Source organism: Diceros bicornis, chromosome 31, assembly GCF_020826845.1.
Source record: "Diceros bicornis minor isolate mBicDic1 chromosome 31, mDicBic1.mat.cur, whole genome shotgun sequence".
Classification (NCBI taxonomy): domain Eukaryota; kingdom Metazoa; phylum Chordata; class Mammalia; order Perissodactyla; family Rhinocerotidae; genus Diceros; species Diceros bicornis.
This window is the reverse complement of record NC_080770.1, coordinates 9,127,777-9,416,134: the sequence shown is the minus strand read 5'-3', so window position 1 is coordinate 9,416,134 and position 288,358 is coordinate 9,127,777. Positions and strand designations below refer to the sequence as shown.

Below are 288,358 nucleotides of genomic sequence, written 5' to 3'. Positions count from 1 at the left end.
GTAAAAATCAACAACCTGAAAGGAGCCTGCAGTCCCTGTACATCAGGTTCTTGTTACCTCTCGGCTATCAACTCCTATGACCTGCTCCCTGGCTCCAGATACCCTGGCAGACATATGCAGCCTCAGGGCCTTTGCAATGGCTGCTTCCCTGCCTTAGACAGTCTTTTCTCCATCTACGTGAAGGGCTCACTCCCCACCTTCTTGTGTTAATTACTCAAAAGTCACCTGCTCAGTGAGGCCATCCCCAGCCACACTATCTGAAATCGCACCTCCCCATCGCTACCACCCCCATTCCCTTCTCCATTTTTTCAGACTGTGGCCATCTCACACAATATCTATCTTACTAAATTTTTGTTGGTCTACTCAGCAAGGAGGTAAGATCCACTATGGCACCGTTTCTTATCAGTCTTGTTCACCAATGGATCTCCGACTGCCTATGACAGTGCTTGACACACAGTAGGCACTCACTCTATACCTGTTGATTAAAGGTCCAAGGTGAGGTCCCAGCATATGTTGGGTATTGCACGAGGTAGTCATCTCAGAGTTAGACCCCCGACAGCCCCTGTCACTTGCTCACCTAGGGAGCAGTGCAACCTTGATGATGGGCACTACCTCTTCCCTCAGATGCCTTGTCCTTCCTGCTCTTCTGGTTGACATGGGAGGATGTGTTCTGATGTGTTACTGGCTAGCATGAGGGAAGACCCTAGAAATGTCCGTGGGCAAAGATGTGGAATAAATCCCAGAGCTAGCTGCACATTTTGCAGGGTGGATCAATGTCATAAATTGCTCAGGAGCTGATCAACCCTGACAGCAGAGCAGCTGAGGAGGAAAGAAGGCAGGAAGGGCGTGGCAAGTGTCACATCCCAGACATGGAAGCAGGAGAGGAGCGCCTGAAGGGAGAGGCACAGACCTCAGCTGCAGAATGCACCTCACAGCTTTAACCTGAAGACAGGCCTCAGTAACTGAAGTCCAGTGACAGAGGTGGCTCCAGCTGGGCCAACGATGACCAGAGCCACCACCCTTCTGTAGCTCCAGGTCCACAGGTCCAAGTCCAGACTCACAGCCTCTTGGCTGACAAAGATGGAGCCCTCACTCTTAAAGAGGAGGTAACTGAGATGAGGAGAGGGCAGGCAACTGCCCAAAGTGACACTACTTGAAAGAGACAAGGCCTGGCAGCTGACTTTTTTTTGCTTTTTCCATTTTGAACATGACCTTAATGCCGGGAGGTAAACAGCCAGTGACTCTCATGGTCCTTTTACAAATAAAGGTCACTTGGAAACAGAATGGGTGGTACCAGGCCTGAGGCCAAGGCCAGAGGAGCCAATGGACATTGGACCACTGTGTCTGGAGCTCTGTCTGGTAAAGGTAACCTGGGGCCAGGGGCTCACGTTGGGAGAGTCTGTGCCCTTCCTGAGTCCTCGGGGGCATGAGCTCGTTCTGATGGGGGCTCTGCCCACATCCGAAAGTGTGCTGCTTTGTCTTCGTATCTCCAGTGAGTCAATCACTCCCATTTTTCCTGCTAGGTCATATAGAGATGCAGTCTGAGTGTTTGAGAACTGGTTTCAGCCTCTTTGTTGCCTTATAATAAAGCTGTTTGTTATGGTGGATGGGAAGTAGGTGAGTGCATCTTATGTGCTGGTTTCCTAGTTAACAACCGTCTCTCTCCCCCACCCCATACACACACCACTGTCACTCAGCTTCTCCCAGGCTCACAGAGCCCTGCTGTTCACTGGGCAGTAGGAGCCCCTCCACAGATCCAGTTGACGCACTGTGAGTGGTCTGAGCCTGCCAGGAAGCCCCTTCCCCTTTGCCCACAATTGGTTTGGGAGTAGAAATGTGACCCAAATTTGGACAGTGAAAGATGGGAGTGAGACAGCCAGGGGACTATGGAAAAGACTTTACCCCCAGAAAAAAAGAGACAAAGGGTGAGAAACACCTTCCTTTACTGCTTTTGGACATTGCCAGGTGAAAATGTGCCACTTGAGGCTGCTGCAGCCATAGTTGACCACGCAGGATGTCACTGCAGACACAGGACCAGCATGATGGAAAAGCCTGGGTCTTCAGTGGTCTTGTGAGCTGCTGAACTGAAGCAGAGTCACCCACCTCCTGGCTTCCTGTTCCAGAGACAGTGAACGTCCAGGCTGTTGTAACCCTCTTCTGCTTCTCGCAGCCAAACGCATCCTATGGGGGCAATGATCTCCTGGGCCCCACCTGGTCCAAGGCACCCACCATCTGAATGCTTTTCCCCTGGAATACATCACCCTGTATGACCTGCCCCATGGCTTCTGACCCAATATTTCCTAGAGTCGTTACAAGACAATGGCCTATGGGGTGCACTGGGGGTTGACACCTCTGTGCCTCTAAATGCTGCCCCTTCTCAGAGTAAGAACACTTGCCCAGGGCTTTTTTTGGAAGAGACCTGGGGTTTCTCAAGCAGGAGCAGTTTATCAACCTTCCCTCCTACCCTGACTGCTTCCGGGTGGCTGTAAAGCACCAATGATTCCATGTTTTGAGGTAAGTAACCATTGGCCTTTCTGTTTAGTGAAAATATTTAGTCTCTCTTTTAAAAATGTTTAGTATTGAGTAGTTTTCAAACAGTGTCAGAAGGAAAGTGAAAGTGAAATTCTAAACTTTGATATAAAAGCTGGTCCGTGAACAGTAGAACCCCAGTACACCATGGCTCAGGTAAGTCTCCTGGAAATTTCTATCAGTGGTTCTAGCACAGGGCGGGGGGGCCACTCTGCTCCTATAAAGACCTCAGTCTGGGTTCCTGGACTTGGGCACAGTTAACTCTCGAGCATGCAAAGGCTTTAGAAGACTTTTATGGAACATTGTATTTGTTGTTTAAAGGTCCCTTTTCCTGCAGAACTATGAGGTCGTCAGTCTTCAGGCAGAGTGAGCCTCCTCTCTGTGTCTGGCACAGTGGGTTGGGGCATGCAGGGACCCCTCTGTGGGAAGAGCTGTGGGTGTCTGGGAGCTGTGGCTGCCCGAGTTGCAGGAAGAAGCTGGAGTGTGGCCAGGGTGGGACTCCAAGAATGGAAGTGAGTGAGCCTCCCCTTGTCTGCTTCAGCTGTTGGCTGGAGTTCCGTGCCTCCTCAGCTCCGGCCTTTTCTCTCTCCTCTTTCCTCCATGGCATTTGTCCTGCCTTATTAAGTGCATTTGAATTTCAGCGTTCTGAGTCTGAATCTCCTCTCTCATCAGCCCTGACGTCCAGATTCACACAGTTTCCAGGGAGGGGCAGGCGGAGCTCAGTGGTGTGTAGCTGAAAAGGAACAAGCTGACTTGGGCTATTATTGGAAACGGGGCAATTCTGGAAAGACACACATCACACTTTAGAGGGTCGTCCACCCTGTGTATCACTCAGTTCTGGGGAGGAACTTTATTGCTGCCAAAACCAAATCAGGGCTCTATTGCCTGGGCAACCATCTCCTTATCTGGGCAGAGCCCAAGCTCACATTTCATCTGCCCCAGCTGCTGTGTGCAGAGCCCAGGCCTTGCCTTAGTTAGTTACTTTCAGAGTGAAAAATTCCTTTGTGATTCCAAAGTGGGGATGGTCTCTGGGCTGCCCTGCCCTGGCTGAGTTGGAGGAGGAGCTGGACGGGCCCTGCTTATCCTCCAACCCTCTTCCATGTATATTTCCTTGGCCCCCAAGCCAGGCCCTTTGCCAAATCCTGGAGATGCAGGGTGGGAAGGATGAGTATACAGGATCCTGCCTGAACAGAGCTCAAAGCCCAGAGGGGGTGCAGACAGGCCCATGACCCATGCAGGGAGAGGTGGAGGTCCCGGGGGCCTGGGGACCCAGACAGTGGCAGCTGAGCCGGGCTGAGGCCTTCAGAGCAGTTTCTCAGGGGAGTGATGTCTGATGGGGGGAAAGAGGAAGAGAGGGTGTGGGAAGGTGTTTGGGGACAGAAATACCTGATGTCCAGAGCATCAGAGACAAGCACAGGCTCTGTGCTGAGAGAAAGGAAGTGATTCAGTCAGCCTGGCGGGGAGAGCAGAGGGAGTGTGAGGAGGGGTGAGGAAGGACGGGTCCTGAGCGCCTGGGAGCTGCCCGAAGGGCGTGCCCTGTGCCCTGAGGCCCGAGGAAGGTCATGGCCAGATGTGCCCGTTGGGAAGGCGACAGTGGGTCTTGGGCAGACGTGATGTGGAGTGGCAGGGACAGGAGGAGGGGGCCGGTCGGGAGGCTGTGGGGGAGTTCCTAGAATTCCCAGAGTTCCCAGTTTCCAGAATCTGGGCAACTCCCAGAATTGCCCCAGAAGCAGGGACAGGCCTGCCCCGAACCTAGTCAGTGGGCGGGAGGTGGACGAGAAGGGAATTCAGGAGAAACTTGCAGGGTCAGCATTGGTTGTTGGCTTGGCATGAGAAAGTAGACAAAGGTAAGCTGACCCCTGGTCTAAGACTGGACGGCTGAGGGATGGAGGAGGTTTGTCATTGGCTGAGATCAGGCACAGGGAGGGAGAAAAACTGAAGAATTCTCAAATCATGAAGCTGTGGTGCCCTGGGCCAGGACATTGAGGAGCAGGAAGGAGGTGTGGAAGGGGAGGAAGGCAGGGGAGAGTCAGGACCAGGGAGAGAAGTGGCAGAGAAGACCCAGCTCAGCCGCTTCCCAGCTGACTGTTCTCAGACAAATCCTGTCATCTCTCTGGTCCTCAACTTCCCACCTGAGCAATGGAGTGAGGCTTCCTTCCCTGGGGTGGTGTGAGGGTTGCAGTTATTGTAGAAAAAGGCCAGCAGAGGCCGGCTGTGTGAGTGCAGCAGCCCCCTCAGTGCTGTAAGCGGGGTGGCCCCACAAGGGTCCCCTCAAAGGCTCAGGTCCTATTAGGATGCTGTCAGTTGCTGTCTCTCAGGTGGGCATCTCCAAGGACGGTTGTCCCAATGCTGAAGGGGACAGAGTCTGAGGAGGAGGAGCCTGGTGCGGTCATGCACAACCAGGGGCAGGAGACGTGATGAGGACTTGAAAGTCTGTCTGGGAACGACAGGGAAGCTCAAGACTCACCTGCCCGACTTTGCTGGGGTTGGGCCTGGGACTGCCACATGCAGGCTGTCATGTTAACACGCTCCGGAGCACCTGCACAATGCACCTGCATATACATGTCTGCATCCTCAGTATGCACACATGCACACAAAACACACATACGCCATAACACACATACACAACACACACATACACAGTACACACACAGAACATGCACACATACACACAACACACACATGACACACATCCTCATACACAACACACAAACACATAACACACCTACATATAGGCATAACATGCACATATATACATGTGCATACACACCACACAACACACACGTGCACACACACACATGCATAATAGACACACACTGGACAGATCCCCACTCTCCCATTCCACAAGGTCATTTTTTCGAGGCTTCCAGCCTCCGGTTGTGGAGGAACCTCTAAAAGTGACAGCAGGCCCAGGACCCCATAGGGGCCCAAATCTCTTCTGTCCAGTCAGGCTCTCACCAGGTGATAAATAACAGCAAGGGGTCCCCCATCCGAGCCACAGCTCCCCAGCCAGGGTCTCTGCTGTTGCCTAGAAGTCTGTCTACACCATCTTGGATTTTTCCATTGCAGTTTTCTGTGGAACCGGAGCCTGGAGACCTGATTGAGATTTTCCGCGTTGGCTATGAGCACTGGGCCATCTATGTGGGAGGTGGTAATGTGATCCATCTGGCTCCTCCAAGTAAGGATTATTGAAAATATAATTTTCAATATGTTTGTTAACATAATCAGAACAATGAAAGAAAGAGGTGAGCAAGGGAAACCTGAGTTGGATTTTCCCTGAAGAGCACTTGAGCAGACCGTATATCCATGTCCCATTGAGTAATCACACGGGGTCCCCTAGGTCCTGATAGAAGCAGAGAAAGAGGTTCGTGGGCTCATCAAGTGAAGCTGGGCTGCTTCAGCATTCAGATCTGTCCAGCTGAGCAGTTTACACTGATATGCAGACTCTGATATGACTTAAACCAGTCAAGTTTCTGAAGGTCTGTGCTTAAAGAAAGAAGCATGTTTCTCAGTGCTGTGTTCTTTGTACTTGTACAATTTAGATGAGGTGTCTGAGAGTATTTACTTAATAGTCCTTAACAGAAGCAGCTCTCATAGGTTTACACATCAAAAAAAAAAAAATTCTCATACAAGTACACAGTGAGTACATGTGAACAATTTATTTAACTCATCGATAACAGAAGCAGCAGGATGACAAAGCCAGTTAAAAGGAGAATGCAGACAACAGATGTATGTAAAGTCGATGAAAGAAAAAAAAACGCTGGAATAAGCCTGCCCAATTAGATTCCCATGGTTCATGTCCTACAGAGCAATGGTACCATAAAGTTTGACGTTCTCTTCTCCACCAAGCGTCTGCATCTTCACTGGACAAAAATCATTGTCGTCCCTATCAGAATAATATATTTGCACCTTATCAGTTTTCTACAAGCTATCATCTACATTGACAGAGCTGTAAAAATATCTGAATGGATAGTAAATGGTAAAACAAGCCCACTTCATCCAGATGACACTGAGGGGGGCTTGTCAGAGAAAGCATGACGGTGAGGACATTTGGTCCTTTCTGTGCCTAACTTCCAGGGTGTGGATAGTTTTTTTTAAGGAGATGGATTCTAAGTGCAAACATCAGCCTTTAGATTCGAAACATAAAATAAGCATGCTTAATTAACGTGCTCATTAGTGACTCTCCCTCTTAAAAAATAAAACCTGGACTCACTACAAGATGGAATTTGGATTCCTTCAGCAGATAGCTCTTCTGTGGACCTCTCCATGTGCCCAAAGAGGTGCCCAGTCCTAGGAGAGAAGACACTTATGTGGAGGATTCCTTAAGTCTCAGCTCAGTGCCATGGAAGGAGCCTGCCCTTTGGAGCTTGAGACAGGCACTTTCACATTCAGGTTCTAGGACTTTCCACAGCACAGAGAAGTCTGAAAATGTCTCTGGGTCCAATATTGGTTGTAAAATGGAGATGATAATATTTACCTTGAAAATTAAAAAGGAGATTAAATTAGGTAATACATGAAAAGTTTCCCAGCATAGTGTCTGAAACACAGTGGGTACTAAAACAAATTTGATCTCTTTCTGAAATACACAAGAGTACACAAAGATAAATAAATAACAAATATGATTTACTATCACTGTTTATAATGGGTAAATTTGGGAACACCCTAAATGCTCAAAAACAGGAGATTGGTCATATGGATGATGTACATTCATATCATGGAATGCAATGTCAGCCATTGACAATCCTGACGGTCATTGACTTGAAAAATATTCACAGCTTGTTAAGTCAAAAGAGAAAAATCTGTGACTCCTCCAATCACATTTGTGAAAGGACAAACACCAAAAGCTCAATGGTGGATTCCTTTCATCCTTGTTTCTCGTCCTGCCCCTTCTCTCTCCCTACCTTGCCTTGCCCCGCATCTCTGTGGACAATGTTTCTGATTCCAGGTGAGTACCCTGGGGCTGGCTCTTCCAGCATCTTCTCCGTTCTGAGCAGCAGGGCGGTGGTGAAACAGGAGCGCCTGCAGGACGTAGTGGGTGGCTGCCGCTATCGGGTCAACAACTACTTGGACCACCAGTACAGACCACGGCCTGTGGACGAGATCATCAGTTCTGCAAAGGAGGAGATTGGTGAGGAGGTGGAGTACAGTCTTGTGAGCAAGAACTGTGAGCACTTTGTCACCTGTCTGAGATACGGCAAGGCCTGCTGCAGGCAGGTAAGGCCCTCTCCCTCCTGGAGGCCTGCTTGGGGTGGAGGTCAGCGGGCTGTGCAGCCAGAGGGGAGATCACTGTGCATGACGCAAACACGGGCTCTCGGGGACCTGCTGGCTGTGAGTCAGGATGTCTGAGCTCAAATCTTGGATCTGCTTCTAAGCCACTGGGTGTTTTTGGACAGGTTGCTTCCTCTCTAAGACTCAGTTTCCCCATGTGCAGAAGGAGGAGTTAGGCTGGAGGGCCCCTGCCAGCCAGGGCAGTTCTGACCTTCTGCGAACCTTCGCCTCTAAGATCCACCTGAAGGCAGCTCCTGAAGCCCCCCCGGATTGTTAGGGAGAGTCTGGTCCAACCCGGGACCATGGCAGTTCTCCTAAGGCCCCAAAAAGCACTCAGGCAAGGGATGCTCCAGGACAATAGGCCTATCTAAGAGCTCAGGAACATATTTATGTAAGATCTGGGGCAGAGCTTCTACCCCCAACCCCTCACAGTCTTCCAAATTTGTTGGCCAAAAGCACACAGCTAATAAATGGCAGAAGCAGGATTCAAATCCGCTGTCCCTCTCTAGAGTGTCTGCTCATTCCTGCCACACTACAACACCTCCAGGGCTCCCGGCCCACGTGATTGGGTGGTGGGGGCCCTGCAAGGGCGGAAGGAGGAGGTTTGGGGAGAGAAATCAAGAGTCTGGACATGGTGATGAGATGTTTAGGCGGCCGAGGTTGACGCAAATAATCTGTAGTCAATCTGTCAATCAAAATTGGGATGAGTTTATTATATGAGCCAGTTTTGTGGACTATATAGCCTTGGAGAATATGACCTTCACCAAGGAAGGAAGAATGCCAAAGAAATGGGGTGTACAGAGTGGTTTTATGCCATCTTGGAACAAGGAACATACATCAAATAGGACAGGAATATCCCTTTTACTTCAATCACGAGATGCTTTGCTACCACAGCAGGTCCATGGTCATGAGATGAGCAGAGTAGGTCAGTAATTAATCCTTAGCTTTGGGGAAGAAGTGCTTATCTATAAGGAAATGCTGATATGGGGGAGGCAACATTCCTATCTTTAAGGTCATCATTCTTGGCTTTGGGATATTATAACTAAAGAAGACATACAATGGATGCTCCACAGGCCATGCCAGGGCTTTCTAGAAAAACAAGCTTGGGGCCGCCCCATGGCTTAGCGGTTAAGAGCGCATGCTCCGCTACTGGCGGCCCAGGTTTGGATCCCGGGCGCGCACCAACACACCACTTCTCCGGCCATGCTGAGGGGGCGTCCCACATACAGCAACTAGAAGGATGTGCAGCTATGACATACAACTATCTACTGGGGCTTTGGGGAAAAAAGGAGGAGGATTGGCAATAGATGTTAGCTCAGAGCCGGTCTTCCTCAGCAAAAAGAGGAGGATTGGCATGGATGTTAGCTCAGGGCTGATCTTCCTCACAAAAAAAAAAAAAAGAAAGAAAAACAAGTTCAGGTCAAATTAGTTTTAAACCAAAAGGCTTCCCCATATATTCCAGTATATCTTATTGCTCTTCATTTATTCATCACCGGTTAGACTTCTAGGTGCAGATATTGAGTAGCAGTTGGACATACGAGGCTGGAGTTCAGGGCTGAGGTGGGGCTGGAGATAGAAATTTCCAGGCTGCACTTGCGAACAGTACAGAGTGCACAGTGAACAGAAAGTGCACTGCCCGTGGCCATGGTTTCCCGAAATCTCCTCTCAGCTTCTGCCACAGTCCCTCACTCCGCAGGGGAACAGCCCAGGGAGAACCCAGACCACAAAGCAGGCCCCAGTCTCACCCCTGGAGTGCTGGCCCCAGGAAACCAGGCACAAACCCTCCTCCCTACCCACCCTAAGTCAGGAACAAATGTCCACACCCAGAAAGCTCACACGAAAGAATTCCGTCAGCCCATCCTGCCAGTGGTCAGGACAAGCCCAGACAAGCCCACCACTAGGAAGTGGTCACAAATTCCCGTTTCCCAGGAAATGGGGCCTCTGGGACACAGCCAGCATCCTCCCTGGGAGAGGACTCCGGGCTGGCCAGCTCAGAGCGAAGCTGAGAGGCCAGGCCCCAGAAAGGGCAGGAGAAGGTGCGTAGCCTCCAGGCCCTTAGGAGGGAGAGAGAACTGCCTGAACTTGCTGTGGACTCTGAACATGGGCTGCTCATTTCCAGGTGGAACACGCCATGATTGCAGGAGAGGTGACCCTGGTACTCGGAATTCTGGGTTTCACGGGATACTCTCTTTTGAAGAAACGATCCCAAAACCAGTGACAGCCTGAGGAGCCACCGATTCTTGCGTTAGAAGCAGCTGTGGAGGCCAGAGGAGAAGGCCTCCCACAGTCCTCTGTCTGCCTGATGCTCACACTTGGGCAACACGTATTTCCTTCTCTCGCTTTTCCTCTCTCACTGGCTGAAGGATGGGCTAATTGTACCCCCACTGAGGAATCAATAAATCTATCTATCTGTCTCTTCAGAAAGGACTTTCACTGTGGTTTTGTAGACTTCTGAACCAGAAAGGAAGAAAGTAACATTAACTCAGCACCTGTGGGTACTCCCAGCAATTTCTACTGTGTGACCTTGGGAGAAGTTCTTGACTCTCAGAGCCTCAGTTCCTTCTTCTCTGAGATGGGGGACATGAGCCACTTCACAGTGATGTCGCGAGGATCAAATAAGATGATGTGTAGAAACCCCTGCACGATGTCCAGTACGTGGCAGGTAGTCAGTGGATTGTCTACATCATTCCATGTAGATTGACTATTGTTGTAATTAGACATCATTCATTTCACTCTCAGGGTGGAAAACAAAAAAAAAAAGAAGACAGAAACTTATTTACCTCCCAGTCTAGTCCCATCATCCGGTGCCTGAACCCCCTGACAACACAGAAACATCTCCCAGCATCTTTTCAATGACCTCCATCTGTCAGCCCTCCCTTTTAGAAAGCATTTTTCTTTTTTAACTCAAAAGTGTAATCCTCACCCATCTGTGTCTCCCAGATGGAATTATACTATCTTGCCATGACCACATTGCCATGGCTTAAGCTGCTGCTGGGTTGAATGCTGAAAATCAGCCACCTTAGTTTAGGGCAGTGAAACTACTCTATTTGATACAAAGTGAGGGATACACGTCATTATACATCTGTCCAAACCCATAGAATGACCAACACCCAGAGTGAACCCTAATGTCAACTATGGACTTTGGGTGATTATGATGTGTCACTGTCGGTTCATCGATTGCAATAAAAATGCATCCTGGTGAGGGATGTTGGCAATGGGGGAGGCTATGCATGGGGGGAGGTAGGAGGTTTATGGGACATCTCTGTACCTTTCTCTTAATTTTTCTGTGAATCCAAAACTGCTCTAAAAAAAGTAAAGTCTTATAAAAAAGTTTGCCACCTCAGAATATCCCTCTGCTACTTCCCAGCATGCCTTGGGTGTGGTCTCAGCCGTGTCGGGTTCCCGTGTTCTTGTGCATCCTCTCCCAGCCTCTGCCACTAGTGACCCTACTGAATGGCCACTCCCTCTGGCCATCCTCCATGGTGGTGACCACAGCCCCTATCACTCTGGCTTGAGGATTAAGGATGCCACCCTCCCCTGGGCTGTACCTTCCCAAACATGCAAAGCTGATGGGTTCCTAATGCCCACAGCACAGTAAAGACCAGGCTGGAACTATTCAATGCCTGCCTTATTGTGGTGCTCAATAAAAAGTTGTTTGCTTAATTAACAAGTTCACTAACTAATACACCTATTCTTCTTTGCAATTGTGAGAAAAACTTTTCTATGAAAAAAAAAGTTGTCTCCATCACTGTAAAGATTAACGCCCACCAGAAGCGTGTTGCTGGGAAGTGTAAAAATACACCGGACCAGTTGCAGGCTCCTGCCCTCTGGACTGACCTCTGTGAACTGGATTCCACTACAATGTGAAAAATATATAGAGTTAATAAAAGCATACTTTGTTTTTTGTGATACGCTCGTAAAATTGTTGTGCTACTTCTGGACAATCCTTGGTCTCAACAAAACTTTTTTTTAGGACTGTCACTTGCCTTAGAGAGCATGCATATATAATTCCACAGACTGTGTTTCAGATCAAGAAAAGTTTAAGAAAACTGTGACTGGTGCTGGAGAAACAAGAATCCTGAGGCCTGTGCAGGATGACTCGGGTTCCTTGTTTCTATTTTTGTTGCTGAGGAAGATTCTCCCCGAGCTAACATCCGTGCCCATCTTTCTGCACTTTATATGTGGGTCGCTGCCACAGTATGAGCGAGTGGTTCAGGTCTGTGCAACCTGCGGACCCAGGCCGCCCTTCCCCCCCTTGGAGGACACAAAGACTGGACCCATGTGGTAGGAAAAAAAGAACAGGACAATGGGCCCCACTTGTCACCAGCCCACTGTGACCTTCCACAAGGAACTTCCCAGCCATGGGCCTCAGTTTCGCCATGTGTAACAGGGGTTGTTTCTGATTCTCAACCCCGGCTGCACATTGGAGTCTTTAGAGGGGCTTTTGATTAATCAAATCTGGGTTTCTAGGTGTGGGATCAGTGGGGCCAGCATTAAGGTTTGAGAGCCAAAGCATGGATGTGCCCTCCCACAGTGGGCTCTGTCATCTGCCCCTGGCACGCACTCCTTAGTCTCCTGGATAGGAACGCATCTGTGCACTCCACCCCTGAGGGATGAGGCCACTAGGCTCTGACTAACCTCGAAGAATGGCTGGGGGTAGAAGAGGAAGGGGGCCAAGATCAGCTCCTTCCGTCCCCAGGATGAAATCCAGGGCAGAGTTTTGTCTCCAAAGGAAGCCCTGAGCATCACTGAAACATGGGCAGCCTCCTCCCACAGGCTCAGTGAGAAACTGCAGAGGGGCCGAGAAGGGTCTCAGCATCCGTAGCGCCCAGGCCATGGCTCCCTGACTCCTCTGGGCTGTGGCTGCTGGACCTTGAGAGGAGGATGGAGGTGGGAGAGCAGCTGGAAGATTTGGCAGATTCCCCGCCAGAAACAAGCACTTGGACACCTACCAGCTCGGAGAGGTGGAAACCCCTGATGGAGTCTTAGGCACACCTGAGAGGACCTGAGACTGAATCCCCACGTTGCCACCTGCTGGCTGGAGGACCACGGGGGAGCAAATTGCCTTGCCTGACCCTCAGTTTCCCCTCCTCAAAATGTGAATAATTACAATAGTAATAGCTAACATGTGTTGAGTGCTCACTTCGTGCCAGGTATTGTCTTAAGTGTTTCACAAAGCATAGGGGTTAGAGTGAGGCTGCCTGGGTTCAACTCTGCTCTGCTACTTTCTAGTTCTGTGACCTTGGGCAAGTCACTTACTGTCTCTGTGCCTTGGTTTCCTCATCTGTAATGTGGGGATAACAAGAGTACTGTGCATACCTTGTGGGTTGTTGTGGGAATTATATTTGTTAACACAAGGGCTTAGAACAGCACCTGGGGTATAATAAGCACTCAAATCACGCCTATTTTTTAAAATATATTATCATATAATATGCTATTGTAGAAATTTATAAAATAAATCTTAATTAAATTGGACTCAGGAAGGCCTGTAGGGGGAGCTCACAGCCCTATCACACATGGTCAATTACACCAAACAGGAAGAGAGGGAGGCTTCCATCTTGGACATGAAGTAAAACTACTTTACTGCTGAAGGAAGACTTCTCTCCCAACCCAGCAACAGTCCAGCCAATGAGAAATGCTGCAGCTCAGCCAATCAGAAGCCGTTTGCTGCCCTGAACTGTTATTTTCCCCCAATGGACTTTGGTTTAGAACAGCCCCTCCCTACTCCCCCCTTTTCTCTATAAAAGCAGCTCCCCTCCTTTGTTTGCTGGATTTGCCTATGGTTTTCCACAGCATGCACATCCCGGATTCCAATTCTTTTGGCTATCCCCAAATAAACTCATTTTGAAGTAAAATAACAGGCAAACTTGCTTCTTAGGTTCATACTACCTACCTCATTGGGTCATTCAGAGGAACAAAGGAGATAACGTATGTGAAATCTAGCAAGAACCTGGCACACAGTAGGTGTTTTACTATGCTAGTCTTTGTTTTTCTGGAATCCTCACAGAAATCCTGTGTCATGAGGACAAGAAGTTAAACGACTTCCTCCATAACTAGTAATAGCTGTGGGGCTTTGGGCTGGGATGTGAACCAGAATTCAGGACTCCAGGTTTGGGTGGGTCTTTCTGCTGCCTGGCACCTGCCTCTCAAATAGGGCAGCCAGATTCTGTTTCATGTCTTGGGAGCTTCTGACGTCATCTTCTTTGAAACAACAGCCCCGAAGCTGTTGTTGACTGACTCCTCGGCAGGAAGTGGTTGAGAGTTGAGAGGAGACACAGGATGCAGATGGTGGGGCAAAGTGCAGAAAGGGCCTGACCTGGGTGGGCCTCTCAGGGACTTCTGGTGGATCTGCCCCAGGAGGACACTCTGTACATTTCCATCTTTTGGAAGGAGATGGCAGGAACTCAACATTGGGAAGAAGCTTGAAAGGCAGGGACCCTGGAGAGTGGACTTATAGAGCCTCCAGCCCCAAACTCCTTCCCCTTCCCTGGAAAGGCTTTGTCTTCCCATTGGCCTGAGAACTCTTGGAGGCCTCAGCATCCCCCCCACCTCAGCCCCATCTGCACAGTGCTCAGCTGGGAAATGGACTCCCTCCAGTTGCCCAGTGAAGCTCTTCAAGGCTGCAGCCATATCCCCATATCCTCAGTACTTGAGGCGGAGAGGATAGAGAGGGAATGACAAATTTTTAATGCAAGTGAACCCCGTACTCTCCAACTCTCACTCGCTCTGTCCTGCTCAAGCCACTCTTGCTCTCAGAAACAACAGTAATCACAGCAGCAGCAGCATTTATCTCAGGCTTGCTAAGTGCCAGGCACTGTGCTGTCTTGATGTTGGTGGCCCATGGCTGAATGTGCCTGTAGAAAGGTTCTGGCTGGTCCATAGTGTTCCTCAACTTTAAGTCACCATGTTAAAAAATTGAGAGTTATATAAACAATGGTTTCAGCTTCTCTAAATTAATCATAATATCTGGCATTTGTGGGTCTATGGAAATATTCTTTCCATTTCACCACCTTCCCAGCCTGGTGCCTCACTATTTACATAACCTGTCAGGCCTCTGAGGGCACGTGAATTCATGGCCCTCGGGATGAGCAGTTAAACAACTTTCTGTGAGTGGCAGGTGGCACCTGTGACAGGAGCCACAATAGAACCTGAGAGCCAGCCCCCAGTGGCAGCACCCCTGACACTGGCTCTATCAGCAGTGAGGGCTGCATACAAGAACCTGGGCCCCTGACAGCAATGGTGACACCTGTGAACCCAGGGCCCCTGGCAGCGATGCTGCCAATACCCCCAGATAACCCAGGAGCAGCAGTGCAGGTGGTTCATGGGGCGGCAGCACCCAAGCCAGTGGAGAGAAAATAGGGGAACAAGAGATCTAGGTGATCCCGGAAGCAGCAGAAGTACTCACAGCTTGGTGGCCCTGGCAGCAACACCTGAGACTGCAGGGACATTGAAAGCAGCAAGGCACCAGCAATCTGAGAGGCATGAGCAGCAAAAGGAGGATACTGACAACATCTCTTGCAGAGGCAGTGGAGGGTGGAAAGTGCAGGCTCTCATATACAACCAGAAGCAGCTCAGAACCAAAGTAGCCAAAGCCTTACCCAAATAAGAAAGGTGGTTACTACCATAAATGGGCCAGCAGAGGATCAATTATTTAACCACCATGAAGAACTACAGTATCATGGCAAAACAGAAGGGGAATGATAGCTCTCTAGAAACCAAACTTGAAGTCACAGAAGATTACAATCTGACTGACAGAGAATTCAAAATAACTGTCACAAAGAAACTCAGTGAGTTACAAAGATACTCAGAAAGACAGTTCAATGAGCTCAGAGAAAAAATTAATGAAATGAAAGAATACTTCACCAAAGAGATTGAAGCTCTAAAAAAAAAAAAACAGAAATTCTGGAGATGAAGAATACAATTAATGAGATAAAAAATAATACAGAGGGGCCGGCCTGGTGGCACAAGCAGTTAAGTGCACGCGCTCCACTGCAGCGGCCCGTGGTTCGCCGGTTCGGATCCAGGGCGCGCACCGACGCACCACTTGGCAAGTCATGTTGTGGCGGCATCCCATATAAAGTAGAGGAAGATGGGCATGGATGTTAGCCAAGGGCCAGTCTTCCTAAGCAAAAAAAAAAGAGGAGGATTGGCATTGGATGTTAGCTGAGGGCTGGTCTTCCTCACAAATAATAATAATAATAATAATAATACAGAAAGCATAAAAAATAGAGCAGAACTTATGGAGGAGAGAATCAGTGAGCTCAAAGATAGAAACATGTAAATGATTCAAGTGGAAGAGGAGAGAGAACTAAGATTTTAAAAATACCGAATAAATTCTTTGAGAAATATCTGACTCAATTAGGAAAGGTAACATAAGGATTATGGGTATCCAAGAGAGAGAAGAGAAGGAGAAAGGAGCAGAGAGCTCATTCAAAGAAATAATAGCTGAGAACTTCCCAAACCTGGGGAAGGAAGTGGACATGTAACTACATGAAGCTAATAGAACTCCTAGTTATCTCAATACAAAAACACCTTCTCCAAGGCATATAATATTAAAACTGTCAAAAGTCAACAACAAAGAAAAAATATTAAGGGCAGCAAGACAGAAGAAAGTAACCTTCAAAAGAATGCCCATCAGGCTTTCAGTGGATTTCTCAGCAGAAACTTTACAGGCTATGGGAGAGTGGAATGATATATTCAAAATACTGAAGGACAAAAAGTATCAGCCAACAATACACTATCCAGTAAAATTTTCCTTCAGATATGACTGAGAAATAAAAGCTTTCCCAGACAAGCAAAAGCTGAAGGAATTCATGGCCACTAGACCTGTCTTACAAGAAATGATGTAGGGAGCCCTCCTACCTGAAACAGAAAGGCAAAGGCTTACAACACTCTGAGCAAGGAGATAAATAGAAAAAATCAGAAAATTGCAGCTCTATATCAGAATATGTTAGCAGACAATTAATTGAAAAGTAAAGGATAAGGGTAAAGAAAGCATCAAAAATAACTATAAACACTTAAATTTGGTCACAAATTCATAACACAAAAAAGAATAATTTGTGACAACAAAAACATAGAAGAGGAAGCAGAAAGGGATGGAACCTGCATAAACTAATGGAGATAAAAAGCTATCAGAAAATAGACTATCTCATCTATGAGATCTTTGATACAAAACTTATGGTAACCACAATAGAAAAAATCAGAGCAGAAACACAAATCATAAATAAAGAGAAAATCATCACAGAAAACCATCAAACTGAAATGGCAGACAGAAATACAAGGGACATGAAAAAATAGAAATATAGAACAACCAGAAAACAAAAGATAAAATGACAGTATTAAGCCCTCACATATAAATAATGATTCTAAATGTAAATGGACTGAATTCACCAATCAAAAGACACAGAGTGGATGTATGGATTAAAAAACAAGACCTAACAATATGCTGCCTCCAGGAAACACATCTCAGCTCTAAAGACAAATATAGGCTCAGAGTGAAGGGATGGAAGATGATATTCAAGGCAAATGGCAAGCAAAAGAAAGCAGGTGCAGCCATATTTATATCAGAAAAAGGAGACTTCAAGATAAAAAAGATAACGAGAGATAAAGATGTCCATTATATAATGATAATAGGGACATTCCATCAAGAAGACATAAGACTTATTAATATATACGCACCTAACACAGGAGCACTAAAGTATATAAAGCAACTATTAACAGACCTAAAAGGAAAAATTAACAGCAACACACTAATAGCAAGGAAACTTAACACCCCACTTACATCAATAGGTAGATCATCCAGACAGAAAGTCAACAAGGAAACTGCCCTTCAATGAAATACTACACCATATGGATTTAATAGATATATATAGAACATTCCATCCCAAAACAGCAGAATACACATTCTTCTCAAGTGCACGTGGAACATTCTCAAGGATAGACCATATGCTGGGAAACAAAGCAAGCCTCAATAAATTTAAGATTGAAATCATATCAAACATCTTCCCAACACAATGCTATGAAACTAGAAATCAACCACAATAAAAAAGCTGGGAAAGTCACAAATATGTGGAGACTAAGCAACATGCTACTGAACAACTATTGGATGAATGAAATCAATGGAGAAATCAAAAAATACCTAGAGACAAATGAAAATGAAAACACAACACACCAAAACTTATGGGATGCAGCAAAAGCAGTACTAAGAGGGAAATTTATAGCAATACAGGCCCACCTCAACAAACAAGAAAAATCTCAAATAAACAAGCTTACACTATGCTTAAAGGAACTAGAAGAAGAAGAACAAACAAAGCCCAGAGTCAGTAGAAGGAATAAAATAATAAATATCAGAGTAGAAATAAATGAAATGGAGACTTAAAAAACAATAAAAAAGATCAATGAAACTAAGAGCTGGTTCTTTGAGAAGATAAACAAAATGAACAAGCCCTTAGTGAGACTCACTAAGAAAAAAAGAGAGAAAATTCCAATAAATAAATCAGCAATGAAAGAGGAGAAATTACAACGGCCACCACAGAAATACAAAGGATTGTAAGAGAATACTATGAAAAACTATTCACCAACAAACTGGACAATCTAGAAGAAATGGATAAATTCTTAGACTCATACAACCTCCCAAAACTGAATCAAGAAGAAACAGAGAATCTGAAAAGACCAGCCACAAGCAAAGAGATTGAAACAGTAATCAAAAACCTCCCTCAAAACAAAAGTGCAGGATCAGATGGCTTCCCTAGTGAATTCTACCAAATATTCAAAGAAGAGTTAATACCCAGCCTTCTCAAACTATTCCAAAAAATTGAAGAGGATGAGATGCTTCCTAGCTCATTCTATGAGGCCAGCATCACCCTGATACCAAAACCAGACAAGGACAACACAAAAAAGGAATATTACAGGCCAATACCACCGACGAACATAGATGAAAAATCCTCCACAAAGTATTAGCAAATCAAATACAAGAGTACCTTAAAAGGATCATACACCATGATCAAGTGGGATTCATTCCAGGGATGCAGGGAAGGTTCAACATCCACAAATCGATCAATGTGATACACCACATTAACAAAATGAAGAATAAAAATCACAAGGTCATCTCAATAGATGCAGAGAAAGCATTTGACAAGATCCAACGTCTATTTATGATAAAGACTCTAAATAGAAAGTGTATAGAAGGAAAGTGCCTCAACATAATAAAGACCACATATGAAAAACCCAGAGCCAACATCATACTCAATGGGGAAAAACTGAAAGACATCCCTCTGAGAACAGGAACAGGACAAAGATGCCCACTATTGCCACTCCTATTCAACATAGATCTGGAAGTTTTAGCCAGAGCAATTAGTCAAGAAAAAGAAATAAAATGGATCCAAATTGGAAAGGAAGAAGTGAAACTCTCAATATTTGCATACGACATGATTCCATAGAGAAACCTTAGAGAATCTACAAAAAAAAAAAAAAAACTAGTAGAAATAATCAGCAAATACAGTAAAGTTGCAGGGTACAAAACCAACATAAAATCAGTTGTGTTTCTATACACTAATAATGAACTAGCAGAAAGAGAAGTCAAGAATACAATCTTATTTACAATTGCAACGAAAGGAATAAAATAACTAGGAATAAATTTAACCAAGAAGGTGAAAGACCTATACTGTGAAAACGAGAAAACATTATTTAAAGAAATCAAAGAAGACAAAGAAATGGAAAAATATTCCATGCTCATGGATTGGAAGAATAAACATAGATAAATGTCCACATTACCTAAAGCAATTTACAGATTCCATGCAATCCCAACCAGAATCACAATGACATTCTTCATGGAAATAGGATAAAGAATCCTAAAATTTATATGGAACAACAAAAGACCCCAAATAGCAAAAACAATCCTGAGAGAAAAAACAAAGCTGGAGGTATGACAGTCCCTGAATTCAAATTATACTACAAAGCTATAGTAATCAAACCAGCATGGTACTAGCAGAAAAACACACACATAGATCAATGGAACAGACTTGAGAGCCCAGAAATAAAACCACACATCTATGGACAGCTAGTTTTTTACAAAGGAGCCAAGAACATACAATGGAGAAAGGAAAATATCTTCAATAAATGATGTTGGGAAAACTGGACAGCCACATGCAAAAGAATGAAAGTAGACCATTATCTTACACCACAGACAAAAATTAACTCAAAATGGATTAGAGACTTGAATATAAGACTTGAAACCATAAAACTCTTAGAAGAAAATATGGGCAGTACATTCTTGGACATCAGTCTTAGCAGTATCTTTTTGACACCATGTCTACTCAGGCAAGGGAAACAAAAGAAAAAATAAACAAATAGGACAACATCAGATTGACAGCTTATGCAAGGCAAAAGAAACCCTCAACAGAATGAAAAGACAACTCACCAACTGGAAGAAAATATTTGCAAATCATATATCTGACAATGAGTTATTCTCAAAAATATGTTTAAAAAGTCTCATACAACTCAACGACAAAAACATGAACAACCTGATCAAAAAATGGGCAGATGACCTGAACAGACATTTCTTATACAGATGACCGACAGGCACATGAAAAGATGTTCAACATCACTATTAGGGAAATGTAAATCAAAACTACAATGAGATATCACCTCATGCCCATCAGAATGGCTATAATTAACAAGACAAGAATTAACAAGTGTTGGAGAGGATGTGGAGAAAAGGGAACCCTCATACTCTGCTGGTGGAAATGCAAACTTGTGCACCCACTATGGAAAACAGTATGGAGATTTCTCAGAAACCTAAAAATAGAAATATTATATGATCCAGCTATTCCACTTCTGGGTATTTATCCAAAGAACGTAAAATCAAAAATACAAAAGATTTATGCACCTCTATGTTCATTGCAGCATTGTTCACAGTAGCCAGCATGTGGAAGCCACCCAAGTGCCCACCAACAAATGAATGGATAAAGAAGATGTGGTGTAAAAATGGAATAACACTCAGCCATAAAAAGAAGACAGAACTGTGACATTTGCGACAACATGGATAGACCTTGACAGTATTATGCTAAGTGAAATAGGTCAGATAGAGAAAGTCAAATACTGTATGATTTTACTCATATGCAGAAGATAAAGAAACAAACACAGAGATAAGGAGAACAGAGTAGTGGGTACCAGAGGAAAAGGGGGTAAGCGGAGGACAAAAATGGTAAAGGGGTACATGTCTATGGTGATAGATAAATACCAGACTATTGGCGGCGAACACGATGCAGTCTATACAGAAAATCAAATATAATAATGTACACCTGAAATTACACAATGTTAAAAGCCAAATGACCTCAATAAAATTTAAAAAAATTACTTGCTGTGTCACTAATAATAATCATGTGACTTTGAACTAAGATATAAACCTAGTCTCAGGTCTCCAAGTTTGGGAGGGAGAGGTGTTCTTTTTATCACCTGGAACTTTTTCATTTTCCCTATAAAGTTGGGATTATCTCTCTCCTTTTTTTCTGATGGGGAGACTCAGGACTCCAGACTCAAAGAGGTGTAGGGACTTGCCCACGACACACAGTTTATCAGAGGGAGAATCAGGAATCCACTCCAGTGTGCCTGGCTTTGGAGGCCATGCTGTCCTGGGTTGGGAGGCAGCCTGCCCAGAGTTCACAGGCCTGATCAGGAGCATGCGGGGCCAGGGTTTAGTGAGGGCAGTGACTTCAGAAACAAAAACAAAACAAAAGGGGATCCGGCGGGGAGTGCACAGGATGCCCCCCTACCCCTTGCCCCTCCATCGAGAGAATTTGGTGCCACCACGTTTGTGGAGCACTTGCTGTGCGCCTGGCACAATTCTAAGCCTTTACACCACCCCTGAAGCCCCACTATTATCACCCCTTTTACAGACAGGGAAACTGAGGCACAGAAAGGAAAGTAACTGCCATGAAGGTGTCCTCAGCAGAAGTCAGACCCAGGCAATCTGGCCCAGAAATCCAAAGCATTTCCAGAAGGATGAAAGGAAAGGAAGGAAAGAAAGAAAGAGAGAAAGACAAAAAGAAAGAAAAAAAAAAAGAAAAAGACCCTCCTCTAACTGGCTTGGCGCTCCCAGGTTTGGGAAAAGGAACGGGAGCGCCCCCTGGTGGAGATGTTAGTTATTGCGTCCCTCCGAGTCCCCACTTCCCTGCACCTCCTCCCTGGGGGCCCCTGGCTGTGTTTCCTCAACCGGGCATTGTGTCACCGAGGCAGGTCGCATCCTCTCACTGGGTCTCAGCCTGTGCCTGCAAAGGGCCTTTCCTGAGGCCCCAGCAGGGACCTGCGACCAGAGGCAGGCTGGCCTGACCAGATGAACAGGCAGGGAAGACACTCCCACAAATGGGGCTGCCGGGGTCAGAGAGGCAGCCTGAGCCCTGATCCCAATCCCAGCCCGACTGTCAGGGGCTCTGTGACCCTGGGTACCTTACCTCTCCTCTGTCCTCATCTATAGGATGGGGGTTAAGTGGTGGTGTTGGAGATAAGGAGGAAATGCTTATACGGCTAGGGCCCGGCACAGAGAGGCTTCTCCCTCCCGCCATCTGCATACTTACTCCTCTGGCTCTGGCAAGACCAGCCCCCGCACTATGATGACCTGTGCGGGCCAGAGACCCGGGGAAGGGCACGCGAGCAGGGCACCTCCTGAAGGAACAGGGAGATGACTGAGAAGGCACTCACAGAGGGGCTGGGGGCTGGGGGGGCTCCCATCCCCAGGAGTGGCTTCCAGGGCTGCCCTTGGGGGCCGGGAGCCCTGGAGCAGGTGAGTCTCTGCCTCTAGGCCTGCAGCCAGGAGGAGACTCTGCTCTGCTCATTTATTAAACACCTACTGCAGGCCTGGCCTCCTGTACTCCGCTCTCCCTGGCCTCTCCAGGCTGAGCTCCGGGCCCCTCCGTGCTGTGAGCACCACGTATGTCCCCCATCGCTGCAGCCCAATGGAAATGTACTGGCTGGTTCATTGGTCTGCCTCCCCACCAGCCTGTGAGCAACTGGAGGGCTGGGACTGGCTCAGCCCTCTATCCTAGAGCCCAGCCCTGGGCCTGGCACGGTATCAGTTAATTGTGTGCAGAATAAATGGACAAAAGGTACAATGAAGCTGCCAGCCCACCCGCAGCCTGCAGTTTTGTACAAAGGTAGGAAGAACCCTGAGGGCATTTCCACCAGGTGGTGGTGCCCTCCCACCCCGGGGAGCAGGGGAGGGACTACACCTCCCAGCGAGGTCACTCACCAGCTGGGGGCTCTTCAGCAGGAAAGGCTGCCAAGGAAAGAAAGAGGAGACATGGAGGCCACGTGGTGATTGCTCAGTGAGGGAACCTCTTGTTATTATTATTAAAAATTGGGGGTGTTTGGTGTTTGTCTCTCTCAAACACAATGCAAGTGAGTCACTGGAGCCCCAGTGGGGTCCTCTTGAATTCAGAGGGACACCGGCTCTGGAATAATGGAGAAGACCTGGATGGAGGGTCTGTGTGGCCTTGGAGAAGTACATGGGCCTCATCTCCCCTTCTGCCCTGCAGGCCGACCCCAGCTACCTCGAAGGCTTGCTCTGGGAATTGAAAGCTCCAACCTAAAGGGATCTTCTGATAGAAATACTGGGGCCCTGCCCATTCCCCACAGCCAACTCGTGCCCATCCATCTTCTCAAGCTCCACTGGGAGAGGCCAATCCAGGATCTTCAGGGACTGAGGTGGAGCAGGCTGTATCCACGGCAACTGCACAGGGAGGAAAAGCGGCTGGGCCTTTGCCATGTGAGCAGCAGCCCAGGGAAGGGCAAGTCGTGCTGGGGAGGAGGGAGAACCAGCAGCTCAGCTAGTGTGGCTGGGACCACAAGGGCCAACCTTGCTCCCAAGAGACTCACATGTCCAACTGAATACTCGCTGCTGCCCTCCACAAATGGCTGTTCAGAAAGAGAAAAAGCAATCAGCAGGATTCAGGACCGCTGCAAGCCCCAAGAGCTATTTATTTGGCCCCTGCCTACCCTGCCTGTGCCTGGAAGGGGGGCAGAGGCTGGCTTTGGCCTTGCTGGCTCCCTCATTCTCCCCATAGGCCTTGTCAGTGGTTCTGACACCAAGCATTTTGAACATGCTGATTCCTAGACCCCACCTCAGACATACTGGTCCTAGAAATCTGCATTTTTAATAAACTCCTAGGGAGGAAGTGATATAGCCAGCTGCTAAGTTTGGGCCCCACCCCTCCAAGTCTCCAAGTCATTCACCTCCTGGCCATTGCTCCTCCGCGTTAACCAGACCCCACACCCAGTACAGACTTCAGCCAGTGGCTCCGGGGTCCCCCTTCTGTGGTCATCTTCTCTTCCCCTCACCCCACACCTATCTGACACCTCGATGGATCCCCTCTTAGGGCTCTCGTCGTCTGCACCTGTTTGTGTTTCTAAGTTACAGGTTTCTCTTGAACACAGTCTAGAGTATACGAGACAAAAAGATAGTAAGCGAACTCACCACTATGTCATTCCTCAAATCCCTGGTTCCTTAGCTTGTCTACTTTCTTCTCTCCACCTTTAAAGTCTTTAAGAGTTTACTTTTGGTTGTTTTATTTGTAATATCCAAGGTCTTTAGCTGTATTTAGCTCAAGAAATAGGTAGAAATGCATCTATGCCATAGTATCCAGATCCAGACGTTTTCTGATTATTGGATGTTTGTTCACCAAAGAACATAATGCAAAAGTAAATGGGAGATATTTTGGGGTAAAACAAACAAGGAACTGATGTCCTGAATATTTATTGAATTCTTCCAAATGAACAAGAATAGGACAGAATACTCAAATGAAAAAAAAAAATCTAAAAGTATAAAGAGACAATTTATATAAGGCATCATGATTCTGGGTCTCCTAGAGGACAGCAGTTTCCTTATTCCCAGGCTTGTCATCACGTTTCAGCTTCCTGCTGTAGCAGAAGAGGCAGCTTCCTTGGTGGGCCATTTCTGTGGCATGATTCTGGGAACCATTTTTGGTATCTCATCATATAGTCTGCTCCTCTAGCTCTCACAAATATTTTGGAAGCATTTACTACCCTGGGTTAGAGTGTTAAACGTTAGGAGGGTGGATAATGCCAGGTGCTGCTGGGGACTTGAGGAATAGGGAGCACAATACGTTGCCCTTAGGAGTTCAGCCTGGTGCAAACATTCTGGAGATCAGTTTGGCCATTTTTCAAAGTAAGAGCATGCATACCCTATGACCTATCAATTCCTTTTCTTTTTGTTTTTTAATTGATGTTTTAATAGTTTATAACATTGTGAAATTTGGGGTTGTACATTTTTGTTTGTCCATCACCATATATATGTCTCCCTTCACCCCTTGTGCCCACCTCCCACCCCCATTGCCCCCGGTAACCACAATACAGTTTTCTCTGTCCATGTGTTGGTTTATCTTCCACATATGAGTGAGATCGTACAGTGTTTGTCTTTCTCTTTCTGGCTTATTTCACTTAACATATACCCTCCAGGCCCATCCATGTTGTTGCAAATTGGACAAGAGAACAAACAAACCGATCAAAAAATGGACAGAGGAAATGAGCAGACACTTCTCCAAAGAAGATATACAGATGGCCAATAGGCACATGAAAAGATGTTCAACATCACTAATCATCAGGGAAATGCAAATCAAAACCACATTAAGATATCACCTCACGCCCATTAGAATGGCTATAATCACTAAGACAAAAAACAACAAATGTTGGAGAGGATATGGAGAAACAGGAACCCTCATACACTGCTGGTGGGAATGAAAACTGGCGCAGCCCCTATGGAAAACGGTATGGAGATTCCTCAAAGAATTAAAAATAGAAATATCCTATGATCCAGCTATCCCACTACTGGGAATCTATCCAACAAACCTGAAATCAACAATCCAAAGAGGCTTATGCACCCCTATGTTCATTGCAGCGTTATTCACTATAGCCAAGACATGGAAGCAACCTAAATGTCCCTCGACTGATGAGTGGATCAAGAAGATGTGGTATATATATACAATGGAATACTACTCAGCCATAAAAAATGATAATTCCTTTTCTTTTTAACGTTACAGTAATATTCTCCTGCGGGTCATAAGCAGACAGGTATGAGGATGTTATTTGCGATGGCAGCTAGTTGGAAGTTACTGGAGTCTCCAACAATGGAAGAGCAAATGACTAAAACATAGTGGATGGGTTTCATAGAGTTCTCAGCATCAGGCAAAAGCAATGGATTAGATGTACATATGGCTCAAAAATAGTCATAAATTAAAAATGTGGAAATCAGGTTGGGATATAGGACCCAGTAACATTAGGCAAATACCAAATAACAATACACATGTAGCAAGAAAACTTAAAATAATTAAGATGCATGTTACACATACTAGAGAGATTGCTAATGGGTGACAAGTGGAGTGGTATTTGATGATTTAAAAAAATTAAGAAATAAACAAGAGAGGCAACATGCATGGAATACTATTCAATAATAAAAAGTAACAAGCTATTGATACCCAGACAACTAGGATGGATCTCAAGGGCATCATGCTGAGTGAAAAAAGCTAAAACTTTGCATAGGATATGATTCAATTGTATAATATCCTCTAAATTACAAAATTGTAGAAATGGAGAATATATAAGGAGTTGTCAGGGGTTAAGAACCAGAGAAAAGAGAGAGTAGGAGGGAAAAATGTGTAATCATAAAGGGAGACCATGATAGATATTTGTGATGATGGAACAGTGTATCTTGACTTTGGTGGTGGCTACATAAATCTATACATGTGACACAGTGGCACAGAAATACAAACGTACCTTCAAATAAGTACCAATAAAACTAGTGAAATAGGAATAAGATCTGGGGATTATACCCATGTCAATTGACTGGTCTAAAATTGTAGTATGGTTATGCCTGATGTTACCATTGGGGGAAACAGGGCAAGATAATATGTGCTATTTTATCAACTTCCTGTGAATCTATAAGTATTTTCACATAAAAAATAAGAAAAAGAGAAAAATGGCCATAATGAAAGACACAAAATATCTTGAATAGTGAATTATTTGGACAATATTTTGTCAATATATTTGAAAATGTAAATGAAACAAATAATTTTCTAGAAAAAAATAACATAACAAAATTGACCCCAAGCAAACAAAAAAGCTGATTAAAGCAATAACCATTAAGAAAAACTGAATTAGTAATCAACAGTTTCTCTCTAGTAAAAGACAACAGGCCCAGAATATTTTCTAGGAAAGCTAATCCATATCTGATATAAACTGTCTTAGGGAACAGAAAAAGTGGGAAAGCTATCCAAATCACTTTATGAGGATAATATGAAATAAAGACCAAAGCTTGATAAGAATTGTACAAAAATTGTGTATTAATCCCATTGATGAACATAGACTCAACCTTCTGTATAGAATCCAAGGAAATAAATGAAAAGTTTATAAAAATACCCCTGTTCGATCATGTGAGATTTATCCTAGGAATGAACAAATGAATGTGTCCAATAAGGGTTCAGTAAGTGAATCCAGACCAGGAGATATCTAGAACAAGAGCTTAATAATAGCAAGTAGATCTTCTGCAATTGTGGTCCTAGTCTGAAAGTCCGTGAAAGATTGCTGCTTTTGTGGCTGGTGTTGGACCTGGAGTAACTTTACTTCTGCCTTGCAGTACTCACACAAGGTTCCTTTATGGCCAATCCAACCTGGGTCAACACAGAGAAGGGAATTCTGGGAAACATCATTCCAGCTTACCTAAACTGTCATGGTACAAAGCTGCCACAGTTCACTCCTTGTCAACTTGGCATCCATGCCCCTCTTAACCAGACTTAAATTCCAGTTGAAGTCCACAGTAAAATCGTGCCTCCACTACCATGCTGTATAAGTATCTTTCATACAATCAAAACATTTACCATCTTCCCGAAAGAGGACACAGGAGTCCCTGTATCCATCTTAACTGTAACTTAACTACTGAGCTGTAAGGTTCACTCCTATTAATACATCTTATGTTAGATGGTGAGAGAATGAGAGAGAGGAAGAAAAGAATGGCTAATAAACATATTCATAACCAAATAAAAAAGAAATAGTCGTAACTATTTGTATTAGTCGGTTTGGGCTACCAAAACAAAATACCACGGGCTGGGTGCCTTAAGCAACAGAAATTTATTTCTCAGTTCTGGAGGCCAGAAGTCCAAGATCAAAATTCCAGCAGGGTTGGTTTCTGGTAAGAGCTCTCTTCCTGGTTTGCAGATGGCTGCCTTCTTGCTAAGTCCTCACATAGTTTTTCCTCAGTGTGTGTATGAGAACAGAGAGATGGAGTGCCTCATCTTATAAGGACACCAATCCTATGGAATAAGGGCCCACCCTTATGACCTCATTTAACCTATTCACTTCTGTAAAGGCCCTACCTGCAAATATAGTCCCACTAGAAGTTATGGCTTCACATATGAATTTGGGGGGGGACAAAAATATTCAGCCATAACACTGTTACTGTCTTTGCTTCTGTGACTGGTCACATGGTCTAGCTGGTATTCATACCTACCTCATTCCACTGTCCACTCCATATTACCTTTGCCCTTAAATAGGGGAAGAAGGGCTGCTTCTATGGGCCAAGGAGACAGCAGAATTTGGAAGTTCAAGGTCTCCAGCTTCGTTGGAATCTACCCACGTGTCCCCATTCCAATTTTCAGAGTCCCTCTGCTTCTCAATCAATGGCTAATTTCAGCATAAAAGACACATTAAGGATGAGAATTCAGTTTGCCTTGATCAGTCGCCTGCAGGATTCGCCTTTAGGTTTGGTTTTGAGAAATCTGAGTTCTGTGGTTAAATGGTAGAGCAGTGCTTAAGGCTTTTTGGTTCCTTACATCGATCTTACCTTACCTTGTGAACTTAAGGCTCTGAGCTCATAATTTTCTTTACTCAAGTTCTCTTCCATCCATTTAGAAGCAACCAGCCATGCTAATTTTACTCTTTATTACCAGAATGTTCTGTGACAGTAGCTACTTGCCTTTCCATCCATGGCATTTTATTAAAGGTGTTGACTGGTGATAATTTAAGTAACTTTTGTCGCCACAGGCCGTGGACCACCATTGTCCCCTTTGCCACTGGCAATGGTGTCATTAAAGCCTTTAAATCTATTCGGTGCAGAGAAGCAATTCCAGATAACCCAGAACCAATTCAGAAACTCATCCCTCAGATTTTGTTCATCTGGATGCACTTCTGGAAATGATATTTGTATCAGTCAGGGATTAGACAGCAAAGCAGAATCACTGTGATACGACTAAGTGAATTTATTATAGGAATTAGACTTCACGTAATTGTAGGAGCTGGTTAAGAAGACAAGGGAAGACTACAGCATTTGCATCAGGTGCTGAGTTTAAAGTCACTATGGGCCAGCCAGACCCCCGGGGTCAGCAGTTGGAAAGAAAAACAAGATGTGAAGAGGGAGAGAGGAAAGACAAATTGGAACCGATGAAAAGGAAATGAAACCCGTGAGTCTAAACTGAAATTCGAGTCTGTCTCTCCACTTCAAACCTCAGTGTGCAAGTAACCTGCTAGAGGAGCTGGCGCCCTTCCCCCAGAGCTGTACACCCCTTGAGCAGAACTCAGAGAAGCAGAAGGAGGAGACGCAGTAGGCGCTGGTGGAGCTGCAGGCTCTGGAACTGCCCCAGCAGACCAGGTGAACCAGCAGACCAGCGAGAACATGTGTGAATTGGCTCCCTAAACTGACATTCAGAGCACAAAGCTTCCACTTTCTAATTCTTATGCAAATTTCATGTATAGCCAACCCTACCTGGGAACCCAACGCTGAGGTAAATTCTTGGACAGAGATAGTTCCAGCTTAGCTAAGTGTACACAGCCAACAAAAAATTAATATCAGGGATTCTATAGGCCACATGAACAGATGTAAAAAGAAAGATGGCATGATCATCTCAGTAGAAGTAGAAAATACATTCAATATCATTCAACAATCATTCATGACTTAAAAATTGATCATAGCATACTGACAGTAGAAAAGATCCTCCTTATACTTATAAACGGACCGTTCAAAAACTTAGAGCAAATATACATAATAGTAAAATTTAGAAAGTACCACCATAAAAATGAAGCTGTTTTTAATCCATGAGATATGCATAATAACTATTAGGTCGAATTTTAGAGTTCAGTGAGATGGCTGTACACAAGATCAACTTTTATAAATTAATAACATTCATGATGTAAATGAAAAATATAATAGAAAATTGGATCAATTTCAAATAAAAAATATATAGTGACTCAGAATAAATCCACTACAATCTGTATAGAGGAAACTGTTAAAAGCTGTGGGAAGATGTAAAATGAATAAATAAGAAATATTCTCTAAGGATTTGTCAGTTAATCACAAACTTGTAAACACAATGCAACTCCAATAAAAATTTCAACAACTTTTTATTAAACTTGCCAAATAGAAGAGAAAGTAGCAAGAATTATCGTGACAACTTTGAAGCAAAGGAAGGTGGAGGGTGACTTATATATGTCTCATATGTATGAAGGTCCTATATACCAAATTTATAAGACAGTGTGGTAATGGTGCAGAGACAGGCAATAGATGAAATGAAAAGAGAGCCTGGAAACAAACCTGTGGGTATTTGGAAATGGTACATGACAGAGGTGGCTTTACTAATCACTAAAGAAATAATGGTTAAAGATGTATGGCACTTTAAGTTTCCAATGTGATGGAGTATCAGGGGCCGGATTTACCCTTCTGGTTTAAACAACTGAAAAATTGAACAAAATACATTAAACAGTGGTTTTTAGTTATTGGATAACAGGCAGCATAGGACAGTGATCTCTGATAAATGGAAGCAAACAAGGTGAGTTCTACTATTACCCCAGCTCATAGCCTAGGGAGAGTTTCCTGGCTTCAGTGCAAGGAGATAGCACCCATCAGAGTCCTGTGTTCTCCTCAAGTGGAGGAGACAGAGTTGAGAATTTGGGCAGGTCCTGGTGCCTAGAATTTGCAGACCAGAGTCAGGGAGGGGAGAATACTACACAGAGGGAAAGCTCCAGTGGTCTTTGGAAAGCTCCCGTTGGTTCTTCAGCTAAATAGGAAGCAATGAATATGTGTCAGAAAATGAGTGTAAGGACAGGAAGAAAAAAAAAACACCAGAAAGGAGAGGGAGGAACAATTTCTGAGGGCCACAAAGGACTAGAAATAATAAATGGGAATGCAAATCGGGTATTCAGAAGAGTATTACTTTAGTAATGGCCTTAAAATGTTTAAAATCCAATCTTGAAGGGATCAAACTATTTCAAAGTAGCTGAACTGTGTTCCAGAACAAAGCTCAAAATCATTTAAGGAAAACGAAAGATTTCAGCAACTAAAAACAAAAACTTTTGCAGTAAATTTTATCCACCCAAAAATATCAGGAATGAAAAGAAGCATAACAAGACCCATATTGAGGAGTAAAGTCAATCAGAAAAGACAGACCCAGAACTGATATAAGAATTAATGGGCAAGGACATTAAAGCAATTCTTATAAGTATAATCTGTGTTTAAGAAGGATGAGGACAGCATGAGCCCCTTACAGAGAGACATAAAGGGAGATATACAAAAGACCTAATTGAACTTTAAGAAATGAAAAATATGATATTTGAGATAAAATGAACCCTAGTTGGAATTAACAGCAGATTAGACTCTCTTGAAGAAAACATCAGTAAATTTCAAGACCAAAAAGAAAAATTTGTCCAAAATAAGCACAGAGAGAAGTAAAGAGTTCTTCAGTGACTTGTGGAACAACTTTAAGTAACTTAATATGCGCATAATTCAAGTCCCGTGTAATTGAAGCAGGGTGGGACAAAAAAATTTTGAATAAATATTGACCAAAAAATTTTCTAATTTGACTAAAATTATTAACCCACAGATAAAGAAGCTCAATGAACCTCAAGTACAAGAAACAAGAAGTAAACTACATCAAAGAATATCTTAATCAAATTGCTTAAGCTTAGCAATAAGAGGAAACTTCAAAGCAGTAAGAGAAATGATATATTATTTACAAGGAACAAAGATAAGAATGATAGGAACTTCTCCCAAGAGCCAATGGAAGACTGAGACTGTGCAGCTAAAGTAGCAAAAAGAAAAGAAACACAAAACTTTGAACCCGGAATTCTATATCCATTGGAAATATCTTTTGAAAATTAAGGCAAAAAAAGACTTTTTAAACACACAAAAGCTGAAAGAATTCATCAATAGGAGGCTTGCAACACAAGATTTATAAATGAACTCTTTTAGGCTAACCAGAAATGATAGCAAATGGAAAACGAAATTTTCAAAAAGGAAAGAAAAGCACCAGAAACAGAAAATATATACATAAATATAAAAGACTTTATTTTCATTAAATTTTTATGTTGAAATATTTAAAAAATCACAAGACGTTCCCGAAACAGTAGGTACCATTCCTGTGTGTTCTTCCTCTGGCTTCTTCTGGTTGACACCTTACATAACCACAGTATATTATCAAAACCAGGAAACTGACAGTACAATACTCTTAAGTAAACCTCAGAACTTATTCAAAATCAATCAGATTTTACATACGCTCATTTTTTTGGTGGGGTGTATATTCTAGATTTGTGTAAGCATGACCACAATCAGGATTCAGAATTATTCCCTCACCACAAACGGTAACCGAGGAAGGGTTCCTCCTGCTTGCCGCAACCTGACGCCAACCAATTGCAAGAAAGTTCAGTGGTCGAGAAAGGGATTTATTCAATTACCTAGCAAAATCAGAAGATGGTGGACTCATGTCCCAAAGACCATCTTCAGCAAGCACAAAATTTTGAGGCAGTTATACAGGGAGGATGGAAAAATAGGGAGGGCGTCAGGCTATTTCTGGCATCCATTATCCAGATTTCTCCTTCTGTTCTGCCCACAGGGTCCAATGTTATTTCTTTCCTTAACAGTGGGTTTCAGTCTTGAGTGGCCTCCTCACACCTTTTCAGTTCCTGAAAAATAACTCATGCCAGTGTCAGCAAAGTTTCACGTCAGATTTCAGAACTTGCTGAAACATGTTAAAACACGTCCCTGTGGCCTTTGTACAATAGGCTGGTTACATTATAGGTTAATGATCAGCAATGCGTGACTAGCAGTTACAAAACTTATTCTTAAAATCTCTTTAAAAGATAATTGAACATTTGAAGGAAAAATAAAATAAAATTTACCGTGTGGGTATGTATCACGTGTAGAGTAAAATGTATGATAATTGCACAGAGATTAGGAAGGAGGAAATGAAAGTATATTGTTTCAAGCTTCTTACACTATACACCAAGTGGTTTAAAAATATTACTTGAAGGTAGACTGTGATAAGGGAAAGATATTACTATCAACCCTAAAGTAGTGGTTTTCAGCCAGAGGCTATCTTGCTCCCCAGGAGATATTTAACAATGTCTAGAAACAATTTTGGTTTTCATAACTAGAGGGGTGCTGCTGGCATCTAGTGGGTAGAGGTCAGGGATGTTGCTAAACATCCTATAATGCACAGAACAGCCCCCATAGCAAAGACTTATCCCGCTCAAAATGTCAATAGTGGTGAGGTTGAGAATCTCTGAACTTAAGCAATCATTAAAAATACAACAAAGGAGGCAAATCTAATAAGTCAATAAATGGGGTAAAATGGAAACAAGAAATACTCACTTAAGAAAAAAAGGCATAAGTAGAGGAAAGGGGAACAGAGAACTCATGGGACAAATAAAAAACAGATAGCAATAATAAAAACATATATATATATACAAGAAGATTACATGTAAATGGTCTAAGTTCCCCAAAGAAAAGATAGTCAGTGTCAGATTGGGTTAAAAAAGCAAAACCCAAATATCTACTGTCTATAATACTCTGTTTAAATATAAAGACACAGATACTTCCTTTTGTTCTTAATCTTAAAGGCAAAGGAAGGAGATACATATTCTATGCCAACACTAGTTGAAAGAAAAATAAAGTGGCTATATTGATAACAGATAGATTTACCAGACTTCAGAGGGAAGAAGAATCTCAGGGATAAAGCTAGTCGTTTCTAAGTGATAAAGGGATCAATTCATCAAAACTCCATAAACCTAAATATTTATGCACCTAATAATAGAACTTCAAAGAAAATGAAGGAAAAACTGATAGAACTGAATGGAGAAATAGACAAATCTATAATCAAGGTCAGAATCATACACATCACTCTCTCAATAATTGGTAGAAAAAATAGACTTAGAATTACTAAATATAGACTTGAGCAACATCAACCACAAACTGGACATAATTGACATTAAAGATCACTCACCCCATCAATGGCAGAATATACTTTTTTTCAGGTGCAGTAGAAACGTTTACCAAGACAGACTATATTCTGGGGAATAAAAAAAATCTTAATAAATTTTAAGTGAGTCAAATAATAGAGACAAAATTCTCTAACAACAATGGAATATAATGAGAATATAATTACAGAAATATGTCTGGAAATTTTTCAAATATTTGTAAACTAAATAACAGTCTTACAAACGACCAATTGTTCAAATGAAAAACTAAAAGGAAAATTTGAAAGTATTTTGAACTGAGTGGAAATAAAAACAGAAAGTAACAATTTGTGAGATGCAACAAAAACAGTACTTAGGAGGAAATTTAAAGTACTAAATACATATATTAGAAATGAAAAAAAAGTCTTGAAACAAAAACTTCAGGTTTCTCCTTAAGAAAATACAAAAATAAGGGCAAATTAAACCCAAAGTAAAAAGAAGAAAGGAAATAATAAAAACCAGAGGAGAGACTAATTCACTACAAAACAGGAAAACAATAAAAAAAAATAATGAGCCCAAAGTTGGTATTTTGAGATGAATAACATTGATACTCCTTTAACTACACAAATTACCAATATCAGGTGTGAGAGTTCACCTACTGTCCACTCGCAGCGACATCAGTAGATTCTACATTACTACAGTGATAAAGATGGAATATTTTGGATAACTTGATGCCAAGAAATTAGATTTAGAGGAAATGAACAAATACCTTGGAGGAGACACACCACCAAAGATCAGTCAAGAAGAAACAGATGACCTAAATGGCCCTGTACTATCACAGAAATTGAATTTGTAGTTATGACCTCCAGGCCTAGGTGGCTTCACTGGTGAATTTTAGCAAAGATTTAAGGAGGAAATAATACCCATTCTAGACAAACTCTGGTAAAATTGTAGAGGATGGAATACTTTCCACTAACTTTGTAAGTCCAGAATTACTCTTATATGAAAACCAGGAAATATATTAAGAAAAGAAAACTACACCTCATGAACATAGATGCAAAAATGCTTATCAAAATTTTGGCAAATCAAATAAAAAATATTTTAGAAAGACAATACTGTATCATGATCTAGTATGGTTTATCTCAGAAATACAACATTGGTGTAACATTCAAAATTAATCAGTGTGATTGACGACATTAACAGATTAATAAAGAAAAAATATATGATCATCTCAGTAGACCCAGAAAATGCATTTGGAAAAATTCCAACCGGTGTATGTGATGAAAACTCAGAAAAACAGGAACAGAAGGATTTTTCTCCTGATAAAGTACACGAGAAAAACTACTGCTACTTTTACACATGAGTGCTAACATGTGGGGTGACATTTGTATCTATTATTTAGACATGAGGTAGGACCCTAGAAATACATGTGGGGCCAAGATGTGGGGTAAATGACAAAACTAGATGAGCATTTTTCAGAGCTAATCGGCACCAGGAACTTTTAAAATGCTAAAGAAAATTTGACAGGATATTGAGGAGGAAAGAAGACAGAGTCACCTCCCGGAAGCTGAGGCACGAGAAGAAGAGCTGAGAGGGGAAGCACAGACCTCAAGACGAAGAATCCACCTGACAACGGAAGACAGACCGCAGAACCTGAAGGTGAGTGACAGGGACCCAGGCTGGACCAGCAAAGGCCACAGTCCCTGCCCATTGTGTACCTCCAGGTCCGCAGACTCACGGCCTCTCAGAGCAGAAAAATGTGAAGCCCTCAATCTTAAGAGGAGATAACTGAGGCAAGGAGAGAGGAGGCGACTGCCCAAAATGACACTGTGTGCAAGGGGTGAGACCTTACAGACTACTTTTTTCTTCGCTGCTTTTTCCATTTTGAAATTCCCACCCTCATTTGCTGGGAAGTGATTAGTCCTCTATCGTTATATCGCTTTTACAAACAGGAAAAGGGAAGTGCCACTGAAATTTAAGAGTCAACGTCGGTTGGGGGAGGAAGTCAAGATGGCGGCATAGGCAGACTCTGAACTCACCTCCTCCCACGGACACAGCCAGTTTACAACTACTAGTGGAAAAATTACCCCTGAGACAGAACTGAAAACTGGATAAGAGGATCTCCTGCAACAACGGACAATCCTAACTGAGGTGGAAGAGGCAGAAACTCCCTTCTGGAGAGGAAAAACGCCGCCTTCACAAGCCACAGCGCCTCACGGCCGCCCGGGAGCAGCCCACAGGTACGCAGCCTCCCTGAAGGAGCGGGACCCTGAGCTGGGAGCTTCCCCGCTGGGGGCATTTTGTGGACCCAGCACAATCGAGACGAGTGGCATAATATCTGACTTTGCCTGCTACTAAAACATTGGGGAGTACCCCCAGAAAACCTGGTTCACCAAGAAATTAAAACCGGCTCTTAAAGGGCCCACATGCAAATTCACCCATTTCAGAAACCTAAAATCACCAGAAAGAAAGGTGCATAGTGCTTTGGTGAAAAGAGACCCACCTCATAAGCCCTGTGTGCATCTCGGTGAGAGGTGAGAGCTCTCCAGGGACTGGGACATTGGCGGCAGCCATTGTTGTGGTCTGCGGTGGGCGTGCTGACACAGACGCCATTGGAGTTCTCCCTGGGGTCTGCTAGCCCAGGTCTGCCCCACCCACTAGAGCACCGATTTAATCCAGCTCAGCCACGTCAGGCAGCCCACCCTAGAGACTGGCCCCACCCAACAACAAGCCCTCAGGCAACTTGTGGGCCTGCAGAGATTGGTGACTGCGTTCTCTGCAGCCTGGCAACTGAGCCAATGTCAGTGGGGCAGGGCATGCACAAGGAGTGGGTGGAGAGTGTGGGGCGGTGGTGGAGTGTGTGGGGCTCCCGCCGAAGAGAGACTAGGTCTGCTTCGGGAGGTCGGGGCGCGCACACGAGGCAGGACTGTGTTGACTGTGTGTGTGGACCTGTGGGCGGCAGGGCTTGTCAGCTGCAGAAGACTTGTGCTTCTCAAAGACCCACATAGGGGGTTTGCCCCACCTTCCAAAGCCTGAAACAATTGGGTGCTCCTGTGCCTGAGGCCAGCCCCACCCAGCTACAATCCTCAGAGAGCTGACAAGAGACCTAAAGGCTGGAGGCTTACAGCAATTGGAAGGCCCTGAGCCTAACAACCTGCCACACTGGGGGCCTAATCACTTAAAAGACATACTGCAACACAAATGTGGTATTAGAACTTGCAGCCAACTGTGCTGGGGCTCCCCACACCTGATAAAGAGACTGAAGGGCCCACAACAACTACAAGCAGCTGAGCATTATAACAGCTTGCCAGGAGCATAACTCGGCCTCCCTGGGCACCTAAAGGGAGAGCAAACAGGCCACAACAGAAGGACACACGTAGCCCACATAGGGGTCACTCCTGGAACATTGAGAACTGAGGGAACCACAACGCAGGCCTCCTAAGGCATCACTTACATAAGGTCAACTATCCAAGAGCAGGAGGCGTAGCTGACCTACCTAATACATAGACACAGGCACAGGGAAAGAGGCAAAATGAGGAGGCAAAGGAATACATTCCAAGTAAGGGAACAGGACAAAACCCCAGAAAAGGAACTAAGTGAAACAGAAATGAGCAACCTACCCGACAGAGAGTTCAAACTAAGAGTGTTAAGGATGCTCACTGATCTGGGGAGAAGAATAGATGAACTCAGTGAGAATGTCGACAAAGAAATGCAAGATATAAAAAAGAACCAATCAGAAATGAAGAATACAATACTGGAAATGAAAAATTCATTAGAGGGACTCAAAAGCAGAGTAGAGGATACAGAAGAACGGATCTGTGAGCTGGACGAAAGATTAGAAGAAATTACCCAAGCTGAACAAGTAAAAGAGAAAAGAATTAAAAAGAGTGAGGACAGTCTAAGGGACCTCTGGGACAACATCAAGCACAGTAACATCCATGTTATAGGTGTCCCAGAAGGAGAAGAGCGAGACAAAGGGGCAGAGAATCTATTTCAAGAAATAATAGATGAAAACTTCCCTAACCTAAGGAAGGAAACAGACATCCAGGTACAGGAATCACAGAGAGCCCCAAACAAGATAAACCCAAAGAGGCCCACACCAAGACACATCATAATCAAAATGTCCAGAATTAAAGATAAAGAGAGAATCCTAAAAGCTACAAGAGAAAGTCAAGTTACATACAAAGGAAACCCCATAAGGCTATCAGCTGACTTCTCAGCAGAAACCTTACAGGCTAGAAGAGAATGGCATTATATATTTAAAGTGCTAAAAGGAAAAAACTTACAGCCAAGAATACTCTACCCAGCAAGGTTATCATTCAAAATGGAAGGAGAGATCAAAAATTTCCCAGACAAGCAAAAATTAAAGGAGTTTGTCACCAGAAACCAGTGCTACGAGAAATGTTAAAGGGACTGATTTAAGGGGAAAAGAGAAGACCACAAATAGGAAAAATTATCTATTTCCATGATAAGAGGGTAATAGATACAAATGCACAAAAAAGAGGTTAGATATGATATCAAAAACATAAAAGGAGGGAGGAGGGGAGTTAAAGAGTAGAGCTTTCAGACAGAGGTCAAGCTAAAGAGACCATCAATTCTGTATAGAAGAAGAAAAGAACAGAGAAGGACTACTAAAACATTGAGAAAAAAAAAGTTAAGAAATGGCAGTAAGTACACACTTATCAATACCTACTTTAAACATCAATGGACTAAATGCTCCAATTAAAAGGCATAGGGTGGCTGATTGGATAACAAAACAAGACCCATATATATGCTGCATACAAGAGACACACTTCAGACCTAAAGACACACACAAACTGAAAGTGAAGGGATGGAAAAAGATACTCCATGCAAATGGCAATGAAAAGAAAGCTGGGGTAGCAGTACTCATATCAGACAAAATAGACTTTAAAACAAAAACTGTAAAAAGAGACAAAGAAGGGCATTACATAACGATCAAGGGAACATTCCAAGAAGAGGATATAACACTTGTAAATATCTATGCACCCAATGTAGGTGCACCTAAATATATAAAGCAATTATTAACAGACATAAAAACAGAAATAGACAGTAACACAATAATAGCAGGGGACTTGAACACTCCTCTTACACCAATGGATAGATCATCCAAACAGAAGATTAATAAGGAAACATTGGCCCTAAATGATACACTAGAACAGATGGACCTAGTAGATATATACAGAGCATTCCATCCAAAAACTGAAGAATACACGTTCTATTCAAATGCACTTGGAACATTCTCCAGGATTGATCACATATTAGGCCACAAAACAAGTCTCCATAAATTTAAGAAGATTGAAATAATACCAAGCATCTTTTCTGACCAGAACGGTATGAAACTAGAAATCAACTATAGGAAGAAAATCAGAAAAGGCACAAATACGTGGAGATTAAACAAAATGCTACTGAACAACGACTGGGTCAAGGAAGAAATCAAAGAAGAAATCAAAAAATACCTGGAGACAAATGAAAATGAAAATACGACATGCCAGAATTTATGGGATACAGCAAAAGAGGTTCTAAGAGGGAAGTTTATAGCGATACAGGCCTATCTCAACAAACAAGAAAAATGTCAAATAAACAATCTAACAATGCACCTAAAGGAACTGGAAAAAGAAGAACAAACAAAGCCCAAAATCAGTAGAAGAAGGGAAATAGTAAAAATCAGAGCAGAAATAAATGAAATTGAGACCAAAAAAACAATAGAAAAAATTAATAAAACCAAGAGCTGGTTCTTTGAAAAGATAAACAAAATTGACAAACCTTTAGCTAGACTCACCAAGAAAAAAAAGAGAGAAGGCACAAATAAGTAAAATCAGAAATGAAAGAGGAAAATTTACAACAGCCACCTCAGAAATACAAAAGATTGTAAGAGAATACTATGAAAAGATATATGCCAACCAATTCGACAATCTGGAAGAAATGGATAAATTCTTAGAATCATATAACCTTCCAAAACTGGATCAAGAAGAAGTAGAGAATTTGAATAGACTAATCACCAGTAAGGAGATCGAAACAGTAATGAAAAACCTCTCCAAAAACAAAAGTCCAGGACCAGACGGCTTCCCTGGGGAATTCTACCAAACATTCAAAGAAGACTTAATACCTATCCTTCTCAATCTCTTCCAAAAAGTTGAGGAGGGAGGGAAGCTCCCTAACTCATTCTATGAAGCTGACATTACCCTGATACCAAAACCAGACAAGCACAACACAAAAAAAAGAAAATTACAGGCCAATATCACTGATGAACATCGATGCAAAAATCCTCAACAAAATACTAGCAAATCGCATACAACAATACTTTAAAAAGATTATACACCATGATCAAGTGGGGTTTATTCCAGGTATGCAGGGATGGTTTAACATTCACAAATCAATTAACGTGATACACCACATTAATAAAATGAAGAATAAAAATCACATGATCATCTCAACAGATGCAGAGAAAGCATTTGACAAGATACAGCATCCATTTATGATAAAAACTGTGAATAAAATGGGTATAGAAGGAAAGTACCTCAACATAATAAAGACCATATATGAGAAACCCACAGCTAATATCATCCTCAATGGTGAAAAACTGAAAGCTATCCCTCCAAGAACAGGAACCAGACAAGGATGCCCACTGTCACCACTCCTATTTAACACAGTACTGGAAGTCCTAGCCAGAGCAATCAGGCAAGAGAAGGAAATAAAAGGGATCCAAATTGGAAAGGAAGAAGTGAAACTGTCACTATTTGCAGATGACATGATTTTATATTTAGAAAACCCTACTGAATTCCACCAGAAAACTTTTAGAAGTAATAAACAAATATGGTAAAGATGCAGGATACAAAATCAACATACAAAAATCGGTTGCATTCCTATACACTAACAGCGAAGTAGCAGAAAGAGAAATTAAGAATACCATCCCATTTAAAATTGCAACAAAAAGAATAAAATACCTAGGAATAAACTTAACCAAAGAGGTGAAAGAGCTGTACACGGAAAACAATAAAACATTGCTAAAAGAAATTGAAGAAGACACAAAGGAATGGAAAGATATTCCGAGCTCTTGGATTGGAAGAATTAACATAGTTAACATGTCCATACTTCCTAAAGCCATCTTTAGATTCAATGCAATCCCTGTCAAAGTTCCAACATTTTTCACAGAAATAGAACAAAGAATCCTAAAATTTATGTGGAACAACAAAAGACCCAGAATAGATATAGGAATCCTGAGAAAAAAGAACAAAGCTGGAGGTATCACACTCTCTGATTTCAAAATATACTACAAAGCTATAGTAACCAAAACAGCATGGTACTGGCACAAAAACAGACACACAGATCAATGGAATAGAATCGAAAGCCCAGAAATAAACCCACACATCTATGGACAGCTAATGTTTGACAAAGGAGCCAAGAACATACAATGGAGAAAAAAAAAGTCTCTTCAACAAATGGTGTTGGGAAACCTGGAGAGCCACATGCAAAAAAATGAAAGTAGACCCTTACCTTACACCATACACAAAAATTAACTCCAAATGAATTAAAGACTTGAATGTAAGACCTGAAACTATGAAACTTCTAGAAGAAAACATAGGCAGTACGCTCTTCGACATCGGTCTTAGCAACATATTTTCAAGCACCATGTCTGACCAGGCAAGAGAAACAATAGAAAAACAAATGGGACTACATCAAACTAAAAAGCTTCTGCACAGCAAAGGAAACCATCAACAAACGAAAAGACAATCTAACCATTGGGAGAAGATATTTGCAAACCATACATCTGATAAGGGCTTAATCTCCAAAATATATAAAGAACACATGCATCTCAACAACAAAAAAAACCACCAACCCAATTAAAAAATGGGCAAAAGACCTGAACAGACATTTCTCCAAAGAAGGTATACAGATAGCCAACAGACACATGAAAAGATGTTTAAAATCATTAACTATCAGGGAAATGCAAATCAAAACTACAATGAGATATCACCTCACGCCCATCAGAATGGCTATAATTAACAAGACAGGAAACAGCATGTGTTGGAGAGGATGTGGAGAGAAGGGAACTCTCATACACTGCTGGTGGGAGTGCAAACTGGTGCAGCCACTATGGAAAACAATATGGAGATTCCTCAAAAAGTCAAGGATAGATCTACCATATGATCCAGCTATTCCACTGCTGGGTATTTATCCAAAGAACTTGAAAACACCAATGCATAAAGATACATGCACCCCTGTGTTCATTGCAGCGTTATTCACAATAGCCAAGACTTGGAAGCAACCTAAGTGCCCATCAAGGGACGAATGGATAAAGAAGATGTGGTATATATACACAATGGAATACTACTCAGCCATAAGAAATGATGAAATCCAGCCGTTTGTGACAACATGGATGGACATTGAGGGTATTATGCAAAGTGAAATAAGTCAGAGGGAGAAGGTCAAATACCGTATGATTTCCTCCATTGAGTAGTAGATAATAACAACAATAAACAAACACATAGAGATAGAGATTGGATTGGTGGTTACCAGAGGCAAGGGGGGAGGGAGGAGGGTGAAAGGGATAATTCAGCACATGTGTGTGGTGATGGGTTGTAATTAGTATTTGGGTGGTGAACATGATGTAATCTATGCAGAAATAGAAGTAAAATGATGTACACCTGAAATTTATACAATGTTATAAACCAATGTTACTGCAATAAACAAAAAATTAAAAAAAAAAAAAGAGTCAATGTCACTTTGAAACAGAATAGGTTGTGCCAGGCCTGGAGGAGCCAATGGATCTTGGACCACCAGGTCTGGGGCTGTGTCTGGTGGAGTAGACTTGGGGCCAGGAGGGACTGTTGGGAGGGGCGGTGTCCTTCCAGAATGTCCTGGGCACGAGCTCTCTCTGATGGGGTCTTGCCATCTCCACAGGCCTGCTGCTTTCTCTTCCAGCCCCTGCTAAGCCAACTGCCTCCGTTTCTCCTAAACCTTCAGGGAATCAGCCTGATTGTTTGTGAAGTAGTTCCAGTCTCATTGTAGTCCTGTTACGGACAGAATTTTTGTGTCTGCCAAAAATTCATATGTTGAAGCTTTAATCCCCAATGTGATGGTATCTGGACATGGGGCCTTTGGGAGGGAATTAGGGTTAAATGAGACAATGAGAATGGGGCCCTGGTCTGATGGGATTTGTGGCCTTATAGGAAAAGATGCCAGAGAGCTTGCTCTCTCTCTTCATGTGCATACAGAGAAGAGGACATGTGAGAGCTTAGTGAGAAGGAGACTGTCTGCAAGCCATAAAGGGAGTCTTAGCAGAAACTGACTATGCTGGCACCTTGAACTCAGACTTCCGGCCTCCAGAACTGTGAGAAAATAAATTTCTTTTGTTTAAGCCACCTACTCTGTGGATTTTATGGCAGCCCAAGTAGACTATAAAGAACCTATATTTGTGACAGTCGATTAGGAGATCGATGAGTACGATAGACATATTGGTTGCCTAACCAATCTCTCCCCCAACACCAACAATCTCCTTCTCCAAGAATAACCAAGTTCCTGATGTTATTAGGGCAAAAAGAGCCTCTCCTGCAGATCCAGGTGACTCACAGAGAGGTCTAGTTCTTCCCTACAGGTGGCGCTTGGGGCTGCTGCTCCAATGGTATTGGACCATGCTGGGCATCATGCCAGATACAGGACCAGCATGACAGAAAGATGAAAGAGCCTGGGTCCTCGGTTGGCCTCGTGAGCTGCTGAACTGAACCTGAGTCACCAGCCTCCTGTCCTCCTGTTGCAGGGACAATGAACGTCCAGAGAGTTGAAGCCCCTTTTAGCTAAGACCGGCCTTTTGCAGACAAATGCAACCTAACAGGGCAATGAGCTCCTAGGCCCATCTTGTTCTAAGGCATCCACCATCTGGAGGTCTTCTCCTGCAGGATGCAGGAGCCCCTCTGGTCGGCCCACACATCTGGGCCCAGTATTTCTGGAGCTTGTTATAAGACAATGTCATATGGGGTGGATTGGGATCGACATCTCTGCGCCTTGAAACTCCCCTTCTTCTTCAGACAAAAGCAGTTGCCCGGGGTTCTCGTTGGAAGAGATCTTTGATTTCTCAAGCAGGGGCAGAGATGCAGGGCTCCCTTCTACTTGGGATGCTTCCATGGTGGCTTTCAAACACCAATGATTCCATGTTGTTAGATGTAGACAACCCTTAGCCTTTCAACATAGAACAATATCCTATTTTTAAATTCTGGTCTTCATGAGTAATGTCAGAAGGAAACTGAAAGTGAAATTCTCAAGTTTGGTATAAAACCTGGTCCATAAGCAGCAGAACACCAGACACCACTTGGCTTCAAGATGGTTTTGGTAAGGCCCCTGGAACTTTCCACTATTGATTCTATAGTGGACGGCAGCTCCCCTCCTATAAAGGCCTCAGTCCGGGTTCCTGGCCTCAGGTACAGTGAACTCCAGAGCTTGGAAAGGTTTTAGAAGGCTTTCATGGAAAACTGAATTTGTGGTTTAAAAGTTGCTTTTCCAGCAGGACCGTGAGGTCTTTGGGAAAGTGATCCTCCTCTCTATGTCTGGCACAGTGTAGGGGGACTGGGGAACCCTGTGTGGAAGGAACTGTGGGTGTCTGGGAGCTGTGCCTGCCTGAGTTGGGGAAGAAGTTGGGGTGTAGGTCATGGGGGGACCTCAGGACTGGGAAGTGAGTGAACCCCCCTTGTCTGCCTCAGCTGCCAGCTGGAGTTCGGTGCCTTCTCAGCTCCAGCCTTTTCTCTCTCCTCTTTCCTCCATGGCATTTGTCCTGCCTTATTAAGTGCATCCGAATTTCAGCGTTCTGAATCTGAAATCTCCCTTCCAAGTTGCCCAATTTTTCTGAATTAGAGAAGTTCCAGTCAGGGGCAGGCTCATAAGTTGGACTCCTGACATCATTGAAAATCAAACATTCCTGCAAGATGCACCTCATATTCCACATGAAGGGAGGACATCTGGCCTTCATCTGCAAGGGTGCTGCTCTGTCCCCAGTGCCTACATCCTGCCCCATTTCCTTATCCAAACAGGGACTCAAGCTGACATTTTGGCTTTTCACTGGTTGCTGTTGACAGCGGCCTGGCTGTGCTCTTAGACATTTGAGGATAAAGTGAATAGCCCCTATATGTTCTCCAAATGGAGACCATCTCTGGACCCTGCCCTGTCCTAGCTGATGGGGCCACTTTGGGCTGAGACACAGGAGGAGCTAGGGAGATGTCCTGGCCCTGCTGATCCTCCAGCCCTCTTCCATGTATGTTTCCTTGGCCCCCATTCCACACGAGGCCCTTCACTGGATCCTGGATATGCAGGGAAGGAGGGATGAGCATATGGGTTCCTGCCTGAATGGAGCTCAAAGCCCACAGAGGGTGTAGACAGGCACAGAGAATTGCAGCACATGACCCATGCAGGGAGAGGTGGAGGTCCTGGGGGCCTGGGGACCCAGAGAGTGGCCGCTGAGCCAGGCTGGGGCCTTCAGGGCAGCTTCTCAGAGTACGGATGTCTGATGAAGGGGGAAGAGGAAGAGTGGGTATGAGGAAGGTGGTTGATGAAAGAGATACATGATGTGCAGAGCAACAGAGAAAAGAGCAAGCTCTGTGGGGAGGGTGGACTCAGGGGGCAGAGGGCAGGGAGGGTGAGGAGGGGTGAGGAAGGGCCTGGAGCTGACCAAAAGGCATGTCCTGTGCCCTGAGGGCAGAGAAAGGTCTTGGCCAGATGTACCCTTTAGGAAGGCCACAGTGGGTCTTGGGGTGACTGGATGTGGAGTGGCAGGGACAGGAGGAAGGGGGCTGGTCAGGAGGCCATGGGCGTCACAGAGGCAGAGATGGGGCTGCCCTGAGCCAAGTGAGTGGGTGGGAGATGGGAGATGAAGGGAATTTGGGAGAAACTTCCAGGGTCAGCATTGCTTGTTGGTATTGGCATGAGGAAGAGGACAAAGGTAAGCTAACCCCTGGCCTCAGATTGGACAGCCTGGGATGAGGGTTGGAGGAGGTTTGTCATTCTGTGATTAGGCACAGAGAAGAAGAACCTGACAAATTCTCAAATCACAAAGCTGTGGTGCCCTGGGCCAGGACATTGAGGAGGGAGAAGGAGGTGTGGAAGGGGAGGAAGGCAAGGATGAATCCAGAGAAGATGCAGCTCGGCCACGTCCCAGTTGACTGTTCTTAAGCAAGTTCCCTTGTTATTATGCAAGGTAACAAAGGAACTTTATTGGGAGGTACACTGGCAAGGAGACAGAAGGCAAGGCTCTCAAATCTGTCTATCTGATCCAAGGTTGGGGTGAAATTTAAGGAGTTAGGGGCTACTAAGCTGCAGCTGGGCCCCTGTAAACGGCCTGACCAGTCTGGAATCAGTCCAGAGATGATTCCAGTCCAGAAGCTGGTTTTTTCCTTATTGAAGGACTTCTTGCTTTGCAAAGGGCCCCCGTGGCAAAATTTCTGGAGATTCTTGGTTCCGGGGTCATCCTGGGGCTCTGGGTACGCACCTGGCACATGTGTAGCGCCATCTCTGTTATTGTGCAAGGCTTCATCAAAATAACCTGTTTTAAGGAAGCAAAGCTAGTCTAAGCTGCTCAATGTTTTGTGTGCTAGTTCACCTTCCTCTCTGATCCACAGCTTCCCACCTGACGATTCTTCCTTCCTGGGGGCGATGTGAGGATTACAGTTTTTGTAGGAAAAGGGCCATCAGATACCAGCTGTGTGAGTGCAGCGGCCCCTCAGTGTTGGAAGCTGGGCGGCCCCACAAGAGTCTCCTCAAGGCTCCGGTCCCCTTAGGAGGCTGTCAGTCTCTGTCTCTCGGGTGGGCATCTCCAAGGACGGGTGTCCTGAGGCTGGAAGGGACAGAGTCTAAGGAGAAGGAGGTGCCTGGTGCAGCCATGCACAAGCAGGGCAGGAGGCATGATGAGGACTTGAGGGTCCACCTGGGAAGGGCAGAGAACGTCAAGACTCATCGGCTCGACTTTGCTGGGGATGGGCTCTAGTCTGCCAGCTGCAGGCTGTTGTGTCGACGTGCTCAGGAGCACACGTACAACACACCTGCATATACAAGTCTACATCCTCAGTATGTCCACATGCACACACAACACACATGCACAGACAACATACACATATGCAACACATACACAGTACACACAAACAGACACACATACATAAAACACACACATACACACACAACACACAGGTACACAGCACACATACTACAACACATATGCTCACACAGATACACACAACACACATGAACAGACATACTACAACACATATGCACACACAGATACACACAACACACTCATGAACACACATACTCACATGCAAAAAAACGGATCTCCACTCTCCCATTCCACAAGGTCATTTTTTCCAGGCTTCCAGAACATGCTTCTGGGGAACCTCTAAAAGTGACAGCAGGCTGAGGACCCCACAGGGGCCGGGAGCTCTTCCCCCACCCCAGGCTCTCACCAGGTGATGAACATCAGCAAGGGCGTCCCCAGGCCAATCTGACGCTCCCCAGCCAGAGTCTCCACTGTTGCCTAAAAGTCTGTCTACACCATCTCTGGTTTTGGCTTGCAGCTTTATGAAAAACCCAAACCTGGAGACCTGATTCAGGTTTTCCAAGTTGGCTATGAGCACTGGGCCATCTATGTGGGAGGTGGTGATGTGATCCATCTGGCTCCGAAACGTAAGGACTGTTGAAAATATAATTTTCAAAATGTTTGTTAACATAATGAGAACAATTGAAAGAGAGAGCTAAGCAAGGGAAACCTGACCTGGATTTTCTCTGAACCACACTTGAGCAGACCATACATCCATGTCCTTTTGAGTAATCACAGGGGGTCCCCTACCTCCTCAAAGAAGCAGGGAAGGAGGTTCATGGGATTGTCCAGTGAAGCTGGGCGACCTCAGCCATCAGATCTGTCCAGCTGTCCCGTTTACGCTGGTCTGCAAATTCTGATATGACTTAAACCAACCAAGTTTCTGAAGGTCTACGGTCTTAAAGAAAGTTTCTCTTAAAGTAACTTCAAGATTTATTGTCTTAAAAAAAGAAGCATGTTTCACAGTGCAATGTCATTTGTACTCATGTGATTTCACAGACAAGATGTCTTGAGATTATTTACTTAATACTCTTTAATGGAAGCAGCTCTCACAGGTTTACACATCAAAAACAATTCTCATACAAGTGCACAGTGAGTATATGTGAACAATTTATTTAACTCATTGATAACAGAAGCAACAGGATGGCAAAGCCAGTTAAAAGGAGAATGCAGGAAATAGATGTCTGTATAGTCAATGAAACAAAAGAAATGCTGGAATAAGCCTGCCCACTTAGATGCAAATGGTTCATATCCCACACAGCAATGGTACCATAACCTTTGATGTTCTCCTCTCCACCAAGCATCTGCATTGTCACCAAACAAAAATCATTGTCATCAAGATCAAATAATATAGTGGCATCTTATCACTTTTCTACAAGTGATCATCTATCCTGACAGACTTGTAAAAATATCTGAATTGATGGTATATGAAGCCCACTTAATTAGATGACCCTGAGGAGGGGCCTGTAAGAGAAAGCATGACAGTGAGGACATATGGGGTTTTTGTGCCTGACTTCCAAGGTGAGGGTAGTTTTTTATTGCACTTCTTATGAAAGTGCAATAAATGAAACATCATTTAAATGAAATGAAATGAAAACATCAGCCTTTAGATTAGAAACATAAAATAAGCATGCTTAATTAGCGTGCTCATTACTGACTCTCCTTCTTTAAAAATGAAGCCTGGACTCACTATAGGATGGAATTTGGAGTCCATCTGCTGATAACGGCTCACTGGACCTCTCCATGGTCCTGGGAGAGATGACACTTATGTGAAGGATTCCCTAAGGCTCAGCTCAGTGCCGTGGAAGGAACCTGCCCTTTGGAGCTTGAGAGAGGCACTTTCACATTCAGGTTCTAGGACTTTCCACAGCACAGAAAAGTCTGAAAATGTGTCTCTGGGTCCAATATTGGTTGTAAAATGGAGATGATAATATTTACCTTGAAAGTTAATAAGGAGATTAAATTAGCTAATGTATGAAAGCTGCACAGCATAGTGTCTGAAACACACTGGGTACTAAAACAAATTTAAACGCTTTCTAAAATACACAAGTGCACAAAGGTAAATAAATGACAAATATGATTTACTATCATTGTGTGTAATGGCTAAATTTGTGTAAAACCTAAATGCTCAATAATGGGAGACTGGTTAAATAGATGATGTACATTCGTATAATGGAATGCAAAATGCAAACCCAGCCTTTCACAATCCCAACATTCATTGACCTGAAAAATACTCACAGCTTGTTAAGAAAGAAAAATCTGTGACTCCTCCAATCACATTTGTGAAAAGACAAACACTCAAAGCTCAACAATGGATTCTCTTCATCCTTCTTTCTTTTCCTTCCCCTCTCTCCCTATATCTCCTTCCCCTGCAGAAACAGTGTCTCTGATTCCATGTGTGTACCCTAGGGCTGGCTCCTCCAGCACCTTCTTCATTCGGAGCACCAGGGCGGTGGTGAAACAGGAGCGCCTTCAGGACGTAGTGGCGGGCTGTCACTATCGCGTCAACAACTACTTGGACCATGCTTACACACCACAGCCTGTGAAGAAGGTCATCAGATCTGTGAAGGAGAAGATTGGTGAGGAGGTGGTGTACTGTGTTCGGCACAAGGACTGCAAGCACTTTTTCACCTATGTGAGATATGGCACAGTCTGCGGCAGGCAGGTAAGGCCCTATTTGCAGTGATTCCATTCCCCTCTAGAGGTCTGCTTGGAGTTGATGTGACCGGGCTGTGCAAGCAGTGGGGATAATCCCCATGAATGATGCGAACATGGGCTCTTGGGATGTCTGATAAGAAGAGAGAGGAAAAGTGGGTGTGGAGAAGGTGGTTGGGGACAGAGGTATCTGACATGCAGTGCAGCAGAGACAAGAGCAAGCTCTGTGGTGAGGGAGGCCTGGGGAGCAGAGGGCTGGGAGGGTGAGGAGGGGTGGCAAAGAGCCAGGCATGAAGGGTCTATGAGCTGCCCAAGGGGCGTGCCATGTGCCCTGAGGCTCGAGGAAGGCCATCGTCAAATGAGCCCCTTGGGAAGGCCACAGTGGGTCTTGGGGAGACTGGATGTGGAATGGCAGGGACAGGAGGAGGAGGTTGGCCAGAATCCCCTGGGGGTGACAGAGGCAGGGACAGGGCTGCCTTGAACCAAGTCAGTGGATGGAAAGTGGGCAAGGAAGTGAATTCAGGAGAAACTTCCAGGGTCAGCATTGGTTGTTGGTTGGCATGAGAACAAGGACAAAGATAAGTTGACCCCTGTGTCAGATTGGACAGCCTGGGATAAGGGATAGAGGAGTTTGTCATTCACAGAGATCAGGCACAAAGGAGAAGAAAACTGAAAAATTTTCATATCATGAAGCTGCGGTGTCCTGAGCTAGGACATTGAGGAGAAGAAAGGAAGTGTGGAAGGGGAGGAAGGCAGGGACAAGTCAGGACCAGGGGGAGAAGTGGCAGAGAAGACACAGCTCAGCCACTTCCCAGCTGACTGTTCTTAGGCAAGTTCGTCTGTTACCGAGCAAAGGCTCGCTGCCTGACACACATGGAAGCCAATACTATGGGGCCGCCTTTTGAGAAAAGAACTTTACAGGGAGGTTGACTGGCAAGGAGACAGGAGGCATGGCTCTCAAATCTGTCTATCTGATCCAAGGTTCAGGGTGAAATTTAAGGAGTTAGGGGCTCCTAAGCTGCAGCTGGACCCATGTAAGCTACTTGGCTAGTCTCAAATCAGTCCATTATGGTAATCAACCTACTAGGGCTGCTGGAAGCCAAATATTTCATATTGAAGGACTTCTCGCTTCATTAAGGGTCCTGGTGGCATCATTTCTGAAGATTCTTAGTTCTGGGGTCAGCCTGGGGCTATGGGTTCCCACCTGGCACATGTGCAGAGTCATCTGTATTATTGAGCAAGACTTCATCAAACCAAGCTGTTTTAAGAAAGCAAGACTAGTTTAAGCTGGTCAACATTTTATGTGCTGTTTCACTTTCATCTCTCTGATCCTCAGCGTCCCACCTGAGCAATGGAGTGAAGCTTCCTTCCCCAGGGGCAGTGTGGGTGTTGCAGTTATTGTAGGAAAAGGGCCAGCAGAGGCCGGCTGTGTGAGCGCAGCAGCCCCCACAGTGTGGGAAGCTGGGAAGCCCCACAAGTTTCCGATCAAAGGCACAGGTCCTGTTAGGACACCCAAGAATAGGTGTCCTGAGGCTAGGAGGGATAGAGTCTAAGGAGGAGGAGGTACCTGGTGTGGCCATGCACAACCAGGGACAGGTGGCATGATGAGGATTTCAAGGTCCGTCTGGGAAGGACAGAGAAGCTCAAGACTGACCTGCAAACTTTGCTGGGGATGGGGCTGGGTCTCCCACAGGCAGGCTGTCATGTCAACACACTTAGGAGCACTTGTACAATGCAACTGCATATACGTGTCTGCATCCTCAGTATGCGCACATGCACACACAACACACATACAAAACACATGCACACACAGAACACACACACATGCACACAAAACATACACTTAACACACACATATGCACATACACACTTATGCACACCATACAACAAAAACGTGGGCACACACACACGCATAATATACACACACTGGACAAATCTCCACCCTCCCATTCCACAAGGTCACTGTTTCCAGGCTTCTAGCTCCTGGTTGTGGAGGAACCTCTAAAAGAGATAGAAGGCTGAGGATTCCACAAGTGTTAGGAGCTTTTCCCCTCAATCCAGGTTCTCACCAAGTGATGAACATCAGCAAGGGGGTCCCTAGGTCGAGCCACAGCTCCCCAGCCAGAGTCTCAGGTGTTGCCTAGAAGTCTGTCTACACCATCTTGGGTTTTTCTCTTGCAGCTTGGTGAAGTACCTGAACCTGGAGACCTGATTAATATTTCCCACATTGGCTATGAGCACTGGGCCATCTATGTTGGAGATGGTGATGTGATCCATCTGACTCCAATACGTAAGGACTATTGAAAATATAATTTTCAAAATATTTATTAACATAATGAGAACAATGGAAAGAAGGAGGTGAGCAAGGAAAACCTGAGCTGGTTTTCCCTGAACAGCACTTGAGCAGACCATACATCTATGTCCCATTGAGTAACCACAGGGGGTCCCATAGATTCTCATAGAAGCAGGGACAGAGGTTCGAGGGCTCATCCAGTGAAGCTGGGTGGCTTCAGCATTCAGATCTGCCCAGCTCTCCAGTTTACCCTGACGTGCGGACTCTGATATGACTTAAACCAGCAAAGTTCCTGAAGATCTACAGTCTTCAAGTTTCTCTAAAGAAACTCAGTCTATACTCTGAGTCTATGTTGTTAAAGAAAAAAGCATGTTTCTCTGTGCTATGCCCTTTGTTCCCACACAATTTCATAGAAAACATCTTCAGAGTATTTACCTGAATGTGAAACTGCCTCTCTCAAGCTCCAAAGGGCTCTTGTCTATGCTACTCTGCATAGACATATGTACTCATGTGATTTCGCAGACAAGGTGTCTTGAGAGTATTTACTTAATACTCTTTAATGGAAGCAGCTCTCACAGGTTTACACATCAAAAAAATTGGCATATCAGTGCATAGTGAGTACATGTGAACGACTTATTTAACTCATCGATAACAGAAGCAGCAGGATGACAAAGCCAGTTAAAATGAGAATACACAGAACAGATGTATGAATAGTCAATGAAAGAAAAAAAAAGCTGGAATAAGCCTGCGAAATTAGATGCACATGGTTCATGTCCTACAAAGCAATGGTACCACAACTTTTGATGTTCTCTTTTCCACCAAGCATCTGTATTCTCACTGGACAAAAATCACTGTCATCACAACCAGAATAATTTATTTGCATCTTATCGGTTTTCTACGGGCCATCATCTACCTTGACAGAGTTTTAGAAATATCTAAATTGATGGTAAATGGTAAATCAAACCCACTTAATCCAGATGACCCTGAGGAGGGGCCTATAAGAGAAAGCATGACAGTGAGGACTGTGGTTTTATTTGTGCCTGACTTTCAGGGTATGGGTAATTGTTTTTAAGGACATGGATTCTAAGAGCGAACAACAGCCTTTAGAATGGAAATATAAAATAGGCATGCTTAATCATGATCTTAGTGACTCTCCGTCTTAAAATATAAAACTGAGGGGCCGGCCGGGTGGCGCAAGCTGTTAAGTGCGCGCGCTCCGCTGTGGCAGCCCAGGGTTTGCCGGTTGGGATCCTGGGCGCGCACCAACGCACTGCTTGTTGACCCAGGCTGTGGCGGCGTCCCATATAAAGTAGAGGAAGATGGGCATGGATGTTAGCTCAGGGCCAGTCTTCTTCAGAAAAAAGAGGAGGATTGGCATCAGATGTTATCTCAGGGCTGATCTTCCTCACAAAAAAATAAAAAATAAAATATAAAACTGAGACTCACTTTAGAACGGAATTTGGAATTCCATCAGCAGATAGCTCTTCTGTGGACCTCTCCATGTGCCCAGAATGGTGCCTCGTCCTAGGAGAGAAGACACTTGCATGAAGGATTCCCTCAGGCTCAGCTCGGTGCCGGAGAAGAAGCCTGCCCTTTGGAGCTTGAGAGGGGAAGTTTCACATTCTGGCTCAAGGACTTTCCACAGCACAGAAAAGTTGGAAAATGTTTCTCTGGGTACAATATTGGTTGTAAAATGGACATAATAATATTTACCTTGACAGTTAAAAAGGAGATTAAATTAGGTAGTATATGAAAAGTTGCCAGCATAGTGTCTGAAACAGTGGGTACTAAAACAAATTTGATCTCTTTCTGAAATACACAAACACACAAATACAAACAAATAATAAACATGATTTACTATCATTGTGTATAATGGCTAAATTCGTGAATAACCTAAACGCTCAATAATTGGGGATTGGCCAAATAGATGGTGGACATTCATATCATGGAATGCAATGGCAGCCATTGACAATCCCAACATTCACTGACTTGAAAAATATTCACAGCTTTTTAAGTAAAGGAGAAAAATCTGTGACTCCTCCAATCCCTAAGGACAAACACCAAAAGCTCAAGAGTGGGTTCCCTTCGTCCTTGTTTCTTGTCCTGCCCCTTCTCTCTCCCACCTTGCCTTCTCCTGCAGCTCCAGGTGACAATGTCTCTGATTCCAGGTGAGGACTCTGGGGCAGGCTCCTCCAGTACCTCCTCCATTCTGAGCAGCAGGGCAGTGGTGAAACAGGAGCAGCTGAAGGATGTAGCGGGGGGCTGCTTCTATCAGATCAACAACTACTTGGGTTATAAGCACAGACCACGGCCTGCCAACAAGATCATCAGATGTGCAAAGGAGAAGATTGGTAAGGAGGTGGAGTACTGTGTTCTGCGCAGGAACTCTGAGCACCTGGTCACCCATCTGAGATACGGCACAGCCTACAGCAGGGAGGTAGGTCCCCTTGGGGTGGTCCTTCTCCCTCCCGGAGGTCAGCTTGGGGTTGGGGTGACTGGGTTGTGCAACCGGTGGGGAGAATCCCCATGAATGATACAAACGTGGGCTCTTGGAGTGTCACATGGAGGGAGAGAGGAAGAGTGACTGTGGAGAAGGTGGTTGGGGACAGAGATACCTGATGTTCGCAGCAGCAGAGACAAGAGCAAGCTCTATGGTGAGGGAGGTCTGGGGGGCAGAGTGCAGGGAGTGTGAGGAGGGGTGAGGAAGGACCAGCTACGAAGGGCCTGGAGCTACCCAAAGGGGGTGCACTCTGCCCTGAGGCCAGAGGAAGGCCATGGACATATGTGCCCTTTGGGAAGGCCACAGTGGATCTTGGAGAGACTGGATATGGAGTGGCAGCGACAGGAGGAGAAGAACCAGTCAGGAGCCCACACGGGTCACAGAGGCAGGGACAGGGCTGCCCGAACCAAGTCAGTTGGTGGGAGGTGGGAGATGAAGTGATTTCATGAGAAATTTCCAGGGTCAGCATCGGGTGTCGGTATTGGCATGAGAAATGGGACAAAGGTAAGCTGACCCTTGGTCTCAGATTGGACAGCCTGGGATGAGGGATGGAGGAGGTTTGTCATTGTCTGTGATCAGGCACAGAGAAGGAGAAAAACTGAAAAATTCTCAAATCATGAAGCTGCAGTGGCATGGGCCAGGACACTAAGGAGGGAGAAGGAGATGTGGAAGAGCAGGAAGGCAGGGACGACTCAGGACCAGGGGGAGAAGTGGCAGAGAAGACCCAGCTCGGCCACTTCCCAGCTGACTCTTCTCAGGCAAGTTTCTTTGTTACTGAGCAAGGGCTCGCTGGCTGATGCACATAGAAGCTGATACTATGGTGCTGCCTTTTGAGAAAAGAACAACTTTGCTTGTAGGTTGCCGGCAAGGAGACAGGAGGCAAGGCTCTCGAATCTGTCTATCTGATCCAAGGTTCAGGGTGAAATTTAAGGAGTTAGGGGCTACTAAGCTGCACTTGGCCCATGTAGGCTGATTGGCTAGTCTTGAATAACTCCATGTATGGTAATCAAGCTACTTGGGCTGCTGGAAGACAGATTTTCCTTATTGAAGGACTTCTCACTTCATAAAGGACCTTGGTGGCAACATTTCTGAAGATTCTCGGTTCCGGGATCATCCTGGGGCTCTGGGTATGCACCTGGCATGTGAAAAGTGCTGTCTCTGTTATTGTGCAAGCCTTCATCAAAATAATCTGCTTAAGGAACAAAACTAGTTTAAGTCGGTTAATGTTTTACATGCTGTTTCAGCTTCATCTCTCTGATCCTCAGAGTCCCACCTGAGCAGTGGAGTGATGCTGCCTTCCCCAGGGCGGTGTGAGGGTTGCGGTTATTGTAGGAATAGGGCCAGGAGAGGCTGGCAGTGTGAGTGCAGCAGCCCCCTCAGTACTGGAAGCTGGGCGCCCCATAAGAGTGCCCTCAAAGACTCAGGTGATGTTATGATGTTGTCAGTTTGTGTCTCTCAGGTGGGCATCTCCAAGGGCAGGTGTCCTGAGGCTAGAAGGGACAGAGTCTGAGGAGGAGGAGGTTTCTGGTGCAGCCATGCACATCCAGGGGCAGGAGGCGTGATGAAGACATGAGGATCCGTCTGGAGGGCACAGAAGCAAAACACTCACCTGCTCAGCTTTGCTGGGGAAGGGGCTGCCACGTGCAGGCTGTCAAGTCAACATGCTCAGGAGCACGAGTATAATGCACCTGCATGTACACGTCTGTATCCTCAGTATGCGCACATGCACACACGACATGCATAAACACACAACATACACAACACATACACAGTACTCACATGCACACATATGCACATACAAAACACACACAACACATATACATATGCATAACATTCACATATATTCGCTTGAGTACATGAACACGCATATTGACATTGCACTGCACACACACACACATGCATTATATACACACTCTGGACAGATCTCCACTCTCCCATTCCACAAGATCATTGTTTCCAGGCTTCCAGCCCCCAGTTGTGGGGGAACCTCTAAAGTGACAGCAGGCTGAGGACCCCACAGGGTCCAGGAGTGCTTCCCCCACCCCAGGCTCTGACCAGGTGATGAACATCAACAAGGGGTCCCCCAGCTGAGCTGCAGCTCCCCAGCCGGGGTCTCTGCTGTTGCCTAGAAGTCTGTTTACACCTTCTTGGGTTTCTCTCTTGCAGTTTTATGAAGTACTGGAGCCTGGAGACTGGATTAATATTTCCCACGTTGGCTATGAGCACTGGGCCATATATGCGGGAGGTGGTAATGTGATCCATCTGGCTCCAAAAAGTAAGGACTGTTCAAAATATAATTTTCAAAATATTTGTTAATATATAGAAAACAATGGAAAGAAAGACTGAGCAAGAAAAATCTGGGTTGGTTTTTCCCTGAACAGCACCTGAGCAGACCGTACATCCATGTCCCATTGAGTAAACACATTGGGTCCCACAGGTTCTGACAAAGGCAGGGAAAGAGGTTTGTGGGCTCATCCAGTGAAGCTGGGGGACTTCAGCACTCAGATCTGTCCAGCTGACCAGTTTACCGGGGTGTGCAGACTCTGACATGACTTAAACCAGCAAAGTTTCTAAAGGACTATGGTCTTAAAGAAAGTTTCTCTTGAAGAAACTTTGAGGTCTATGGTCTAAGGTCTATGGTCTTAAAGAAAGAAGCGTGTTTCTCAGTGCTGTGTCCTTTGTATTCATACAATTTCACAGACAGAGTCTTGCGAGTATTTACTTAATACTCCTTAACAGAAGCAGCTCTCACAGGTTTACACATCAAAAAAAATTCTCATACAAGTGCATAGTGAGTACATGTGAACGATTTATTTATTATTTAACTCATGGATAACGCAAGCAGCAGGATGACAATGCCGATTAAAAGTAGAATGCAGGAAATAGATGTATGAATAGTTCATGAAGAAAATGTTGGAATAAGCCTGCCAAATTAGATGCAAACGGTTCATGTCATACAGAGCAATGATATCATAATTGTTAATAGTCCCTTCTTCCCTGAGTGTCTGCATTCTCACTGGACAAAATTCATTGTCATCACAATCAGAATAATTTATTTACATCTGATCAGTTTCCTACAAGCTATCATCTACCTTGACTGAGTTGTAAAAATATCTGAATGGATGTTAAACGGTAAAACAAGCCCACTTAATCCAGACAACCCTGAGGAGGGACCTATAAGAGAAAGCATGACAGTGAGGACATTTGGTCTTTTTGTGCCTAACTTCCAGAGTGTGGATAGTTTTTTAAAGAGATGGATTCTAAGTGCAAACATCAGCCTTTAGATTAGAAACATAAAACAAGCATGCTTAATTAGCGTGCTCATTAGTGACTCTCCCTCTTAAAAAATAAAAAACATGGGGGCCGGCCCAGTGGCATGGTGGTTAAGTTCACACACTCCGTTTCAGTGGCCCAGGGTTTGAGGGTTCGGATGCTAGGCACGGATCAACATACTGCTCATGAAGCTGTGCTGTGGCGGCATCCCATGTACAAAATAGAGGAAGATTGCCACAGATGTTAGCTCAGGGCGAATCGTCCTCACCAAAAAAATAAATAAATGGAAATAAAACCTGAACTCACAATAGAATGGAATTCGGATTCCATCAGCAGATAGCTCTTCTGTGGACCTCTCCATCTGCCAAGAATGGTGCCCAGTCCTAGGAGAGAAGACACTTACGTGAAGGATTTCCTAAGGCTCAGCTCAGTACCATGGAAGGAGCCTGGCCTTTGGAGCTTGAGAGGGGCAGTTTCACATTCAGGTTCTAAGACTTTCCACAGCACAGAAAAGTCTGAAAATGTCTCTCTCGGTCCAATATTAGTTGTAAAACGGAGATGATGATATTTACCTTGAAAGTTAGAAAGGAAATTAAATTAGGTAATATATAAAAGTTGCCCAGCATAGTGTCTGAAACACAGTGGGTACTAAAACAAATTTGGGGGACCAGCCCCCTGGTGTAGCAGCTAAGTGGATGCGCTCTGCTGCTGGTGGCCCAGGTTCGGAACCCCAGGCACGCACTGATGCACCGCTTGTCAGGCCATGCTGTGGCAGCGTCCCATGTAGAGTAGAGGAAGATGGGCATGGATGTTAGCTCAGGGCCAGTCTTCCCCAGCAAAAAAAAAAAAAAGAGGAGGATTGGCAACAGATGTTAGCTCAGGCCTGATCTTCCTCACCAAAAAAAAAAATTAAAAAAAAATAAAACAAATTTGATCTCTTTCTGAAATACACAAGTACACAAAGACAAACAAATAACAAATATGATTTACTATCATTGTGTGCAATGGGTAAATTTGTGAACAACCTAAATGCTCAATAATAGGGAATTGGTCAAATGGATAATGTAGATTCATATCATGCAATGCCATGGCAGCCATTGACAATAACAACATTCATTGACTTGAAAAATATTCACAGCTTGTTAAGTAAAGGAGAAAAATCTGTGACTCCTCCTGTCACATTTGTGAAAGGACAAACACCAAAAACTCAAGAGTGGATTCCCTTCATCTTTCTTCTCCTGCCACTTCTCTCTCCCACCTTGCCTTCCCCTGCAGCTCCAGATGAAAGTGTCTCTGATTCCAGGTAAAGAGTCCTGGGCTGGCTCCTCCAGGACCGTCTCCATTTGGAGAGGCAGGGCATTGGTGAAAAAGCAGCTGAAGGATGTGGTGGGGAGCTGCTTCTATCAGGTCAACAACATCTTGGATCACTAGCACAGACCACGGCCTGTGAACAGGATCATCAGTTCTGCAAAGGAGAAGATTGGTGAGCAGGTGGAGTACTGTGATCTTCCCTGGAACTCTGAACACTTTGTCACCCATCTGAGATACGGAACGGCCTACAGCAGGCAGGTAAGGTCCTCTTTGGAGTGATCTCTCCCCCTCCTCGAGGTCTGCTTGGAGTGGGGGTGACCCAGCTATGCAGCCAGAAAGGAGAATCACCAGGAATGATGCAAATACTGGCTCTTGGGAGGTCTGATGAGGGAGAAAGGAAGAGTGGGCATGGAGAAGGTGGCTGGGGACAGAGATACCTAATGTGCAGAGCAGCAGAGACAAGACCAAGCTCTGCGTTGAGGGAGGCCTGGGGGTTAGAGTGCAGGGTGGGTAATGAGGGGAGAGGAAGGGCCAGTCATGAAGGGACTGTGAGCTGCCCCAAGGGGGTGCCCTGTGTGCCCTAGGGCCAGAGGAAGATCATGGCCAGATGTGCCCTTTGGGAAGGCCATAGTGGAAATGGGGAGATTCGACGTGTAGTGGCAGAGACAGGAGGCAGGGACAGGGCTGCCTCAAACCAAGTCAGTGGGTGAGAGGTGGACAAGAGGTGAATTCAGGGGAAACTTCCAGGGTCATCATTGGTTGTTTGTATTGGCACGAGAATGAGGACAAAGGTGAGCTGACCCCTGATTTCTGATTGGACAGCCTGGGATGAGGGATGGAGGAGGTTTGTCATTTGCTGACATCAGGCACAGAGAGGGAAATTTCTCAAATCACAAAGCTGTGATGCCCTGGGCCAGGCCTTTAAAGAGCGGAAAGGAGGTGTGGAAGGGGAGGAAGGCAGGGACAAATCAGGACGAGAGGGAAGAATGGCAGAGAAGACTCAGCCTTGCAGCTTCCCAGCTGACTGTTCTCAGACAAGTTCCTTTGTTACTGAGCAAGGGCTCACTGCCCAACACGCATGAAAGCTGATACTATGGTACCGGCTTTGAGGAAACAAAGAACTTTATTGGGAGTTTGACCAGTGAGGAGACAGGAGGTAAGGCTCTCAAATCTGTCTATCTGATCCAAGGTTCAGTGTGAAATTTAAGGAGTTAGGGGTTCCTAAGCTGCAGCTGGGCCTGTGTAAGCTGATTGGCTAGTCTCAAATCAGTCTATATATGGTAATCAAGCTACTTGGGCTCCTGGAAGCCAGATTTTTTTTACTGAAGTACTTCTGGCTTCACAAAGGGCCCTGGTGGCACCATTTGTGAAGATTCTTGGTTCCAGGGTAATCCCGGGGCTATGGATTCCCGCTGGCACATGTGCAGTGCCATCTTTGTTATTGAGCAGCCTTGAGTGAAATAACCCATTTTAAGGATGCAAAACTAGTTTAAGCTGGTCAATATTTTATGTGCTGTTTCACCTTCATCTCTCTGATCCTCAGCAATAGAGTGATGATTCCTTCCCCAGGGGCGGTGTAAGGGTTGCAGTTATTTTAGGAAAGGAACCAGCAGAGGCTGGCTGTGTGAGTGCAGCAGCCCCTCAGTGCCAGAAGCTGGGCAGCGCCACAAGAGTGCCTTCAAAGGCTCAGGTCCCCTTACGATGCTGTCAGTTTGTGTCTCTCAGGTGGGCATCTCCACAGGTGGGTGTCCCAAGGCTGGAGAGGACAAAATCTGAGAAAGAGGAGGTGCCGGGGTGGCCATGCACAACCATGGGCAGAAGGCATGATGAAAACTTGAGGGTCTGTCTGGGAAGGACATAGAAGCTCAAGACTCATCTGCCCGCATTGCTGGGGATGGGGCTGGCTGTCATGCAGGCTGTCATGTCAACACACTCAGGAGGTCATGTACAGTGCACCCACGTACACATGTGTGCACCTCAGTATGTGCACACGCACACACAACACAGGTACTCACACAACACACACACAGTACACACATATACTTATGCATAACATGCATATATATACACGTGCATGTGTGCACATGCACACCATACAACACACATGCGTGCATGCACACACGCATAATTAAAACACATTGGACAAATCTCCACTCTGCCATTCCACAAGGTCATTTTCTCCAAGCATCCAGCCCCCAGTTGTGGGGAGCTTCTAAAAGTGACAGCACGCCGAGGACCCCACAGGGTCCAGGAGCTCTTCTGCCACCAGAGGCTGTCACCAGGTGATGAACATCAGCAAGGGCATCCCCAGGACAAGCTGAAGTTCCCCAGCCAGGGTTTCTGCTGTGGCCTCGAAGTCTATCAACACCATCTTGGGTTTTTCTGTTGCAGTTTTGTAAAGAACCCGAGCCTGGAGACTTGATTGAGATTTTCCACATTGGCTTTGAGCACTGGGCCATCTATGTGGGAGGTGGTGATGTGATCCATCTGGCTCCTATAAGTAAGGACTGTCCAAAATATAATTTTCAAAATATTTGTTAACACACGAGTACAGTTGAAAGAAAGAGCTGAGCAAGGGAAACCTGGGTTGGATTTTCCCGGAACAGCACTTGAGCAGACCGTACATCCATGTCCCATTGAGTAAACACAGGGAGTCCCCTACATCCTCACAGAAGCAGGGAAAGAGGTTTGTGGGCTCGTCCAGTGAAGCTGGTTGGCTTCAGCCTTCAAATCTGTCCAGCTGTCCAGTTTACCCTGGTATGCAGACTCTAATATGACTTAAACCAGCAAACTTTCTGAAGGTCTCCGGTCTTAAAGGAAGTTTCTCTTATAGAAACTCTAAGATATATGGTCTAAGGTCTATGGTCTTAAAGAAAGAAGCATGTTTCTCAGTGCCGTGTTCTTTGTGCTCATACAATTTCAGAGACAAGGTGTCTTGAAAGTATTTACTTAATACTCCTTAACAGAAGCAGCTCTCACAGGTTTACACATCAAAACAATTCTCATACAAGGGCATAGTGAGTACACATGAACGACTTATTTAACTCATTGATAACAGAAGCAGCAGGATGAAAAAGCCAGTTAAAAGGAGAATGCAGGGAATAGAAGTATGTATAGTTAATGAAAGAAAAAAAAATGCTGGAATAAGCCTGCCAAATGAGATGCACATTATTCCTCTCCTACAGAGCAATAATACCCTAACCTCTATCTTCTCTTCTTCACTGGCTTCTGCATTTTCACCAGACAAAAATCATTATCGTCAAGATCAGAATAATATATTTGCATCTTATCAGTTTTCTGCAACCTATCATCTACCTTGACAGAGTTGTAAAAATATCTGAATTGATGGTAAATCAAGCCATTTGATCCATAAAACCCTGAGGAGGGGCCTGTAAGAGAAAGCATGAGAGTGAGGGCATGTGATCTTTTTGTGCCTAACTTTCAGGGTGTGGGTAGTTTTTTTTAAGGAGATGGCTTCTAAGTACAAAAGTCAGCCTTTAGATTAGAAACATAAAATAAGCATGCTTAATTAGCGTGCTCATTACTGACTCTCCCTCTTAAAAATAAAACATGGACTCGCTATAGAATGAAAGTTGGATTCCATCTGCTGATAGCTCCTCGGTGGACCTCTCCATGGTCCTAGGAGAGAAGGCACTTACGTGAAGGATTCCCTAAGGCTGAGCTCAGTGCCATGGAAGGAGCCTGCCCTTTGGAGCTTGAGGGAGGCAGTTTCACATTCAGGTTTTAGGACTTTCCACAGCGCAGAAAAGTCTGAAAATGTGTCTCTGAGTCCAATATTGGTTGTAAAATGGAGACGATAATATTTACCTTGAAAGTTAAAAAGGAGATTAAATTAGCTAATATATAAAAAGCTGCACAGCATAGTGTCTGAAATACAGTGGGTGCTAAAACAAATTTGATCTCTTTCTGAAATACACAAGTACACAAAGATAAACAAATAACAAATATGATTTACTATCACTGTATATAATGGCTAATTCTGTGAACAACCTAAATGCTCAATAATAGGGGTTTGGTCATATGGATGATGTACATTCATATAATGGAATGCAATGGCAGCCATTGACAATCCCAACATTCATTGACTTGAAAATTATTCACAGCTTGTTAAGTAAAGAAGAAAAATCTGTGACTCCTCCAATCACATTTGCGAAAGGACAAACACCGAATGCTCAAGAGTGGATTCTCTTCGTCCTTCTTTCTTGTCCTGCCCCTTCTCTCTCCCTACATCTCCTTGCCCTGCCGCTCCGGCTGAAAGTTCCTCTGATTCCAGGTGAGTGCCACAGATCTGGCTCCTCCAGTAGGAGCACTAAGACTGTGGTGAAACAGGAGCGCCTGCAGGACGTAGTGGGGGGTGACCGCTATCAGGTCAACAATTACTTGGACCACCAGTACAGACCATAGCCTGTGAACAAGATCATCATATCTGCAAAGGAGAAGATTGGTGAGGAGGTGGAGTACTGTTTTCTGAGCAAGAACTGTGGGCGCTTTGTCACCCATCTAAGAAACGGCAGGGCCTGCAGCAGGCAGGTAAGACCCTCTTTGGGGTGATCCCTCTCCCTCCTGGAGGTCTGCTTGGAGTGGGGGTCAGCGGGCTATGCAGCCAGTGGGGAGAATCACTATGAATAACGCAAACATGGGCTCTCAGAGACCTGCTGGTTGGGAGTCAGGACCTCTGAGCTCAAATCTCAGATCTGTTTCTAAGCCACTGAGTGTCACTAGGTAGGTCACTTCCTCTCTAGGACTCAGTGCCCATGTGCAGAAGGAGGAGTTAGATGCAGGAGCTCTGAAGGCCTGGCCCACTCTGACCTTCTGGGATCCTTTGCCTCTAAGATCCACCCTGAAGGCAGCTCCTGAAGCCCCCCCTGGGTTGTCAGGGAGATTTTGGGCCAACCCAGGCCCCTAGGCCTAAGAAGCCCCAAGAAGCACTCAGGCAAGGGATGCTCCAGGTCAATGGGCCTATGTAAGAGCTCAGGAACATATTTATATAAGATCTGGGGCAGAGCCTCCACCCCCGACCCCTCTCAGTCTTCCAAATTTATTGTCCCAAAGCACACAGCTAACAAGTGGCAGAAGCAGGATTGAAACCCCAGCTGTCCCTTTGCAGAGTCTCCGCTCATTCCTGCCACACCACAGCACCTCCAGGGCTCCCAGCCCACGTGATTGGGTGGGGGGGGCCCTGTAAATGATGAGGATGAGGGCGGGAGGAGGAGGTTTGGGGAGAGAAATCAAGAGTTTGGACTTGGTGGTGGGATGTTTGAGGTGGCCAGTGTTGACACAAATAATCCATAACTAATCAAAATTGGGGTGAGTTTATTATATGAGGGAGTTTGAGAAAACAACCTTCACCAAGGAAGGAAGCGCTCCGTAGAAGTAGGGTGTACAGAATGGTTATATACCATCTTGGAACAAGGAACATATATCAATTATGACAGGAATATCCCTTTTACTACCATCACGAGATGCTTTGCTAGCACAGCAGGTCAGAGGTCAGCAGGTGCGTGGTCATGAGACGAGCACAGTAGGTGAGTAATTAATCTTTAGTTTCTGGGAAGAAATGCTTATCTATAAAGAAATGCTGATGGGGGGGAAGGCAACATCCCTATCTTTAAGAGCATCATTCTTGGCTTTGGGGCATAGTAAATATTTAAAACAGATGTACAATGCGTGCTCGACAGGCCACGTCAGGCCTTTCTGGAAAAACAAAGTCAGGCCAAATTAGTTTTAAACCAAGTGGCTTCCCCATATATTCCAATATATCTTATTGCTCTTCATTTATTTATCACCAGTTAGACATCTGGGTGCAGATATTGAGCAGCAGTTGGACATACGAGTCTGGAGTTCAGGGCTGAGGTGGGGCTGGAGATAGAAGTTTCCAGGCTGCACTTGTGAACAGTACACAGTGCACAGTGAAAAGAAAGTGCACTGCCCGTGGCCATGGTTTCCTGAAATCTCCCCTCAGCTTCTGCCACAGCCCCTCACTCTGCAGGGGAACAGCCCAGGCAGAACCCAGACCACAAAGCAGGCCCCAGTCTCACCCCTGGAGTACTGGCCCCAGGAAACCAGGCACAAACCCTCCCTGATTCAGGAACAAATATCCTCACCCAGAAAGCTCACACGAAAGGATTCCATCAGCCCATCCTGCCAGTGGTCAGGACAAGCCCAGACAAGCCCACCACTAAGAAATGGTCACAACTTCCCATTGCCCAGGAAATGGGCCCTCTGGGACACAGCCAGCATCCTCCCCGGGGGAGGACTCTGGTTGGCCAGCTCAGAGGCAAGCTGAGAGGCCAGGCCCCAGGGAGAGCAGGAGAATGACTGTAGCCTCCAGGTCCTTAGGAGGGAGAGAGAACCTGCCTGGACTTGGTGTGGACTCTGAACATGGGCTGCTCACTTCCAGGTGGAAAAATGCACTTTTAGAGAACAGATGTCCTGCATTCTCGAGATACTGTTTCCCGAAATCTTTCTTTTGAAGAATCTCCTCAAACTCTACAACCCCCTCCTCCTTTGACAGCCTGAAGGAGCCACAGAATCCTATGTTAGGAGCAGCTGTGGAGGCCAGAGGAGAAGGCCTCCCACAGCTCCTCTGTCTGCCTGACGCTCACACTTGGGCAACATGTATTTCCCTCTCTCGCTTTTCCTCTCTCACTGGCTGAAGGATGGGCTAACTGTACCAACAATGGAGAATCAATAAATGTATCTATCTGTCCCTTCAGAAAAGACTTTCACTGTGCTTTTGTAGACTTCTGAACCAGAAAGGAAGAAAGTAACATTAACTCAGCACCTGTGGGTACTCCCAGCAATTTCTACTGTGCGACCTTGGGAGAAGTTCTTGACTCTCAGAGCCTCAGTTCCTTCTTCTTTGAGATGAGGGACATGAGCCACTTCACAGTGACATCGTGAGGATCAAATAAGACGATGTGTAGAAACCCCTGCACGATGTCCAGTATGTGGCAGGTAGTCAGTGGATTGTCTACATCATTCCGTGTAGACTGACCGTTGTTGTAATTAGACATCATTCATTTCACTCTCAGGGTGGAAAACAAAAGAAGAAGAAGAAGAAGACAGAAACTTATTTACCTCCCAGTCTAGTCCCACCATCCGGTGCTTGAACCCCCTGACAACACAGAAACATCTCCCAGCATCTTTTCAATGACCTCCTTCTGTCAGCTCTCCCTTTTAGAAAGTATTTTCTTTTTTGACTCAAAAGTGTAGTCCTCACTCATCTGTGTCTCCCAGATGGAATTATATTACCTTTCCATGACCACATTGCCCCTGGGTTGAATGCTGAAAATCAGCCACCTTAGTTTAGGGCAGTGAAACTACTCTGTATGATACAAAGTGGTGGATACAGGTCATTATACATCTGCCCAAACCCATAGAATGACCAACACCCAGAGTGAACCCTAAGGTCAACTATGGACTTTTGGTGACTATGGTGTGTCAACGTTGGTTCACTAATTATAACAAAAATGCATCTACTGGTGAAGGATGTTGATAATGGGGGAGGCTATGCATATAGAGGGCATACAGCATGTATGGGAAATCTCTGTACCTTTCTCTCAATTTTGCTGTGAATCCAAAACTGCTCTAAAAAAATAAAGTCTTTAAAAAAATTGAGCCACCTCAGAATATCCCTCTGCTACTTCCCAGAATAAGCACTGATGTGGTCTCTGAAGTGTCAGGCCCCCATGTTCTTCTGCATCCTTACCCAGCCGCTGCCACCAGTGACCCTACTGAATGGCCACCCCCTCTGGCCAGCCTCCACGTTGGTCAACACAGCCCCTACCACTTTGCCTTGAGGATTAGAGATGTCACCCTCCCCTGGGCTTTACCTTCCCAAACATGAAAAGCTGGAGGGTCCATAATGCCGCAGCACAGTAGAGTCCAGGCTGGAACTATTCACAAGACTCCCTTGGAAGTTCAGGACTATCAGAAGGTTGAAGATCAAAGACAATAACTCACAATTGCTACTACCAAAGCGGGCCTTGCTCAGATTCCCAGGCTGACATGTCAACCTCCATTTGGGGGTTCCAGAAGGGTCCATGCCTGCCTTGCTCCAGGGCGACCTTTGGGTCAGAGGGCTCTGCTTCTCTGTGCAGAGTCCAGGCCCAGTAACCAGAAGGCTGAGAAAAAGGCTTTCTCACTTCCTGCTGTCTAAGGCTTGCCTCCTCAGGCCTCACGTCCTGTCCAGGATCAATCGCTCCAGCATGATGGACAGTGGAAGTGTCCAGGCCCTGCCAGAGTGAGCTTGGCCTACAGGACCAGGTCGTATGACCCTTAGGAGTCTCAGGTGTCCGTGTATCTGCCCTGCGTGGCGATTCTCACAGCTGCAACTGAACACTGATCCATGTGGTTCTTTTGAAAATACCCCTCCCGGGCCGACCCCGTGGCTTAGCGGTTAAGTGCGCGCGCTCCACTGCTGGTGGCCCGGGTTCGGATCCCGGGCGTGCACTGACGCACCACTTCTCCGGCCATGCTGAGGCCGCGTCCCACATACAGCAACTAGAAGGAAGTGCAGCTATGACATACAACTATCTACTGGGGCTTTGGGGGAAAAAATAAATAAAATTAAAAAAAAAAAAAAAAAGAAAATACCCCTCTCCCCACTAGACCTACAGGAACCCCAAGAGATAGGACTGTCAGACTCTGTTACATTGGGAGCCCCATTATTCACAATTCCTGACTTACTGTGGTGCTCAATAAAAATTTGTTCACTTAATTAACAAATTCATTAACTAATACATAGAAAATACACCTATTCTTCTCTGTGATTGTGAGAAAAAGTTTTATATGAAAAAAAGTTGTCACCATCACTGTAAAGGTTAACGCCTGCCAGAAGTGTGTTGCTGAGAAGTTTAAAAATACACAGGACCAGTTGCAGACTCCTGCCCTCTGGACTGACTTCTGTGAACTGGATTTCACTAAAATGTGAAATATATATATAATTAATAAAAGCATACTTTATTTTCTCATGAAAAGCTCATAGAATGGTTGTGCTACCTCTCTGGACAATCCTTGGTCTCAGCAAAACTCCTTTTGAGGACTATAACTTGCTTTAGAGAACATGCATATATTCCACAGCTGTGTTTCAGCTCAAGAAAAGTGTAAGAAAACTATGGCTGCTGTGGGAGAAACAGGAACCCTGAGGCCTGTGCAGTGTGACTCTGGTTCCTCTTTCAACATCATTCTGTTACTTTTGTAAGACAGCATCTCTTTCCCCATCTCCTGCCAGCTGTGGGACAGCTGGCAGGACACAGGGAAGTTGCTAGTGCTGCCCTCCTGCCTCATGGATGGCTAGGCGTTTTCCTCTGTGTGCATCCACCAGAATCACCAGAATGTTCTGAAGGAGGTTGGGATCTTGGAAGACTGGGACATGAAGGAAACAAGTGAACTCTCAGGGCTCCCAGCCTGCTGGATGCACCACGGAGCCGTCCTCCAGGGGATAGACTCTGTGCTACCCTGGGTGGAGGGACAGGTGCTCAGGGGAGCCACTTGCCAGGATGACAGCAGTGCTGAGAGCACCTGGAGACCCTCAGTACTCCCTCCCGCTGCAGAGAAAGGGCCATTGTCCCAGCTCCTCACGGTTCAGTCACCTGGAGAGCTGCCAGGGTCACCGGCCACTCCCATCAGTCTCTCTGCAGGTGTTGGGGGGAAGGCATCCTAACCCCAGTCCGTTTCTATCTGCCCACCCCCGTGCCTGAAATTTGCCATATTGAATTCAGGTTTTAGCATTTGCCTTCCCAGATGACATTTGGGTTCAATCTCTTTTTGAGCCACTGGAATTTTAGTAAAAATTATTCCTGTCGTGGCTTTCAGCTGTCTGGTAGGGCATGGAAGAAATGGGACTTAGGACGGGTAAGTCTTGGTGTGAGTGTGTTTGTGAGGGTGTGTATAGCCTGGAACCAGGGTTGTAGGGGGTGGGTGTGGCTGCAGTGGGTGGGTTCTTTGAAATAAGTGGTCAGGGTGGGAATGGGGGTGTCTTGACATGAGTACAGCCATGTTTGGCCGCTCCGTTGACCTACAGCCACCAGCACAGAAAAGAAATATAAAAGCTGCTTTCTGCGTGGTGGGAACTGGCCCTTCTCTCACGGAGGGAGTTGCAAGTTGTAACATTTCAAGGCTCTTGGAGCGTCGTAGCACGGGATGGACTGGCCATCTGTGCCGGGCTGGGACGATAACCAAAGAGAACAATGCACGTACACAACTACTGGGCTGGGACGTTAGCCAGGGGGCTCAGTGCACGTACGCCACTGATAACCATTTTGTGCAAGGGAACACTAAATGCTTGCTCTACAAACTCTGTAATTGCTTACTCTGAAAATTACTGATGGTATAAAAACTGCTGGAAACTGAGACCCAGTTGAGAGTTCCACCTGTGGAAGGGACACCTTGCCCAGGACGTGTGATCCTTGCCCAGCCGCGTCGATTGACAGAGCTCTCCCGGCAGTGGGGCGTGGATGTTGTAAGTAATTGATTTGATATGAAGTAATTGATTTGATATGAAGTAATTGATTTGATGTGTTCTCTTTTCGGTTAACCTGGTGTTTCTCCTTCTGGTTGATTTGTGTCATTTCTCTTCAGCCGATGTGGGTGTTTTCCCTTTCCAGACGGGCTGATGTTTTTTCCCTCTTAATATTTGACCTATTTGGATCTGTTTGCAGACTGTCACCTTTACTATCCTCTATATAATAAAATATACCTTCAGTCCATTTGTTTGGAGTGGAAAGTGTCTTTTACGTCTCCGATCGAATCCCCGAACCTCTCATAACATAATTGGCGCTGTGAGCAGGATTCGATTAAGGAGATGCCTTTCCTATTCAAACGAAAGGTAACTGAAGCCAAGGTGGAAGAAATTCCAGGATGGGAGGACCCTCCCTTTTGCACTCTGGCTGGGGAGTGGGCTCGTAGGTCAGGGCTATGTGAAGCTTGGGATGCTCGTCTGCGACGATTTGAACCGTTGGATGTGACCAAAGCTTTGCAGACGGTGGGAAAAAAAAAGAAAGATGATGTTTCTTTTTTGGCACGGCGAGGTTGGTGTTTGCTGACTGCTTATCGTCGGGCTATAGAAGATAGGGATAAGATACAGAAAGAGAAGGCACTCTTAGAAAAAGAAAATTCAGATTTGCAGTCTCGCTTGGCTATGATTCAATGTCAAAATCATGCACTGGGAGATCAGGCTCGTAACTACCAAGTTATAGCAGAAAAGGCTGCTGTAAGAGTTGCCAAATATAAATATAGAAAGAGAAGAGGAAAGGTAAACGAACGAAAAGTTCATATGGCCATAGCATCGGCCGGTCCTAAGTGGGACCCGGACACATGGGATGGTGATATCTGGGATGATGATTCTGAAACTGATTATGAGGAAGAGGAAAAACCGCCCAAACGCACAGAGGCACGTCCTCTTCGCCGTCGGCGGATGGAAATGGATGGTAATCACCCTGTAAGAAAAGATGTGATTGAGGATTTTAACCAACAAGAAATTTCTGATATTTTAGCCCGGGCTACACAAAAGCCTAGAGAAGCCATTATAACCTGGCTTGTTGGCCTATATGATATGGGTGCTACAGGAATTAATCTGGATGCAGGAGATGCTTTTAAATTTGTAATTTTGTCCAATGACCCAGTAATACGGGGAGCTTTCAGAGATTGGAGCATGAATGCTCACCCCCCAAATGATCGTGGACAAGACACTGATGGTACAACTTTATTGGCTCTTGCAATAAAAGGAGCTCAAGATAAATACCCCACGGATGATATGTGGCCAGACACTAATAGACCATGGTATACTTTAAAAGATTGTGTCCAAAAGATGAGAGAAGAAACCATGAAACGGGCTGTGTTTCTGGGGTGTGGTGAAGCTTTAAATGAAATGACTTTAAGTGTCCAGGTGCGAAACAAGTTGATAAAAACTACACCTCCAGCATACAAACAAATAATTACAACCCTTCTCATGAATGAAACTAAAAACCCTATATCAACACTTGCAGATAAGATTATGCAGCTAGCAGACTTGGGAGACTGGCAGACAACTGAAAATTCTCCAAGAAGAGAAAAAAGAGAAACATTCTTTAAAAAGGATAAAATAACTCGAGGTGATATGTTTTTGGCCCTACTCCAGGCAGGAGTACCTAAAGACCAGATTGATGGAGTTGACACTAGAAAATTATGGAAACTATATAAAGAAAAAGGGCTAAATGTAAAACAAGTGAACAGAGGGGACAGTATAAAGAATGCTTCCAACCCAGTGCCTGCTGCACCTAGTGCACCACCTCCTCCCTTGGATCCTCTTCTTGCTGACTTATGTGATTGAGGGGAAGGCCAAACCTCTGTATCGATTGGTGCCACTATAAGAAAAGATATTAGACCACATGTACCAATTAAAATATTTTAGAAGAATGGATCTACAATTAGTGTGAAGGCACTTGTAGATACAGGGGCGGAGGCCACCCTTATCTATGGGAATCCAACTAAGTTTCAAGGTACATCAATTTTGATAACTGGATTGGGAGGAAAAGAAATCCAGGCAGTTACCACTAATCTTTCTATGCAAATTGGGCAACTACCCCGGCGCACATATCTAGTTATGACTGTGCCAATACCAGAATATATAATTGGGATTGATATTCTAAAAGGATTGACATTAAATTTGGCTGATGGACAATACCAATTTGCTATTAGAGCTTTGTCTTTTCATATTAATGCTGTAATTGTGGGATGTTTGCATCATGAAGTAGAAATTCCACCTGCCACACAAGTGATCAATCAAAGACAGTATTGCATCCCTGGAGGACAACAAAAAATATCTGAGACCATAAAAGATTATTTGGCTGTAAAAGTCCTTCGCAGAGTAACTACAGCCTGGAATAATCCTATCTGGCCTGTTAAAAAAGGTGATGGGACATGGAGAATGACTGTAGATTACAGAGAGCTAAACAAAGTGACTCCGGCTATTTAAGCGGCCGTCCCTGATTTGATTACTCTTATAGAAAAAGTGCAATGTTATCCAGGCACTTGGTATGCAGTCATAGACTTGGCTAATGCCTTTTTCACCATACCTATACCTAAAAGTGTCCAAGAACAGTTTGCTTTCACGTGGCTGGGACAACAATATACCTTTACTAGACTTCCTCAGGGATATGTGCATAGTCCCACTATCTGCCATCGACAGGTTGCTGAAACCTTGGCAAAGGTACCTGCTTCTGATGATGTCCAAATAGTACATTATATAGATGATATTATGATCCAAAAAAATGAAGAAGAAAAAGTACAACAACAGTTAAAAAAAATAATGGACATACTTGAGGAGGATGGATGGAAAACTAATCCAGCTAAAATTCAGGGCCCGAGTTCAAATGTTAAATTTTTGGGAGTACTTTGGAATAATGAAAAACAAGAAATTTTACCTAAAGCTAGACAAAAGATATTAGATTTTGCAGCACCCCGTAACAAAATGGAAGCACAAAAATTTATTGGATTATTCGGATTTTGGAGGGCACATATTCCACATTTAAGTCGGCTCCTTGCACCTTTATATAAAGTTACCAGGAAAAAATATGAATTTAAATGGAGAATACAACAAAAAAAAAGCTTTTGAAGCAGCCAAGCATGCTATTCAGACTGCTTTAGATCTATGGCCAATTAAACCTGGACCCATTGAGTTACAGGTAGATGTCATTGATCAGTATGCCAGCTGGAGTTTATGGCAAAAACAAGGTGCCCGACGTTATCCTCTGGGATTTTAGAGTCGCAAGCTTCCCTGTTCCAGTGAAAGATATAGTCCTTTTGAAAAACAGTTGTTAGCCTGCTATTGGGCTCTAATAGACTCAGAAAGCCTTACCCTGGGACATGAGGTAATTATGCGACCTCAAATACCCATCATGCAATGGACTCATAGCACGCCTGTTACTCATAAAATTGGACATGCACAAAAATTTAACATCATCAAATAAAAATGGTATATTCAAGACCAGGCCAAACCTGGCCCAAAGGGGTTGTCTCTATTGCATGAACAAGTGTCTCAATATAGCAGTGAGCCAACTGTGTCATCCAAGACTGATATAACAAAATCTCCTGTTAAATGGGGTGTCTCATATGATCAATTGACTGAAGAACAACAAAAACATACCTGGTTTACGGATGGTTCTGCCAAAATGATATCGAGCGCACAGAAATGGAAAGCAGTTGCCTATAACCCATCCACCCAACAAACAATTGTCACCACTGGAGATAATATGAGTAGCCAATATGCTAAACTTTATGTGGTATATCAGGCACTTCAACAAGAACAGGGGCAGCAATGTCATATATATACTGATTCATGGGCAGTGGCACAGGGTTTGGCAACGTGGATGCCACAATGGAAAAAACATGATTAAAAAATTAATAATAAAAAAATATGGAAAAAGAAATTATGAGAAGACATATGGTTATGGTGTCAAAACACAATTGTTACTGTATTTCATGTTGATGCTCACAGTTCTTTAATTTCTGCAGAACGAAAGCATAATTCTCATGCTAATCAGCTGGTGCAGATTCGTGCAACGCACAACCCAGGCTTAGCACAATGGGTCCACGAAAAGAGTGGACACTTGGGAGAACAAGCTTCATACAGGTGGGCACAACAAAGGGGAATCCTTGTTTGTCCTTCCAGAACAACAAATACGTAGGAGTTTGGACCTATGAAGGGTTGCTTTTCAACCCAACGCTTCCCAAGTGGGTTGGCTGGAAATAAACCCCACTCTCTAATGGGATAAAGGTCAACAGTCTCTCCACGAACTTACTGCTTAGGAAGAATAGCAATTTATACACCTGGTGGGGAAGTGCATAATTCATCCACCAAATGGTTATTGAGTGCCTACTATGCCAGGCACTGAAGTGAGAACAAGCATATAATTGTGTCACTGTTCACACTCTCCACCTCAACCCTTGTGCTTACGCGGAGAACCCATCCTTACCTGAGAGACCCAGGTGGGCCACATAGCCGTTTCCCACATAGACGGCCCAGTGCTCATAGCCAAAGCGAGAAATCTCAATCAGGTCTCCAAGCCTTGGTCTCGGTTTGGCCTGCGAAAGAAAAACCAGAGACAGGCAGAGGTGAGTCCTTGCAGGGAACATTCTAGAACCTGACCTGCAAAGAGCCGCAGCCCAGCCTGCAGACTCCCTCGGTTCATCACCTGTAGGACACAGGGAGGAGCGAGCCCTCCTCGCACAGGTGGGAAGCCCCTCCTTTACTGGGGCTACAGGGCTGGGAATGAGCTCTTCAGGGGACGAAGAAGAGATGGAGAGGGTGTCCATGAGGGATGGTGTGGGTGGGTGTGTAGCACAGGAGTCCACGTGGTGCAGTGGTGTGCACAAGCTGGGTGTGAGTGCATGTTATGCATGGTGCATGTTTGTATCAGCGAGTATGTGATTCCCAGGAGCACTAAAATGCCCCATAGAGGGTGACCCACCTTGTACCAGGGCCTGAGTGATTCCTGTGAGTTACAGAGTTCCAACCCACAAAGCCCAACGTGCCAGACATGGTGCTCAACACTCGACCCACGTTCTGCACCACTCCTTTGAATAAGAACAACATTACCCTACTTGACAGGAGAGAAGACTGAGTCTCATGACGGTTAGGTAACTTGCCAAAGATCCTTACCCAAGGAGTAGAAGAGCAAGATGGAAACCAAGTCTGAATGTTTCCTACATTATGCCCTTAACAATCCCGGAATGTCCCAGTCAAGCCTGCGGCAGCTAAAGTCTGGGCTCCAGGCCAAGACGCAGGCTGAGGATGGAGATGGTGGAGGGGCTGTGCCCTCTGGTGTTTGCATGAGCAGGAGGTTTGTTGCCCTGGTCACGTTCAGAATGCAAGATACGCCCTTGCCAAGGGAGTTCTATTTCAGGAATGCTCTGAGGCCAGCCAGCACCCACCCTCCCCTGACCCAGCTGAGCAGGGCCACACAGGGCTGGACCACCCTGACGGGGGATTGAGCTGCTGCTGGGAGCGGAGGATGCCAGCCGACTAGAAGTCTGGTGGGGAGACATGGCTGAGATTAAAGCCTTTAACTACAGGAGCCAAGAGTCAACTTGACCAAAAATGGGACAATCTGAGCATCAAAAAGAATAATAACTGCACATAGATTGAAACACATCAAATATATTAAAATCTGTGTGTTCATAATGATATTTTAAAAATTCATTAGTCACCTTGGAGGTTGCAAAAGAATCACCATATTACTCCAAAAACTGGTAAATAAAGGCAAACATTCAAGCATTTCCTAAATGAACTGTACTCAGGGAACCAAATTAAAAACTACAGCAAAACCCAAAACCACAGAAGGACACTTATAAGGTAACTATATCTATGTATGCAAATCGTAGAAAAGTCTGGAAGGACACACACCAAGCTGTACAGAGGAAGAACTATCTACAGTGGGGAGGATGGTGGAAGCAGACTTCAGCCTTAAGGCTAATAGTTTCGATTTGGGTTTTTTTTTTTTAACAAGGAAAAAGTATTCACATATTTATTTTGGAATTTAAAAAATTAGTTAAAAAAAAAATAAAGGCTGTGGAGTCAGACCCACTTAGGTTCGAATGTCCTCTCTGCCTCTTGGGTAATAAGTTGGGGGTAATTATTCCTACTTCACAGGTTGTTGAGAAGATGAAATAAAAGCCTTTTGCATGGTGTCAGGATGCAGAGGGCACTCAGGAATGTGGCTTCTGTTGAGTCAGGAGGAAGAAGGAATAAAGAGGTGGAGGGAAAAGGATGCTGGTGCTGTTGGGAGATGAGGGTGGACGAGAATGCCTTTCCGACAGCCCTCCACCACCGCCCCACACCGCCGTGAGCCATTTTCCTGCCCTTCCCTCCCCAGCTCATTCCACCTACTGAAGACAGTGTGACTGAAGAGAGGGGCCTGGGCAGTGGGGCAGGGGTGCCCTCCCTGAGTCCACCATTCCTGCCCCCTCAGGACGGCACAGAGCAGCTCACCCCCTTCCGCACCTCCCATCCCCAGGTAGCCAGACCCTCAGGCCTCAGCATGTACCTGTGCTCCTCTGTGCCAGAGCTGCAGACCAACAAGGAAACCCCCCATATCACCACTAACAGAGTTACTGTTTTTAAAATAAAAGCTCACTGGGAACTCACCGAAGCCATCCTTCCGTCAAGATTCTGTCTGTGTGTTGCTCCTTGTATGTCCAGCCTTTTATTCCCTTTAAGTTTCGTTTTCCCTCTGTTCCTGCCCAGGCATACAAATATTTAAAACACGAATCATCATTATGCAATTAAATCATCATTTAACTGCAATTAAATAGATAAAATGAAAGTTTCCATAAAAACTGCTCTATCTTAAAGCAGGGCCAGGGTACATGTCCAGCAGACAAGTAGGCCTGGAAATCAGTGAGAGGAAAGAGAAATCAGAGTCTGAGATGTAGATGCAGAAGACGTGGTGATGGCTGAGGTCAGGGGCATGGTCAAAAATCAAGTCTCAGGGCAGAGGGGAGAGGAGGAGAGCGGAACGAGCAAAGTCGGGTGGGTGCGGGGACGAGGCCGGACGGGGAGAGGAAGGACGAAGTGAAGAAATTCGAAAAGAAGAGAGGAGCTCCAAGGAGACCCGAAAACTGGGACTGATAGTGACCAGAACATACAAACACTTCCACCAACCTCAAAGCCGATGAACTGGACAAAGCATGTCATCAGAGACACATTCCCCGACACAGGAAACAGCGAGCCTGCTCTGCGGGAAGTATGGGGAGAGACCACTCCCCTTTCTCCCTCTCGCCCACAGTTGAGAAACACGCGTTCTGGATCAAATGGAAACCCAAGATTCACTACTGCCTCGGTGTAGAGGGGCTGCTTTTTTAGGCACCAGCGTGCTACCCCACGCAAAGCCCTAAATAAGTATCTGACATCTATCTATGGGCTGTAACATCCTGGATGAACTGGACAGGTAGGGGTGCGTGGGGGTGGGGAGGGCGCTTAGCATCCTCACTGTGGGGCATGCGGGTGGGGAAGTGAGGACCAGTAACTTACATTCTTCATGCTCTTAGCAAAAAAAGAGCTTTATTGTCAGGATACAAGTGGACCGAAACTGAGACCGGACAACTATTGAGGATTTAAAGCATCTCTGTAGACCAGCCGCTCTCACAGCAATACGGTCTTGCCATCGTGGAGACTCAGCCTGTCTCAGCATCTCCACTCCGTTCTCCTCTCGTCTCAGTGGGACAAACCGGGCAGTACTCCCCCTCCTTGATTCTGCAGGGAGATATGGGGCTGGCTTAGCTAACGACCTCCTCCCCGTTGGCCAGTGCCCTTTGGGCTGGCCCCCACTTGATGCTGGCCTTGAGTCAGGTGATCTCATTTGGTCCAGACAGCACCATCCCCTTGAGACAACATCACAGCCCTGTTTCCCTGAGCGGGAAGACTTGGCTGGGCGCTATCAGTGGAAGAGACCTAGGGCGGGGCTGGCACAGTGACTCACCAAGCTGTGCAGGGTGCAGACAGAAGAAACGTCACGGTCCCCATTCTGGGGCTTGTAGCTTTTCGCCTAATCCAATCTGTTCAGGGTGTCAAAAATGTGGCCCAAGAGCCACATGAAAGGGGAGTCAAAGCAAAGGCTGGTGGGCTGGAGATTCTGCTGTCCCACTGCTTACCGTCATGCAGCTGCTGCCCAGAGTGCTCCCAACTGGGCAGAGTGGGCAGGGGCAGGCCACAAAAGCTAGGACCACAGCCGGAATAGATATCTTTGGTCTTAAGTGTGTGTACATATGTATATATACATATTTTTTTAAATTGTATAAAAGGCCATAAAGGGAAAAATCAGCCTCTGTATTCCTCACCCCCAGCCCCAGCCACCCAGTACCCCTCCTTAGAGGCAAACTTACCAATTTCTTGGTATCCTTCCAGAAATATCTTAGACTACATATACTTTTTAATGAGCTTTATTAAATCTTATATCTATATAGAAGAATACTCATAAGGGTAAGATGTAAGAAATAACAATGAAATACCCATACAGCAACAACCTAGTTGAAGAAATAGAAAATAACCAATATCTTAAATAAGCCCCATGATACAAAAGAATCTGTACACAAATGTTCAAAGCAGTATTATTTATGATTATCCAAAGGTGGACACAGCCCAATCATTCATCAGCTTATGAATGGATAAACAAAATGGAGTATGATGATATAATGGAATATTATGTGGCCATAAAAAGGAAGGAAATACAGATCCATTCCACAATATGGAGGAACCTTGAAAGCATGCTAGTGAAAGAAACTGGTCACAAAAGCCACATATTATTAGACTCTATTTATATGTAACGTCCAGAATGGGCAAATATATAGAGACAGAAAAGTAAATTGGTGATTGCTTAGGGCTGAGGGGGTTGGGGAGGCTGGGGGATGGTAGCTAAGGGGTATGGAGTTTCTTCTTAAGGTGATGAAATGTTCTAAAATTTATTGTGGTGATGGTTTCACAACTCTGTGAATATACTAAAACTGAATTGTACACTTTAAATGGGTGAACTGTATGGTATGTGAATTATTTCTAAACAAAGCTGTCATAAAAAAATTAGCCCCGTGTTCCTCTCCCTCCTAGTACAGTTGTAGCCACTATCCTGAATTTTGTGTCCACTATTGTCTTGCTTTTTGAAAATACTTTACACATATAAACATATCCCTTAACAATATATATTAGGTTGCATTTTCTGAATTTGGTAAAAACAGAATCAAACATCGTGCATTCTACACCTTGAGTGTTTTTGCTCAAGATTAGGTTCCATGTTGATGGACTGTAGCCACTATTCATTCATGTTCACGGTGTTCCTATTGTAGAATGCAGCACAGTTTAATTATCCTGTGTCCTGTCAGTGGACATTGGGGGTGCTCCCAGCATGTCGCTGTTACTGACAAAACTGCCATGAGCATCCTCACACAAACCTCCTGGTGCACTTGGAGGCTCTTCTTTAAGCAGAGGCTTTCACTCCTTTTTGACCAAGACCCGCAATGAGAAATACATTTTATAATGCGTCAAGATATATAGAGAGTCGAAGTATGTAATTAAAAGTCTTACCAAAAAATTTACCAAAAAACTAGATGAGATGCTCTCTGATAAATTCTATTCTCTATCATTCTGTTTCATTTAATATTTCTAAAAACATTGACTGTTACCCTCTAAATTGACATTATCATTCACTAAAGGACCCCAAACCAGAGTTGCTGGGTTGTAGGGTATGACCTCCTTCAGCTTCTTTAGAGAAAGAAGGCAAAATGAACCTTCCCACCAGCAGTATCCCAGAACTGCAATTGCTCAACATCTTTTTAAATATTTGTCAGCATGGTAGCTATAGCACAGGATCTTTTCATTCAAATTCCTATAATTACTTACGAAGTGCCCCACTTTGTCACAAGTTTATTGAATGTTTGTATTTACTCCTCAGTGAAGGGCTCTTTAATATATTTGTCCACTTTTCTGCTGGATTGTTTGTCTATTTCCTTATTCATTTGTATGAGTTCTTTATGTACTAGGTATACTAATCCTTTGTCAGTTTTTGTGTTACAAACATCTTTTCCCAGTGTTAGCCTGCTTTTTCGTTTACCATATGGTGTGTTTTGATAAACAGATGTTCTTATTTGACAAAATCAAATTTATCTTTTTGTGCTTTACTTCTTTTATCCTTTGTGTGTGTGTGTACTTATGAACTACAGCAAGATTATAACGATGTTCTCCTGTGTTTCCTTCTAAAAATTTTATATTTTTGTCTGTGATGATTAATTTTATGAGTCAATTTGACTGGGCTAAAGGGTGTCCAAACAGTTGGTAAAACATTATTTTTGGGTGTGTCTGTGAGGGTGTTTCTGGAAGAGATTAAATATTTGAATTACTAGGCTGAGTATAGAAGATTGCCCTCACCAATGTGGGTAGGCATCATCCAATCTATTCAGGGCGGGGAACAGAACAAGGAAGGTGGAGGAAGGACAAACTCTCTCTTCTTGAGCTTGGATTTCCGTCTTCTCCTGCTCTCAGACATCGGAGCTCCTGGTTCTCCAGCCTTTGGACTCTGGGACTTAAACCATCAGCTCTCCTGATTCTTGGGCCTTTTGGCTCAGACTGAATTACACCACCAGCTCTCTTGGTTCTCTGCTTGCAGATGGCAGATCATGGGACTTCTCAGCCTCCATGCTGCATGACCCAATTCCTATAACAAATCTCCATGTATATATATATATCTCCTATTGGTTCTGTTTCTTTGGAGAACCCTAATACATTGCCTTTCACATATAAGTCTGAAATCCTCCCTAAACTGACTTTTTCTGTACAGCACAAAATCCATATGATTATCCAGTTGCTTGAGAACTATTTATTGGTTGAGGATTGGCAAACTATGGCCCACAGACCAAATCCAGCCTTCCACCTGTTTTCACACAGCCTGGTAGCTAAGAATGGTTTTTGCATTATTAGATGTTTGAAAAAAAATCCAAAGAAGACTAATAGTTTTTCATGACCCATGAAAAGTACATGAAATTTAAATCTTGGTGTACACAAATGAAGTTATGTTTTTGGCTTTTTTATAAATAAAGTTTTATTGGATACACAGCCATGTATTACAATACATAGAGGCATATTGTCTTTGGCTGCTTTCATGCTACAATGGCAGAGTGGAATAGTTGCATTAGACACCTTGAGGCCCATAAAGCCTAAGACATTTACTACCCGGCCCTTTACAAAAATAGTTTGCCAATCCCTGAATAGTTCTCCTTCCCCACGGATCTGCGGTGCCACCTCTGTTGCAAATTAAGGGTTCATATATTTGCGGGTCTGTTTTGGAGGTTCTACTCTCTTCCATTGCTCAGCTTAACTATTCCTGCACCACAAATGCACTATCTGATCACAATAATAATTAATAATAAATCTTGATATTTCAGAGCACACGTCTCCCTGCCTGGTGTTCCTTCTTGGTAAGGAAAAAAGCTAACCCTACCTCTTTACTTTTTCCATATCCATTTTAGATTCTGGTTGCAAATTCCAGGAAAGACCCTGTTGGGATTTGGTTTGGAATTACATTGAATCTACAGATGAATTTGGGAAGAAACAAACATATTTATGATACTGAGGTATCCTATCCATGAATAATGTATCTCTCACCATTTATTAGATTTTCTTCAAAGCCCTTCAATATTTTCTCCATAGAGATCTCATTCATGGGTTGCTTGAATGTTTGGTAAAACTCACCTATAAAACCATCCAGGCACACCATCTCTTTGTGGGAAAAATATTAACTACTAATTTAATTCCTTTAATGGTAATAGAACTGCTTAGATTTTTTACTTATTCTTGGTTCAATTTTGATAACATACTTTTCTTGGAATGTATCAATTCCATCCAAATTTTCCAGTTTATTGTCATAAAGTTATTTACTGATATTTCTTATTGTTTGCCTGATCTCCTTAGCATCTGGAGTTGTGTCGCCTTTTTATTCCTAAAACTTTGACTTATATATTCTCTCTTTTATATGCTTTTTGCTTCATTTGTTTTTGTTCATATCTTCTTACTTTCTTCCTTCTATATCTTTGTATCTTTTTTTGTATTCCTAAATTGGATGATTAACTCATTAATTTGCAACTTTTTCTTTCTTAATGTAAGGATTTATGCTATAAATTTCTTTCTAAGTATCTCTTTAGACACATGGCCCTAATATTGATGTCTAATATTTTGTTATCATTTCATTCTAAATATTATCTAATTTCCATTATATTTTTCTCTTTGACTCATATTTTATCTAACAATGTGTTCTAAAATTTCTGAAAGTGTAGGGTTTTTCTAGCTATCTCCTTGTTATTGGTTTCTGACTTAATCACATTATGGTTAGAGAAGATGATCTCAATGTTACTGATCCCTTGAAACTTGTTGAGACTTGCTTTAAGGCCCAAGATGTGGTCAGTTTTCATAAATGTTCCTTTGTGTGTGGTTGAAAAGAATCTACATTCCACAATTGTACCATATATGTCCATCAAATCAGCTTGTTGGTAAGTTTTTCAAATTTTCTGTATCTTTACTGACTTTTGTGTCTCCTTGATTCATCAGTTCTTGAGAGAGGTATATTTAAATCTCCCACTATGATGGTGAATTTGTCAATTTCTCCTTGCAATTGACCAAAATTTCCATTATCTATTTTGAGACTTTTATTAGATGCAAACAAATTTAGAATTATTGTATCTTCCCAGTGGGTTGAAACTTATATCAGAAACTTTTTGGAATGTTTTCCAACACCAACAACCAATTCTCTGATTCTCTGGACACCAGCTGGGTGTTCAACAATTCAATTCAATTCTGACACTAAGTATTCAGAGTTAGCGAAGACCCCACAGCTTAAGGGCTCAGCTGCACAAGACTGCCCCCCTCCACCTTCAGACACCATTCACAAGCCCCAGACCACCCGTACTTATGTCAATGGGGTATAAATTGGGAGTTCCCATGACCCTTCCTAAGGTTCAATAATTTGCTAGAACAGCTCACAGAACTCAGAAAAGCAATTTACTTACATTTACCAGTTTATTATAATGCATACAACTCAGGAACAACCAAATGGAAGAGATGCATAGGGAAAGGCATGAGGGGGATGGTGCATGGAGCTCCCATGCCCTCTCCAGGCTTGTCACTCTCCCAGTACCTTGATGTGTCCACCAACCAGAAGCTCATCAAGTCTTCTTGTTGAAGAGTTTTTATAGAGCTTAATCTCCAGCCCCTCTCCAATTCCCAGAGATCAGTAAGTGGGGCTGAAAGTACAAATTCTTTAATCACTTGGTCTTTCTGGTGACCAGCCCCATCCTAAGGCTACCTAGAGCCCCACCCTAAGTCATCTCATTAGCATAAACTCAGGTATTATCAAAAAGACTCTCATTATGAATGACAAAGGACACTCATCACTCAGGAAATTTCTAGGGTTTTAGGAAATCTGTGCAAGCAACTGAGGAAAAAGACCAAATATATTGCTGTCTGGCCACACACCCAGTTGGGTGAGCAGTGTGGGATAGGTTGTGGAGAGACCAAAGAAAAGACCTGGAGATGAGATGTATAGGTTTATTGGGAGTTACTTACAGGGAGGTCCAGTGGCAGCCAGCTGTACATGCACCCGCAACAGTGGGCGGAGAGGGGGTTGCTTATATAGGCAGGGGACACAAAGCCTATATGCTTGCCAAGGGGCTGTCCATGGTACAACCAGTGTTCCCAGGAACCATAGTTCACATGGAGGGGCTCTGTGTTACTTTAAGATGTGATGTTCTTTAAGTGAGATAAGGTAAGATCCAGGCTGGCCAGGCCCTAGATTGTTATAAATCCCAGCAGCTGGGCATCCTGCCCAGAAGGGAGCCAGAAGGTTGCAATGGGTTTGTGGGCTCTTGCTGAGAAAGCAAGGCCCAGGCCCTACAATTGCATATTATATCACATATTTTATCCTCTTTCAGTCTAGAAATAATTTTCACCTTATAATTGCTGATATCAATATAGTTATACCAGCTTTTAGTTAGTAAGTACATTACCGCACAAAATTGGGGTTCTCTTGCCCAATACAGGTAAAAAAAAAAAAAACAATTAATTGCAGCATCAGCTTTTGGGGGAGAAATCAGCTTTATTCCACAAGATCAATCTGCAGGGAGACAGAGGGTGTGTGCCCTCAGATCTGTCTCCCCGATTCAGGATTTGGGGTGAAATTTAAGAGGTTAGGGAGAACATGCTGGCATGTAGAAATGCTGGGGGGTCAGGTTTTGATTGGTGGGCTTCAAATACTTATGGTAAGGTTTAAACATTTATGACAAGGTTCTAAATATTTATGATGAGGTTATAAACTTTTATGATAGAGTTTTAAACATTAATGATGAGGTGGGGAGGGAATTTTAACACCAGATCTTCCTGAATGAGGGACACCTTGCTTCTGGTAAGAGTCCAACTTTTAAGTTCCAGTCATGTCCCTGTCCTTGGTTTCCATGGGGAAGAGAATCTTTGGTTCTGAGGTCACTTCAGGTCAAGATTTCTTCTTCTGTGTATGCTCTGACTACGTGACTTTGCAAATTTTCTGAAAAGCAATTCTTAGTCACTCTGTTGATAAGAGATGGGGTCAGTTGAACTTGTCTTGGAGGGTCTGTGGTTACAAATCCTCCCTTTTTGTTGTTCATTCCTCAACCTTGAGGGACATAGGGCAACGACTGTTCTAGCTTCTTCCTGCTGATAAAGGGTGTAGGCTCTTCCATTTCATTGAACGGGTCTCTTAGTAAGACAGTGATGCAGGTGGGCTCCCAAAGTTAGGCCTATATTGCATAAGTAAGTAACCAGGTATTTAATTTAAAAAAACATTTTTAGAGAAACAAAAAATAAAAACAAGATTAATGGTTGGAGCAAATTATAAACCAGCTCCTGAGCCCAGGGGGCAGCCAGTCAAGAAGATTTCTAGGGTTGAAGCATTTCAGGGTTGAAGCATCTTTTGCAGCTTGAAATGTCTTTGATGATGTCATTGGGTGTTCAGGTATCCTTCTGAGTGGCTTACACAGCAACAGACATGAATCTGCCTTAAGTTTATATGAAGTTGTCCAGCTTCAGTTTGCAGGGCTTCAGGAAAAAGGGCGAATTCAGTTCTCAATGATTCCAAATAAAATGATGGAAGAAATTGAAAACATTAATTTAGAGTTTTGTAGCCAGATATTTTAGAAGACTAGAAGAATTCAGGATCCAGTCCAGCTTACAGATAGAAAGCAAAAACCTTAAAAGATAATTAACAAAACTAGAATCTAATATCCATGAATGTTTACTATAGTTTTTATTGAAACATAATTTTTCTCTCTAAAATCACCCTCATTTTTACCAAAGATAGCCAAATTAAGACACATTGGTTGGCAAAAAAAAGTCTAGTTTCAATAAACTTCATCCAATTATTTACATAAGTACAAGAAAAATAGCAATTGGTCATATAGGCTCTTTTAAATCTGCTTTGCTGGAACTTTTCATAAACAATCTCAGATTGAAATTTAAAGGGCTCTCAAGGCCAGGAAAACCAAGCCAAGGACTTGTCATCAGACTCCACTTGCAATACCTATAGATAAGGGTGAATTCCTCTCTTCTCTTGAGGTTCCCCCAAAATATCCTGAAGTTCTTTGCACCTGCCAGGGAAGTGACTTTATTTACTCACCTGGTAAGGTTGCTGGGAACCTGTAAGCAAGGTACCAGTCCAATATTTCCAAGTGGCTTTTATTCTATGAAGTCAATCTTTGTCCCTTAGCTGTCTTGTCATATCTAAATCTCCACGTTTCTCTAAAATATGACATTCCAGTCAAAGCTTTGGTAATATGACCAAAGTTTCCAATTGTATCATGTTATAAGGAGAATAGATTCTTATTGCACTTATGCAAATAACAGTATTGCTGTGAAAACAATACTCACTAAGAGTTTCCTAATTCTGGAGGGATGAGATAGGGAGAAAAAGACAAATGTTTCAATTCTGCTTACAAAGGTATAATTTACCAAATTGCTATAAGTTATAGTCATCTTAAGAGAAAAGAGAAAAAAGTTTCCTTAAAAATCAGCAATATCTCAAATGAAAAGTCATAAAATTTATAATCATTCTTATCAGTTCATTCAGTCCTGTGTAATTAATTTCTTTATCTTAATCTTCCATTAGTAGTTTTATGAGGCCGTGTTTCTCCATTAGAATTGTGTAATTTCTTACCCAGTTCAGTTTTATAACCTGAAAGTTTATCAGAAACCAGTTTTCCAGAGTAAATGTCAGAGTTCTTTCCATAAATCTCTCTGAAGATGAAACACATCTGCAAAAACATCAGAGTAAAACAACTATCTGCAAATGACAAAAGACTCAAAAAGGGCAATTGACAAAGAAACTTGGCTATTTCTGTGACATACAATACTTCAAGATAATGACTAGAATTATGGCTTATAACCAGGACAGATCAGAATTTTAGGAATGTTATATAATTTTTAAAACACTTATATCAATAACATTTACCCACATAATATCACAGGTCCCCATGAGACAATGCTTAGTTATCCATTTAACCATGATGACAATTAAAGATTTTTTGGCAAATGCAGGGAATTAAATAGCTGTAAGAAAAACCTTAGTGCCTGTGATTAAAGACCTCATAAAAACTATACAGGTAATTTATTTTGATACAACATAAAATCCTTATTCTTCTGGTAGACTACTCAAAGGAAAAAAAAAACCTTTCATAATCTCTTTATCAAGAACAGACTAAAAGTTTAAGAAAATTATTCTTTTAAGAGAGAGAAAACCAAATTTTAATTTTTACAACAGCTTACTTTTTATATTAAAACTCATTTATCTAATTGAATTCATTTTGATCTTAGCCAACTTGACCATGCACAAAATTCTTTCTCCAGGGTTCCTCTTCCACAAACCTTCTATAACTTTCTTTTTACATTCAGAATTTATCCCATGCTTTCTTTCTTCCCTCCTAGTACTTCAGGACAAATTTATCTTTCTTAACACAGCAAACAAAAATATTTGCATTCTTTATAGCTTCTTTACTGAAAACATACATCTTACTTTCCTTGAATACAAAGATGTTTCCCTTATTAATTTTTAGTAGCTTTAATCACATATATTAATTAGAATTTTTAACCCTTAAAGACCTTAATTTTTAGTGAAAACTAAGAAGTAAGCACTTATGAACCGTCTTTTACATTAGCATTCTGTGGCTTTGCAAGTTTATAAACACTTCATAATTTCTAAAAACATGCTACTTCATGGTACAATTTTTAATAAAATACAAGACATGTTTACTAATAGACCTAAACATCTTTTAGTTTCTCCATAATAAGCCAAAAGTAGATAAACTTACCATGTTTAGCAATAATGTTTCAGTATTTTTATTTGAAAATGACCCAGATATTCAATGAATTTTTTTATCATTTAATTTCACCTAGCGAAATTTCAAAGTTTCAAGTTACCAAAGAGATTTTGGAAGTTATTTTAAAAATACATGCCATAACACATGATTATTGTTATAAAGCTCACCCAACACTTTTATATTTTTCACATCCATTTAGTTTATTTGTTCCCAATAATTATTTAGATTGCCTACAAAACTTCATGAGACATTAGACAAAATTAGCTATCATTTTAAATTATTATTTTTGCTAACCAGTTTTGTAATAGAGATAACATCAGCATATTTGACCAAAAATGTAGAATAAAGGCTGCATGTCTACATCATATCCAATGCTGATAACTCTGAGAATATGTCCATTTTAATCAAACCAACAATCTTAAATAAGCTTTCAGTTACCAAAGATTAATTTATATCATGTTAACTTGAAAGACATTTAGGTTAGTTGCTATTACATTTAGAAATAACCTATATAAGCACTTACTTTAAGCCAATTGAATAGAGCTCTTTAGAAGTTATACCATCCAGAGGTAAGATATCACACACACACACACACACACACACACACACAACACACACACACACACACACACATATATGTAGACACACATACACAGAGACTCCCCAACTATTATTTTAAAATTACTGCCATGAATCAGGTACAGTAATTCAAGGATCCATAGTTATGAATCCAAATTTTGTTTTCAGCTTTTTACTAATATTTGTGGAGAAGACACTCAAGATGCTAGATTTTTGGCGAGGGTGCTCTTATGGCCGTTTTTCTTTCTTTTTTTCCTTCTTTTTTTCTTTTCTTCAGTCTTAGGAATTGGTGATGGCTAGATAGTTCCCAGAGAGTTTGCAAGCTCTTTGAGATAAGGGAAATGGGTAGCCTCTAGAGCTACATTTCCAGTCTTGCAAGGATTTTTTTAAGGACAGTTGCTCTTAATTCCTCAGAACTTGGGTTGTAACTTAAATGACATTATAGGTTGATCTACCTGTCCAACTACATCATAAAGGCACAAAGAAAGTATTCAAGTTTTCTCCAAGATGGAGTTTCTGGGGCATATTTGCTGTACAAGTTTCTAACATCCCAATATTTATGAGCATTTTAAGAGGAACAAGGGAGCCTTCAGGATTGGAAAAAGGCCAAGTGAATTTTGAACTGCCTTCTAGAGGCATACCTCTGGCCCTTCAGTGATTTGCAGGACAAAGATGGTTGTTTCCAGCTCCCTAAAGAACTGGATTATAGTCTGAATGATAAGAGACTGACCCACCCTTTCAGCTACATTTTTCCAATTGCTTCTTTATATTAGAGAGATTTTTAACTTAAGAGGTGAATCGAAAGATTTTTATGTTCTAAAACTTCAGGACAATGTATCACATCTTTAAAAAGTTTGCAGAAACTGTTTAATAAAGGCCCTCTTTCCAAGCGCACAATTCAACTCTAGACCAATTTACCCTGGGGGGTGGAGCAAGTGAAGTGCTCATTAGCATCTCTGAGACCATGAGAGGAAGCTGAGACTCCAAATTTAAGTTCTTAAGACTAGTCATTACCAGAGCTCTCTAAAGATTTTTCCAATTTAGAAGTTTTTCCAGTTTAAGGATCTATCCTCTAGCCATTGACCAGTAGGATCTTAATAGCAACTCAAACCAATAAGCCTTTTATGGCTTAACTATGGACACTAGCGACATCCCCAAAAGAGAGTGTAAAAGAAGCAACCCTCACAAGATCTAGAAAGTTCACTCCCAAAAATAGCCCAAGAAAGCAAAGGACTCCACTGCACAGGCAGAGTGCCCTAACAAGCAACAAAGGTTGAGATGACAAAAGGCCCCCAGTGGACTGGGACCCCTCATGACAAACTCTCCTGAGAGCTGATAGAGCTGAACAAAGAGAGTGCATCTCCAAACCCCAGTCTACTCAACTGGCCACCAAGATGCATGCCAGTACATGCATCCTCTGGATAGTGGAGACCGAAGAGGTCACAAAGCCAAGCTCTCAAGACACAGAACAAGACAAAAGGAAAAATCTCATCTTATATGCACATTAACAGCTTTAGCTAAGCCTTGGGTCTCTTGAAGCCAAACTAATACCTAGGAGGGAGGTGCCACGTGGTTGGGGACTGTTGTTTTACAGAGTACCTGATTGCATGGAAATTTTCTTGAGGTTGGCTGGGAACCTGTGTCATTTTATCCCATTCTATGACCAACTTATACTATCATGGGAGTCTTCTCAAGGTGATGATTGCCCTAATGGCTCTTAACTGCTTGACTCATGCCCACCAATTTTGAGGCCTCTTTGGCTTCCAAGACGCCCTTAGCAACAGCTTTCACCTCATGTACATATTAACTCACAGCAAAATTCACTGCAGGACGAGCCCAGACAATAGGCTTACAGAGATGCCTGCGTCTTGCCCTATGGTTTTTCCTTTTTATGACAAATGACACAAAAGACAGAGACAAGGAAAATAATGACCATCTCTGGAAGGAGAAGGATCAATAAACCAATGAGTACTCAAACCAAATTTCTCAGAGTTGCTGAATAATATAGTGTCTGGCCATTTTCTCTGGAGTCTAAAGAGTATTTGTGGCCATGCAGTGTTGTAAAAGAATATCACCTTTTCCTGTTTCATAGGCTTGCAGCTAAAAGTCATCCAATTTGGGAGAATGCAGCCTAGGGGGCTACAGTGGGGATCAAATTAGCATCTCCCATTGTTTAAGAATTTAGACATGGCCAGTCAAAAGTATATTTATTCTGCAGCTAAAACCAGATCTGCAAAATATTGGGCATCTCCAAAACCAAGGCCCTCACAGTGAAGGCCAAACCAAGGCTTCCTTCTAATGGCCAATGTAATTTCCCTGAGGCTGACAGCAGTTTGGTTAGACCCTTACCCACAAAAGGGAGTGCAACCCACATTTCTGTCTGACCATCTCTGACCGCAAAATGGGGTGCAAGTATATTTTTGTCCATCCATATTCTTTGGGACCACCGCAACCTGATGATTATCAAGCCAAGCCCTTAAGACACAAAAGAAGCTTGGTAAGATTCTGCAGTTCTCTGGAAACTTTCACAGCTTCTGAAAACTTTAGGTCAAACGGTGGAGCCCTTGACTCTTTAAAGATAAAAATTTTCCTCGTTCCTTGGTTTGGAGGCTCCAGAAGAGCCCAAAATGGCCATTTTAATTTTAAATTACCCCAGGTTATCCTGCCAGCTGTTTATAGTTATCTCCATTTTATGTGGCTTTTCCCAAGGTGGCTGCAACAAATAAGTTAATTTCTAAAGAGAGTTTGTTACAGTCTTCAAGAAACTCAGTCCCCAAAACAGCCAATTCAATTCAAACAAACATTAACACACAATACAATTCTACATATAACACAGACCAGAATACTAGCTAGTTTTCCAGGAGTAGTTCAGAACCAGTGCCAGGAACTATCCAAAACCAGATTGCCAGGGGCAACTTGGACTTGGTCAGATCCAGAAGCAACTTCACAAATGACTCTTTTTTCCTGCCTCTAATTGCCTTGTATGGTGCAGGCCCAAAGTTCAGGACTCAGCCCACCAGCAGTCCCCAGAATATAAGTCAAACTTATATTTCTAGGAAATCAGACCAGAGAGATGAGGTAAGGGGCAGTCACCTTCTTAAAGTTACTCACCCAGAGCCCAGAGACATCTTCATCCAGAAGCTGTTTCTCTTCCCAAAAGAAAACAATGCCTTGGGGCTTGGAGCATCGCAGTGGGGAAACAGGAATCTGATCAGTCAAGTCCCTAGACAAAATTGTCTAGGCAGCTGCTTAGGGTTGATGAAAAGACCCCACACCCCGCCGGAGGTTCCAGAGCCTCGGGCAGGCAGTCACAGGACCTTTTCCCTTCATGGTCACCAAATTGTTACCCAACAAAATTGGTATTCTCTTACCCAATGTGCATTAAAAAAAACAATTAATTATGGCATTATCTTTTGGGGGAGAAATCAGCTTTATTCTGCAAGATTGATCTGCAAGAAGCAGGGGGCATGTGCCCTCAGATCTGTCTCCCTGATTCAGGATTTGGGGTGAAATTTAAGAGGTTAGGGAGAACAGGCTGGCACATGGAAATGCTGGTGAGACAGGTTTTGATTGGTGAGTTTCAATCATTTATGGTAAAGTTTTAAACATTTACGACAGGGTTCTAAACATTTATGATGAGATGGGGAAGGAATTTTAACACCAGATCTTCCCGAATGAGGGACCCCTCCTTCTGATAAAAGTCCAACTTTTAAGTTCTGGTCATGTCCTGGTCCTTTGGTTCTGTGGGAAGGAGGAGCTTTGGTTCTGAGGTCAATTCATGTCAAGATTTCTTCTTCCATGCATGCTCTGGCTATGTGACTTTGCAAATTTCCTGAAAGGCAATTCTTAATCATTCTATTGATAAGAGATGAGGTCAGTTGAACTGGTCCTGGAGGGCCCGTAGTTATAAGTATACCAGTTTTTAGTTAGTCTTTACCTACCATATATTTTTGTCCTTTTAATTTTTAAAAATTATTATATAATTTATTGAAGTAGATTCAAAAGTCTTATTTAAACTTTCAAGTTCAAATTTCAGATATTTTTAAGATGTTTGCTATTTAGATTTTTTAACACACAGAAAGTACTAGAAAGACTAGTACAATGACCACCCACATACCCACCGCCTACAAACATTATTGTTTTACCATATTTGCTTTATATGCATCTTTTTTTTAAAATTAGGTAGAGCTTACATAAGCCTAATACCATTATCAAACTTAATAAAATTAATAATTCCTTAATACCCAGTTCCATACTCAAATTCCTCCAATTACCCCAAATTGCTTTTACAGTTATTTTTCACATATAGTTGGTTTGTCTCCAACATGTCTTTCCATCTAAGACAGCTCTCACACACCCTCAATTTTTCTCCTTGATCACATCAACTTCTTTAAGACATCAGCCTAGTTCTCAGGTGAAAATTTCATCTTTTTAATTTCAATCACTGTGTCCTTATATTTTAAGTGTCTCTCCTGTGAACTGTACTCCCTGCATTAGTTTTCTAATCCAGTGTAATGTTTGTCTTTTACTTGGCAAGTTTAGTCCATTTACATGTATGGTGATTAACAATATATCTGGAATTAGTTCTTCCACATTATTTATTTATTTCTACACATCCCACTTTTATATGTAATTTTTCTTTACTTTTTTTAATTGAAGTGGGTGTTCATGTTTTGCCTTCTTGTGTTTATTTTTCCTCATTCCCTTTTTCTCCATAATTAGTTTGGAGGTTTATACTCCATGTGTCCTGGTCACTTCATGCCACATGAGAGAGGGGGCTTCAAGAGACCCACCCTTTGGGCTTGGCCTGTGTACCTTGGGTTTGGGGAGCCTGACAACTGGCACGAGATGTTCCATCAACAGCTGAGGCAAAAAGAAAGGAAACGGCACTAGGAGAAAACTATTCTTATATCAACACTGGGGCACGGACTGGGCACATGTTTATCCTGGACCAGATGCGGGCCAAGCAGGAGGGAGCTGGCATGGAGCCATTTGTAAATCCTGTCCAGGATTCCAGTGGACAGTTGGTCCCCAGACAACCAGGGCTGACAAAGAAAACATTTGCAACCAGATGGAGGATAAGCCTTGCCCTGTGGAGGGAAGGTCAGTTGGCCCCAACACAGTATTTCTGAAGAACCCACAAAAGCCCCTTTCAGAGAAACAGTCACTGTGAACATCTGCCAAGCCCAGCAAGCAGTAACAGTAGACCCCAGGGGCCCAGCCACGGAGGGTCAGAGGGTGGTAACTTCTCCAAAGCCCCTCCTGGGAGGGGTCCACCCCAGGGAGGTCAGTCACGGGGCCAGCTACACCCCACCTGGTAAGCACTGAGGCAACTTTGTACCATGTGACCCCGCCCCATCGAGTAGAGCTGATTGGCCTAGTAGAGTCACCTGACCCAACGGCAGCCAATGGGTAAGCTGAGCTAGGATGTGGTGAGCTCAGCCAATCAGATTCTCTCTTGGGAACTTGAACTGGGAGCATCCAGTGGCAGCGGGGAGAGATGGAGCTGAACTGAATCGGGGAGGGAAGCCACAGGAGGGGGTGTGGGATCAGAGACTTGAGGTCCGGGGTCAAGCCCAAGTGGTGAGGAAGCAGAAGCATTGGGGGGTGGAAGTGACAATGCAGAAAAAAGATGTGGAGAGCAGAGGGAGATAAGGAGGTTTTAACAAAATTGGCAAGAGCATATACTGAGTTTCCTTATGGCAGAGGTTTGGTTTGGTTTGGTTTGAACTCCACTGAACATCTACAGACTCCAGCTGCTGAGTCCTAGAAGCCATCCCGGGTCTAGTTCCAGGCCAAGAGTCCTGGCTGACCGGTGGTTCCTGTTCTTTATATCAATTAGGTCTGTCCGTCCCCCTTGCTGCCCACGTGTATCCTTATAACCAGAAATGCACATTACTTGAGATAACCGGAGTTGGACTCTGTTTCCTGCAAGGTAAAGAACGCAGCCCGCAAAGAGAAAGTGAGGAAATCACTAACGAGCCAGGGTGCAACCTGGCATCGCCAGGAACAGAGCCCAGCCCTCAACAGAATTCACACCAGGCAGTTCTTGCTGCATTTCCCCCAATAAAATCTTCCCTTATTGGGCTTTATTTTATTCTGTGAAAATAAGCCTTATTATAAAACAGAATGAAATCCATAAACCAAACCTCAAACCTTCTAACCAAACAGGACCCCCTTAAAGTATAAAGTCATTGCTGACAGCACAGTCCCTTCAACTCATTGCTTTTGTCGCTTGTTTCTTGAGAACATGACTCCAATGAGGCCCACAGCTGCCAGGCCCACTCCTGCGATGCCAACTGCCATGATGGCATCTCTGACCTGCAAGAAAGAGGAGGGTAGGTCAGACTCTATGTCAGGAATCTGAGTACAGGCCATACTTTCAACAAGAACATTCAGGTCAGGGAGCCTCACGTGCCCCTTGACACACTCAGGAGTCAACAAATGTTGGCAGGGAAATGGGGAGAAAAGGGCAGATGGGGAAAGAATTGGCAGATGGAGCCAGCTGGCCAGGAGTGTACAAAGGCCTGAAGAGAGAAATCTGATTCACTCTGTGGGTATTTACAGCACATAAATCCTCAGAGAGTGGCTGTGGAAAGGACAAGGCGATGAAGCCTGGATAGTTGAGATCCTGGCTGGCCACTGGGGAGCACTTGAAGCAAGTGTGAAGTCAAGGAGGACTTGCTGTTGAATACTTAGTAAACTATGACCTCCGTGAGAGCAAAGACCTCACTCTCTTACTCATCACTGTATCCCCAGCACCCAGACCTGCCAGGCTCAGAGGTGCTCTTTACATACTCTTTTTTTTTTTTTTTATAGTTTTATTTATTAATTTATTTTTCCCCAAAGCCCCAGTAGATAGTTGTATGTCATAGTTGCACATCCTTCTAGTTGCTGTATGTGGGATGCGGCCTCAGCATGGCCAGAGAAGTGGTGCGTCGGTGCATGCCCAGGATCTGAACCTGGGCCGCCAGCAGCAGAGCGCGTGCACTTAACCACTAAGCCATGGGGCCGGCCCTACATACTCTTAAATAAATGACTCAACTATGAATAGTGGTGATGTTATACTTTAAATTACTAGGATAGCTGACTTGTGTTGCTTGTACTAAAAAAAAAAAAAAAAAAAGTGTTGCAAAAATTAAAGTAAGTTTCAAGGTAAATATCGAACATGTCCAATTTCACTCCTTCTTAGAACCCAACGAAAAGTTAAGTAACCCATTTATTTTAGGGCATAATTCCACAAGGACCCAGAGAACACTAAATTCTAAGGCAGCAGTGGAAAAAGCTGAGGATCGATCCCAATTGTACAACAGAATCCTTGAAAAAGATCACCTATTGGCACCTCTGGAAGTAGGAGAGAAAGAGAGAGAGCTTTAGCTAGGGCCCTGGCCCCCCTCCCTAACCACAACAGAAGTCTCGAAAGTTTATTCTCAGGAGAAGGTAAGACAGAAGATTTGGGGGCCTAGAAATCTAGAAGCACATGTGAGGGTGTACCATCACAAACAAGGGGCTGAGAGACCATAAACACGCTAAATGTGAGACTCTTGGCCCTCCTACCCCGCCCTGCTCCCAGAACTTTACCCTCCACACAAGAGCCAGGAAAGCTTTTCTGGGGAATCTGACCGGCCCACGTGGAAACAACAAAAGCTACCAATACTCCGGATCCCCAAACAAAGAGCCCGCCCAGCTCCCCTGGAAGTGAACCTCCAAGTCAACAAGCCACCGCCCCCTCCCAGCTCACGCAGAGCTTCCATTCGGAAGCAAGCCCTTACTCATGAGCACACACCCACGGTACCAGGCGTCTGAGGAAGATCTCCGAAATAGAAGACAGGAAGCAAAGCAAGCAGAAAAAAGGCAACCTGGAGAAACAGAATCCGTATCTAGAAAAGAAAACGTCTTTTTAAAAACTATATCATTATAGAAGAAAATATAGGCAGTACACTCTTTGACATTGGTCTTAGCAGCATCTTTTTGAATACCATGTCTACTGAGGCATGGGAAATGAAAGAAAAAATAAACAAATGGGACTACATCAGACTAAAGAGCTTCTGCAAGGCAAAGGAAACCAGGAACAAAACGAAAAGACAGCCCACCAACTGGGAGGAAAATTTGCAAATCATATATCCAACACACGGTTAATCTCCAAAATATATAAAGAACTCATACAACTCAACAACAACAAAAAAAACAACTCAGCCAAGAAACAGGCAGAGGATATGAACTGACATTTTTCTAAAGAAGATAAACAGAAGGCCAACAGGCACATGAAAAGATGTTCAACATCACTAATTATTAGGGAAATGCAAATCAAAACTTCAATGAGATACCACCTCACACTCATCACAATGGCTATAATTAACAAGAAAAGAAACAACAAGTGTTGGAGAGGATGTGGAGAAAAGGGAACCCTCATACACTGCTGGTGGGAATGCAAACTGGTGCAGCCACTGTGGAAAACAGTATGGAGATTTCTCAAAAAATTAAAAATAGAAATACCGTAGGATCCAGCTATTCCACTACTGGGTATTTATCCAAGATAATGAAATCAACAATTCAAAAAGATTTATGATATGGAAGCAACCCAAGTGCCCATCGAGACATGAATGGATAAAGAAGATGTATATATATACAATGGAATACTACTCTGACTTTGGTTTAGAACAGCCCCTCCCTACTCCCCCTTTTCTTCTCTTTTTATAAAAGCAGCTCCCCTCCTTTCTTTTCTGGATTTGCCTATGGTTTGCCATAGCATGCACATCCAGAATTGCAATTCTTTGGGCTATTCTGAGATAAAATAATAGGCAAATTTGCTTCTTAAGTTGACAGCATGATGACAAAAGCCTGGATGAAGCTACTGACCTGAGGTTTGACTACTGGTCAGTCTTTAAACCTTCCTCTCAAAGGTAATTAGGCATGGCTGTGTGACAGCCGTGGTTCTGTTGGGCTAGCTTGCTAGGGAACCTGCATAAAACCAGTTGTATCCAGTGTTTTCCTTGCTGAACTATGTGTCATGGTGGGAGAAATGGTTCACAGATAATGGAGGAGGAACAATATGCCCCTAGTTCTTTACAGAACCTCATAGTGCGAGAACAAATGCAGATGCAACTGTTTCATACAAAAGATACTTTGTCAAGCAAAACAACAATAACCTCATTGTTTATGGTCATGCTTTGTACACAAAGAGTATAATTAAACACAAGAAAGTGGTATCTAGTTAGTCCCGACGGTGCAAATTTTATAGGGAAAACGATCTGCCTAGGAATCAGTGCTATCTTTAGACGCCACTGATGATTTTTTTTTGTTAAAAGTCTGATGGGTCCAGCCCAGCCACTGGCTGAAATTACTGGAGTTCTGATCATGAAAATGGGCTACATGGTGTGCATCACTGGTCCTAAATCAGAATATTATGAAAGAGAAAAATGGTCCCTCATTAACAATGCTAAGAAATCTGTCATTTTTTAAAGTGGGCAAACTGAAATTCTCTCAGACTGCAGACAATTAGATGTCTATGCCACACAAATCTGAATTAAGCCCCGATGTAGTGAAGTGTGAATTGTTTCTGGCGAAAAAAATTCTAATGTATGTTCTTCACTTTCAGCGATGTTCTAAGAGGACAAAAGAGAAAATGAGAAGAATAGTGTTATTCCGAAGGCAACTGAATTTAGCCTATGAGAGGTTACAAAATAAAAATGGTTATAAAATATTTGTATAGCAATTTGGCTTCATTTACAGTAATTTAAAAGTAATACTCTACAATTTATCCAGATTTATGTAATATACATATTGCCATTGGCCACATCTTTGATTTCTGTTTATCTAAATATTTTATCTGACACAGAATAGACTTAGGTATGAATGTGGCTCCTAGTTGCTTTTTTTTAAGTACTATTAAGCATGAAAGCTTATTTACAAAAGCTTACTAAATATAACTTTTTGAAGCCTGAGTATTTTTAAGTAGATGGAAAGCAGAAGAATCTTTTTTAGAATACTCTTACGCACGTAAAGCACAAACTACATTTTAGTTTAAATCCATTGTTTCCCTTTCTCACCAGGAAGTTAGATGAGTCACAAACATTCTGTTGAAGGAAAACTTAGCCTGCTTCAAAGAGCCCAGCACAAATATACATAATGATGGACGAGATTCTTAAAGACAAAAATGTCCTCATGAGTTAAATGAAAAGGAGAGTTGCTGCTTTGACAGCACTTACAAAGAAAAACACTGCTGGACATTGTCCAGTATCTACTAAATCCACCACCTCTGGTGAGATGGGACATGTGTGGAAGTGACATTTTAATGTGGCCACAACCCTGTATTATAATCATTGCTCACCGAGGCTAGTAGTTCTCAACTGGGGACAGTTTTGCTCTCTGGGGGAAATTTGACAATATCTACAGACATTTTTGGTTCTTACACCTGGGGGTCGGGGAGTGCTGCCGGCATCTAGATGCTGCTAAACACCCTGCGGTGCACAGGACAAGTCATGACAAGGAGGAATTATCTTCACTATCAATGGCCCAAAATGTCAACAGTGCCGAAGTTGAGACACCCTCATCCTAGGCCAAGAAATGAGAGAGGAAATCTTTGGAAGATGGCACTTCTTTTCATTGTGTAGTCCATTCTGGTTTCATTTTCTGTGATGGGGTCCAGAAGAATTGTTTAGGCTGTTTTATTGTCATTGTGTTGCCATCACTCTTCCTCTTTCAGGTGGTTGGGTAGGGTGCGAAGGTCTAACGCCACAGGAAGGAAAATGTGATGTGTCCAACTGGTATTGTTTCATTTTGCAATCAGAGTTGAATTATTATTTATAAAAAAAGTAAATGAAAAAAATATTTCTTAGTTATTTCATGATCTCAAGATTTGGAATTGAATTTCATGACTCTAAATATTATTCATGCCTAGTGGCATATGTATTTTACCAAATTATGCAACAGTTTTGTACTGACACATAATGCTCTACTTACACAAACTTGTGAATCTGTTCTTTAGGCTATTAATAATCACTAAAGAATAACTAAAAATGATCTGATTAGGAGATATTTTATAAATCTATGAAATCTTCCTAATGTAGCACCCTGAATTTCATAGAGTATTTTATTATTTCCTGTATTTGCATAGTAATCTTTATTTGGAGTTTCTGCTGCATAGGAGTATGGAAATTTACCTAAAGTAGAAGCCATGCATGAGTAAGGACCTCGACTGTTACGCGACACCACCAATGATGAAATCAGATTTATTTAGCGTAAGTTTCTCTTTTTTATGCTGATATTGTCACTGCTACTTTTTTTAACTATTATACCTGTCTATCCATAAATGTTAGTTTTCTAATTTAAAAAAGATAAATAAATAGTAAACAGGGGAGAGAAGATAAGAAAATCAGAGGAGCAGGCTAGGGGTCCAAATCCAAATAATAGGAGAGAATGAGAGAAGAGAAAATGAAGAATTTCCCAGAACTGAAGGAATGGGGCTTCCAGACGGAAAGAAGTCATCAAGTGCCCAGCACAACACAAGAAAATAGATCCACACAAGGTCTATCATAGTGAAATTTCAGAACACTGAGGATAAAGAGAAGATTCGATAAGCTTCTGGAGAGAAAAAACAAGTCATATACACAAGGATCAAAACTCAGAACACTTTCACACTTCTCAACAATAATAACATAAGCTAGAAGACAATGGAGCAACGCCTTCAAAATTCTGAAAAAAAGTTATTTTCTGCCTAGAATTCTATACTTAGCCCAACTATCAAACAAATATGAGGGTACAATGAAGACATTTTTCAGGCAGGCAAGCTCTTTTTAAAATGCACCCTTTCTCAGTAAACTATTAGGTATGCCACCAAAACAAGGGAATAAATCAAGAAAGAGAAAGATGAGAGCTACAGAGGATAAAAGCATTAGTACAGGAAAGAACTGAAGGGGATCTCAAGGATGCTGGTAAAGAGATATAGCAAGATGACAGCTGTGCATCATCAAGTGTGACCCAAGACAAATGTTTTGAAGGCCATTATCCCCAACAGATAGATGTGCTGAGTGCCATCATCCTCCAGATTCCTTCTTTTGTTGCATCGCCTTTTAACCTGACAATATTCAGGTACTAATAAGGTTCTTTTCACCGCCCTGCCCACTGACTTCCCCAAAGGAGGCTCTTATAAACTCTCAGGGAAGCTGAAGCCAGACTGACCCTGAGACTCTGGGAGTCTTCACCAAATGTTGGCAGTATTGCCCTTTCCTTACCTAGCTAGATGTGTACTCGCTACTCCTCAACTTTTATATTAATCACCTTTCACATTCATATATATACATAGAGAGAACAATAATAACACAATTGAGATAATAACACAATAAGAGAATTCCCATTGGAAGATATCTCATATCTCATCACAGAGATGACTACCTAACCAACATGGGGGTCGGTGTAGCAAACAGCTGGTTATCAGCAGTAGGAGGAAAGCTGGGAGTGATCCTTGGAGGTGGTGCTGGTGAATGCATCTCCATCAAGTCACTGTGGCCCAGAGAGGCCAGTGGACAAGGCACTGGGTGAACCAACAAAAAGAATGAAGATGAAGACAATTATGACCACTTCCACTGCTACAGTTTATTAAGTGTGTTTTCTGAGTCGGCACTGTGCTCAGCATAAAGATGCTCTTGTTAATTCACACAGTAACCGTGAATTAGGCCAGTATTATCATTTGTACTTTACCAAGGTTTTGGGAACTTGAATAAATCTCCCAAGTTCATAAAGCTGGCAAACTCAGCTCAGATCCAGCCCAGGTCTGCCTGAACCAGGATCCCATGCCCTTGACCACCACACTGACCAGGGAAGAAGAGACCCGATCCTAAAAAATTAAAAAGTAATAAAAATAAACAACCTGAGAGATCTTAACCTCATCGTTCACTGAAAAAAAAAATCATGCTCTTCTGCATCAACAAGCATCTAAGAACTTTTCCAAACAACGTTCTCACCAAAAAAACAGAAATTGGTGTTGAAGGTGTAGAAAGGGAGAGGAGGAGGTGGAGAGAATGGGAAGGAAGTTAGTCACCCAGGAGAAAAAGAGATTCAAAAACCAGAGGGGGCGTGGCCAAAATCAAACTAAGTAAATGAACAAAACTGCCTCCTTTGGGGCCTCCTGGACTGACCCCCCAGTCTCAGCAGGGCTGAGGACAGTGTTTTTTATAAAGTTGTGTCAAACAGACCTGGGCTTCAAATCCTGCCTCTGCTACTTATCAGCACAGTTGCAGACAACTTCTGGGAAAAGACAAGCCGAAGGCCTGGAGACTCAACACACATTTGTTTGATGTAATGAATGGTCATTGACAAGCTACTTAAGTGCACTCCGTGAGCCTCAGTTTCCCCATCTGTGAAGTGGGCAAATCAAACCTGCCTCTGGCACTGTGATAAGGGTCCATCTCAGGGCCTGGCGGCCAGGGAGGGCTCGGCAACCAGGCTGACCATCACGGCTATGACTAATGTCCTAGTCATCGCCCCCTCACCACACGGGTCTGCAGTGCCAACTCGCTGGTCTCCCCACCCTCATCCCCACCCCGACTGTGACGTCCTCAAGGGCAGGGATTCTGTCTCTGCTGTTTTGTCCTGTTCATGCTTCTGTTTCCAGCCCAGCCCAGAACACACGGATGCCCAGCCACTGTCGGCCGAGGAAACGGTCTGGTTCCAGGGGACCAGACACAGGCTGAGGACGCACCTGGTCGCTGCGGGGAACTCCGTAGCGCAGCTCGTTCACGAAGTGCTCGCAGTTCTCGCTGGTCAGTTTGTAGAGCACCTCCTGCCCCACCAGCTCCTCCGCCCGCTGGATGATTTTGCTCGGAGGCAGAGGTGTGTACCTGCCATCGTGTTTGTTATTGACCTGGTACCTGTCCCTACCGGCCACGTCATACAGCAGTTCCTTCTTCACTATGGCCTTGTCAGCCAGGGTGGACATGATGCTGGCAGCACCAGCTCCCGCAATTTCACCTGTGGATTCACAAAGAGGAAACAGATTGGTCCTGGGAAGGCCCACAGGGGCTCAGAGCAGGCCCCCCGCCAAGCATCCACCCTTGCCACTACCCACAAGGGGATGAGCAGGTGTGGGAGGGTCTAGGGGGAAGGATCAAACACGTGCTGTGTGGCTTTGGAGAAGGCGTTTGCTGTCTCTGGGCCCTGGTTTCCTCATCTGAAATGAGGATTAGTAAAATTCCATGATTTATTGTGATTTTTTTTAACCTAGAGAAGCTGGCCTTCCACACCCTGTGACATCTCAGTGGCCCTCTTGGTTATGCAAATATGAGCCCTGAGCACACCCATCTCCCTGGGGGAATAGAATGTGAACCTTTTATGATTCCATCAAGGCTACACTTCCTTGACATATTCAAGGCTGATCACTGCAGAAAAGGTGGATGGATTTGCAGAAGTAGTTCCTACTCTTCTGGGAGCAAAGGGACCAAAACTCCACAGCTGCTCCCCGAGATGTGATACCAGGAAGGTCCAGGGGGTATCCCTGTACAGCCCTGGCTGAGTCTCCAGGGCTGGAAGGGGCAACAAAGCTCCAGAAATGAAACCGCCTTAACGAAAGAAGGTCTAGGGTCAATACAAAGACCAGGGCAGTGGGGAGGGAGAGCTGATGCCAGCACAGAGACTGAGCATCCCTCCGAGCCAGCCAAGCTGCAGGGTGCAGGGAGGGGCATGCTTTGTGTATGATGGTTAAAAAAGTGGGTGTGCACTACAGAGGTGGACCCCGGGAGCCCAGAGAACATCACAAGAGGAACATCACTCTCCTTCAAAGAACCACAAAGAGGATCAGGACCCCCAGGGCTCTTCTCAGCAGGGGAGGCATCCTGTTACACTGGGCAGGACAGGTCTTCCACTGTGACACCATGTGACAGCAACAAGCAATGGCAGGAGGGGTTGATCAGATTCCAGGTCCTGCTCTGCTTGTCTTTCCAAAGAGGACTAAACCCCTTTGCCCTGAGTACAATACTGAGATTTTAGAAAATCAGAGGAATTCAGGGCCGGCCCCGTGGCTTAGCGGTTAAGTGCGCGCGCTCCGCTGCTGGTGGCCCGGGTTCAGATCCGGGGCGTGCGCTGACGCACGGCTTCTCCGGCCACGCTGAGGCCACGTCCCACACACAGCAACTAGAAGGATGTGCAACTGTGACGTACAACTATCTACTGGGGCTTTGGGGGAAAACTAAATAAATAAAATTAAAAAAATAATAATCAGAGGAATTCAGACTTGCTACTAATAGGGGAGGTGTGCTTGAAGGAGCCATTGAAGTAAAGGAAAGAGATGATGCTGTGTCTGAGCCCTGTCTTTGTGGGGAGGGTCAGCGTGGGAACCGAACAGGTGAGCTTCAGTCCCCAGGGGCAGGACTGGGATGGGGGTGAGGCAAGCAAGGTGTCTAGAGCACAAAGCATCAGGAGGTACCAGCTCTCAGGGAGTGCAAGTACAGAGTCAGCCCCTAAGAATCAGAGCTCCCTTAAACTTTGCACTCTGGGCGGCACCCTTGGAGGTGGTATAATAGTGCACGGCTGACAGTCAGAAGCTTTGGTTTCCACTTCTGCCTCCATCACCGGGTAGTCTTCACATGTCACTCAACCTTGCTGAGCCCACACTGGGGGAATCCCCAAATACACACTAAAATTGATCCACAAACACACATGAATACAGTAATTTAAAGTCCTTTTAAAAGAATTATTTCAGTTTTTAAAAGTTATCTTTTCAAAGAAAATATTAAATAAACTACCGTAGAAAGGGCACGTGGATAAGGCAAACAGTCAATGACTGAATTTGGGGGACTGTCAGACTGGGCAGGATGCATCGTGGTTAAAGGCACAGAATAGAGAGTCGACAGCCAGGGTTTGAGTCCCACCTCCACCTCTTGCCTGCTGTGTGAACTTGGGCAAGTTGCTTAACTTCTCTGAGCCCCCATTCCTGGTAGAATATGGACCATAACGGTCCCTACCTGTTCCTACAGTACAGTACAGGGAGCTGTGGATTAAAGAACCAGCCAAGCAAGGTGCCTTCACCAGGGCCTGGCACAGGGTGAGTGGCCGGCAACTGGTGGCTGTCATTATTATTGGGGTTATTCTCTAAGCTACCTTCCAACTCTCATTGCTACCATTTTCTCAGTAGCGTGAGGTCAGTCCTCCTTGCCTCCCCTATTTCCCAAGATTCCTGTAGAGCTCAAGTGAGAAGACGCAGGTAGAGCATCTTTTCCCTTTAAGGAGGATCACTCACCCAATGATCAGTGGCATCCGTCCACCTGGATCCCTGTCATGCCTTCCTCTGCCTCCCAGCCACCAGTTAGACCCACTCAGTGCAGTCAGTCAATCAATACTGGGGCCCTACCAAGTGCCAGGCCTTGTCCAAGGTGCTGAGATAGTGGCGTGAACTAGACAGCGCACCTGCCCTCAAGTAGCTCATGTTCTAGGGAGAGGACACTGACAATGAACAAACAGAGAAAATAAGGTACTTTCAGGTGCTGAAAATGCTATGGAGAAGAAGACAACATATGCGGCAACTATGGAGAGGCAACATATGAGAGGATGCCGCATGTTCCTATGCGGCAACATAGGAGAGGATGACGAGGGGAGGCTGCTCTGGCTCGGGTTGGGGAGGGCCACCCTGGAAATGGGCATTTGAGTTGAGACTTGAATGATGACAAGGAGGCAGGTGTGCTGAGATCCAGGGAGAGCACCACAAGAAGAAGGAAGAGCAAGGGCAAAGACCTCGGGGAAGAAAGAGCATGGCATGCTCCAGAGGCTGCAAGGAAGCCAATGTGGCTGAAGTCTAGAGACCCAGGAGGAGAGAAGAGAAAGGTGAGGGTCAGAGAAGCAGGCAGAAGCCAGACCATGCCAGGCCCCACAGGCCACAGAACAGACTGAACCTTATTCTATGTGTGATGGAAATGCCAATCCAGAATTTTAAGGAGAGGAGTGACATAATCAGATTTATAATTTAGAATGATCACGCTGCCTTCCCAGTGAAGGAGGGACTGACCATAAGTGGGCAAGAGGCAGAGAAACCAGCTGGAAGCTATAGTAGCTTCCAGATGACAGAAGGTGGTAGCTTATACCAGGACACAGCAGTGGAGATGGCGAGAAGTGATTGGGTCTGGGGTCTGTTTTGGAGATAAAGCCAATAAGATTCCCTGATGGATTAGATACGGGATGAAAAGGATTGAGGATGAGCCTGAGCTAGATTCTTGGCCTGAACAGCTGGATGGTGTCATCCACTGGAGCCTTCCATTTGGGGCATGTCAAGTTCAACATGCCAGTTAGACACCAGGTGGAGAAGCCAAGTAGTCAAGAGGGTATACAAGCCTGAGGCTGAGCGGGAAGGCCTCAGCTGAGGGTCAGGCTTAGGAGATATGGACAAATGGAAGGTATTGGAACCCAGGGGACCCAATGAAGTCACCTGGGGAGAGTGAGGATTGGGGATATGGGAGAGGAGGAGGAGCCCACAGGAGACCAAGAAGGAAGGGCCCAGTGGGAGAGGAAGAAGGACAGATGGCAGGCGAAGAGCAGAAAGGTCACTTGTGTCAAAGACTGCAGAGAAGCCACGTAAGCTGTGACCAGAAAATTGACCTTTGGCTTTGTCAAGACATGGAGGGTCTTTTAGCAGCCTGATAAGAGCTGCTCCAGGAGGGGGGTAAAAAAGAGAGCCTGCTGGAGGCAACCGAATTGAGAATGAGAAGTGAGGAATCAACAATGGCCACGGTAGACAAGAGATCTGCTCTATGGGGAGTTACCTAGAGAGGATGTGAGGTCGAGGGGGTGTTTGTTTTATCAACAGGAGATATTACAGTGGTCTCTATGCCAATAGGAATAATCTAGTAGAGAGGGAAGCAATGATACTACAAAAGGAGGAGGGGAATTTGAGAAGCAATGTGCTTACGAAAGTAAGAGGAGGGGTCCAGGACCGACATATACGGGCTGGCTTTCTAAATAAGGGCAAGGGCACTGTGCATTTTAACAGAACAAAAGGCAGATTATGTGGGTGCAGATCTTGGTGGTTTGGTTAATCAGGGGTGGGGAAGATGACATCTACTCTGGTTACTTCTGATTTCTCCATAAGGACAAGGGGAGGCCATTAAAGGGACAGGCAAGAGACATGTCCAAGAATGTCCATAGCAGCTGTGTTCATAGCGGCCGAAAACTGGAACCAATCCAATGTCCATCAGCAGCAGAATGGATAACAAACTGAGGTGTATTCATATAACAGAAAATATACAGCAATGAAAAGATAAGAACTACCGCTACTCACAACACAGATGGCTCACGGCCCAATGAAAGAAGCAGACACAGACTGTGTGATTCCTCTCACATGAAGTTCTCAAACAAACAAAACTAATCTATGGCAAGAGAAGCTAAAATAGTGGTTGCCTCCAGGGAGGGGAGAGGATATTGAGGAGGCACGCAGGAACCTTTTAGGACAGGGGAATGTTCTAGATCTTGATCTGGGTCATTGTCACATGCATGGATATATTTTTTTTTTAAATTCACCAACTAAACACTTTACTACATTTGTGCACTTTACTATATTTATGTTATACCTCAGTTTGAGTAAAATATTTAAGAAAGGGGGTGGGGAATTCTCACAATAATTCTCCAAGTCAAGTATTCTTAGCCTCAGTGTACAGATAAAGAAACTGAGGCTGGAGAGTAGAAACTGGATTCACAGGCAGGCCTGCTGCCCAAAAACACATGATCTCCCAGGGAGTTTTACACTTAAGAGTTGAGCATGGTTTATATAAAGCCATAGCATATGAAAATGTAAAAGCAGAGCGCCCCCAGCTCAGCCCCTCTATAGAAGCCCTAGGGTTCCATGGAGCAGAGTTTGAAAACCACGGCCCCACACCAAACCGCCTTCTTATGCCTTCAGGAACCAACTGCCAGTCGGGAAGCAAAGAGAATGTTGGGGTCACCTGTTACCCACAGCTCCCCCATCTCCCTCTCCTCCCAGCCCCAGCACAGTGGAGGCTGTGGCCATCCTTACTTGGGGGGGCCAGGTGGATCACATATCCATCGCCAACGTAGATGGCCCAGTGTCGGTAGAAAGGCCGGAAAATCTCAATCAGGTCTCCAGGCTTGGGCTCTGGCTGCAAAACCAAGAAGAGGACTGTTAGAGGTGACACGAGTGAGACTTTGGAACTAGCTGGCAAAGGCTGGGGTCCCTGTCAGAGGCTGTCAAACTGGGAGGGTGTCCCACAGACACTCCCCAACCTGGCCGAGGGCCTGACCAAGAATTGGTGTCAGTCTCTGGCAGTAATGTCCTCCTGGCTGCTCATGCTGATGATAAGAGAGTGTGTGTGTGTGTGTGTGTGTGTGTGTGTGTCTGTGTGTGTGTGTGTGTGTGAGTGTGAGTGTATGAGTAAAGGAAAACACTTTCTCCTCTACACTCACACCAACACTTCTGACACCAGATGTGTGAATTTTCCACACCAAGCAATTCAGTCCTCAGTGGACATGGACTGGGTGTCCTACAATTTACCTCAATTTTGACACTAACCACCCAGAGTTAAGACAGACTCCACCAGTTAAGGGCTCAGTCCCACAAGAGTGCCCCCCACCCAGTTCAGCTGCTAATCATAAGTCCAGTTGTCACCTGCACTTCTGACCAACCAGCTATAAATCGGGGCTCCCATAACCCCTTCTCAGGTTCAATAATTTGCTAGAATGGCTCACAGAACTCAGGAAAACAGTTTTATTACTAGATTACCAGTTCATTATAAAGGATACAACTCAGAAACAGCCAGATGGAAGAGACACATAGGGCCTGGTACATGGGAAGGGGCACAGAGCTCCCACACCCTCTCCAGGCTGCCACTCTCCCAGCACCTCCACGTGTTCACCAACCCAGAAGCTCTCGGAATCCCTTGGGTTAGGGTTGTTTATGAAGGCTACATTATATAGGCGTGATTTTTTTCTTTTTTTGTGAGGAAGATCAGCCCTGAGCTAACATCCACGCCAATCCTCCTCTTTTTGCTGAGGAAGACCGGCCCTAAGCTAACATCTATTGCCAATCCTCCTCCTTTTTTTTCCCTTTTCCCCCCAAAGCCCCAGTAGATAGTTGTATGGCATAATTGCACATCCTTCTAGTTGCTGTATGTGGGACGTGGCCTCAGCATGGCCGGAGAAGCGATGCCTCGGTGTGAGCCCGGGATCCGAACCAGGGCCTCAGTCTCGGAGCATGCACACTCAACCGCTAAGCCACAGGCCGGCCCCTACATAGCCATGATTGATTAAATCATTGACCATTAGAGATTAACTCACCTCCAACCCCTCCCAGCTCCCAGGAGGCTAGAGGGGTGAGGCTGAAAGTTCCAGCTCTCTAATCCCACCATTGGGTCCTCCGCGCTGAGCCCTCATCACCTCATTAGCATAAACTCAAGTAAGGTTGAAAGGGGCTTGTTATGAACAACAAAAGACTCTCCTCTCAACCCTATCACTCAGGAAATTACAAGAGTTTTAGCTCTGTGCCAGCAACTGGGACAAAGACCAAAAATATATTTCTTATTATATCACAACTAATGTGTGTGGTAGTGAGCATGCATGTGCTTGTGCAGGCGGGGGCAGGAAGAACGCTGAAATGCTGCTCAGAGCCCCGTCCCCTTAGGGGGCATGGGGCGGGGCTTGAGAAAACTTCGAGGAGGTTCAAGATCACTTTCATTCAATGTTACTGAGGTGCCAAAAACAGACGCTGTGCTGAGTGCTGGGGGCAGGGGGCTTCCGACTTGGACCAGCATCAGGGGTGACAGCTTCTCTGGTCCAAGTCAATCTTAAATCTCTTTAATGAGTGAGGAAACCATCCCTTTAAAACACCAAGAGGCAGATCTCTCCTCTGCCCTTTGCAGTTACAGCCTCGCGCTCTTCAGCACAGTGAAGGGGGGGAGTTGTGGGGGCGAGGGGGGGGGGTGGGTAGGTGGGGGCTGGCTCGCTTGTTCTTAGCGGGCAGCTTCACAGGGGTTACCACTGCCAAGCCCTGTGTGCCTGACTGAGTGATTCCCTCAAGGATGCAGAGGGGAGAAGGACTCGCCTTTGCACGGCTTCCCTTGGGATAAAAACAATGGCCGGTGGGAATAGCCAATCACAACTTTGAAGGCTGTGAAGCAGGGTCAGTGGGAGTTCATTTCTATTTATAGAAACATTAAAACTGCAAACAAGCATCACATATGGCAGGAAAAAATTCTTTTCACGAGAATTTGCCCGATTAATCATGTTCTCTTGTGCAGTACTTATAATTTATCTTCCCAAAAGAAGGCACCCAGACCTTACTGAGAACCTGTTTCAGAACAATGGACAATGGCTGCAGTTTAGGAATCCCATTTGTTTTCCAGAATAAAAGAAAAAAATATTAATTGTTTGGTGAGAGTTAGAGGGTCTTCAAGGATCCCCCAGGGGAATTTAACTGGGGGCCTCCATGAATAAGCAAAGAGGTAAAGACAAGACAGGGATCCAGCCCTGAAGGAGGCTACAGATTGGAAAAGGAGAGTGTGCACATAAGTAATATGGTGCCAAGCAATAGTCAGCCAGCGGGTGCACAGACCCAAGGAGCTCACTGTGCTCCAGACAAACATCAATGAAAGGAGACCTACACATAGAAATATGCCCGGAAAAAAATTCTTATTACGATGACAAAAATATCTACAAAGAAACTCAGAATGTATAACACTAAACACTAAAAGATGACAGAGGGGCAAATGCATGATGCTAAGTAAAAGAAGCCATATACAAAAAGGTACGTCATGTATGAGTCCATTTATATATACTTCCAGAAGAGGCATCACTAGAGGCAGGAGAGTGATCAGTGATTGCCAGGGGCCGGGAGTGAGGAGAGGGGTTGACAAGAGAGGAGCGTGAGGGAATTTGGGGGCAATGCAACTGATGATTATGCAATTGTATGTGTTTAACAAAACTCAAAGAACTGAACTTAAAAGGAGTAAATTAGACCTTAATTTTTTTTAAACATACACTTTTTTTTAAATAAAAGTGAAAAATATTTTTTTAATGGATATCTACAGTTTGAAAGGAAAAAGTTGTGATGTTTAAATACCCAAGCAAATTGCCTGTCCCTTGTAAGGGCAAAAGACACATATTTTCAAATATACATAAGCTCAAATAATACCACTCAAGGAAGCTTCTTTTTAAAAATGAAGTGAAAGCTTGTGGACTCACCCTGGGCACTAGTTCAAAGCAAGGACTCGACGTTCACATGGCAACACGGATAATCTTTTAGACATAGTGCTAAGTGGAAAATGAGAATGAGCTCTGCAACCTAATACCATTTATATAAATTAAAGATGCCCACACAAAAATCAATAATATACACCCTATAAGAACCAGACCTGAAAAAATAATTTTAAAAAAGCAATAACAACCAGAAAAAAATCATACAAACTAAAGAACATACATTAAATATATTATGGCCACTGGGAAGATGGAGTAAGGGATGATGATAAATGGGAACCAAAAAAAACCACAAGAGAGGGGGTCTTACAGTGACCAGTGAGGGCAGGGTACCACGAACTAAGGACATGAATAATTCTCTATCACGATCACTAAAATCTAACTAGAGAAACAATGACTTAATGATACACACAAGCCAATTCAGCTGAATCAAAATTAAGAACTCAAGAAATCGTGTTATAAAATTAGACGTATGAGAACTACATTCCACGGGCCAAATTTCTGCCTCTGCTCATTTTTGGATGCAAGCTAAGAATGGTTTTTACATTTTTTTAAATGATTGGGGAAGAAGTCAAAAGAAGAAGACTATTTTGTGACACATGAAATTATATGAAATTCCAGCTTCAGTGTCCCTAAAGTTTTATGGGCACACAGCCACCCCCATTTATTTACATATTGTCCATGGCTGCTTTGTCTCTACAACAGTGGAATTGAGTAGTTGCAACCAAGACCATACGGCTTGCAGAACCTAAAATCTTCACTATCTGGCCCTGTCCAGAAAAAGCTTGCAGACTCCTGGTATAAAAGGATCAACAGTGATAGCTCCCTCATTCAGCTTGATCCCTAGTCCAGGAATTGGGTTGTATCCCGTTGCCAGGTGGTTCTTCCCCCAGGAACAAGGTGGCCCAGCAGGAAGCACTAGAAAGAGAGCCGCCTCTCCAGGGCAGGACTGGGCAGGATCCCCAGCCAGCACAGTAACCAGGGCTCTCCTACGCAACACCGGCGATAACAATGGCAAAGCTGAGACTCTGCACCCACGAGATTCCAGAACAAAAAGTCTTTATTCTCCCCACAAAAGCAGAGTTACAAAGAGCTGTGTAATAGCCATTTTCCTTAGCAAGCAAATTGAGGAGCAATTTCTGGCCTCCAAAATTCATACTGGAAAAACAACATAAACAACCATTAATAAGGACCAATTAAATAAATTATCTTACATCCATATGTACATAGAGCTGATACCGGCTCAACACAAGGTTGACATAAGGGAAGCCATATTGTAGAAAAGAAACCCTATTGTAACTTTGAATGACCTCTGATTAACTAGCCCAGACATGCTCTGTGGATTTTATGGCCCCTCCCAGCTGCTATAAGTTGATAACTTTGTTCTCTTGAGTTCCTTAGGAATCTGATGACACCTGAACAGAAAGTCTATGCTGAAGCCATCATCAAGGACAACTAAAAGATCAGGGTCATGAGTCGGCCATCTTCCCTCTTGCTAGCAAGCTGTAATAAAGTCCTTTCTCTCCTGTTTCCTTGCCTCTTGACTATTGGCATATCTTGCAGCGGGCAGACGAACCCCGTTTATGGGTGGTAACACAGCCATTAGAGAGAACAAGGTGGATTTATAAGAGCAGATATGGAAATAATTGGAAAAAGTAAGTTGAAAAACATTTTTATCCCATTTTGGCTTAAAATACATTTCATAGATTTATAAGCAAAATATATTATACACTATGTATGATCTGAGGAAAATACACCAAACTGTTGCATACTATATACAGTGGGGGGTTGGGATTCAGAGAGTTACATTTTATATCATATATTTTATTGTTTTTTTACCAATATGAATTACTTATATAATAAAATTGTGTGTGTGTGTGTGTGTGTGTGTGTGTGTGTGTGTGAGGGAGACTGGCCATGAGCTAACATCTGCGCCCATCTTCCTTTATTTTATATGTGGACACCACCACAGCATGGCTTCGTAGGCGGTGCGTAGGTCCACATCCGGGATCTGAACCTGAGAACCCTGGGCCACTGAAGCAGAGCGCACGAACCTAATCACTACACCACTGGGCCGGCCCCAAAATTTTTTTAAAGATTTTTAGGTGGGAAAAAAAATCCCTCATGTTGATGAAGTTGCATTTTTTTAATTGGAAAAGGTGGACATTATCTGTCACCAAAACCTCTTGCAACCATCTCCCACCTGGAACCTGTAAATATGACCATGTTAATGACGCTTAAAAATCAGTAACACTTAAATGTAACAAATAAAATCATAAAATAAATTTTAAAATAATATAGATGGATATGTATCAGATCTTAGAATAGAGGAAGACAGTCTAAGGATAAAGGCCAAAGAAAAAGGCATAAAGTAAAAGACTAAAAGTTTTTATAATTTAAAAAATGTTAAAGCTCTTATTATTAAAAGTTTCTATCATTGCCTGTTATGTTCCTACTCCCTTTTAAGGGAAACTGATCACCCACGATCCCCACTGCCCAGCAGCCATGTTTTATACCATGTGACCACCGCATCCCAGCCTCAGCCAGTTGAACTAGAAGAAGGCACCGGCCCCAAGCAGGCTGGCATCTTGGGATCCACCATGATAAGTGGAGCTGGGCCAATCAAATCCTCTCTCTCTCTCTCAAAAATCTGAACGAAGAAATAGAAAAAAAAAAAAAATAGGTTTTTGGCAGTAGGGGTTAAACTGAAAAGTCACAACGCGGAAGAGGCAAGGGAGACCCCAATGGACCATGGGCCAAACCAAGGATGGGAGGAGAGAACGCCAACTCTGACCAAACAGAAGATCCCTGTTGATAGCGGGAGAGAGGGAAGCAGGCCTATCAAGATCAGCTAGCTGAGCCACACCAGTACTGGAGCACCAGCATGGAGATGCACAAACACCAGCTGCTGAGGAGCCTGGAACCACCTTGGTCCTGAACTGCCTCCCAGCTCTAGGCCCTGAGAGGCCCTGTTATTATAGCTCCCATTCGTAGATTTTCATGAGAATCTCCTTACCTCTCTACATGTGTCCTTAAACTGAACCTTCTTTACTTGAGCTCGCTTAAGTGGGCTGCTTGTGATTTATAGCCAAAAGAGCCAGACCAGAACATTCTATGCATTGGAAAACACCAAAAACAAGCTACCGTAACCAACTGGAAGAAAATGACTGGGCCGGCCCCGTGGCTTAGCGGTAAGTGCGCGTGCTCCGCTGCTGGCGGCCCGGGTTCGGATCCCAGGCGCACACTGACGCACGGCTTCTCCAGCCATGCTGAGGCCGCATCCCACATATAGCAACTAGAAGGATATGCAACTATGACATACAACTATCTACTGGGGCTTTGGGGAAAAAAAGGAGGAGGATTGGCAATAGATGTTAGCTCAGGGCTGGTCTTCCTCAGCAAAAAGAGGAGGATTAGCATGGATGTTAGCTCAGGGCTGATCTTCCTCGCAAAAAAAATAAAAACAAAATAAAAATTAAAAAAAAAAAGAAGAAAATGACCAAAAAAACAGTTAATATCTTTCATATATAAAGAGTTTTTATGAATGAATAAAAAAGATTTGAACACCAAAATAGAAAAAATGGACAAAGGGCATAATAAATAATTTAAAAAGAGAAATACATATTACCCTTAATACAAGAAAACATATTCTACCTCATTAGTAATCAAATAAATGCAAATTAAAAACTGGTTTGGGGGAAATTAAAATACTAATACTAAATATAGAAAAACGTGCAGGTAAACAGGCACTCTCATTGCTGATGGGAATATAAATCAGTACAACTTTTTTGAAGGGCAATTTGGCAATTTGTATCACTAACCTTAAAAATATTCATTCCTTTTGACTTAATTTCTATTTATAAACCAGATCTTGAAGAAATAATCTGAAATGCCCACAAGAGATGTCCATCACCAAGTCACATCTAATGGCAAAACACTGGATACCGAAATACCCTACACAAAGAGATGAGTTAAATCTTGCCGTATTTATATACCAGGATACTGTACAGTTATGTTTTAAAAGTATTATTTTAAAAGAATACTTAATAACAAGAAGTGTCCATAACATAATGGCTAATGAAAAAGCTTTATACAAAATAGTATATTTTTTAAACTTTGTTTAGAAAAGAAAATTTAAACATACAAAAGAAAAAATGGGGAAAATACACCAAAACATAAACAGTGTTTATTACTAGGTAGTAGATTTTGGGGTATTAATTTTCTTTTTAATTCTTTTCTAGTTTTCCAAAATGTTTAAATACACATTTATCTGTTTTAAAATCAGAGAAAAACTTAAGACTTGACAAACATCAGTGTGTTCAGTTTGGGGAAATCCATACAATTATTACTATGTAACAAAGTAAATACACACAGCACGAAGACTGGAACAATTTATACCAACACCCCAGCAGAGATTCCCTCTGGGTGTTGGGACTAAGGGTACTTATTGTGATTGTCTCACTTCCTTCTATTTTTCTGTATTTTCCGCTTTCCTGCAATGAGCATTTTTAAGTTCATAGCATGCTTCCCAACATTTTATTATGAAAATTTTTTGAACATACAGTTTGAATTTTCAGAATTGAAGGCATTTTTTAGCGAACATCTGTATACCCACCACCTAGATTCTCCTGTTACTGTATTTCCTTTATCACAAATACGCCCACCGATGCATTCCACCTGTAGAGTATCTTAAACTCTTCTTTTAAATTTAAGTGATCCGGGCGACCCCGTGGCTTAGCGTTTAAGTGTGCGCGCTCTGCTACTAAGGGCCCTGGTTCGGATCCCCAGGGGCACCCAGACGCGCTGCTTCTCCAGCCATGCTGAGGCCGCGTCCCACATACAGCAACTAGAAGGATGTGCAGCTATGACATACAACTATCTACTGGGGCTCTTTGGGAGGAAAAAAAAAAGGGAGGAGGATTGGCAATAGGTGTTAGCTCAGAGCCGGTCTTCCTCAGCAAAAAGAGGAGGATTAGCACGGATGTTAGCTCAGGGCTGATCTTCCTCACAAAAAAAAAAAAAAATTTAAGTGATCAGTGTTTTGAGAGAGGCAGAGGGGAAGCGCTGAGGGAGCCCAGGACAATGACAACAGTAATAAAACAAGCACGTGGTGGTTCTAACTCTGGGATCTGGAACTCACTGGTTTCCTGCCGCCAAGCCTGCAGCCTTTACCCGCAGCTGCGGTTCTCAGACTTGAGCCTGCGCACAAATTACAGGAGAGGGGGTTGCTGGCATGCATGCAGAATCACAGTGTGTTTTTAACAAATACCCTCCCCCGCCCCAGGGAAACGATGTAAGTGGCTGAGGACACCCCTTGAGAATCCCCTTACCTTGCCAATGCCCACCTCTGCCCGGGAGGGTCAAGGAACTCATTCATTTGCTCATTCACTCGACAGATGCTCACAGAGAGAGGCGCCAGGCACCACCCTGGGCACCTGGGCTCTGTCTAGGGACAAAGCAAAGATCCCTGCCTTCCTTCGTGAAGCTTTTGTTCAGTCTCAGGGAGAAAGACAGAACTTTAAAAAAATTTTTTTAAAAACCTTAGTAAATAAGTAAATCATTTAGAATCTTAGAAGAGATACCAAATAAAAACAAAAAGAAAGAAAAGGCAGAGCAGAGTGGAGGGGGCTGGAGTGCAGGGGGAATGGGGCAGGGGGTGCAATACTGAATAGGGGGTCAGGGGGGCCAAGAGTGGGCCCTGAAATGTCTAGAACACCCAGGCAGAGGGAACAGCCTGAGCAAACGCCCCAGGGCAAGAGCGTGTTTGAGGATGGCCCAGAGGCCAGCATGGCTGGAGTGGAGGGGACAAGGCGGGGAAAGTGGGACAATGGAGGACGGAGACAGTAGATGATGGCTCAGACAAGATGGGGCAGCGCGGGATGAGAGGTGATGGATTCTGGATTGCTTTGAAGGGAGAGCCAAGAGGATTTGCTGACGGAATGAGGTGGGGCGTGAAGGGAAGAGGAGTCAAAGATGACCCCAAGGTTTCCGGCCAAAGCAACTGGGAAGGTGAATGGCAGGCCGCAGACAGAGCAGGCTGAGGGAGGATCGGGCGCTCCTGCTGGGTGTGCTGGGCAGAAATGTCCACCAGGTGGCCAAATGGAGAGGCTAGGGAGGCAGCTGAGTCCATCAGCCTGGAGGTCAGGGAATGGTCTGGAATGAGGGTCACCGGTGACCTATCTAAGAACAGCTCCTGTTGGAAGTTGGAGACAAACGCCTGGCTGAAATGGGTGTGAGAGAGAATGGGAGGAGAGGAGCTGGAGATGACGCTGGAAAAGGCAGCACCTGAGATTTTTGTTGAAGTCTTGAAAGATGAGGGGGTACGCGTACATGGTAGAGACAGAATTCAAACCCAAATCCTACACTCTTAACCCTCACACTCTCTTGCCATCAGAGACTGCGGTGGGGAGGGAGTGGCTGCAAAGGGGATACAGAGAGGTAAGCAGAGATGTAGGGGAGACAGGCGCAAGAGCATAGTGGTGGGGGCATCTCAGGGTGTTCTTGGGGTTGGGCCAGAAGCAGGATCCCTGGGGTGAGGCCCAGGCCTGGCATTTTTTTGATGCTTCCTTGTGATTCTACTATGCAGGCCAGAGTGAGAACCCCAGGAGAGGGTGTCTGAAGGGGAGGGAGTGAGAAGACTGGAGCGTTAGGCTGACATGGGCAGTCATACCTCATTTTGCAGGTGGGGAAACTGAGGCTAAGGGAGATAAGATCAGTCACCCAGGGTCAGCCTGAAAGTGGCAAAGCAGGAACTTGAACCCCAGCCTCTTCCCTCCCCACGAGCAGAAAGGAGACAGCTCAGCCCTCTAGTGGATCCCACCATCTCCTGTCACGGTCCTCCCATACTAACCCACATTCACCCCTGCAACCGTGATCCAGGGCGAGACTCTCCACTTCCGGCACTAGACAGGACCAGAGGGGGAAGTGAGGACACTTTTAGAAGAACTTTCACCCCAAGGGTCAAAACGAGACCAAAAGAATGTTTTTCTGTAACTCAGAGACCAAAAGAATGTTTTTCTGTAACTCAAAGCCACTACGGAAGAATTCCTATCCACCCACACTCAGCCTTGGCAGGGGTTTGCAAGTTTGTTTTTTTAATGAAATATTTCAGGCGTTCAAAAGATACAGAAAGTAGGAGAATGAGCATGACTGCTCTGTGTTTAAATCAAGATGGATTTATTTTTCAGAAACAGCAGACTGATTACAGCCTTGGGGCTCTGGAACCAGACAGCTTGGGTTCAAATCTGGGCTCTGTGACTTACTAACTGGACAACCTTGGCAAGTCACCCGACTTCTCCCAGCCTCAGTTTCCTGAGCTGTAAAATGGGGGTGATGATGGCACCTGATTCATGGAGTTGTCCTGAAGATCAAACAAGATAACACCTATAAATCACTCAGCAAATACCACCTGGCACATGGGAAGTGTTCTGTAAATGGCAGTTTTTGCTGCCACTGTTCTTGGGGGTGTTTTTATGATTTTTAATTTGACAAGGTCTCAGACAGCTGCGGGGCCAGCTGGAGGCACAGTAGAGGTTGTGAAATCCAGCCTGAGAGCTAGTTCTCCTGTGCGCTCCCAGCACCACAACCTGTGGTAAGTGTGGAAATCCCTAACCTCATCCTCTGCATTTCTGACGCTCTGCGGAAACGTCTAGAAGCTTGTGATAAAAAGAAAGACTGAAGTCCAGGGTGGGTGCTGAGAAGGCACCTCCCAGCAGAAAGCTGGGAATTTCAGAGCCAAAGTCTTAGGAAGAGAAGGAACATGTGAGGAGCTGGGTGCCGATCCCGTCTCTCTCAGGCTGCGTTTTCAGAAGCAGAGCCCAGTCCTGAAACTGGGCTCCTCTCTGCTCTATTGCTGTGTGACCTTCAGGAATCACTTAACCTCTCTGAGCTTCTCCAGTAAAACAGAGCCGTTAAGACCCACCCAGCAGGGTTTATGTGAGGAATAAATGATATGGGAGCATAAGCTGTAAAACCAGTTATGCCCATGAGAGGGTTGAGACCTTGTGCCCCCAGCTGGGTGGGTGCAGGGAGCATGAAGGGGAGGCCTCACTGCCCAGGCTCCTCATCTCAGGCCCAGAGAGAAGGTGGAGGAGGGGTTGGGTGACACAACCCCTCATGCCCTGCCAGCTGCTGGGAGAGGGACAGTGGCAGCTCCAGTGGGCACCAGGCCCAGCCCGAGCAGCCCAAATGTCAAGATGTCCCGGAAAAAGGAGGCAAAACTCATCTGCCCTCCCAGGCTCCTGACCTCCAGGCCTGTTCTAGTGTCCAACCTCACCCCCCGTGAATCAGGACTGCCCCCCAACTCATCTGGGGACCACCACCTCCTGCTGCCAGGCACTACTCAGGGTTTTCACAAGTCACCTGGAATCCGTACAGCAGCCCCATTTTACAGACCAGGAAACGGCTCAGAGATGGGAAGTAACTGGCCCAAGCTCTCAGAGCTCCCCAAGAAGCACAGCCAGGATTCCACTGCAGGTCTCCCAATGGAAGCCAAAGGCCAACTTCTTTCCACTACACCAAGTAATTCACACGAAGATGCTGACGGTGATAACCATCCCCGTGGCGAGCTTTGCCTCTCCATCACCTTACTCTAGGCCTGAAATGCCCTTGGCTGTTCACTGGCAAACTCCTACTCACGCCTCAAGACAGGCTCAAAGTCCCCGCCTCCTCAGTGCCTCCTCTGCTGCCCGGCAGAGTGTCACAGCTGCCCCCACGGCCACAGCCCTGTTTATCAGATGACTATAATTGTTGAGCGGAGCCCGTGGGAAGGAGTGATCAGTTTCCACGCCCAGCCCACCAGCTAGACTAAGCAGCCAGCCTGGGATATACAACGTTCTCAGTAGGGGTTCGTGGCCTAGAGGGACACATCGCTTCCTCCTCAAGCCCCTCCCAGCCTGCAGCCCCTCCCGAGTGGGGAAGACCCCCCTGCAGGGCCCAAAGCCCCATTGCTGTTTGAGAAGGGTCCTCTTCCCCAACTCCCTTATGCAACTTAATGAGCTCCACAGACATCTGCCAGAACATCAGGCAAACTGAGAGGGTCACAAAGAAGCCCATAAGTTTAGAGTCAGAAATCAGAGCAGGCCCACCCATTTCCTCACATTCTGGAGCCTCGGTTTCACTTTGGATTTTCACTTCTCCAGTGGCAAGTTTTTAACAAGCCACAGATTTAAGGGTGCAGTGTTGCTGGAGGAGGGAAGGCAAAGGCTCCCGGCCCACTCATTCTAAGCAAATCTGGAACACGGAGAGCAGAGAAACGGTCAGTGCTGGCACTGACCAGGAGGCCTCCCAGGGAGGTCCAGGGAGCAGATTTAACCAGGAACACTGGTCAAGCCCTAAGAGCCAGGCAGTGGCACACCCAGTGCCGGGAGGTGGAAGCCGTATTCCCCGGGTGCAGACAAATAGAAATGGGTTGTCCGCAGAGAATTTTAAAACAATACGACACAACAAAAGTCAGTCTGCTGTGTATTACCACCATCTGCCAACAATTTTAAATAATAGTGATAAAATACTACTCCCCCTAAAGCTATTGTATTGTTTTAAGTTCTCCTTGTGGCAATTACTGCTGAGATTTAATAATATATATGTGAGCCTCAAATTAGCACATTTTTATTTCTTATTCTTTAAAAAACTTTGTCTTCTCCATGGCAGTTCAATCAGAGAACACCCAGTTATGCAGTCAGCTGCTGACACATAGGCTCAGCTACACATGTCTGTTCCCACAGCGAGTTCCGAATCGCTCAGAATGGTTTGAACTTTCTGCACAGTTTGTGTCACCAACCCCTGTGGTTCTACATTTTCCTGTGTTTAAACAGAAGACAAAGAGCCTGCTCTCTCTAAACCATTCGTAGACCACCTGCTTCTGGGTTGGAATTTCATGGGTAGCAGAGCAGCTCCCTTGCTGCGATCTATTGCAAGTCAGCCTCAACACAAGGGTTTTTAATTTAAAAATTTTAAAAAGAGGGAAAAAAGAGTCTGCTCTCCCAGTGCCAGAAGAAACTAAAAAGAAGTGTTTGAAAGCCTGAATCATTTTCACCAAGAGCCAGACTCTCATTCTAAAGCAATGGTTTAAATAAATGTCAATGTTTACCGTTGTTCAGCCGTTTTCTCTGACTTTTGCAGAAGAAGAAAATCTCGGGAGAATTTTGCCAAAGATAAAAATTTATGATGAATTTTCTGGGGAAGATGTTTTAGTGAAAATGTTTCAAATGTGGAGATATTTAGAAGCCACTAGAATTGATTTAGGAAAAAAAAAAGACAGGCATTATTGCAATGTCTGAAATTTATTATGAAATGGGATTTTTACGAATCTCTGACAAACTTATCCTAATGTTTAAGGCTTTTCCTATTTGGATATGTGTTGGTTCATATGAAGAGAAGCTTTTGAAATTAAAATTAATAAAAAGGGTTCTTCAATCAACTGTGAGCAAAGATGAATTGACAAATCTAGCTTCACTGAATATTGAACATGAACATGCAAAGAAGATCAGTTTTGACAAAGTCATGGTCAACTTTTCAGAAGTTAAAGTTCCAAAACAGAAACTGTAATGTTATTATCATTCATTACTGTGATCACCCTATATGTAAGAATAAGTTGTTTTCAAAAATACGTGAATGCAATTAAAAACCATTAATCCATTACTTTTTTCTATTTTTCTCTCTAACTTTATTGATTTTTCATTTTTTATTTTTTCACTGACATGACTTCATATACAAAGCTCAATAAAAGGAAATTTTCACTAGGTTTCTTTTCTGGGCATTATTACTATTTATTTCATGATTGTGACTGGAAATAATGTCAGATGAAAGAGAGAGAGATTTAAAAACGACAGCTCCAGGCATCAAATAAACCAGGTACACTCTGATGCCAGGTGCGGTGTGAAGCTCTTTACCAGGATTGAAATAATAATAATAATAGTGAATTACAGTTGAGCACTCAATAAGTGTGTGAAGCACTGTTCTGAGCACTTCGTAAGTATTCAGTCATATAATCTTCACTCCCCGGAACAGAGGGGTTTTGAAACTTGATCCAAGAGACGCAGCTAAGTGCTCAGCGGGAACACAATCCCCGGGGGTCTACCTCACAAGCTGGCGCTCTGAACCTCTCTGCCGCCTGCCAAGGCCCTTTATGATTTCCGAACCACATCACAGGTTAGAAAACGAAAACGTGAGAGCTTGGAAATTGCTGGCAGGGCTGGTCATGAGGTGCGGTCAGCTCAGACCAGAAAAGGCCCCTGCGGTCAGACCCAGGCGAGGCCTGGGGTAGCAGCTCCTGCCCCACTCAGCCCCAGCGGCCAGTCCAGGCGTTCTGGCCGGACTCAGGACGGCAGCACAGGGCCTTTGCGGAGCAAGTCGTCCCTTCTGCCTCCCTCTCCATGTAGGTCCCGCAGGGCCTGCCTTCCCGGAGGCCGGTTTCAGCAGGGCGGCCTCCACACCTGCCCTCGCAAGTTCAGGCACCGAGACGACTCCAACAGGTGCCCGCTGACCCACACCCACTCCTGCTGCCCAGCGGCTGCGGAGGTGTGGCCCCACCTCCTCAAGCATCGTCTCCCTGAAGTGACAACTCAGGCCCGGGACAGCGAGTCCCCACTAAAACACGACCCCCAGCCCCAGCCCACGCCCGCCCCACACTTACGATGGGCGCGCGCATCTTCTTTCGTGACGTGGACTCTCAGTTTCAGGCTGGAGTTCGCTTTCTCAGCAGTGTAAGTGCCTGAGGCAGGGAGAGCAGGAGATTCTCTACGTCGTAAACAGGAAACAGCGTCCCCGAGACCCCAGGGGACGGGGGTTTCTGGTGGGGAGACCGTGCGCTGTGCGTCTGCCACCGGATTCAGGCACAACCGCCTACTCCCTCGGAGTTCCCCGCCCGCCGCCTCCCTGCCCTGCACTTGGCCCAGAACCCACGCATCCCCTGAAGGGGGCAGGGGAGGGTCACCCGATACTGAGAGGCTTGGCGGCCCAGCTGCAGGGAGCGCGATCGGTGTCGCCTGCCCAGGGCGCCGCGCCCCAAAAAGTCGGCCAGGGCGCCGCGCCCGGCCCTCCCTCCCCGGTCCGCGGTGCCAGGAGGCGGCAGCTGCTTGCAGGCTGCTCCCCAACTTGTTTACTCCCGCCTCACCCAACTTCTCCCTCTCCCACACAGCCCTTGGGACCCGGAGAGCCGCCCCAAGCATCCCACCCTTTCTTAAGTCCCAGGAAGAACCTGTCCACCCACCTCTCGGACTTGGAGGCAGCGCGGCCGCCACTGCAAAGAGAACGAGTTTAATGGCCGCAGAGGCCAGACCGGCGTGAGGTCACCGGGCCCCTCCCTGTGTGACTGGCTAATGAGAGCCACGCAGAGCTCCCTGCCCCCGGCACAGGGACAGCGGGCTCCGGCCTCTGGGCTGGACAAGCCAGGATGCCTCCCTCTCACCCCGACCGCCTCTCCCCACGTCCTCCTCTGCCCCCCTCTCCCCGACACACTGGATCCAGCTCCAGGGCCACCTCCTCACCTCTTCTACACGCGCTCTGCGGGCCCCCCAATATTTAAGAACGTGTAGTATTATACTGTTCTCTGTACACACATCACACTGGAGTGCAATCAATTTACTTATCTCCTCCACTCGAGTGGGCTTATAGTTCAAAACTATAATAAATTTTAAAGCCATTTGAAGGCAAGGGTCTAGCAGAGAGTATTTTTACCTATTGGGTCTTAAGCCATCAGATATCCTTCAAACCTCGCATACAGTAGGCATTCCATGAATGAATGAATGACCAAACACAGGGCCTTCCTCTGCACTGGTTGTGGCTCCACAAGAGGAGAACCAGCTCCGGTTCATCTCTATATTCCCGCCACTCCCAGCCAGCACTGAGCCTTGGGATCAGGATGCTTGCGCCAAATCCTGGCCCTGTCACTTGCCAGCTATGGGGTCCAGGGCATCCTTCCCTCTCTGAGCCTCAGTCTGTTCATCTGTAAAATGGAGTGATGATGATCTTGTACAATGTATAAGATAATATATAAAAGTACATTCCTCAAAGGGAGAGCAACAAATGAAATGATGCTTATAAAAATGCTGAGCTTGATGTCCGGCACATGGTAAATCCGCAGGACACATTGGCTATTATTTACACGAGGAAAGGTACACGATCGTCAACATCACACATTATTCACCAGCTTCCCGACAAGGAGAGTCAGAGGCAATTTAGATAAATACCAGAACGCTCTGTGCATTACCACTCACCCAAGAAATTGTCATATGTATTGAGCAAGCAACTCTCTGTAAAGTGGTCCAAATCCAGGATGGAGAAGTTCGGTTTTGAGGAAACCAGACTGACTTCTGCTTCTCCTTACTCTCTGCTTCCAGAATGGCCCAGATGTCACCTCCTTTACTTGTTTTTCCTATTGCTGTGCCAGGAAAAACAAAAAACATCCTGAGGGGCGGGGATATCAAGAAAGTGATTTTTACCTTTCACACAGCTCTCAAAAGAGGAGCTCTGTACGAAAGGCCCCAGGACTGAGAAGCTGCCAGCAGATGATGCCGGCACCATCGTCAGCAAGATCACCCCTAAGCCCCATTCCAAGTCCATCACACGGGACAGGGGGACAGCCCTGCCAGGATCAAACCAATACCTGCCTCCAAAGCCTCTGGTCTTTTCTGCAATCACAGTCACGGAGCCCCGTTCTTCTTCTTCTTGTGATAGGGGAGAAACATTTATTTTTAATTATTTTAAGTCTTCCATTCTCTGCCTTCTGAGGAGGATGAATTCTCCTCCAGGAGAATCCACTGTTTTGCTGTCTCTGAGGAAGGGGTAACTGAGAAGGTGCGAGGAAATGGCACAAGGCTAAATGCTGTGAAGTGGGAGACCCTGTGGGGGTTCTGAGCGGGTGGGGTGGGAGGAGAAGGCCAGGGCAGGAGGAGAGGGGAGAGGGGAGGAGAGAGAGAGGACAGGCAAACCGCATTTAAGGAGCAGAATCCGTAGCAGCATTCCGTGATAACATGAGGGTTTCTGTTGCTTAACAGCAACTCTAAAAACAGGAAGAGTAGGGGCCAGCCTGGTGGTGTAGTGGTTAAGTTCACGTGCTCCACTTCAGTGGCCAATGGTTCACAGGTTTGGGTCCTGGGCATGGACCTATGCACTGCTTATCAAACCATGCTGTGGCGGGCATCCCACATATATTTATTTTTCATTTATTTTTTTAATTTATTTATTTTTTGTGAGGACGATCAGCCCTGAGCTAACATCTGATGCCAACCTCCTCTTTTTGCTGAGGAAGATTGGCCCTGGGCTAACATCTATGCCCATCTTCCTCTATTTTATATGGGACGCTGCCACAGCATGGCTTGACGAGCGGTGCATTGGTGCGTGCCCAGGATTTGAACCTGCAAATCCCAGGCCACCGAAGCAGAGCACGTGCACTTAACCACTTCAACACTGGGCCGGCCCAGGCATCCCACGTATAAAGTAGAGGAAGATGGCACAGATGTTGGCCCAGGGCCAATCTTCCTCAGCAAGAAGAGGAGGGTTAGCATCAGATGTTAGCTCAGGGCTAATCTTTCTCACCAAAAAAAAAAAAGCAAAAGACAGGAGTAGTCCTCAGGAGAAAGGTCCTGAGGCTCCATTAGCCAAGTGAATACAGGCCTTTTACATGTGTCCCAGCTACTCTGGTGAGGCTTTGTGATTGCGCCAATTTTGACAGTTTGCTCTGACCAGAAAAATCAGGCTTTTATGAAAGAAAAGGAAGGGGAAGTACAACTTCTTCCTGAATCCCCTATCTGTGAAACTCCTCAAGTCCTACAGAAGCTGAGAACAAATCCCTGTTGCGAGGCCCTGAAAAGTTCCTGATACTGGCCCTGATATGGGTCCACTACATTAAACCCAGCATATATGGGGTTAAAATCAAAAGCACTCACTCCCTTTGCTTGCTTCTCTAAGTTATAGTCCTATGTAAATATTGGTTTTTTAAACCTTTCTATCCCTGAACTTCCCAAGGCAAATAGAAGTTACAGATTGTTAGAGCCCAGGTGGCCTCATGCTAACATCTTGGCTAGTTACGGGTCCTTGGAAGTTTTATTACAGGGAAACTGATATCCAGAGAATATCAGGAAGCTGAAGCTTCCCAGACCCCAACTCCTCAGCTTACTGGTGCCAGAATCCACCCTCCACCACAGAGGCAGGCAACCAAAGACACCCACCTGCGATTCTCTTATCTCACCACCCCCTCCCTGCAAGCAGCCTCATAAGGCCAAACACAGGCTGGTGGGAAAGCACCAACCAGCAAGGCCACAGGCTCCCCCTCCCTACAAGCAGCCACATTCCTCACAACCTTTGAAACCCCTTTCCTCCCATCTTTCAGGGAGATGAGATAAATTTGAGGGCTGACTCTCATCTCCTGGCTAATGTCACCTGAAATAAAAACCCTTTGCTTGCCATAAGCCTGGTGTTCCAATTTTTATTTGGCCCCTCTTGTGTGGCAGATAAAGAACCTGTGTTTGTGTCCAGTAACAATTTGGCAAGCCAGCCAGGGGGCTCTTGGCCCGTGGCTCCGTGGCCCTGGCCAACTGGGATTTCCTGGGAAGCAGTCTATCAGCTGCCTAGGTGATTTGCCCTAGGGACTGTCCCCCGTAGTTTCCTTCTGACCCAGAACTGCTGGCCCTACACACATTTTCTTGTAGCAAAGAAACAGGCTCTAGATTTGTTTGTGTTTGCTTCTGGTGAGTCCACAGACTCAATCTGGAATAGGGTAAGTTGCCTCAGGGATGCCTGTGAACTCTTTTCCCCTCCATCTGGGGTCTTTCCATTTAAGGCAGGGCCATCTGGGGCCACTTCCATTTGTGGAGGGGCTATCTGGGCACGCATTTGGAGTGGGAACAGTTGTACCCTAAATCTGGGAGCTGGTTCACTGGTGTCTGGTTTTTCTGTGTCTGGATCTGTATGTCTGTCCATCTCTGTGTAACAGAATGGGGAACATGCTGTCTGTCCCCAAGTGGAGCCCATTGGGGCTGATTCTGAGTAGATGGTCTGATCATAGTTATGAGCCAATGTCTAAAAAGGGATGATTTTCTTTTGTAACACCACATGGCCACAATATTCTTTAACCTCCAGAGAGTAAATGGCCAAACAATGGATCCTTAAGTTGGAAAAATTTTTAGAGAGCTCTCATCATAAACAACTGTTTTATTGGTGCCTATGAAAAGACCAAATTAAAAGGAAAATACAATGGGGGCCAGCCCAATGGCATACTGGTTAAGTTCACCTGTTCTGCTTCAGCAGCCCAGGGTTTGCAGGTTCGGATCCTGGGCACGGACCTATGCACCGCTCATCAAACCATGCTGTGGCAATGTCCCACGTACAAAATAGAGGAGGATGGGCACGGATGTTAGCTTAGGGCCAATGTTCCTCAGCAAAAAGGGGACGACTGGCAATAGACATTAGCTCAGAGCCAATCTTCCTCATCAGAAAAAAAAGAAAGGAAAATACAATGACTGGTCTTAAGAACTTAATCAAACTTAGGGTCTCAGCTTCTTCTCATGGTCTTACAGATGCTGATGAAAACAATAAGTTAACAAAAGAATAAAAGGAAGCTGAGGAAAAATAAAGGGACTCTTTTCAACAAGGTGGAAATTTTTAAAGGAGTTTTTAAAAAGAAGAAGAAGAAGAAGAAGGTAAATAAGACAGTGGATTAGATAAGACAAATATTAAAGGAAAATAAAATAAAGAGAAATCAAAAAAGGAAGAGTCACAGGACTCATCCCAGCAGAATGGAAATCTTTAATTAGTTATTAAAAAGGAAAATTGGATGAATAGAGCAGACATGAATAAAGTTAAAACAAAGGTTTTCTTTTTTTTTAAAGATTTTATTTATTTATTTTCTTTCCCCCCAAAGCCCCAGTAGATAGTTGTGTGTCATAGCTGCACATCCTTCTAGTTGCCGTACGTGAGACGCGGCCTCAGCATGGCCGGAGAAGCAGTGCGTCAGTGTGCGCCCGGGATCCGAACCCGGGCCGCCAGCAGCGGAGCGCGCGCACTTAACCACTAAGCCACGGGGCTGGCCCCAGTTAAAACAAAGGTTTTAATAAAACACTGCCTAAGATTGGATGGCCTAAAGGGACCCCCGATTGGCCGCCCAACATTAAAGGACATCAGACAGGCCTGTTCTATTCACCTCAGTTTGAAAAAAAAAATTAAAAAGCCAGAAGGCAGAGATCACAATGAGAAACCTGAACAACAATTGTTTGGGGCAACAGGTAGGCTGCTAAGGTCGATAAGACTATAAAGATTAAAGTGTTCAAGCTAATATTACATAAAGAGATTATGTCAACTTTGCCTGGATGTTTTTTTTGGAAACAAATGTCTTGCTGGGAATGCTTCCTCTACACAGATTATAATACTGAAATTTGTTAATGAAATCCTAATATAAGTTGTAATTAGAGGTATGAGTTGATAAAATTAAGATAAAGTTTTATAAAAGTTGGTATATTTAAATGGGCTTTATATAAAATGATTACATCTCTTTTTTTCTGATTGTATTGTGGGGATAACTCTGCCTTTCAGACAATGTTAATTAAACATACTAAAGGGGGCTGGCCCTGTGGCTTAGCGGTTAAGTGGGTGTGCTCCGCTGCTGGCGGCCTGGGTTCGGATCCCAGGCATGCACCGACACACCGCTTCTCCGGCCATGCTGAGGCCGCGTCCCACATACAGCAACTAGAAGGATGTGCAGCTATGACATACAACTATCTACTAGGGCTTTGGGGGAAAAAATAAATAAATAAATAAAATTATTTAAAAAAATTATAAACATACTAAAGGGAAGACAATAAGGTTGCCTGAGCCCACACCGTATGAAATAAAACTAGAGGCTAGTATCAGGTCCTAAAAGGATACTAAAGGCTCCCTTCCAAGGTAAATTGGTCTAAGGTTAAATCATACACTTAGAAAGAGGGCCTTTGTTAAATGCTTTGTGCAGACTTTTAAAGGTATGATACATCGTCCTAAAGTTTTAAAACAATTACTGTGATGTCTTTGTGTATATGTGTGTCCATATATATGTTATATATATATATATATAGGATATTTTACCTCCAGATGGTATGGCCAAAATTAAGAGCTCTATTTAGTTGGCTTAAAGTAAGCACTTACATAAATTATTTCTAAATGTAATAAAAACTAACCCAAATGTCTTTCAAGTTACCATGATATGAAATAATCTTTAATAAATATAGACTTATTTAAGTTTGCTGGTTTGATTTAAAATAGGCACACCCTCAGAGTTATCAGCATTGGATATGATGCAGACATGCAGCCTGGTTCACTGGTCAAATGAGCTCCTGTTATCCCTGTTACAGAATTTGTCAGCAAGAGTAATAACTTAGAATAACAGCTGATTTTGTTTGATGTCTCATGACGTTTTTGTAGACAATCTAAATATAATTATTGAGGACAGGTAAACTAAATAGATGTAAAAAAGATAAAAGTCCTTGGAGGAACTTTTTAACAATAATTATGTTTTATGGTATATATGCTTGAAAAATAACTTCCAAAATCTTTTTCGTAACTTAAAACTTTAGAGTTTTGCTAAAGTAAATGATAAAACTTGTTGAGTATCTAGGTCATTTCCACATAAGATAAAATATTAAAAATTGATTACTAAGCATAGTTTTACCTGCCTTTGGTTTCTTATCTCAAAGAAACTGAAAGAGGCTTGAGTTTGTTGATAAACATGTTTTGTGCATGCTGAGGAATTTTCTATGGGAAAGCACATATTTCTAGAAAGTCTGTATACCAGGAAACTACAATATATGTTTTCAGTAAAAGAGGTACAAAAAATAAAGATATTTTTATTTATTTTGTTAAAGAAAGATAAATTTGTCCTAAAATACTAGGAGGGAAAAAAGAAGACAAGGGACAAATTCTAAATATAAAAAAGAAAGTTATAAAAGGTTTGTGGAGGAAGAATCCTGAGGAAAGAGTTTTATACATGGTCAAGTTGGCTAAGATTGAAGTAAATCTAATTAAGTAAATAAGTTTCAATATCAAAAGTAAGCTGGTACAAAATTAGAATTTGGCTTTCTCTTAAAAGGAAAATTTTCTTGAACTTTTTGTCTGCTCTTGATAAAAAGAATATGAAAGGTTTGGGGGGCTTGGCTGTTTTCACTCTGCCTTTCACTGTTCCTGTTGTCACTTTGTTTTTTTTTTAAATAATAATTTTATTTATTTATTTTTCCCCCAAAGCCCCGGTAGATAGTTGTATGTCATAGCTGCACATCCTTCTAGTTGCTACATGTGGGACGCGGCCTCAGCATGGCCAGAGAAGCAGTGCGTCAGTGCGCGCCCGGGATCCGAACCCGGGCCGCCAGCAGCAGAGCTTGCGCACCTAACCGCTAAGCCACGGGGCCAGCCCATTGTTTTTTTTTTTAAATAATTTTATTGACCTGTTGTTACTTTGACTGAATGGATAACTAAGCATTGTTTCCTATTTGACCACATGTTTTAAAACTTTTTGATATTTTTGACAAACTTCCTCCAAAATTAGTCTTCTTTTGACTTAAAAAGAAAACTTTAAGAATTTCCAATTAGCCCTGAAACTTCTCAAAAAATTTGTCTCTCTCTCTATAAAGAGGGAGATATTAAACTAACTAAACTTATTTGTCATGTTAAATTACATGGGAAACATTATCAAATAAATGATAATAAGCCTGTCTAGGTTATATCGTGTGGGTAAATGTTATTGATATAAGTGTTTTAAAAATTATATAACATTCCTAAAATTCTGATCTGTCCTGATTATCAGCCATAATTCTGGTTATTATCTTAAAGTGTTGTATGTCACAGAAATAGCCAAGTTCTCTTTGTCAATTTCTATTTTTAAGTCTTTCATCATTTACAGACAGCTGATTTACTCTGATGTTTTTGCAAATATGTTTCATCTTCAGAAAGATTCACGGAAAGGACTCTGACACTTGCTCTAGAATACAGGTTTCTAATAAACTTCCAGATTATGAAACTGAGCTGAGTAAGAAATTACAGAACTGTAACTGAAAAACTGATGGCCTCATAAAACTGCTAACAGAAGATCAAGGGTAGATTACATGAAACTAAATGAACTGATAAGGATGATTATAATTTTTATGACTTTTTATTTGAAATATTGCTCATTTTTTAATGTTTTGTTTTTTCAGATTTAAGGAAAACTTTTTCTCTTTTCTCTTAAGCTAACTATGACTTATAACAATTTGACAAATTATACTTTTGTAAACAAAATTAAAACATTTATCTTTTTCTCCCTACCTGATCCCTCCAGAATTTATAAACTCTTAGTGGATAAGTATTATTTTCATGGCAATATGGTTGTTTGCATAAGTTCAATAAGAATCTGTTCTCCTTATATCAGAACACAACTGGAAACACTGGTTATATTACCAAAGCTTTGACTGGAATGTCATATTTGAGAAAAATATATATAGACTCAGATATGACCAGACAGCCTTTGAGGAAGGAAGATTGACTTTATAGAATAAAGCTACTTGGAAATATTGGCCTGACACCTTGCTTACAGGGTGTCCAGCAACCTTACCAGGTAAGTAAATAGGGTAACTTTTCTGGCAGGTGCAAGAAACTTCAAAATATTATGGGGAACCTCAAAAAAAAGAAGAATTCACCCAAATATGTAGGTATTACAGGCAGAGTCTGATAAGTCCTTGGTCTGTCTTTTCTGGCCTCAAGAGGCTTTATTTTTTTTTATTTTTTATTTTTTATTTATTTATTTATTTTTTTCCCCCAAAGCCCCAGTAGATAGTTGTACATCATAGCTGCATGCACATCCTTCTAGTTGCTGTATGTGGGATGCGGCCTCAGCATGGCCGGAGACGCGGTGCGTCGGTGCGCGCCCGGGGTTCCAAACCTGGGCCGCCAGCAGCGGAGCGTGCACGCTTAACCGCTAAGCCACGGGGCCGGCCCTCGAGAGGCTTTAAAGTTCAGTCTGAGATTCCTTATAAAAAGTTCCAGCAAAGCAGATTTAAAAGAGCCTATATGATCAATTGCTATTCTTGCTGTACTTTTATAAATAATTGGGCCAAATTTATTGAAACTAGTCGTATTTTACAAACCAATGACTTAATTTGGCTATCTTTGGTAAAAATGAGGGTGATTATAGAGAGAGAAATTGTTTCAATAGAAACTATAATACACATTTTTGGATATTAGATTTTGGTTCTGTCAATTGTCTTTGAGGTTTTGTTTTCTATCTGTAAACTGGACTGGATCCTGAGTTCTTCTAATCTCCTGAAATATCTGGTACCATCTCCAAACTAACGTTTTCCATTTTTTCCATCATTTTCATTTGGAATCATTGAGAACTGAAACTGACCTTTTTCAGATTCCTGCAGATTCAAACAGATTCATGCCTGTTGCTGTGTAAGCCACTCAGAAAGATACCTGAACACCCAATGACACTATCAGAGGCCCTTCAAACTGCAAAAGATGCTTTGCCTCTGACTTCTAGAAATCTTCTTGATTGGCTGCAGGAACTGGCTTATAATGTGCTCCAACCATTAACCTTGCTTTTTCTTTTTGTTTACCTAGAAATACTTTTTTTGTGTGTGTGAGGAAGATCGGCCCTGAGCTAACATCTGCCAATCCTCCTCTTTTTGCTGAGGAAGACTGGCTCTGGGCTAACATCCATGCCCATCTTCCTCCACTTTATATGGGATGCCACCACAGCATGGCCTGACAAGTGGTGTGTCAGTGCGGGCCCGGGATCCGAACCGGCAAACCCTGGGCCACTGCAAAGGAGTGCACGCACTTAACCGCTTGCGCCACCAGGCCAGCCCCTAGAAATACTTCTTATTAAATACGTGGTTACTTGCTTACACAATATAGGCCTAACTTTGGGAGCCCACCTGCATCACCACCTTACTAAGAGACTGGTTCAACGAGATGGATCAACCTATGCCCCTTATCAGCAGGTATCCCCAGAGATACTGGGTCCAGACTGGTTTTCAGGACTGTTTTCTTGGATTTTCCAAAGGACTAAGTCTATTTTTCAGGGACTGTTAAAATTTGAGTTGTCTATATGTCTTATCCTTCTGGTCAGATACTTAATGTGCCTTTAGCTGTTGTTCCAAAGCCATTGAACAAGGTACAAAAATTCTAATAATACAAAATGTCAAGCCAGGAACAAGAAAATATTTCCAAATAAGTGCTAAGCAGTCTCATTCCTCTAACCCAGACCTATGCCCCAATTCAGCCGGAAGTAGCTAGATCAGTTGTCACCCCAAATCTCTCAAGATTGAGGAACAAACATAAAATAGGGGGAAATTGATACCGGCCCTGATATGGGTCCCCTACATTAAACCCAGCATATGGGGTTAAAACCAAAAGCACTCATTCCCTTTCTCTGCTTCTCTAAGTTATATTCCTATGTAAATATTGGTTTTTTAACTTTGTATCCCTGAATGTCACAAGGCAAATAGAAGTTACAGGTTGTTAGAGCCCACGTGGCCTCATGAAGACATCTTGGCTTGTTGCAGGTCCTTTGAAGTTTTATTACAGGGAAACTGACATCCAGAGAATATCAAGACACTGAAGCTTCCCAGACTCTAACTCCTCAGCTTCTTGGTGCCAGAATCCACCACCCGTCACGGAGGCAGACAACCAAGGACACCCACCTGCGGATTCCTTTATCTCACCACCCCCTCCCTGCAAGCAGCCTCACAAGGCTCCCAAGCAGCCTCCCAACGCAGGCTGATGGGAAAGCGCCAACCAGCAAGACCACAGGCTCCCCCTCCCTACAAGCAGCTACATTCCTCACAACCTTTAAAATCCCTTGCCTCCCATCTTTCGGGAAGACAGACAAATTTGAGGGCTCTCATCTCCCGGCTGATGTCGCCTGAAATAAAAACGCTTTCCTTGCCATAAGCCTAGAGTTCCAGTTTTTATTTGGCCCCTATTGTGCAGCAGGTAAAGAATCTGTGTTTGTATCCGGTAACATTCCCAGTGAGTAAATGTGCAGCATAACCACCTCTACTTCCCCTTAAAAGAACATTCCTGAAATGTTCCAGGCTCTCTCATTCCACTATGTTAAATGGCCAGCCTGGCAAACTGGTCACTGTAATGGACGTTCGTTTTTGCCTGTCTGGCACTTTTGTTTGGTGACTCTGTGGTTCTGGTGGGGCTGCAATCACAGTGCCCCATCGCCCTGACTAGAGACACATGTGACCTAGGTCTGGCTGGTTATCACCCCGCCCCCAGGCTACAGTGATTGACCCTAGAAGGAGCATCTGACCCAAGCCAGACCAATCAGAAGCTTCTTTAGGATGGATGTGTGTATATATATATATATACATATATACACACACACACACACACACATTTTTTAATAGGCAGTGGTTAAAAAAAAAAATCCTCTTTCCTCTGGGGACATTAAAGTGGGGTGATATAAGCCTGGAAACATTTGTGCCTGCCATCCCCTGCAGCTCTGAAGAAATCCATCTACAAGAGCAGATAACACAGCCAGTATGCATTTGAGATGATAGCAGTGTTGACATTTGAGCTCCTCCAGTGCTTGAGGTCAGTTTTACCCCTAGACATCCAGTTACATCCAGTAACATCCAGTTTCTTTTGATTAAGCTAATTAGAGCTGGACTCATCTTTGGCAAACTCATATATGGTAATTAAAGGCAAGAATGCCAATGCACCAAAGACAAGCCAGTTTGCCTGACTTCTCCCCAACCACACATGGGCACACCCCCCCACCTTTCCTTCTCCCCAGCTTGTGCTGATGGGGCACCAACCCTCTGATGGTAGCCCCCAGGTTTTCAGGGTACCCCTCGTATCATATCAACTTGTGAGTTTGCCCCTTCCCTACTAAACTTTGATGATCTTGAGTGCAACACCTGGCATGGTGCCTGACATATGATCACCAGGCTACCGACCCCACCCAGTGTGTTTCAAATTAGTAAGAAATCTTTTTATTGTAGGGCTAAATGGGGCTTGTCGGGTGATTAGCCAGTATTTGAGAAGTTCAGCGCAAACTCCCACTGCCTCCACGGTTGCCAACTGAAAGGGAAAGCTTTCAACAGAGCTTTTTCTCACCCCACCCCAAAGAGGAACCATTTAACCAGCCGGCTCCAGATGGGGCAACCGAACAAAGTGCCACAAATCCAAGGGTCTTCACAAGTACGTGTTAATATAAATACAATTGGTGTTTCAGTTTGAAGCAACACCACGCCTGCACAGCCTTCTGCAGTATGCCTGCAAGATCCTAGTCCAGGACTGTTCTGTGGGACAGGGAGCTGACTCAGTCAAACCACATTACTATGACTACCTTGACACCAAGTTATCCCTCCCCTTAGATATCCTATTTGCTTTCCCAGGCCCAAATCTGTTTCATTAACCTTCCCACATTAAAGAACGGAGAAAGAAAAAAAACACAGGTAACGTGGTACTGTGATCTTTATTCCATTAAATGACCTTACAACTAAGAAACAGAAACATGCTTTTAATATACGTAAAGCATAATCTCATCCCATTGCACTTTTTAAGAAGTATATTAAATTTTAAAGCCATTCGAAAAGGGTTTAGGACAAAGTACTTTCAACAATTATTTTTAAAGAAAAGAAAAATAAATTTAAGAGGAAAATTTATATATGTTCAAGATGAATATTAACTCCTTTGAGGCTTAAGTTCACGATAGCATTTATCACCTAAATTGGAGCTTTGGGAACCAAATGCAATCTTCCCTTGGTCATAAGTACACTACATGAACATTTTACTCCTCGCACGTGAAATTCTTTCCCAAGGAAGAAAAATTTCTTTTAAAATCTTTCTGCCTCTACATCTAATTTGAAAAGTTCCTGATCTGGGTACTTTTTATCCCCAATTTTCAAAATTATGATCCTCTCCTTCTTTTCTGTTCATTCTTTTTATTTATGGCTTAAGGTATTCTGTGTGTCAAAGACTTAGGGGTTCAAGTCACAGTGCTGAATTTTGCTTTTTAAAAGAAAAACAACTTTCAAAATTTTTTTTTTATCCTAATTACACCTGTTAGTAACTAGGATACTTGTACATTCATTTTTCAGAGAAGGCACTATGACACTCTCATTTAGAAAAACGGGGTTAAGGAGCTTAGATAAGCTGTACACTAAAGGCATCCTTATCACTATGGATACCGTGAACCCCCAGTGACTATCTGCAGTGGACATCTATTCTGAACCTCAGGTAAAAGCCATCCACTTGCCTCCAGACGCTACTGAACTCCACTTTCTCACCCACGGAGAAGTCTCTCTCCCTGTGGTCTCTGAACCATCTGCGATGCTGTTTATAAAAGTGATGAGTTCAGGGCCACAGCCCAGATCAAATGAGGCAATTCAGGGGTATAAAGGTGAGAGTTGGAATTTTTTTGAAGAAGCCTCCCAGGTAAGTCTTCTGTACCCCAAGACAGATGAGAACCACAACCCAAAACACAGCTGAAATAGGACAACCTAAGGAAAACCATTTACTTGCAGATGGTCTTTTACAATGGGCTTCATAATGTCAATTACAAAAATCACTTACACAAATAGTTTGCACTTTCATAACTGAAACCTGTCTTCATTATGCCGTTATCCCTTGACTAAAATTTTGTTGGATCTAAATGTAAGGAGGAATGATGTAGCCCATGTTGGCTACCTTAGATGGTGGCCATCCTAAATTAGATTTCAATAGTTCCATGGGGGAAATAAAAGTTCTATGAAGATTTCCATGTAAGTTACACTATTTAAAAAAATAAAAACTCTAGGGAAAAAGTAAAACTATGTTTTTTATTGCTTTTGCCTGGACTTAAATCAACCTGCTTAATTTCTCTGTAACTCATCCATACATACACACATATTCATCCCAACTCGCCCTATTCAGACTTCACTGTGATAAGGCAGGTGGAACACTGGGTACAACCTGCTAAAGAAACATATTGCCAGGACAAGGCACTTCATCTGTTTGTTTGTTTGTTGGCCTAAAGCATTTTACTTCAGGTGAGTAAGAGAAAAGAGAAAGAAGAGGTAATGCAAAAACAATGTTCACAGGCAACGTTACCAAGTATAAAGTAGGTGTTAACATATAAACCTCCACGGAACCAACAGGTTTCTTGGTACACTGCTAAATAAGGTATGGTCTGAAGGTGTTCCATCATCATACATGCTAGTTTGTCCTCATTTTGTCTACAAACCAATCTAGAGAGATTTCTCAGTGAAAGAATCACAATTTTGATTCTACTGTTTTTACTATAAGAAGCTAGCTGGAAGTATTAAAAAAACAAAAAACCTAACATTTAACTTCCCCTGAAATGAATTCTTTTCATAGAAAGTTTTGGAAACCTCCTTTTATATGTTAATAGGAGCATACCCCATATACTGTTAGGAATGTGCAAATTAAGAATGCCCGGGTGGAAAGGCCGGCCGGGAGCAGCAGAGCAACTAACACCAGCCAACACTTAGTCTGGGCTCCTAGGCAATGTCCCTGAACCACAGATTAAAGGCTGCGGGAAGTTACAAGGTAAAAGACATTCTTTGCAACCTGGTTATAAATCTCCCCCAGACTACTTATAGTCAGCAATGGGAATGCATCTTCTACTGAAAAAGCTGATATAAAACCATCAATTTACTGTTAAAGGAGAAAAGAGCCAAATAAAACTCATAAGAATCCTCACTCAGAAAACTTTATAAACACTTTCCAGAGGCAGAATAAGTTACCTAATAAAGACAAAAAAATAAGGCTTCCCCAGGGTAATTAAACCAAGTTATTCCTTTAAGATCAAAACAGAAATGGTGAATTGAAACAGTAACTAAATCCTAAGATTTCATTAAATTATACATTATCACATTTTTAAATTTAAAAAAAATCAAATACTTTAGTATTAAAATGTTTTAGACACATCATCATTGTCTCACCATTAAAAGTAGGATCACTTTAGACAATTATTCTGAAATCTATAAATGTGCTTTAAAAATGCATTAAAAGCTAAGAATCTCAACATCTATAAGGCCTTTAGCTACTAAGTATGAACCTTCAGGAAGATGAGAGGCCAACTGAAAATGCACCAAAATCTCAAAACAAAGCTTTCAATTTAACAGTCAAAGCTAAGCATCAGATATGCAAGTAAACAGTTTTTAGAACAAGCTGGAATTTTTCTAATATTTAACGGCAATTAAATAGAAAAGCAAGAACTTCAAGGCAAGATGGTACGTAAATATGAAAAAAATATAAAATGCTTGCAATTAATTCAGGACTTATAAAAATACTTGCATGGTAAAGTGTTAAAGTAGTCAAAAGAAAATTCTTTGATAAAGATTACATGCTAGCAGAGACTTTCTTCCTTCCACCTTCCATTCATACTTCACGTATGTAGAATTTACGCTCAGATTTGGCCTAAGCCTTCCCACCTCCCTCCCACAACAGAAATTATCTTAAGAATTAAGGCTCACATACCTGGATGTTTATATACACGTTTGCAGGCAAGTTTTATGAAGTTTTAAAATCCACAATAATTCCCCATTATAAATCAAACAAAACGGCAACTAATAGATAAAAATTTTTTATCACACAATCAAGGTAAATAAAAAAGAATTCTTAGATACTTCTAGGTATTGTCCATAGTTGGGTGGGACTTTGGTCCTCACTAAGCCAAATCTATTTTAAAGCTACCAGACTAGTCAAGTAAAGTTAAAGAAAGAAAGATTCGATAAATAAAATCGACAGTTTTAGCTTTATTATTAAAAATACTAAACAGTGCATAGGAGAATGTAAATAAATGTTTTGGATAAAGACCTGATTTACTGCTAAGCCACATGAAACAGGACACCAATGAAAGGCAGTAATGTTTGGTAATGTCTTTCCTCTAATCCTTAATAAAGTTCTGTTCTTATGCAGAACTCTCAAAAACAAACCCTCTCAAATGACAACCGTGTGAGTGAGGAAGAAAACACACACGTACATAAACCAACGAACAGTGAATCTGACCAAGGCACAAGTTCAAGTGACTTATCAGAGGTCACACGGTTCACTTAAGATTCAAGCTTTTTTCTTAAATATCAAGTTATTTCTTTTATTATGACCTGCTCTGGCTTCTCAAGGCATCTTTGCCTCTTTTCTAGAAAGAAGCTACAGGACTGAAGGCAAAAAAAAGAATGTGTTCCAATAAAACTGCCAGTCTGTTAGGTAAAAGACCTTAAATTTCAGTGTATGGTAGATTTAAATATAGTATGATTTTTCCACATTATGTGGCAACAGGATTCTCTAATATTATAAGGTTTTAAAAGTATGATGGCATTATTTTCAGTCTTTAGTTCTGAAGCTTTTGCAAGTTTTGTAAACTTTTAAAAAAGGAATCCTTCTCAAAAGAGTAAGGTATAAAGGAACTGACAAGTTTCACCCCAAAACCACATCTTTCATGGGGTTAACCTCAATCCCCTCCCTACCATGTCTTCAAAAGCACGAATTCAATCTTAAAAGGCACTAAGTGGCACATAAAGGACTTAAAACCACATTTCCGTTTTTTTCTTTAGCTTGCCCCCCATAAAGTGCACAAAGCAGAGAGTATTAAGAAAATAGACACAAGCTTAGATCTACATCAGCAAAGAAAAGAAATGCTCCCAATAGAAATGGAAGTGTGTTTAAGAATTTGAAACCACGGGACAGGTCTGTTTGTTTATTAGTGCCATGTTTCAGCTCTTCCCAGATGGTCCCAGATCTGCATCCCTCTGGACCTGAGCCTGTGGCCGCGGCAGAAACCCAGTAATCAGCAGGGACTAGTCGGGTTCTCGCTGGATTCTCTTGTTAAGATGCTATTGAGCTTTTTTATCCACGGGTGGTCTCCCAACAACTGCATCCCTCACAGCAGCCTGAGTGGAATTACCAATATGAGAAGTAGCCTGCAAAAGTCCATTTATTCAACATATAAGTTAATAAAATTCAGCACAGCATCAAGAGAGTAAAAGTACCTGGAGACAAACTTTTGAAAATCTCTGTCTCCATCATGGGTACGTTACAGATAATAAGCGAATGCAAAAGTAGGGTGCAAAGAGTCAGCTGAGCCTTTGCTCTGTTACTGGGGTGGGGTATGCAGCTCTCCTGGCTTCACCACAACCTTCTAACTTAAGTGATCTGTTCAAGCTACTCAGAAAAAGAAACCAATCAAAGTCTCAAGTACCTGTAAACCTGGAGATCATGTCCAAGTCAAAAGCCATTGGCTTTTTGTAAGATTTTTTAAAGAGTTGCCATCCATTAATAGGACTCAAAACAAAATTTTGTTAAGTTCATATTTTTCTTACTTTTTTTTTTTTTTAACAGTTTTATTTTATTTTTTTTGTGAGGAAGATCAGCCCTGAGCTAACATCCATGCTAACTCTCCTCTTTTTGCTGAGGAAGACCGGCTCTGAGCTAACATCTATTGCCAATCCTCCTCCTATTTTTTTTTTCCCCAAAGCCCCAGTAGATAGTTGTATGTCATAGCCACACATCCTTCTAGTTGCTGTATGTGGGACGCGGCCTCAGCATGGCCGGAGAAGCGGTGTGTCGGTGCGCTCCCGGGATCCGAACCCAGGCCGCCAGTAGCGGAGCGCACGCACTTAACCGCTAAGCCACGGGGCCGGCCCTAGTTCATATTTTTCAAAGCTCTTGATTTTCAGTGAAGCAAATTAGCCTTGGATGGGAGAGAGAATCACACAGGAATTGTGTCTGAAGAACATGTAGTTAGAAGTTTCCCATGAGAAATACAGTATGTCTAAGTTGGAACATTTTTGTATTAAAAGGCAGTTTTCAGGCATGGAAACAAAATATTAGGAATAAACATTAATATCTTAAAGAAGGATAATAAAAGATAATGCCTGTCAGGAAAAAAAACAGCCAAGGGAAGTCTCTCATGCCTTCTTTCACTATGAAACTCTTCTTCTTTTTTTTTTTTTTTAATTTTATTTATTTATTTTTCCCCCAAAGCCCCAGTAGATAGTTGTATGTCATAGCTGCACATCCTTCTAGTTGCTGTATGTGGGACGTGGCCTTAGCATGGCCGGAGAAGCGGTGCAGCAGTGCGCGCCCGGGATCCGAACCCGGGCTGCCAGCAGCGGAGCGCGCGCACCTAACCGCTAAGCCACAGGGTCGACCCCGAAAGTCTTCTAAATAGAGATATTTTACAATAGAAGCACAAATATCCGTCCATTACCAACCCTCAGCCTCCTCAGCGGGCACCACTTACCTGCTCTAATACATATGCTGCACCAGAATCGATAGCTCCGCCCAGCTCACGGTATTGACCAGAATACCTGATGTACCCCCAGGTGAGAAGTGCTATTAACAGCAGTCCAACCATACAGTTGAACAGCTGGGCCACAACCTCAAGACCAACAAAGCCAGTGAGGCCCGAGGCTATGTACAAAGCCACGATGCCCGTGAAGAGCACTGCAGGGGTTCGGAAGGTGCTGAAGACATTCTTGCTACCATTGTGCTTGCAGAAGTTCTCGTAGAGTTCCTTGATTTCCTCCTCCAGCTCCTGCTGGTAACGAAGGCTAAAATCCTTCCCACCCATCTTCTTGATCTTCTTAAAATGCTCTAGAGCAAGCTGTTTGAATTCACAGTGCTTCTCCTCTAGGATGTCTGGAGACAAATAAGGTTTCTCTCCCCCACAAACCTAAAAAGAAGAAAGACCCATTGTATTCAAGATCCCTTCAAAAACAAGTGCCAAATAAACAAGTGAAAACACTGAAAAGGTTAGAATATTTTAAGATACTAGAAATTAACTTTAAAACGATGACCAAGACCAATAAAGTCTGGTTCACTTCCTCTGGAAAGCATACTTTAATAACCAGGGTGACACTGATCAGTGACACAGTAAGAAAGCTTTGTTAGAAATGGGGTAATAGTTAGAAGGCCCAACGACCAGGATGAGCTGAATACAGCATTGTTGCCTCATCATCTTAACACACATTAAACAGGATCAAGTTTGGGCTTCTGAAGTCAGCAACGATTCCCAGGTTGCAGATATTTCAGAATAGGACACAGGCCCCACGTACCTCCTCCATGTTGTTATAATAAACGTCCTTGGCAGAGGCTGCAGCTGCTAAATTGTTGGCTTCAGCAGTGGCCTTTCAAAGAGGAAAGCATAAACTATAAATCCTCTCTTTTAACATTCTTCCACAAATAACCAAGTAAAAATTTTCTCTCACCCTATTCCCCATTTTTCCTTTTTTTATTATCCTTCTGCTATTTTTCAGGTTTCCATACAGCCCCATTTGTGAACTAAATATACCTTTTCTGCCAAAAAATGTTCTTATACATAAGAATCTTCATCAGAAATTAAACCTCCAAAAACATCATTTCCTTTGCTTCAATTTTAAATGTTAAAAAATAGATGTAAGTGAAAAAAGAATGGAAAAAGTTCATCTTTATGACGTCAATCCCAAACTCAAGGCTTCCTTTGTGAAAATGTTTTGCTACTAAAGAAATAAACATTTGGCAATAAATGGCCTTGTGTTCAGCACATGAAAGTCAGAAAGTATATGTTTTAACAAAATGACATCTTGAAAATATCAAAACGTTGAAAATAAAACTAGTTGAAAATAAAAAACCTGATTAGTAAATAGATACGTCAGGACATGTTCTACTAAAGTAGACAACAGATAACAGGAAAATGATTTGTCTAACTAAACTGGGTATGTTGCACCTGGGTATATAAAACAGCGTTTTCTATAGTACGTCTCGTGGGAAGACCAGGCCCCAGGAGAGGCCGTTCTGCTTCAACTGCACCACCACAAATACAGACAGGAAACCAGAAGGCAGTGACACTACTGGAAAATGTGCTCAAGTTATCAGACCTAAGCACAACGGGAAAGGAGAGTGACAGTATTCTCTTCTCAAAGGACTCTGTTTGCTGTACACAGGTCAACCCAAGAATCAAAGGACATCATGTAGGATGTCAAAGAATTGCTTACCTGAAGCATGGATTTGGGGTGAGGCAGATCTTCTCCTTGGTAAATTTTAATATATGCCTTAGAATATAAACATAAAAATGATTATGAAAAATGACATTCTGTCATATCTAATCAAACTTTAATTTTTAGAAACAGTGACCGTACAACTGCATTTTCCTAAAGACCTAGATCAACACCCAGGAATTAGCAAAAACACAACACACCCTGGAGTGCATGTTAGCATTTTTAGTTAGCTGAAGATGTTCTCAAGCAGCACGAGCCTACCAGGGACAGGATTCCCACCAGACTCCCCATGCACACTGGCCTCACCACTACCTGTGGGCAGAGTGACCATCCACCTTGAGGTAGTCGTGTCACATCTAGGTGCAGTCTCCTACTCACAGCAACCTCCTAACCACCTCCTGTCCACACCATCTTCCTTGAGGAACAATCTTCCTTTAGCCACAGTAATTACTCCTCTAAGAGAGTGCAAAGAACATCCATTTGGTTCTTGGACCGATGCTGCCACCCCGTGGCCCACTCCTGGAAGGACACTAAAGTCTCTGAAAATGCCTCCCACCATCTCCTCCACGAAACTTTCCCCTACGCTTTAAAATACCAACATTCAAGTTATTTTACGGGCCAGATCGGTTTTGCCAAAAGTCAATATTTTAATAATTAAAACCTGTATTTACCTTAAAATACTCCAGTAGCCCCCGACAGGTGACTTTTGAGCCGTTGATCTCCTTTTCCATTAAGTTAGCAGGGTTTAATACAAACGGTATCAATGTCTGTAACTGCTCTTTGAATTCACTGGCAATATCTGTCCACAGGACCATGAAGGAGGAAACAGTAAACCAAACAGACTTAATCAACCAAGGCGAGCATGAAACGCAGTCTTCGCAGTCTATCTAGCTGTTTTAACATTTGCTGGTTGAAAGCGAGGGGAGCGTCCCAGACTGACACTTTCTGGCTATGACCAGGTTGCTGATGGCTCTCTGTCCTTATGGACTTTCTTGTCTCCTTCCTCTCTGCAGTCCTCTCTAGTCCAGAACAGAATATGCAGAAGATCCGTACCCTGGTTTTCACTCTGGGAGTTTCAGTCTCCTCCCTATCCTTTCAAGAAATTTCATTTTTTAAAGAATTTCATTAACAAGGTCTTCAAAAGATCAGCTGTCAATCCCTCAAGTTCTCTCAGGCCAGGCCCTTGCCACATCCTCACACTCCCCCTTAAATCCATTAGAAATCACTATTTATCCATGTGCTGTATTTTTGTTCATCTTTTAATGTTAAAAGAAGCAGATGCACCTGTACTTCATGATATTTATTTTCTAGTATCTCCTCAGAGAGGTCCCCTGAGCCACCCCAAAGGGAGAAGACTATTGTCTCAGGAAGGTGACAGCTATTTTGCAGCTTCTACAAAGTTGCCACAGAGGGCTCAGGAGAGCCATTAAATAGAGCTCTTTCCTCAAAGTGAGAACAAGCTGGTCCACCAATGAAGGAATTAAAATACAAGGAATCTGGGGCCGACCAGGTGGCGCAAGAGGTTAAGTGCGCGTGCTCTGCCATGGCGGCCCGGGGTTCGCCGGTTCGGATCCCAGGCGTGCACCAATGCACCGCTTGTCAAGCCATGCTGTGGCGGCGTCCCATATAAAGTGGAGGAAGATGGGCACGGATATTAGCCCAGGGCCAGTCTTCCTCAGCAAAAAGAGGAAGGATTGGCAGATGCTAGCTCAGGGCTGATCTTCCTCACACAAAAAAATAAAATAAAATACAAGGAATCTGATTTCTATAATCTAACATCTTCCCAGGTTCCCAACTAATTCAAACCAGTGGGTGGATTTGAAAAGAAAGTGGGTGGGAACCCACACCAAGGTAGGAACTCTTCAACACTCCATAACCCTAATTTATAAAACTGAGACATTCTTATATCATTTATTCATTGAACAATTTTCAAGCACCTTTTTGTGGCAGGCATTGTTGTAAGAGTTGGGGACAGAGCAGTGAAGAAAACATACATAGTTTCTAAATCTTTCCAATTACAAATATCGCCATAAAAATTTCTGCAGAAAAAACTTCAGGTTACTTTTATTTCCTTAGATTATATGGTCCTCTGAGACGAATTAAGAGATTTTATAATGACAATGTAGACTCCTAGAAAACATTCAAAAACTTCTAGAAGAAAACATAGGCAGTACGCTCTTCGATACCGGTCATAGCAACATATTTTCAAGCACCATGTCTGACCGGGCAAGAGAAACAATAGAAAAAATAAACAAATGGGACTACATCAAACTAAAAAGCTCTGCACAGCAAAGGAAACCATCAACAAAACGAAAAGACAACCTAACAATTGGGAGAAGATATTTGCAAACCATACTTCTGATAAGGGCTTAATCTCCAAAATATATAAAGAACTCATGCATCTCAACAACAAAAAAACTACCAACCCAATTAAAAAATGGGCAAAAGACCTGAACAGACATTTCTCCAAAGAAGATATACAGATACCAACAGACACATGAAAAGCATGTTCAAAATCATTAACTATCAGGGAAATGCAAATCAAAACTACAATGAGATATCACCTCACGCCCGTCAGAATGGCTATAATTAACAAGACAGGAAACAGCATGTGTTGGAGAGGATGTGGAGAGAAGGGAACTCTCGTACACTGCTGGTAGGAGTGCTAACTGGTGCAGCCACTATGGAAAACAGTATGGCGATTCCTCAAAAAATTAAGGATAGAACTACCATATGATCCAGCTATTCCACTGCTGGGTATTTATCCAAAGAACTTGAAAACACCAGTGCATAAAGATACATGCACCCCTGTGTTCATTGCAGCGTTATTCACAATAGCCAAGACTTGGAAGCAACCTAAGTGCCCATCAAGGGACGAATGGATAAAGAAGATGTGGTATATATACACAATGGAATACTACTCAGCCATAAGAAACGATGAAATCCAGCCATTTGTGACAACATGGATGGACATTGAGGGTATTATGCAAAGTGAAATAAGTCAGAGGGAGAAGGTCAAATACCGTATGATTTCCTTCACTAAGTAGTAGATAATAACAATAAACAAACACATAGAGTCAGAGATTGGATTGGTGGTTACCAGAGGGGAAGAGGGGAGGGAGGAGGGCGAAAGGGATAATTTGGCACATGCGTGTGGTGATGGGTTGTAATTAGTATTTGGGTGGTGAACATGTTGTAATTTATGCAGAAATAGAAGTATAATGATGTACACCTGAAATTTATACAATGTTATAAACCAATGTTACTGCAATAAACAAAAAATTAAAAAAAAAAGAGATTTTATAATGACAATGTAGACTCCTAGAAAACATTCAAAACTATAAAAAAAAAAAAAACCATGCATAAAGCCCACTATCAGATAATCACATTAACATTTAAAATACTCCCTTTCCTTTTTAAGGCTTTTCTATATTGCTAAATTGTTTCTGTAGAAGATTGAACCAATTTACACCCCCACCACCAATGTCTGAGCAGGCTTGTTTACTACTTTCAACACACTAGAGATTTTTATTGTTTTCAAAATCTTTATTGCCTCGATTGGTGAAAAATAGTATCTTGGGACTTCTGCTTCTGACAGTACAGACTGGAGAATCTGAAGGGACCTTCTTCCTAACAAGATCCTGCATAAGATATATTCCATTACGTTACTGGACTTGGAAATAAAACGGAGCTGCAAGGGGCTGACCAGGTGACCAGGGCAGTGAGCCAAGTACACGGGAAGCTGTGGCTCATTTGAGGCCACTCACTGCGACGGGGTGACTAAACTCTGGGCAAAATTAACTCCTAGATTAAGTTGGATCCTGGAAGGGGGCTGGAATGGTCCCAGGTTAGTAAGCCCCCAGCTCCCTGACAGAACAAACACATATCTTCTCTGGAGGAAAAGAGATCCGAATAACATACCCAAAGAGCAGCACAGAGAGATCTGATGATGGGAAATAAGGGGAAAAAATTAACACACGGAAGTTAGAATGAGATTTAATACATGTCTAAGTGGAGTCCTAGGAGATAAAGGGGTGGATTAGAGGCAATAACAGAAGGCATAACGGCTGAGAATTCTCTAGAAGATGAAATACATGAATAATGGCCGAGAATTCTCTAGAACTGATAAAATACATGAATCTACTGCTTCAGACCACAGCATATAACAAGTAGGTTAAACAGAAAGAAATACATATTTAACAATAAAACTGTAGCACAGCAAAGACCTTCTGGAAGAAGGAAAATGTTTCCAGAAGGACAGCCTGCAATACAAGAAGGAAAGGTGAGGGCTGGACCGGTGGCATAGTGGTTAAGTTAGTGTGTTCTGCTTTGGCAGCCCAGAGTTCGTCAGTTTGGATCCTGGGCACGGACCTACTCACCACTCATCAAGCCATGCTGAGGTGGCATCTCACATAGAAAAACTAGAAGGACCTACAACTAGGATATACAACTATGTACTGGGGCTTTGGGGAGAAAAAAGAAAAAGTAAGATTGGCAACAGATGTTAGCTCAGGGCCAATCTTCCTCAAAAAAAAACAAGGAAAGGTGAGCAAAGAAATAAAAAAACATGTAGGGAAAGCTAAACAAATATCATCTTATATTATAATAACAACAGTTAACCGGTGAGGTTAAAAAGAACACAGAACTAAAACACTAGTTAAGCAAAAGGTAATCAGAATTAAACTGTCCTAATGCTCTGCTATTATTCAGGAAGGAGATTAAGCTATTTATTTACATTTTAAATAAGTATGTGTGGTAAAATTTCAAGGATAACAACTAAAAGAATTTATTTTTATCGAGTGTATAACTTCCATATTAGTGAGGAGTGGGACTAGAATAAGAAAACAAACTCAATTTAAAAGAAAAAGACAAGCAGGAGGGGAAAAAAGCATAGAAAGAGTAAAACTAATATAAAGCAAAAAGCAAGATGATAGCTCTAAAAGCAAATATATCAGGAATCAGAAAATGGACTAAATGCACCAATTAAAAAAATAGAGATTGTCAAATTGGATTTTTTTTAAATCCACATATATGCTGTTTACAAGAGATACACCTAAAACATATAGTCACAGAAAGGTTAAACATGACAGACAGAAAAAGAGACACAAACAAATACTTAGGACAACAAAGCTGGGATAGCCATGTTAATAAAAATAAAACAAGCTTAAACAACAATAAAAAATTATTAGGCATAGAGAGGGTTACTATCTATTGCCTCAATTCACCGGAAAGATATAACAATTCTAAACTTGAATACATTTATTTAAAATGGCCTCAAAATATATGATAAAATAACAGGGAGACACTGACAAATCCATCAAAACAGACGAAGATCAATGCACATCTATTACTGATACTCAAGGAGCCAAAAATTAGTGAAGATAATGAAAATGACACAAATAACAAGTATGATTTAGAGAGACAAACAAACCTCATACTAAAAAATTAAACAAAAGACCCAAGCCAGCCCTGATGGCCTAGTGGTTAAAAGTCGGCACGCTCCGCTTCAGCGGCCCAGGTTCAGTTTCCATGTGCAGAACCACGCCATTCATCTGTCAGTAGCCATGCTATGGTGGCGGCTCACACAGAAAAACTAGAAGGATTTACAATTAGAATATACAACTACATATTGGGGATTTGGGGAGAGGAGAAAAAAACTAGCCATTGTGTTCAGCACATATGGAACATGTATAAAAAGTCTAAGACAAGAAATACGTAACAGCAAAGTTTTAAGAATCAGTATCATAACACTCAAACATTATCAACATACTTGATAAAACGCGTCAATAAACATATCATCAAAAGTTTAGGGCTTACATAAAAAAAGACAAAATCGTCCCATTTGCAACAACATGGATGGGCCTGGAGCGTATTATGTTAAGTGAAATAAGCCAGAAAGAGAAAGACAAACACTGTATGATCTCACTCATATGTGGAATATAAACCAACACATGGACAGAGAAAACTGGACTGTGGTTACCCGGGCAGTGGGGGTGGGGGGTGGGCACAAGGGGTGAAGGCAGTCATATATGGGGTGATGGACAAACAAAAATGTACAACCCAAAATTTCACAATGTTAGAAACCATTAAAACATCAATAAAAAAAATAAATAAAAAATAAAAATAAAAAAAGAGAGAAAAAAAAAAAAAAAAGTTTAGGGCTTAGCCGTGGCTTAGCGGTTAAATGCGTGTGCTCTGCTGCTGGCAGCCCGCGTTCAGATCCCAGGCGCGCACCGATGCACCGCTTGTCCAGCCATGCTGAGGCCATGTCCCACATAGAGCAACTAGAGGGATGTGCAACTATGACATACAACTATCTACTGGGGCTTTGGGGAGAAAAAGGGAAAAAAAAAAAAGGAGGAGGATTGGCTATAGATGTTAGCTCAGGGCTGGTCTTCCTCAGCAAAAAGAGGAGGATTGGCACGGATGTTAGCTCAGGGCTGATCTTCCTCACAAAAAAAAAAAAAAAAGAAAGAAAAACTAGATGTTCATTTCAGTTGATGCAGAAGAAACATTTGACAAAATACAATACCAATATATAATTTTTAAAATATTTTTGACAAAATAGGAATGGAAGGGAACTTCCTTAATCTGAAAAAGGATATATACCAAAAATCTATTGCAAACATTAATAATAATAAAATGTTGGAAGCATTCCCTTTAAAATCAGGGCTAAGATAAAATGTCTGTTATCGTTGCTTCTATCTAACATTATACTGGAGTCCAAGTCTTCCTATAAGTCAAGAACAAAATTTAAAAACTTAAAATTTGATGTGGAAAAAAGCAAAAACTCCATTCTTCATAAGTGACATAGACAATATCTAATAATTATAGATAAATTACTAGAAATAATGAGAGTTTAGCAATATAGCTGTATATACAAAAGAATCAAATGTATTTCAATACACCAGCACAAATAATTATGAAAAATAATTTTTAAGACTTCTAAGTTCTAAGGAAACTAGAAATAAATCTAATAAAACATGTATAAGACCTTAATCAAGTTTTTACATTCTTCATAAAAAGAAATTAAAGACCTAAATAAAGGGAGAGATTACCTTACTCAGGATAAGAATACCTATTATCATAAATATATGCCAATTCCCCTCAGACCAAGTTATCGATTCAATATCATTCGAATCAAAAATAAAACAGGGACATTAATAAACTTGATAAACTGATTCCAAAAGTTACATAGAAGAGCAAAGACTGAAGCATAATTAAGAAAGTCCTGAAGACGACTAAGGGTGAAAAAGGGAGGGAATTGTTCTACCAGATATCAACTCTTATCATAAAATAATAATTATGATAATGTAGTAATGGCACATGACCAGACAAAATGACCAATGGAACAAAATAAAGAGCCTAGAATCATACCCATGCATATATGAAAGGCTTTTTTTTAAACATAACAGAGAGAAAAGTAAGAAAACCATCATAGGGAACTACCAACTGAATTGGTAGTCCGACATACAGAGGAGGAGAAACAAGGGAAATGCAGAACAACCAAAAGACGAGCGATAAAATGGCAGCATTAAGCCCTCATATATCAATAATCACTCTAAATATAAATGGATTAAATTCTCCAATCACAAGACACAGAGTGGCAGGATGGATTAAAAAACAAGACCCAACAATATGCTGCCCTCCAGGAAACACATCTCAGCTCTAAAGACAAACAGAGGCTCAGAGTGAAGGGATGGAAGACGATACTCCAGGCTAATGGCAAATAAAAGAAAGCAGGTGAAGGGGGCCGGCCTGGTGGCATAGCAGTTAAGTTTGCATGCTCCGCTGTGGCGGCCCAGGGTTCGAAGGTTCGGATCCTGGGCGCAAGACTAAGGCAACACTTGTCAAGCCATGCTGTGGTGGCGTCCCATATAAAGTAGAGGAAGATGGGCATGGATGTTAGCCCAGGGCCAATCTTCCTCACAAAAAAAAGAAAGAAAGAAAGCAGGTGTTGCCATACTTAGACAAAGTAGACTTCAAGACAAAACAGGTAATGAGAGACAAAGAGGGGCAGTATATAATGATAAAAGGGACACTCCACTAAGAAGACCTAACACTTATAAATATATATGCACCCAACACAGGAGCACCAAAGTACATAAGCCAACTATTAACAAACCTAAGAGGAGATATTAACAACAACACAATAATCGTAGGGGACGTTAACACCCCACTCACATCAATGGATAGATCATCCAGACAGAACGTCAACAAGGAAACAGTGGATTTAAGCAATAAACATAACAGAAATTGCAAATAACAGGAAAATGGAGTATTCAATAAATAATGTCACAAGTATTGGTATCTATGTAGAAAAATAGAAGGATCTCTACCTCACATACACACAAAAATTAATTCCCAGTGGATTAAACATAAATATGAAAGACAAAGCTTGAGACAGAAAGAGAGAGAGAGAGAGAGTGTGTGTGTTTAGAAAAAGGAAAGGATTTTCTAAAACAAGACTTAAAAAGTGCTACATAAAATCAAAGGTGAATGAACGCACCCACATTAAAACTAAGGCATATTAAAAAAAAGACAAGACACAAGATGGGAGAAGATGTCTGCAACAAGTAACCAACAAAGGCTCATATCTTCAAATAGACATATAGGATCTTTACATTGCAGAGAAAGACAAACAATCCAATCAAAAACTGAATAGGCAGTAACAGGAATTTCACAGGAAAGGAAACATGAATGGAAATAAATAGACGAAAAGATATTCAATCCCATTAGTAACCAGGGAAACATGATTTAACACCACATTGACATACCATTTTATATCACTAATTTGGCAAAACTAAGATGTCTGATAACACCAGGTATTGCCAAGAATATAGATCATAGGGAATTTTTACGTACACTGATGAAGGCAGTATAAACTGGAACAACCACTTTGCAAAACCACTTGGTATTATCTAGTAAAGGTGAAATACACATACTCTAACATCCAGCAACTCCAGTCTTAAGCACATGCCTTTGGGAAACTCCCACATATCCATATAAATACAAGAATTTTCACTGCAGCACTGTTCTTAATAGCAAAAAACTGGAAAAGATCAAATTTCCATTGAGAATAAACTGCTATATTCACAGAAGGCACTGTTGTACTGCAATGAAAGAGAATGAACGACAACCACATGCAATAATACAGATAATCTTAGAAATGAAAAAGTGAAAATGCAAGTTGGCCACATACTATATATATACATACACATATTTTTTTCCCCAAAGCCCCAGTAGATAGTTGTACGTCATAGTTGCACATCCTTCTAGTTGCTTATGTGGGACGCGGCCTCAGCATGGCCAGAAAAGCGGTGCATCGGTGCGTACCCGGGATCCGAACCCAGGTCGCCAGTAGCGGAGCGCGCGCACTTAACCACTAAGCCACGGGGCCAGCCCAACATATACTATATTTTTATAAAGTTCAAAATTAAAGAAACTTAGCAATAGAGTATTAAGTGAATCAAACACAAGTAATAATTTTTTTTAAGAAATTCAAGCTGGCCCCGTGTCCTAGTAGTTAAGTTTGGCGCTCTCCACTTTGGCAGCCTGGGTTCAGTTCCCAGGTGAGGACCTACACCACTCATCGGCAGCCATGCTGTGGCAGCGACTCATATACAAAATAGAGGAAGACCGGCACAGATCTTAGCTCAGGGCAAATCTTCCTCACACAAAAAGAGGGAGATTGGCAATGGATGTTAGCTCAGGGTGACTCTTCCTCAGGGAAAAAAAAATAAAAATAAAAAATTCAAGGACAGGGCCGGCCCCGTGGCTTAGCGGTTAAGTGCACGTGCTCCACTGCTGGCAGCCTGGGTTCAGATCCCGGGCACGCACCGACGCACCACTTCTCCAGCCATGCTGAGGCCGCATCCCACATACAGCAACTAGAAGGATGTGCAGCTATGACATACAACTATCTACTGGGGTTTTGAGGGAAAAAAATAAATTAAAAAAAAAAATTAAAAAATTCAAGGACTCGACGTCAGCATCATGGCGGAGTGAGCTTTCCCGTGAATTCTTCCCCCACAAGATACAACAAAAGCAACAGCCACAGACCAACAACGGAATCCCAGACAGTGAAAAGCTAGAGCGGAGGGATCCACACTGCCGCACATCTGAGAGCGGAACGTGCTGGGCCCCCGGAGGAAGTGGGGAGAGGTAAGGAGAACTCCGCTCCCTCCCCATCAGATCAGCGATCCGGTCCGCGCGGCTCCCAGAGAGGGGGGAGGGGCGGCCCTCGGCGGGAAACTGTAGCTCTTCGGGCTCTCTCAGCCAGTGGGAAACTCCCACACAGAGGGCTCAGAGGGCTCAGAGGAGCCACAGGGCTACCATCAACATCTGAGCAACCCAGAGAGCGGATAAAGAGGGGCAAACGAGAAGCCTCCCACGTCAGGGACCCAGAGGGCAAAAGAGAGAGCTCCCCCCTCCCCGCAACCCGGAGTCTGCAGCTCGACCAGATCTAGCGGTCCGAGGCAGACCTGAATAAACTGGACTGGACCCATGGATCGCAGTGGGGAAAAAAAACAAAACAAAACAAAACAAAACTGCGGATCACAACAGAAAAACTGGGGCAGAGCGCAGGGGGCTTAGACTACACAGCCCTTTACCACCAGACAGTGGCGGCAGGTGGAAATTGCAACCAGAGACTTCCAGGATGAGGAAAATCAAAACCAACACAGGAACCACAATGCAAAAATATATGAAATCACCAGACCAGAAACAAAATGACAAGCACCCAGAAATCAACCCCGAAGACACAGAAATCCATAAACTAAATGACAGAGATTTCAAAATAGCTATCATAAAAACATTCAAGGAAATATGAGACAACACAGACAAACAATTAAATGAGATTAGGAGTTTCTTCACAAAAGAGATTGAAATCATAAAGAAAAACCTATCAGTGCTGATGGAGATGAAGAACACAATGGAGGAGATAAAGGAGAATCTGGAATCTTTAAAGAACAGAGCTGACAATATGGAGGAAAGAATTAGTACTTTAGAGGATAGGAATACAGATATACTCCAGATGGAAGAAGAGAGAGAACTAAGACTAAAAAGAAATGAAGAAAGACTCCGAGAAATATCGGACTCTATTAGAAAATGTAACATAAGAATTATAGGTATTCCTGAGGGAGAGGAGAGGGAAAGAGGAACAGAGAGCCTATTCAAGGAAATAATAGCTGAAAATTTCCCAAATCTGGGGAAGGAGCAGGAAATACCAGTAAGCAAAGCCAACAGGACGCCTATATATATTAACAGACAAAGGCCTTCACCACGACACCTAGTGGTAAGGCTAGCCAGGGTCAACGACAAAGAAACAATATTAAGGGCAGCTAGACAAAAACAAAAAATAACGTACAAAGGAACTCCCATCAGGCTCTCAGCGGATTTCTCAACAGAAACTTTTCAGGCTAGAAGAGACTGGAATGATATATTCAAAATACTAAAAGACAAAAACTTTCAGCCAAGAATACTCTATCCAGCAAAAATATCCTTCAAATATGATGGAGAAATAGTAACTCTCCCAGATAAACAAAAGCTAAGGGAGTTCATGGCCACGAGACCCCCACTACAAGAAATACTCAAGAAGGCCCTCAGGCCTGAAAACAAGAAGAGAAAGGGAACACAAAGCTTGGAGTAAGGAGAAAAGTAGGTAGACAAAATCAGAGAAATAGTAGATCTTTACCGGAATAGGTTAGCAACCACTTAAATACTAAACTCAAAGATCAAAGGAAGAAATTCACCAAAAATAAATTTAACCTCATCACTGTAAACACACAGCCACAACACAAGATAGAATAAGGTATAACAAGAGCAACTTAGAAGGGGAAGAGGAAAGTGACTGAATTGACTTAGTATAAGGAAATAGGAGGCTATCAGATAATGGACTATCTCATACAGAAGATTTTTTGCCCAAACCTCAAGGTAACCACTAAACAAATAATCAAATTAAAACCACATATGATAAACAAAGAGAAAACTAGAAGAATCATAAGACAGAACAACCAAACTGAATTGGCAGTCCAAAACAAATGGGACAAGAAACAAAGGAAATGCAAAAGAACCAGAAAATAAGTGACAAAACAGCAACATTCAACCCTCATATTTCAATAATTACCCTAAATGTAAATGGATTGAACTCTCCAATCAAAAGATACAGAGTGGCAGGATGGATTAAAAAGCAAGACCCAACAATATGCTGCCTTCAGGAAACACATCTTAGCACTAAAGACAAGCACAGGCTCAGAGTGAAAGGATGGAAGACAATACTCCAAGCTAATGGCAAACAAAAGAAAGCAGGTGTTGCCATACTCATATCAGACAAAGTAGACTTCAAGATAAAACAGGTTAAGAAAGACAAAGAAGGGAAATATATAATGATAAAAGGGACACTCCATCAAGAAGACATATCACTTATAAATATATATGCACCCAACATAGGAGCACCAATGTACATAAAACAACTATTAACAAACCTAAAAGGAGAAATCAACAACAACACAATAATAGTAGGGGATCTTAACACCCCACTTACAGCAATGGATAGATCATCCAGACAAAAAGTTAATAAAGAAATATTAGACTTAAATGAAAAACTGGACGAGATGGACCTAGTAGACATATACAGAGCACTCCACCCAAAAACAGCTGACTACACATTCTTCTCAAGCGCGCATGGAACATTCTCTAGGATAGACCATATGTTGGGAAACAAAGCAAGCCTCAATAAATTTAAGAAGATTGAAATCATAACAAGCATCTTTTCAGACCATAAGGCTATGAAACTGGAAATGAACCAGGAAAAAAAAACTGGGAAAGTGACAAAAATGTGGAGATTAAACAACATGCTACTGAACAACCAATGGATCATTGATGAAATTAAAGGAGAAATCAAAAACTATCTGGAAACAAACGAAAATGATAACATGCCATATCAAACCATATGGGATGCAGCAAAAGCGGTCCTGAGAGGGAAACTCATAGCGATACAAGCCCACCTTAACAAACAAGAAAAAGCCCTAATAGGCAACCTTAAATTACACCTAACAGAACTAGAAAAAGAAGAACAAACAAAGCCCAAAGCCAGCAGAAGGAGAGAAATAATAAAAATCAGAGCAGAAATAAATGATATTGAGACCAAAAAAACAGTAGAAAGGATTAATGAAACAAAGAGTTGGTTCTTCGAGAAGATAAACAAAATAGACAAACCCTTAGCCAGGTTAACTAAGAAAAAAAGAGAAAAGGCTCAAGTAAATAAAATTAGAAATGAAAGAGGAGAAATTACAACGGATACCATGGAAATACAGAGGATTATAAGAGAATACTATGAGAAATTATATGCCAACAAATTGGACAATCTAGAAGAAATGGATAAATTCTTAGACTTATACAACCTCCCAAAATTGAACCAAGAAGAAATGGAGAATCTGAATAGACCAATCACAAGTAAAGAGATTGAAATAGTAATCAAAAACCTCCCAAAAAATAAAAGTCCAGGACCAGATGGCTTCTCCAGTGAATTTTACCAAACATTCAAAGAAGATTTAATACCCATCCTCCTCAAACTATTCCAAAAAATAGAGGAAGATGGAACACTTCCTGAATCATTCTATGAGGCCAACATCACCCTGATACCAAAACCAGACAAAGACAATACAAAGAAAGAAAATTACAGGCCAATATCGCTGATGAACATTGATGCAAAAATCCTCAACAAAATACTGGCAAACCGAATACAACAATATATTAAAAAGATCATACACCATGATCAAGTGGGATTTATACCAGAGACGCAGGGATGGTTCAACATCCGCAAATCAATCAACGTGATACATCACATCAACAAAACAAAGAATAAAAACCACATGATCGTCTCAATAGACGCAGAGAAGGCATTTGACAAGATACAACATCCATTTATGATAAAAACTCTCAATAAAATGGGAATAGAAGGAAAATACCTCAACATAATAAAGGCCATATATGACAAACCCACAGCTAACATCATACTCAACGGGGAAAGACTGAAAGCCATTCCTCTGAGAACAGGAACGAGGCAGGGCTGCCCACTCTCACCACTCCTGTTCAACATAGTACTGGAGGTTTTGGCCAGAGCAATTAGGCAAGAAAAAGGAATAAAAGGAATCCAAATAGGTAATGAAGAAGTGAAACTCTCACTATTTGCAGATGACATGATTGTATATATAGAAAACCCTAAAGAATCTGTTGGAAAAACTGTTAGAAACAATCAACAACTACAGCAAAGTTGCAGGGTACAAAATCAATCTACAAAAATCAGTTGCATTTCTATATGCTAATAATGAACTAACAGAAAGAGAGCTCAAAAAGATAATACCATTTACAATTGCATCAAAAAGAATAAAATACCTAGGAATAAATCTTACCAGGGAGGTGAAGGACCTATACAATGAGAACTACAAGACATTATTGAGGGAAATCTACGATGACATAAAGAAATGGAAAGATATCCCATGCACGTGGATTGGAAGAATAAACATAGTTAAAATGTCTATATTACCTAAAGCAATCTACAGATTCAATGCAATCCCAATCAGAATCCCAATGACATTCTTCACAGAAATAGAAAAAAGAATACTAAAATTTATATGGGGCAACAAAAGACCCCGAATAGCTAAAGAAATCCTAAAGAAAAAGAACAAAGCAGGAGGCATCACAATTCCTGACTTCAAAACATACTACAAAGCAATAGTAATCAAAACAGCATGGTACTGGTACAAAAACAGACACACAGATCAATGGAACAGAATTGAAAGCCCAGAAATAAAACCACACATATACGGACAGCTAATTTTCGACAAAGGTGCTAAGGACATGCAATGGAGAAAGGAAAGTCTCTTCAATAAATGGTGTTGGGAAAACTGGACAGCCACATGCAAAAGAATGAAAGTGGACCATGTGCTATCGCCATTCACAAAAATTAACTCAAAATGGATCAAAGACCTGAAGGTGAGACCTGAAACTATAAAACTCATAGAAGAAAATATAGGCAACACACTATTTGACATTGGGTTTAAAGGAATCTTTTCGGATGACATGCCTACCCAGACTAGGGAAACTAAAGAAAAAATAAACAAGTGGGACTTTATCAGACTAAAGAGCTTTTATAAGACAAATGAAACCAGAATCAAGATGAACAACCAACCAACCAGCTGGGAGAGAATATTTGCAAAACATACATCTGACAAGGGGTTGATCTCCATAATATATAAAGAACTCACACAATTGAACAACAAAAAAACAAACAACCTGATCAAAAAATGGGCAGAGGAAATGAACAGACACTTCTCCAAGGAAGATATACAGATGGCCAATAGGCACATGAAAAGATGCTCAACATCACTAATCATCAGGGAAATGCAAATCAAAACAACACTAAGATACCACCTCACGCCCGTTAGAATGGCTATAATCACCAAGACAAAAAACAACAAATGTTGGAGAGGATGTGGAGAAACAGGAACCCTCATACACAGCTGGTGGGAATGCAAATTGGTGCAGCCTCTATGGAAAACGGTATGGAGATTCCTCAAAGAATTAAAAATAGAGATGCCCTATGATCCAGCCATCCCACTACTGGGAATCTATCCAACGCACCTGAAATCAACAATCCAAAGAGGTTTATGCACCCCTATGTTCACTGCAGCATTATTCACCATAGCCAAGAAGTGGAAGCAACCTAAGTGTCCCTCGACTGACGATTGGATTAAGAAAATGTGGTATATATATACAATGGAATACTACTCAGCCATAAAAAAAGACAAAATCGTCCCATTTGCAACAACATGGATGGGCCTGGAGCGTATTATGTTAAGTGAAATAAGCCAGAAAGACAAAGACAAACACTGTATGATCTCACTCATATGTGGAATATAAACCAACACATGGACAGAGAAAACTGGACTGTGGTTACCCGGGAAGTGGGGGTGGGGGGTGGGCACAAGGGGTGAAGGGAGTCATATATGGGGTGATGGACAAACAAAAATGTACAACCCAAAATTTCACAATGTTAGAAACCATTAAAATATCAATAAAAAAAAAAAATTTTCTGATGGACAAAGCAGGGGGACATAAGGGTTGAGAATAGAGAAGTATGTGCTTCCTTTTTACTGTACATTGGTTTTTGCTATTGCTGGGTTTTTTTGTTGTTTTCTTTTTTTAATAAAGGAAATGATATATCCTGAAAAAAAAAAAAAAAAAATTCAAGGACAGAATAAGCAAAATTTAGAATAGTGGTTATTTCTGTGGGCAGGCAGGAAAATGAGACAGGTACAGGAAATAGTACTGGTAATGTTCTAGACAGGGATTGGCAAACTACAGATGATTGGCCAAAACAGCCTGCTAACTGTATCTGTAAATAAAGTTTTATTGAAAACACAGCCATGTCTATTCATTTACACATTGTCTGTGGCTGCTTTCTTGCTACAACCGCAGAGCTGAGTAGTTATATGGCCCACAAAGCCTAAAATATTTACCATCTGGTCCATTACAAAAAAGTTTGCCAATTTTGATTCTAGTTATTAAGTTGGGTAGTATGTTCACGATGTTAACGCTTCATACCTTACATACATCCATTATGTGTATTTTTTTTTTTCCCCCTCAAAGCCCCAGCAGATAGTTTTTTATGTCATAGTTGCACATCCTTCTAGTTGCTGTATGTGGGACGTGGCCTCAGCATGGCCGGACAAACGGTGCGTCGGTGCACGCCCAGGATCCAAACCCGGGCCGCCAGCAGCGGAACGCTCGCACTTAACCGCTAAGTCACGGGGCCGGCCCATGTATTCTTTTTCATATGTAATACTTTTGGATTCTTTTAGATATCTAATAGTACATTCAAAAATTTAATGGTAACTCATTATTTTAATTTGCTTTTATTCCCTATTCCTAGTTAGGTCAAACTTTGTCCCATATTTATTCATCAGCTGATTTCCTTTTCAGTGAACTATCTACTAGGGGCCTTTAACTTTGAATATAGTCACTCTTCAGGAAGTAAATAAATTCACTAGCCTTATGTGTACTATGACCACTGAAATATTTTCTCCTTTCTTTAAATACGCAGAAGATTAATTATGTATTCAAACCTATAGCACTTTTCCTTGATAATTTCTTTTATTCCTTCTAATTTTAAAGAGTCATTCCCTAACTCTAAAAGTCTAACAAAATTAACTTTTTCCTCATGCTTTGATTTTTATAATTTAACTTTGTAATCTACCTAGACTTTATTTATGGCTCATAATCTACACGAGATTTTTCTCTAAATAGTAATATGTGCTTCTCATCTCCACTGATTCCCATCCCATCTTAAATAACTGATCAATCATCAGCTCTCTTGACATCAAAAAATTTAAAAAGTTTTTTAGGGCCAGCCCGGTGGCTTAGCGGTTAAGTGCACGCGCTCCGCTGCTGGCGGCCCGGGTTCGGATCCCGGGCGTGCACCGACGCACCGCTTCTCCGGCCATGCTCAGGCTGCGTCCCACATACAGCAACTACAAGGATGTGCAGCTATGACATACAACTATCTGCTGGGGCTTTGGGGGAAAAAATAAATAAATAAAATCTTTAAAAAAAAAAAAAGTTTTTTAATCTATCCTACCTAAATAAATGGGTACCAATCTCCATCTAAATACTCTTAATTCTATAGTCTCCTCAGGATGGCGCCAAAGTATGGCCTATACCAGCTTTAAAAAGGGATTAATCCCCATATTACACATTGATTAGTGGCTTAATATATGATAAAGGTGACATTTCAACCAGTGGGGGAAAGTTGGACTATTCAATAAATACTGTTGGGACAAATGGGTAGTCATTCAGAAAATAAGTTGGATCCAAAGTGGATGATCAATTATAATGTGAAAAATGAAACCACAAAATTTCAAGAAAAAAAAGTGGGACAAATTCCTTATAACCTTGAAGTGAAAAAGTATAAAATAGTGTACATAATATGCTATTCTGCGTATATTCAAATTTGCTTGCATATACTAAAGAAACTCTGGAAGCCTACCAAAGTGGAGACTTTTCATTGAATACTTTTTTTTTTAAACTTTTATTTATTTATTTTTTCCCCCAAAGCCCCAGTAGATAGTTGCATGTCATAGCTGCACATCCTTCTAGTTCCTGTATGTGGGACGCGGCCTCAGCATCGCCGGAGAAGCGGTGCGACGGTGCGCGCCCAGGATCCGAACCTGGGCCGCCAGCAGCGGAGCGCGCGCACTTAACCGCTAAGCCACGGGGCCGGCCCTCATTGAATACTTTTTAATCCTTTTTGGGATTTTAAACATATGAATGTATTATCTATTCGAAAAAATCCTTTTTTTAATGGTTTCCATTTTCATCACACTAAAACACTGAGAGCTTAAAAAATATTTCACACAAGGAACTAGCAGGATCTAGAGACCACAGACTGTTATTATACCCAGTTTTACCCAGATTTAATAGACCCTCAGCTATTATTGTTTCTAGGAAGACTGTACCAAAATATTAGGTTTAGACTCAGAATAGACAAAAACTGTCTCCCAGTAGAGACAATCTCAGTATCTCATGGTGTCAAAGAAGACTGTGTCCTACAAACTCTTCTGTTTAACTTCTAGCTAAACAACTCAGTAGTTACTGTTTTAGGTCTCTCTGCTCTAGGTAAATAGGAATAAGACAGCTTTCTTTATGATGACGACACAGTGGTCTTGTGTCTGATGAAAAGGGGTCTCAAAAATGAGCTAATCTCCTAGCTAACTACTGCAGGAAGCAGCAGCTTAGCAGTGATTACACCAAACCCAAAATTGTGTCTGGCAGGTATTCACCTCTGAATAAATGGTCCTTCTTTTAAAAAAATAAAATAAAATAAAACCACTAAAACAACTCCTGCAGTATTTAGGAGAACATTGCAGAAATACCTTCAGAATGTAGTTCTTATTAAATTTAAATATTCTACAGAAACTACATTAAGGGCCTTATCTGGATTAGTCCTAAACATTCTCAGGCTAATGCTGTCTTTTCCAGGTTATATGGACCAGGGCTGCAGGATCTCAATCAAGTCACTGTACAAGTATATACTTGAGAAAATATAACGTATAGGTATTTTTTTTAACTCTGAGAACATATCAGCTCCATTTATAGGTCCCTCACAATAAAGTTTAGGTGCTTCTCAATCACGTACTTGCCAAATACTCATAAGTCACCTACTATTCGCAATTTAGTACCCAATTTACTCATCATTCAAAGCTCTTCAGTATCTTGTTTAAAAGCTTCCCTAAAATTACAAAATATCCATCTCCCAAGCTAAAAAGGACATAAACCTTTGCACAGCTAATAAGAATTCTTCAGGAACAATCTTCCTAACTATAGTTCCTTAAATAGACACACAAGGACAGACTATTAACATAGCTTCAAAGTGAAGCCAAAAAAGGAAATTTTTTTTCAAATCTTTCCTATTAAAAACATACATTTTTAAATATACATACATACATTTTAAATATACTTTTTTTTTTTTTTGGTGAAGAAGATTGGCCCTGAGCTAACATCTGTGCCAATCTTCCTCCCTTTTGTATGTGGGTCACTGCCACAGCATGGCTTGACATGTGGTGTACATCTGCACCCGGGATATGAACCCACAAACCCAGGCCGCGAAAGCAGAGCACACCAAACTTAACCATTACGCCGCTAGGCTGGCCCCAGATACACATTTTTAAATAAATAGGATCATACAATATATGCAACTTTGCAATCTTTTTCCATTTAATAATATGTCATGGATATCTTCCTTTGTAAATACAGATAGATCCATCTTTCTACCTTATCCTTTTAAACGGCTGCATTTTATTGCTTTGTGCAGACACACCATAATTTAACCAATTCCTCAAAAACACATTTGGGGGCTGGCCCCGAGGCTCAGCGGTTAAGTGCATGCGCTCCGCTGCTGGTGGCCCGGGTTCAGATCCCGGGCACGCACTGATGCACCGCTTCTCTGGCCATGCTGAGGCTGCGTCCCACGTACAGCAACTAGAAGGATGTGCAGCTATGACATACAACTATCTACTGGGGCTTTGGGGGACAAAAAGGAGGATGATTGGCAATAGATGTTAGCGCAGAGCCGGTCTTCCTCACAAAAAGAGGAGGATTAGCATGGATGTTAGCTCAGGGCTGATCTTCCTCACCAAAAAAAAAAAAAAAGAAAAAAAAGAAGAGGTACAACTCTACAACTATGATACACAAGTATATACTGGTGCTTTGGGGAGAAAAAGAAAAAAGAGGAAGACTGGCAACAGATGTTAGTGCAGGGCTGATCTTCCTCAAAAAAAAAATTAAAAAAAAAAACGGTTGCTTATACAGAATTTGTTCCCTATTTTATAAATATAATAAATATGAAACTTAGCACACTTAGTATTTAGTGATAAACTATTCATAATCTGTAAATATGTGTACTGGGTTGAACAGTGTCCCCTTAAAATGCACATCCACCTGGAATCTCAGAATGTGACCTTATTGAGAAACAGAGTCTTTACAGATGTAATTAGCTAAGTTGAGATCATACTGGATTAGGGTGGGACCTAAATCCACAGTGATAGCCTCATAAGAAGAGGAAACACACAAGAGACAGGTACACACAGAGAAGGTGGCCATGCGATGATGGAGACAGAGATTGGAGTGATACAACTACAAGCCAAGGAACGCCAAGGACTGCCAGCAACCACCAGAAGCCGCGAGAGAAGTATGGGACAGATCCTCCCTCAGAGCCTCTAGAAGGAACCAACCCGGCTGACACCACCCAGTCTGTGGTACTTCTTACAGCTGTCCTAGGAAACGAACACAATACGCATATCCAAAAGTGATACAAAATTTCAGATCAGAAGTCAGGGTTACAGAACTTTTAAAAAGCTACTCCTGGGGCTGGCCCAGTCGCGTAGCAGTTAAGTGCCCGCGCTCCGCTGTGGCAGCCTGAGGGTTCGCAGGTTTGGATCCTGGGCGCACACAGACACACCGCTTGTCAAGCCATGCTGTGGCGGCGTCCCATATAGAGTAGAGGAAGATGGGCATGGATGTTAGCCCTGGGCCAGTCTTCCTCAGCAAAAAAAAGAGGAGGATTGGCAGATGTTAGCTCGGGGCTGATCTTCCTCACAAAAATAAATTAATTAATTAATTTAAAAAATATCTTGTAAAAAAACAAAAGCTATTCCTGAGCCAAGCCCTGAGGGCCTAGTGGTTAAAGTCCAGTGCATTCTACTTCGGTGGTCCGGGGTTCACTTCCCGGGCGTGGAACCACACCACTCATCTGTCAGTAGCCATGCTGAGGCAGCGGCTCACATAGAAGAACTAGAAGGACCTACAACTAGAATAAAGGTTTCCCTCCCCCCACAAAGCCCCAGTAGATAGTTTATGTCATAGCTGCACATCCTTCTAGTTGCTGTATGTGGGACGCAGCCTCAGCATGGCTGGAGAAGCGGTGCGTCGGTGCACGCCTGGGATCCGAACCCGGGCCGCCAGCAGCGGAGCACGCGCACTTAACCGCTGAGCCACGGAGCCAGCCCTACAACTAGAATATATACAACTATGTACTGGGGCTTTGGGGAGGTAAAAAAAAAAGAGAGAGAGAGAGGAAGACTGGCAACAGATATTAGCTCCAGGCAAATCTTTCCCAGCAAAAAAAAAGCTATTCCTATTTCTTGAAATAACATGATAAAAATAAATAAAATAATCATGACAAAAATGAATGTTAAAACAGAATGTTCTGAAATGTTAAAATGCTTGAAAATACGGAGGAATGCCATTTTGTATGTTTAGGCCAGATAAAGAGGAAAGGCATGAGGAGCCACTCTAACTCAGCCTCTCCTAGATGTCCTCGTTTAAGACTTCCACTGAACATCTGCCCGACCAGTGAGGAACAAACCAGAGCTTAGGTGTGGTGAAAGTACGTCTATCCTGGAGCACTAAACCCTAAAGGACACATCACCTACACACTCAACTTCCTCCCCATACTCAACTCAGAAAAGCAACCACTTTTCAGGTAAAAGGTTCTAGCTCCACTGCTGCCTAACAGATTTCTCTCTAAGGCCAGACCCCAAACTTTGATTTTTGAATTGCCATCTAATAGGCTGTGGAAGTTTCCTGCGCAGGAAAGCTGCCAACCACATAAAAATATCATCCAAGTGACAAATAGAAGGTAAAGGCTAAGTCTCTCAAACTCGATTCTTTTGCAACAGTAAGACCTGCTGGCACGTAAATCTTAAGTTGAACAAGTATATTAACTTCCTTGGATCAATTGAGTCAAATAAATTTAAAATGATCCATTTTATGTTTAATATGAGGCTATGAAGAACTTCCACTGCAAAAGGCAAGTTCTCCTGGTAACTAAACAGCATGCACGCTCTAAATGACTTCCCCAATATAACAGAAGAACTTCTATTTTAGCACAGTATGGCTTTGGGGCAAGAAGGATCAGGATGTGAATCTCTGCCCCACCGCTTACTAGCTGAGTACCTCGAGCAAGTTACTTAACTTTCCTAAGCCAGCTTCTTCATCTGTAAGATAAAGGAAATAATCAGCTTTATAGAATTAAGCATGAAAGTAACTAGCATAGTGTTGGTGCTATGGTCTGAATGTTCATGTCTCCGCAAAATTCCTATGCTGAAATCCTAACCCCTAAAGGTGATGGTATTCATAGGTGGGGCCTTTGGGAAGTGCTTAGGTCATGAGGATGAAGCCCTCATGAACGGGATTAAGTGCTCTTATAAAAGAGACCCCACAGAGCTCCCTAGCCCCTTCCACCACATGAGGATACAACCAGAAGTCTGAGACCAGGAAGAGAACCCTCACACGACCATGCTGGCACGCTGATCTTGGACTTCCAGGCTCCAGAACGATGAGAAATAAATTTCTGTTGTTTATAAGCTACCCAGTCTATGGTATTTTGTCATAGCAGCCTGAACAGACTGACAGGCGGGAACACTGTTGGGCCTCTAAAAATGGCAGCTATTATTATTTCCACTTTACTGGGAACCTGAGAAGCTCAGATAAGTTTACAAACAAAAGTGCTTAGAGTTTAACATATGTGTAAACTGAGGGCTAGCCATTTAATGACTCAAGGTCTTGATGAATAAGGAACAAAAATAAGGTAATGGAACCCAAGAGTCCCAACTCTGATTTCTCTAAGCTACCATCTCGTCAGCATTTCCTGATATTAACACACGACCCAGCATCAGGTTTTGCTTTAAAAACAAGTAAGATGAAAACAACAGCCATGCCACGCATCATGTTACCTTTCTTTGGGAAGTTAATTTTACTTGGTAAATATTAGCTAATGTTTAGTCTTCCTTTATTTAGCACTTTTATCCTTGTAAATTAATAATCATAACACATCTCTTAGAAAGAACATTAATGGATATTACCACCACCATTTCAGACGGAGAAACTAAGGTAAACTAATTCTGATGGTGACAGTAAGGTAGGATCAAAAACTGAACTAGACTCTAAATGCTATTCTTTCTAAGAGAACACACTATTCCTCCCCAGCATTCACTAGATTCATAATTGACATTTTCTGGTCACTATTTAATTCCAAAGACCAAACCACATGTTTAAAATAACACCATTTGTAACATACCTTTCAATTTCCCATCAAAGTCCGGGCTTGTGGCCACCTGGAGTCCTGGATGTGGCAGCAGGAAACAGGTGACATTGGAGAAACACGAGTGAATGTGATTTCGCACATTCTGAATTTCTTCATGTTGATGTTCTTTCACCTGCCGATGAAAATCAACAATTTACAAAAGACCATTTGTTTTTCTTCACTAGTGTCCTACACCACTAGTATAGGACAAAGGAAAGAAGAGTTGCCAACTCTGCTGGATCAGAGTGAGATAGGTAGCTGGGCAGACATGAGCGGGAGATCATAGCTGGAGACCTTGCTGCATCAATGGAGCCTCTTACTGCCATTCAGACATGAGCGGGGGAATCACAGCTGGAGACCTTGCTACATTAAAGAAGCGTCTTGCTGGCATCCCACAAGATACAGATACAGGGGAACTAAGACCCACCTGGCACCGCCACTGGAGTCCAAGACCTTCAACCACGATGATAAAAGTAACGAGTACACAAACAACACATACAAAGCCTTCTGCTATACACCTCTAGAGGGCATTGACCTTTCTTTAATCTACATACAGATTCCATATGCATTAGTCCCTCTTCCTCGGGGGATGACTGCCATGACAGTTCCGGAGATTCTCCTTGAAAGTTAAGAAATCCCCCTCTCGTGTGGGTGAAGGAAAGACCATTATTGGCGGACAACCAGATAATGCAAATTCCCTCCAAAAGAGCCCAAATAAAAATAAAACTAACCCAAGACACGGGACAGATGTGTTCTCTGGCACTGCCTGATCCTCACTTGGAGTGTATCTGACTTTTCCTCAATTAAATCTTTGCTTGCTTGCTGCTGCCGTTATGTCCGTGTCTGAATTCCTCTCTCATGCTGACCAAGAACCTGGGCGATCGGACTTTTCAGTCCAGTTACGACAGTGGCCTTTGATTTGTCCAATGAGAAAACTCAGAACCATAAGGAGCAATAAATGCACAAATTTTATTAACCATGGCCTGGCCCCTATAGCTGCCAAAGAACAGGTACTAAAGAGTTTCTTAAGAGTATTGCACGACACTTAAGAAGAACAAGGAAAGATTTGTGGGCATGAAGGAGGAGCTAACCAGTTAGTAGTGATTGACAAAGGATTCCTGTGTTTTAATGTTGGAGAACAGGCTAAGCTTGTTTATATCGACCCTAAAACAAATAAAAATTTTGAATAAGAATAACAGAACTAAAGTTCTGAATGTGACATTCTAAAGGCACATATAGAACCTGGTGTAAAATGTGAAATGGAAATTACAGTCGAAGCTTGGGCTTTTGCCCAGAGTTCTTCCCTACAGTCCCTGTGCATTATATACCCAGATTCTTTAATCTTACCACGAATAATATTAGGGTGTGCTAATATTCATAAGCATTTAATACACTTAATATAATTTTCCATAATCTGCTTTAAAAAAATAGCTAAAGGCAAATGAGAAAGTTACCCCAGAAGATCATATTTCTACTTACTTGGAGACGCTTATCCAAAAATGACATTCCTCCTTGTAGCCCATAGCTGTATTCATAAGGGAAACTCCAGTCTCGAACCAAAAACATCAGTGTCTATTTAGGAAAAGAGCAGAACGTATTATAATGTTGCATAAATGCATTTCAAAACACCAACTGAAGTACTTCTTTGTATAATGCCAGCTTCTTCAAAGGGGGCAAGAAAACGTGCTGAAAGATGTATCTATTCTGCAACACCTTAGAAACCTTACAAACACGAGAAGGACATGCATAAGCCTAATGTGAGGTCTGTACATCCTATCTGCTACTCTTGTTCCCACCTGTAATAGGAACAGAAGGAAGAGGTTGATGAGAAAATGTTAAATAGGGGGCTCTGCTCTAAAGGCAAGTAGGAGGAAGGGGGAAAGGACAAGAAAACAAAATGGCACAGGCTAATCATACAATCAGATCTACTTATAACAGTAGAAAGGAAAAGAAAACTAAATTAAATAATAATACTTCAAGCTCTTCTCGTCTTATTGAGGTTACTGTGCATTCTCATCCTCATGAAACAATTAGCTAAAGAAGGGGTCAGCAAACTTTTCTATAAAGGGCCAGAGAGTAAATACTATAGGCTGTTGTAGCAAGAAGTAGCCATGAACAATACAAATGAGGGTAGCTGTGCTCCAACAAAACTTTAGCTACAGATACTGACATTTAAATTTCAGATAATTTACACGTCATGAAATATTATTCCTTTTTATTTTTTTCAACCATTTAAAAATGTAAAAACCATTCCTAACTCACAGTTCATATAAACAGGCAGCTGGCCAGATTTGGCCTGGGGACTGTGGTTTGCTGATCTCCAAACTAAAACAAAGATATGAAGTACATTTAAAGTTAACATTCTACCTGGAAGGGTTTTTGGAAAATTTCATCCATCGCCAGACGACCATATTCCGTGAAGAGCTTTAAAAAAGAACAGTTATGGTTTGTAAGGCAAAATTGCTTAAAGTATCTCTATGGCTATTCTTTAGCAAAGAAATCATTTAACAGACTGAATACTACTTATATGAGACCAAAATTCTACAGTTTCAAAAGCCCGCAGGAGCTGTGAACCTTAAAATAATCTTTCTTGGTTATTCCTCTTTCTCACATCCCATATCCCAATTCATTAGCAAATCCAGAATCCAACCACTCACAACTTCCACGTGGCTTGGAAAATTGCAATAGCTTCCTAACTGGTCTCCCTGCCTCAGCCCTTGCCTCCTACAGCCTATTCTCAATACAGCAGCCACAGTGGCTCTGTTATAAATAAGGTTAGTTGGACCACATTAGGCCTCTGTTCAAACTCTCCAACCTCACTCAGTATAACACCAGTCCTTATAGCGTGATCCAGCCACACTGGGCCTCCTTGCTGTTCCTTAAACGTGCTGGGCACACTGCTGCCTTAGGGCTTTGTTCAGACTCTTCTTTCTGCCTGTAACGTTCTTCCCCCGAATATCTGCGCAATCAGCTCCCTCACTTCTTAATGTCTTTACTCAGACGGCTCCTTCTCAATGAAGCCTTCCAGGTCATCTACCTAAAAACATTACAACTCTCCACACAATATTTCCAACTCTGTCTCTTTTTTATTTTTCTCCTTAACCTGTCTCACTATCCAGCATACTGCACCTTTACTTATCTTGACTAGTGTCTGTCTTCATTATTAGCATGTAATCTCCACGAGGGCAGGAATGGTCGTGTTTTGTCCACTACTGTACCTCCAATACGTAAGCCATTCAAATGACTGAATGAACGAATTCTTTAAGGTTAGGGTTTACACATACACTTACCCCTATTACTCCCTGAAGTCTCACTAAAAGTATAGCGAAACAAAGTTTAAAAGTTATAAACTCACAGGACAAAGACGAAGAGAAATGATATGACAGCAGAAAAGAGTTGTCAACAACACTCTGGAAGGAAAACAGACAAATGAGAACGACCTGTCTCAGGTTTTGGCTTTCTCTGCCCTGCTAAGAAATCTGCAAGAAGCAGAGGCCATCAAGAAATTAGCAGATTCTCTGAAAGGCTCAGAAATTAGAAGCCCCAGTCACCCTGAAGGAGGGGGTGAGGGACTGGGGTTGAAAACTAAGAAATGGTTGAATGTCTTTGCAGAGAGCACCTACACTCCCAGATCCTGCTCCCTCCCCCAGCCCCACAGAGATAGGAAGTGTGCTCTCCAGAGAGGATAAAGCAAAAAGAATTTAGATTCTTTTTTTTTTTTTTTTGGTGAGGAGAACTAGCCCTGAGCTAACATCCGATGCCAATCCTCCCCTTTTTTCCTTGAGGAAGATTGGCCCTGGGCTAACACGCATGCCCATCCTCCTCTACTTTATATGGGGCTGCCACAGCATGGCTTAACAAGCGGTGCGTCAGTGTGCACCAGGGATCCCAACCTGCAAACCCCGAGTCGCTGAAGCAGAGCACACATACTTAACCGCTGCACCACAGGGCTGGCCCCAAGAATTTAGATTCTGATACCAAAGTCAGCTAAAGATAGGAGTAAGTCTCCTACCTTACTGGAAATGGGTACTTAAGTCAAAGCGCACATACTGAATAGCGCGACTCCTTAGCCCTCTCACCCTGCTGGAGCCACAACAAACTTCTACCTACCCAGGTAGGAAGTTAAAGAATTCTTGTCTGGGGAAATTTACAGCCCAAGAATAACAGTCTGAAAACAAGACATTAGGGGTTGCAACAAAATAGCTAAATAATCTTGTCCAATCACCTCACAGTGATCCAACCCAGTATACAAGGCCCACCCTCTTACCAAAGCTCCCAGTCAGGTTTTTACTGGCTCACTCTTAAATACAGATGGTCAAGGACCACCAGGCCTTTGGGAAAAGCTTCTAACAGGAAAGACAGAAACTCATGTCCTTCAGTTTTAGAAAATCATCTTATATTATTCCTCTTATAGTTTCTTTCCCTCATTTCTCATTTACCAAAACACCTATTATTAACAGGTTAAACCTCCCCCAAAATGATCCTCAAATTTTCCTTTTTTTCTGCGCCCTCCATTCTTCCTCTCCTCCACCTCTCTCACTCCTCTTCCTCCCCTTTTTCCCTTCTCTCTCCTCCCCTCTCTATCTCTCTTTTCTTCTCTCCCTCTCTCTGCTTCACTCCTCTGTTCACAATTTCTACTACATCTTTTTATTTTTTATTTTTGCTTGAGGAAGATTAGCCCTGAGCTAACATCTGTGCCAATCTTCCTCCATTCTGTATGTGGGTCGCCACCAAAACATGGCTGACAAGTGGTGTAGGTCCGCACCTGGGATCCCAACCTGTGAACCTGGGCTGCCGAAGCGGAACGCACCAAACTCAACCACTACGCCACAGGGCCAGCCCCCTACTCTTTGTCTTTTTATTCAACCTACTAGGGAAATTTTCCCCAATTTATCTTCTAACTCTTTCTCTACTGAATTTCCCATTTTTGCTGTTACAGTTTTAATTTCCAGGAGCTCTTTTCTGTTTTCTGAATGCTGCTTTTTCACAGCATCCTGTTATTTCTTGGTTACAACAGCTGCAACATCTTATCTTTCTGAGAATATGACTTCACGAAGAATGAAGAAAAAGCCCACACTAAGGCACATTACAATGAAAATTCACGGCCAAGAATAAGATCTTAAGCTTCCAAGAGAAACAAAAAGGTCACATACAAACGATCAGGAGTCAGATGGTGTGGGACTTAAGCAGCAATGCTGGAAGCTAGAAGGCAATGAAGCAAAGCCTTCAATTCTAAAAGAAATTTATTTTCATCCTCTAATCTAGGATAAAATTTAAATATTCTTAGACTTACAAGGCCTCAAAAAAGTTACCTCCTATGCAACCTTTCTATCCTTTCTCAGGAAGCTACTGGAGAATGCATAGGAATAAGGAGAGAATAAACAAATAAAAGATCAAATGGGATCCAACCAAAAAAGGAAGTGAAAAGAAACTGCCAGGATGACGGCTATGCACCAGGCAGACAAGAGGCAGTCCTGCTAGAGGAGAAGACAGCATCAGAGTGATACCTCCCTAGGAAAAATGAAACAGAACCTGAAGTGACGAGACCACACAGAGAAGTGTTAGGAGTCTATCCTCTGCGGATGCATTAGTGATAAGCACATAGAACACTAAACTAATGAAAACGGTGATAAAGGTACTTAATTATAGTCTTTGGGTGGTGAACATGATGTAATCTACACAGAAATCGAAATATAATGATGTACACCCAAAATTTATATGTTATAAGCCAGTGTTACCGCAATAAAAAAAAAAGGTAATTAATTAAAAGAAATGCAATCATAGTTCACAATGAGCCTGTTATGAAGAATATAGATCTCCTTAGGTTTACTCCAATATTTAGTTATTTCAATATTCTTAATATTTTCTTGCTATAACGAACGTTTTCATTACATTTTTAAACTGGTTAATGTTGGTATATAGGAAAGCCTACTGATTTCTGTATTTGTATTTTGTTTTTGTTTTTTTGTTTTTGTGAGGAAGATCAGCCCTGAGCTAACATCCATGCTAATCCTCCTCTTTTTGCTGAGGAAGACCGGCTCTGAGCTAACATCTATTGCCAATCCTCCTTTTTTTTCCCCCCAAAGGCCCAGTAGATAGTTGTATGTCATAGTTGCGCATCCTTCTAGTTGCTGTATATGGGACGTGGCCTCAGCATGGCCAGAGAAGCGGTGCGTCGGTGCGCGCCCGGGATCCAAACCCGGGCCGCCAGTAGCGGAGCGTGCGCACTTAACCGCTAAGCCACGGGGCTGGCCCTGTATTCGTATTTTGTGATGGTTATCTAATTAAATTATTTTCTTCATTCTAAATAGTTTTACAGTTGATTCTTGTAGATTTCCAGGCACACAAGAATATTATTTTCTCCTTCTAACATTCATATTTATGCAATTTCTGGCTCCACCATCAATCAGCCTTGTCAAGTGAGACAAGTCCTCCAGCCATTATGCCCAGTGGCCATCCTCTACAGAGACTAAGTCTACCACACCCACTATTCCTGTTTCACCAACCAATGCCCTAAATGTAGCCACATCTCTCCCTCAAGCTCCACAATCTAAGGCACCGGCACCTCGTCCACATGATGCTTCAGACCACCCTTCCCCCACCCCAGACACTTCCACCGTATCTTCTGCAATTTCAGATCCACAATGAACAGTCCCCCAAATTTCCAGCTGCTTCTCTGCACATTTCTTCTACTTCCTTGCTTTAACTAAAATGTGAGGGCACAATTTTCCCTGTAGATATCTCAAGTAGTGGCTATTAATCTCTCACACCCCACGTGTCTCCGGATCAAAAGGTGGGGCTGGTGACTTCCCTGCTTTCCTCTATCATCTCTAAACTATTATTCTCCATCCCCTTATAAAAAGCCCTACTCCTTTAGGATTTGTGCCATTCTGTAGAACCACCTCTTCCCCCTACTCCTTACTGCTGTCCATCTACTAACCATGTAGTCATTTCCTCTCATTCATCGAGGACTTTGACCCTGTCCAAGTCTTCTTCATCAAAGCAAGCACTTCCAATCAATCTCTGCCTCAGCCAAGAACCTAAGATGAGTAGAAGACTTTTTTCCTCCTCTACAGTAGGACATAATTAAAAGAATCAAGAAAGCTTGATGTTGAAATGACTATGAGAAAGACATGCTCAAACATATCTGGGGTTTGAGGAACCAGAGGATGGTGGAGCTCTTAAGAATAGGATCAGGGGCGGGGCCAGCCCGGTGGTGCAGCGGTTAAGTGTGCGCGCTCCACTTTGGCGGCCCAGGGTTCGCAGGTTCGGTCCCAGGCGCACACCAATGTACCACTTGTCAAGCCATGCTGTGGCTTGACACACATAAAGTAGAGGAAGATGGGCACTGATGTTAGCCCAGAGCCAATCTTCCTCAGCAAAAAAGAGGAAGATTGGCATCGGATGTTAGCTCAGGGCTGATCTTCCTCACAAGAAAAAAAAAAAAAGAATAGTATCAAAGGAGAATTACATAACTGTGTCAGAATTTCCTTACCACCTGTTATGAGTTGAATTGTGTCTCTCCAAAAATATGCTGAAGTCCTAACCCCCAGTTCCTGTGAATGTGACCTTATTAGAAATAGGGTCTTCGCAGATGTAACCAAGTTAAGATGACGTCATTAGAGTGGGCCCTAATCCAATATGATGGCTGTCCTTATAAGAAGAAATAAGAGAGACACAGGGAGGAGAACGCAATGGGAAGACCCAGAGGGAAGACAGCCACACGAAGACAGAGGCCGAGACTAAAGTGCTACAGTTGCAAGCCGAGGAATGCCAAGGATTGCCGGCCACCACCAGAAGCTAGAACGAAGCAAGAAAGGATTCTCCCCCACGGGCTACAGAGAGAGCACGGCCCCTCGACCACTTGATTTCTGACTTCTAAGCTCCAGAAGTGTGAGACAAGAAATCTGTCAGCTTAGGCCCCCCAGTTTGTGGTACTCTGTTCCAGCAGTCGTAATACACCATCCATGCCTATTCATTTATGTCCCTCTCTCACTGACTGGACTATAAAATCCATAAAGACAAGAATCATGTCTACCTCACACACTATTGTATCTACAGCACTTGGTCCACTGCCTCACACAAGGCAGGCATTCAAAAAAAATACGTGAAAAGAAGGAGTTTAGAAAAGAATAAGTTTCAGGTGAAAGGTGTCAAGCTCAAGTTTTGATGAAAATGTTTTAAGGAGCAACAGCTCTCAACAGTGAGTCACAGCACTGGTGTAGAACCATCAATTATGAAGTACAAGGAATGCTGGGAGTAACATTCAGGGCCAAAGTTTAGGAATTATTTTCTTTGTTTTTTTAAAGGAATATAAATTAGAACTAATTCAAGGTAATCCCTACAAGAAATGACACCCTCACTCTCTCACATTCTGATGTTTTCTTGAATGTCAGTGGGAGAAGTGGAATTAAAGAAGCATGCCAGGAATTGCATGTAACTCTGGAATATCCAAGGAAGAGTGTTTTATAGGAAAAACATATAAGAACTGCTGCTATGGAGAACAAAAGACAAAGACTAATAATAGCAGTAGTAATAGTAATGATAAATAATGGCCAGCAGTTGCCAAGCACATACTATCTTTCAGGCACATAGTTCTACACATTTTACAAATATTAATTTATTTAACCTCACCTGGATTATTGCAATAGCTTCATAACCAGTCTCACTGAATGCATGCTTGCCTCTTTTTTTTTTTTTTAAAGATTTTATTTATTTATTTTTTTTTCCCCCAAAGCCCCAGTAGATAGTTGTATGTCATAGCTGCACATCCTTCCAGTTGCTGTATGTGGGACACGGCCTCAGCATGACCGGAGAAGCGGTGCGTCGGTGCACGCCCGGGATCCGAACCTGGGCCGCCAGTAACAGAGTGCTCGCACTTAACCGCTAAGCCACGGGGCTGGCCCTGCTTGCCTCCTTAAAAATCTATTCTAAACACAGCAGCCAGGGTGATCCTTTTACAATATGTCAAATAACATCACTCCTCTGCTCAAAACATGGCTCCCTTCTCACCCAGAGGAAAAGTCCAAGTCCTTACAAAGGCCCAGCATCGCCAGGACCTCAGTGCCTCTCTGAATTCATCACCCAGCCTCCTCCTGTCACACCCTCCAGTCCCACCCACTGGCCTTCCTGCTGTTCCTTGATCCTGCCAAGCACACTCCACCTCAGGGTCTTTCTTCCTGCTATTGCCTCTCCTGTAACACTTTTCCTCTGAGAAATATCTGCAGGGCTTACTCACCTACTTTCTTCTGTTCCCTGCTCAACTCAGTAAGGCCTTCCCTGACCTGCCCAGCTCTACCCCAGCAATAGATATGGTGTAGGAATTACTATGAATGGAAAACCTTCCTCCGTATTTCAATCTTTTGCTAAAACTACTCAGTTGTAAAATTTTTCTTAGTCTTAAAATTTTTAAATGATATAGTATGATGTTAAAATTTTTATGAAGAGCATATACCTGTAGCTGTTGAAGATCATCTTCCTGAATGTTCTGGGACAAATTATAAATCTAGAAAACAAAAATTCAGATTGATACCACTCTAGCTTATTTAAAACAAAACCCAAATAAGCCTAAAGCATTGAACAGAAGCTTTATACAATTAAAGGTTTGCATATAGAAATACGAGGTCTGTTCAAACAGTAATATTATCTGTCTTTTAGAAAACTAGGCATATAATGTTGAAATCACAAAATTCTTCCTTTACAGTTTAAAATATAGTTTTCCTAGGTTCTTACTCAATCTACATTTCCTGTATGACATAATTGATGTAATTTAAATTCCCACTTTTCAGACTTTTGTTGGAGCATTTTATATATATTTATGACCAAAGTGGAAAAAATAGGTTAGGCTTCTTCTTGAGCTTGTAAGAGCTTAACTTGTATTTGTAGTCTAAAAAGAACATTCACATGTCATCATAGGAATTCTGATAACAGAATGATAGCTGGAACTAAACGGATTCCCTTTATCTTATTTCCTCTGCACGCTTTCTTCTCAGTCCAGTGGTGTTACCTGAACAGAACTAGTCATGGTGCTGAGAGCAAAGATAGTAGCACAATCTTTCACGGTGGACTGGCTGTCAAACGCCCCCTGGGTATCCATCAGAACAACTGCAACCTAAAAAAAAGAAAGTACAAACAAAATATGTTAAAGTGAGAAGGGGAAAATGTAAAGGAGAAATTGAAAAGTACAGGTGACATTTAAATGAGGCTTAAGCAGGGGCCAGCCCCGTGGCTTAGCAGTTAAGTGTGCGCTCTGCTACTGGCGGCCCGGGTTCAGATCCCGGGCGCGCACCGACGCACCACTTGTCCCGCCATGCTGAGGCGGCGTCCCACATACAGCAACTAGAAGGATATGCAACTATGACATACAACTATCTACTGGGGCTTTGGGGAGAAAACGGGAAAAAAAAAAAAAAAAAAAGGAGGATTGGCAATAGATGTTAGCTCAGGGCCAGTCTTCCTCACAAAAAAAAATAAAATAAAATAAAATAAAATAAAATAAAAATAAATGAGGCTTAAGCACCTACTTTGCAGGACCTATCAGAGAAGTACAATTATTAGCTGCCTGGTTTTGACCAGTGAACTTTGCTGGAGAAGAGTATCTGCTCTGACCTGGTGAGATGATACACAACAGAGGCGCAGAGAGCAATGTGGAAAGAGGGGGGAATAGCCCCACAATTAAAACACCAAATGTTGAGGCCAATCAGCTCACCCAGCCAGTCATTCATATGTTTTTTGTTGTTGAATTGGTGAGGATATGGATAACTGAACGAACTGCAACCCACATACGCTGCTGGTGGGAATGTAAAATGGTAGAGAGGCTCTGGAAAAAAGTCTGGCAGTTCCTCAAACGATTAAACATGGAGTTACATGGAGTTATAATGTGATATATACCAGGAGAAATGAAAACGTATGTCCACCCAAAAACTTGTACACAGACGTTCACAGCAGCATTACTCATAATAGCCAGAAAAGTGGAAACAACCCAAATGTCCATCAACCAATGAATGAGTAAAATGTGGTCTTTATCCATCCAATGGAATGTTACTCATCAATAAAAAGGAATAAAGTATCAAAACACAATACAACATGAGTCAACCTTGAAAATATTATGCTAAGTGAAAGAAGCCAGACATAAAAGAACATATTGTATAATTCCATGAATAGGCAAATCTATGGAGACAGAAAGTAGATTAGTGACTGCCTAGACCTGGGGGTTAGGGGAATGGGAAGTGACTTCTAATGGGAATGGAGTTGTTTTATGGGGTGATAAATATGTTCCAAAATTAGATTTTGGTGATGATTATACAACTCTGTGAATATACTAAAATCATTTAATTGTATACTTTAAATGTACAATTTATCTATCTTTAATGCTTTATATATCTCAATAAACATGGTTTTTAAAAAAAGAAAAACATAATGAAAGCATCTACCACACATTATCAGAAAAGTAGAGAAAGAATGATTCAGAAAAACTGAAATGAAAGTCACAGGGCCTTGTGGTAATGCCAACTCTAAGAGTAGCCAGCTATATTACCAACAGCAGGCCCTTAACTCACTGAGTCTCTCTTTAGCATCTCTGAAATGAAAAGATTTGACTTTTACTTCCAGTCAAAATGGAGTAACAGAGACTGGATTTACCCTCCCACCTAAAACCAAAAAATAACAGACAAAATATATGAAACAGCAGCTTTCAAGACACTGGAACATCAGGTAATGAAGGATAACGAGCCTTGAGAGAAAGGAAACAGATGAGGTGAGCCCTGCAGTGTCCCAGCTCACTGGCCAAGCACAGGGAGGGGGAACCCAGGCAGAGCCCAACGGATTCCCTGATTGAAGAGATAGAGCTGAGAGTCAGGAGACCAAGGCAACTGGAGTTCTCGGGCAGAGCAGCTGAGAGGAGAGAGCTGCCCAGACAAAGAACCCCAGGGGTCTGCAGAAGGTCCCCATTGAGCGTTCAGCTGAGTACTGAGCAGCGCATGTGCATGAGGAAACTCACTGAGGCTGGAAAAAGAACTATTCGAAAGGTTTAGAGGAACAGTACCCCATGTTCACATAAGACAGGAACAGTGCCTGTTCCCTCCAGCCAGACTGCAAAAACCCCATAACTCAAGGGGCATCAAGTGGAGTACTCAGTAGAGTCTTGCCTCAGTAGTGAGGAATAAATAGCTCTAGATTAAATACTGCTCTGGTCCCATTTAAGAAAACTCAAAAGCAAGACCAGAAAGGACCCAACAGTTTCTAAGTTTCTCAACCGCGTCCCAGAATGAGCTCAATATTTTATAGGAATACAAAAATATCCAGCACCCACCAAGGTAAAATTCACACATCTGGGATCCTATCAAAACTTTGCAAGCCTGCAAAGAAGCAGGAAAATACAACCCAAATGAGGAGAAAAGTCAATCAAACCTAACCAAGAACTGATATAGACATTAAAATTAACAGAAAACAACTTTGAAACAGTACTCTGTATAACTGTACTCCATACATTCAAAAAGCCAAAAAAAAAAAAAAAGTCATGACACAAAACACATAAAAAAGACCTCAATTGAACTTCCAGAGATGAAAATTACAATGTCTGAAATGAAAACACTGGCATGGGATTAACAGCAGATTATAAAGATTAGTGAACTTGAAAACCCAGCAATAAAAACTTTCCAAAAGGAAGCAGAGAGAAAAATAAGAATTAAAAAAAAGTGAACAGGTGAGTGCGTGCGCTTCGCTACTCACAGCCCAGGTTCGGACCCCAGGCGTGCACCGACGCACCGCTTCTCCAGCCATGCTGAGGCCGCGTCCCACATACAGCAACTGGAAGGATGTGCAACTGTGACATACAACTATCTACTGGGGCTTTGGGGGGAAAAAAAGGAGGAGGATTGGCAATAGATGTTAGCTCAGAGCCAGTCTTCCTCAGCAAAAAGAGGAGGATTAGCATGGATGTTGGCTCAGGGCTGATCTTCCTCACAAAAAAAAAAAAAAGTGAACAGAGCATCAGTGAGCTATGGGACAACTTCAAGTGGCCTGACATACATGTAATATGAGTACCCAAAAGGAATTAGGGACAAAAAATATTTGAAGACATAATGGCCCCCAAAAAGTCCAAATTTAATAAAAATTATAAACTTATAGATTCAAGAAGCTCAAGAGAATCCAAACACAAAAAACATAAAGAGAAATACACCAAGACACATTATAATCAAATTGCTCAAAAAAAAAAAAAAATGATAAAATCTTAAAAGCAACCAGACAAAAAAGACACGTTATGCACACAAGAACAAAGATAAGGATGACAGACTTCTCATCTAGAAACAACGTCAGCAAAAAGGCAGGGGAGCAACATCTTTAAAGCACTGATAAAAAACCCTGCCAGCCTAGAATTCTATTCCCAGCACAAATATTTTCAAAAACAAAGGCAAAATACTTTTCAGATATATGAAAGCTAAAAGAATTCAGCACCAGCAGACCAGCACTACAAGAAATATTAAAGAAAGTCCTTCAGGCAGAAAGAAAAACAGACACAAAAATAAATAGAAATATGGACATGAAAAAATGAAAAGTACAGTTAATGGTAACTATGTGGGTAAATATATGGGTTTTTTTATTATTTAAATATCTTTAAAAGATAACTCACTGTTTAAACAAAAATAGAAACAATGTTATTAAAGTAAAGTATGTGACAATAGCACCAAAGCTGGGAGGGAAGAAATGGGAATGTCAATTATCTCTCAATAAAGTTGTCAAAAAATTAAAAGGTTGGATAAGATAATATCTAAAGATCCTTCCATGAAAAAGTTTCCAATGTTATATATATTTTTTTTTTTGTGAGGAAGATCAGCCCTGAGCTAACATCCATGCTAATTCTCCTCTTTTTGCTGAGGAAGACCGGCTCTGAGCTAACATCTATTGCCAGTCCTCCTCCTTTTTTCCCCCAAAGCCCCAGTAGATAGTTGTATGTCATAGTTGCACATCCTTCCAGTTGCTGTATGTGGGATGTGGCCTCAGCATGGCCGGAGAAGCGGCGCGTCAGTGCACGCCGGGGATCCGAACCCAGGCCGCCAGCAGCGGAGCGCGCGCACCCAACTGCTAAGCCACCAGGCCAGCCCCTCCAATGTTATATTTCAATGTTATAACTCCTTATTCTCCTACAGAATCTTTAAAAAAGATGTGATAAGAAGTGTGATAACCTCCCCATTTTGCTAAACATTTTTTTCTATGTGTATCTATGCATTTAAAAAAAAGAGTGTTTTCTAATATACCTTGCTCCTGAAACCTCACTAAAAATAAGATAGAGGGGCCAGCCCAATGGCGCAGCAGTTAAGTGCTCGCGCTCCACTTCGGCGGCCCAGGGTTGGCAGGTTTGGATTCCAGGCGCGCACCGATGCACCTCTTGTCAAGCCACGCTGTGGCCTCGTCCCCTATAAAGTAGAGAAAGATGGGCACAGATGTCAGCCCAGGGCCAATCTTCCTCAGCAAAAACGAGGAGGATTGGCAACAGATGTTAGCTCAGGGCTAGTCTTCCTCACACACACAAAAAAAATAAGATAGAAATAAAATATAAAAAGAATTAATAAAGAAATTTATAAGGAAAAAGAACAGATGATGTGAAAACAGCAATCAAGAGTTGTGCACCAGGGCCCGGGCCGGTGGCACAAGCGGTTAAGTGTGCACGCTCCGCTGCAGCGGCCCGGGGTTCACCGGTTCAGATCCCGGGCACGCACCGACGCACTGCTTGTCAAGCCATGCTGTGGCAGCGTCCCATATAAAGTGGAGGAAGATGGGCATGGATGTTAGCCCAGGGCCAGTCTTCCTCAGCAAAAAGAGGAGGATTGGCAGATGTTAGCTCAGGGCCGATCTTCCTCAAAAAAAAAAAAAAAAAGAGTTGTGCACCAACTCTCCAGCTCCCCAAATACTGAATGACTTAGCATTCAGGTATAGGCTGAACCTGGAACCTGAAGGAAGGATGTGAAACCTTTAGCCCTAGAAAGACTCAAAAATGAGAGGTACAAACAGTTTGAAGGCATGCTTTAGGACAGGACAGGGCTAAAACCAGAAGGAATGGGTTACAGTCTGTTTAAGAAACAGTGATACCCCCAGATCCCCTCTTCTACTTTAGAAGACACACAACTTGCCCCCCGACTCTTACAAAGAAATGTGGGGAGAGGCTCTACGGTTGTAGCTTACTGGGCACGGATGAGATGGTGTAAGACACACAACTGATAGCTGGGGGGTGGGGGAGGGTAAAGCTCACCGTCTGAACTGTGAGATCCCCTAGTGCCCTTTCCCTGCTCAGCTCCCAGAACAATAGCACCCAGGTCTAGGTCACCCACACAGGAGGAAGAAAGTAAAGAAGTAACATCTAAAACGGTTGAGAGCATTAGCCTCTGAAAAGTGAAAATGCACAGAGGTTGAGGAATGGGGCATGTCACAGCTATTTTTTGTTAAAAACCTTATATTACTACGTGACCTTATAAACTATGTTCATGCATTATTTTTAAACCATGCACTTATATCATTTTGATAAAAATTATTTTTTAATTGGATTATCAGGGTACACATTAGGTTCTCATTTTGTTGTTTTTGTTAATTTTTAAGTCTTTTTCCTCCTTACCTTCTTCCCACCTGGCTTCTCCACAGTGAAAACTTCACTCCAGATCTGAATCCCAGTGGTTTCTGGGTCAGAGCCCCCTCTCCATGAAAATCCCGTTAACGGTTCTTCTGGATCACCTAGCCAGTTTGAATGGCCACCTTCCTTCTACAGGAGAAATAAGAAATTTCCATTAAATCTTAAATTTTGAGTAATTTTACACATCAAGGATAATCCATGAGCTTATTTTGCTCTTTTGGACATAAAAGTCTCATTTTCTAATCTGAAATGCAATAATTCTACCTTACCTGGAAATATAAGTATCGTAGCATAAAGTCCAGAAAGAAGGACTTGCCCTTTCGGAAGGCACCAGCCACCGACACCACCACCACATCGAGGTCTCGGACGTGGTCCTGCAAGAGGATGCTGGCCAAGGCTTTCTCTTCTAGCTCAAAGGAATGTTGGTCTTTCTGAACCAAAACCACCTGCACTGGACCAGGCTTTCCACTCTCCATGGCATCACCTATGTTGTTGTAGAGAAAAAAATTAGTTTCAAATATTTTTTTAAATATGTATTTTTGAACATGGGAAGAGCAAAATCTTCTTAAACAGGGCACAAAAGCACTAACCATAAAAGAAAAAAATGACAAATTAGACTTCATTAAAACTAAGAATTTTTTGTTCATTAAAAGACACCATTAAGAGAGTAAAAATGCAAGCCACAGGCTAGGAGAAAATATTCACAATACTTATATCCAAAGGACTCATATCTAGAAACCACACAGAAATCCGTCAGAAAAAAACACATATTCCAATTTTAAAAATAGTAATGGGCAAAAGACTGAACAGGCACTTCATAAAAAAAGGATATCCAAATAGTCAATAATCACATGAAAAGGTGCTTCCATACCATTACTTATCAAAGAAATGTAAATTAAAACCAAAAAGAGATACTACTACCTGCCCATCAGAATGGCTAAAATTTAAAAGACTGACAATATCAACTGTGGGAGAGGACGTGGTACAAGTGGAATTCTCATACATTCTGATGGGATTATAACCACTTGGGAAACTGTCTGGCAGCATCTACTAAAACTAAACATACCTACAGTTCAGCAATTCCACTCCTAGCTATGTACCTAAGAGAAACAAATGCTTATGTCCACTAAAAGACACACATACAAGAATGCTCCCATCAGCCTTATTCAAAATAGTCCAGAACTGTAAATAACCCAAACGTCCATCAACAGTAGAAAGGGTGTCTGCCACTGCTGGGCTTTTTACACACATTATTTTATTTAATCCTCAGAACAACCCTATGAGGTAAATAATACTGCCCCTTTTTAAAAATAAGGAAACAAAAGTGTACAAAAGTTAAGTATCTTGTCCAACAGGTTTTGGAGACAAGCGTGAAGATATTTAGGTGCCTATGTTTTGCAGATCACTTTTAATAACCTAGTTTAAGTTTTAGGGGCAATTAATTCTTTAGCTCGAAATTAAGCACTAATAGTTTCCCTACCAGAGTTGAAAGCACAATGATATTAATTCTTTGAAATTCAGCACCACTTAGCAGCCACGGATTTATGGAAAGTTTACAAAAACCCACCAGTGGGGCCTAAGGAACGAGGCAAAGCACTATTTCCTTAAGTGTGAGTACGAACTTCTGCTATTAAAGCATATGTTTTTAGGTAGCCAGAATTACATTTTTTTTTTCATAATTATGTATTTTAATGTATATTAGGAAACAAAACCATGTTTTAATGGATTATTGCCTAAAAGGAGGCTAAGTTTAAAAAGTGAATCAATTTACAGTAAACTGAAGGATAAATACTAAGTAAAACAGTACAGGTAGGCAGAGATGGCCAAAATCACAAATATGATCCCCAAATTACTTTCATCTGAGAAGCACTGAAGGCTGCACGACCACAGCAGGCAAAGTGGACAGAAGAGCTTGATGGCCCTTTAAACTACGGGAACTGCTGCTCACTTTTTATACTTACAATACAAGATAGCAACAAAAGGGTTCTTTTTAATTTTTTGCAGACTATTGGAAAACAAGTTATAAATATGCATTAAATGTCATGCTATCATTGTAGTAAATGTATACTAATACTTTTCTTTCCTGTTATTGCCTGGATAAAAGCGAAACATTTCTGTGAATAATGTCTTAGGGTTCTTCTTATTGCCACAACAGCAGGTGAATCCAGCACCTAAAGACCTCCAGTCTTTCATATAAAAGAACTAATGAGAACAATTTATTCAGACCTTATGGATAAGCCACAGTACTCAAAGCAGTACCAAAGTCCTTGAGATGGCTGATTGCCCCCCCAAATACTCGTTTTCCCCTTCTGCTATAGTAATAGATTTTTAGCTGAGCATATAACTGCCCAAAAGAAACACACTTCCAACCCAATCTTGTAGCAAGGGTATCACCACGTGACTAAGCTCTGACCAGAAATGATACAGCAACTTCCAGGTCACGCATTATCCCCATTCCTGCAGGCTAGCTGTAAAAGTGGGAGTGACTCACCCTGGACCAGGCTCTCGAGGGCAACACCCCAGGAATATTGGAGCAACCAGAGAGGTAGGGCCTAGGCCTTCGTGTAGCAGAACTGCCACGCTGGCTCACTTTTACGTGAAAGAAAAATAAACATCCACCTTGTTTAAATCACTTATTTGGAGGCTCTGTCAGATACAGCCAAACCGAGCAACCCACACGACAGGCCCCCAGGACTTCAAAATTCAGTTCAAGATACTGGCTCTTTCAATTTCACCTAGTTCACTCTTAAAGTCTACTGAGTACCGTGAATGTGCTGACACATAGAAGGCACACAATAACAATTATAAAGAATGAATGATAGGGGCCGGCCCGGTGGCATCATGGTTAAGTTCACACGCTCCACTTTGACGGCCCGGGATTCCTGGGTTCGGATCCCAGGCACAGACCTACACACTGCTTATCAAGCCATGGTGTGGCAGGCATCCCATATATAAAGTAGAGGAAGATGGGCACAGATGTTAGCCCAGGGCCAATCTTCCTCAGTAAAAGGACGAGGACTGGCAACAGAGGTTAGCTCAGGGCTGATCTTCCTCACCAAAAAAAAAAAAGAATGAATGATATGTACTGTAATACAGTTGAAGGCTACAATCCTAAGGACGCAGGTGGTATTGTCAGAGCAACAGGCATGGAAGATAAGGTTACACGGGCTACAGACAAGATGGAATAATCCAATGACAAAAACGTATGCAGTTGTGCACAATGAATTGCACTTCAAGAGAAGCTGAAAACCACTGAGAAAGACAGTTAAAAAAAAAAAAAAAGGTGATAAAGCCTTCATTCATCTCTTCCTCTCTTTCCCCCATAGCACAGTGAAAAGGAAGAGACCCAGGCTATGTTCAGTTGACGGAGCTAGGGTGATCCTGCATTTCTCTTCACAGCAGTTATATTAGGCACACCGGATTAAAAAAGATCTTATTCCTTTGGTTTGGGTCCACTTAAAGGAAAAATCATTTTGAACTATACATATTACCAATAATTCAAACAAATAGAGTTACTCACTTTCCACCACAATATCCTTATCTCTTACTTCCTAAGACAACAGGACTGTATTACCAATCTTCCAAGTAAAAACTGTTTCTACTCACCCCTTTCCAGATGTCATGTAAATGTCATTTGCTGATTTATCCTCACATCTCAGACTCCCCAAACCCTTAGATTCTAAATCAAAACCTTAGGGCCCTCTCCATTAGGCCACACCACTTTCCAGCCTTTCTTGCCTGTTAGGTTGACCGTCCAAGTCACCACCCACCAGTGTTGCTTTGATGATGTCACCTCATCCCTCAAAGCTGAACTCCTTCAATACAGTACATAAACATATCATGACAGTAATGTCATAAAAGGGTACCAAAAACATTTTATTGATTGATAGTTCAAAGGTAAACTCTCCAACCTAGAGGTCATCTCAAAGCACACTGTCTGACACATCAGGGACTCAACAAAGCGGACCTAGCTTATTTCCACTAAAACCTTCTATACGCTATTATTCCACTCATTGCGCTATTATCATATTGTAATTATGATCTATCGCCCCCAACAGGGAGCCCCTGGGGAGTAGAGAAACTGCCGCATTCAGCCCCAGCACCTAACAGAGGAAAAACAGTTTCCTAGCATTGTGAACACTAAACCCAACAGTACACATAAAGCACCTCCATAAAAATCAGTTTCTCCCCTTCCCCCAGTCTCCTTTTTTTCACTGTCCAACTCCTTGAACATATTTCTTCATCCACTTATCTGCCCATTCCCTTATCACCTTGCAATCTGACTTTCCTCCCAACCTGCTGAAACTATTCCCTAGTTTATCAAATCCTCTCTTGCCAAATCCAATGGCCGTTTCTTGATTCTCACTCAACCCTATCTCTCAGTGACAAAACACAACTGCCACCCGCTTCTAAAACTTAAGACCTTTGGACTCCATGACAGGGCACATTCCCAGTTCTCTTCCAACCTCTTTATCACCTCCTTTCACTTCTTTTCCTTCTTGTCAGCCTCCTGTGACAGACCCCAGCGCTCTGCTTCAGTCTTCTGCATTTCTCATTCTCTCCCTCAAAGAGCTCTTCACTCTTATAATTTCACTATACTCTCTCTTTTGGTGACGCTACTTCATTAATTTCTAACCCGCATTCAGGTCCAAATGTACAACTGCCTGAGAGACAGATTCACCTGGATATCCCACCATCACCTCACCCTCAGGAGGAATATGTAGAAACACCTGGGCACAGGAGTCAGGAGACAAGTTCCTGTTCCAGTTCTAGCACTAACCACCTGTGATCCTCGGCATGTCTATAGACTCCAGTCTCAACAGTGCAATGAGTCAAGATTGAACCTCTAGCTACTCTTCCAGTACTAACACTAGTAAGTCTCTATTTAGTATCATCAAAGTGATTCCTCTCAGTGACTCTACTTCTCTCAAATCTCCACCTCTCGGCCTCCACCTCTTCCCTGATATCTTCCTGCATGCAACATACCACCAAACCCCATCACTGCTTCCTTCCACGATTTAAGCTCCTGTTTCGGCAAAGGTTATTATTCTTGTGAAGCAGTATATATAGGAGAAAGGCCCTCCCTAACAACCAGGAAAGACCAAGTTCTGGCCCCAGTTTTGCAATGACTGTAACAGCATAACTAAATCATTTTAATTCTCTGTGTCAGTTTCCTCTACAAAATCAGCAGTTAGGTGAAGCTATTTTCTAGCTCTAAAATTCAATGACTCTTGAACAACTGAAAATTTCCTGGATATCTACATTGGCCAAACTTGCTAGGTAAACCATGTACCCCTTGGCTTAATCTAAATTGTACAGGCCTGTAGGGCCGGCCCCGTGGCTTAGCGGTTAAGTGCGCGCGCTCCTCTGCTGGCGGCCCAGGCTCGGATCCCGGGTGCGCACCGATGCACCGCTTCTCTGGCCATGCTGAGGCCGCGTCCCACATGCAGCAAATAGAAGGTTGTGCAACTATGACATACAACTATCTACTGGGGCTTTGGGGGGAAAAATAAATAAATAAATAAATAAATAAATTGTATAGGCCTGGCTGAAGAACAGATCAAAATTTATGATGATAAAAACATTAAAGCAATTTGCTCAGTAAGGACCCACAAAAAGATTTTGGGGTTTGGGGTTTTGTTTTGGGTTTTTTTCAGGAGGGGGTTTTGGGGGTTTTTTTAGGGGGTGTTCCCCTAATTGCAGTGAAATTACTGCTACTTATCAGGATCTTAAACTCTGGAGATCTAACCTCCAGGGACGGTACTAGGAAAACCGTTAAGTGGCAACCTTATATGCCTTCTCCCTTTATCGAAGCAATTATCTTCCAAGGTCTAGATATGCACTCTGAGACACCAGCAGTAATGCCCACTTACGTGAACAGTTAATGCTCATTTATATGAAGAGTTAGTACTATAGTACATTCACTTATATGAATAATGGTGAGATGTGACAATTTTGTACACAAAGATATGGCCTGACCATGCCACATCTGTCATCCATATACACGTAACTGAACTTAAAACCTATGTTTTAAAAAAAAGGTGAGTGGTAGAACTACTGTATCATTCTGATTATTGGTGTAAATAGCTCATGGTAATACTGTATCACCCATCATTTCAAGTATGTTGAAAATATTTGAATTAAAAAGCACTCTGGGGCCGGCTCCGTGGCTTAGCGGTTAAGTGCGCGCGCTCCACTGCTGGCGGCCCGGGTTCGGATCCCGGGTGCGCACCGACGCACAGCTTCTCCGGCCATGCTGAGGCCGCGTCCCACATACAGCAACTAGAAGGATGTGCAACTATAACATACAACTATCTACTGGGGCTTTGGGGGGAAAAAATAAATAAATAAAAATCTTTAAAAATAAAAAAAAAAGCACTCTGATAGTTTATGTGGAAGCTACAACCTTTTTTGTAATTACCTTTAAAGTACTGATTTATCCTTCACTTTTGGCACAACACAACCTAATACAGACTAACCAATAGGTTTAAATATGCCTGTTCAAATAATCTCTGTAATAATTGCATTCAAAAGACTAGCTCTGCACTAAAATGACAAAGACAACCCAAGTAGAATGCAGTGGAAGGACTAACAGGTAAAATTATAAGGAAGAATTTGTAGAGATCTGTGCAAATTATAGCGCTGACTCTTCCTAGAATGACCTAACTCTGAATTTTTTAGACTTAGAAAAAAAAATTGGCTGCACAAGTTAAATGAAAGTAGATGAGACTACTGAATAACAGACTTCTTTAGTCCTATGGAAAACATAAATTCTAAGAAATAAGTTCTATCAGAAAAGTATTATGGGTAAACAAGTTTAAATGCCCTCAAACATTTGAGAAAACCATCTGAACAGCAATAAATGCAATGAAAACTATTTAATCAGAAGCAGTTACAATTGCTACTTCACAAAATTCACACAGAATTGAGTGGATCAATTTGACAGTGTAGACCAGGGTTTCTCAATCTCGGTGCCACTGGTATTTTAGGCTGGGTAACTTTTTGTTGTGGAGGGCTATCCTATTCATTCTAGGATGCTTAGCAGCATCTCTGGCTTCTACCCACCAGATACCAGTAGCACTCCCCCCTGGTTGTGAGACCCAAAAATGTCTCCAGACATTGCTAAATGTCCCACCAGAGCAAAATCAGCCCGAGTTAAGAACCACTGGGGTAGAGCCAGCCTCAGTGCTCATCCTTACTGCCCAGAGAGTTCTGAAAAGCAAATTAACTAGAGTTATAGGAACATTTCACTGAATAGAGTACATGACTCAGGGTAAAGTTATGACCTGAGTTTTCCACTCTCCGTTCTCCTCTTGAAATACCACATTCTCTAAACGGCAAAAGCAACACACCCAAAAAACAGAAGCATATCATTTTCATGCCTTGTTCTTGCTGGCAGTTTAAAGTTCCTAATTCACAGACAAGGCCAGAGAAAACATATCTTCATATGGAAGGGGTAAGTACACTAGGCCCTCGGCCAACTGGGTGTGGTTCCTTTTTGGTGACTGGGGGGAGTGCTTTTAAATATTCTATTTTGTCTAAGGCAGTAAGTACGCTGGTAGATACACATATATTTTTACAGTTATTTCAGTGAAAATACTACTTAAACCCAACTACACAGAATATTGGGGGAAATTTACATTCTAATTAATTAAAGAGTTCAAGAGGAAGCTTTTCCTCAATTCATCTGTTGTAGAAAATCTTTGTACTTTAGCCCAGAAGGCTGAATAAAACCACATTTTCTTTGTCAATTAAGAATTTTGTTGTGCTTCAGGGATTTATGATGATTATGACTAAACAGTATTGAAGAGTCAGAAATGCAGAGACTGGGCTAAACCTAAAAACAACGCCAGGCTTATTATAGGAAAAAAATGCTTTTTTAATAGAATGAGTTCAATATTCATCTTATTTGATTCTTCCCTAAAAATGAGACCACCACCAAAATCAATCTGGCTACTTGAAAGTTTTAATTATCTGTGTTCCAGTTGAATAAGGCTTTCTTAATTGGCAATATTTACTCGACTTCAATTCCTTATCATTCCAAGGCATAAAGAGTGAATCTGGGGGCCGGCCCGGTGGCGCAAGCGGTTAAGTGCGCGCGCTCCGCTGCGGCGGCCCGGGGTTCGCTGGTTCGGATCCCGGGCGCGCACCGAAGTACTGCTTGGTAAGCCGTGCTGTGGCGGCGTCCCATGTAAAGTGGAGGAAGATAGGCACCGATGTTAGCCCAGGGCCGTCTTCCTCAGCAAAAAAAAAGAGGAAGGATTGGCGGATGTTAGCTCAGGGCTGATCTCCTCACAAAAAAAAAAAAAAAAAAAAAGTGAATCTGCTCCTTTGCTTATTCCTCTATGATACCAGTAAAATCTATTTCCTAATTTGTAATATACTTTAGCTGTGAAATATATCTAACACGTTTTAACAATCAAAATGCATGCCAATAAAAAGCATTTCTTAGAAATTTGCACAGAAGAGCAACTTCTCAATACCAATATTGATATTACAAATTATACTTCCCATAAAGTAACAAGTCAATTCAAATGTAAGCAACCACCTATAGGGAAATTTGATTATATATGAATATGCCAGTTAGAATTGCTTGGGGCTTTTTTTTCCTTAACTATTGCCTGGCCCCTCAATGAATTAACTCAGAATCTGTGAGTGGATCCCAGGCATTGGCAGGTTTTAAAAACTCCAGGTTATTCAAATGTTCAGCAGGGCTGAGAACTACAGCCCTATGGTTACTAAAATATTTTTTTTCTTTTAAATAAAAGCTTTGCCCTCACTTTTCCCCCTTGATGTTTTTTAGGGACTACGCTTCTAGAATCTCAAAGACAACTCGGGAAAATGTTTTAAAATTCAGATTAACTTTAAAACGTAGTTGTGTTATTTGAACAATTTCTCAATATGAAACACAAGGGAACACAAACTTTAACAGGCATGTCTAATCATTATATGTAAATTCTGAACCAGTTCTCAAACAAGTTCATACAACCCAAGGTTCCCTAAAGTACTTCACGGGGAATTTTAAAAGAATATGTGACCGAACTGTTAATAATGACTATCACTAGGGAATTGGGGAGGTTGAAAAGGGCTTTATATTTCTTGCTTCTTACAATTCTCTATTATTTCATTTTAAATAATTAGTAAGCATATTCTTTATTCTATGATTTAGAAATTATAAAAAGGAAAAACGCATGTGCTGCACCATACAAAGCCAATTTTTAAAAAGCCTATTCTAAGCAAGTCCTATTTAGTGAAAACTAAGAAAATCTCCCTAGTACACATCATCACATTTATCCTCTACTATCTTTCTCAATTTCACGATCACTCCAACGAGACAGTAAACCGCAGCTGTTAAAACAATGTGCTGTACTAATGTAATGCTTCGTTATGTGGAGATCCTGTTCATCCAAGCGTTTCCTTTACAGGTGTTACAGCAGCAAACGGGATTTCTAGACTACAAGCTAGTTTCTGTGGGGACCGGAAAAAAAGCACTCATTTGAATTTCAGGACACAGCAATGCTGAATACTTGAAAAGGATCAAAACTACGTAGATTTTGCTTCTCCAAAAGCAAGCCGAAGCGTGAAATCACGGTTTTGGTCCGTTAGTTCTCTTCTTCCTTCCATAAAACATTCCAACCAACTTCGTATTCAAATCACAGGACTGGATTTATTTATTAAAAGACTCTTCAAAAATGTTTTCTTTTTTTTTGCCTTTAGATTTCGCAAGTGAACTGGCAATTTCGACAGCACACACATGAAACTAGAGCCAGGTAAAATGACAGATGAAGTCGCATCCCTGCATTTATGGTGACCATTTGGTTCTTATTTAACACTTACTATTTCTTATGTCTTCAGGAAAGCAAAAGAACAACGTACTGTACCAAACGTACTCCCAGAACTTCCTAAAAAAACATTTTAGGCCACATTCTTTTATCTCCTTCATGGAGATAAGTGTGGGTTGGAAATAAACTTGCCTAATACTTCTTGCCGTCAGCGGCTCGAGGTCGTTAGGATAAAAACAAAGCTTCCGACTGTAAGACGTTTTGCAGCCGTCCAGCGCTTTCTAAGAGGCTGAACAATGAAGCATCCACCTTCCCGCTCCCTCGCCCGTTTACACGGCCAGAGCCACTCGGCCCCAGGCTCCGGCCGCGAGCGTGCCCAGCAGGGAGGGGCAGCAACCCCGGGCGCCCGGCTCTGCCCAGGGCGGGGTCGGCGGGGCCGCAGCCTCTGGACGCCGCCCCGCGACCACTGGCCGTCGGGGGTACTGGGGGCAGGGGGAACAGCGACAGTCCGAGCACTAGCGGCCTCCCCGGGCGCACGGACCCCTGGAGGCGGCCGCTCCCTCCCCGGGGGCCGAGGAGGGCGCCGCCCGCGCTCGAGCGGCCGGGCCCCGCGGGCAGCCCCTGGCCCCGAATTCGCGGGCCGAGGGACCCCGGCGAGGGGCGCGCGGCCCCGAGGCGAGACGCGGCGGCGCGGGCGGGCGTCTCCGCGGAGCTACAGCAGGGAGGGCGGCGGGTGGCCACGGAGCGGGCCCGGGGGAAACTGGGCGCCTCACCTGCTCCTCCCGAGGCAGCCGCTACCGCTCGCTGAGGGGACAACATGGAGCCTCCGCCTTCAGCACAAGCAGCAGGGGCGCAGAGAGGGACGGGCTGGAGCGGGAACGAACCAGGCCCTGGAGGAGGGAAACGGGCGGGGCCTGGACTCTAGAAGAAACTGGGAAGAAGGAGGGGCACGCGGAACGGCGAGGGAGCGAGCACAGGGCGGGTCCGCCAGGCGCGACGCGCGGCCCGAGACGCGCGGAGCGCGGGGCGGGCCGGGGCGGGAAAGCGCACGCGGCCAAATCCCGCCACCGCCCAACGCGAGTGCGCGTGCGCGGGAGCGCGAAGCGCGCCACCGGCTACCTGAGGCTGCGCGCTGGGAGCGACTGTCCTGTGGGAATTGTAGTCCCACGCTCTCCGGGTCCCCGCCCCCCGGTGCCGGTTCTGCGCACTCATTCGGGGCGTGGAGGAAGCGGAAGAGAGGGACGGGGCTTGGCTCGGCTCTTCGACGACTGAACTACAACTCCCAGCAGGCCTTGCGGAGGGCTGGGCCGTGGCCCGCCGGCCGAGCCCTGCCCGCAGCCTAGTCCTGAGCCCAGGCCGGGGTGTGGTGGCGGCGGCCTTGGGGCAACCGGCTTCCCACTCCTACTGGCCGCGTTTGAGACGGTTTCGGTGTTTAACGCTGGCCGGGGCCATAGGTGGGCGGCACTCTGCCCTAAGCACCGAAGGGAGGCCTCAACCCTGGGTAACGTGAGCGTCACTGGTTTTTAACGATTTTGACTTCACAAGGAGGGGAGGCCGTGACTTCATTACCGCCATCAGCAGCTTCACCTCGTATTCCCGTCCCAGGCCAAGCTGAGGGTGCACCATCCTCTCATCGCTCACGTAAGAACTTCCAGTGAAACCTCTTGCACCGGTTCGTCCCGCGTAAGCCATGGCCGTCTTTTGTAAACCTCAGGTTTACAGGAGCTCGTTAAGTAAGCACACTCTTTCTTAAACGGTATGGTAGATCAGTACAAAAACAAGGTTCTCCGAAAATGCTTTTTTTTTATTCACACTTCACGTGTGATTGAGAAAATGTCAGCTGCCACCATTGAAGAATCTTGTTATTTTGGACCTGTTGAGACAGGGGCGGTTGTTTTGGGGTAAGTAACTGGTGGAGCTTATGGGAGGCTAAAGCTTATTCATCCCACCATCACCACCACCCCTTGGCATCATCAGTGCCTCATTTATTCGACAAATTATTCCACTTTCTTTCCTCTGCCTCTGCCTTAACTATTATAACCTACCCTACCCAGAACCTCCTTCCACCTGCCTTTCCGCCCTGCCAAGCCCTTGAGCTGTTTGTCACTTCCCAGGTAATGAGGCCAGAGGTAAAGAGGTAAAGATAATTCTACCTAATCTTACCTAAAGAGGTCCTGTTTTGATTTCTTTTCCCCTGCGCCTTCTGATTCTCCTCAAACTCTCAAGGTTATTTGAATACCCTTCTCCAGACTCTAGATTTGAGTCTCGATTTGATCTAGACCAACTCGGGCCAGCAAGAAACTAGACGTGAACATCAGGGTAAATGGTTCCTGCCGTTTCACACTGGGTGTGCAGAAGGCAGGGCCTACAGGATGTGACACAAATCCAGGGCATTATGTGGCATGCTCAGAAAGAGAGAGGGGCCAAAGGCCATGACTTGTCACAATTGCAACACACAGTGTAAGAATTTAAAATTGCACACACATCCCAGCATTCTCTATTCCCCTTCCCTGTCTGTCTCCAAAAGACTTCTCACCATCTGACTTATGTTTTATGAGTTTTTTTGTTTGTCTTGTCAGGAGAGAGGGATAATCTCCCTCTGCTCTTTTCCTTAAGGTTCTTATGGCTGGCCAAATAATTAACAAGACAGGTCAGCAGGAGAAAATAATACCAAGTTTAATAACATGTATACATGGGAGAAACTCAGAAATGAGCAACTCGTCCCTCTGTCTAAGCTGCTTGCTTAAGTATTGCAGCTAAAGGCAAGGAACGTGTTGGGGGTGGGTAGTGGTCTGGGACTTCAGAGGGCAGGAAGACAATTCTTTTCAGGGTCATCTATAGACAATGTGGTCAGGGAGAGACAGAGTTTTTGATAAAAGGGGCTTGGTGCCTTTCCTATTGTAACCTCTATCCTACATTATCTTTACAGCCATCATGATAGAAGATCTGTTCCAGGAAGTAGCCACTATGTCAAATTCTTTAGGCAGTTAGTGGGGGAGGTCAAATGTCCCTCAGAGAAAACAATCAAGGTAAAGAGATATATTTCATGGTGGCCAAATCTTGATCTCCCACAGTCTCTTCCCACTAGAATGTAAGTTCCAAAGGGACAGGAATTTTTGTCTGTTTTTGTTTACTGCTATATTTATTAATTAATATTTATTGAATGGATGAATAAAGAAGGTACATGTTACACCTAAGACCACTCACTCACTTTCTTGTTCCTTTAACATTAAGTACTTAACTTTTGCTTTTAAACAAAATACCCTGTTCTATTTTAGGGGCTCCTAAATAGAGATCCACTGAAATCCATTCTGTCAGGAAGTGACCAGCAAATACTGACATTACATCTGTCTCAATACAACATCATCAAGGTCAATGTCAGAACATCAGCTGTCCCCATATCTTATAGAAGTTTTTAGCGTGTGGAACAACACAGTACAAATTATAGACTTTAGAATTAGCCGCAGCTTAGAAAGCAACCCCCATAAACAAGAAACATGTTTGGTTGTTATTGTTGCCTTCTCAAATACCCAGGGTCATCAAAACAGTGGACATTCAAAATGCTAAATGTTGATGATACTGATTACAGCCTACCTTCAGCCATCTCACTCCGAATTGAGTCATGCGATTTGACCAGAGGCTGAGCTCTCCTTGTGGTTTCCAGAAGGAGGGGACACGTAGACATGTTTGAATGCTGAAGGCCACTGGCTTTGGGGTCAGACTGACCTGGCTCTGATGCTCACTAGCTGTGCAGCGTTGGGTGAGTTACTTAACCTCTTTGAACTCATTTCATCATCTGCCAAACAATTTGAATACCCAAGTCACAGAGTTGTTGTAGGTTAAATGAGATGTAAGTGTTTGGCAATTATGACTGATACATGGTTAGTCCTCAAAAAATTGGTAATCATCATAGTCATTCTGGAAAAGCAAAACAAAGTCACAAAGATACTCATGTATTTTATGAAGTGCAAAAATAGCCAAATTGTTTTCTGCAGTGACTTCCACTGTGACTCAGGTTCCAAAGCTTTCCAAAAACGGGGCATTTGTTACGTGCCAGGCACAGCGCTAGGCATTAATGCTGCAGTGATGCGTAAGACACATTCCTGTCCTCCAGAGACTCACAGTCTTGTGGCGTAAACAGCCAAATAAATGATAATCACTCACTGTGACTGTGCTAGGACACGGTTCAGGGTTCAGCCATCTCTCCTACCACCTACTTGCAGGATCTGTGTTTAAGCCACAGTCTGGGCACTCAGAAGGGACAGCCTGGACTACTGGCTTCCCTGGGTGTCATTTAAATATCTGGACCTTACTTTGTTCATGTATAAGATGAGTTAATGACTTGGTGTCCTAGTTTATCAAAAGAAAATAGTCACCCCCAACTCGTAGGGTGTCATAAAGTTGAGTATCAGGCCCCCAACACAGTAACACAATAAAACCTCAAGACCTGTCAGCTGCTTCATTATTGTTATTTCAGCCAATGGCACTGCTGTCTAACACTTGAAAAAGACACTAGAATAGAAAAGATCGCTAGAATTTACTGTTAAGGAAAGGAAGCAACATACCTACCAGTGTGGATAGCATGTTATTTGTGTTAAGAAGGGTGGATGAGGATATAGATTTGCTATATTCAACTTTGCATTTGCCACAAAAAGCTCCTAACAGTAGTTACCTATGTGTGTGGAAAGGGAGAGACCAGTGGGTGGAGAGGGGTTAGTGATAGAAAAAAACTTTATAGCATATATACATTTGAATATATACATGTATATGAACATGTATATGATGTGAACATATTCAAAAAAATTTGGGGGCCAGCCCCGTGGCATAGCGGTTAAGTGCGCGTGCTCCGCTACTGGCGGCCCGGGGTTCAGATCCCGGGCGCGCACCAATGCACCGCTTGTCAGGCCATGCTGTGGCCGTGTCCCATATAAAGTGGAGGAAGATAGGCACAGACGTTAGCCCAGGGCCAGTGTTCCTCAGCAAAAAGAGGAGGATTGGCATGGATGTTAGCTCAGGGCTGATCTTCCTCACCAAAATAAAATAAAATAAAACTTATAAAAAAATTTTTTTTAGTTAAAATATATAAATTTTTTCTAGAAGTCAAGGAAAAAATGGGGTAATGAGATGGCCTAGAAGCTGAGGTGGGAAATTAGCTGTGTATATACCAGTCCTATAAGAACAAGGACAAGGAAGAAGAGGCCCAGCCCAGTGCCTCAGCAGTAAAAATCGCTCAGCCAAACTCCTGAGAAATGGTTATGCTCCAGTGAGCATTTAAAAAATCCCATCTGAGCCTTTCCTTGCCTGAAAACCTTTACTGAATCCCCATTAGCCTCAAGACAAAGCCTCAATTCTTTAGTGCTGTGTTACTGCTTCTCCACGCTCTGGCCCCAGTGCATCTTCCCTATTTTACCTCCTGCTTGTCCCAAATCAAGCCCTTAGCTCTAGCCAACCTGGGCTAACCACATCCAAAACAACTTGCACACGGCCACACTTCTGAGCATCCAGCCACCACAGAGGGCTGTGCAGTCTGTGTGTTGCACTAAGGTGGCCTGTGGAGGGGAGGAGCAAGAGGGGATCAAATCTAGGCCACGTTCTGCTAGCCAAGCTGGCACTGAAGTGTACCATGGGCTGGGCTGGGAGCAAGGGGTGCTTTTTTGTGACTGGTCTGCCCAGAAGGTCTTATTGTATACTGGCACAAAAGCAGCCCTGCATTTGCTTCACACCTTTCCCCCCTGCCTTTAATGACCTCCTTACCACTCCAAACTCCTATCTGACCCTGAGCGTCTTCATAAAACCTCCCCAAGCCACTATAACTCCATAGCAACTCCTTTCTCTCTTAAATTCACACAATTCACTTGCCATCTAATCAAAGCATTCTAGTTTTGTGTTATTTGGGCTTGTTTTTGGTTGCTATTTAATTTGTATTTTTTAACCTTATGTGAGTAAATTCTAAGCCCCAACTAGCTTGTAAGCTCATTGAAAACAGGACAAATATTTTTTGATTCCCTCCAAATTTCCCAGGATAGTGTCATACACAGAACAGGTGATCAGTAAACATTTGTGGAACAAATCACATACACAAATAACACCCCAGGAAGAGTCAGTCTTAGGGAAGTTTACTCGTACAGCAAGAGACAGCAGGAAGGAAAGGCAGCTTCAAGAATTGGACCGAGCACAAAGACCTCTTATGTAATAAATCTGAAGGGTCAGAAGAGACCACCAAGACCACATCAGTGTTTTGATTTTTAGCTTCTTTTCTCTGCTTCTACATATCATGGAAATGGGCTTCCTTTCCAGCCAGGGTCTCCAGATCCTAGCAATTGCTGTCAGGGTTAGCGACTAGCATCATTCATCTCCTTATCAAGCACCTAATAACATAAATTTTTTAAATTTATGTATTTATCAGAATGGGTAGATAACTGGCTTGGTTATCAGATTGGCTTGTTTTTCCCTTTGCCATCTAAAGGACAGGCTGTGGCATTATCAACTGATGTTGTAAGTGCCAGCGTAAGATACTTGCCACGAAGTTATTTTGGGAAATATTCTGTGCATTTTTTCAGAGCGTTGCAATGGCCAGGAGTTTTTGCCTGCCTGGGCTTTACCTGACCTTAAAAACTGTCAAGGGCACATGTAGTCCTCTGCCTCTTCTAGAAGATTTCCACTGGTCAGATCTCTTTTCCTGTCAGTGGCCACCTGGCTGCCTAACCCCTCCTTCATGAGGCTGCATCTTTACAGGATCTGCTGATCCTGCAATTGCCCTTCGGGTCATCAATTGCTGCTTTAGCAATAACAAGACCTACAGCCTTCATTTTTATTATTTCCGGTCTACGTTCCCTTTTTAAAAGAATTATGCACATTTCAAATATTTTGACTAGATAGATATAGGGAGAAGGCTTTGAATTTCTCAAGCCAACCAAAGAGAAGCCAAAAAATGAACAAAATCCAGTATAAGCTAGATATCTCGTTTCAAATACATTTTCTGCTAAGGACCCCTTTTAGGCTATGAATAAGTTCGATTATGTGTGTTTTGTGCCATATTCTCAATTTTTAATACCTCCTTTTCCCATCCCCCATAACCACAGCCAGGATGTTATCTCCGGGCTTTTCTTTTCTCATTAGCTCAGCTGTTTTTCCTTCAAAATATGTCTTCTCTACCTGATAGCCTATTCGGAGGAAAGGACACCCTTAAGACCCAAGGTGGACCCCTCTTTGGGAACAGTAACGCGATAAGAATACGAAGCAGGTTCTGCAGCTGCATTGCAATGTGACTGGAATGAATAAATAGCTTTTGATTCTGTACAGCATCTTTCTCCATCTACCAAACGGAAGACCGTGCCATCTCCGCCTCACAGTGATGAGATATTACGACACATCCAGCAAAATTCATGAAGCACCTCGCAGAGCGGGCCCCCTGCACATTGCGGTTTTCACTTTTCACTGGAGTGACAGGCGGAAACGTATCAGACAAAAGACACAGGCTCTGGAATTTACGGGAGAGATATTCTCCAGCTAATAGAAGTAAAAAGAAACTGCTATCGTTAAAACACATAATCTGCCGACCCTAAAACATTCACGTCAAGAGTCACGAAGAAACACTAACCCGCAGAGCCCTCTCCCGCTTCGGCCGCAGTGGTGGGCGGAGCTTGGCGCTTGGCCACGCCCCTTGCGTCTGGTCCCCGAGGGGCGCGGCCCGCAGCCGCCGAGCGGGTGCGCGCGCGGGCGCTGCGTGGCGCCCGTTCTGGCCCTCCTTCCCTGCAAGAGCGCGGAGGGACAGTTCTTGCGCCTGCGCCCTGCGTCTCTGGGCGCCTCGACGCGGCCGCCCCCCGCCCCTGCCGCCCGCCCGAGGCCCCTTTGTGCGCCTGCGCGCTCGCACTCCCGCCCTCTGGCTGCGCTTGGCTCAGTCGGTCAGTCTGTCGGAGTCTGTCCTCGGAGAAGGAGGAGTGAAGGGACTTCGGAGAGCCAGCTGCCTCGTTGATTTCTTTCCCCTCCCTCTCTCCCGCCCCAAGTCTCTCTTCACCCGTCTCCCGCTCTTGCTCGCGCAGCCATGGCGGAGCCGTCGGCGGCCACCCAGTCCCCGTCCGTCTCCTCGTCGTCCTCCGGGGCCGAGCCCTCCGCGCCCGGCGGCAGCGGCAGCCAGGGAGCCTGCCCCGCCCTGGGGACGAAGAGCTGCAGCTCCTCCTGTGCGGGTGAGCGCCGGGGCCCCCGCCCTCGGGAGGGGGTCGCGGGGAGGCCGGGCACCCTCGCCTCCTGGAGGCTGCAGCCCCGGGCGTGAGCGTCTGGAACCTGGGCTCGGGGAGGGGAGCATCAGGTTGTGCAGGCGGTGAGGAAATAACGGGGTGTGGGGGGCGGGGAGGGAGTCTGGAGGGTGGGCGTCAACGCCGAGCCCTGGCAGGTGGGGAAAAACACCAGTTCGGGGGAGCAGAGCCCTGAACCGGGGCGATTTAGTGGAGGATTAGGGAGATTGAGAGGATTGGGGCAGGTTGGTTGTAGGAGAAATGACTAGTTAGGATTTTGAGCCGATGGTGGTGGAAGGGTTGCATTACAGGTTTGCAGACAGGTGTTGACATAGTCAGACATTCGTGGTAGGCTTCCAAAAATATATATTGTTTTCTGGTTGCCCGTGGGGAGAGTGAGGAAGTTGAATGGAAACATGGTAGCCGTTTTCTGTCCTGTTTTCGTCTGCCTTTAATTTTTTGAGGCTAGGCTCGCTAAATGCCCGATTTTTCTGAGGCTCCGAGGTCGAAGAAGGCGTGATGAGAGAATAGCTCGGGGGAGATTTGGGAGGGAGGTGCTGATGGTTCAAGATGGATCCGTGGCTGCCTCTGCAACACAGCCTGCTCTTCGCTGGCGCAGCGTGGGGGTGGGGACATGCAGTCATTTGCTTATATTCTAGAAGATAATAAATAGAGTCACGCCAAGCCATCAACATATTTTGATTTCGTGCTTTCTGTGGACTGTTATTGATCGCAGTATAACAAAAGGGGGTGTTTACCGCAGAAAGGGAGGAGGGGGAGAAAATTCAGACAAAGCAGGGGCTGGTTGAACCCCCTTCTCCTCCCATCTCTGAAAGACTAGGAGGGAAGCTGCAGGCCGCTTTTCGTTTCTATTGTATCCGCGTCTGCTTGTTGGTAGGAGCTGGCTGGCAAGCTCCCCTCGTGCAGAGATCTGCAGTGCAGATGCCTTCTTGAGGGGGAAAAAAAAATGCACCATGAGCAGGTGGTGGTTTTTAAAGGAGCTCAGTCTTTGAAGAAGAAAAAAAGGCTTTTTGTCAAAAGAAGAGCCATAAACTCTGGAGAGTATCGATAATTTTGCTCTCTAGTTAGTTACCTTAAAGGATTTTGAGAGGTTTTAAAATACTTCTTGTCTCCTTCGCCAGAGTCTTGGGTCGATCGTTCTAAAGAACATAAAATTTCTGATCTCAGCTTTAGATATACTCCCTACATGTTTTTCAAACAGTAGATTTCCACATAAGAGCTTTGGTACTCTGTTGGATTTTCCAGTGTGGTTATGGCCATTTCAGTAGAAACAGTATCAGGAAGCTTCTGCAAGGTCAAGATTAGCTGTCCAGATAGAAGAATGAGGCAGCAAATTTAGCACCCTTGTTCCGTTTAAACCACCAGCGTTTCTCCTCCAAATTTTTGTGTTCTAGGCAAAGGTCCAGATGAACAGCAGCTTCACTATAACTTAGCAACTTGGTGTTTTGGCTTTAATCATTTGTCATTGTGGACTGTTCAGTTGTTGGCTCTTGTGCATACTTTTTGATTTTTCTTGATTTGAAATTTTTGATTCACCTGAAATTTAAATGGGATAGATAGATACTCTATCTTAAACTCTTATCCATTACAAATGTCTATTAATATTGTCTAAAAAGCATTAATACAGTTTTGGTGGTCCCAAGGCAAGATCGTCGTTTGTCAGGTCACTACTTGAAAAGTTTAGCTTAAGATAATGCAATATATAGTCATCATTTCATTGCAGAAGCTCTTCCTCCTTTCGGGACGTTTTTTTCATCTCTCAGAGGAAATGTCTCAGGCTTTTGCACCATGAAAAAAGATGGTTTGTTATTCCAAAATTGAACTCGTTTAAAATGGATATTAAAAAAATCTGCCTTGATTGTTTAAAAAAATCTACAAGTGTTGATGTCAAACCTTCAGCTTCACATTCTTTCACCAAGCTCCTCTTGGTTTTGGAGACTTTCAATAAGTAAAAGAAAACTCAGTGGTCGCTTGGTGTCCTGCAGGGAGCAATTTTTGTCTTGACTGGCCTGTTTGGTATATGTGCTGCCGAAGCGAGCACTTGACTGGCCTGTTTGGTAACGAGTTTTAGAAATATGAGTTCTTACCTAAAGGTGGAGAATGAGTGAAGGCACTCTGTGGTCCACTGCCTTGGATACTAGTGCAGCCAGTGATGTAATATGCTTGGGGAAGGAGGTCAGGCCGGGATTGGCTTCCCAGATTTCTGCCTTTGAAGGAAACCAAAAGATTTCAAAGGCAGAAATTTGAGGTTGAGATAGAAGACGCTTAATTATCTAGTGTTCTTTTCAGGATGAAGGTTGCCGTCATTACACATCAAGTATAGATCCATGTCTAATTTATACATGTCTAATGGTTTCCAAATGCCTGTGTGAGCTTTAAAAGTGCTTTAATAGTTTACTTTTTATAGCCTTTGAACTTCTGTAGCTTCTTAGAGACTGTTCTCTGTTATTGCTATGAAAATCATGATGCCAAAATAAAGCTGCATTTCTTGTATCTGTTTGTGGAAATTGGCTCGAAGCAAAAACAGCTTGGACAATTAAAAAAAAAATTTTGCTTTAAATACTTCTTTCCTCACTCCTGAAACTTAGTTGTTTTGTGTACTTTTTATGGCATCATTTTCACACTTTGTTCTAACATGTCAATTAAATGTGAGTGTGTAATTTGTATTTTCTGGCTTAACCCTTAAATAAAAAGGAATTTGACCACCTGTTCTGCGCTGACATGATCTATAATATATTCATGTCAAATTATCAGTGACTGTATAACATGGTGATAAACACACAGACTTAAGCCCCAGAGACACCCAGATTTCAATCGTGACTCTTGTCGCTTATTAATTATATGACCTTGTGCAGATCCTGAGCCTCAGCAATGTGACCTAGACAAATTTGCTTTGCACCCTGAAAGCCTAACTTTTATTGAATAACAGTACTTAATATTTGATACATCTATCTGCAGGTTACAAACTATTCACACATAGATACAAAATAGCAGTGGAATTACAAGTGAGGAATCATAATCTTCTTCACAACAAAGGAAGATCTTATACCTTTTTCTTCTTTCTAAAAATGAGTCTGTTGTTTCAGCTTTTGAACCCCTCACCTTAATGTCTTAAAAGCTGCCGCCCCTTTCATTCAGCTTGTCTGTTAAAGATGTGGGTGGGGGAGCCAAGATGTTTTGTAGATGGCTTGGCATGACATCAATATGTTTCAATATTTTCTGCAGCATTCTGCCCATAATAAGTGTAGTTATGACACATTATGAAACTCTTTATCTGTGGAAGCAAGAAGACAGGAGACAGCAGGAATGGTCATGTCAGTATGGTTTACAAATGCCTATTGACTTGGATTGTTTTTTATTTCCCAGGAATAAAAAGTTTTCTTATTTTTTTTTTTTTTTTTTTTTTGGTGAGGAAGATCAGCCTTGAGCTAACATCCATGCCAATCCACCTCTTTTTTGCTGAGGGAGATCAGCCCTGAGCTAACATCTGCCAATCCTCCTCTTTCTGCTGAGGCAGACTGGCCCTGGGCTAACATCTGTGCCCATCTTCCTCCACTTTATGTGGGACACCGCCACAGCATGGCCTGACAAGCAGTGCCTCCGTGCACGCCCGGGATCTGAACCCCGGGCCGCCAGCAGCGGAGCGCGCGAACTTAACTGCTACGCCACAGGGCTGGCCCAAAAGGTTTCTTTTAATGCTGTTTTCTTTTAGAGTCAAATTCACAAATAATTTAACCACTCTGATCAAACAAACCAGTCTACATATATTTAACAGGCAGACCTTAGCCCTAAATTGAAGTCTCTAGGAGATTGTTTACGAAGTTATTGGTAAGAACATCAGTGTTTTTATTATTTTAGAGATGGTCTGAAAACAAAATAAAACTATTATTGCTTGTATTGTATTCTGCGGTGAGGAAATTATATATTCGTCCTAATAATAGGAGTCACCTGTCTAATCCTGTACGTGTTTCAAGCACTCGTAAATGATCTTTGGTAATGAGGGAATTGGTGACATGTCATTGAAGGGAAAAGGGAAAGTTAAGGTTTCCAATTTTATTTGAGCCAAGAGGTTGTTCTGTAGAAAGGCGCTTCGTTCTGGACTAGCGGTAATCCTAGAATTTACCCTTTTTGTAATTCTGGAATTACAGAGGCTCCAAATAAACGATTGACTATGCATATTCATTGTATGTACTTAGCTTATAGTTTGTGTTCAACTTTATGGTTAATGATGAATTTATAACTGCCTCCTAAACTGTACAGGCTTGCGAAAAATATATCAATTTTGTAGTAAAACTTTTTAGATAAAAATTACCAAGTTGATATTATATTCATATAATGAACTCGTTCAGAAGTTGCCCAGGAAACTGACTTACCTTTTATCCTGTTCATTGATAACAGCTGTTAATTCTAGAATTATTTTTGATCATTAGGTATGCTATAAATGTTCTGAAAAAAGTGTGTATGCTGAATAAGTTTAGCTAGAATCAGTATTGCTTGTGATTGCATCATTGAAGTCTTTTACTACATATCTGTGACTTATGTAAGACATGTTCCCCTGTGATATTGCAATTTCCGAGAGAATCCCTTTAAACTGTATAGGATTTGTGTTTCTATTTTACATTATTTGGGAGGGGTAATTGTCAGCAGGTAGCCCACTCTTGTGATGGTCTTTTTAAATTTCACCATTTTCTCCAGTCAACTGATTTATTTCTGCTTGTAAGGACATCATCATAACCTAACCAGGAGGGGACATGTGAGCTTTTTGACAAGTTCCTCATTGGCAGCTTGCCGTTGAGGATATGTTGAAGGGTATTCTGGAAAATTTTCTTAGCAAAACTAATACAGAGCCCCTTTTGTCCTGTTACCTGAAAACATTTCAACAGGGAGCATTGTCTTCATGTTCTACAGCAGGTAGAAATATTTTATTTTTATGTCTTACACTTGTGTCCTGGTTTATGTTTTAAGTTGTACCTATACATTAACTTAATTCAGCAAATGTTTGAGCAGTCATTGTTAGGTGCTGTGGGAGTTAGGAAGGTGGATAAAACATAGATCATCCCTCTAGAGGCTATATTCAGTAGGAGAAAGACTTGTCTGATGTTTATCTGTGAGGTAGGTAGCAATATAAACTTCATTTTACAGTTGAGGAATTAGGCTCAGAGAGAGTAAATTATAAACCCAAAGGTTTGTGGCTGTGAAGTTGAGGGTAAGATAAAACTAAGGGATTGAAGGCCCAGTTCATTTCTCTTTCAAATAATACACACTGCCTCTCTTTAAAACTTGAAACAACATGTGATAAAAATGGTTCAGTCATCCTCATGAATTCAGTTACCAATTTAACTTTAAAACCTTAATTTCTGGTCCCATGGTTCCTTGGCCAGGTGCCTTTTTTTTCTTTTTTTTAAATAATTTTATTTATTTATTTTTCCCCCAAAGCCCCAGTAGATAGTTGTATGTCATAGCTACACATCCTTCTAGTTGCTGTATGTGGGACACGGCCTCAGCATAGCCGGACAAGCGGTGCCTTGGTGGGCACCCGGAACCCGGGCCGCCAGTAGCGGAGCGCGCGCACTTAAGCGCTAAGCCACGGGCCCTCAGCAGCTAAAACTAGTCTTTGGCTCTTAATAGTTGTTTAGTAAGTATTTATGGAATGAATGAATGGATGGAGAACTTCTATTCCCAGAAAAACATGCATATAAACAAAGTATTGCGTATACTTTCACAGGTCCACGAACCATGAAATCTGTTCATAAACCTTAGGTTAAGAACATTTGGTTTTTGAAGGGCCAGCCCCGTGGCTTAGCGGTTAAATGCACATGCTCCGCTACTGGCGGCCCGGGTTTGGATCCCGGGCGCGCACCGACACCCCGCTTCTCCGGCCATGCGGAGGCAGTGTCCCACATACAGCAACTAGAAGGATGTGCAACTATGACATACAACTATCTACTGCGGCTTTGGGGGAAAAAAAGGAGGAGGATTGGCAATAGATGTTAGCTCAGAGACGGTCTTCCTCAGCAAAAAGAGGAGGATTAGCATGGATGTTAGCTCAGGGCTAATCTTCCCCACAAAAAAAGAAAAAAGAAAAAACATTTGGTTTTTGAAAGTCAAATTATAGTAGTCCCGCCTTATCTGCAGGGAATATGTACCTTCCAAGACACCCAGTGGATGCCTGAAACTGCAGCAGTAACGAACCCTATATATACTTTGTTTTTTCCTATACATACCTACCTATGATAAAGTCTAATTTATAAATTAGGCACAGTAAGAGAATATCCGAATTGCCAGCATCGCTACTCTTGCAATTTGGGGCCGTTACTAAGTAAAGTAAGGGTTACTGGAACACAAGCACTGTGATAGCGCAACAGTCAGTCTAATAACGGAGACGCCACTAAGTGACTAACAGGCGTATAGTGGACACAGCATGGATATGGGTATGCTGGACAAAGAGATGATTCATGTTCCAGGCAGGACGGTGTGAGATTTCTTCACACTACTCAGAACAGCACTCAATTTAAAACTTATGAATTGTTTATTTCTGGAATTTTGCATTTAATGTCTTCAGACCCTGGTCAACCGCAGGTAACTGAAACCGAGGAAAGCAAAACCGCAGATAAGAGGGAACTACTGTATAAGCTTTGCAGAAATTTACTGCTATGGAAATTGATAAATCCACTTAGGTGCTGCGGAGAGTGTTTTTATGTAAGCCCATAAAACCATATCTATAATAAAGATACCTTAGGTTTAAGATTAGCTTCTTTTACTACTGTCTTTTTGTGTGTGTGAGAGGAAGATTAGCCCTGAGCTAACATCTGTTGCCAATTCTCCTCTTTTTGCTGAGGAAGATTGGCCCTGGGCTAACATCCACGCCCAACTTTCTCTACTTTATATGTGGGACACCTGCCACAGCATGGCTTGATAAGCGGTGTGAAGGTGTGCACCGGGATCCGAACCTGCGAACCCCGGGCCACTGAAGCGGAGTGTGCAAACTTAGCCACTACACCACTGGGCCAGCCCCTACTACTGTATTTACTTTTGGACTCTAAGTGTTTTCCGCTAATGGCTTTAGTCCAGAAAAGTATCTTTTTATAACTGGTGAATGCCACATTTCGGTGTATTAGAAAGAGACTCACTTCCAATAAGGGCTCAATGGTAGGCTAGTCTGATGTGTCAGGATTTTAAAATATGTTAAAATAAGTTTAATTTCCATCTTATTCCTAACAAATCTGAGATTTTGATTTGATACATCTTGAATATAATTTGGAGAAGGCTAAGACATTCCTAAAAGTAAATGGAGTGCTATTTTAGTAGTTGGGTTATTAAAATGTTTATAACCAATTTCCTAGTTACACAGTCCATTTTGTTTCTCTCAGACTTTGTAATTTTGTTTCTTTTGCAACAAGAGTTCTGCTTGTTCTTCCTCTTAGATTGCATATACATTTACTCCATAAATGTACAAAGAAAGCTTTCCACCTCTTTTTAGTGTTGAAACAGAAGAGAGAGCATGTTGATAATGGGCACCGTTTTGACTTATACTAGAGGGAACTGCTGCTTTAGTAACTACTGCATTAGTAGGACTAACGTCCAGTCACTGCTCAGAGTCTAGTTTTGAAATAACAGTTTAAAAATTTCTTAAAGTCTGGTTTTCATCAAACATTTATTAAGCCTCTGTAATGATCAGGCCTCCAGATTCTGTGCCTTCTCCTATATGCTAGTCATCAGATTCTGTGCCTTATGAAAGATACAGGGACATGTAAGATGGTCCTTAACCCTAACGTGCTTCCAGTTAGGTTGGAATTTATTTCCAACAGCAAATAAATTGAATTTATTTAACTAGATATTAGATCTTATCTAGGTTTATTGGTTCCAGAGGACAAAAACATTACTAATTGTTCTGTTTTTACAGTAGTTATGATAGCTCTAAATAAATAAAAATCAGTTTGCCAATTTATGTAGATTCTCCTCACTCCTTAACTGTGGGAGGTGCTTAGTGACTTGCTTCCAAAGAGTACAGTATGGAAGGGTGGGGAAAAGTACTCTGGTGGAGAAACCTGGCAGACTCTGCCTCAGCCAGGGGGTCAAGGTTAACATCATCAGTGATGTGACATTGATCTAGTTTGTACCCCTAATACAATATGACAAGGATGGCCCTTCACCTAGCTGGTAATCTTCCCTAAAAGCCATTACTCCGGTCCAACCGTGAGAAAACAAACCCAAATTGAGGGACATTCTGTAAAATAACTCACAGTACTCCTCAAAACTGTCCAGATCATCTAAAGCAAGGATAAGTCTGAGAAATTGTCATAGTCCAAAAGAGGCTAAAAAGACAAGATGACAAAATGTGATGTGGTATCCTGAGTGGGTAGAGTTTTGGAACAAAAAAAAGGGCATTAGGGAAAAATTAATGAAATCTGAATGAAGTATGGAGTTTAGTTATTAGTAGTGTATCAGTATTAGCTCATTAGTTGTGACATGTAGCATGCTACATGCCGTGCTAATGTAGCATGTTAACAGTGAGAGAAACTAAGTGCTGGATATAAAGCAACACTCTATTATCTTTGCGCCTTTTCTGTAGATCTACAATTATTCTAAAATAAGTGTGTTTTTTTTTTTTAAATAAAAGAAAGACTTAATCCTGAAATAGAAATTACTTTGGGAGACATGAGGAAGTCCACTTGCACTACTTCTATTCAGTATTACAGTGGAGGTCCTAGCTAGCACAAAAAGATGAGAAAAAGAAAGATGTTGGGGGCCAGACCAGTGGCGTAGTGGTTAAGTTCATGCACACACACCGCTTCAGCAGCCTGGGGTTCGCAGGTTCGCATCCCGGGCATGGACCTACACACTGCTCAAGCCCTGCTGTGGGGGCGACCGACATCTAAGATAGAAGAGGATTGGTACAGGTGTTAGCTCAGCAAGTCTTCCTCAAGCAAAAAGAGGAAGATTGGCAACAGATGTTAGCTCAGGGCCAATCTTCCTCACCAGAAAAAAAAAAAAGAGGAAGAAGAAACGGTATAAAGTTTGAGGAGGGAGTCAGTCTGCCTGTCTCTGGAGCTCTGATGGCAGAGGGGGCATCATCAGTTCAGCAGCTTCTACTGAGATGATAGGAGTTGCTGTCCAGAATTGTGGTCATGAGAAAAAGTGGGAAGACTGCCATTGTTTTTGTGGCCTAGCTATTAAGCAAAAAGGAAAACTGTAGATGATAAAAAATCATTTGTTTTAATAGTAGAATATTAATATTAGAAAAGATGTTCAGGGCTGGCCCCGTGGCATAGCGGTTAACTGCGCGTGCTACGCTGCTGGCAGCCCGGGTTCGGATCCCGGGCGCGCACCGATGCACCGCTTGTCCGGCCGTGCTGAGGCCGCGTCCCACATACAGCAACTAAAAGGATGTGCAACTATGACATACAACTATCTGCTGGGGCTTTGGGGGAAAAATAAATAAATAAATAAAATTATTTAAAAGAAGATGTTTAAAAGAGCTGATGAATTTCTAATTTTCATTGTATTAATTGTAGGTAAAATTTCAAACACTTTACCTTTCCTTATGTATTGGAAGATGCTTTAATAATCTATAGAAACTAACACAAAGGAGAAGCTTTGAGGTTAAATATAGAAGTCCTTCATGGTTCCTGAAAGTAACTTGCTTCTCTGTCTAAAAATATAGCCTGTATTCTGCTGGTGTTGAAAGACAGTTATCACCAAAATGAATAATACATTGAAACAGTATTTTTACTGGGGGTTAGAAAATTTAGATAATTAGGTTTATTTGGTGTATTTCCCCCTGATCTAAATCAAAACTCAAATCACACGTCCAGTCCACAGCTTCTCTTCTCTTCCCCTCCCCACAACAGCACGTCTAGCACAAGTTTGACCCAAATTTGAAACTCTGGACTGATGTGTCTTTTTGCTATTTTTCCTCCTTAGTTTTCAACTTCTCACTCACTCAGTATGCTGCTGAAGAGAAGGCTTTGGTAAGGGGACAGGGTCTTATCTTACTAGTATGATGGAGTTTTAAAATATAAACTTGACTAGTAAATTTTCAGGTGAGTAGCGCATACAGTATGTAACAGACCAGCAGTATAAGGACAGGTGATCTGACTGGTAGAGAGAGTAATATTGAAGGAAAGGCACAGGCTTTCAGGAAAAGTTCAAGTTTAAATCTTGATTCTGACACTTACAAGCTTCGGTTTTTTATCTTAAATGGAGGTTGTAAGGATTTGATTTAATATGTATATAAATACTTAGCTCCCCTTGTCTACCACAGGTAGATATTCAGGATTCAGTAAGTAAATGGAAGCCCTGTTTTCAAAGAGGCAGGATTTTTTTTTTGTAGTTTTGACAGTTTGTTGCAGCTTAAAGTATTATGAGGATTGAAAATCCAGTCATGTGAGGACTAATAAGATTATTCACTAAACAGTTTTATTGAAAGACCTGCTAGTGATCCCATTTTAGGTGTCCTTTTTCCCCTCTGAGGTAGCTAACCCATGCCATGTAGGTGAGAGGAATAGGTATGTGTTAGATATTGTAAGAAAATGCATGTTCAGGTGCCTGCCCCGTGGCATAGCGGTTAAGTGCACGCGCTCTGCTGCTGGCGGCCCGGGTTCAGATCCCGGGCGCCCATCAATGCACTGCTTGTCAGGCCATGCTGTGGCAGCCTCCCACATAAAGTGGAGGAAGATGGGCACAGATGTTAGTCTTCCTCAGCAAAAAGAGGAGGATTGGCATGGGTGTCAGCTCAGGGCTGGTCTTCCTCACAAAAAAAAAAAAGAAAAGAAAATGCATGTTCATAATAGAAAATTTAGGAAAACAAAACTATAAAGAAAATCAAAAATCAGTGAGTAGTACTACCTAGTTAATATTTTCATGTGTATCCTTTCATTTTGTAACAACAAAAAAAGCTCTTTTTTGAAATAAGTAGTACATGTTCATTATTTTCAAAAACTGAAACACAGAAAAGCAAAAAAAAAATTTTTTAATTCTCGTAATCCCTCTGCTCAGTAAATATCATTATCACTTTTTCTTGTTACATAAATTTGTGTTTTTTACCAAAAGAGGGTCACATTATTTAAATTACCTTTGTAATGTTCTTTTTTATTCAGTATACTGTCAACATCTTTTAGTGTCAATAAATTCTCATCTATAACACAATTTTTAATGAATAGTATCCTATTGTAGGGATGTACCAAAACTTATTTAACCAGTCCTTGATAGATCTTAATATTAAGTTTCCTTAAAACAAAAACCCTATTTGTGATAAACAGTCTTATAAGTACATGTTTGCACAGATGACTGGTTATTTATTGGAATTAGATTTTCAGCAGATCCACTTGTGCTTTTTTTATCCCTTCTTTTTTTTTTTTTTTTATAATTTTATTTATTTATTTATTTTTCCCCCAAAGCCCCAGTAGATAGTTGTATGTCATAGCTGCACATCCTTCTAGTTGCTGCATGTGGGACGCGGCCTCAGCATGGCTGGAGAAGCGGTGCGTTGGTGCGCCCCGGGATCCGAACCCGGGCCGCCAGCAGCAGAGCGTGCACACTTAACCGCTAAGCCACGGGGCCAGCCCTATCCCTTATCTTCTAGCAATTTCTGGGCTTTGTTCCTACAAATATTATTTCTTTTTTATGTATCTTCAGACTTGTTCCTTCTACTTGTTTATTCCTTTCTCCTGTAAATATGCGTAAGTCATTTTCCATTCTTAAAAATCTTTCCCCCAACTCTGCCTCTCCCTCCAGCTGCTGCCCACTTTTTAGTCCTTCCCTTTAGCACCCATTCTTCCCATACTTGCTGTCAGTGCTTTTAAAACTTCCGTTCACTCCTCAGTCTGCAGTGTCTTCTCCCCCACCACCACCCCAACTACAGGGTCATCAGTGCTAAATTACTTGATTACTTAATTTCAGTGACCCGCCTCAAAGTCTGGACCACTCATTGGCTTTTGACTCTATTAGTCATTCTCTACAGCATTCTCCAAGTGACACCATTTTCTCCTGTTTTGACTCTTTTCTGTCTCCTTCGCTGGTTCTTATTTCTTGTCCTATTTATTTATTTATTTGCTGAGGAAGATTCGCCCTGAGCTAAAATTTGTGCCAGTCTTCCTCTACTTTGTATGTGGGTTGCCTCCACAGCATGGCTGACAAGTGGTGGTGTAGGTCCAAACCGGTGAACCCCGGGCTGCCTAAGTGGAGTGTGCCGAACTTACCCGCTACGCCATGGGGCCGGCCCTCCTCTTGTCTTCTTTAAATATTGGTATATCTCAGGATTGCACTGTAAAACCTCTCTGATTCTCCCTGGACAGATTCATTCACTCCAGTGGTGTCAGTGCTCACCCACATGTTAACTCCCAGATGTTTATCTATAGTCCTTACCTCTCTCCTGAGCCTGTCCATATTTGTAAACGGTTTCCACTTACATATGCCTTAGACAACTTATTTTTTAGTGAAAGTTAATATAAGGAATTCCCTCTCCTTTGTTCCATACCCCAACCAGTGGCGTTTCATTTAGTCCTTCAGTCCTTTGACTTCTCCAGTCTCCAGCATCCGGATGATTCCAAGTCTGTCTATTCTGTCTTGTCCAATCTCCCCCTCATTCCTGTCCTTACTGCCTTAGTTCAAGCCCTCATGTCTTGCCAAGATTATGCAATAGCTTTTCTTTTCTTTTTCGTGAGAAAGATCAGCCCTGAGTTAACATCCATGCCAGCCCTCTTTTTGCTGAGGAAGACTGGCTCTGAGCTAACATCTATTGCCAATCCTCCTCCTTTTTTTCCCCAAAGCCCCAGTAGATAGTTATAGGTCACAGTTGCACATCCTTCTTAGTTGCTGTATGTGGGACGTGGCCTCAGCATGGCCGGAAAAGCGGTGCATCGGTGTGTGCCCGGGATCCGAACCCGGGCCGCCAGTAGCAGAGCGCGCACTCAACTGCTAAGCCACGGGGCCAGCCCCTGCAGTAGCTTTTCAGTTAAGTCCATGCTCTAAAACACATGTGATATTGTCACTCTCTTATCTTAAAACTTTCAGTGATTCCTCCCTGCACATAGAATATAATAGAATTTCATTGCGTGACACTTAAAGCCATTTGGAATCTAGCCAGTGGTTCCTTCCCCCTAGGATGCCTTGCCCTGCCTTGTTCACCTGATGAACACACATTGAGACCAAGTTTACCATCTCTTCTGCAGTTTACACTAGTGACTGCCTCTGCCACATTCCCACAACGGGTTTTACTGGTTTGCATTTCTTTTCCAGTTACTTGTGGGCACAACTGGCGTCTCTGTATTACCAGTGCTAATACGGTGTCTGGACCTAGCTACTTAGAGATAATGTTTGATATGATTAATAGCATTTGAGAATTAAGGTCACCATTCTTGAGTTCAGTTCCCTATAGGATAATTATAGACTGTGAATACAGTGTGGTTTTGTAAGTTAGAAGACCGCATGCAGTATTGTTGTAAAACTGTTACTGGTTATCTGTGTTCTGTATCAGAATAGATGCTATGCATAAAAATTTATTATGTTGGAATTTTCCATGAGGAGCAGGTGTTAGGTGGTAGAGGTGCAAAGGCAAGTTCACAGGATCTTTTTTGGCATCGGGCTTACTTAGCATTTGGTTTTTCAAGTGTATTGAGACTTAAATTCATCAGTTGGCAGAGATTTAATGTTGAAGGTAAATGCATATTGGAATGAACCCATCTGGAAACATGAAAGAAATAGAAAAGCTTGCTTTTAAAAAGGAAAGAAGACTGTTTTTCATTTGTAGGAGTAAATGTGTTGCTTCATTTTAACTAAGATAATTAAAAAGCAGTGAATTTTTAAATTCTGGTCTTGAGTTACTGAATTACTGCCTTTGTTCACTAAATTCTGCCTTGGTGTTAATATGCTTCATATTGACTAAATCGTTTTCTTAAATTAGTACTTAGCAGATATAGCTATAGCCGGATCCTTTTAAACAGTCTCCTCATTTTAAGTATATTTCTAATATTTGTGAAAACATTTTTATAATTGCAAGAAAGAAAGGAGTTAATAAGTAAAGATCAGTATATTTAGGGGCACTTCGGAGGGTTTTGTTTTTCATATGCTAGTTTAATTAATTTTTTTCCATTTTTACTGAGAAGGTAATTTATATTCTTGGTTTGTTTGATTTGTTTTTTTTTTTAGGGGCCAAGGGTTGTAGTGAAAAGCGGATCGCCCTCCCACCCTAGACCTCAAAGTCCCTTTTGCTAGTCCCTTTTGTTGCCAGTTAACAAGTAGGGGCACACTGTATGCACTTCTGCACTTTGTTTTTTTAATTTAATAGAACAATTCTATCAACATATATAGCTGTATCTCATTTTTTTTCCATAATAGCAAGCATTCCATTGTTTGGATGTAACTGTTTAATTAGTCCTCTATTGATGGTCGTTCAGATTATTCCTAGTATTTATAACCAGTACTCTTATAAATATCCTCATACACATGTCTTTGTCCATATATGCAAATATATCTGTAGTTTAAATTCCTAGAAGTATAATTCTCGAGTTAAAGAATATGTGCAGGGGATGGTGGGGAGGGTATGTGCATTTAAAATTTTGATACGTGTTGCCAAATTTAGAGGAGTATAATTTTAGAAAACAGAAGATTTCTCATGTAGTCCTATTTTCTCAGTGGATTAATTTTGATTTTTTTTAAGTATTCAGGGTCAGCTTTGCATATTTCCCAACTATTTATGTTTAAATGCTCATATTAGTGACTAACTCCTCAAAATGCAGTTGAAAATGGTTAAAAGCAAATATCCACTAGTTCTCAGATACCTATTTTTCTTTCCCACACAGAGTTGCAGGGGGGCCATCATCTTCCTTGAGGTTACTTGCTTAAAAATGCTAGGGGTTCCTCTTCTCTTCCTTTGAAGGTGAAAATATTTGACCAAAAAAATTGAATTGGTTAACTTTTAGAAATGCATCTTGAAAGTGAAATAAGGTTTTGCTGCCAGGTGAGTGAAAACAGTAAGTGGAAATACAAATTTGGGTTTTCTTCTCTAACTTAAGCCCAATGAAATTATGATGCTTGGCTGAAAGAGAAAAAAAAAGGAACGTTAAAATTAAAATTCCTGTGTGAGGTTGTCAAATTCTCATGCTGTATATTTTCTTTCAGATTCCTTTGTTTCTTCCTCTTCCTCTCAGCCTGTATCTCTATTTTCGACCTCACAAGGCAAGTCTGTCATTTTTTTTGTGCATTAATAAAAGAAAAATGTTGAGAAAGAGGCTGTAACTGGGGATATGCACAAGTTTTCTGTTGCCCCGAAATCCCTTAAAATAAAGACTAATTACAAACCAGTTCTTTATATTTAGCAGTTTCCAATGGCTTTTCTGTAGAGGTGAATTAAATAGAATGGACCCTAAAGGTGGACCCTTTAACGTAGCATAAGCTTTAAATGTAGTTTTGAGTATGTCTTAAAAATTAAGACTCACCCACAGAATTTGGAGCAGATAGATTTGTGGCTCAGAAAACAACCCACTCCTGGAATGCATTCAACTTACTGATTTTCAGTTATGTCCTGGTCTGGGGAGGTTGTAGATCTGGAAACCAGTATGAAACTGTGCTTCCACTGAACTGCTAACACACCAACCTTGCTAGAGTACTTCAGTGGGAATTTATCTGAGATTTATCCTAACAGCTAGGCTAGTTCCAAATTGCCTAGGAACATTGAACAAATCAGTTGACTTTTTGGCCAGCAAGGTTTGTTTTCCTCGAGATTATGCTGTGGCTTTGTGTTGTTTTTTTTTTAATCTGAGGACGAGAATCGGAGTATGATAGCTATCCATTTGTGGGGTGGCACTGCTGAGAATCTGCAGGAGAGAGCACTGTGTGCTTCTTTGATTTGCACTAGTAACCAGTGCTGTTTCATTTGTACTGCTGTACTCGACCTCAAATATAGGTCAGTGGAAAACCCTTATTTTAAAAAAGGTAATTAAATTCACTAGGTAGGTCTGAGAAGCCCTGTGGAAGCAGTGTATTGTCCCAGCTGGAATTCTCTAGATGCAAAGTCTGGCTGCTGGTTTGTCAGGAAGACTTTGACCTCATAAGAATAAAAACATAATGGGATAAAATGAACGCAGTAAAATTTTTGCTGGGTTTAAGCTGCTTCTTAGGAAACGTGATAGATGATTTATTGCTTCTAAGTGATAATTTGTTGTTTTTAATTCAAACTCATAACATCACAGCCGCCAACCCCTTTATAGTATGCCTCATTATATGAATTTGGATATCTTATGGGTCAAATCATGACCTTTGAAATTAACTTGGTTACATTAAAAGATGGATATTTTGTGAATGTTAGAAAGTAACTCAAACATACGAAGTTGATTCTTGGCATCTGGATCCCAACCAGATTAATACATATATATATTTGTTTTTTTTTAATTGGGGTCATATTGGCTTACAACGTGTAAATTTCAGGTGTACATCACTATATTTCAGTTTCTGTATAGACTGCATCGTGTTCACCACCAACAGTCTAGTTTTTATCCATCACCATACATATGTGCCCCTTTACCCCTTTTGCCTTCCCCGCACCCCCTTCTCCTTTGCCAACCAGATTTATATTTTTAAGGATTTTTTTCCCTCATAGGAAATTTAATAATTTAGGCAAATAGGTATTGCATTTATTCTACTCTGGAAGACAAGCTGTTAAAAATATCATGGTATAAATAGAATAGTTTTTTATTGTAATTTTTTCAGATCTTTTAAAATACATTCTTCATAGTTATAACTTCCAGTCACTTTTTTCATACAGAAAGGGGATAATTGGTATCCTAAATAGTGCAACAATGCAACCCAAGTAAAACATAACTAAGCATGGAATGTTGAGAAGATAACTGTCAGAGCTTAAAAAATTATTTTAATCCCTGTTAGGAAAAATTACACATACACCCAAGTAGAACGGAGGTAAATAAAAAGGATTTTTCTAATTAAAAACTAATGTTGCAGTAGGCTTTAGTTTCGCAGTGAGTATGAGAGTTTGTAAAAGAAAATAGATTTGTCATTCTTCCTTTTTGCTTATAAAGAGTTATTTTGACCAGTGCAGATTCTGGAGAGTGTTATTGTTAAAAGGATATTGTAAAGAGGCAGTTTAAAACGTCGTATCCCTGAGGGTGTTTCAATCTAGCCTCTATTACTAGCATTTTCTCCTGCAAAAAAAACACTAATGGAAAAGTAAGCCAGTTGGTGCTCCACTTCATTGGTGTGTCTAGAGACCAGCTTGTTCCATTGTTTGAGGGAATAGCTTGGCAAGTGATAAGGTGGTGTTCTAGGGTGGCCAAGACTGGTAACTTCTAGTCTGCCTTAATAAAAATAAGAGAAGAGGAAGTTGTTCGTGTATGTGGTTAACTGGATTCAAACTCCTGGGGAGAACAGCTGAGACCAGTCGGGCCCAACGCAGGCCTGCATTGGTGCTGCCACCAGCAGGCACCTTGAGTGTGCATCCTTGGCACTAACCCAACTAGCTAACCCGTCTCTGGCTTCCATAGTCCTTAGGCATTTAGCCTTGGAGAGCTGTGCTTTACTTTTATATATCTAAGCCGTGTTAAGCAATATGTAGCAATAATTAAATAGGACATTTTCATATTTAAGAGTGACATTTTTAATCCTGAAATATATACTTATCATTATTGGGCTTCAGGGAGATGCATGTACCAAAAACTGTCATTAATTTGGACTGAGTGAAGAAAGGGCAGTTAAATTTTTCAAAAGGAAATTATATAATATTTATTAAATTGTACTACTTTGAAGTACAAAGTACTTAAAACTGGCAAGTTGAGCTTTTTGAAAGCTGATGCATAGATTTGTGATGAAAATGTCAATGGAATAATCAGTTCCTTCTTCAATGAGTTGTATTCCTGAGTAAGTCCTTTACAATCTCTTACTTACTGATTCCTTTTTTCTCATAAAGCAGAGTTAAGTTTCAGCCTAATCCCTCAGCGTTTCAAAATGGGGGAGTAAATTTTAATGACGTTTTCCCGTACTATAAAGTAAAGATACCAACTGTGTGGCTAATGTTTATTGAGCTTTTATTTTACTATGTTCAATGCTTTATGTGAATCATCTCATTTAATCCTCACAGCCAATTTTACAGGAAAGGTACTAGCTCTTTTACCAGAGAAAACTGGGGTTTTAAAATGATGAAATAACTTGTTCAAGGTCACACAGTGAGTAAGTGACAGACCTAGGTCCATGCTCATAACCACTACCTGTGGTAAAGATGATAAAGTATATTAGTTGTATTTTAGGGTTTACAGATATTTTTAGAGATTGTCATTTTGAGGTTAATGTTAAAATCCTGGGAGCAGAAGAGGCAGAAATTACTATTTTAACCATATTATTGCTATTACTGATATAATTTAGTAGCTGGGGGATGTGCTCCCTTCATCAGACACAAAATCAAACTGAAATTTGGTTTCTACTTTTGAAACTTTTGATAAGAGTAGAGGCTGGAAGATACTGTGATTTTCTTTAGAAAACATTGGAAGGAAAGTAGGTGAAAATAAGATTGGAAAGAGAGGATCCATCCACCGTGCAGAATTGGAAGCACATTGCAGTAACAAACATTTGCATTCAATTTCAGTAATGCAGTAGGCATCTGGAATAGGAAGTTAAACACTGAACTTTGGGACAAGCATTGAGGAAAAAAATTTTGCCAGTTACAGCCTTTTTTTTTAACAAAAGCAAAACATTTTTCTTTGTACAAAAGAGACTTTTTGTTTAAGATCTAGCTTGGCTGCAAAGTGTCTGCTGGCTAACTTCCTATTTTGATGCTGTGGCTGCAAGTTGCTGATACTGTTGTGCACGATAATTTGTCTTTCCTTCTTGTTTTGTGAACATGAGAAAATTCAAGTGTAGGAAAACCTATACCTGAATATTTCAAGCCTTCCTTGTATGAATATGCATATTACGTACGTGGAAAAGTAACTTAGTGGCTACTGCAGGCTGGCATCTCTTCTGATGTGTATGGTTTTTCCATGTTACAGGTATCCTTTTAATTAAAAGTAATGAATTTCCTAAGTGAAAGGGGAAAGTAACCAAATGGTAACTATCACATAATTCTAAGCTATTCACTGTTTTAGGAAGAATTCTGATACAGGATAACATTCATCATTGCTTACTTGTTTCTAGATCACATTATGTTTTAAGAAATTAAATTATAAACACTTGAATAAAAAAGAACTAAATCTTTCTAAAAGACAGTTTGGGGATTAAGAAACAAAGAGAAGATATTTTGAAGGATAAATTAAACAGTATTTGAAGGGGTGTTTTTTCCCCAATTCAAATGTATTTACTTGATGCAGACACAGTATTCATTTGGAAGTTGTTTTTTCGTCATGTCATTTTTGTCCCCATCTTGTTCTGTGAGATAAAATATGCTGGGCATAGAGGAGGGAAAATTCTTCCTCAGTTCCCACATCAGATTCTCGAGTCAAATGGAGCTTTTCCCTTATTCCAATCAAAATTTCGAGTTACTGTACTTTAAATTCCAATCAAAATTTCGAGTTACTGTACTTTAAAATTAGTATGTAGAAGTATTTAAAGCAGGCACAAAACCACCCTTGCCCCATGACCTGCTCCACTGTGAGCTGTGCTCCTGGACAGAGACGATCTGTGGTGAGGGGTGAGAGTGGAGAGTGTCAGTCTCATCTCCTGCGGATTTTTACAGGACTGGAGTTAGGAAGTACAGGTGGATTTTTCTATCCCTCTAAAACAAATCAAATGCAGTAAAACTGTGGTCCTCAAACCAGGTTCATTACCTGGAACTCGTAATGCAGATTCCTGAGCTCCATCCTCAGGAGATTGAGTCAGGAAGTCAGAGATAAAGCCCATAAAGTACTCATAGTCGCTCTCAAGTTTGAAAGAGACGGGAAAAGATGGTGCCAAAGGCTGTATTTGTGCTGGGTTGTTAAATTGTTCAGCTAGTTGTACATTGAACTAAAATATACTTTGACCTTGAGCGTGAAGATCCTTTGCTGAAACATTTTGTTCAGGAAAAGTTCATCTTTCAACTTTGGCTTAGAATTTTTTATGTATTTTTATGTATTGGGCTGTCGTAAGTGTCTTTATCCACACAGAACCTAGCACAGTTGTTGGAATGTCATAGGCATTTGGTTTATACTAACTGATTCAGAAGTTGCATCACCCAAAATTTTGAAATAGATAAAACTCTTTATATTCTTTTTGTTGTGAATGGTGGGGGGAAAGTGTCTAAAATTCTTAATGAGAATTTTCTGTGTTATGTACCAGGTGAAGGTGGTTATGATTGGACTTTTTTTTTCCTCCTCTAACAAAAAGGCATATGTTCTGGAGCTTCTGTGTCAGGAGAGGTTTTTTTTGAGAATGTGGTGTTCAGGAACGTATGTTGAGGATTTACTAAGTGCCAGACACTGTTCTGAGCCTTTTAATCAACTCATTTAGTCCTTACGGCAGTTCTCAAGTTAGATGCTTCAGTATCCCCATTTTTTGGATGAGATTAAGCAATTTGCCAAGGCCACACGATTAGTACGTGTGATGAAAGGGTTTTGCATCTTTTAATGGATTTGGGGAATGTTCTAGAAATTTAGCATATGACTGCTGCCAACTTAATTTCCCAGTCCTATTTCAGATAATATACTTAAATGGAGACTTCTTTTTTTTTTTTTACTTTTTTTTCTTTCCCCCCAAAGCCCCAGTAGATAGTTGTGTGTCATAGCTGCACATCCTTCTAGTTGCTGTATGTGGGACGCGGCCTCAGCATGGCCAGAGAAGCAGCGCCTGGGTGCGAGCCCGGGATCCGAACCTGGGTCGCCAGCAGTGGAGCGCGCTCACTTAACCAGTAAGCCACGGGGCGGCCCTGGAGACTTCTAAGTTTTTAGAGTTTAAGAAGATATGGGTAGGGGCCAGCCCCGTGGCTTAGCAGTTAAGTGCGCACGCTCCACTACTGGCGGCCCAGGTTCGGGGTCGTGTCCGGGCGTGCACCGACGCACCGCTTGTCCGGCCATGCTGAGGCGGCGTCCCACATACAGCAACTAGAAGGATGTGCGACTATGACATACAACTTTCTACTGGGGCTTTGGGGAGAAAAAGGGAAAAAAGGAGGAGGATTGACAATAGATGTTAGCTCAGAGCCGGTCTTCCTCGGCAAAAAGAGGAAGATTACCATGGATGTTAGCTCAGGGCTGATCTTCCTCACAAAAAAAAAAAAAAGAAGATATGGGTGAGCAAGGAGCTCAGTACTGGATAAATTTAGGAACATTCTCATTATCATTGTGGGGTTATGACATTTTTCCCCTCTTACCATATGTTGACTCCCTTTTAACAGATCTGTTAGATGTATAACCCTTGTTAATAAGTAGAGTAATGCCGTATTTTTAAGTAATTAAAATTCCTGAAAATGAATATGCAGATTAAATCCCATTATAGAAAATAACTAATCTAGAAAATATTCATGATGAGGAGATTTTCTGACAGAATTGTTTTGAGTAATATTGAAAGTCTCTTGTAGTGCCTGTGAAGGGCTGGATCTTTTGGAAAAGGAAAGGTAGTGGACATTTACTGAGATGCAAGATAATCCAGTTGTTCCATCAGGCAGTTTTACAGTGTACAGTATTTTAAAAACTAACAACCTTCAAATTCTCTGGAGTTTTCTGCTGTTTTGCAGATGCAGTCTTGGGCAACACCAGTGACTAAGTGCCATACTGACTAATTGGAAGAGTCTTTGCTTATGGAAGCTGTTCTAAAGGCTTATTAGATTCTGGTCTTTGTTCTATTTAATGTTTGCATGCCTTTATAAACTCTTTACTTCCAGCCCAGTTTTTTCCATTGTCTTGGTACAAGTCAGCTCTGTCCAAGTTTGTTAGGGTTTCAACTAGCCAAAGGAACTTCTTTTCATTTGCTGAAATTCTAGACAAGATAATTAAAATTAAAGCACAGGTGAGGATGCTGCCATGTGGGAAAGCTTGATTGACAGTCGTGAGAACCAGCACCTGCATCTCAGCATCACTGAGGAAGGAATGCAGCATCGCCCCTGTGTACCCCTGCAGCTTGCCATCCCAAATGTTAAGTCACAAAATTATTATTAGGGAACATGATTAGTTATTTTTGTATAGTTATGTCATATTAAAGAATCTTTAGTAAAGTGTTTGAAGTCTGTCAGGCAGTCATGGCATCCAGAACAGGACTTGTTGGTATTCTGAGAATAAGGTTTCTAACCTAATCTTCTAGCTTTACCTCAGATTATTATATATCTAACTCAGAACTTTGGGAATACTAAGAGTTCAAGAAAGATAGGAGAGAAACAGGGCTGGGAAAACTGACAAACGTGTGTCCTGACAAAGCATAGAACGTTTCTACCATGCTTTTTTCCCGCAGTAACGTGCATACTCTCTGGTGAGCATTCAGTGTAGGTTGCTTCCTTTTTCATTTCATCAAGCCCACCACCACATCGTCATCATTTTGCTTATTGATTTTGCTTATTGTTTGTCTCCCCTTCTGTACTGTAAGCTCCACAAAAGCAAGGAGTTTTTCTGTTTTGTTCAATGCTTTTAACCTAGTTTCTAAAACAGTGTCTGGCACGTGACACGCACTCGATAAATTTTTGTGAAATTATTGCTAAATCATTTTGTCCACTTTTGTCTGTAAGATGACAGGTCTGAGTCATCTGAGATTTCAATCTTTATAAAACGTTTAAACTGAGCGTTCCCTGTGAGGTGGAGTCAGCTTGGCTTACCTCGAAGTTCCATTTCTCTTTGAAGGGCGGGGTTCCCGCACAGTTCTACCTTAATCCAGGTTTAATCCATTGAATGTTTCCTGGTAGAAACAGTTATAAATTCAATAACAATACATAGCTCAGATTGTGGACTATTTCTGATCTAAATGTAGCCTATAGTTCTTTAAATTTCAGGGTTTTTAACCTACAATGCTTATTTTCATTTACATTATATCCTTAATCCAGTCTTGCTGAGTATCCATACTATCTAATAGTAGATGTAAACCATGTTGACTACATTAAAACTAAAGATGAATTACAGCTTACTTCAGATGTTTTCTCTCCCACTAGTACAGTTTGTACCGCCAAACTATTTTTCCTCAATTTATAGAGACTTTTTCCCCAGTACCCAGATTATACTTACACTATTCTAAAGGTCAGATCCTATTACATCAAATTTCAGTGATGTGTTGAAATAAAGGAACATTATCTGGCATTTGGAAACATTTTTATAATAGTGGAACTTTACTTACTACAGTAAGATATTTCTTATTTCTTTCCATTTTTATAAAACGATTTTGAATAAGGTCATGATTTTGCTTTTGTCTAATTATTATTCAGCTTCTCACATGAGAAAGAACATAAGCTGAATAAATGTGATCCCAAAGGTTTTTCTCTTTATCGTCTTCCCAGTTACTCATTCACACTCAAGGCCTCACGGTCCTGAGCCCACTCAGGCCTCACCTGACTGAGCCAAGTCTTTGATTCGTTCATCTGGAACTGTTTGTTTAAGTCCTGCCTTCTTCCAGCCCCAGAGATACAACAGTGTGCAAGGAAGACAGTGCCTGCCCTCAGGACAGTTGTTTTGATCTTTTTCCCCAGTAAAAACTTGCTGGATTAGAAAGTTGGAAAACAATGTGGTAAATCAGTGGCTACTGTGGTATTAATAATTAATAAGATTTAATTAGTGTATTACTGTTAGAAGGGTATTTTCTGTTTTAAAAGGGTTTCTGGAGTTAACTCTTCTTAACCAGAGAAACCAATTTGCACGGTTCGTTTTGGGCTCAATTGGCAAGTTGGTGCAAGAGGTTTTGGAGCGGGCCAACCTTTTCAGTACCCTTTAGTTTAAACTTTGAATTCATCTCTACCTGGGACCAATCTTCTCTGTGAACAGAATAGAATAATTCTAGTCTGATTTTTAGAATCAGGAGGGGTCTGCTGTGTCTCCTGAAAATCGAAAAGAACTCTGGTCACTTCCTTTTTTTTTTCAGTGAGGAAGATCAGCCCTGAGCTAACATCCATGCCAATTCTCCTCTTTTTGCTGAGGAAGACTGGCCCTGAGCTAACATCCATGCCCATCTTCCTTCACTTTGTGTGGGGTGCCGCCACAGCATGGCCTGACAAGCGGTGTGTCGGTGCGCGCCTGGGATCCGAACCCAGGCCGCCAGCAGCGAAGCACACGCACTTAGCTGCTATGCCACGGGGCCAGCACCTGGTCGCTTCTTTTCTTCCTTCTCAGATTGTAGACTGTCTCAGTGGATTTGTAGAAGCGGTGTGTTCAGAATTGTTCAGCTTACAGATGAGAGCGTGGCAGTACTCCATAGCATCGAGTTCTTTGTTCCGTATGGATGAAGTTGTTTTTGTTGAATAGCTCTACCAAAAAACAAGGGGAAAAACCTTCCCCAGGTTTCCCAATCTCCTTACCCTTCTTTATGCTTGACCTTTACAATGGAAAAAGTAGACTGAAGAGTGTTTGTCATGAAAGTTTTTGTCATTTGCAATTTGTAGCATGATATGGCTTTTCTGTTTCACCATTGGCAATTTTATGCATATCATGTAGGATAACTTTTGCTTACTGTTTTGTCACATATATATGTGTGTGTATATATACATCCTGTGTGTATATATATAATTTCAAAAATAAAAAGCATGCTGCTTGGCTGACTAGCTAATGTGTAATTGTACCTGGTAAACAATTTTTTTCTTTCAAATTCTGACCATAGAGGGATTGAGCTCTCTTTGCTTTGATGAGCCACCTTCAGAAATTATGACTTCCTCCTTTTTTTCATCTTCTGAAATACATAACACTGACCTTACAACACTACATGGAGAAAAAAGCAAAGAGTTAGGCAGCCAGCCTATTTTAGCCAAAGAAGGAAAAGACCGCCTGGCTCTTCTAGATGTGAAAAAGATGGAAAAGCCTCAGGGGGCCAGTAAAGACACAGCGGATGCCCCAGTTTCTGTTGCAGAGAGAATTCACTGTAACCGTCCTTCTATTCCAGACAGTTTCCCAGATCATCCTGCTTTTCTCTCAAAGGCAGCTGGTCAAGTGGAACAGCAAATAAATAAAGATCAAGAGTCCAAGAACCCAAATGAGGTAGCAAATAGGGACGATAAAACTGCTGTTGATGCTGAAGACAAGTTCACTTCGCTGACAGCCCAGAAACCACCCACTGAGCCATCTAAGGCGGAAGGCATTTGTCCAGATTCCACGTCCCCATCCGAAGTTTCAGGAGGTGGTAACATTGAGAAGGATTCCCCTGACTCACCGTTTGAAGTAATTATTGACAAAGCAACCTTTGACAAAGAATTTAAAGACGCATATAAGGAGAGCACAAATGACTTTGGCAGCTGGGCAATGCACACTGATGGAGAGTCATCTGCAGACATTTCGGAGTCTAATGACAAAGTATTTCCACTGAGAAATAAGGAGGCAGGGCAGTACCCAACCTCTGCGTGGCTCACTCGACAGTTTTCACACACAACTGCAGCATTGGAAGAGGTATCTAGATGTGTGAATGATATGCATAACTTCACTAACGAGATATTGACTTGGGATTTGGTTCCCCAAGTGAAACAGCAGAGTGAAAAATCTGACTACATCACAACAACTTCAGGACTTGACATGAGTGAAGATAATTCAGAGATTCCAGTGGTGAATCTTAAAACTAACACTCATCCAAAAATTCCGGTATGTTCTATTAATGGGAGCACTCCCATCACTAAATCAACAGGTGATTGGGCAGAAGCATTTCTCCCACAAGAAAACGCCTTCACTGAAAAACCTATACCAGACTGTCGTGATTCCACAAAAGAGGTCAGTATCAAATGTGTGGGAGGCAGTGTGCAGAGACAAGATGACACACTTCCAGAGCTGCCTGGGTCTCTGCTTGAGAAACGTGTCTCTTCGGGTTCTGGAGCCGACACAGAGACAGTGGTTTTACCTGATGGCCTCCTGAAAGGGGAAATGAACTGGCAGAGCTCAGTGCTGGGAGAAGTGACAGAGGCTGATAGTTCTGGTGCGTCTGATGACACGGTGATGGAGCACATCACAGCAGATACTTTATTTGAAAGTAACAAAATTCACGCTGAAAAACCTGTTCCCATTTCAAGTGCTGTTGTAAAAACAGGTGAAAGAGAAGTCAAAGAGATTCTCAATTGTAATAGGGAAAACAAAACATCGGAGAACTCGGAAGAGTTGGTCGGTTCCTCTGAGCCACGGCAAGTTCAGCCTGATGTCCTTGAAGGGAGTCCAGCTGGTGGTGAGGTGGCATGTTCACAACTACCTGATCTGAGTGTCGGGTCAGAGGATGTGAAGCAGTCAGATAGTGTGAGCGAAGTTTCTCCTGTACAGCCTGTTACAGCTGAGAACCCAAAACTTCCTTCAGCAGCATCCCCAGATGTTGATGAGACAGAATTCTCACTAAATGTAACCGCCTCTGCCTATTTGGAGTCATTACATGAAAAAAGTGTTAAAGATACAGATGATTCTTCCCCAGAGGACCTGATAGCAGCCTTTACAGAAACCAAAGAGAGAGGAATAGCAGATAAAGATGAAGGAGATGCCTTTGGAACAACCTCAGAGAAGACTGCTGACTTTAAACCAACTCTTCCGGTAGAAGTGTTGCATGAGAGTGAGTCAGGTGGTTCTGAAGTTAAAGACATGAAAAGCAAATACACTAGACAAAGCAGAGAAACAAATGCAAGTGAGCTTCTGGATGTTTTCCCTACCCGGGGTACTCTAGTAGCATCTCTTGACTTAGAGCAGGAACAGCTCACAATCAGAGCCCTTAAAGAACTGAGTGAAAGGCAGAAGAAGTCCGCTTCTGCACAGGATAAAGTGGAATCTCCTTCTGAAGAAATACTCAAGCAGACTTTCACGTCTGCTCCAGAATCTTCTTGGCCACAGCGATCATACGATGTCCTAGAAAACACAGATGTCAAGACTGGATCTGATCTTGGGATTTCCAAGAAGCCCACTGTTATCAAAGAAACTACTAGGGTAGATGTTCTTTCCAGCCTTAGCAAGACTGACCTGGTAAACAAGCATGTCCTAGCAAGACTTCTGACAGACTTCTCAGGTAACCATTTACATTAGAAATACTGCATGTGGCTGATTCTGCTGCGACTGATTACTCATCAGAGCGCCATTTTTCTTAGTCTCTGATTTATATCACCAAAGTCATAGCTAGAATAAAAACACATTGTATAATGGGGAAAGGTTTTTTTTTAATGGTTGCTTGATTTATACGAATATACAAATACTGTACAAAATTATACAGGTATTTCCCAAAGCAGTAGACCACTTGTTAAAGTTAATTTTCTCCTGAAAACAATTTTTTATGCTGCAGTGTTTTCAAGGTTCTCCTTTCCTTACTGGTTGGCCCTAGGGTGATTGCTGCTTTTCAGGATATCCTTAGGCTCTTATTTATTTACAAAGCTTATTTTAAAATCTCCATAACAGTAGCACTGCTTAGCACTTGAGTTTGTTTGCTGTGGGCCTTGTGAAATCTATTTAGCAATCAAAGATAAAGGAATTCCTGCTGGGAAGGACAGTAAATGAAACTCTTAATTAATGTGATCTTATACCACAGAGGTTTTATGCTCTGAAAGTAGGTAACAACTGTTTGGTGAGTAATACTTACGAGAACTCATCTGCTCTTTTGGACTTTATTTAATTTTCTTCAGGCCAAAACTCCTTATGTGCTGCTAGAAGCCCTTCCCTTTGTCTTTTGTTTATTTGAATGATTACTTTCCTAGCAGTTGGCCTTCAGTTAAATTACTTCAAATGCTGTCTGTTCTGAGGTCTTGGAAAGTGTAAGAAAAAAAGGACATTTAAAGCCCTTTAAAAAGGGACCCCCAGCCTCTAATCTAATACCAAGTTCTGGGGCCTACCCCGTGGCTTAGCAGTTAAATGTACGCGCTCAGCTGCCGGCGGCCCGGGTTCGGATCCCGGGTGCGCCGATGCGCCGCTCCTCCGGCCATGCTGGGGCCGTGTCCCACATGCAGCAACTAGAAGGATGTGCAGCTATGACAGACAACTATCTACTGGGGCTTTGGGGGAAAAATAAATAAATAAAATCTAAAAAAAAAAAATAATACCAAGTTCTGCACTTACTGTGTGGTCAGTGTTAGGTGCTACTAGGGATCTGTGGTTTTCCAAATTTTTTTGACAGTAGATCCCTTTTTTCAAATGAAATCGTACGCGGAGTTACAATATTTCAAACAAAAATGAGTTTTTTGTTAGAGTAAACTTATAAGTATGATTATACCATTTACTTTTTTTTCCCTAAAGGTTTTGTTATACACAGAGTGGGGAGGGGGCTCAGTCCTTAGCCACATTCCTCTCCTGGTGGCGCCAGAACACTGCCCAGCTCCTCCTGCGGGGGCGCCGCTTCGGAGGAGCGCAGCCGCATGCCTGTCAGGTCTTGTCCCTCGCTGACTGGGTGTGCCTGGTGAGATGCCCGAGCCGGCGGCTTTGCCTTGGCTTGCCTGCGTGGTCACCTTGTGGCCCTTGGTGAGGCCCTCGGCCGTGGCGTACTGCAGAGCCAGGGCTGCTGCAGCGGAAGGGCACCGTTTACTTTTTATAAAGGCATTTCCTTACTGAAGACCATGGGCAGAGTACTTCATCTTCCTGTATTTCAGTCCTTAAAATAGAGATAATAATTATGCTTACTTTGTAATACTGTGAGGATTAAATGTGAAAATGCAGGTAATGCAACGCCTACCACATAGTGAATATTCATTTAGCACCGAGTACAGGATCTGGCATATAGTAGGTACTAGATAATTATTTGTTAATTAATTGTTAAGTGAATGAATTGTTAATAGTTATCAGTGAAAACATCGAGGCTTTTTTATAAAGAAAAAATTTGAAATGGCAGTTAAGGTTACCTGTTACACTCTAGTAATTGAAGACTGTTGAGCGTGGATTAAGGAGTGCTAGATTCTAATTGTTGCTTAGTGTGTCTAGAAGTGTGAGCTTGAACAACTAAGTTACATCACCTTTTGGGGCCTCAAGTTCCTGATCTGTAAAGTGAGGATGTTGATATAGATGATCTTCAATATCATTTCAGTAATATGATCCTCTGACTTTGGTATATTCTAGGTTTCTTCATGGGTTGTTGTCATAATTCTTACAGGTAGTTCTTTTGAGTGACAAGGTGGATAGGAATTAGGCTCCAAGAACTCCAGTTCTAATTCTGGCAAATTCCTGCTTTGGTGTGACCTTACACAACTAGCCTAACTGGTTCAGCGTCTTCCTTTGTTAATATGGTGATAATTATTTTCCCGTGCTTTATAGTGTTGTCGTAAATGAAGTACAGTGTAAATACTAATTCTCAACTGAGTTATTTAATCTAGTGTGAGAGGTGACAGGGGCTATGGAAGTTTAGGATATTTGTCACTGACCAAATTCTGTGGTTAGTAGATATTTTTAGATGATAATTAAAGAAGTCCAGTATAATTTGACCAAAAAGCTGAAAGATCTTCCTTTGCAGATTTCAAAATTGAAAACCTTTTTAAATTGTCTTACTTTATGAGTAAGTCTTTTAAAATATAAACTACTTCAGTAAAATACATCATTCTCTAGTTCTAAGCAGTATATCTGAATAGTCGTGTTTTCTGAAGTAAAACCAGTTCCGTAATTATGTTTTTCCTAAAGTTGTTGGGGAAAATAGGCAAAAGAAACAATGAAGAAAATTAATGGTATTTTTCTTTTGCTGTTTTATGGTATATTGTATACAGTATGTTGTATGTGTATGTATGTTGATTATCTAATCAAGTCTAAGGTTTCATTCCCTTTGTGATGATGATATAGTTAGTTGTTCAGTAATTGTGGTCTGATCTATGGTATGAATAATTGTTTGGAAAAAAGTTAGATCCCTGCCTCATATACCTAATGGGGTGAAGACAATTTTTAAAATTTTAGTATCTAGATTGGCAAAAATGCAAGGAATAAGGCAGGTAGAGTTTGGTGATGGGTAAGTAAATTGTTACAACTTTTCTGGAAGGCGGTTTGACAGTATGTAACAAAGACCTAGAAGTGATGGAACAATTTTTTTCTAGGAATTTATTCTAAGGGAAAAAAAATTCATGTGCAAAAGCAACTACAAAGATATTCTTTGTAGGGCTGTCTATGATAGTGGTGGATACCTCAGTGTCTTAACAATGAGAGATTGATTATGTTATGACATATCCGTGCAGTCGAATATTATGCAGTCTTTGAAGTTGTCATAGGTTTTTTTGTTTTGTTTTGTTTTGAGGAAGATTAGCCCTGAACTGACATCTGTTGCCAGCCTTCCTCTTTTTGCTGGAGAAGATTGGCCCTGGGCTAACATCCGTGCCCATCTTCCTCTACTTTATATGGGACGCCGCCACCACAGCATTTCTTGATAAGTGGTGCGTCGTCCGCGCCAGGATACGAACTAGAGAACCGCAGGCCCCCAGAGCGGAGTGCACGAACTTAACTGCTGTGCCACCGGGCCGGCCCCTACTTTTTTTTTTTTTTTAAGAAGTGGAAAAATATAGAAAAGTACAAAAAGGCATACACTCGTATTTCTGTATGTAGAATTAACTTATATTAATTATTAACATTAGTGGCATATTTGCTTCCAAACTAAAGGACCGTTGACTACCACCTGACCACTCCCTTCTTCCCTTCCCCAGAGGTGACCACCATCATGGACCTGATAGATCTTTCCAGTTTATTTTTTTTTTTTTTTTTTTTTTTTTTTTTTTTTTTTTTTTTTTTTTTTTTTTGTGAGGAGATCAGCCCTGAGCTAACATCCGCCAATCCTCCTCTTTTTTTGCTGAGGAAGATGGCCCTGGGCTAACATCTGTGCCTATCTTCCTCCACTTTATATGGGACGCCGCCACAGCATGGCTTACCAAGCAGTGCGTCGGTGCGCGCCCGGGATCCGAACCAGCGAACCCCGGGCCGCCGCAGCGGAGCGCGCGCACTTAACCGCTTGCGCCACCGGGCCGGCCCCTTTCCAGTTTATTTTAAATGTGTGCGTATGTAGTATTGTTTCATGTTTTTAAACCTTTGTTAATATTATCATCTTTGTTATGTTAGGTTTTTTAACTCCTTTCATGTTGAAATATATAGAATTTATTCATTTTTACAGCTATGTCATAATCTATTTTATTACTGTTATTTCCTTTCTGATTAGCATTTGGGTTATTTTCCATGTTTTAATATTATAGACAGTGCTAAAGTTAACATCCTTGTACTTGTCTGTTTTTACACATATACGAGTATTTCTCTAGGGTCAGTGTGCTGGTGCTTATCAATTTCACTTTAGGTATGTGTGTTATTTTTCTGGTAACTGTGAATTTGCTGTCAAAGTTGGAGTTTTCTGCTATGTGAAAATGTTCGTATTTTATTAATAAAAACTACATTATTGAACACCTAACAGAGTTTTTGTCATATGATGAATGCTTAAAGTAGAAAAAAAAAGTTAGGGGGCCGGCCCAGTGACGCAGTGGTTAAGTGTACACCCTCTGCTTCAGTGGCCCAAGGTTCGCAAGTTCAGATCCCGGGCTTGCATTGATGTACTGCTTGTCAAGCCATGCTGTGGCGGTGTCCCATATAAAGTAGAGGAAGATGGGCATGAATGTTAGCTCAGGGCCAGTCTTCCTCAGCAAAAAAAAAAGGAGGATTGCCATTGGATGCTTGCTCAGGGCTGATCTTCCTCACACACACACAAAAACGTTAGAAAACAAGGTATTCAGAATAATCCCTATTTTGGTATTATTAAAAGTGAATCTATATACCTACACACAGTGAACCTGAAGTAAATTTTTAAAGACAAGATCACAATAGTTTTTCTTAAGTCTGGCCAAGTAGGCTTTTACTGGAACTGACCTTTTTGCATATACAATCACATGTCGCTTAACGACGGGGATACGTTCTGAGAAATGTGTCATCAGGTGATTTCATCATTGTGTGAATATCATAGAGTGTACTTGATCGTATAACCTACTCCACAGCTAGGCTGTATGGTGCTAATCTTATGGGACCGCCATTGTAATTGACGTCCATTGTTGACTGACATGTCATTATGCGGTGCATGACTGTAGCTATATACTCTGGACAAAACTGGAAAGAAAAAACAAACCTGAAGGCACTGGAAAATGAACAAAAGCAGGCAGATTCTGCAAAAAGGCTGACACTTTTAAGAAGAAACAGCATGGAATTAGTTTTCCATTTTTACTGCTTTTAGCCAGAGAACAGGCTGACGCTGGCACCTGGCAGGTTGGCTAAAACTCTCATAGAAAACTTAGAGGACAGAATTCGAGCCAGCCATTCAACCACCAGAAAGTGAGGGGAGGAGGAATCCTGGAAAGGAGAGATCCAGAGAGTGAGAGCCTAAGATTCTGTGTCTCAACTCTGTGATTAAGCCTCGGTGTAATCCCTGAACCACACGCATGCGTGGAAGACTACAGGCAGCCCAGCTGAAGATAAAGGAACTGAACTAAGGTTTGAGATGTCGCCGAGGAGACAAGAGTTTGCAGCTTGGGTCCAGCCACATTTAACTGCGTACTAAAACAGAAATACCAGTACTCTCCAGAGGAATGTGCAGAGTCCTGAGGTTGTACAACATAATGCTCATAGTGTGCAAGATATAGTCCAAAACCACACAGCATTTTAAAAATCAGGAAAATATGACCCAGTCTGAAGAAAAAAGAACAACAGAAACTAACTTCATATGTTAGAACTGGGAGACAGGGTTTTAAGGCAGCTATTATAACTGTTCAGTAAAGTAAGGAAAATATGTTTGCATTGAATGAAAAGAAAGGAAATCTCAATTGAGAAATAGAAACAAAAAAGAGCCAAGTGGAAATTCTAGAACTGTAAAATATAGCAGCTAAAATTAAAATTCACAGGGTGGCCTTAAAAGCAAAATGAAGGTGTTAGAGGCAAGAGCCAGTGAGCTTGATGATAGATGAACAGAAAACTACCCAACCTGAAGAACAGAAAAAGTATTACCGAGCTTCAGGGACCTTTGGGACAATATTATATAAGATCTAACTTGTATAATTGGAGTCCCAGAAGGGGAGGAAAGTGAGAGACTGGAGAAGAACATATTTGAAGATAAAATGGCAAAAAAATTCTCAAATTTTATGAAAAACACACTTACTGATTAAAGAAGCTCAACGAACACCTACTAGGATAAGGACAAAGAAAACCATACGTTGGTACGTGTCTGGGGTCCCCAAGACCACCCTCAGGATCAGTGATTTGCTAGAGGGACTCACAGGATTCAGAAGGTGTTAAACTCAACGGTTTATAACAGCAAAAGGACACAGGTCAGAATTGGCAAAGGGGAAAGGCACGTGGGATGCAGTCCAGGAGAAATCAGGTGCAAGCTTCCAGGTGTCCAGTGGAGTAACGCAGGGATGTCCTTAATTCTCCCAGCAGTGATATGTGGCAGCATGTGTGAAGTGTTGCCAACTCGGCAAGCTCACTCAGTCCTTCGTGTCCAGGATGGCGTGCAGTGCCCACATGACTGACCTCAGCTTCTCAGACCCCAGCCCCTCAGAGCAAAAACAGGTGTTTGTCATAAATCATATTGTTAGGATAAACTTACCTGGTCACACTGGTACAGCATGGCCCAAGGCTCAGGCAAAAATGCTTATCAGCCAGAGTATTTCAAGGGCTCAGAGTTCATCTCCCTGTGTCCCCCCCAACACACCCCGCAGGCAACTCTTGAAGACAGACCTTTGTTTGGCTTGTGCAGAATTTGAGCATTCCAGGCCTGCTGAGTTAACCCTTTGCTGCACAGTATATCATAGTCAAATTGTTGAAACCAAAGATAAGGAGAAAATCTTGAAAGCAGCTAGAGAAAATGACACATACAAGAGAATGGCAATTATCATCAGAGTTTACTTCTTACCAGAAACCACAGGTGCCATAAGACAGTGAAATAACATCTTCTCAAGTGTCAAATGGGGAACAAAACGTCAACCCAGATTTCTCTATCTGGCAAAAAGTACCCTGCAAAAATGAAGGCAAAAGAAAGACATTTTCAGATAAAAGAAAACTAAGACAATTTGTCACCAGAAGACCTGCACTACAAGAAACACTAAAGGAAGTTCTTCAGATTAAAGGGAATTGATATCAGAAAGAAACTCAGACCTTCAGGAAGGAATGGAGAGCACTGGAAATGGTAAATAGCTGGGTAAATATAAAAGACTTATTTTTTTTCCTCTCAACTTCTTTAAAATATATAGGACTATTTAAAGCGGAAATTACAATGCATGTGGAGATTATAATGTTTATTTCATATGACAATTTATAACAGAAAAGACGAGTATGTGGACCTATACTGTAGCAAGGGTTTCCGCATTTTCTATGAAGTGGTACAATATTAGTTTTAAGTAGACTGAAAAGTCAGAGATGTATGTTGTATTCCCTAAAACAACCACTAAAATAATAATGCAAACGCATATAGCTAAAAAGCCAATAGACAAATTAAAATCTTTGAATAATCAAAAAGAAAGGAAGAACCAGGGAACAAAAGACAGGAAATGTGAGAATGAGATGGGAGACTTAATGCAACCATATCAATATGTTAGCGGACTAAACACTACAGTCAATAGAGTGGCAGACTGCATGAAGATGCAAGACCCAATTGTATGCTGACTATAAACAATGCACTTTAAATATAAAGACACAGATAGGGCTGGCCCCGTGGCTTAGCAGTTAAGTGTGTGCGCTCCACTGCTGGTGGCCTGGGTTCGGATCCCGGGCGCACACCAACGCACCACCGCTTCTCCAGCAATGCTGAGGCCGCATCCCACATACAGCAACTAGAAGGATGTGCAGCTATGACATACAACTATCTACTGGGACTTTGGGGGAAAAAATAAAATAAAATTATAAAAAAAAAAAGACAGGTTGAAAGTAAATGGATGGGAAAAGGTATACCAAAAAATATATAAATGTATGCGATGCAGAAGTAAACATAAGAGAAGACAAAGGGTATTACCAGAAATACAAAGTAACATATTATCGTGAGAAAAGGTATCAGGAAGTCTTGACAGTAGTAAATGTGTATGTGCTTAATAACAGCTTCAAAATACATGAAGCAAAAATTGACAGAATTAAAGGTAGAAATAGGCAATTCTATAATCTTAATTGGAGGTTTTAAGATTTTATTTATTTATTTTTCCCCCAACGCCCCAGTAGATAGTTGTCTGTCATAGCTGCACATCCTTCCAATTGCTGTACGTGGGACGCGGCCTCAGCATGGCCGGAGAAGCGGTAGGTCGGTGCGATCCCAGGATCCGAACCCGGGCCGCCAGCAGTGGAGCGCACGCACTTAACCGCCAAGCCACGGGGCCGGCCCTTAATTGGAGGTTTTAATACCTCTTTCTCAGCAATTGATAGACCAACTACACACACACACACAAAGATCTAAACAGCACAATCAACCACTTTGACCTAAACAATATTTATAGAACACTGTACCCAATAAATGCTTATATTAGAAAAGAAAAATACCGGAATTCAGTGATCTAGGGTTTCAACTTAAGAAGCTAGAAAAAGAAGAGCAAAGTAAACCCAAAGTAAGTAGAAGGAAGGAAATAATAAAGATAAGAGTAGAAATCAATGGAATAAAAAACAAACAAAATTAACAAAGCCAAAATTTGGTTTCTTGAAGAGATCAACAAATTTAATTTCTTGACTGATCAAGATGAAAAGAGAACACAGATTACCAATATCAAGCATGAAAAAGGGGTTATCACTTCAGATCCTACAGATCTGAATCCTTCAGATAGTAAAAGGATAATAGAATATTATGAACAACTTCTTGCCAACAGATTCATCAACTTAGATGAAGTGGACAAATTCCTTGAAAAATACAATTTACCAAAGCTAACACAATTTCTATTAAATTCATTATCAAAAATCTCACCAAAAACGTCCAGGCCCGGAGGTTTTACTGGGGGATTCTTTCAAACGTTTAAGAAAAAAGAAGGAGAGAACACTTCCCAGCTCATACACTAGTATATAGTAATACCAACACTGGGCAAGGACATTACAGAGAAAATTATAGACTAATAGCCCTCGTGAACATACTAAGATGAGAAATCCTTCACAAGATATTAGCAAATCAAATCCAGCAATATGTCAAAAGGTTAATACAGCATTGCTAAGTGGAGTTTGTTCCAGGAACACAAGCTTGTTTTAAGATTGGAAAGTCAATCAACATAATTCACCACATTAACATAATAAGAGAAAAACTATGTGATTATTTCAATCGATACAGAGAGGGCATTTGAAAAAGCCCAACATCCTTTCTGGTAAAAATTTTCAGCAAACTAGGACTAGAAGGTAATATCCGCAGTCTACTAAACGGCATCTGTTGACCCTACGGCTGACGTTGTACTTAATGCCAGAATATGGAGCACTTCCCTCTAAGACTGGTATGAGGCAAGGATGCTCACTCGCACTGTTTGTATTCAGCATCATCCTAGAGATCCCACCCATTGAATTACCACAAAAAGTAGAAATAAAAGGAATGAAGATTGGAAAAGCAGTTGTTATACTGTCTTAATTTGCAGATGGCATGATTGTTTACATAGGTAATTCCTAAGGAATCTAAAACAACTACTAGGACTAATAAGTGAATTTAGCAAAGTTACAGGATATCAGGTTAATATACAAAACTCAGTTGTATTTGTTATATACTAGCAATAAATAATCAGAAAATGAAATTTTTACAATGCCATCAAAAGCATAAAATAGGAATAAACTTAACCAAAAAAAAAAAAAGTGCAAGACCTCTATGCTGAAAACTACGAAACTGTAGAGAGAAACTAAAGAACTGTCCAAGGGGAGAGCTGTGCTGTGTTCATGGATTGGAAGTTTCGGTATTAAGATGTCAGTCCTATCCAAATTCATCTCTGGATTCAATACAATTCAAAGTCCCAGGAGAATTTTTCTATAGAAATTGACAAGCTCATTCTAAACTTTCTATGGAGATACATGAAACTTAGCAAATCTAAAACAATCTTGAAAAAGAATAAAATTGGAGGATTTAGAATACTCACTTCAAGACATAAAACTTCAGTGATAAAGACAGTGTGGTACTTGGAAATGAGTCAACAAGTTGATCAAAGAAACAGCGAATCCAGAAATAACAAATTACCACAGAGTTAGCAACTTAAAACAACACAACTTTATCTTCTCACGGTTTTCATGGATTGGGAATCTGGGCACAGGTCCTCTGCCCAGGATCTCACCAGGCTGAAATAAAATGTGATTTTGAAATCGTCAGGTGTGAACCAGTGTTGTGATCTCATCTGAGGCTCAGGATTCACTTCCAAGCTCACTGATTGTTGGCATAATCAGTTCCTGGAGGCTGTAAGACCAGACCCCATTTTCTTGCTTGCTGGCTGTGGGCGGGGGGTCATGCTGAGCTCCTGGAGGCTGTGCTCACTTCTTCAAAGCTATCAGGAGAATTTCTCTCCAGTCTGCTGCACGATCCCACATAACTGAAACGCAAACACGAGAGTGACTGTCCCATCGTATTCGCAGGTTCTGCTCACATTTGGGGGCAGGAGGAAGTATACAGGACATGTAACCCAGGGGCAAGAATCTTGGGGGCCATCTTAGCATTCTGCCTACCACAATCCCTACTTCAGGTGATATGCAAAAATTAATTTAAAATTAATGGATTTTAAATTAATTTAATTAATTTTAATTAATGGATTAAAGACCTGAACATAAAAACTAAAACCATAAACCTTTTAGAAGAAAGCATAGGAGAATACCTTCATGACTTGGGGTAGGCAAAAGTTTCTTACGTCACAGAATGCACTAGCCATAAAATAAAAAATCAATGAGTTGGACATCATCAGAATTAAAACTTGCGCGTTAAAAGACACCACTAATAGGCAAGTCATTGACTAGGAGAAAGTGTTTACAAAACATGTATCTGATGAAGAACCGTTATCCAGGAAATACTAAAAACTCATTTCAACAATAAAAACAACACAATAAAGAAATTGGGCAGAAAAGATTGACACTTAACAAGAGAGGATATACCAAGGATCAGTAATCCAATGGGGCCTGGCCCCGTGGTGTAGCAGTTAAACGCACACTGATGCACCGCTTGTCAGGCCACGCTGTGGCGGCGTCCCGTATAAAGTAGAGGAAGATGGGCACAGATGTTAGCCCAGGGCTGATCTTCCTCACAAAAAAAAAAAAAAAAGGTAATCCAACTAAGATATGTTCAACATCACGAGTCTTCAGATAATTCAAATCAAAACAAGGTATTCAGTACACAGCCACCTGAATGTCTAAAATTAAAGACTGGCCACACCTGATGTTGATGCGGCTATGGAACAACTGAAACTCTCATAAACTGTTGGTAAGAGTGTAAAATAGTACAGATACTTGAGAGACAGGTTGGTCAGTTTCTTAGAAAGCTAAATATGCACCTCCTCCGTGACCTAGCAACTTTCCACTGTAGAGAAATGAAAACGTGTTCATGCAAAGACTTGTATATGTTCATAGCCATTTTATTCATTATGGCTCAGAGCTGGGAACAGCCAGTTGTCCATCAAGAAGGGAATAGATAACCTGTGGTATAGCTAGTCGTCTTTTGATACTTGCAACAATATGAATGAATCTCAGAAATTATGCTAAGTGAAAGAAGCAGTAAAAAAAGAATTCATACTGCACGATTCCGTTTATGTGAAATTATAGAACAAGCAAACTATTCTGTGTAGGGAAGAGATCAGAGCAGTGGTTACTTCCTGGGGTGTTGCCTGGGAAGGAACATTAAGGAAACTTTTTGGAGTGATGGTAATGTTCTGTAGCTTGATAGGGTTGCATAGGTATATGCGTGTGTCCAAACTCAGTGAATGTATTGTGTATTTCATTGTAGGTAAATTTTACATCAAAAGAGAAACACTAAATAAATATTGAACTTTAGTTAATAATATGCAAGCTGACGTTGGTTTCCTGATATTTGTAATTTACTTTGAAATATATAAAAAAAATAAAATAGACTGAGGGACAGTTATATAAGTAAAGTAAAACATTAATGGTCTGTGGTGATGGTTGCACACAATGTGAATGTACTTAACGTCACCGAACTGTATACTTAAAAGTGGTTAGGATGGTAAATTTTATGTTATGTGTATTTTACCACAATAAAAAAAATAAAAATAAGACATTAATAGTAAAATCTAGGTAGTGATTATATGGGTGTTCACTCTAAGCTCTTTTCAACTTTGCTATATGTTGGGGGGGAATTAAATATTGGGTGGGAAATAAAGCAGAGGGGGAGAAAAGCTGTCCCAGTTATGATCAGAGTCCCATTGTTTCCAGGGGCGAGCTCAACAGAGCCACTAGGGAAATGGAGAGAAGATCTCAAAAGTCAAGAGTGTATTACCTAACACTTCATTTTTAAAATTTATTTTGCTTATTACTGGTAAAGAGTTTAGAGACTATCGCTTTTTTAGAAGAGAAGAATTTTGTGTCACATATTGTTATAGTCTCATACCATGTCACTTATCTGTATTACCAACAGACTGTCAAAGAGGCATTCAAGTCCAAGTGTATCATGACCGTGGGAGAAATTTCACGTTGCCGTGACCTGACTAGCATGAAAATTGAATTAGAAATAAATGTGTGCAAAGGGCATAGAATCACTTTACATTAGATTGGGCTTTCACAATTACTAGCAATTAATTAGTGTTTTGTTTAATTTTAGATTGGATCCAATGTCTTCTGCAGACTTAAGTCTAGACTTGCTTTATGGAGAATTTAATAGTTGTCCAGTTATGTGCAAAGAACCAGCCAGACCTAGAAGAAAAAAAAAGGATGGAAAATGAAAGCCAGAGTTTTGTGTCTTTATCCATTCCATCATGATTCAGCACTGCGTTTATCTTTAATTATATTCTTCAGATAACTGAGTTCAAAAGTTCCCATATTCGGATCCACCTAGCTATTCCATTGGGAAAGGGTAGTCAATGCCATTTTGTTTTCTGTGCTTTATAAATCTGAAATTGAGGGCAAAGGGGATGTTAGGTTATTTTAATGAATAAAAAACTATTTTTTTCTGACAGTCTGAGAGGAATGCTAGATTGAAAGGGGTTCCTACAAATTTCTTTGGCCTGCTGCCAGGTGCATCCGTGACTGAACGCATGTGTGTCTGTCTGTGACAGTGACAGCTTTGTATTCTGTCGGTGATCCTCTGTGCCATTTTGAGGGGGGTGTCTTTGTTTAAGGATAAATCTGTAGCAGATCAGACTGTGAACCCATTTCAGCAGCCACAAAATTTGGATCTGAGTTTATAAACACATAACCCAATGTCATTTGCAACTCAAAAAGTGACTGTATTATGAACTGTTAATGTAAAAGTAACCAAAGAAAAGAAATAATCAGTATGAAAATGTCTACATATTTTTCTTTACATAAATAATTGTTCATATAAAAAACTTAACTGCCTATTATCCCCTTTATTAATGAACAATTTCCCTTTTGTGGTCATAAAGGCTGGCTTTTTTTTTTTTTTTTTTTTTTTTGGTCTTTTAGCTATTTCAGCCACATTTAAATCTTCTTAGAGTTGTATATTTACAAATTTTGAAAAACTAATGCACGGAAGATAGGACGTGCTGTACGGATCCTTGAGTTGGAGGTTTGTTCTTAAAAATGAAGTTAAAGCTGATGGACTACTAAACCTTGAAATTTCTTGCACGTTTATTCCTTGTCAGAATAAGCATTTGAAAAGCCTTTCTTTTCTTCCTTTGAGGTGTATACTTGGGAGAGTAGATTAAAGTGGGTTGACCTTTGGGAATGGCTGAAGTTGGAGTCAAACCAAGAGCTTTCCCCAAGTTCAGTAGTAAAAATCAGTGGGTAGGAGGAAATCAACAAGGTTCGCGCTGTGCTTGAATTGGCAGGGACCCATTTCTTTCTCCTTAGCCTGGAGACACCATTGGATGTGTTAGTGCCCTCTTTTGGTGGAAGAAGGGTACTGCAGCAGGCATCCTTAAATAATATGGGCAGGAGATAGACATCCTTGAAAGTTTTAAAAATAGAAGTAATATGGTCACATTATAGAGGATTTGGAAAATAAAAAGAAGGAATCACTCGTGATTTTATCAGCAGTATAAACACTCTTGGTGAATACGGATATTCTTTGTCAGATGCTTCGTCTGCCATTAGCTAGGTAATTAAGATAACCGAAAAATGGTTGACTGTACTTTCATCAAGTTATAAAAAGAGCCTGTATTGTGTCTTGAAAAGGGTTGTAAGAAATAAAAGGCATAATTAGTACAGCACAAGACTTTAAATGTATTGAAGCACAAGTAGAAAAAAGTAAGCGTCTTTCAAATGAAAATAAGTTTTAGGTGGTGTAATATTAAAGATAAAGTTTAACCTTGAAAAGTAAGGAAACATTGCACTTCTGAGAACTTTTGAGAACTTTTGGCTTTTGTTTTTCCAGTACCCATTGAACGAGTGTGGGTCAGTACTTTTAGGACGAGGCCGGCCAAGGCTTCCTTCTGTCTGTGTAAGACAGTGCGCTCGAGTGGCAGTTGGTCAGCCCATTGGCTCTCAGTTAAGGTCTTGTTTTCCATGGATAGATTCAAGAAGGTAGGCTCTGTCAGGCCTTGGTGTTTGGGTGTGAGGATGAGGGAGAAGGGAGAGGAGCCCTATTTCCAGATCTCTGTCTTGGGTTACTGGGTGGATGGTAGAACCATTCTCTGAGCAGGAAACAGTGACGGGGAAGACATATGGGTTCTTCGATATGTGGGGTTTGAAGTGTTACGAGATGCCCCTAAGTGATCTCTTCTGTTGCCATGGCTTCAAATTCCCACCTGTATGTCGATAACTCCCAAATTCATGCTAGTCCAGGCTGCTCTGTAGGCCCATATATCGTACTGCCTTTACCTCCTGGCCTTCTGCCTCCCTCTGACCTTTATTCAATGATAGTGCTGACAGCGCAACCTTTTTTTATAGGAAATTTTATGTGGAAGCTTGATATGTAAAATATATCGAAGGAGCTGATTTGGTTGAAAGAGTCCCTTGTAATCCCTCAATCTTTTTTTTTTTTTTTTTAATAATTTTATTTTTTATTTTTTCCCCCAAAGCCCCAGCAGATAGTTGTATGTCATAGCTGCACATCCTTCTAGTTGCTGTATGTGGGACGTGGCCTCAGCATGGCCGGAGAAGCGGTGCGTCAGTGCGCGCCCAGGATCTGAACCCCGGGCCGCCAGCAGCGGAGCGCGCGCACTTAACCGCTAAGCCACGGGGCCGGCCCTAATCCCCCGATCTTAATCTCTCAGTATCCTGTTAGCAACAAAGAGGAAAGGAAAAAAATCTTTACTTCTCTGTAGCAGATTTTAACTTTATTTATTTATTTATTTTTTTATCTTGGTCAATTTTAACTTTAGTTCTTCAATTTTCCATTATGATTGTAGCAGAAATTAGCAGTCAAATGAATAATAATAATAATAGCTAACGTTGTATTACTACCTAATCAACAGTGTGCTTAGCACTTATACTCATTAACCCATTTAATCCTGGCAACATCCCAATAGAGTAGATACTGGATTGTCCCATTTTACAGATGAGGAACCCGAGGCATAGAGAGGTTAAGTGTCTTGCCCCAAATCACACAGCTAGTAAATGGAAGAGGATGCAAACCCAGGCAGTCTGGAGCAGGGTTTGTTCTTTGCTGTACTGACTCTAAAGCTGGAGATAGAGTGTGTTATCAGGTGGGGATCTGGGGCCAAGTGGAAACCAGAAGGCATGAAGGGGCTCCAAAGAGAAAACTGGAATAATCTAAAATAAACATCCCTTAATGCACAGTTGTACCTCAAGCTGGTTCTGACTATGTCTTTCATAATCATCTCTGATGTTACTTTGGTATCCAGGGCCGTAGGGTTGCTTATCTCTGACACAGTAACCAGATTTCTAAAGATTTTATTTATTTATTTTTCCCCCCAAAGCCCCAGTAGATAGTTGTACGTCATAGTTGCACATCCCTCTAGTTGCTGTATGTGGGACGCGGCCTCAGCATGGCCGGAGAAGCGGTGCGTTGTTGCGCACCCGGGATCTGAACCTGGGCCGCCAACAGCAGAGCGTGCGCACTTAACCGCTAAGCCACGGGGCCTGCCCTCTGCTTTGATTTTTATTATTTCCTTTCTTCTGTTTACTTGAGATTCAAGTTGTTCTTTTTCTGGTTTTTTAAGGTTGAAGCTGAGGTCCCTGATTTGTCATCTTCCTTCTTTTCTGGTATAGGCACTTGCCTACCATGTCCTGCTTTAGCTAGATCCCACAAATTTTTGTTTGTTTGTTTTGTTTTTAATTAGCAAACAAAATTCTCAGTAAGGTTAACTCCAATTTTCAACTGACTTTACAGTGTAAAAAATGCTGACTAAAGGGAAATCAAGCTTTTTTTTTTTTTTTTTAAGAAATACCGATTTTTGTTGTTGTTGATGTCTTAATAGTTTAAACATTGTGAAATTTTGGTTGTACATTATTGTTTGTCAATCACCATATACATGTCTCCCTTCACCCCTTGTGCCCACCCCCCACCTCCATTGCCCCTGGTAACCACAATACAGTTTTCTCTGTCCATGTGTTGATTTATATTCCCCATATGAGTGAGATCATACGGTGTTTGTCTTTCTCTTTCTGGCTTATTGCACTTAACATAATACCCTCCAGGTCCATCCATGTTGTTGCAAATGGGACAATTTTGTCTTTTTTTGTGGCTGAGTAGTATTCCGTTGTATACATATACCACATCTTCTTGATCCAATCATCAGTCGAGGGACACTTGGGTTGCTTCCACTTCTTGGCTATAGTGAATAATGCTACAGTGAACATAGGGGTGCATAAGCCTCTTTGGATTGTTGATTTCAGGTTTGTTGGTAGATCCCACAAATTTTGATTTTCATTCAGTTCAAAATACTTTCTCATTTCCCTATTGATTTCTTCTTTGATTAATAGGTTGTTTAGAAGTGTGTTGTTTAGTTTGCAAACATTGAGATTTTTCCCAATATCTTTTTCTTACTGTTTCTAAGGTAATTACCTTGTACTCAGAAAACATAAAAGTGACTTGAATCCTTTTAAATTTATCATGGCTATTTCGTGGCCCAGGATCTGGTTTATCTTGGTAAATGTTCCACATGTACTTGAAAAGAATGTACATTCTGCTGTTGTTGGGTAGGGTGTTCTATACGTGTCAAGAAGGTCAAATTGGTTAATAAAGTGTTCAAGTCCCCTATCTCCGTATTGATTTTCTGTCTACTTATTCTACCAGTTATTGAGAGAGCAGTGTTGAAATCTCTGAGTATAATTGCACATTTGTCTGTTTCCTTTTTTAACACCTTTATTGAGATATAATTCACATACTGTACAATTTATCTATTTAAAATGTACAGCTAAATGTTTTTTTTTACCATCACCACTATCCAATTTTAGAACGTTTTAGTCCTCCCACAAAAAAGAAATCCCATACCCATTAGCAGTCACTCCCCATTTCCCACGACCAACACCGCAGCCCTAAACAACCACTAACCTACTTTCTATCCCTGTGGATTTGCTTATTCTGGATGTTTTATATAAATGGAATCATATAATATGTGGTCTTTTGTAATTGGCTTCTTTCTCTTAGCCTAATGTTTTCACGTTTTATTCATGTTGTAGCATGTAGCGTCAGAACTTCATTTCTTTTTATTGCTGAATAATTCCGTTGTATGGATATACTACATTTCATTTGTCCATTATCAGTTGATGGAAGTTTGGATTGTTTCTACTTTTTGGCTGTTGTGAATAATGCTTCTGTGAACATTGGTGTACACAAATTCTTGTGTTGTTATATGTTTTTATTTCTCTTGGGCATTTGCCTAAGAGTGGAATTGCTGGGTCATATAACTGTTTAACTTTTTGAGGAACTGCCAAATTGTTCTCCAAAGCAACTGCACCATTTTTCATCCCTACCAGGAATGTATGAGAGTTCCAATTTCGCCACATCCTTGCCAATATTTGTTACTGTATTTTTATTACAGCCATCTAGTGAGTTCATTGTGGTTTTGATTTGCATTTCCCTGATGACTAACGATGTTGAGCATCTTTTTATGTGCTTATTTTCCATTTGTATATCTTTGGAGAAATGTCTATTTGGATTCTTTGTTCATTTTTCAGTTGGGCTATTTTTCTTTTGGTTATAAATCTTTATATATTCTTATATATATTCTGGGTACAAATACCTTATCAGATATGTAATTTGCAAATACATTTTTTCGTTCTGTGAGTTTTCTTGTCACTTTCTTGGTACCATTTACAGCACAAAGGTTTTTAATTTTGATATAGTCCAATTTGTTTTTTCTTTGTTACTTGTGCTTTTGGTATCATATCTGAGAAACCGTTGCCTAACCCAATGTCACAAAGATTTGCTCTGTGTTTTCTTCTAAGAGTTTTAAGACATTTTCTCACTTTTCTGAAACAACCATTTCATATCTTTTTCTCTCTCTGTAAACCGTCTTCACCCCCTTACCCCCACCCCAGCTGATGATCTCAGCTCCTTTTTGTGGAGGAAGTAGAAGCGTTTCAGGAAGAAATCCTTCTTCTTCCAGTCTTCAGATCTGTGAATGGGCCTGTGTCTCTCCTCATCTTCTTCACTACGTTACTAACAAGGGGCAGCCCCTTCACCTGGGCTCTGGCTCTCCATCCCTCCCTTCCCCTGGACCTCACTGCTTCTGCCCTCTCTTCAGTCTCTTCCTGTTTGTCTGCATAGCAGCACACTTCAGTGTTTCCCATCTTTATTTTTATTTTTATTTTTTTAAAGGAAAGTTTTGTAATTTTATTTATTTATTTTTTTTTTCCCCCAAAGCCCCAGTAGATAGTTGTATGTCAAAGCTGCACATCCTTCTAGTTGCTGTATGTGGGACGCGGCCTCAGCATGACCGGACAAGCGGTGCATCGGTGCGCGCCCGGGATCCGAACCTGGGCCGCCAACAGCGGAGCACACGCACTTAACTGCTAAGCCACGGGGCCGGCCCCAGTGTTTCCCATCTTTAAAAAACTGTGCCTTGGCTCCAATGTCTCTACTGCTCTTCACAGCCAAACCTCTTTCTTAGGCATTTCCCTCTCGCTGCCTCCATGTCTCACCACTAATTCCTCTTCAAGCCCCTCCAGTTGCTCATGTTCCCGTCACTCCACTGAAGCTTTGTTCAGATCACCAACTGTCTCCATATTGCCAGGTCCAGGGTAGCTTTTTTCCTTAATCAGCCTCAGCAGAATTAGGCAGAATCAAAGCACTTCTCTCTCAGCTTCTGTGATTCTCTGCCCTCCTGGTTATCCCCTGCCTCGCTGGGTATTTCCCGTTGCCTTTCGCTAGCTGCCCGACTCTTGCTCTTGCTCAGCTCCTGCATGTGGGAGTACCTCAGAATTAAGACCTGGGCCCTCTTCCCTGTCAGCACTGGGGAACCTCATCCCTTCCCATGACTTTTAAATACTATTTGTGTGCTGGTGACTTCCACATATGTCTCCACGCTGTGTGCTCCACGCTGGTGGGTCTAACTGCCTTCTTTAATAGTGGATGTCTCCAGACGTCCTTCCCAAAATTAACATGCTCTGTAACCTGCTCTTCCTCATCTCAGTAAATGACACCACATCCATCCATTTGCTCAGGCCCCAAACCCAGGTGTTGTCCACATTTCTTCCCCTCTGTCACCCCCCACATCCAGTTTATCACCAAGTTCTCCTTGTTCTACCCCCAAAATATAGCTCAGATCTGTCCACTCCTCTCCATCCTGACTGCCCTTATCCTAATTTGAATGACCACCATCTCTCACTTGAACCTCCATGTCAGCCTCCCAGGGAATGTCCCTGCCTGCACTCTTGCCCCATCCCAATCCATTTTCTATACGGCAGTAAAAGTGTTCCTCTTTTTAAACTAGAATATATCATGTTATTCCCCTGCCTGACGTCCTTTAGTGACTTCCCATTGCACCCGCGGTAAAATCCGAGCTGCTCACCCTGCCCATGGAACTGCTCCGTGATCCAGTCCCTGCCCGTCTCTCCAGCCTCATCTCCTGCCACACTCCCCTTCACTCACAACGTACCATCCACATTGGCCTTCTGACCTTTCCTAAGCAATGCAAACAGCCCCCCCGCCCCCAACCAAGAGCCCTTGTATGTGTGTCCTCAAGCCTAGAATACCCTTCGCCTGCTTTTTGCATGGCCAGCTCCTTCTTGTCCTTTATATCTCACCTTTAACGTTAACTCCTCGGAGAGGCCTTTCCTCACTGCTGTCCACGCAGTACGCGCCTGCATGCACATTGTTCTCATCGCTCACAGTGGGTCTGTATCCTCACAGGCCTCTCGTACCTCGTTTGTTATTCATCCCCTGCTTCCTCGCCGAACGTCAGGAAGGATCTCGTTTGCCTTGTTCCCTTTTGGGTTCTATTCCCAGTTCTAGCATCTGCCTGCCGCATGGTAGGCACTTAATTAAAGCTTGCCAAAAGAAGAGAAGGGTGGGAAAGGAAGGAAGAGAACACATTAAAAATAAAGGAATTTTCTGTTTTAACAAGTCCTATACTGAGGCAGTAGGAGCGGATGGATGACAGTAGAAGAGAAAAAGAACATTTCATGGAGTCAGACCATTGCGACCTCTTGGTTTCCTGGTTATGAAAGAAACACTGAAACTGTCTTGCTTTCTCCTCACTTGTTTCATCCTCCTCGCTCTTCCTCAAGGCTCAGAGAGGAACACTCTCCGGACTATGCCAGGTTCCCTTCCTTGGTGTCGTGTACTCGGAATCCTTGGTCCACTGTCCTTGATGGGATTCAGGTGCAGAAGCTTGACCAGACTGAGAGGAATTATCTAGAAACAGGGCAGCTGTGGTTATGCTGTCTCTTGGCCATTAGCTTAGCCCACGTTTGTGCCTTCAACAACCGGTGGGAAGAGCCTGCTATAAATAAACAAAGTGAAAAATGAAGCAGGACAAGGAGATAAGAGAGTGATGACAGGAGGGGGCCTTAGGGTGGGCAGTCTCTGGTGAGGAATCCCATGACCCAGGCCCTGCATGAGGTACAGGAGCAGCCATGGGAGGTTGTGGAGGGAGAGCGTCCCAGACGGAGGTTGCTGGGTTGAACCGTCTTTTCCTGGCTTTCCCTCTGTTATTCGCCTTTTAATCAGCATGTCCTCCTTCCAGCCCAGACCCTAATTCTACCACTGATTTTGTGTGTGTGTGTGTGAGGAAGGTCAGCCCCGATCTAACGTCCATGCCAATCCTCCTCTTTTTTGCTGAGGAAGACTGGCCCTGGGCTAACATCTGTGCCCATCTTCCTCCACTTTTATATGGGACGCCGCCACAGCATGGCCTGACAAGCGGTACATTGGTGTGCGCCCGGGATCCGAACCCGGGCCACCAGCAGCAGAGCACGCACACTTAACCGCTACACCACGAGGCCGGCCCCCCTACCACTGATTTTAAGGCTGAGCCCACGGCCTTCTCTGCTATTCTGTGGGTTGTGTGCTGCACGCCTTTAGGGCACCATTCCCATGAGATAGCATCATTAGGTTTGAATATTTCCTATGACAGTTTTCCAGCAGATGGCAGTGAAGTTCACGAGGACAGGGTGGCAAAGGGAGATGTGCATTTAGGCCAGTGTCTTGATCCCATTTTCCTCCTCTGACACATCAAGGTCTTTTTCTGTCTGAGCCTCAGCCTTATTCTCTAAGCTTTTCTTTCTTTTTCTCTTTCTGTGTTTCAGATATTTCAAACTTAAAGGATTGTAAGCACAGTACAAAAAACCCCCACGTGACCCTCGCTCTGGGTCACCAGTTGTTGACATTCAGCCACTTTGCTTTATCACTTCCTCCCTCTCTCTAGAGATGCGTGTCTTTTCCTGAACCATGGAGGAGCTGATTGCAAACATCCTGCCATTTTACCCCTAAATACTTGGAGTGTGTTTTTTTCCAGCAAGACTATTTGTGTGTGTCTCTTACGTGGCCACAGTACACTTAACCAAATTTAGGAAGTTTAACATTGATGCAGTACTGTTGTCAATTATGTAGTCTGTATTCAAATGTTGTCAGCTGTCCCAACGATGTCCTTTATAGCTATTTTTACCCTCTTATCCAGCGTCCACTCTGTGATCACACTTTGCACTTATGTGTTGTCAAGTCGTCTTTTTTTTTTTTTTTTTTTTTTTTGCTGAGGAAGATTTGCCCTGAGCTAACATCTGTTGCCAGTCTTCCTCTATTTTGTATGTGGGTCACCGCCCCAGCATGGCCGTGAGTGGTCTGTGCCTGGAAACTGAACTGGGACCACTGAAGCGGAGCACACCAAACTTAACCAATACATCCCGGGCCTGACTCCCAAGTCTCCTTACTTTTAATCTGAAAAAGTTCTTCAACCTTTTCTTTGGTTTTCACACCGTTGGTATTTTTGAAGAATACAGGCCAGTTGTTTTGTAGACTATTTCTCAATCTGGGTTTGTCTGGTGTTCTCTCATTAGACTCCGGTTATGTTTTGGCAAGAATACCATAGAAGTGATGTTGGGTCCTTCTCAGTGCGTTACATCAGGAGGCACACGGTATCAGTTTGTTCCATTACTAAGCATTCTGTGTTGAAACTGTTCTTGGAGTCATATGAACCGTGACATATATATACTTGGACTCTGACCATTAGAATTCTCCCGCTTAGTGTTTGCTCTCGAAAGTAGGCAGCATCCTATTCACCTTTCCTATTCAGTCAGGTGGGCCTGAGTGGCCTGCCAGGCCTCTCTCCTTTGCAACATCATTGTCTGGGACTCGCAGCTTCCCGTCAGGAATCAAGATACCTCCTGTTTCTCCTAATAAGTCCGTCCCCCAGCCACAGTCGCTGAACCAGTGGTTATTTCTTCTGTACAGTCAGCATATCTTTAGTATTTTCCTAGTTTCGGGTTGGGTTTCTTTGGCTCTAGCAAGGTCAGGCTTCAGAGGAGAGTGTTGTAGCTGAACATGGGGAAGAACTAGGTGCCAGTGGGTCAACTTGAATCAGATTCAAGTTTATTTTACCCTCAGTGAGTCTTCCAGGCAAACCATATTTTGATTATAGTTAAAATTTGAGTGTTGACTGCGTGTCGTTTACAGTGCTAAGCAGTCTACGTGTGTTAGCCTTATATACTCCTTAAAACAACTCTAGGGAATAGATATCACTTTCTTTGTTTTACATATGAGAAAACAGGGTTTGGAAAGGTTAATTAGGGTAATATGAGTGAAAATTACAGGACTCAAACTCATGTCTCTCCAGCTCCAAAGCCCTTGCTCTTCTTTATAAGCAAAGAACACGGAAGAAACTTGCAGTAGGGCTGTGAGTGTTGAAGTTTGCCTTCACAGATGGAAATTCAAATGCAGTGTCATTGTTAGGTGGGAGGTAATTGCTAGCAGCTTACACCCAGAGTTCTTGAGGTGTCTAAGTAGAAGAACTTAGATTTTTCCAGTTTGAATGTCCCCAACCATAGGACCTACTTGCCTCGGACAGTCTTGGTTTATACTTACTTCCTGACAATTTTTACTAGTATCTCTATTCATTTTCAGAAGTGTGATCCCCTACCCGTGATGCTTCTTGAGTTCTCTTCAGATTAACATGGGGACTGGTGTTTCATTGTAGCTAACACTAATAGGGCTTGGTTTATTTTTATTCACCACTCTCTCTACCCCCACCCCAATTTATACATTTCAAGTTAGATGGTTTTATAGTCTGTTGACCCAACTCATTTATAGGCATGGTTTGCTTAATTTAGTCAGCAGTTAATCAAGATTTTACCACACTTGCTCTACCATCCTTTCTGCTGAAATATTTAAGTAAATGACACTTTACCCCATCGTACTTCAGTAGCCATCTCTAAAAAATACCTTCCTAAGTTTTTGTAAACCTATCCAGAAACCAGAGGAGTGTTTTGCAGTGTGAATCCTCACCCCAGACATGATCTGATTTTCATCATTCAGATGAAAGGGGTGCACCTGTAACTGCGTGCAGTGTCGTGCCTGTCAGTGTGCAAGGGACAGCCTGTGGGCAGCCTGGCCTCGTGGCGTTTGCATAACTGTGTTCCCTTTTCTCTTGGCAGTGCACGATCTGATTTTCTGGCGAGACGTGAAGAAGACTGGGTTTGTCTTTGGCACCACGCTGATCCTGCTGCTTTCCCTGGCAGCTTTCAGTGTCATCAGTGTGGTTTCCTACCTCATCCTGGCTCTTCTCTCTGTCACCATCAGCTTCAGGGTCTACAAGTCTGTCATCCAGGCTGTACAGAAGTCAGAAGAAGGCCATCCATTCAAGTGAGTTGAAGTATCACAAGTAACACTCTGCAGTTTAGGGAAGGAGCGCGCTGAGGCTGGTCAGTTCCAAAAATCAAGAATTGTAGGGCCTAACGCAGCAGGTCGGTGGCAGGAAACATCAGCTGGAAACCTTGGGACCACCTTAAGAGGAGACCGAGTTGGGAGCCAAGAACTTCTGACAAACTAGAAGCTCACACTTTAGGACTCAAGAGGATGTCTCAATTCCCAGGCAGGGTGGGGAAAGCAGAGCGTCTAAGGCAGCACTCAGTTAGAGGGGTCCAGGTACACGTGTAAGCCCCCACAGAGTGCAATCTGAAAACAACTTTGAATCTTGGTATTGAGGCTGCGCTCTTGGCGCTCCCAGAACTCGACGTGTTGCTCTTGGTTTTCTTACTGGTTTCCTTTAGTTTTCGTAGTACGGGGGCGAGTCTTGATGAAGTCAGTAGGTTGTGCATTTCTGGAATCCAGTTGCTGGCTTTTCTGACTGTGTTGTAACTTGAACAAATGTTTTCATCACAGTTTTCTTCTTGGAAATCTTAGCCCATAAAAAAATTTAACGTTACCAAATGCCGGTTTTTTTTAAAACCCTTTTCTCATAGAGAGAAACCCTGCTGTGACCTCTCCGGACTGTGATGAAAGGATGTCTAGCTATGGCTCTGGTCCTTGTGTTTTCTCTCACTGAAAACAGAGAGAACAATTTAAACTCTGTGGCATTGAAAAAGTTATTGCAAATTAGTTTAACAAATCGATAGTTGTTGAATGAATGAATAAATTTTACTGTTTGGCCACAATCTCAGATGTCTTAGCAGAGTTTTTTCCCCCTTGTGCATGACACTGTTGTGGATTTATAAAATGTGTTTTGCTAAGTTGTGTTATAACATCTAATTTTTGTAACTTTTGTATTTGGTAGTAAATATTTTTGTAATAAATAGGAAAGGAAAAGATGCCCGTCACTCTTCTGTTTTTCCCACAAGACTGTAGGCTCTTTAAGGCAAAAGCAGTCTTCTCTTTCCTGATACCCCTCACCTCACAGAGAGTCTGGTGCTCAGCAGGCACCTAGTAAGTTTGGAGTGAAGGAACAAGTTATGAGCAGATGGTTACGCCTCCATTCTGTGGTGCATCTGGGAGCAGAACCCAGGTCTTTCTGTCTTTCTGTCTTTCTCTGTAGTTTTCAACCCCATCAAACTCAGTATCCCCACCCTCCTTTTTTATTTGTTAACAAATATTTTATAATGCCTCCTTTATCATTTTGATATGAAATTCATAGATAATGTATCTATAAACAAAATTTCAAAAATAGATCATAATTGTAATATAAAGGAGTGATAAAATAGAAAGCCATTTATAATAATATGTATTCCAGTCAATATTTAATTGTGCTTGGACATGACTACACCAAAAAAACATAATAAAGACCTCAGGTATTTGCACCTACATGTGTAATCTCCAATACAGATGTGATTTTCCAAAATGGTGAAAAAAATCTTATTAAAGTTTTAGCATAAACAGAATACAATTTTAGAAAATTCATGATATGTTAAAATTGTGGAAAAAAATACCTCTTTATATATAAATACGTCTTTATATGATCTGGGCTCTTGATGATTATAAATAGGTTCACCTTGATGAACATCCTATGAGGCTGTAAAAGTCACGCAGGACGTAGGACAGTTCTTCATTGTGTGTGGCTGTCCCACACTTTGCAGACATCTGGCATCTTGGCCTCTGCCCACTAAATGACAGTGGTGCCCCACCCCACTCCATGACAGCAAAAATGCCCCTACAGATTTCTAAAATGTGCCCCTGGGGGAATTTCACTCTGAAGAACTGTGCTAACAAAGAGATCCTTTCCTTCCACGTCAAATGTCTGACTGTCATTTCTTCTCCTGGAAGAGCCTACCTGGATGTAGACATTACTCTGTCCTCAGAAGCTTTCCATAATTACGTGAATGCTGCCATGGTGCACATCAACAGGGCCCTGAAACTCATTATTCGTCTCTTTCTGGTGGAAGATCTGGTGGACTCCTTGAAGGTCAGTTGCTTCTATAGCTTTTGGTGGTGAGGCTGAGGAAAACCAGGGACTAGGTTATAATTCAGAGGAAGAGCAGTACATAGGGTTTCATCAGACAAAAGAATGTATGCTTATCTCAATCAACCTGTAAAAATGGGGGTGGGCGTCACTAGAGAAGGTATCTCCTTGCGCCTGGAGAACTAACATCAGAACGGGGATGATGTAATTGACAGAAATGCAAGTCCAGTCTGTCTTCGGGCCTAAGAGAACTACAGAATTCTCTTATGCACCCTCAAATGTATAGTGCAAACAGGGTAACCTTCATTTTGAGATTATTTATGGTTGACATGACTAACTATATGCAGACCTAATTAGCTAGAGGAGATGGGCATTGGTTAGCCTGAGTTTCACGTTACCATGATTCCTGCTGACCCTCTGATGTTGGCCTTCGCAGCTGGCCGTCTTCATGTGGCTGATGACCTATGTTGGTGCCGTCTTCAATGGAATCACCCTTCTGATTCTTGGTAAGGTAGCAAGGAATGCGTCTCCATGCTCTTTGAAGTAACTGGTAAGAGTGAGAGCCAAGAGAATGCCCCCCATGGCTCCACTCCCTCCACGTGGCCCAGCCTTTAACATCCATACCTTGAACTAGGTACTGGAGGAACCTGTGTTTGTGGCCATAGGTTTATTAAATGGTCCTGACTATAAAGAAATATCAAAACAGCTAGAAGAAAGGGAGAGTTGTCTAGATTTGGTTTAAATATGGGGATCTTATTTGTAGAAACCATTTTCATAATTTGGAAATTATTTGTGGTACAAAGAAGGCAGCCTGTGTACCTATATCTGACTCTCCTTAATTGAGAGCTCTCGCCAGGATTTCTCATATTGAAGATCTCTATTTCCTTATATTTCATGAGGAAAAATGTACGTGTCACTTCAGTCTTGAGACTTTATGACATTTACACCTGCCGTGTCCCGTGATTCTGTCTTACAGCCGAACTGCTCATTTTCAGTGTTCCAGTTGTCTATGAGAAGTACAAGGTAAGCATTTATCTGATTCACATCAGATACGCCAGTCGTTGTATGACTGGTTGTTAGTTCGTGTTTTAGGCATTGACACTTTGGAGCGATCTTTTTCTAAGCACTTCTACAGTCTGATTTTGTAAGTCAGGTGCCTATAAGAAACTGGTAACTGGTTTCCTCCAAGGAGAGAAACTGAATATCTAGGAGGGATAAGGATAGGAAAGAGACTGACTTTTATGCCTTGTTGTGCACCTTTGAGTTTTTATCACATGATTGCATTATCTGTTCAAAACAAACAAACAAGAAAAAATGCTTAAATAAATAAAAACTGGTGTCTAAAAATAAATTTAAACTATTAAGGCTATTATGAGACTCTATCGGTGTGAACAGATGTTTGCCTTGTGGAATGGTGTATACAGAGTATGCTAGATGCTCTGAGGTTATTCTTCATGGAGTAAGTCATCCATCAACAGAGTTTATTTATGGCTTTTTGGTATTAAATGAATTAATCTTACTTAAGAGCCAAAACACATTTGTGATTACAGAGTGTAGATTAGACACAGTTTATAGTATTCAGAAAATGCTGTACTCCAGTGTCCCTGAGGGAGACACCTAGCAAGTAAGACTTACCTCTGCAAGAGAAAGGAATGATTTTTACTTCAACAGAGTATGCGGTGTTTATGGCATAATTTGAAGTCCGAAACCTGAAGTTGTTAAAATTCTTTTAAAAACTGGACATTATTTTTATTTTCGAGAATATTCAATAGTGTTTTTAAAAAATGTTTAAACTAGACAGAAGAACGTTACCTTCAGGAAAATGGTTAATCTGTGTGTTGCCACAACTGAGTCACTTTTCCTTCCCTAAAGACCCAGATTGATCACTACGTTGGCATTGCCCGCGATCAGACCAAGTCGATTGTTGAAAAGTAAGTATGCTTAGGTTCCACATTAGTCCCCTGTGTAAAATGCTGATGCCAAAGAAAGTAATTTTCACCGTGAAAAAAAGCCTTGGTTAATAGTTTGATTTTACTAGAAATTATTTCATCTGCTTCTTTAAAAGACCATCCCTTGTGTCTTAGATTAAAAAGGATGAATGGATCAGGACCACTCTGCCTTTTTGGACTGGCTTTTAAACGTTTGTGGTTGTCTCCCCACCTTCATTTATTTTCACATAGTTTATCAATTTTAAGCCACTCTTCCCTCTTTTCAGAAACAAAAGTTTTAGTAAATAAATGACTTAAGGCTCAACACTGCCTCTTTTCTACGACTACCAGATCCCTCTGTTTTCCTTTTTTTTAACCAATTTAATATTTAAATCAAGTAGTAAAATATTGATAGACATTTTTATGACTCCGTATATCAAAGAACTGTTTTTTTAATTCTGAATTACATATGGCAAACACTATGAACCCAATGCTTCAGATGAAAATGTCATCATTTTTCTGTATTTTCTTCACATATTCTTTCTTTTTTTTTTTTTCTGTGAGGAGGATCAGCCCTGAGCTAACATCCGTGCCAATCCTCCTCCTTTTGCTGAGGAAGACCAGCCCTGAGCTAACATCTATTGCCAATCCTCCTCCTTTTTTTTTTCCCCTTTTTCTCCCCAAAGCCCCAGTAGATAGTTGTATGTCATAGTTGCACATCCTTCTAGTTGCTATATGTGGGACGTGGCCTCAGCATGGCCAGAGAAGCAGTGCGTCGGTGTGTGCCCGAGATCCGAACCCCAGGCCACCGGTAGCAGAGCGTGAGCACTTAACCGATAAGCCAGGGGGCGGCCCCTCTTCACATATTCTTTAAGAAACAAAACATCACAAGCAGTTACATCCCCTTTGTGGCCCCCCCATCCCTTTCACACCCTAGATTTTAGTGCTTTTTTCAACTTTGATAAGAGGAAACTGACCACATCCAGCAGCTCTGGCTTGATGCCAGGGTCTTTACCTACTCTTTTGCTTTTTTAGGTGTACAGTGGAGCTAAGACCAGGCGAGGCCGTTAGCACAAATATGCTTCTGGTTGCTGTTTACTCCTGATTGTGAAGGATGGTTGAAGCTTAGCCCTAAACCTGAAGTCTTGATTAGCAATGTCAGCTGACTTGGGCCCTTGCTCTGGGCTGTAACAGTTGTGAGAAGTGGCTTTGCCGTTAGCTGAGGGGTGGGAATGACCTTAGTCAAGGGTGACCTTAATGAACAAAATGAAGGGCCGCTTTGGTGTCCTGTGAGGGGCTGGGAACTACTGCCAACTCCTGTGGTTAGTTTTTTTTTTTTTTTGCTGAGGAAGATCAGCCCTGAGCTAACATCTGTGCCCATCTTCCTCCACTTTGTACGGGATGCTGCCACAGCATGGCCTGACAAGCAGTGCGACGGTGCGCGCCCGGGATCCGAACCTGGGCCGGCAGCAGTGGAGTGGGTGCGCTTAACCGCTATGCCGCGGGGACAGCCCCCCGTGGTTAGCTTTCTTATGTGTCTCCTTGACCCTTGATTCCAGGTCACTAGTGGTGACCTGGCATTGCCAGAGAAATGGGCTCTGGCACTGCCCGTGTGTGGAGCACGGGCAGCAGGCATAATGCCAGATACTGCTTACTCTTCTCTGGGACCCACAGTGAAGGACCCGGAGGTTCTGGCAGTGAGAGGACGGTGGCAGGGAGACGGAGTGGATCTTGCTGGACCCCTCAGTCATCCCAGACCAGACTCGGCCCCTGCTCTCCTCGTCCAGAGTCGCCCTGCGCAAGTGAGGGACTGTTGCTCACGTGGCTCCAGCAAGTCCAGGACTCGCTTCTAGCATCACTGTTAAAGTAAAAATCTAGAACTAATGTAATATCTATGTTTTCACCTTTTTTTTTTTTTCTTTTCCTTAATAGGATCCAAGCAAAACTACCTGGAGTCGCCAAAAAGAAGGCAGAATGAGTACATGGAAACCAGAAATGCACCCATTACTAAAACACCATCTAATAGTGATAACGTTGTTACTTGTACTATGAAGGAGCGTGCTCAGTGTCAGCTTGGGCCTGCGTTCCAGGCTTTTTTTTTTTAATTTGGTGTTTCTCCCCTCCTTTCCCTTTACCCACAGTATCAAGCACAAGAATTGTTGGATTAAAAAAAGAACTGATATCGTAGAATCCAAAAGAATAAAGAAAGAATCAGTTGAATAGGATAAATCAATACGTAGGCGGTGGTGGAGCTTTTACGTGTAGCTTGAAAGGGGAGAGGTTGGAGGTAAAGGAGAAAATGGAAGCTGAAACACATCTCTTGGGTTCTTCTCTTCAGTGTTCAAGGACTAGTCTCACACAGCTTCCCGTCATCATTTTGCCCTTATTTTTAAGTTAAGAAATAAGGATTAACTTATGAAGAAATTATCTGGGACAAGAGTGGGATGCCTTCCCATGGGTTTTTCTTTACAGCCCTTGATCCCATCTTCCTGCCCCACAATGTGAGCAGCTACTCCTAAAATTCCTCTTCTTCACTTAATAATATGACTTTCAACTCTGTGAATAACTTATAGGTGGTAGTAATAGCTCCTGCTTCCCAGAATGCCATCTGATAACCACGAATGGAAACAGAAAGCGGGGCCGAGGAGGGAGTCTACAGAGCCTCTGCCGCTCATCCCCAGGGAAGGAAAGGCTTCACCATCTGGGAAGGTGGTGCCTGTCATTTTTCTTGGACACCAGTTCTGAGCGTGAGTTGAAGAACTCACTCCTGAATGTGCTTTCCTCTCTCTTTCCTGCCCACCTCACCTCGAGTTTAATGAATATGGTCGTACTTTTCTTATTATGAAATAAATGTCTGTAACTGCTGTACACTGCTGTAAACTTGTTAGAGAAAAAAAATACTCTGCATGTGGGCTCCTCAGTTATTGAGTTATTGTAATCCTATCTCAGTCCGTGGAGGGGAACATTCTCAAGAGGTAAATTACAGAAACTTTACAAAAGGCCTTCTTTGCTTGATCTTTTCCCTATGGCTTCCTCCTCCACACACTGCATCTTGAACCTGTGCTCCTCATGTTGCCCAAAGGACCACAGCCGAGCTGGCTTGAGAGGAGACTGTGTGTGTCTGTGGTTAAGAGACCACAAATTAGTTTAGGGAGTGCATTTTGTGGTTCATATGGAGTTGTGACTTTGAGGCTCGCTTATGGGTGTGTGTTATGTTTTAAGGGTTCCTTTCATTTTCAGGCACATAAAATGCCCTAGCACCTCTGCCACGGCCCAGGGTGCTCCTTTTGAGAGTGTTTCCCAACCCCTAAGCTTTAGGTCAGGGCGACAGGGCAGGGTCAGATTGTGTTGATGGGCTCTGTGCACAGTTAACAACTCACGCTGACATAGGATGGAGGGCGATTGGGAATGTTTGATGCCCGTTTGAGACCGATAAGCGTCTTCCACCCCTTCCAACATGAACATGCAGTAAACTTGAAAGAAAAGTCATCTGTGAGTTCCCTCAGGTTGTAACTCGTAGTCATGGTAATCCAGAGGGAATACGCACTGGTGACTTAAAGGAAGGGCTACAATCTTGGACGGTCCCAGAGCACCACAACTCTGTAGAAGGTAGTGGAAGGAAATTTTCTTTCCACATTTTTGGGAAAATTACTTAGGAATTTAGATGAGTAAAAGGTACCTTTGCCTTACTCCATTCTCTTATTTCCTTAGCCCCCTTTCCCTTCCTTTTGAATTTTTAAACTGATTTCATGTCACAGTAGGAAATACGTTCTCCATCACCATCCTTTGCCCTCCCAGGAAGTCAGAGCACTGATCATCTTTTTGGGCTTCCCCTCCAAAGGACCTCTTTCTGCACTGGAAGCCTCCACACCTAGCTCTCTTGTTTTGTTACTGCTGTGTTTAGATAATTGGACAGATCTTTGTGCCACACAGGAATTGTTTTTTTTTTTTTTTTTTTAAGAAAAGCCTATAGATGAAAAATTACTAATGAAACTGTGTGCGTATATGTGCGTGCAACATAAAAATACAGTAGCACCTAAGGAGCTTGAATCTTGGTTCCTGTAAAACTGCAAATTGATGTGATATTAATAAAAAAAAAAAGAACACAGTGACTATGGTGTCATTCTGCTAACTTTATTCTTTATACACAGTTTGGGTAAAGTAAGAACCAAACAAGGCTTCCACTGGCCCCCATCCCCACTCCACTTTTGAGGCTTTAGAAAGCAACTAATAGTTGATACTGGTGATGATTCCCAAGACTGTAGAATTTCCATAGTAGAGCAAAAGTGTACATTTGGTTTCTGAATGAAAATAAGAGACCCTCTAAGAGGTGACCTTAGGAGAAAGATGAGGAGTGGCAGGGGCCAGAGGGGTCTGTTGTCCCAGTTCAGCCTCACACCACCTAGGAGGGTTCCCTGCCTGCGACAGGAAGCAGCCTATAAACCACACGCGGTCACAGTGCACTTCAGTGGAGTCAGTCACCATAGAAAACGGAAACAGTATGTCAGGTCTTTGCCGACAGCTCGTCACCTTGGATTTGCTCTTCTCCCAAACTAAGGCTGCTGTGACCCTTAACCTGGATTTTTTTAAATTTATTCAACATACCTCTTAGAAAACGTAGGCTGAAATTTTTAAAAAATAACTGATGCAAACAACTTCACAAATACGCATACAAATGTTTGAATAATGTCACTAACATGGTATATAAATATGTATTCAGAGTAACATTTACATATTGGCCCTAATAGCAAGCATACCATTAACAAAAAAACTCATGAAGAAGCTTCACCTGTTCATGTCAGACTCCAGAGGCAAGGAGCAGGCACGGTTAGAGATGAAAACCACCTGACCCGCGACCCGCGAGGCCACAGCTGCAGTCAAAGTAGGAGTCACTACAGTGGCACTTCCTAGATCAGAGGTGCTCAGAACTTCAGTGAGCTTCGGATCTCTGGGGGGCTTATCAGAATGGATCGCTGGGCCTCACCCCAGTTTGATTCAGTGGGGTGCAGCCCAAGATTTTGCATTTCTAGTAAGTTCCTAAAGTGATGCTGCTGGTGGGGTGGCCACCCTTTGAGAACCAGCGGAGTACTTGGGGCTGCCTCTCAAGGAAGACATCCACTCCTAAAGCCTCTGCCTGCCTACTGATTGGGAGGACAACCATTCCCCAGCCGCTTTCTGCCCCGGCTCACCCAAACTTCGACAGTGGACTTGGGCGACTCTAATAGGTTGCCCCAATTTGCCTACTGTTTTTGAGCGGGCAGAGTAGCGCAAATAGTAGAAAACTCACTCTGGATCTGAAAACAACGTGCACGAAGGAAAATAAAAGAATGGCAGTGCCCAGCCTGGTGCCTGGGATCTGTAATCCCTGTTCTCGAGCTTTTAATACTGTCTCAAAACCCTGAAGGTTCCAACACACTGGGAATTTTCTCAGTCAACTGATGGCCCATGCAGTACTTCCTGAATCCCTGGTGGCATCAGTAACAGAGAACACAATGCCAGAGCCCTGGGCCCAGATGGCAGCCAGCCCCACTCCTGAAGTTCTGATGGAGGAGGCTGCTCCCCACATCCTCCAGCTGAACCTCTGGTGGCAAGAGCTGCCCTGTAGAAGACTCATCCCAAGGAAGAGGGCATTCTATGCCATCCCCAGGAGGTCATGACTGCACTGTGATGGCCTGCAACACCCAGCACATGCCATCCTTTGGCAGGCCCAATGGGGAAAAATTCTAGTAACTTACCAGAGATAGGGAGGCAGTGTGGCATAGTTGCAAAAAGCACTGAATTGGGAGTTATAGAGATTTTTATTCTAGTTCTTGTAGTGTTCCTACCTGGCTGTGTGGTCACTTCAGTTTCTGGGCTTCCTTGTACCTATCCGTGAGAGGGGTGGGGGGCGAGCACTAGTTGATCTCCAAGGTCTTTCCAACTCTGACAATCTTGAATTATGTAAAAATGCTATAAAATCCGTGGTATAAAACCCAATTCCCAGTCAGGAAGTCAAATGGCCTGGGCCCAGGCACTTGATCCTTGAGCTCTGGCCTGGGGGACCGGGATGAGAGGAGGGGCTTCCTCTTTGCTCTGCTTTCCCACCCACAGAGGCAGCCCCCCCCCCCCCCCCCCGCACCTGGTGTCAGGGCCCCTCCTCCTTCAAACCCAGCCCTCACGCCCCACCCGCTGACCTCCCCGTTCTCAGGCTTTAAAACCAAAGGAACTGGTCGGGCTACATCTAGAGCAGACATTGGAGCCCAGAGACTGGAGGAGAGGCCTGGAGAGTCACACATGAGCCTGGGATGGTTGGGGTCCTCCCATCCCCGCCTCTGTCCTTGCTGCTTCTTCCTTTAGATCCTTCCTCCACCACCTCACAGCTTATCTCTGATACACGCATAATAAATAAGACATTTGCACATAAGGGTGACCGGGACAGCTCCCTCCCCGCCCCTCCCCCTTTCATATAAAAGCATTAAATACAGTTTCAAAATAAAATACAAAGAGCAAAAGGGGCCTGATCTCGGGGCCACGTGTTCTCCACGGGAGAATGAATCTACACATCCCTCTCGGACCTGCCTGGGAGATCGCGGGGGCCCCTCCCGGCCCCACAGGGCCTGGCGCTGCCGCGGGGAAGAGAAAGGGAGGCCGAGGCCCGGCCCCAGGCCCTGGGGGCGGAGAACGGGTGGCGCATCCACCGCGTACAAAGGGGGACAGGGAGGGGACGGGAATACAACGCCACCTGCCGGGACCTCCAGTGCCCCGGGCTCCGACTGACGGGGGCGCTGAAGCAGGAGCGCCTGACTGAGCTGCGGGGGTAACGGAGGCCCTGGAGCAGGAGAGGAGCAAAGGAAGAAAGTGCTGATCCCATACAAGATCTCGGTCCGGGCGGGCGTGGCCGGGGAGGCGGGTGGGGCGGCCGGGCGCGCGGTCCGCAGAGCCCGCCGGGGAGGCTGGCGGGCCCGGCCTAGCCCCGCCCCCGCCCCGCCCCGCCCCGCCCACGTCCCCGTGCCCGCCCTGCGGGCTCCCGGGCCCCCTCGCCCCGCCTCCTGCTGGGGCCCCGGCGCTCAGTCCAAGCCTCCGCGGCCGAGAATATCAATAATGCCAGGGTAGCGGCCGCCCCCGACCCGGGAGCCGTGCCTGCGGCGTGCCACGCTGCCGAGAGATGGGCCCCCGGGCAGGGGAAGGGGCCGGCGCGGCCTTCGCGCCCTCCTCCCACCCTTGGAGCCCTAATACTGACTGTTGGCGCCCCCCATCCCCGCGGGGCACACGATCGCCTCGTGGGGTGCGGCCGGACACTGGCTGGGCGAGAAGCTCTCCGCGCAAACGCTCGGAGGCCGCTGTGGCTTCTCGGGACACGTGGGCCCTGCGCGGGGAGGGCCGGGGCGCCGGGTGCGAGGGGAGCGCGCTTCCTGCGGCGCACCGGCCAGCTCGGGGGCTCCCCTGCGCCGAGCGGAAGCTGGCGCCCCACCCAACCCCAGTCTCCGCCCGGCCCGGCCAGCGGGGGGCAGCGGCAGCGGCGGGGCCGCGGGAAGCAGGGTCTCCCAGCCAGAGCGCCGGCCCCGCCGGGCCCGAGTCCGCTACGCCCGACACACGGCGCCCGCCTTGAGGTCCGCGCCGCCGTCGCGCGGCGCCGGGGCGGGCGGCCCGAAGCCCTCGTGGCCGTAGCAGCGCAGCGCCGCCTCCTCGTAGGCCTCCAGGATGGTCTGGCGCTCCTCGGGCGTGAAGTCCATGGAGAAGGGGTGCACCTGCAGGATGTGCCGCTTGATGGTGCTGACCTTGAGCGTGGCCAGCGCGCCCCCGCACACCATGCACACCAGGCCGCGCCGGCTGCCGTCGTAGTCCATCAGGTACTCGCCCCGCCAGCGCGGCTGGTAGTTCCGCCGCTGCTCTCGGCTGCGGGGCGGCGGCGGCGGGGGCGGCGGCGGGGGCGGGGGCAGCGGAGGGAAGGCGAGTCCCCCGGGCTCCTGGCCGTCCTCGTCGTCCTCCTCTTCCTCGGCAGGCCGCTCCGACGGCTCCCCAGGGGAAAGCGGGACATCGCCTAGGAAGAGACAAAGAGCTGCATTGGAGCTGGTGGGGCGAACGCAGCCCGCGTCCTGCGTCTCAGCTTCATAACCCCGCCCGGCCCTGCCTTCCTGTCCCATCCTCCCGTCTCCCTTCAACCTTCCGCTCACCACCTCCGTCTCCCCGAGCGCTCCCCAACCCTCTCTCCCTGCCTGGCCCCGCTCTCCCTCTCCACCTGCTCTGGCCCTCCACCAGCTCACCCCACCACTCCTCTTCCTCCGGCTCCTCCTCCTCTGCCCCTCCCCCCTCCTCGGAGGCTGCGGCTGTGCTGGGGGCGGCGGGGTCCCCGGGGGACTCGGGGCAGGGCAGCCCCAGGGCCAGCAGGTGGGCGGCCTTCTCGCTCCACTCCTGGGCGATGAGGGCCTTGACGGGCCCGCTGAGGCGCGTGGAGCCCGGGTGGCGCTGGCGGATGTGGCGCTTGATGGTGCTCATCTTGAGCGAGGCCAGCGCGCCCCCGCACACCATGCACACCAGCCCGCGCCGGCCGCCGTCCAGCTCCATGAGGTACTCCAGCCGCCAGCGCTCCTGGGAGTGGCGGCGGCGGTGGCGGCCCCGCGGCGACCGGCCCGGGACCCCCACCCTCTCGCCCTCCTCCAGCTCCTCCTCCTCCTCTGCCGGCCCGGGCCTCTCAGGGACCCAGCCAGCCTCTTCCTTTACGTCTGGGGGGCTGAGATCCTGAGAGGAGGGGGCTCCAGCAGCGAGGGCGGAGTCCCGGCTCTTTCTGGTCAGGTCCTGGGGGACGAGGTCATCGTCTGTTGGGGAAGGGGTGAGGGAGAGGGGCTCAGCCTGCTGACTGGGTCGCCCTTACCCAGGCAGAGGGGGTCCCTTGCTCCTCACCCTAGCCCCAAGCTAGAGGCCCCAGCCAGTGCCATGTGGCGGGGGGATGAGTCCCTCCCGGTTTGGCCACAGACCCCACTTTGCAGCCCTTATAACAGGGGGTCTCGGCCCTGGGATGGGCCTCGCACCTGGTGGGGACTGGGTGAGCTCGGACAGTGCCTGGGGCGGGCCGCCCCAGGCCTGCAGCAGGGCGCTGCGCTGGGGGCCGCTGAGCCCCAGGGAGCTGGGGTGCACCTCCAGCACGTGGGCACGGATGTCGTCCAGGTGCAGGCTGGGCAGTGCCCGGCCACAGGCCATGCACACCAGCCGGTTCCCCCGAGGGTCATAGTCCATGAGACACTCTGCCCGGAACCAGTTCTGCAGGGACTCCTTCAGCCTCCGCTCCAGGCGCCGGGCACCCAGCCCCCTGCTGCCCCCGGCCCTCCGGGAGGCTGAGAGGCGACGGCGCCGAGCCCGGGGTGCCACTGGGCCCCCTCGCAGCTGGCGCCGGCTGCCCCCACCAGCTGGGGCTTTGCCTGAAAGGGTTGGAGGGAGGGAAGGAACTGAGATGCTGGCCCTCTGGGGGAGCCCCCCCACCACAGCCAGGTCCTCCAGAAGCCTCTCCTCTCCCTCACTCTGCCTCTGAGCCCCCAGCCTACCCTTTGCCCTTCTCTTCCTCTCCCCTCAAGTCTTAACTCCTCCATCTCCTAATCCTCCTGCATACAAACCGGAAGGCCACCCACTCTTCCCCAGACCCAGATTCTAGCCCCTTTCCTGGACTTCTCTGTCAGCCATACCTTTCCAGCACTCTCTGCTCCCAGCCCTTCCCCTGCCTATCCCTCCAGCCTCCACTCTTCTTGATCCTCCTAAAAGCACAGAATGTCAAAGCTGTCTGGGACGTTGGAGACCCCTTCGTCCCACGGTCCCCCCTGTCCCCCCTCCCCCACTATGATACAATAAGGACAATAGGTAAGCCCCACCCAGAAAAGGAACAGTGACTTGCTGAAGAAAAGCAGCTGGCTGGCTAAGCCAGGGCTGGCCCCACCTGGCCCCACCTGCCACCCAGGCCCCTGCCTCTCCATGTCCTCCATTACCTGGGCCCTTGGCCGGGCAAGCTTGGAGGCCAGCCCCCTCCTCCTCCTCCTCTTCTTCCTCCTCCTCCTCCTCCTCAGCCCCCTGGGCCCCCAGGCCCTCGGCATCTCCGCAGGCCCCCAGCCCAAGGTGGGCATCCCAGCTGTTGCTGATGACCTCCTTCTCCCGGGGACTCCAATGCAGGGAGTAGGGGTGCTTCTGACGGATGTGCCGCTTGATGGTGCTGAGCTTGAGAGTGGCCAGGGAGCTGCCGCACACCATGCACACCATGCCGTGCCGGGCAGGGTTGAAGTCCATCAGGTACTCCAGCCGCCAGTGGTCGTGGTAGTAGCGCCGGTGGTCACGGCCGGGGATGCGGCTCTTTCCAGGCCTCGAGGCCCGGGCCTCACAGTGGTCTGAGTATTTCCTGCCTGAAGATGCTGGTCCCCTGGCCCTGGAGGAGGGCAGGGGGGCACTCCCCCAGGACCCCAAAGCACCCCCTTCCAGCTGAAGATCTTGCCCTGAAGAGGGGGAAAGGGAGACAGTTTTTCAATCTCCAATTTCCAGGGAAAGAACCCAGGGTTTTGATTTTGCAGCCTGAGAAGGGAGGTGGGGGAGGGGTGTTCTGGGGCAGGAAAGGGATGACAAGGGCAGTAAAAGGGATGTGGGAGAGCAGGGAAGCAAAACATTGGCCCTTCACAAAGAGCGAGGACCCTTTAAGAGACGATCAGGAACAAAAGGATGCAGGGCACTGTCAGGGACTAGCTCTGACTTTTTCAAAAATAAGGTGACAGCCAGGGAGGCAGCCAGCTCTGTAAGGCACCCTTCCTGGACGAGAGCTGTGGGGGTAAAGCCAGGAGAGCAGCAGGCCCGGGCGGTTACAGCCGGAGCGGAGCGGAGCGGAGCAGAGCAGAGCAGAGCGGGCAGCGGGGCGAGAAGAACAAAGGGGGCATCTGTCTGCATCCAGGGCTGCACACAGGACCCACCCGCCTGAGGCCCCAGCCAGGAGGGCCCCACCCAAAGGTCTTCTCCATTTTTCCAATAATGCCCCAAATACACCCTCCTGAGAGTCCCATTATAGGAGGCCCTAAGCACCATCAGTTCCCCACAGGAGGGATCCCCATGACAAAGCTGTCAAACCTCCAGGGAAAGGAGTTTTTAAGACCCTGACTTCCCTAGAGTCTGGGAGAGCGCATGACTCTAAAAGGGGACACCGGGGGCCACCAGAGTGGCTACTGACAATTCTGCGGCAGGGAGCGGCCACCACCCACTGGAGTCCATTAAGTCTTTCTGGAGATTTATTTTTTGCTTTGGCAGGGAGCCCGCCACTGCCCAGCAATCAGAGGGCGGGCACCCGGGAGGCCCGAGCAGAGCCCACTAACCCAGTGCTGTTCCCTTTTGCCAAACAGAGTCCCCGAGCTGCCCCCCACCCTCCCTATAGTTCAGACCCTATGTTATTTGGAAAAGGGTCTCCTGGCCATCTAAGTTTAATGCACAGGTGTGGTCATTCTCCCAGTGGAGAATCTCAGGGTCGGGAAACAAAAGACAGGATCAGAGAGGGCTCCTGTCACCACTGTGTTTCTCGTTTGTTTTTGGTTTAAGTAGATCGTGGAGAATCTCAGGGTTGGGAAACAAAAGACAGGATCAGAGAGGGCTCCCGTCACCACTGTGTTTCTCGTTTGTTTTTGGTTTCAGTAGATCAGAAGAAAAAAGCACTGGCTTCAGAGTCAGAGACCTGGGTTCGAGTCTGAGCTTCACGGGTAACTTGCTCTGTGACCTCTGATAGGTCATGTCGCTCTCTGGGCCTAAGCGCCTTTGTCTGCAAAGGCACTAGAGAGCTAGCTGGTCTCTGAGCATCCTTCCAGCGCTGGAGCTGTGCTAGTCTAGGGTGGACTGGCACTTTAAGAGCCGAAAAAAGGGGAGGAGCTGAGATTCTTTAAAAACAAAAGGGGATGGGGAGTTTCTGGGAGGGGAATTGCAGATGAGGGCAGAGCCTCCCTGGGCTGGACAAAACCTTCACGGGTCTTCACGTTGACCCTACAGCAAGGAAATGGAGAAAGTCTCTTCTGAGAGCGAACGGGGAAGACTGGCGGGTCCCGCTAGAGCTGACAAATTGTGGCAAAAATTTCCGAAAAGAAGGGAGGAGATAACGCGCGGACAGGAGGGGGTGTCTGCCTTTGTGGGCGAGCCCATCCCTTTAAAAGCTGCCCGTCGTGGGGAAGGTAGTGGTGGGCCCCCCCGAGGCGCAAGCGATGCGCTCTCCTAGGGGGAACATGGGGAAAAAGAAAAGGGTTCCTTTCTCTAAGCAAGGCCACAAGAGAAGAGGAGCAGCCCGACTGAAAGCAGCGGAGTTCCCGGCTCCGCTCCTCTGGGGGAAGCCCCCCGAAAGGGACCCACGGTCTGGGCAGACTTAAGAGACAACCGGATAAGGGAGACCACCTGGGAGTCTGAAAGAGAAAGGGGCGGGGGCAGCAAGTCCAGCCTAGAGCGCGCGACCCGTGGCGCCCGGCCAGGCCCTTTGGGGCCCCTCCGGCCTGGCCTCCAGTGCGGGGGCCGCGGGGCCCTTTAAGGGAGAGGGGATCCGCCCGAGCCCCGCAGGCCGACCCCGGGAGCTGGGCTGGGGGCTCCCCCGCTGGCCCTGCAGCCGCGATCGCGCCCGCCAGGTGGCGCCCCCGGCCGCTCTGCCCGCGTCCCCCCCTTTGTTCGGCGGCGGAGAGGGGCCCGGAGCCCGGAGCCGCAGCCCTCCCCTCCCCCATGCCGGGGCCCCCGCCCGAGCCGCCGGCCCCAGCGCTTACCGCCGTCGTCCTCCTCGGGCTCCGCGCCGCCGCTCGATCCGGCGGGCGGCAGCGATCGGCCCCGTGCCGAGGCCGCTGCTGGCCCGGGGCCGCCCCTGCCGCCGCCGCTCCGGCTCCGGTGGTCCCCGCCGGGCTCCATGCGCTGCGCTGCGGAGCGGGGCCCCGGGGCGGCGGGGCGCGGGGCCGCGGGGCCGGCGGCGGCCCGCGCGCGGCGCTCGGTGCGCGGGGCCCCGAGGCGCGGGGCGCATGCACGGGGCGGCCGGCCGCACGGACGGCTAGCTGCTCGCTCGGCGGCGCGGGCTGGACCGGGGTGGGGATTCCTGTCTGGGGCCCCTGGGGCTCCTTTAAGGGCTCCTGGGTAAATTTAAAGGGGCCGCGCGCTATTTCCTCCTGCCAGCTCGCGGGGGGCTGGGGGTAGAGAGGCGGGAGGCGACGAGCCGGGCCGAGGCTCCGCAGCCGGCGCCCGCCCCGGACGTTAGGATCACGGACCTCGCCGCCCTCGCGGGCCCGCACCGCCGCCTCCGGGGCTCCGGTCCCGGCTCCTGAAGGGTCACCGAGGTGGCGAGGGACGCCCGCGTCCGCTGCGACGCGCTTCCAGCCAGGCTGGGCTCGCAGCCGCTGACCCTCGGGGCATCTCAGCGCCCGGCTCCCCGCCCCGGCGCCGGCAGGGGATCGATCGCCTGGGGAGGAGGCCCGGGTCCCTGCCAGGGCTGCCTCCTCGCGCGCGAGCTCGGCGCGGGCCCCGGAACGGACGCGACTGGCAGGGGCCCCAGATGGCTGCGGCCCCGCCGAGAGGGTGGAGCCGCGGGGGCGGCCGCGCCCCCTCCCGCGGAGCCGCCCGGGAGCGCCGGGAGTTCGGGCTTCTCCATTGGAGGGGCGGACGGGCGCAGCTCCCCCGGAGCCGGCCGGGGGCGGGGGCCGCGGCCGCGGAGACTCAGGCCGGGGAGAGGGGGCGCGCAGGAGACCCGGGGAGAGCCGGCTGCGCCGGGGCCCGACGCTGTGGGGCGGGGGTGGCCCCAGGATGGAAGCCGGAGGAGAGAGCGTGCGCCGCCGTGACTCAGGCTCCTACCCCCGCAGGCCTGGGGGTGCCCGACGAGGCCCTTGATGCAGCCCCAGATCCCCCGCCTGGCCCGAGGAGGCGAAGAACGCTGACCCCGGGCGGGGTGTCGGGCACCTGGGGACGCGCGTCACCACGGCCGGGAAGCGCTGGGGCGGACCCTGGCTGCGAGCCGGGATGCCTCGGGGCCCCCAGCTCTCGGGGAGCGGAGAGAAGGGGCGCGGCAGCCTGGGGTCCTTCCGCGAGGCCCGCTGGAGGAGCAGGTGCTCGCTCTGCCTGTGGTTGGTCGCCCACAACAAAGGCGATTCCTAGAGATCCAAATTACAGGGTGCGGGAGGCCGCGGAGGGTCTTATTATCTAGAGGTGAGTTTTCTTCTCACTGGGGAGGCACCCAGCACGCCGTTAAAGAAGTCACCTTCGACAGAGTCTTTTGCTTACTCAGCACCTACTGTGTGCCAACGTGATTTTAGGCGCTGGGCGTACAGCAGTGAACAAGACAGACAGGTCTGATACTGGTTATGACTTAGGCACCCACGGCTTATAAAAAGGAAACAATTCCAGCCCGTCGGGAGCCATGGGAAATATTAAATTACTTGAACACAGGAAGGTTGTCTCCTAAATGTGAAGAGGGGGTGGGAACTAAAATTTCTTAAGTGCCTAAAGGTGTCTGGCACCATTGGAGATGTCCCATCTCTTCCTCAGTCCCGATGATGACTTGCAAGAGACGTCACCTTGGGTAAACTGAGTCTTCGTCCTGCAGCTCTGCTCTCTCCACTGCTGGCCCTGCTCTCAGCGAGGAGCTGTTCTCCTTTTATCCACTTGGATGCAGGGGCCCTGGTGCTGATGGGGTGCCAGGGGACCCTGAGATGGGGGATTCCTTATGTCCTTCACCTGTGCGGGGCCCAGGGACACAAAGGGAAAGTAAGACACAGATCTGGCCTTCACGGGCTTCTAAGGATGTTTAAAAAAAAAAAAATGACAAAGGTAACCGATGCTCAGGGCTGGCAGCTGTGAGACACTTTGGTATATGTCCTTCCAGTCCTCTTTCTATGTATATAAATAGGGTAATTTTATTCGTTACCAAAAGAAAGGTATCAAAGCCACCTGGAGCCATTTTTAACAACCTCGTGCTCCTCTCCTTGCCCACATCCTGCATAACTTCAGGAACAGCTCCAAGCTCCACACTTCCGAAGCATTTTCCCACTCACCATTTGATCCTCACAGTCACCCTACAAAGACGACGCTTCACTTTCCAGATGAACAAATGGAGACTCAGAGAGTCAAGAGTCTCACCGAAGGCCATTCATTCATTCATTCATTTGTACTTATCCACTTATTCAGAAAGCACTGACTGAGCCAGTCCTGAGTGCCTAGCACTGGGCTGGGGATTTTTTGTTTGTTTTTGTTAGTGCTGTGGAGTGGAGTCTGACTCCTAGTGCCCCTGTGTACAGCACAGCGGAACCCTGCCTGGTCTTTTTGCGCCATCCTCTTACGTTCCGGCGCTCCCTCAGACAGTGCTCCACTGCTATTCACAGGGTTTTCAAGGCCAAAATGGAAGTAGGTGGGCAGGCCCTTCTTTTTAGTCTAGAAACTCCACTGAAGCCTGTCCACCATGGGTGACCCTGCTGGTATTTGAAATCCCGGTGGCAGAGCTTTCAGCATCACAGCAACACGTACCACCACCATATGACTACAGACAGCCAGGTGGTGTGGTTCCCTGACCAGGAAACAGAACTCACGGCGCAGTGGTGAGAGCACCAAATCTTTTTTTTTTTTTTTTTTTTGCTGAGGAATATTTGCCCTGAGCTAACATCTGTTTCCAGTCTTCCTCTTTTTGCTTGAGGAAGCTTCACCCTCACCCTCACCCGAGGTTGCTAACATCTGTGCCAGTCTTCCTCTATTTTGTATGTAGGTTACTGCCACAGTGTGGCCACTGACAAGTGGTGTAGGTCTGTGCCCGGGAACCGAGCCCCGGGCCGCCAAAGTGGAGTGTGCTGAACTTAACCACTAGGCCACGGGCCGGCCGTGAGAGCACCGAATCTTAACCACTGGACCACCAGAGCTGGCGACAGCTGGGGATACCAATGTTTAAAAATTACATAACAGCCCTTGGGGGAGGGTGCCATCCCCCACTCCTAGGAGCTCTCCTCTACTAGGTCTACTGTGGGAAGGGGGAAATGATGGCAGTTAGGGTCACATAGTGACTTTCTATGGGTCATAGCTACTTTTGCCTCCATGGGCATCTTCCTCTATAAAACAAACAAAAAAAAAGATTTAATAGATTTTTGTGGGCCATACAAATTTCTTTATTTTTTCTTTTTCTTTTTTTTTTTAAAGATTTTATTTATTTATTTTTTCCCCCCAAAGCCCCAGTAGATAGTTGTGTGTCATAGCTGCACATCCTTCTAGTTGCTGCATGTGGGACGCGGCCTCAGCATGGCCAGAGAAGCAGCGCGTCGGTGCGAGCCCGGGATCCGAACCCGGGTCGCCAGCAGTGGAGCGCGCTCACTTAACCACCAAGCCACTGGGCCGGCCCTCTTTATTTTTTCTAATGTGAGAAAAAATAACACATTTTCTTTAAAGTTCATTATTTTCTTCTGATTTTAAAATAAATTAAAACATTTCCATGAGCCCCTAAAAGTATCATGGGCTCTAGGCACTGGTGCTCAATGGTTAGCTGGCCTTGATTGCAATACAGGGGATAAGGGCAAGGGAGAGGCCACCCCACCTACCTACGGAAGGTATTACATGAGCCAAGTCTTGAAAGACCGGGAGGGGTTGCCAGGAGGAGAAACAAAGCAAGGGCTTTCCGGGCAGAGGCCAGGGATGCTCCGGGGTGAAGGAAGGTTTCCGATGGGAGCGGCAGAAGAGGAAATGGAAATGAGCTGGGCAAGAGCCTTGAGTGGCACGCTGAGTCTGCTTGTCCTGAAGGCCAGAGGAGTGCCTGGAGCCAGGGTACAGGGCGTTCAGGAGGCAGCCCTGAGGACACAGGGAGGGAGGGAGAGAAGAGAGAGAAAGACTGTGGACACCGTTCAGGCAGTGCACACCAGCCACAAGAACGGCTTTAACGTGTCAGCAGCAGCAGCAGGGCTGATGGAGTGGAGGCCAAAGATTTAAGCAGGGCCACAGCACATCGTGGTGCACTCTTCCTTGCACACAAGGGGCGATGAAGGGGACGGTGGGGTGGGGTGAAATGCTGCCTGTGCCCCCAGCTGAGCCATGCACCCTGGCGTCTGCCAGGAGAAAAGGACACTTCTTGGCTTGTGTTAGCCAAGCATGTAGCTGAAAGCTGCTTCCACCCAGACGGGGCATCTTTTCCTAATTCACTAGCTCAGAGGGAGCCCTTTAACTAGTTTCTAACAGAGGCCCCTCAGGGGCTAGCGGTGGGCCTAGACTGAGCCAGAGGGTAGAATCTACAAGACATGGTGCCTGGTTGCATGTGATGATCAGAGAAAAGCTAAGCTAACTTCTAAGTATCTGGATTGGAGGGCTAGGAATATAAAAAGAAAAATAGATTTGGAGGGGGGTGGAGACGGAATAAGGTCACAAGCTGGAAACTTTGGAGCCTGTATCAAACCCAGAACTCCTCATTTTTGCACCTCGCCTCTTCCCTTCCATTCTCTGACTCAGATTCTTAGTCTGCCGTCTGGTGCCCCCATCCAGCAGCACAGCGGGCTCCTCAGGGTGGCTGGGCCCATCCTACAAGTCTCTGGGGGCGGAGGTGGAGCCCTCTACTCCTTGGGCAGTCCTGTTAAAGGAAGGGCCTTGCTGATGACCAGAACAGAGGAGCTGTGAATAGTATTTCTAAAGGAAGTTTTTCAGGCATTGAACACATCAACCTCACTAGACCCGAATTTGCCACAAATTCTGGATTCTACTCTTCAATATGTCTCAGAACTATAAAAGGAATAGTGGTTCTGAAAAGTAGCCTTCCAACGTTTCTCTAGAGGGCAGTCCTAGACTCATTCAAAGAACCGAAGTCAATTAGCCATATAGCGTGTGACTGTCAAAGGGACTTTGCATGTAAATTGCAAATTAAATCATCCTTTATAAAATTCCAAAGGAATTCCAAACCTAAAAATGATCTCCAGGTGTAAGCTAAAACTTCAAACTTTGTATGTGTGCGTTGGGGGGATTCCAACTCCAGCCACTTAAATTTGAAAATAAAGCAGCCAGTGAGGTTTTGTTTTTAGAAAAGAGAAAACTGGCAAGCTGTTTCCCAATGTTAACTGGATCGAGTGTTCAGTGCAGGTGAAGAGGATGTGACATCCCAAGGGGGACAGTCACAGGTGGGAAAAGAAGTAACTTGTCCAAAAATACAGCTAGTAATTGGTGAAAAGAAGACTTAACCCTTAGCCTGCCAGTCTCCAAATCCTTGACACTTAAAAACACCCTTTTTTATTATAAAATATTTCAAACATACAGAAAAAACTCTGTGATAGACATACATATATATATACTCATACCTTTCAGCTTTAACAAATCTAAACATTTTGACACGTTTGCTACATAATGTTTTTTAAGACATAAAATATCACAGAGGCAGTTGGAGCTCCTATGCCAGCCTTCCTGCTCTGTTCTGCCTCCTTCCCCTAGTTAACCCTCCGGAAGCTGGAGCTGATCATTAACAAACCCGGCTGGTGCTGATCATTATGAAAATCCCAGGTCTCACTTTCATTGGCCTGAATTGGATCACATGCTAATTACATGCTTATCCCTCAACCAATCACTGTAGCCAAATGCATGGGATGTGCCACTCACTTATGCTGGGGTGGGATGCCCACCCCTGGAGGAGTCAACACCCCGAGCCACGTGGACTGAGAAAGGTGGTTGCTATAAGAAAAAAACCATATGAACTTAACAAAAGAAGGAGTGCTGAATGGCAGGAGCAACAGATGTCTAGTCACTCATGTTGAGAGCATATTGTTATGCCAATTAGGAGCAAGCCACAAGTAATACGAGGGGCAAGGCACATTTTGGGGGTCGCCCTTCCATTCTATCCATCACAGCCCTGTAGGAGATGGCTCTCCTCTGGCTCTCTGCCCAGCATGCTGGGGTCTGGGGCCCCCAGCAACCATTCTTCCTCCACGCATTCCGGCTTAGGAGCCTACAGGTGACTGTCCACTAGGAGTGGTCACCCTGACCCACGCAAGACCACTCAGATGCTCTCTCCTGACACTTTTTGGGATTTCAGACAGCCAGATGATGTCTGAGGGCAGCTGGAACTGCAGCGATCAGGACCAGCCCTCTCCCACCATATGGAACAGAAGCAGGAGACCCAGACTGTGGAAAGGGGAGAAGAGGCTGAGACCCACAAAGTGAGCGGCAGCAGCAGGAACTGTGGGCGCCTGCCTGCCTTCCCTTCCTGCTTCCAGACCCTGAAGAGGCCTTGTTACACTCCCCCTCTTGGGGTTCCTGAGACACCCCTTGTTCATGTCCTCAAATTAGTTTCTGGTACTTGCAAGAAAAGTAGCTATGATGTGCCAGCAGTGAATACGAGACATGGCCCTTCCCCTTAGAGACTTAAAGGGTCCTACAATCCAATAAGAAAAACTCATCATACAGTTGAAAAAATGGTCAAAGGCTAGGAAAAGGCAATTCACAGTCCAGGAAAAACAGGTGGCCAGCAAAGAGAGGCTCAACTTGACTTGCATTCAGGGAACAGCTGATTAAACAGCATGATATCATTAGTCACCCATCTAATTGGCAAAGATTTGAAAATTTGATGCTATTAGGAATGGGGATGGTATGGGGAAAGGGGGATGCACAGCTGGGAATGTGTCCATTAGTAGGGCCGCTTTCTAAAGCAATTTGGCCAAATCTATTTAAATCTAAGAATGCACATACTCCTAAATGCAATTTGGTATTCTGGATTGGATCCTGGAACAGAAAAAGGACATTAGCGGAAAAACTAGTGTTACGGACTGAATTATGCCCCTGCAAATTCATATGTTGAAGCCCTAACCCCCAAAGTGACTGTATTTGGAGATAGGGCCGTTAGGGAGGTAATTAAGGTTAAACGAGGTCATAAGGGTGGGGCCATAATTCCATAGCACTAGTGTCCTTATAAGAGGAAGAGACACCAGAGAGCTCTCTCTCTCTCCCCACATGAGTACACAGAAGAAAGGCCATTTGAGGACACAGCAAGAAGGCGGCCGTCTGCAAGCCAGGCAGAGAGGCCTCACCAGACACCAACCCTGCCGACACCTTGATCTTGGACTTCCAGCCTTCAGAACTGTGAGAAAATAAATTTATGTTGTTGTAGCCACTGGTCTGTGGTATTTTGTTATGGCAGCCTGAGCAGAGTAGACAACTAGCGAAATCCAAATGAAGTCTGGAGTTGAGTTAATAGGAATATGCAGATATTGGTTTTTACATCTTGACAAACATACCATGATAATGTAAGGTGATAACTTTAGGGGAAAATAGGTGAGAGGTATATGGGAACCCTCTGTACTATCTTTGCAACTTTTCTGTAAATCTAAAATTATTCCAAAATTAAAAATTTTATTTACAAAATGCACATAGCCTCTGGTCCAGCAATTCTACCCTGGAGAAACATACACACACAAGGAGTCACGGACAAGGGTGTTCCTTGCAGCATGGCAGGTGGTAATGACAACCTGGGAATTACCTACCTGGCCTTCAATAAGGAAAGTGCTGAATAAGCCAAGGTATGTTCATGCTACAAATACTATGTGGCAGTAAACAAGAATAAAGTAGAACTATGTGCACCAATGTGATGAAAGCAATTTGCAGGAGGATTTAAGTTATTCAATAAAATATTGTTATGGGACAAAGAGGAGGAAGAGGAGGAGGAGCTGGAGCTGTTTGGGGGCTGTCGGAGCTTACAGGCTGGTGGCACCTGGCACTGCCCGCCCCCTTGGCCACTTAGCCCTCACTGCCCATTGCCCATGTCTCCTCCCTCCTGTTTCTCTGCTTTACCTCTGGTTCTTCTTCCCTCTGTCTTCCTAGTTTTCACTTAACTGTTCATTAAAAACAGTCACTGTGTTTCATTAGGTTGTACTTGCCCAATTCTTAGGGAAAGACAGACACTTTTCTGATGAAAAATAAACGTTTATCTCCCCACTTACCAATGCAGTATATACCCAATTGCTTTTTCCTTGCATGTGGCCTTCAGGAAGTTCCACAGAACAGCAGCCATCAAATGCCCAGTTCTCTGTAATCAAGGACTTGCCCAGTGCTCAAAGCTGGCAGCAGTGCGGGGACACGAAGAAGCTGCCTCCTGAGCTGTTGGGACATCTACATCCTCTTTGGACATTTTGAAGCTCTGGGGAATGCGAGTCATCTCCAACATGCCCGCGTCCAATCAACCACAAACGCCTCTAGATTTTAACTCCCAACCTTCTCTTCCCTGCTGACCGAACTTGCAGAGCCCGTTGTTAAGAGAGAAACTGAGGCATATTAAAATTTTAGGAATTTATTTGAGCAAAAATCAATTCTAATTGGGCAGCGCCAAACCGGAAGTGGATAGAAGCGCTCGGTTGCTGGGAGCTGGAGAAAAGGCGGCAGCAAAGTAAGAAAATGATTGATTGGCTACAGCGTAAAGCCTAGTTGGCTGTGATTGGTCGTCCTTAGGGTTTCGCTTTCGTAACCTTGAGGTATTTATAGGCTTAGATTTTGGTTCGTATATGTAGACGCTGTGGCGTTAGAGCCAACTCAGTCTAATGGCCTCCTTGCTTAATTAATTTAACAATTCCCCCCTTTTGGTCATCCTCTTAAACGTGAGAGGTTGACCAAAAGTTTGGTGTTAGCACCACTCTCAGTCACCGTCAGAGTTAAATTGCTCTTGTCTCGTTATGAAACTTGTAGTTTATGACGTCAGATCCCTGGAAAAATGCTTTTTGCTGTTCGTCTGGTTTGTGTTTCTCCTAGAGTGGTGAGACCATCTGATGTGGGGCTGGTGGCTGTGAACATGCATTTAAGATCTTTGAGAGAACACTGCGCACCAGCGAGACTACAATGATGACTATTAGGAGGATGATTCCAAGGGCCTTAGCCAGGGCCCCCATGAACCAAAGCAGTTGGTATCAAATGAATCAAAGAACGTACCTGATGAGGTATCAACCTGTTTTAGCCAAGTAGCTTGTTGGTTAATTTCTTCTATTTGCGTTGAGTTTCTGCAATATTAGAAGTGTTGATCCAGGTTACAGCAGGAGGGATTTGCTATGGCACAGACTCCTCCTTGTTCAGCCAACAAGTAACCTAAAGCAATTCTATTATCTAAAACCACTTAGCAAGAGAGCCTAGGGGCTTTTATTGTGCCACCATGGCCTTAGCAGTAGCCTCAGCAATGGCTGCCAGAGTCAAGGATAAGTTTCTAATCATATGTTTATTTGTACTAACGCCAAGCCAAGGAAGAAGGGACCATCCAAATGACACCCACTCAGAAAAGTTAACATCTGCTAGTAAACTTCTTTTTGGTCGATAGTATAAATTCAAGAGAGTGGACCAATATTGAGTTTCTGAGGCATTATGAAGGGATAATGGAACAGTAAATACAGCAAAAGTACATTGTCCTTTCATCCTTCAGCTGTCAAAACAATGAGTTGCCCAAGCATAGGGGCCATTACCAAAACTATAAAGGAGTAGCCGGGAGGTGCGCATAGGGCTCCCTGATAACTATTAGCATTTATGGACCCATTGGTTAGTATAGAAGGTGTTAGCATCATTCAACCAAGACTCAAATACTGTATTATCACAAAGTGAAAGACCATCTAAATATATGGGCCTGACAGCAAGCCTGCAAATGGTCTGATTTACACTGGCTGCTCTGTGGTGTTTTTGATGTATATATGTTCAATGCATCTCGTTTTCCCATCCCAGGGTTGGGTTAAATTGAGGCAAGGAATGGGGGTATGTGGATTTAGTATTTTAACTTTATCAAAGGGACCTGTGGAACAATTTAGGCATACAGTGGCATTTGGGATTCCAGTGAAATTACTTATTGGGTGAACAAAGGAGTCTCTCTCTTCATGTACTTATTTTGATTTAGTGTGACAAATCCAGCAGTTAGTTAAGTTTTCTGCAGTAGCTATTGTTTGAAATCCCAATTCTAGTGTTAACTTCCCAGGCATTAATAGAAAGCAAAAGCAAAGAGCAAATAGCCAAAGGGATAAAGTTTTCATATTGGAGATGAAGATCTTGATCCGTGATCTTGTGAGAGCTGTGCACCTCAAGATGTCGTCTGCTTCCAGAGAGGAATCTCCTTGGTCAATTTTAACTTTAGATCTCCAGATGGTATGCAGTTCCAAGAGTCTGGAGGAGCACTCTTCAATTGGGAGATGTGGACCCAAGGTTCAAGTCCCTGAAGTTTGGCTGCCATCTGGGTGTTGAGGAGAACCTAGTATGGTCCCTTCCAACAAAGGTCAAAGGCAGTCTTTCTTAGATGTCATTTCCAGAAGAACCACTCTCCAGGTTCTAAGTTGTGGAAGGTTTGATCATCTGTAGGAGAGTCATGGAGAGCTTCCCTTACTTGGTGGAAATCCACTTTGGCATAATGCATTAAAGCTTTGCAATATTGAGTCATATCAGAATTCATGAGTACAAGAGACACATGTGGTTCTATATCAAAGGCATAGGTCTTCCTGTTACTATTTTGTAAAGTGTTAATTTATGCTTTCCCATAGGTGTTGACCTAATTGCCATCAAAACCAATGGTAGAACTTTTGGCCAGGGCAGTCCAGTTGATTCTGTTAATTTAGCTAGCTTTAGTTTTAAGTTACCATTTGTCCATTTGACTTTACCAGATGACTGAGGATGGTAATGCCATTGTGTCAACAGTGCCTTATTTAATTGTTTAATTTTTTGCCTAGAGAAATGAATTCCCATATCACTGGAGATTTCTCTGGGGATACCCCACTAAAGAAATACATTTTTAAAATGTTTCTTAGCCATGGTTCTGGTGTCAGCCTTTCTCCATGGGAAGGCTTCAATCCACCCTAAGAAGATACAAACAATTACAAAAACATATTGATAACCCATTGCAGAAGGCAACTGAATGAAATCCATTTGTAAGTGTTCAAATGTCCCAGTAGCTGGTGGGAATGCTCCATCTAATACCTAAATGGTCTTCCAGGGTTATGGGTTTGACAAATCAGACATTGGTCATAAACCAATTTCACGACCTTGGAGCAGTCACCTCACCAAAACTTTTTCATAATTTGGATCATTTTATCTGTGCCATGATGAGTTGCAGAATGTAGAGCTTTTAGTAATGACATTTTTAAGGACTCAGGAAGAACCAGGCAGCTGTCCAGGCCCTCAGTGAGTCCTCGTTTAATATTAAATTTGCACCCTTGTTGGTCCCAACATTGTTGCTCCAGCTCAGGTGCCCGATTTTGTCTTTTATATAAATTATCATAAATAATTTGGTTAGAATCAATCTTATGGAGTTCATTCCTGTTGCATATTGGAACAATTTTAGTGCTGGCTGATTGAACATGAAAGTCTGCTACAGCATTTCCCTGGTAGTCAGGTTCTGTTTTTCTAGAATGAGCTTCAATTTTAATCATTGCAATTTGGTTAGGCAATAGAATGGAAGAGAGCAGTTCATTTACTTGGAGCCCATTTTTTACTGGGGTCCCGCTGGAAGTGAGGAACTCTCTCTGTTTCCATAATACACCAAAGTCATGGACCACCCCAAAGGCATATCTGCTATCGGTATAAACATTTCCTGATTTTCCTTTGGATAACTGACAAGCCCGAGTGAGGGCATGTAGTTCTGCTAGTTAAGCAGACTTAAATTGGGGGAGGATTCCCCTTTCCAATAGTTCATATTGAGTTGTTACAGCATATCCTGCTTGATATTTTCCTCCTGAATTCTTAGCATAGGACCAGTCAATGAAGAGTATCAAATCTGGATTTTCTAATGATGTGTCCTGTAAGTCAATGCTAGGGGTCAATAACCTCAACACCACGTCTACACAGTTATGGTGATCATCGTCAGGCAAGGGTAGCAGGGTAGCAGGGTTGAGCAAGTTGCAGCGCTTAAGATGGAGGTTAGAAAGTGAAAGGAGAAGGATCTCCTAAGATGTTGGTCTGCTCGCTGAAAAACGTTGAGTCTGATTGGAGTTTAGCAGACTCTCAACAGCATTTCATGTCCTAATACCAATTCAGCTGAGGCTTCTACCAATTTAGCTGCTGCGGCTGCTGCTTTCAAACAGTTTGGATATGCTCTGGCCACTGGGTCTAATTGTGAGCTATAGCAAGCAATAGGTCTATGGTTTCCTCCATGCTTTTGTGTTCGAATTCCTAAAACTGGTTATCATGTTCGTGGACAAATAAGGTGAAAGGTTTAGTATAATTTGGGAGCCCTAGGGCTGGAGTTTGTTGCAGGGCTAATTTTAGTTGGCTAAAGGCTTGCTCATGATTATCTTCACAGGGTGTGGGCTCTGGAATTGAGTTCCTTGTAAGCTCATACAGGGGAATTGCAATCAGAGAAAAATTTGGAACCCAAGATCTACCATATCCTACAAATCTGAGGAAACTCCTTGATTGTCCTTTAGCTGTAGGTCTGGGGAAGTTTTGGATAGTCTTTACTCTTTCAGGTGAGAGAGAAATGCCTTCTGCAGTCAAATCACATCCTAGGTGGTGGACCTTCTCTTTTGAGAATTAGAGTTTTCCCTTGGAGTCTTTATGGCCTTTACAAGCTAATTGCTGTAACAGACAAATCGAATTATTTCTGAGTCCTTCCTTGTTGGGAAACATAGCAATAAGTTATCTACATATTGAATGAGTGTAGAGTTCTTAGGGAACTTTGGTAAGGTTGCCAAGTCTTGATGTAAAACCTGTGAAAAACAGGATGGGGCTTCATTAAACCCTTGTGGCATTACAGTCCAGGTAGACTGTTGGTTTTTCCAAGTAAAGGTGAATAAATATTGATTCTCCTTGTAACCGAGATACTAAAGAAAGCAGAGCAAAGATCCACCACTGTGAACCATTCTGAGTCTGTAGGTAAATTAGATAACAAAGTATTGGATTTGGAACTACAGGGAACCTGGGTATCACAATTTTATTAATTGCACGCAGATCTTGAACAAATCTCCAACCTCATCCACTTGGTTTTTTAATGGGTAAGATCGGAGTGTTACAGGGACTAGTGCATGGAATTATAAGTCCTTGCCTAATTAAGTCTTCTACAGTTGGTGAGAGCCCTAAGATAGCTTCTGGTTTTAGTGGATATTGGGGCAATTTAGGCAGGGGTTTGGAATGATCTATTTGGACTTTTGTGGGTTCAGTACTCTTAATTTTGCCTACGTCGGTTGAGGAAGAAGCCCATACGCATTCAGGCACTTCTGAGAGATCGGGTCTTTCCTACTTTAGAGTCTCAATGTCATCAATTCCTGCTTGCAGAGAGAAGAGCTGCTCAGGGTCAGGAGAGTCAAGAAATTCTAAGATCTTTTCTCCTTCTCAGTTAAGTTTTATGTGACTCCTCAATTTAGAAAGCAAATCTTGTCCTAACAGGCTTACCGGGGCAGTGTCACAAGAAGGAAAGTATGGTTTCCCAAAAATGGCCCTACTGCCATCTGGACTGGTTTAGACACAAGTACCCTTTGAATTTGGTTGAAACTGCTCCCCCCGCCCACAGACCCTTCCATGGGAATGTTCTCTTTACTCTGAGGAATTTGCTGTTTTATGACAGTGGGGTTTAATGTAGATAAAGTGGCTCTGGTATCCACCAATATTGTGTAGGATTCTCCATTAATTTTTATCTTAGTTTCCCCTTGCTCATTTAGAGGTATCATGGAGAGCAATTTACCGGAGGATCCCTTGGAGCCCCATCAGTGCTTATTATTATTTCAGTAATCAAATTTTTTAAGACTTCCCAATGGAAAAACAGTTTGGATTAATAGGTGGAGGTCTATTAAACGATGGCTTCAGCAGGGGGCATTCCTTTTTCCAGTGTCCTGGTTGTTTACATTGAAGGCAGACACTTCAGGGCACGGTATTCCTGAGTGGAAGACCTCTAGGTTCTGGCTTGAAATGTGTAGGTGGGGGTCCTCTTGACCCTTGGAGCTGTTGTAACTGCAGAGTCATAAGTTTATTGGCTTTTATCTTGCTCCAAGTTTTATTCAAAATGCTCAACTAGGGCTGTTAATTCAGCAAGAGTGGTGGCTTTCCAGTCCAGCTTGTGTCTCTTTATTAGGCTACTTAGTTCAGGCCGGAGCAAGGAAGTCAGGGCATTTGCTATCCCTGCGTTTAATAAAGAAAGCCCAGAATGTTTCACAAAAGGAGTTTCCAATCTTGTCTAATAGTCTGAGACCGGTTCATCCTTTTTTTGTTTGCAAGATTGAGCGATATACCAGTCAGTCTTTTGAGGAAATACCTTATCAATACTTTCAATTAGGTCTTGGGCTATTTTTCTAGTACATTTTGGGCCATCCTGGCAGAGTGATTAGTTTGTGGGTCTTTAATATCACTCTTGGGATCTCCCCATTTGGCTTCATCCACCCATTTTTGGGTGTCACCAGGTCCTAATGTCATATGAATAAATTGGTACAGATCCAAGAGTCACCAGTTGTAAGCTCCAATTAAAATTCTAAATTCCTCATAAAATTTTTGAGGAAGCTCTTTAGGTTTGGAAAATCTTTGACAATGGCCCTAAGTTCAGCCTTTGGCCATTGAGAAAAGATGGTTACATCTGGTATTCCAGACTCAGGGGAGGTCCTCACTTTAAAGGGCATTTGTTTAACCTCTAGCTCATCTTCAAAGTAAAAAGGCAATTAATTAAAAAGATTAGTAGGTTCAAAATATTTAAGGAGAGGAAGGTAAAGGGAAGGAGCGGTCAGAGCAGTTGGAGCTATCAGAGTCAAGGTAGTCAGTATACACTTCTTTTTAGATTCACCATCAGCTTGTTGCTTAAGCTTTTCATTTGCCTTTTGTAAAGAATCTTTTTTTTTTTTTTTTTGGCGAGGAAGATTAGCCCTGATCTAACATCCGTTGCCAATCCTCCTCTTTTTGCTGAGGAAGATCGGCCCTGGGCTAACATCTGTGCCCATCTTCCTCTACTTTATATGGGACGCCGCCACAGCATGGCTTGACAAGCGGTGCATTGGTCCACACCCGGGATCGGAACCTGCGAACCCCTAGCCACTGAAGCGGAGTGCACAGACTTAACCACTACACCACTAGGCTGACCCGTGTAAAGAATCTTTTAAAGAGGCAATTTTTGATTCATTTAGTTTCTTAGAAGCTTCTGCATACCAGTAAAAAATGCATCCCATTGTTTTGGGGAACTTCAGGACCCTTTTTTCTCTAGGGCCACCTCGTAAATGGATAAGCTTACCTAGGTTAAAAGTTCCCCACTGTGGTCACTGTAATTCCCTGGATGCAAAGATTATCTTTGGTAAGGTCAAACCACTGGTTCAGAAAAACAAAGGCTCTGGGCCCTGTTTGTTTTTGTACATATTTTTATATATATATAGTTTATTTTATTTTATATATATAGTTAGCTGTGGTCTCAGATGGGGGAGTCCCAGATTGTTTGGACTCAGGAGAACCCATTTTTCTCATTTTTTTCCCTTATTACCTGAGGCCTCACACTGGACCCAGTCCAATCCCAGACCGAGTCTGGTTTCTAACTTGGACCCGGTGTGACCCCAAACCCAGTCTGGAGAAAGGAATGCTCAAATAAATTCAGAGTGCTCTTTCATATCCAAAAACTGTGGAGCCCAGATCTGAGGGGCACTTACCCGTGACCTCTAGACGCAGTGAGAAGGCAGTGAGCTCAGCAGGTTCCTGTGTCTGGTTGCTCATTGTTCCTGGGGGCCATTAGAGGGGGGTCTCCTTCAAATCCCACTTCTGACACCAGAACTGTTAAAAGACAAACTGAGGCATATTAAAACTTTAGGAATTTATTTGGGCAAAAATCAATTCAAATTGGGCAGCGCCAAATTGGAAGTGGTTAGAAGTGTTCCATTGATGGGAGCTGGGGAAAAACTTTTACAGAGAAAAGGCAGAAGCAAAGTAAAAAAAAAGGATTGATTGGCTGTAGCTTAGACCCCCGTTGGCTGTTTGTGATTGATTGTCCTTAGGTTTCACTTTCATAGCCTTGAGGTATTGACAGGCTTAGATTTTGGTTTACTTACATAGGCACTGCCGCATTAGAGCCACCTCAGTCTAATGGCTTCCTTGTTTCATTAATTTAAGAGCACATACGGCTCCCTCTGCCTGGACCACATTTCTCCCTCTGCTCCTGGTTCAAGCGTCCTCATCCTTTAGTTTTCCTTTTTTTTTTTTTTTTTTTGGTGAGGAAGATGGGCCCTGAGCCGACATCTGTGCCAATCTTCCCCTATTTTGTATGTGGGATGCCACCACAGCATGGCTTGATAAGTGGTGCATAGGTCTGCACCCAGGATCCAAAGCTGTGAACCCTGGGCCGCTGAAGTGGAGCACGCAAACTTAACCACTAAGCCACAGGGCCAGCCCCCTCTTTAGGTTTCCTTTAGGCATTTCAAGGACCTCCCGTATCTGGGTTAGGTGGTGCCCCGTAAAACCCAGTCAAGAAAACTCAAGAAGGTAATTGCCTTATTATTTGTATGTCAAAATAATCCACTGAACTGTTAATTTGTCTTTTTTTCCCACTGCTGTTGGAGAATTAGCAGGCCACTGATTTTGGCCTGCTAGTAAAGCAGGCCAAAATCAGAAGCAAAGTAGCAGGATTGTTCCAGAATGGAAAGATCTCAGGAGTTGAAGGGAGTACTGGCAGGATTCCAGGAGAGGCAGGGAAGAGATGCCTGTGAACATCTCCTAGGTCTTGAGAGAAATGGAGAAGGTCTCTGGGGACTGTATTCAAGGAGAAATTTGTCGAGCTCTGAAAAGGTGTAACAGTGGGTCTGGGTGGTCAGGAAAAGGCTCACCTGAGAAAGCTAGGGTAATGGAGAGATCTGAAGGCAGAGCAGGAGTGGATCAGGTGAGCGGAAGTGGGGAAGAGCATTCCAGACATTCCAGCATGTGCAAACGTCCTGTGGTGGAAGGGAACAGACTCATATTCAGAGGAAAGTAGTATGGATGAGGTATGGCTTGAGGCAGGGCCAAGCATACAGGGTTTTAAAGGCTGTATTAAGGATGTTGCTCTTTATTCTAAGAGCAAGGGGAGGTAGCCGAAGGGTTTTTAAGCATGGGATGTTGTGTGTGACATCAGATTTATATTTTGAAAAGATAACTGTGGAAACATATTTCAGAGGAACAAAGAGTAGAGGCAGGAATTGGATAGAAGGCTACTGAATTGGACCAGGAAAGAAATGAGGAGCCAACAGGAATATGACAGTGGAGGTAGAAATGCAGAAAGGAGGCATATTCCAGAGTTACTGAGGATGCTCAATAAAATTGGAGGATAGACTAGGGGATGGGAGGGAGGTTCCAGTTATGACATTAAAGTTTTGGGTTTGCATGAAAGGAAAGGTGGTGGTGTTATTCATTGAGCTGTGGGACATTAGCAGGGAAGCAGGCTTGAGGGAAGAATATATCAGTGAGAGTGCACTTGGCTGCAAGTAACAGAAGGCAGACGCTAAATGGTAAGGCTATTTATTGTTTACAGAAGAAGTCTGGAGGTTGGAGGTTCCAGAGTTTGCTGAGACTCTTCCCACTCTTCAGTTCCATTATTCTTAGCATGCTGGCTATTTACTCCTATGTTTATTGTCTCATGATCAAAAGGTGGTTGCCACTTCTCCAAATATCATGCACTTACACCAGCATTCCAAGTAAGAATTAAGGTGCAGGGGCAAAAGATCTTTCCCTCCAAAGGCTATGTCTTTTTAAGGAAATCTTCTCCAGAAACTCCCCAGCAAATTTTCATTGCCTATCATTGGCCAGAACTGCATGGCCATCCCTGGATACAAAGGAAGCCAGGAACATTTGTATCAGTGATGAAGATTCTCTCCTTGATGAACTCTAGTCAGGCTCCTCTGAACTCTCTTCTCAACCAAGCCCTGACTTTTCAGCTTCTGTGTTCATCTCTGCATTGTCCAGTTTTAGCAAGAATCCTCTTAGGTTGATTTAGCCAGAATCCCCCTCTACCCCTGAAGTTTCTTCATAGCAATTTTCCATCCACTGACCCCACCCTGCTCTGTGGCTATAAATCCCCATTTTTCCTTGATGTATTCAGAGTTGAGCCAGATCTCTCTCCCCTGCTACAAAACCCCATTGCAGTAGCCCCCCTTGAATAAAGCTGCCTTTATTACTCGTCAACAAGTGTCATGAATAATTTTCTCTTTAAACTCTGTCATTTGGCAAAAGAGAAGATTATCACTAGTAGTTTAGATTAATCATCATTTGTACCCTGGGGCTGAGGGAAGAGCCTATATTCCTAAAGTCAAGGGATCTCCATCTACTTCCTTATCTAATGGGGATCTCTTGGCAGGGAGAAAGGAGCTGGGGAAGGGCTAATGGGTTGAATGAACTGGGTGTGCACAGAGAATGTCAAGGACAACCATCATCTGTGCAACCCATATCCAAGCTTCCTTCTGGAAACAGCACCTCCATTTTTCCTTTTAGAATTGTCCTTCTCAAACTCAAACCAAGTGGTTTGGGTGTCACTGAGCTCATCCCCCACATTGGGAGGTTGGTATACGACCCAGGTAAGGTTGCCAGATAAAGTATAGGATGCATACTTGGGACATACTGGTCTTCAAATTTTATTCATTATCTGAAATTCAAATGTAACTGAATGTCTTGTATTTTTATTTGTTAAATCTGGCAGCTCCAGACCCAAGCCTATCAATAGGATACAGAGGTCGCTCTGGAAAAGGCCGTGAGTCCTAAGCCAGGCTGATGAGAGCCCCTCTTTGCACATTTGATGGAGCTCTCAGGAAAGAGGCTCTCTTATTCTACTGGGTCGCAAAGCTAGCAGAACATACCATCCACTGCAGGTATGGGTGCAAGATGCAGATCAGGCCCATCCAAATATTCCTTCCCCAAATTATAATGATTAGTTTATAGCTGGGCACAAAACGCAAGCAAAATTAGCAAGACTTGAGCATGGGGCTGATGATGGAATTACGGGGAAAGAGAAATCTCTGTCTGCTGGAGTTGCTGAGCCAGGAGAATATAAGCCTGTTGCTGCTGGTGACCATCTCACCCCCATGTGAGGAGGGCAGACCTCAAAGTGAAGTCAGCAGAGAAGAAAGCAGAAGCAAGAGATGGAAAGACAGATGCTAAGTCTTGTCAATATCACTTGAGCCCCTAATGTCAGCCAGGCCTGAAGTCACCCTACCCCTGGACTTGGCAGTTAACTGAGCCAATAACTTTGCTTTATGGCTTAAACCAGTTTGGCTTGGAGTTCTGATTAGAGGAAGATCCCTAGTTCACTTTTGGACATGTTGAGTTTGAGATGCCTCTGATGTCAAGTAGACTGTTGCATATGTGGGTCTGTACTAGAGGTTTGAATTGGTTAGGCTCCTTTGTATACATGGTGGTTGAATTCTCCATGTCTGGCCTGGCACAAGGTAGGCATTCAATTAATATTTGATGAATAGATGGATGAATGAATGAATGAATGAATGAATGAATGAATGAATATAGCAATCTGATTATTCCTTAGTAGCCCTTTAAAACCAGAAGTGCTGATCAGTCCAGGTAGATGGGATAAATAAAATGAATACAGCTGAAGAAAACATTCATGAACTGGAAGACCAAACTGAGTAACTTTCCCAGAAGGAAGATTAAACAAAAACAAAAACAAATTAGAAAATATAAAAGAAAAAATATATGGGCCGGTTCCGTGGCTTGGCGGTTAAGTGCGCGCGCTCTGATGCTGGCGGCCCGGGTTCGGATCCCGGGCGCGCCCCGAGGCACCACTTCTCCGTCCAACCCGAGTACAGCAACTAGAAGGATGTGAACCTATGACATGCAACTATCTACTGGGGCTTTGGGGAGAAAAAAATGAATAAATAAAATCTTAAAAAAAAAATATATATGATACAGAAGATAGAAGTAGAAGTAAAATATCGAGATAATACGATTTCATAAAGAGAAACATAAAAATGGAGAAGAGAAAATATTTGAAGAAATAATGAAGATGAATTTACAAAATTTAAGAAAAGATCAAAAAGACTTCTGGTTCCAACTAGGATACAGAAGTTTAGAGCAGATCAATGTTCCCACTGCAAAAATTAGAAGGAAAAAAAAACAGAAAAAATTGCAAACATCATCTTTTTAAAGACAGCAGAGGGCTATGAATGCAATGCTATGAATGAATGAGATGAACTAAAATTCCAAAGAGGGAAGAGCCCTTCCTTCCTGAATAAGCTGAGGATCACTGGCCAAATATTCTTCCCTGGGGGTATTTGCCAATTCTGGGCATAAAAGCTTAGCTCAGTCAAAGGGACACGACTGGGAGAAAGAGAAACCAGCAGAGCTTTTGGTGGTCATGGGGAGCTGGAGGCTCCTAGAAGCTCCTAAAAGGCAGAGTGAAATCTTCCACCATCTCATGGTATTTAGGAGACAAAGTTCCATTAGAGAAATAGGGATTGCCTGAAACATAGGACATTTGCCTGATTTTGAAGATATGTGAGGTGCAAGGCAGGAGAGTTAAGCTCAAAACTTCCAAAAGGCGGAATAAAATCTCCCACAGCCATAGGCTAAGGAGACAGAGAATGAGACCTTCCAGGCTCTCATTCAAATAGCCCAGAAGGATCATGCCTGAGAAATGAGGGTGAAACAAATGTAGATAGAGTTTTAGTAAAACGGGAGCTCATCCCCAGTACAGCTCAGTCCATGACTAGGTTGAGGTCATCAATTTCTTACTGCTTGAGCCCAAAAGAGTAGAGGTAGACCATTCTCTGGTGGAAGAGAAAATCATCTGTATAAAAGATGGTGGTTCTTTGGATCTGACACACTAGAAACTTGGAAGTTGCCACTCTGTCCTAACAACAAGTAAAAAGGTGAATTAACTGAAAAATCAACAACTTTTCTTAGACTTGTAAGAGAAGTGAGGTCACAGCAAGGGACAGAAGGGAAGGGACCTGTGACAGTGGGGTCACAGAAGTGAGGGCAGCAAGCTGCTGCCCCCCATATTGGAGAGACAGACAAGCAGATGCAGAGAACCACAATCTACTGGAGCAGAAACCCACAAGCTGAAACCTCCATGGGAACAAGTGCTGGGGTAGGGAAACCTGAACTGTAATTGATGAATGGCTGGGGGCTCAGTGTAGACAACTCTGAGAGTTAAAAATCTCCAGGGGGAGCCCATTCATAGGGTACCCCCACACTTCTTGAGTTTTACCTCCAGGAGCTCCATCTGGTTTTCACAGTGATTATTGGAGAAAAATCCACTCATGCTTCTGACAAGGGGGAGGGGA

The 288,358-nt window shown here is 43.4% G+C and overlaps 5 protein-coding genes and 1 long non-coding RNA gene across 9 annotated transcripts; 2 read left to right on the top strand and 4 right to left on the bottom strand.

The window, feature by feature from the left end:
• The first annotated feature begins 2,192 nt into the window (after positions 1–2,192).
• PLAAT4 (phospholipase A and acyltransferase 4) lies at positions 2,193–10,225 on the top strand. 2 transcript variants are annotated; one of them, XM_058526611.1, is made up of 4 exons: positions 2,193–2,514; positions 5,599–5,707; positions 7,475–7,743; positions 9,917–10,225. In XM_058526611.1, exons 1-4 carry the CDS (start codon positions 2,497–2,499, stop codon positions 10,013–10,015), a joined length of 495 nt encoding a protein of 164 aa, XP_058382594.1. In that variant the 5' UTR covers positions 2,193–2,496; the 3' UTR covers positions 10,016–10,225. The 2 variants fall into 2 exon arrangements, with proteins under 2 accessions (XP_058382594.1, XP_058382595.1); XM_058526612.1 differs by lacking the exon at positions 2,193–2,514 and adding an exon at positions 2,593–2,685.
• Positions 10,226–32,487: 22,262 nt separating this feature from the next.
• Positions 32,488–36,644, bottom strand: LOC131394915 (uncharacterized). Its single transcript, XR_009216244.1, has 3 exons — positions 36,524–36,644; positions 34,068–34,133; positions 32,488–32,748 (listed from the first exon to the last, which is right to left on the bottom strand). It is a non-coding gene; the product is annotated as an uncharacterized LOC131394915 (long non-coding RNA).
• A 57,012-nt stretch (positions 36,645–93,656) lies between these two features.
• On the bottom strand, positions 93,657–122,082 carry LOC131394911 (phospholipase A and acyltransferase 3). Its single transcript, XM_058526607.1, has 5 exons — positions 121,994–122,082; positions 121,418–121,495; positions 106,595–106,697; positions 101,303–101,571; positions 93,657–93,924 (listed from the first exon to the last, which is right to left on the bottom strand). Exons 2-5 carry the CDS (start codon positions 121,430–121,432, stop codon positions 93,823–93,825), a joined length of 489 nt encoding a protein of 162 aa, XP_058382590.1. The 5' UTR covers positions 121,433–121,495; positions 121,994–122,082; the 3' UTR covers positions 93,657–93,822.
• A 13,632-nt stretch (positions 122,083–135,714) lies between these two features.
• Positions 135,715–191,701, bottom strand: ATL3 (atlastin GTPase 3). 2 transcript variants are annotated; one of them, XM_058526603.1, is made up of 13 exons: positions 191,541–191,701; positions 181,255–181,469; positions 180,971–181,114; positions 175,370–175,474; positions 174,818–174,868; positions 167,731–167,787; positions 166,843–166,935; positions 165,358–165,496; positions 142,391–142,518; positions 141,717–141,773; positions 140,799–140,870; positions 139,985–140,416; positions 135,715–138,662 (listed from the first exon to the last, which is right to left on the bottom strand). In XM_058526603.1, the coding sequence occupies exons 1-13, from the start codon at positions 191,584–191,586 to the stop codon at positions 138,576–138,578; spliced, it is 1,626 nt and encodes a 541-aa protein (XP_058382586.1). In that variant the 5' UTR covers positions 191,587–191,701; the 3' UTR covers positions 135,715–138,575. The 2 variants fall into 2 exon arrangements, with proteins under 2 accessions (XP_058382586.1, XP_058382587.1); XM_058526604.1 differs by lacking the exon at positions 191,541–191,701 and adding an exon at positions 190,960–191,140.
• A 6,970-nt stretch (positions 191,702–198,671) lies between these two features.
• Positions 198,672–256,325, top strand: RTN3 (reticulon 3). Its single transcript, XM_058526605.1, has 7 exons — positions 198,672–198,953; positions 250,091–250,298; positions 252,192–252,330; positions 252,764–252,833; positions 253,304–253,350; positions 254,200–254,258; positions 256,188–256,325. The coding sequence occupies exons 1-7, from the start codon at positions 198,812–198,814 to the stop codon at positions 256,231–256,233; spliced, it is 711 nt and encodes a 236-aa protein (XP_058382588.1). The 5' UTR covers positions 198,672–198,811; the 3' UTR covers positions 256,234–256,325.
• Positions 256,326–261,242: 4,917 nt separating this feature from the next.
• Positions 261,243–267,194, bottom strand: ZFTA (zinc finger translocation associated). Of its 2 annotated transcripts, XM_058526601.1 has the most exons (5): positions 266,981–267,194; positions 264,209–264,706; positions 263,264–263,650; positions 262,499–263,050; positions 261,243–262,275 (listed from the first exon to the last, which is right to left on the bottom strand). In XM_058526601.1, the coding sequence occupies exons 1-5, from the start codon at positions 267,117–267,119 to the stop codon at positions 261,815–261,817; spliced, it is 2,037 nt and encodes a 678-aa protein (XP_058382584.1). In that variant the 5' UTR covers positions 267,120–267,194; the 3' UTR covers positions 261,243–261,814. The 2 variants fall into 2 exon arrangements, with proteins under 2 accessions (XP_058382584.1, XP_058382585.1); XM_058526602.1 differs by lacking the exon at positions 263,264–263,650.
• Positions 267,195–288,358: the final 21,164 nt, after the last annotated feature.

What these genes read in the sequence shown, in the direction of transcription:
- PLAAT4 (XM_058526611.1), top strand. An exon ending in GATCCATCTGGCTCCTCCAA is followed by an intron (nt 5,708 to 7,474) that starts GTAAGGATTATT and finishes TTCTGATTCCAG; the next exon opens with GTGAGTACCCTGGGGCTGGC. An exon ending in GCAAGGCCTGCTGCAGGCAG is followed by an intron (nt 7,744 to 9,916) that starts GTAAGGCCCTCT and finishes GCTCATTTCCAG; the next exon opens with GTGGAACACGCCATGATTGC.
- LOC131394911 (XM_058526607.1), bottom strand. An exon ending in GATCCACCTGGCCCCCCCAA is followed by an intron (nt 101,572 to 106,594) that starts GTAAGGATGGCC and finishes GTGAATCCACAG; the next exon opens with GTGAAATTGCGGGAGCTGGT. An exon ending in GAGTTCCCCGCAGCGACCAG is followed by an intron (nt 93,925 to 101,302) that starts GTGCGTCCTCAG and finishes TCTTTCTTGCAG; the next exon opens with GTCAGAGATGCCATCATGGC.
- ATL3 (XM_058526603.1), bottom strand. Translation starts at nt 191,586, where the DNA reads ATGTTGTCCCCTCAGCGAGCGGTAGCGGCTGCCTCGGGAGGAGCAG. An exon ending in ATGATCTTCAACAGCTACAG is followed by an intron (nt 167,788 to 174,817) that starts GTATATGCTCTT and finishes TCTTTTTTAAAG; the next exon opens with CTCTTCACGGAATATGGTCG. An exon ending in ACCCCAAATCCATGCTTCAG is followed by an intron (nt 140,871 to 141,716) that starts GTAAGCAATTCT and finishes CCTCTTTGAAAG; the next exon opens with GCCACTGCTGAAGCCAACAA.
- RTN3 (XM_058526605.1), top strand. Translation starts at nt 198,812, where the DNA reads ATGGCGGAGCCGTCGGCGGCCACCCAGTCCCCGTCCGTCTCCTCGTCG. An exon ending in GAAGAAGGCCATCCATTCAA is followed by an intron (nt 250,299 to 252,191) that starts GTGAGTTGAAGT and finishes TTCTCCTGGAAG; the next exon opens with AGCCTACCTGGATGTAGACA. An exon ending in AATCACCCTTCTGATTCTTG is followed by an intron (nt 252,834 to 253,303) that starts GTAAGGTAGCAA and finishes TCTGTCTTACAG; the next exon opens with CCGAACTGCTCATTTTCAGT.
- ZFTA (XM_058526601.1), bottom strand. Translation starts at nt 267,119, where the DNA reads ATGGAGCCCGGCGGGGACCACCGGAGCCGGAGCGGCGGCGGCAGGGGC. An exon ending in GCCCGAGGAGGACGACGGCG is followed by an intron (nt 264,707 to 266,980) that starts GTAAGCGCTGGG and finishes CCCCCTCTTCAG; the next exon opens with GGCAAGATCTTCAGCTGGAA. An exon ending in GCTCACCCAGTCCCCACCAG is followed by an intron (nt 263,051 to 263,263) that starts GTGCGAGGCCCA and finishes CTTCCCCAACAG; the next exon opens with ACGATGACCTCGTCCCCCAG.